Source organism: Ursus americanus, chromosome 17 (genome assembly GCF_024610735.1).
Source record: "Ursus americanus isolate L20-20 chromosome 17, mUrsAme1.1.p, whole genome shotgun sequence".
Lineage (NCBI taxonomy): Eukaryota > Metazoa > Chordata > Mammalia > Carnivora > Ursidae > Ursus > Ursus americanus.
Window position 1 is genome coordinate 56589136 of NC_142143.1, and position 280856 is coordinate 56869991.

General features: G+C 46.4%; 18 protein-coding genes, 1 long non-coding RNA gene and 1 pseudogene across 27 annotated transcripts in view; 9 read left to right on the forward strand and 11 right to left on the reverse strand.

The window, feature by feature from the left end:
• The first annotated feature begins 11144 nt into the window (after window positions 1–11144).
• Window positions 11145–16736, forward strand: MMP19 (matrix metallopeptidase 19). The gene is made up of 9 exons (XM_045789926.2): window positions 11145–11346; window positions 11624–11709; window positions 12604–12734; window positions 12971–13186; window positions 13665–13910; window positions 14379–14504; window positions 15113–15277; window positions 15440–15567; window positions 15737–16736. The coding sequence occupies exons 1-9, from the start codon at window positions 11257–11259 to the stop codon at window positions 16190–16192; spliced, it is 1644 nt and encodes a 547-aa protein (XP_045645882.1). The 5' UTR covers window positions 11145–11256; the 3' UTR covers window positions 16193–16736.
• A 177-nt stretch (window positions 16737–16913) lies between these two features.
• On the reverse strand, window positions 16914–21315 carry LOC123787276 (transmembrane protein 198-like). The gene is given in 6 exon segments (XM_045789928.2): window positions 16914–17967; window positions 18086–18243; window positions 18692–18893; window positions 18895–19274; window positions 19857–20116; window positions 21116–21315. Coding segments are annotated over 5 exon segments (1053 nt in total). The 5' UTR covers window positions 20032–20116; window positions 21116–21315; the 3' UTR covers window positions 16914–17829.
• A 502-nt stretch (window positions 21316–21817) lies between these two features.
• Window positions 21818–30059, forward strand: DNAJC14 (DnaJ heat shock protein family (Hsp40) member C14). The gene is made up of 7 exons (XM_045789931.2): window positions 21818–22649; window positions 23089–24558; window positions 27456–27562; window positions 27772–27891; window positions 28520–28680; window positions 28763–28865; window positions 29082–30059. The coding sequence occupies exons 2-7, from the start codon at window positions 23146–23148 to the stop codon at window positions 29290–29292; spliced, it is 2115 nt and encodes a 704-aa protein (XP_045645887.2). The 5' UTR covers window positions 21818–22649; window positions 23089–23145; the 3' UTR covers window positions 29293–30059.
• Window positions 28322–28447, reverse strand: LOC148108697 (U2 spliceosomal RNA; annotated as a pseudogene).
• Window positions 30060–30271: 212 nt separating the features above from the next.
• Window positions 30272–32806, reverse strand: ORMDL2 (ORMDL sphingolipid biosynthesis regulator 2). Its single transcript, XM_045789934.2, has 4 exons — window positions 32649–32806; window positions 31650–31824; window positions 31332–31483; window positions 30272–30759 (listed from the first exon to the last, which is right to left on the reverse strand). The coding sequence occupies exons 1-4, from the start codon at window positions 32780–32782 to the stop codon at window positions 30624–30626; spliced, it is 597 nt and encodes a 198-aa protein (XP_045645890.1). The 5' UTR covers window positions 32783–32806; the 3' UTR covers window positions 30272–30623.
• An 87-nt stretch (window positions 32807–32893) lies between these two features.
• On the forward strand, window positions 32894–79559 carry SARNP (SAP domain containing ribonucleoprotein). Its single transcript, XM_045789933.2, has 11 exons — window positions 32894–33099; window positions 42711–42810; window positions 44510–44556; window positions 44781–44848; window positions 48636–48687; window positions 49506–49579; window positions 50011–50039; window positions 52935–52960; window positions 54280–54348; window positions 73445–73534; window positions 76336–79559. Exons 1-11 carry the CDS (start codon window positions 33064–33066, stop codon window positions 76375–76377), a joined length of 633 nt encoding a protein of 210 aa, XP_045645889.1. The 5' UTR covers window positions 32894–33063; the 3' UTR covers window positions 76378–79559.
• Window positions 79560–80711: 1152 nt separating this feature from the next.
• Window positions 80712–90330, reverse strand: GDF11 (growth differentiation factor 11). The gene is made up of 3 exons (XM_045789932.2): window positions 89848–90330; window positions 84582–84979; window positions 80712–84079 (listed from the first exon to the last, which is right to left on the reverse strand). The coding sequence occupies exons 1-3, from the start codon at window positions 90293–90295 to the stop codon at window positions 83699–83701; spliced, it is 1227 nt and encodes a 408-aa protein (XP_045645888.2). The 5' UTR covers window positions 90296–90330; the 3' UTR covers window positions 80712–83698.
• Window positions 90331–103319: 12989 nt separating this feature from the next.
• CD63 (CD63 molecule) lies at window positions 103320–106530 on the forward strand. Its single transcript, XM_045789935.2, has 8 exons — window positions 103320–103469; window positions 104041–104117; window positions 105003–105191; window positions 105374–105448; window positions 105550–105645; window positions 105755–105895; window positions 106097–106180; window positions 106350–106530. Exons 2-8 carry the CDS (start codon window positions 104052–104054, stop codon window positions 106413–106415), a joined length of 717 nt encoding a protein of 238 aa, XP_045645891.1. The 5' UTR covers window positions 103320–103469; window positions 104041–104051; the 3' UTR covers window positions 106416–106530.
• RDH5 (retinol dehydrogenase 5) lies at window positions 105263–112475 on the reverse strand. The gene is made up of 5 exons (XM_045789936.2): window positions 111763–112475; window positions 110910–111256; window positions 110520–110778; window positions 108586–108749; window positions 105263–108312 (listed from the first exon to the last, which is right to left on the reverse strand). The coding sequence occupies exons 2-5, from the start codon at window positions 111217–111219 to the stop codon at window positions 108089–108091; spliced, it is 957 nt and encodes a 318-aa protein (XP_045645892.1). The 5' UTR covers window positions 111220–111256; window positions 111763–112475; the 3' UTR covers window positions 105263–108088.
• Window positions 112476–112624: 149 nt separating this feature from the next.
• Window positions 112625–116498, reverse strand: BLOC1S1 (biogenesis of lysosomal organelles complex 1 subunit 1). The gene is made up of 4 exons (XM_045789937.2): window positions 116319–116498; window positions 115464–115536; window positions 113271–113403; window positions 112625–112821 (listed from the first exon to the last, which is right to left on the reverse strand). The coding sequence occupies exons 1-4, from the start codon at window positions 116377–116379 to the stop codon at window positions 112711–112713; spliced, it is 378 nt and encodes a 125-aa protein (XP_045645893.1). The 5' UTR covers window positions 116380–116498; the 3' UTR covers window positions 112625–112710.
• Window positions 116499–123271: 6773 nt separating this feature from the next.
• On the forward strand, window positions 123272–142455 carry ITGA7 (integrin subunit alpha 7). 7 transcript variants are annotated; one of them, XM_045789939.2, is made up of 27 exons: window positions 123272–123698; window positions 127861–127988; window positions 128089–128168; window positions 129251–129506; window positions 129993–130070; window positions 130454–130573; window positions 131411–131618; window positions 131727–131920; window positions 132289–132377; window positions 132504–132631; window positions 132732–132827; window positions 132988–133049; window positions 133196–133365; window positions 133796–133945; window positions 134591–134706; window positions 135278–135470; window positions 135550–135630; window positions 135736–135815; window positions 135959–136033; window positions 136176–136278; window positions 136828–137004; window positions 137166–137297; window positions 139132–139245; window positions 139464–139562; window positions 139651–139776; window positions 140724–140836; window positions 141475–141613. In XM_045789939.2, exons 1-27 carry the CDS (start codon window positions 123493–123495, stop codon window positions 141539–141541), a joined length of 3441 nt encoding a protein of 1146 aa, XP_045645895.1. In that variant the 5' UTR covers window positions 123272–123492; the 3' UTR covers window positions 141542–141613. The 7 variants fall into 7 exon arrangements, with proteins under 7 accessions (XP_045645895.1, XP_045645896.1, XP_045645894.1 ...); XM_045789940.2 differs by lacking the exon at window positions 141475–141613 and adding an exon at window positions 141742–141881 and having other exon boundaries at window positions 123273–123698; XM_045789938.2 differs by lacking the exons at window positions 140724–140836; window positions 141475–141613 and adding an exon at window positions 141742–142455 and having other exon boundaries at window positions 123275–123698.
• Window positions 138400–145166, reverse strand: TMT1B (thiol methyltransferase 1B). 3 transcript variants are annotated; one of them, XM_087869090.1, is made up of 4 exons: window positions 144265–145166; window positions 140267–140333; window positions 139669–139991; window positions 138400–139325 (listed from the first exon to the last, which is right to left on the reverse strand). In XM_087869090.1, exons 1-3 carry the CDS (start codon window positions 144760–144762, stop codon window positions 139912–139914), a joined length of 645 nt encoding a protein of 214 aa, XP_087725216.1. In that variant the 5' UTR covers window positions 144763–145166; the 3' UTR covers window positions 138400–139325; window positions 139669–139911. The 3 variants fall into 3 exon arrangements, with proteins under 3 accessions (XP_087725216.1, XP_045645901.1, XP_087725215.1); XM_045789945.2 differs by adding an exon at window positions 141573–143206 and having other exon boundaries at window positions 139669–140333; window positions 144265–145162; XM_087869089.1 differs by having other exon boundaries at window positions 139669–143206; window positions 144265–145162.
• Window positions 145167–180481: 35315 nt separating this feature from the next.
• On the forward strand, window positions 180482–182305 carry LOC148108698 (uncharacterized). The gene has a single exon (XM_087869092.1). It carries the CDS (start codon window positions 180925–180927, stop codon window positions 182170–182172), a length of 1248 nt encoding a protein of 415 aa, XP_087725218.1. The 5' UTR covers window positions 180482–180924; the 3' UTR covers window positions 182173–182305.
• A 45-nt stretch (window positions 182306–182350) lies between these two features.
• LOC148108699 (uncharacterized) lies at window positions 182351–186000 on the forward strand. The gene is made up of 2 exons (XM_087869091.1): window positions 182351–183740; window positions 184046–186000. The coding sequence occupies exons 1-2, from the start codon at window positions 182493–182495 to the stop codon at window positions 184058–184060; spliced, it is 1263 nt and encodes a 420-aa protein (XP_087725217.1). The 5' UTR covers window positions 182351–182492; the 3' UTR covers window positions 184061–186000.
• Window positions 186001–186556: 556 nt separating this feature from the next.
• On the forward strand, window positions 186557–187491 carry LOC123787109 (olfactory receptor 10P22-like). Its single transcript, XM_045789560.2, is given in 4 exon segments — window positions 186557–186699; window positions 186701–186792; window positions 186795–187151; window positions 187154–187491. Coding segments are annotated over 4 exon segments (930 nt in total).
• A 19473-nt stretch (window positions 187492–206964) lies between these two features.
• OR10P1 (olfactory receptor family 10 subfamily P member 1) lies at window positions 206965–207903 on the reverse strand. Its single transcript, XM_045789960.2, has one exon. It carries the CDS (start codon window positions 207901–207903, stop codon window positions 206965–206967), a length of 939 nt encoding a protein of 312 aa, XP_045645916.1.
• A 9047-nt stretch (window positions 207904–216950) lies between these two features.
• LOC148108700 (uncharacterized) overlaps window positions 216951–280856 on the forward strand; it is an 89772-nt gene continuing 25866 nt past the window's right edge. Inside the window, exons 1-2 of the long non-coding RNA XR_015727237.1 lie at window positions 216951–217128; window positions 221329–221491. This is a non-coding gene — a long non-coding RNA (uncharacterized LOC148108700). The remainder of the gene's footprint in view (window positions 217129–221328; window positions 221492–280856) is intronic.
• On the reverse strand, window positions 224946–225881 carry LOC123787110 (olfactory receptor 2AP1-like). The gene has a single exon (XM_045789561.2). It carries the CDS (start codon window positions 225879–225881, stop codon window positions 224946–224948), a length of 936 nt encoding a protein of 311 aa, XP_045645517.2.
• LOC123787315 (olfactory receptor 6C4-like) lies at window positions 241184–242164 on the reverse strand. Its single transcript, XM_045789962.2, has one exon. It carries the CDS (start codon window positions 242108–242110, stop codon window positions 241184–241186), a length of 927 nt encoding a protein of 308 aa, XP_045645918.2. The 5' UTR covers window positions 242111–242164.
• Window positions 260188–261126, reverse strand: LOC123787111 (olfactory receptor 6C4-like). Its single transcript, XM_045789562.2, has one exon. It carries the CDS (start codon window positions 261124–261126, stop codon window positions 260188–260190), a length of 939 nt encoding a protein of 312 aa, XP_045645518.2.

A 280856-nucleotide genomic window follows, 5' to 3' on the forward strand; every position in this document is an offset into this window, starting at 1 on the left:
TGCATGGAGGAGATGGCCATGTGAAGCTGGAGGCCGAAACTGGAGTGATGTGGCCATCAGCCAAGGAACATCTAGACCCACCGGAGGCTGGGAGAGGCAAGGGACAGATTCTTCCCTAGAGACTTTGGCGGGTATGTGACTGCTGACACTTTGCTTTTCAACTTTTGTTCTCCAGGCTATGAGAGAATAAATCTCTGTTGTTTTAATGCCACCAAATTTATGGTAATTTGAGAGTGCAGCCACGGGAAATGAATACAGTGACCTTCACTTAAACTCCTGTTTACAGTCTGATTTCATGTCCTGCCCTCCTCTGGGTCCTCTGGCTCAATTTCTTTTTTTTTCTTTCTTTCTTTCTTTCTTTCTTTCTTTCTTTCTTTCTTTCTTTCTTTCTTTCTTTCTTTCTTTCTTTCTTTCTCTTCCTTCCTTCCTTCCTTCCTTCCTTCCTTCCTTCCTTCCTTCCTTCCTTCCTCTTGAAGATTTTGTCTATGTATTTGACAGACAGAGAGAGAGAGAGCACAAGCAGGGGAAGCAGCATGCAGAGGGAGAAGCAGCTCCCTGCTGAGCAGGGAGCCTGACAACAGGGCTGAATCCCAGGACCCAGGAATCATGACCCGAGCCAAAGGCAGCCGCCCAATGACTGAGCCACCCAGGCGCCCTGGCTCAATTTCTCTGGAGAAGGAACTTTTTATTTCCTCCTGGGAAGTTCCCTGAGGAAGTTACCTGGCTGGGGAAACCTGGGAACGGGGATCTTATATCAAATATATAAACTGTCCTTTTCCACTGCCATGTGAGGGACTGGCGCCTCCAAGTTCTGAGGCTTCTGGAATGAAGGGTGGGGTGGGGTTGTAAATTGGCTTGCTGCTGCTGCTTCTTTTTTTTTTTTTTTTTAAAGATTTTATTTATTTATTTGACAGAGAGAGAGACAGCCAGCGAGAGAGGGAACACAAGCAGGGGGAGTGGGAGAGGAAGAAGCAGGCTCCCAGCAGAGCAGGGAGCCTGATGCGGGGGCTCGATCCCAGGACCCCGGGATCACACCCTGAGCCGAAGGCAGACGCTTAACGACTAAGCCACCCAGGCGCCCCTGTAAATTGGCTTTCTTCTTATTGATCTCACCTACTATGGGTATTTAGGCTTCAACTTGCTCCAAATCGTGAAGTTATCACTCCTCTATCGGATTTCCTTTTTCTAGAATGTATCATCTCCCATCTACCGTTGACTTCTTTCCTACTCTCCAGGTCCTTGTGGGTTTATTTCTTTTTTATTCCTTTACTAGCATTTTTGAGAAGAGAGTGTTCTATGTGCATGTTTAACTGGGATTTTTTTTAACTTTTCAAACCAATTTTTTTTAAAGATTTTATTTATTTATTCGACAGAGATAGAGACAGCCAGCGAGAGAGGGAACACAAGCAGGGGGAGTGGGAGAGGAAGAAGCAGGCTCATAGCGGAGGAGCCTGATGTGGGACTCGATCCCAGAACGCTGGGATCACGCCCTGAGCCGATGGCAGACGCTTAACGACTGCGCCACCCAGGCGCCCCAAACCGATTTTTTTCTATTTCCGAATTTACAATTTTTTTTATGAAGATTTATTTATTTATCTCAGAGAGAGAGAAAGCATGAGCGGGAGGGGCAGGGGGAGAACGAGAGAGACTCTAAAGCAGACCCCATGCTGAGCGCGCTGAGCCCAATCCCAGGACCCCAAGATCATGAACGGAGCTGAAACCAAGAGTTGGATGTTTAACCAACTACACCACTCAGACCCCCTCTATTTCTGAATTTTAAATGTTTATTTGATCATAATGTCTTCTGGGTTTTGCTTCATGCTTAGATACACCTTTAAAGAATACTTTTATGGTTCAATAACTTACCTTTCAATCACTGTTCGATCTGCAATTTATTTGAGTTCATTTAATGACATAAGATCTAGCCTTTCTATTTAATGGCAAATAGTTGCCCTAATTCCACTCGTTGAAAAATCTACTCTTTCCTCACTAACTTGAAATATCTTATTTACTATATGTGCTAAATTTTTTAAAAAGATTTTTTTATTAATGGGTAATATTATTTCTAACTTTGGAAGGGTCATCTTATATTTGCTCCCATGTATACACCAGTAATTTTTTAAATTAATAAATTTAATTTTTTAGAGCAATTTTAGGTTCACAGCAAGGTTGATCAGGTACAGAAAGTTCCCATATACCTCCTATCCCCACACATGCAAAACTTCCTGCCCTATTGACATCCCATATCAGGGGGGTACATTTATTACATTGCTGAACCTGTGCTGACACATCATTATCACTTGGAGTCCATAGTTTACATTAGGGTTCACTCTTGGTGTTGAATGTGCTATGGGTTTTGACAAATGTATAAGGACGTATCTACCATTGTAGTATCATACATGATAGTTTCACTGCCCTAAAACTCCTCAGTATTATCCCTCCCTTCCCCCAACCCATGGCAAGCACTGATCTTTTTATTGTATCTGTAGTTTTGCCTTTTCCACAATGTCATGCGTAACCTTTCCAGATTGGCTTCTTTCAGTTCGTAATATGCTAACATGTAAAAACATGGTTCCTCCATGTGTTTTCATGGCTTATAGCTCATTTTTTTCAGCGCTGAGTAATATTCCATAATCTGGGTGTACTACAATTTAGTTATCCATTCACTTATGGAAGGATGTCTTGATTTCTTCTAAGTTTTGGCAATTATGAGTAAAGCTGCCCTAAACATTCATGTGCAGGTTTCGTGTGGACATAAGTTTGGTTCATTTGGGTAAACACCAAGGATCGTGATTGCAGAACTATATGGTAAGAGTATGTTTTGTTTTGTAAGAAATTGCCAAACTGTCTTCCAAAGTGGTTAGACCATTTTGCATTCCCACCAGCGATGAATGGGAGCTCCTGTTGCTCCATATACTTGTCAGCATTTGGTTTTGCCGGTGTTTTGGATTTTGGCCATTCTAATTGGTATGTAGTGATAACTCATTGTTGATTTAATTTTTAATTCCCTGATGATATAGGATGTTGAATATATTTTCATATGCTTACTTGCTATCTGTATATCTTCTTTGATAAAATGTCTAGGTCTTTCGCCCATTTTTAAAAAATGAGGTGGTTCATTTTCTTATTACTGAGGTTTTAAAAAAATTTTTTAAAGATTTTATTTATTTAGGGGCACCTGGGTGGCTCAATTGGTTAAGTCTCTGTCTTTGGCTCAGGTCATGATCCCAAGGTCCTGGGATTGAGTCCCAAGTTGGGTTCCATGCTCAGTGGGAAGTCTGCTTCTCCCTCTTCTCCCCATTCCTGCTCTCTCTCTCTCTCAAATAAATAAAGTCTTAAAAATCTATTTATTTATTTATTTATTTATTTATTTATTTATTTATTTATTTGAGGGCAGGTGGGAGCAGAGGGAGAGGAGAGAGAGTCTTGAGCAGACTTGCCGCTGAATGCAGAGCCTGCTAAGGGGCTTGATTCCACAACCCTGAGATCAGGACCTGAGCTGAAATCAAGAGTTGGATGCTTAACTGACTGAGTCACCCAGGGACCCCATCTTACTACTGAATTTTAAGAGTTTTTTTTATATTTTGGATACCAGTCCTCTACCAGATGTGTCTATTGCAAATATTTTCTATCACCCTGTGGCATGTCTTCTCATTCTCTTGACATTGTCTTTCTCACAGCATAAGTTTTTGATTTTACTGAAGTTCAGCTTATTGTTTCTTTCATGGATCATGCCTTTGGTGTTGTCTCTGAAAAGCCTTTGCCGTGCTCAAGGTCATCTATGTTTTCTCCTAGGAGTTTTATAGTTTTATGCTTACATTTAAGTCCATGATCCATTTTGAGTTAAGATCTGTGTCTAAATTCATTTCTTTTTCATGGGAATTTCCCCATGTCAAGATCCTTAATTTTATCATCGGTAAAGCCCTTTTTGCCATGTAAGGGAACATATTTAGAGGTTCTGGGGATTAGGACATAGACATATTTGCGGGCCATTATTGAGCATACCATTGGGTTACAAAGAGTCAAGAACAAGGATCCATCTGGTCTTGTGGAACCAGCAGAGGGAAGCCATCATGAACCCAGGTATGTTCTTCCGGTCTCTCCTCTCATCTTGCCTCTGACCTTCTGTTTTGGGCTTCTTTCCTAGCAATAGGCTTCTTCTGGTTCTCTGTCCTCAGTGGGGGAAAAATAGCCACAATTCACTGCCTGAGCTTTACATGTTTCAGATCCAGTCACACGAAGGGACTAACTTATTTCTTTTCCAGATCCAATTCCTGGGGGGAATAAATCTGCTTGCCTCTGTTGTCTATCTCTGGTTCAGTTAGCTGGTCTGGAGGGCAGAGTTTTAGTTAGCATAAATACGGCTGCTGGCAGTCACCCATTTAACCATGTGGAAGGGGGACAGAGAAGGGGTAATCGCTGTGAGATGGACAAATTTCCCAAAGAAGTAACCACCACATTCATGTACATTTACCTCTACTCTCTGACCACATATTTTCATAATCTACCTGGCTAATGGTGATAGAAAAGTTTAAGAGGCACCAATAAATTCAGTAAGTGAAGCAGTGAATGACAGATTAATACGGTTCTTGCCAATACTCATTTCTTATATTTGCAAGGGTATACTTTGACTAGTCAGAAAAACAAACAACTCTTTTGATTTGCCCTCAAATAAATGACCGTAATCCCAGCTAGGTTCAGCTTCTTATTCTCCTTCAACTCCCCAACCTTTTACTTGCTTTTCTTTTTCACTCTCTTTTGTCACTGGCCTCTGTCATTGGCCTCATAGTAGAGGGCTAACATGCTTGCTTATCAATTCTTTGTGATCTTATTGACCACCATGGCTACTCTGGTCAGTGACCAGCCTTAATTTGTGATAACTAGATATTTCTCCATCTGTTCCAGCTCTTGGTTTCCAAATATCTCTCAAATCTTTCCTCCCAGTGTGCTCCTATCCCATCAATATCTGGTTTCCTTTTTGAAAGCAGGCAGTTAGGTATAATTTCAAGTTTTTACAACGGGGAAGCATCACTCCTGTAATAACACCCACACCCACACACTAGGAATGTTACGAAAATGGTCAACAGGCAGGCACACACATCCTTAAGAATAGCTTCTGGATAAAAAATCTGAGACTACATGGGGCGCCTGTGGCTCAGTTGGTTGGGCCTTCAACTCTTGATTTCAGCTCATGGTCTTGGGGTCATGGGCTCTAACCCCACGTTGGGCTCCCTGCTCAGTGGGGAGTCTGCTCCTCTCCTTCTTCCTCTGCCCCTCCCCCTGTACTCTCTCTCGTTCTCGATCTCTCTCTAGAAATAGGTGAATAGGTAAATCTTTTTTAAAAAATCTGAGAATACAGTCTTCTTGAGGATCAACAATCTTCTTTCTCAATTATCTTTTTCTATTTCCCATTTCAAAAGCTTCTTTCACAGCTGCAGGGTAGTGCTCATTATGCCAAAGCTGCTTGCAGCTCAAACACAAACTGGAACTTTGCCCCTTTGACACTCTATTTTTTTTTTAAGATTTATTTATTTATCTTAGAGAGCCAGTACAGGGTGGGGGAGGGCAGGGGCAGAGGGAGAGAGACTCTCAAGCTGACTCAGCACTGAGCGAGGAGCCCGACATGAAGGGTCAATCTCACGACCCTGAGACCATGACCTGAGCTGAAATAAGAGTCAGACGCTTAACCTACTGAGCCACCCAGGTGCCCCTTGCCCCTCTGACACTTTAAAATCCTTTAGCTCTTTTTTCCTTACCATATGCAGGATATACTTATTTATTGGGTTGATACTTCCCCACTGTCAAATTAATGAATTCACTAAAAAACAAAAATATAATCACACTGGTGAACCCTCCACTATCCTTCTTTAGTTAGGAACAAAACAAGGGGCACAAAGGAGAGTCTTCTCCCTCCATGCTTCTCCCCTGAAAAGCAGCTTTCTTACCCGACGAGCCCTCTCTGCAGTTGCTGGCGTGGCAGAAGCAGAATTGGGCTATTCTAGGTCTCCTTCCTCCATCAAGTTACTACCCTCTTCGAAAAGGGAAGTCAGTGCTAACTCTTTCCTTTGCCAACCGCCTGTCAAAGCTTTTTGTCAATAAAAAAGAGATCCAAACATGAACTTTCCAGGCCCATGACAGTCCCCAAACATGAGGACAGATCTGTTTCCTGGGGTTACAAAGTGAGGGCAGGAGGCAAAAGTGCTCCCCCACACCCCACTGCCCTTGGGAAAAGCAATAAAGATCAGTTTGGTTTTCATTAAGGAAAAGGCAGCCATTCCCAGAAAGAGCAAAAATCTTTTGTGTTACCATCATTTCCCTATCATCCTAGATGCTGAAAGAACATTTAAGCTTTTTTCCCCTTTAATTAATTAATTAATTTAAAAAAGATTTTATATATTTATTTGAGAGAGAGAGAGTGCACAAGCAGGGGGAGAGGCAGAGGGACAAGCAGACTCCCCACTGAGTAGGGAGCCCAACTTGGGGCTCAATCCCAGAACTCTGGGATCATGACCTGAGCTGAAGGCAGCCACTCAACCGACTGAGCCACCCAGGTGCCCCTTCCCCTTTAAGTTAATCACTTTTAAAAAATATATATTTTATTTATTTATTTGACAGAGAGAGAGACAGCCAGCGAGAGAGGGAACACAAGCAGGTGGAGTGGGAGAGGGAGAAGCAGGCTCATAGCAGAGGAGCCTGATGTGGGGCTCGATCCCAGGACCCTGGGATCACGCCTGAGCTGAAGGCAGATGCTTAACGACTGAGCCACCCAGGCACCTCATAATTTAATCACCTTTTAAAAAAGATTTATCTGAGAGAGAGAGCGCACGTGAGCATGGGGGCAGGAGTAGAGGGAGAGGAACAAGCAGACTCCATGCTGAGCACAGAGCGTGATGCAGGGCTTGATCCCATGACCCCAAGATCATGACCTGAGCCAAAATCAAGAGTTAGACATCCAACTGACTGAGCCACCCGGGTGCCCCCCCCTTTTAAGGAAACCCTACACCCAATGTGGGGCTTGAACTCAGGACCCCAGGATCAAGAGTCCCATGCTCTACTAACTGAGCCAGCCAGGTGCCCCTAGTTGACCTTCTTATTCCTCTACTCCCCTCCTTACTCTAGAGGTTAGAATTTATCCCTTCACGGATCCCTTTGGCACTGTACTGGGTAATGGGATAACCAGCAGAAGCCTCCAGCAATCTCCAGGGGTGTCCTGTGGGATGATAGCTTCCCCTGTGAACTGGAGACAAGGAGCAGATCTTGTCTTCCTCTACACTTTGACAGGAACTGGAGAACTTAAGGATTTGGGTCTGATAGCCCCTCTGATATCCTGATATCCTCTCAACTGAGCCAGTTCGGGCCAATGCCTGAGTGGGTGCGTGTTGGAGGAGCTATAGGTGGGTGGGAATGCTTGTGACGGGGAAGTGTTCGTAGGGGGCCTGAGGAAGTCTGGAGCATCCTGGGAACAGAATGTGCTGGCGCCTGCCCTGAGCCATCACCAAGCCCCTCCCACTCTTCGTCACTAACCAGTTCCAGCTGTGCACAGTCCAAACCATCGTTCCCCATCTGGCTTCTAGGAACTCATGACTAATTAAAGGAGTGTGTGTTTGCTGGGGGAGGGGAGGTCCTCTTAAAAACAAAGGTTTCCAGGGTAACAGCTTTGAAAACTCAACCCCATTCAGCCAGGGAGGGCTCAGGGGAAACAGGCCAGAAGCTAACAACACATTTCTCGAAATCAAGAGCAGTGTCTGGGCTGGTGAGTTATAACTTAGGTTTTTCTCACCTCCAATTTCCAGTTTCAGGCCCCAGGATGTCCAGCCTAGGGGCCACCCCATTTGGGTAAGGGTGGCTGTCAGAGAGGGTGGGTGGTGGTTTAGAGATCCGCTTCGCTTGGACTTAAGAGACTTCTAACCAACTTTTGCCCTACAACCTGTAGCCCCATTGCTCCCCCATCACTAGAAAATACGTTCAAAACCTAACCTACTTCCTCCTGTTATAGTTTAAAATATTTTAATTAAAAATATTTCCATACACAATTCTTCCGCCACATTCTGTGGACAGAGAGGGAAACTAGTTTGCAGGAAGGGAGCAAGCAAGCCAAAGAACTCAGGAGTTCTTTCCCTCAGAATCAAGTTCTCTTTTGGGGCAGGCAGAGCACATGTCCTAACCCTTTGCACACATCCCTATATCTCCCCCAGGGAGAGATGACAAATTCAGAGGGAAAAAGAGCTGGGTCAGCGTGGCTCAGGGGGTGGGGGCTGGTGGAGGGGGTGGCCACGATGTCACTACGGGACCGGTTAGTTATCCGTCCTTGTCCTTGCACGTGCCTGCTTGCAACTCCTGGCTCTAGGGGGTTTTGTCTGGGCTCCTGTGCAAACTCTTGGGAGGCTGCAAACATGATCATAGCTTGAGCCTGAGGCTACACTGCTTCCTTGCTGTGTGACCTGAAGCAGCCTATTAGACTCAGTTTCCTCTTCTGTAAGAAGGTGATAATATCAGCTTGGTTGCTGAGAGGTAAATGAGGTAAACTCTTTGGCAGCTTTTACTATTTTACTCTATTCTCTCCTGACTCCTTAGTATCTAGAATGTGGTTCCATGCCAGAGTGAGTGCCCACCTTTCGTAATCATCTCTCACTAACACACTCTCACACATTCTCACTAACACACTCTCACACATTCCTCCCTGCTCCTTGGTTTTTTTTTTCCTCATTGGAGGTACCTAAGGGGAGGGAGTAATCAGCTCTCACATTCATCTTAGTTCTTTCTCTCACATCCTCCCTGTCTGTATCCTCTTCTCTCCCCACCACCCTCCGCTCCTGTCCCTCCATTATCATTATTTTTTTTTACTACTTCTTACCACTTTCTCTTCCATCCCAGCCCGTCTCCAGGGGCTGAGTCTGGGCGGGCAGAGCTGGAGCGGAACTCAGAGCCACAGAGTTGCAAGTAAATGGGTCAAAATGTTACTCGTGGTTCTCTTCTGGTAGCATTTACTGGTGGTTTTCATGTTCTTCCTTGTTTATTTTGGTTTTCTCCAAAATTTACTACAACGAGCAAAGGACAACTTTTTTCAGGAAAAAGAGAAAACTTGACTTATTTATTTAAAAAGATACTATTTATTTATTTGACAGAGAGAGAGAGAGCACAGGCAGGGGGAGCGGCAGGCAGAGGGAAAGGGAGAAGCAGGCTTCCCCTTAGGGGAGCCCGATGATGTGGGTCTTGATCCCAGGAACCCTGGGATCAAGCCGAAGGCAGACGCTTAACTGACTGAACCACCCAGGCACCCAAGAGAAACCTTTAATCAGAAAAAGATGATAATTTTCAACTGGACCATGTCCCATTCTCAAAAAGAGAGGGAGTGAGGGGTGGAGGGTAGAAAGAGGGGGAGAAGGGCAAAGTTGAGAAAGAACCCTGCAGGGGGCTGAGTGAGAGCTGGTTCCTAAACTCCGTCATTTCCTGGGGACATCAGCCTTGTTGATGGCCTCAGTCTGACCTTATCTGTCACTGTCTGTCCTTCCTTGCCTGTCACTTAGTCACCTGATTGTTACCCAGTTGAGGGCTGGGTGGGTCAAGGGCTCAGCATCATCAAGGGCAACAGTATGAGTCAGGAGTATCCCCCACCTCGACCCTGGAGTGTGAAGGGTTCCTCTGTAAAGCCTGTCAGCCTTACAGCCTAGCATGTGGGGAAGGGCTCAGCACTGGGGTCCTACGGACAATGGGAGTTCAGTAACCTTCTCTCCCAGTCCTATCCCGACTTCCCTGTGCATCTGAAGGATATGCAAAGGGGTGATGCATAAAGGACAGTGGAACCTTTAGTGGCTCCTAAACATTTAAAGAACAGAACTCTGAGAGTCATCAGTGTGGTGCATGGAAAGAGTATGCGTTATGATGGCTTATGGAGTCAGCAGAGGGATTTGACCAGATCAATGGGGAGCTTCATGTCCTCAGTCAAGTTCCCTCTCTGGGTCTCCATTTCCTCTTATAAAAAATGGACCAAAGAAATGACAAAAACAAAAAACAAACAAATAGACCAGAATAATTCCTCTGTCCTAGGAGGGTTGTGAGAATTAAATGAGATCATTGATAAATCACCCAACACAAAGTAGATGTTTTACATTGGAAGTTTGTCATCTCTTCCTTAAATAGCACTCAAGACCCTTTCTAAACTCTGGCTCTCAACCACTCTCCCACCCCAGTTATTTGTTGGACAAAGATTCTTTAAGCACCGCTGAAGCTCTGAGCTGGCCTGAGGGAGGCACAGGGGACTCAGCGGGGAATGAAGTAGTCCAGACCCTGGAAGCTACTCACTGAGCGCAGCAGTTTTGCTCAGCTCTGCACTTTGACTCAAGACCTGCACGGTCCCTGTTCCTCTTTGCTCTTTTACTTCCGCCACTTCTTAGCCAGCCTTCAAAGCCCAGCTCAAAACCTGTCTTCGTGGCAAACCTCCCCACAGCCTCACGATCCTTAGGATGGGGCACCTCTGGCCTAGCATCCCGGTTCCCCTCATTCCGGGTGCTCGGATCAGCCTCACCCCACCCACCATCTCCCTGTGGGCAAGCTCTGGCCTTTCGCTCCTTTGTGCCCTTGCTAACTCCCATTCCCACCCCGACATTACAGGCTCATTCAATGCTTGAAATAATGACTTTTTATTAAAGCACACACAAGTAGGCTTCAAGAAATCCCCAAATTGGTCTCTGGTACAAAGAAACTGAAACCTCATCTCTAATTTCTTCCCTGGAAACCTGAGCACCTAAGTCGCTTCCCACCTCTTCGCTTCCCACCACCCCCCCCATCCTAGAGCCGACAGCGACCCATGAAGGTTGAAGATGAAGGGTTTGCTGCCCCAGGGTTCCTGGGGCACAAGAATGTCCAACTCCACAGGATAGCCATGGTCCCTATCCCGGTCTCTGCAGAGATTCTGCTTCTCCTCCTGCCAGGATGCCCACCCCCAGGACAGTATAAAAAGTCTTCCCATCTTCAGGAGAGGACTCTGTGGGAATGGGTTAGGGGCTTTTCTTGATAGAAGCTCTGTGGCAGGGCAGGGGTTAATGGTGAATTGCAACATATCTCTGGGCTGAGTCACCTCCCACTGCCACTCCCCCCAGTTCCCCTCCTCTAAAGTTTTATAAAGAGGGCCAGAGACTGGAGAGTGGAAAGAACTGGAGGCAGGAGCCCCCCCCACCCAGCCCTGCTCCCCCAGGCTCCCAGAAATCTCAGGGCAGAGGGCACAGACGGCCTCTGGAGTTCCTGCCTGGTGGGATCATGAACTGGCAATGGCTGTGGCTGGGCTTCCTACTCCCTATGACAGTCTCAAGCAGGGCCCTGGGGCCTGCAGGGAAAGAGACAGCCGTGGTGAGTCCCCCTGGGGAAGGAGGGACCCAGGCCCAGGAAGGGACTGGGGTACTGCACTACAGTCCCATCCAAGCCTCCCTCCTGACCTTCAGCCTGTCTTTCCCTTCCTTCCTCTGCTCCATGATCTACTCCAGCCGAGCCCCTTCCCTAAGATGCCTCTCCTTTAGTCCTTCCATGACTGTCCCCTCCTAACCTCATGGGTCTGTTAGGTCACTGAGAAGCTTTACCCTGAGACTCGCTCCCTTTTTTATTCTGCTTACTGTGACCCCCATCATAGGATTACCTGTTACAATATGGGTACCTACAGAAGCCTCTGGAAGGACCTGATGACTTCAGGGCAGAAGATATCATGGAGGCTCTGAGGTGAGAGGTCATAAGGTACATGCCTTAAAGGTCAAGGTTGCAAGGTCATCTTTCCTTCTCATCTCTTCCTCTCCCCAGGCCCACTTCTGCCTGACCCCAATCCACGTCGGGGATCTAGGGAATGGGTTGCTATCACTCTTAGGGTGGTGGGGCATGGAGCGAGATGGGGATTCAAAGATGAGGAGCAGTCACCATATCTTCCTAGGCTCTAAGCGTCCCTTTGGAGACTCCATTGCACATTGTATCCAATATGCTATTAGTGACATCCCACAGGAAGTATAATTTACATGTAAAACTATGAGTTGAGTTGATTTGGAGTTGAGTTGTTGGCATGATGTTGCTTTTTGTAGACATTTAATTCAGCATTTATTTACATTTTGAAGTTTTCTTTTCCTACTTTGGATCTAATGGATAGTTTTTCTTTCTGCTCTCAGATATGTTCACAGTCCCTGAAAAGCCACAGCGCCTGCAGTGCCTGAGGGATGAAACTGACCCAGAGCAGGCTGGGCTGGGAGGGGGGTCTAGTCAGGAGGAGGACAGGCCTTCAGGTGGGACCAGTGGTGGCAGAGTCTCCAGAGGAGGGGGCGGGACACTTCCCCAGGGCAGGAGAAGGTTAGATATTGCGGTAGGGAAGAGGGCTATGCCTGAGGGGAATCTTACACAAATAAAAGACCAAAGATGGGGAGGTGGAGCTGGAGTACCGCTATTTCTGCAGAACAGAAGAGAAAGTCCTAATTATGAAGACTGGGTACTGGAGTGACCCCATCAGCTTCAGAGATTCTGTGCCATTCTCAGCTACCACTGTGGGCAGAAGGGGGCCAAAGAACTATCCCCAGTTTCCAGTCATTCCAGATTCCCCTGCCCTGCTGGGGCCATCCCTCTCCCTCTTTTCAGAACTTTTCAGGAAGCATCTGAGCTGCCAGTCTCAGGTCAGCTGGATGATGCCACAAGGGCCCGCATGAGGCAGCCCCGTTGTGGTCTGGAGGACCCCTTCAACCAGAAGACCCTTAAATACCTCCTGCTGGGTGAGGACTGAGGCTGGGAAAGGGAGGGTAGGGAGACTGTAGAATGGCTCTGGAGTACAGGTGGCACTGGGACAGCCTGGTCCAGCTCAGTGTTGAACGGATGATCACCTGGTGATTGGCTGATTATCGCCTGCCTGGAGACGTAGCTTTGCTACGTGAATGCCTGGACTCAGGGGAGTTCTCTGGGGCTGGCAGAGGATCTCTGTTTCTCATCTGTTTTCCGGTCCAATAACCAGGCCGCTGGAGAAAGAAACACCTGACCTTCCGCATCTTGAACCTGCCTTCCACCCTCCCGCCCCACACAGCCCGGGCTGCCCTGCTCCAAGCCTTCCGGTACTGGAGCAATGTGGCCCCCCTGACCTTCCAGGAGGTGCAGGCTGGCTGGGCTGACATCCGCCTCTCCTTCCATGGCCGCCAGAGCCCGTACTGCTCCAAGCCCTTTGATGGACCTGGTAGGCACCAGCTCTAGCTCCCACCTCACAGTTTGAGATGATCTCTGTCCCCTTGAGCCAGTGACTCTGGAACCTTAATGCTCAGGCTGCCCCCTATGCCCAACTGCACCCTACACTCTCTAATCACCTTCTAACATTCTCTTGGGGAGCGGCTGGTCACCTCCCTGGGGTCTTATCAAGTCTCCTCTTTGAAGCTTATGCCTTAGTCCTTGGTTTACGTTCCCCTGCTCAAGATACCTCTCTGAGAGGACTGGGCCAGAGAGAAGAGAGTGATTGGGAAGTACAAAGACAGAGGGACGGGCATCGCAGAGAGAATTGGGTGATGACAAGGGGAGGTGAAAATCGAGAGAGAGGCATCCGAGAGACTGAATATAGATGGAAATTTAAGGGAATGGGGGAATTGGGGTTTATAACAGGTAGGGGATGCTCTAGCCTAGGAGACTCTGACTCCTTCCTGTCTACCTTTGTCTTTGTCCAGGGAGGGTCCTGGCCCATGCTGACATCCCAGAGCTGGGCAGTGTGCACTTTGATGAAGACGAGCTCTGGACCGAGAGGACTGCCGGGGGGGTTAACCTGCGCATCATTGCAGCCCATGAACTGGGCCATGCCCTGGGGCTTGGGCACTCCCGATATACCCAGGCCCTCATGGCCCCTGTCTATGCTGGCTACCGGGCCCACTTCAAGCTGCACCCAGATGACGTGGCAGGGATTCAGGCTCTCTACGGTTAGTCTTTTCCCTCAGGTGACAGCTGGTCATGATCCCTAGTGATCAGGGGGGTCGGTGTGACCAGCATCTCTTCAGGCTTGAAGAGACAGGTCTGACCTCCATGGTAGGAGATGACTTGGCTTCTTTCTCTTCCTCCTACCCAGTTTTTCAGGCTTCTTCATTTTCAGCAGTTGTTTTTCTGACACTTGCATGTCTGATCTTCCTCCCAGGCCTCTCCTCCCTCTTACCCATTCTTGGGGATGAAGAAGAATGAATATCCCAGCACACTTCCCTCCCCCTTTCTGGTGCCTCTCAAAACTAAAACGTGTCTCCTGTCCATATCAATATGATCTTGCCTCCCACCAAGAAAAATTCTCTAGGATTTGCTTTTCCCATTTCTATGGGGCCTCTGAGCCAAACTTCTAGAAGAGTGGGAGGCCAGGTGCTATGACTTCTCTCCTTGAGCAGCATTATGTGACCTTGCAGGCAAGAAGAGCCCAGAGATAGAGGATGAAGAAGAAGAGATGGAGCTCCCCTCTGTACCACATGTGCCCTCAGAACCCAGTCCCATGCCAGACCCCTGCAGTGGTGAACTGGATGCCATGATGCTGGGTGAGGCCCTTCCCCTCTAGGCTGTAGGCAGGCAGTGGCAGCAGCCCACTGACTTCGAGACCTGGACAAATGGGAATGACACAGGACCTCAGCATGAGCAGCAGAGGTTAGATACCAGGCAGGGGTCAGTGGCCATGGAAGAAGGCATGTGGCATGGGGAGGGAGGCTTCAGAGCCAAATTAAAGGTGGGTTAGGTGGGCATTTACCTCCGTTACCTCCCTGTAAGGGCCACCAAAACATATCTGGTAATACAGCAAGATGAAGAAAACTCTATTGACTGGAATGTCTGTTAGAGACAGTATTATACCTGCATATGGAAGGACAACTGGGAAGCTACTTGGAATGGGAGGTGAGGTCCCCAAAGGGGAGCAGCTATCTGCAGGGCTTTTGTTTTAGTGAGTGAATCAGAACTGAATCGCTCTGAATAACAAAGAGGCTGAACATGGAGTCTTCCTTCTCTACCTTAATTCTCTCTTTAAATTAAAGTTGAATGAAGTTTTGAGAACTCAGCCTGTGGAAGGAGAGCAAATTATCAGCCTGCCTGAGGTGCCCCCGTAAGTCTTTATTTGACTCATGTCTTTTTGACTTGTTCACACTTTTGCCCTCAGGGCCCCGAGGGAAGACTTACGCCTTCAAGGGGAACTACGTGTGGACGGTGACCCATTCAGGGCTGGGTCCCTTGTTCCAAGTGTCTGCACTTTGGGAGGGGCTCCCAGGAAACCTAGATGCTGCTGTCTACTCTCCTCGAACACAATGGATTCACTTCTTTAAGGGTAAAAGGAACTGGTTTACAGTATGTTACCCGAGGAGGGCCTACCATTAAAAAGGCATAAAAGGGAGGGAGAGATGAGAAGTTTCCGGAAGGGTGGAATGGGAGAACCAAAAGCTGTCACCTGAAGACAGAGATAACTTGTTCTTTCCTTACCTCCTCTCAGGAGACAAGGTGTGGCGCTATATTAATTTCAAGATGTCTCCTGGCTTCCCCAAGAAGCTGAATAGGGTAGAACCCAACCTGGATGCAGCTCTTTATTGGCCTTTCAACCAAAAGGTGTTCCTCTTTAAGGTATAAAGTTCAAAGCAAGGGCAAATCCTTTCTTAGGAGGGGTGGGCTACCCCACACTGAGAAGCAGACTTGCTCTCAAAGGGAGACAATTTGCAGCTGGGGGTAGACCTCTGGGGATACTTAAGCTCTCTCCTTATCCTCTTCTTCTCCTTAACCACTCTACTCCTAGGGCTCTGGGTACTGGCAGTGGGACGAGCTGGCCCCAGCTGACTTCAGCCACTACCCTAAACCAATCAAAGGGTTGTTTACGGGAGTGCCAACCCAGCCCTCCGCTGCTATGAGTTGGCGGGATGGCCATGTCTACTTCTTCAAGGATAAACAGTACTGGCGCCTCAACCGGCAGCTTCGAGTAGAGAAAGGCTATCCCAGAGATACGGCCCAGAATTGGATGCACTGTCACCCCCAGACCACAGACCCTGTGCCGTCAGGTGGAGATGCCCCTCCTTCAGCCACAGGCACTGACCACTCTGCCATAGGAACAACCTTGGATACCACGTCGTCAGCCATAGATACCACCTTGAACACTGATCACTTACCGGGAGACCCCATCTTGGACATTACCCCCTCAGCCACAGGCTCCCCCACCCTTTCACTCCCTGGTAATGTCACACTCCCGGAGGCCTAAGATGTGAATCAAATGTCAGCTCAGTAGGCTGCAGGGCTGCAATAGAGGCATGAACCATAGACCTCAGGCCTTTAAATGTCCCAGCTCTAGCCACCACTCCTCTGTGCTCTTGCCCTCCTGGGCAGTCACTCCCTCACTCTGGATCAGCTCCCAACTCTATACATTTCTTCTCCATCCTAGATAGCACTTCCAACTGTGTTATCGGTTCTCTGGAAGACAGTGGTGGAAGGCAGGCATCACTCAGGCCCTTGGCTGATGGATGGCAACATCTGGGAAGCCTGGGTCCTGTTCTTCCTAGATAAAGTGCAAGAAAACGTCATGGCCAGTAAAATGAGCAAGGGCTTTGGAACCCTTTAAGAATCACATTTACTTGCTTATGACGTTGGGCAAGTTAATTAACCTCATTGAGTCTCAGATTCCCCATCTGCAAAAGGTTAATAGCAATCCTGCAGGGTTTTTGCATTAAATGAAATACTATTTGTGAAGTGCAGGGCACAATGTCTGGCACATTTGTGCTTAATAAAGGCTAACTCCTTGTTCACTAGATAGGACCGAACAGCTCTTCCGCTGGCTGCGTGTATAGCTGTGTGTCCGGGAGTCCAGTCTGATAAGGATAGCCGTATCAGATCTTTAGGGGACCAGACGACTTGTTAGTCTGGCTAACTGTTTGGGGGCGCAGAGAAAGAAAAGAGCAGCAACAGCAGACGCTGGACTCCCCGGCTCAGTGTTCAATGCCATTTTATTCACATGCTCCCGTGTTCTTCCTCCCTCCCACCATAGCTTTGTTGCCCAGGGGAGGAATATATCTTCCTTCATGCTGTCTGGGGAACTGGGGAACGGACTCTGAGCAGGAGAATCAGACGAGGGAGTCAGAATGGGTTAGTGGCTAGGGACAAAGTTCTAGTTAAGGAGATTAGTATCACCTACAATGAGAAGCAGAGAAGGCACTTATCTCCCATGAAGCCAGGAAGACGAGGCTACTTTGGGCAAAAGGGCAAGACTCTGGCATGTGGGCCAATGGTCTCTCCTTGGAGCAAGTTCTGCGCCACGCATTGCCCCGCGGTCCTCCCCACATTAAGGAGAGAAAGGGAAGCACCACGTAGGACAGTACTCCCAACTGAGGTAGGAGAAGGGGACTTGAGCCTATGGGACCCAGGAGGAAAGGCTAACCAGGAGCCAACTACCCCCTAATGAGAGGCATAGGGATTAGGTGATCTTAGAGCTCCTCTGTGCCCTTCTCCCCATCAAATAGCTATCAAGTGCTTTAGGGAGCTTCCTGGTTTTCTGTAGGCCCTACAACAACAAAACCCCTTATTTACCATTGTGAGGCACACTGAGGCAAGGATATAAAAGGCTTTTTGGGTAAATTAGGAAGTCAGTTATTTTAGGGGCCAGGGCACCTCTATTATTGGACAGAGGTAGGTACTCATACTTCCATTCCTCTCCCCTCCCCACAAGATTCTCCTTTATCTGTCCCTGAAACAGATCCCTACAGGGCTGGTCTGGGTTGGAGTACAGATTCTGTCCCCAATGAGAGAGGCGGAGGAGTTTGTGTGTGGCTCCTGTGGGCTCAGGCCCTGCACACTTGGCACTCCAAGGCCCTTGCTAGGGGCGGAAGCATCAGTGGAGGTTTAGGCTCAGGTCTGGGTGGAACCAGAAGGTGTGGTGAGGGGTACAGTGGAACCACAGTCAGAATCCAGGTCCAGGACGGTGTGGGGGGCTGTGGCCTGGGTGCCTGGTCCCAGTTGGCGCTCTCGAAGGCTCTGGAGATAACTCTGGAGAGGCACAGGGCAGAGAGGGCAGAAGGAAGGGCCTGGGTCAGAGCCCCCCCGCCCCCAACCATCCCCTTGTGCCCTCTGCCCCATCCCCAGGTGTGCCCCTCCCCTCACTCACGGGAGCCAGACTATCAGCGGGGCTCCGGGCGTTGGGGGGAAGCTGGCGCCGGTAGCTGCCTTCACAGAGCCCCATCCCGGGGGAGGTCCGGTGCCACTTGGCCTCTTGCTGACGGATCCGAAGGAGCTGAAGATGCCTTCGCTGGTGGCTCAAGACCACTGCTTGGAGGGGGCCATATGGACTCAGAGAGGCCCCTTTAGACCCTAAATCCCACCCCCAAACACTCCCATCCTCTAGAGAAACCCATTTGATCTCCCTGTTCTCTCTCAAACCTCATTTCCCCCGTGGTTATTCTAAAAGAAGCTCTTCTTTGGAATCCTTCTACACTTTCTTCCTGGACGTCCCTGAGACCTTCCTTTCCTTCCATAACAGTCCCCAGTAACTAACTCCTCCCTGCTCCCTCTGACACTTTTTCCTCATTCTCACGCAGCCTGTTGGTTCCTCCAACTCTAACTTTCTTTCAGTGCCCTGCCTCATTCACCTTAGACACCACCACCCTTAAGTGTATCTCCCCCAACCCCGCGCCCGCCGCCCCCCGTCAAGTGTGGGAACTGGGGATATGAGAAGGCACAGGTGGGCTGCTTCTGTACCATGGCACTAACTCACCATTGGCGTGGCCTCCATGTTCCTCATCCATGAGCTTCCACTGGGCCAGGGCCCCAAGAGCCCCCAGGGCCGGCCAGGTGCCCAGCAAGACCCAGCTGTACCAGCAGAGAGGAGGCAAGGCTGGAAGTGCCTGCAAGCGTTGGCCCAGCCGACTGCCCAGTGCCAGCCCCTCTAGGAAGTAGTCAGCACAGGCCACCAGTACCCGCAGCACCCAGCAGGGCTGTGCCCAGAACTGTGAATGGACGTGGCCACCGAAGCGTGAGCAGGGCTCCCAGCAGTGCCAGCCCCACCAGCCCCCCAGCCGGCACCCAGGCTGAAGGTGGTTGGTAGATGGGCTCTGTGCCCAGCAGGGCCCCGGCACCCAGGGTTAGGCCTAGCAGGAGACCAGTCAGGAAGAGCCCAACGCTGCGAACCAACATGGTGACCAGGCCACAGAGGAGTCCGATGCCCAGCGCAATGCCCGCGCTCACCTCCAGGCTCAGCTGTGTCTCTAGCACTCGTTCCTTGTGGCACAGCAGGAAGATCACCAGAGCTCCTGACAGCAGGCCCGAGAGAAACATTACTGCCTTGAAGCAGCGGTAGCCTGGGAAGGGAGGCAGGAGGCACTGAGAGACAGAAAGGGGACATCTGCAGGGATGGCTCCGATGAATTAGGAGAGGAGTGGCCAACCAGAGGAGCAGAAGACAGGAGCAGCAACCCAGGGACCTCAAGGCAAGGGGCAGAAAGGGAGGGCAGAGACCTTTCAAAAACTGCGAGGGGGTGGGAGGGAAAATCAGGAGGTAAGATGGATACCCTTCGGGGAGTAAATATGGAAAGAAGGTCTAGTACTTCCAGGGATGGTAGATGGGAAGAAATCAGCACAGGCTGATTCAGGTTATGGGGGAAGGGTCGAAGAAGCCTTAAACATGGCGGATCATGTGGGAGTGGAATTTTGAGGTAGGAGGGAAGAGAGAGGCACGTGAGAGTTGCCAGGGACCAGAGCTAGAGGGCATGGATATGGGGCGTGGACAAGAAGAGCTGGCAAGAGCAGCGTGGGCTATACTGAAGGTAGGCATCCCCTGATAGAAGAGTTGAGGTGGCCCAGGAGCAAAGGAGAAAGTTGGCATCATCCTTGAGGGCGACAGTTTTGGGCAGCTGCCCCCCAGAATGCTGGCCCTGCCCTCACCGAAGCAGCAGTAGATGATTCCAAAGCAGCAGCACAGAGCACACACCAGGGCGGGTGCCAGTTCAGGATTGTCCTGGGGTTCCAAGACACATCTTGGATCTGGAGGCTCTGGGAGTTGTTGATTAAAGGGCCTGGGGTCAGAGGTCATGGCCAGGGGCAACAAGGCTTCCTCCATGGCCGAAGAAAAGGTGATCACAGAGGGGAAGGTCAGTGTCAGCTCCTCTCATCCATCCATGAATATCTTGAGGGGGTTGGGAAACCTGCAAGGGGGTAGGGGGCAGGAACTCAGGTGCCCACGAATCTTGAGGATTCTGTACCTCTACTTCTTATGAAGAAAGGCCAATTTCAGGAAGGAGCATGGCCTTGCTGGGGTAACTGAAAACATCTACAGGATTGGGTCAAGGGGAACCAGCTGTCTTTTTACTACCCTCTGAAACAAGGACACTAAGTAAAACTTAAACTAAAATCTTACAAGGTTATGAGATTTTATCGGCTCCTTAGCTTTCTAGGGTGGGGTGGGAAGAGTAGAAAGTCCTAGGTCGGTGGAAGGAGGGGCCCAGGGCCGCTAGTGGGACTGGACACTAAAGGCCCAGCAGCTTGCTCCAGCTAAAAAGAAAGCTTGCCCCATCTGCAGCTGGGACTCAACACTGCCTCACTGGACTGGGAAAGGTGGGGTTAACCGAGGGGGGGGGAGGAGAAAGAGGAGAGAATGAGTCATGGTGGGGTCTCTGGACAGCTGCTCCAACCCCAGGGAAGGAAGAGGGGGAAAAAAGAAACGGACACCAAAAGTTAGTAGAGACAGTCCCCACACTTTGTCAAGGTTCTGAAGCCTCGGCTTCATGTGGAGATGGAGCTGTTGGGGGAGGGGGCATCCGGCCACAGTCCAATTCCCATGGTCCCTCTTGGACTAAGCAGGCACCTTGCCCACAGACATCTCACATCCTGGTAGCCTCTTGCTCCTCCTCTCAGGACATTGGTGGGGATTTTCCTATCCCTCCCTTTCCCCAGGGGTGTCAGGGCTGCCAGTGGGATTTGAATTCAGCTCCAAGAGAACACCAAGGAGGGGCTGGTATTGGGGGCACTGTGGGAGTGGGATAGGATGGATGCAGGCACTTTCATCTGTCTTCTTTTGGACATCAAGGTCCTAACAGGCTAGAGGGCTGACGTGGGGAATCCCTGGGGCTCCTCTCTTCAATCCGCTTGGAAGTCTAGGGACTCTTAAACAAGGACAGATTGGGGAAGGAGTGTTAACTACTCACCACCCTGCCAGGGCTCAGGAGAGGAGGGGTTAGAAGTGCTTCCCTAACCCCCCTGCTGCATCCTTGCCCGGAGGTCCTAGGCGTCCGGGCGGCTGTCGGGCGTGGGGCACCCCCGGGGTCACTCTGTTCGTTGCCCCCTAAACTCTTGCAAGTCGAAGCCCAAGCCCCGTGAGCTAAATGCAACCAGCCTGGGGGGTGGAGGAAGGGGACAGGGTGTGTGGGGGGTGACATCACGGGGCGGGCCCCTCCAACTCTTTTCCTTATGTGTGTGGGGGGACCTAGTTTGCCCACTGCTCTAGGCTGGGACCTGACACCCCCCAACCATAGCAGGGAAAGATTTTGGGGACACCGCAAGAAGTTTGGGGAAAGGTCTCTGAATACTTAGGCGATGACTCGACAACTAGAAGCTCTCAAAGCCCCAACTGGGGTCCCAGTATCCCCCTAGCCCCGGCTTGGTTTCTTCCACTTCCCAGAGAATTGGAGTATTGTCTTCTGGAGAACCTGGTGGTCGAGATCGGGGACCCGGGGAAGGGGCTTTTACAGGACTGGGGGCGCCGGCGAGGGGCTCGTGGGCGGAAAAACTTGCGGAGCAAGACGGGGTCTGGAAGGGGGACTAACGAGAGAGGCGCGTGCAGAGGAGGGGACCCAAACTGGGTCTGCGTGGGGGCGGGGGCGCCCGAGAGAAGCTCGGTATGCAAATGAGACGCAAAACAGCATGTAGATGAGTGCAGTGATTTTTCGCACTCCGCTTGGTTCCTGAGCCCGGCGGAGCCACGCTCCTAGTCGCCCAGAACCGCTCGGTTGACGGTGCCTTGGAGCTGCGTCCCGAGGAGCGGATCCGGGCCGTGGGAGCTGCAGTTATACCGGGCAGTTCGCCAGCTGGGTCAGGCGTCGGGGAGGCCGAGGATTGCTGGGAAAGATGGGGCAGTGCAGGGAGGCCAGGGTGGGGGCTGGCCCGGGGCGTCCTCCCCTCTGCTCCAGCTCCGCTTGATACAAAAGGGCCTCTGTCCTCGCTACAGGCAGCAGGGAAAGGACCAGGGTGGTGGCTCCTCTACGCTCCCTAGTTTTGTCTGCAAAGGAAACAGACTGTGGCTCGGTGGCTGTCTATCTCCCAGTCTTGGCAAAGCCCAAGAACACAGCCAGAGGAACCCTGAAAAATTTGTCCCTTGTCCGCAGGCACCGCTGCAGCGCCCACCAGCGGTGCAGCCTGCGAGGATATCACTCCAGCACGCGGAGGGTGGCAGCAGAGAGCCCTTTAAGGGGCGGGGCCAGTGCTTCCTCAGGACCGCCTCCTCCGATTTGACTCAGCGCTTGCTGGACTGGCTCGCGCCTCCGCCAACCGCTTTTTCGTTTCCTTCCCGTCTCTTCTCTGGTGACCCCGGAAGTGGAAGTAGGCGTAGGTCGGCGGCCACGGCGGGGACGGAAGGCGGAAGCAGAGCGTGAGCGGGAGGCGGAGCCGGGGGAGCTGCTCTCGTAGCTCCCCCTGGCCCTAGGCCCAGCTGCTCGAGGGGGAGGAGTTACCGCCGCTCTTCGGGTACGTTACCTTCGCCCCCTCTACCCAACCCAAGGGTTTCCTGGATGTCTTTCTCAGGGGCAACCCTAAGCTCCGCCCCCCAGGTTTTCTTTAATTGCCGCACGGTCCCCGCCCTTTTCTGGCAGCCTGCGGCCCCCCTTTCCGGTCTTCTTTCCCTTTTTACCCAAGAGTGACCCCCCGGACCACACCCTTTGCGGTACCTCCCTCTTTCCCTGTTTCTGGATTATAGCTTTCTGGGGAAAGAAGAAAAACTAAGGGGATGGGGGGGGCACGGTTGTGGTTAATGTAGTATTGGCTTATTGGTAGGGATAACGAATGCCCCAGAAGAATTTGAGAAAACAAGGGAGGTGGGTGCATTAATTATATCCCCAATTTAAGGTTATTTAACCCCTCCCTTGGTTCAATCCTGATCATCCCCACCTTGATACCTTTGTTACAGGCATCAGAACCTATCATGATGGCTGTGACCTAAAATCCTCAGGAAGCCCCCGGGGTCATGGCCCAGAAGCACCCCGGAGAAAGAGGGTTGTGTGGAGCCCACCACAGTGGTGGTGCCTCCTTCAGGACTTTAGGATCCTCTGTGGACCCTGAAATACTTTCATTCTCAGGACTCAGGGACTCAGCGGGGCCTGCTCCTAATGGTACCCGCTGCCTCACAGAGCACTCTAGTCCTAAGTACACACAGCCCCCAAACCCAGCTCACTGGTCGGATCCAAGCCATGGCCCCCCAAGGGGTCCAGGACCCCCCAGGGATGGAGAGGACCCTGATCAGAGTGAGGCATCTTCAGAAGAAGAGTCAGGAGTGGACCAGGAACTCTCAAGAGAGAATGAGGCTGGGTACCAGGAGGATGGGAACCCTTCTTTTCTTTCCATTCCATCTGCTTGCAACTGCCCGGGAACCCCTGGAATCCCTGAAGGGCCTTACTCTGAGGGAGGAGATAGCTCTTCTAGCAACTTTTGCCACCATTGTACCTCTCCAGTTTTGGGGGAATATGAAGAGTTGGAAGAGGAATATGATGATGAGGAACCTCTCAAGTTCCCCAGTGATTTTTCACGTGTGCCCAGTGGGAAGAAACCTCCACCCCGGAGACAGCGGCACCGCATTCCGGCCAAGGAGGATACTCGGGAGGGTGGACGCAGAGATCCCAGGTCCCCTGGCCGACATCGGCTGGGCCGGAAAAGAAGTCAGGCAGATAAGCGCAGAGGCCTGGGATTATGGGGAGCAGAGGAACTGTGTCAGCTTGGACAGGCAGGCTTCTGGGGGCTGATTGAACTGCTGGTATTTGTGGGAGAGTACGTGGAAACTTGTGGGCATCTCATCTATGCGTGCAGGCAGCTGAAAGGCAGTGATCTGGACCTTTTTCGAGTCTGGTTGGGAGTCTGGGCAGGGCGGCTGGGGGCCTGGGCCCAGGTGATGTTCCAATTTCTGAGCCAAGGATGTTGCTATGGGGCAGGGCTGTTCACCCGTTTTCTTAGGCTACTGGGTGCTTTGCTGCTTCTGGCTCTGGCCCTCTTTTTGGGCTGTTTACAGTTGGGCTGGCGGTTTCTGGTGGGACTGGGTGACCGGTTCGGCTGGAGGGGTAAAGCCACTTGGCTCTTTTCTTGGCTGGCTTTGCCCACCTTGCAGCGTTGCCTGATTCTGCTGAGAGATAGCAGGCCATGGCAGCAGTTGGTAAAAATGTTTCAGTGGGGTTGGCTGGAGTTGCCTTGGGTCAAGCCAAGGACTAACAGGCAGGGGAATGCACCTGTAGCTGGTGGTCGCTACTGCCAGCCTGAAGAGGAAGTGACTCGACTCTTGACCATGGCTGGGGTTCCTGAGGATGAGCTAAACCCTTTCCATGTGTTGGGGGTTGAAGCCACAGCATCAGATGTTGAACTGAAGAAGGCCTATAGGCAACTGGCAGTGATGGTGAGTATCTTTCCCCCATTTCCTGTTCCTCTTTTGTTCTCATATTTTATTTTCTATTCCAATTTTAGGGAGAGTAGCATAAAGAGAAGGCAGAGTAAAAAGTCAACTTGAGGCTGGAGTAACAGTCATAAAGACTTTTTCCCCTCTACTATGGGATCTGACTTTCCCTCCATTTTAAGCTTTTTGTCATGAGATTTTTTTTAATTTTTATTTTTTTAAGATTTATTTGAGAGAGGGGGTGCTAGAGAGAGTGCATGACGTGGGGCAGGGGGCACTGGGGGAAGCAGACTTCCCACTGAGCAGGGAGCCTGATGCAGGGGCTTGGTCCCAGGACCCCGGGATCATGACCTGAGCCGAAGGCAGACCCTTAACCAACTGTCACGCAGGTGCCCCTTGTCATGAGATTCTTAATAAAAAGAAATGAACCTGGTCTATCACTCTTGGACCAGTCGCCCTGGAATATCCAGGTGAAGTCCCTCCAACTAGGGTGGAGAAGAGGCCTAATCAGAAAGCCTGTCAACTCCTCTACCTTGAACAAATGAGGGTTTTTTTGAACAGGGGGAAATCCAACTATTTGTCCCAGAGAGGCAAGTGTGGACTTAGTGTGGGAAGGTTCAGGGAGTGCATGTGAGTATTCCAGGACCAGGTGAAAGAAAACAAAGTTTATTTCAAGACCAGCAATCTAGAGTGGAAAACGGAAAGAGAACAGAACATACACCATCGAGAGGCATGTGCATCTATACGTCATACATGAACATATGGTTGTGTTTTTTGTTTTTTTTTAAAGATTTCATTTTTAAGTAATCTGTACACCTGATGTGGGGCTCAAACCCACAACCCTGAGATCAAGAGTCCCATTGTCCCACTGAATGAGCCAGCCAGGTGCCTCATGATATGGTTGCTTTTATTGATTAAGGAGGTGGGGGTGGTACAGGTGGCTGTTGTGATGCACCATATGCCCGAGGGAAATGGTTTAATACAAGCATGCAAATTGCTATTAGTAGATATTAATTTGGTATTTTTAGATACGATTATTATTGCTTTTTCTGTAAGTAAAACTATATTATGAATGTAAGTAATGTGTGTAAATTCCATCGGAGGCCTATTTGTGTATGGAACTGGACTGATAAAATTATCACGGTGCATAAATTACCTCAACGATTGCATGACAACGAAGAGGAATGAGTAACCAAGGTGTCGCATTAACCAGTCAAGACACCGTAAGATACCAGGCCTGTAACTTAGCAGAGGACTAAATTAGTTTGGTGGGAAATGCATGCCCCTTAGTGGATAGACTGGGATATTCTTAAGAATGAGGAGCAATGGTTTACACTCAGATTGTTACTAGCAGCAGAGCTCTTTCCTCACTTTAATGTCTTTTAGCAGACATCCTCTCTTGGGGAATATCAGTCTTAGAAAAATTCTCATTTTCGGGGCGCCTGGGTGGCACAGTCGTTAAGCGTCTGCCTTCGGCTCAGGGCATGATCCCAGCGTTCTGGGATGGAGTCCCACATCAGGCTCCTCCGCTGGGAGCCTGCTTCTTCCTCTCCCACTCCCCCTGCTTGTGTTCCCTCTCTTGCTGGCTGTCTCTCTCTGTCAAATAAATAAATAAAATCTTAAAAAAAGAAAAAAAAATCCTTAAAAAAAAAAAGAAAAGAAAAAGAAAAATTCTCATTTTCAACTTGCTTTCTTGGAGTAGAGATATAGTTAAGTACCCTGATCCTCAACACACCTGCCCCACACCTCAAAGTACTCCCTTGTTCTGGGCCAGTGTCTGTGGGTTTCTTTTACATAACTTCTCACTGCCCTTATTAGGCCTCAGAGTGACCATGACTAAAAGGCTGTTCTGTAAGCTTGGGTACGTGGAGATCTAACAGCATTCGATTTATTTGGCATCATCAGGAGACTAGCTTTATTCTGTATTTTTGGAAAGGGAGGGTGGGAACAATCAGGAAGTGTAGGAGGTGAGGATACTATTTGTCTCAGAGAAAAGGCTGAAAGATGGATAAAAAGGCCTGAGGATCACAATATGCTATTTCATTTCTGGGATAGAAAGGCATATTGTTGTAGGAAGTACATAGGAGAATTTTCTAGTTAGAAAGAGTTAGGGGGCGCCTGGGTGGCTCAGTTGTTAAGCGTCTGCCTTTGGCTCAGGGCATGATTCCAGTCCTGGGATCGAGCCCCCCATCAGGCTCCTTCGCTGGGAGCCTGCTTCTTCCTCTTCCACTCCACCTACCTGTGTTCCCTCTCTCGCTGGCTGTCTCTCTCTCTCCCTCAAAAAAATAAATAAAATCTTAAAAAAGAAAAAGAGAGGATGTAATCTCTTTGGAACTCTTATTTTATGATTGACAATAGAGTTAAAATGTGAGGGCTTAGTATGCATGTACCAGGTAGGGTGACCAACTATCCCTGTTTTCCTTGGATTGTGGGTTTCCTGAGACCTTAACTTTCAGTGCTAAAACTGGGACAATCCAGGCACACTGAGATGGTGGGTCACCTAGTGTCAGATTCTCTACAATATATGTTGTAAGAATTCTCCCCGTAACCCATGATAGATGTATTATTCTAGGTCATATAGCTAATAGTGGCAGAGCAGAACTTGATCCCAGTATCTGTCTGCAGAGCCAGAGCAATTAGTCATTAAGCTGTATTGATTCTCTAAAAGGGTGGTGAAAGAGAACCCTTTGATATGAGGGTTATTATTATTTTTTAAATAGGTTCCACACCCAGTGTGTAGCCCAAGGTGGAGCTCAGCGCCAGGCTTTAACTCAACCCTGAGATCAAGAATCGGATGCTTAACCCACTGAACCACTGAGGCATCCTGATAATGAGGTTATTTTGACCTAAGATGGGGAGAGGGTTGGAATGGATTTGTGATGAAATCTTTGTCTTGGTAGGTTCATCCTGACAAAAATCATCATCCCCGGGCAGAGGAGGCCTTCAAGGTTTTGCGGGCAGCTTGGGACATTGTCAGCAACCCTGAAAGACGGAAGGAATATGAAATGTAAGTTGGAAATGGGAAATTGTCAGGTGGGATAAATGAATAATCTTAAAAGTAGAGGTCCCTGGACTTGTGGATGAGGCTCTCTAAGGTGGAAAGAACTGGGGTTGCTTATCTTTCTAGCTGGCCAGGGGCCTCAAGAGGCTCAAAGCTTAATCTCCCTTTGTCCCTTGCCCAGTACCTTCTGATTTACAAAGGCTTTCTTCTCTTAGGAAACGAATGGCAGAGAATGAGCTGAGCCGGTCAGTGAATGAGTTTCTGTCCAAGCTGCAGGATGACCTCAAAGAGGCAATGAATACAATGATGTGCAGCCGATGCCAGGGAAAGCATAGGTACGAAATAGGGTAGGGATGGGACAGCCACAGCTTAGGCACTGGGTAGCCAGAGACCTCCTTGTGAGTATTACTGGTAATTGGGGGATACAGCTGATGAGTAAAAAGACCCTGACGTTTCTACTTTTGCCATAGTATCAAAAGATTGGGGATTTGAGGGGCGCCTGGGTGGCTCAGTCATTAAGCGTCTGCCTTTGGCTCAGGGCGTGATCCTGGAGTTCTGGGATCGAGCCCCACGTCAGGCTCTTCCGCTGGGAGCCTGCTTCTTTCTCTCCCACTCCTCCTGCTTGTGTTCCCTCTCTCACTGGCTGTCTCTCTCTCTGTCAAATGAATAAGTAAAATCTTAAAAAAAAAAAATTAAAAAAAAAAAAGATTGGGGATTTGAATTAGCAGTAAGAAAAAAAGTCATATTTTTAGTTTTAAGAGAGGTTGAGGGTACAGGTGTTTGTAGACATATGTAACAACTGGAGATAATTTTAAAATTGATATTTTAGCCATATTTGTCAATAATAATGATACTATACACTTGATCTTAGCCAAAAGGCCAAGAAGCGATTAGAATGATGATACTATAACAATATGGTAGGCTTGACAAATTAAAAGGAACTGTCCTTTTGTTGGGTTATAGGAGGTTTGAAATGGACCGGGAACCCAAGAGTGCCAGATACTGTGCTGAGTGTAATAGACTGCATCCTGCTGAGGAAGGAGACTTTTGGGCAGAGTCAAGTATGTTGGGCCTCAAAATCACCTATTTTGCACTGATGGATGGAAAGGTGTATGACATCACAGGTATACTTCTGTTCTCTAGAAATATGGGCTCATGTATGCTCAAAACTGTGATGTTTTGGCTAATTATTTCTCATGCTTGTAGAATGGGCTGGATGTCAGCGTGTGGGGATCTCTCCAGATACCCACAGAGTCCCCTATCACATCTCATTTGGTTCTCGGATTCCAGGCACCAGTGGGCGGCAGAGGTAGGTGTTACTTCTTTCAACAATCTACCTACTATTATAGTTCTGAATAGGATTTCAGATGACACCCTGCTTAGGACACCTAGATGTCTTACCCTTAAGAAGTTTGGCAGCTGGCTCAGTGTATCTTTCTTTTTTCCAGTGTATAAACAGGTAACACAGGTAACCATATAACTCTTAATAGCTCTTGCCTCATAATGTCTTCTGTTTTCCTCTCAGAGCAACCCCAGATGCCCCTCCTGCTGACCTTCAGGATTTCTTGAGCCGGATCTTTCAAGTACCCCCAGGCCAGATGTCCAACGGGAACTTCTTTGCAGCTCCTCAGCCTGGCCCTGGGGCCACTGCAGCCTCTAAGCCCAACAGCACAGTACCCAAGGGAGAAGCCAAACCGAAGCGGCGGAAGAAAGTGAGGAGGCCCTTCCAACGTTGACACCCCTTCTCTTCTTTCCTCAGATCAATGTCAGGGAGTCAAAAGGGCTGTGTATAGCACAGGATGGAGTTTTGACTTGTTTATTTTTAAATATTTAAAAAAGGGAAAATTTTAAGCTCAAATTGTTCACTCAGTACTTGTAGGAAGCCCCGGAACCACTCTCCCTCCTCCACCAGCACCTAGGAACTGTATCTTGTCTTCTGACAATACCAAAGAAATAGGGGTGGCTAGAGCAAAGAACCTAGAGCTGGGACCTGGGCTGGACAATATCCCCCCTGGTAGTGTGGGAACTGGTATTTCCCTGGGGTCTGTATGCCTTTGTCTTTTGCTTCTAGAGCAGATGACACTTTTCCCCCTCTTTTTAAACTACGAGTCTATCTTATAATTTCTTGACCCATTTCAGGAGGGAGCCCCCTCCTTTACTCCAACATACTAGTTAAAAGAACAAGAAAGCATGTAGCCCTAATTATAGGAGATTATACATAGAGTTCAGAGAGTGGGAACTTTGAATTTTTCCTCTGACATTCACCTTGTGGGTAATCACCCAACTTCATGCTTGTTGCTGCAGGGATGGCCAAAACTAATAATTTTTAAAAAGCAGACTCATGCCCTCTGCCCTTGGGTGAGGGGGAAGGATACAGGGGTTCTCAGAAGCCCCCTTATGATCCAAGGGTTTGTATTTTTTTAAGTTTGTTCATATTTGTATGTACATATCTATTTAAAGCCAGGGGATTATCTTTCTATAAATATATAACTGGCAACCTGTATCTTCCCTCTCTTCTTGGCCCTTTTTCTCACTTGAGAATCCTTTACCTACTAAGTGTTAGCTAAGTGAAGGGTACCTCCTACTGGACCAAGGGAGAGGGGATAAAAAAATGCCTTAGAGAAGTTTTACACAGTAAGTTGCTATTCCGTGTTTCTTCCCCGCCTTAGGAGGACATCCCCCTACCCTTCCTGCTGACCAAACTGTAGCCATATCTGGAAAAAAAAAAAACCAAAACAGAACTTTATTATAAGGAAAATACACAGCAGAACAGAGCTGGAAGGTGGTGTAGGTGGAAGATCTGGAAAAACTTAATCACCAAACTGCTCAAACATGGCTTCCTGCTGTGAGGGAGAGTGATTTGGCCTTTATCTTTCCCACCTTTCCCGTTTCAAAAAAATCTGCTTTTAGCAGGGCTGGGCCCAGGGAGCCCCATTTTCTAATCTGTTTTCTTCCTGGGAGTTTGGGAAAGGTTAATAGTTCTCAGGCTTTCAAGATACAGAAGACAACATGGAGAACGAAAGGATGTTACAGCCCTTTGGTCCAGTGTTACCCCCAGTCCCATCCCTCAGTATTTGTTGATGCCAAAGAGACGAACCCCATGGAACTGGGGTAACTTAGGCAGCAATACGCTGAGCAATGAGGCTGTGTTGATGAAGAAGTGAGCAGCATCATACTTGGTGTAGAAGCTGGCCAGGAGGTAGCTGGGGAGAGAAAAAATGGGTTAAGTGAAGTTGGCCTTCCCTGTCCATATTTATGACTTTGCAGTGGCCTTCTCTTCTATTTTAAATGACCAGTTTTATTGCATACAGTCCTAGAATATCTGAAAACATTCCAGTTAAATTAACAGTATTTACTTTGCGGTTGGGGAGATAATCAGCAACTTTAGCTGGAGATTTATGAGCTAGTGTTTTTTAATTGTTAATGACGTGGCAAATGACAGCTGAAGTCTATATGACTGTTACCGTCCCTCTGCTTCCATTCCTCACAGTTTTCATAGATTTATATTAGTTCTGCTTTATTTATTCACTTCCTTTGGAAGTGTAAAACCATTTGGTTTTACTTGGTGTTTTCTCAGTCCTTTCTCCATTCCTCTACCACCAGGCAGCAAAGAATTCTTGATTACTATCTTCTACTTTTTATTGCTCTCCCTAGATTTAGACCATACCATAATATCTTCAAAGGGTCTACGTGAATAGTCTGCTTTTTAAAAGCTTCTCTGTCGGAGTTTCTCCTTGACACTTGGAGCATTTCCCGTATCTCCCCTTGGACTCACAGTACGATAGGAGAGATGCTGAGGAATTTGCGGGAAGAGGTAAATTGGAGCCCGTAGTCCATCTGTTCCCAGTGTGTCAGTAGCCGAGCCTTTCCTTGGTCAGGGGTCTCAAAGGGTGTCCCTTTCACCGTATGTAGGAAGACATACATAGCCTGGGAGGAAGGAAGGGGGCAGTGTGAAGAGGCAGAAAGTAGTTTTTCAGCCCAAGAATTATGCTGAGATTCCCAAAAGGAAGACATAAATCCCCAAATAATTGGCGATTTTGTTTTTGGTTGGGAAAGGCCTGGGATGGGTATAAGAGTGTGGTTTAGTGCTCACCAAGTTATGGATGACGTTGGTCAGGGTCCAGACAACAGGAATGCTGAAGAAGGGGATGCTGAGTAGAACCACATGCAGCAGTCCTACCAAGACGATGTAGGCCAGCCAGATGCCCCGGCTATTCATCACTCGAGTGTTGGGGTTTACTTCGCTGTGTGCCACCCCCACATTCATCCTACCGCCGTCGGGGATCAGGCAGGAGTCCAACTCAATTTCCTCTCAACGTGTCTTTGAATGTGTTCCCCCCAAGTTGTCTCCTGAATAGCCTAAATCCCCTGAACTCTACTGGGAATAAAAGAACTTCCCCATTGTGCACAAAGGAAGAACTGAAGATTTAGTGAAAAAAACTTAAAAGGCAAGACGAGTCCTCTCTACTCTTAGAGATATTAATGGTAATCTTTACTCTGATCCTTACACTTCAACTGTAACCTGAAGCGGTAAGCCTAAGGTTGGGGCAGAGACTTCCGGCAGCAGGGGAAACAAGGAACCACTAAATAAGGGATGAGGGGACACAACTACTTCTAATCCCCACCTCTTCCTTTGGGGCTTGCCCGTCCTGTCTCTCATTCCCTTGGCATGTAAGCAGGCCGCATCCCAATCCCTTTCTCAAGCGAAAGGCGCTGCCAAGTAATTTACCCAATGGCTTTTGGATTGAGCTAGGAAGGGACCTGAGCTCAGCATCTCGAGAGACGGAGCCCTACCGGGGGCGGCTCTGATCGTCTGAATTTGGCCCTTCAAAATCGTGCTTGTTGATGCCTAGTTGGGAAGAAGCTCTTGCTCGCCCGACTTTACCTAAAATTCCCTAAACCCTGGTGTTGAACCCGCCCCATGCTCCTCCCAGCTTCCCTCTCTCGTTTGTCGTTCATCGGCTATCCTCAGGGCTCTCCTCAAAGCTCCTCGGTATTTAACTTGCCGACGCTCTAGCTCCCCCCAACCCCCACCTTTCAGCTTCCCATCACTTTTCCTCCGCCCCATTTCCAGTCTCCCGGCAGCACCTACCTGCTGGCTTCAGAAGCCGGACCGACTCGAGGCACGGCGTTCGCTTCCACACCTGTGGTCTCCAGGAAGCAGCCGCCCTCGCCCAACCGCGCTCTCCCTATTCGTGGAACAGAATCAGCGCTGCCGCCACCCATTGGTTGGCAGTTTGCAATGGGGACGCGCAATTGGTCGCCATTTCCGCCGTTCGGGAAGTTCAGGACCCGCCCCTCTCCCTGTCCCACCTTTTGAGAGAGGTGGGGAAAGCAGCTTGGAGGAGTGAAAACGACGTCAGCTATTGACTAATGGGAAGAGTTGATAGTGTGAGGTGGGAGTAAGAGTGACGGCGATTGGTCGGCCGCGGTTATCTGCGCCTAGGCGGGAGCTCCTGGAAGCGGAGGCAGCGGGTGGGGGCCTAGTGGACTGGAGGGGTAACAAGATGGCGGCGGAGACGGTGGAGCTCCATAAGCTGAAGGTACCGTGAGGCGGGGAAAGGCTGAGTTAGTTTTTTCTGGGGACTGAATTCTGCCGGGTGTCTTGCGCCTTTTACTGCATGTTCATCTTGCAGGCTTTTCCACTTCGTTTTTTGGCTCCCGCCGTAGTTCTTTTCTTTTGTGCCTCCCTTCTTCCCCACTACGCCTTCCCTGATTTCCCATTTCTCCGTACGGTTTTACAGTATCTTTGTTATTTCCGCTCTTTCTTCATCGTTGTATCATCCGTCACATCCCCACCGGGTGTACAAGTGCTTTCAACCTGTTATACTCCCTTCTCGTTTCTCGTCAGAGCTGCATTACGTCAGTGGTCCCCTCCTCTTTGCCCCATGCTGGAGCCAGGACCCCTTTTTCTTTCCTGGATCGATGCTTTCCATTCTGTTTTCCAAAGCTGGGATTCCCGTTAACAAATGATGGCAGCTTTGTGTATTTCTGTCTATCCACGTTTCAAACAGGATCCAGAGAATGCTTCCACTCCTTTCATTTAGGTGGGGTTACGCCCTCGGAGCTAACTTTGAAACCTGAGGAGAGGCCTCAGAAGCTAGGCCTCTCCTTAGAAGCCAGGGATTTCGGAGACCTTAACGGTTAGTAAAGCACAGATACCTCAGATTTAAAAGTTTTCCGTATTCTCTCGGGCGGTTCTCGGCCCGCCAGCCTTACCGCCTACCCTTACCACTAGAAAGACAACTCACTCGTGGCTGTAGTATTTTGGAAGAGCAGTTCCGAGGTTAGGTTTATCTCTTCCCATTTCCTATCGCGGTTGGACCCTGCATCTCTTGGTGCCACCACTGGGTGACACTCTCAATCACGGGGCGGTTTTAAGTTCTATCTTCTGGGAATCTTGGTAGCTTCCTCACGTTGAGATTATTAATTTCCTAGAAGAAAAGAGTAGTTTATTTTAAGGTAAATTAAGAGAATATCTTGATTAGTTGTCCATTTGTCATTTCACGAGTAGTTTTCCCATCAGGTGATTTGGTTATGATTTGGTCACATCATCCTGGGAACCTTGGACAAACCAGGCTGATTGAGCCAAAGCTAAAAACTGATCCTTTAAAGCTTGATGAGCTTAAAAAAAGGCGTAAAGAGAATGAGGGTAGGGAGGACACATGCAGGTTGACACCGGTTAGCCTTTCTGTGAAATCTGATTTCTCACCCATGGATTCTGAACTGTTGTAGTAGGTTTTTGTGTATCCTGGAGTTACTGTTAAGTTGGTAGCCCTGAAATCTGTAGATTATATCAGTGGTCTCCTAATGTGACAAGTAAAAAAACTTGAAACAAAAAATTGAAACCAAAAAACCTTTGTTATATGTCTACTTAAATAATGTTCTGCCATACTGTTACGTATGTTATAAAACATATAAAAAAAGAAATTTTTAAAAAAGATGTTATTCATTCATTTATTTATTTGACAGAGAGAGAGTGTGAGCAGGAAAGGAGCAGAGGGTGAGGGACAAGCAGGCTCCTAGCCAAGCCCAGGGCCCGAGCCTGGGCTCATTCTTATAACCCTGAAATCATGACCTGAGCCAAAATCAGGAGTCAGACACTTAACCACCTGAGCCACCCAGGCACCCTGAAAAGAAAGTTTTGAGTGAATGAGATAAAAAGGAAATATGAATAGAAGATTTAGTATTTTCTTTTTATTCCACTTTTGAAATCCCTAAGTCACTAGTCTTGTGACTTGCCTTTATGGATGTTGTGTTGGTTTATGGGGTGATTGTTTCCATAAAATCTGTATTTGTCAGGTCTGTATTAAATTTGATTTTGATAGGAATGTCCTCTGACATGATTTCAGGTATTACAGTCTGAGAGAATATGAGGCCCTCCTGACAGCCTGAAAAGTAGTCACTGGTTTGTTTGTTTGTTTGTTTTTTTTAAAGGATTTATTTGTTTTTAGAGAGAGGGAGGGAGAAAGCATGAGCAGGGGGAGGGGCAGAGGGAGTGGGAGATGGAGAGAGTCTTAAGCAGACTCCTGGCCCAGCAGGGAGCTGGACACAGGGCTCAATCTCATGACCCTGTGATCAGGACCTGAGCCAGAATCAAGAGTCAGATACTTACCCAACTGTGCCACCCAGGTGCCCCTGAAAAGGATTCACTCTTTTAATCACATTTGCTTGTCTTTGCTTTTTCTCTAGAGCACTTCTTAACCTTTTGGAGGTCACAGATACCTTTGAAACTCTGATGAAAGGTATGAACCCTCTCCCCAGAAAAAGGCATGTACATATACTTTGCATGCGATTTGAGGGGCTTCATAAAGCTATGCTGTAGCCCTGAGGAGTCCGTGGACCTCTGGTTAAGAACCTATGCCTTTAATTCTGACTTCCAGGACTGTTAATGTTTGGTTCCACTGTTGATTTTGATGGAGTGATCCTGACTTTTGGGTTGACTAGAGTTTTATCTCTTTTTTAAAAACTCTACAGTTTTATAAAGAGAATTTGGGGCTTCAGGATAGAGTCTCAGATGAAAGGAACAAGCATTGAAGTAGAAGGGAAAAATATTAATTGATATGTAAGTCCACATCAACAGCAAATTTCTGAAGATTTTGTAGAAATGCAGTCATTCTGATGCAGTTGGAGAGAGAGACTGAATGTGGGTGAAAATGTCTTGAACTGTAGTGGTACCAGATTTCCAGTCAACGGTGAATAAAGGGACTACTGCAGAGGAGAGAACCACAAGGATGTTTAGTGTCAGAGTATTGCGAACAGCAAGACATTTGTAATATTGAAGTATAAAGTACATTTATGTTGGTGGTTGAAGATAGTTTGGAAAGGAAAGTAGGTGGACTGTGTGACCATAAAGGTAGACTGGAATGGTATTGAAAAGGGCCTTTTAACTTGTGTAAGGTGTTTGGTTTTTATCATGTAGGCAGAAGGTAAGGAACCTTTGAAAATTTGAAAGGAAGAGCTGATGTGATCAGTTTGTGTTCTTTTGGCAATATGGAGGATGAGGTCTGGAGAGCAAGAGATTTTACCAGTTAGATTCTTACTATAGTAGTCACTCTGCTGCTTAAAACCTTTTTTTTTTTTTTTTAAGATTTTATTTATTTGACAGAGATAGAGACAGCCAGCGAGAGAGGGAACACAAGCAGGGGGAGTGGGAGAGGAAGAAGCAGGCCCATAGCAGAAGAGCCTGATGTGGGGCTCGATCCCAGAACACCGGGATCACGCCCTGAGCCGAAGGCAGACGCTTAACCGCTGTGCCACCCAGGCGCCCCTGCTTAAAACCTTTTAATTATACCCCTGCCAATCTCCTCAGCTTAGTTTCTCACACTCCCAAACACAGTGGCTTTATTTCATTTCATTCCTCAGAATAGCTGTGTTCATTAATTACTAACACTTACTTAGCATTTACTCTGTGACAAGGTCTGGTCAAAGCTATTTACATACATTAACTGATTTAATTCTCATAATAACCCTGTAAGTTAAATGCCTCTATTATCCCCATTTTAAAATGAGAAAAATGGAAGCTCAGAGAGATTGAGTAACTTGCCCTAGGTTGCAGAGCTAATAATAAGTGGTGACTCAAATCCAGATAGTCTGTCTCCAAAGTTATGTTCTTAGTCACTGCACTACTGTCTTTCTTAACCTCAGAACCCAGAACTGTTACACATGCTTTTGGCTGCAGTGCTTCTGCCACCTCCATCCGCCATACCTTTGTCTAATTAAGTACTAATTCCCTTCAGATATCAGCCAAACATCATTTACCCAAGGAACCCTTAGGTAGGATAATTTCTCCATATCCACCCACATGATCAGACCACTTTTTTTTTTTTTTAATGATTTTTTTATTATATTATGTTAGTCACCATACAGTACATCCCCGGTTTCTGATGTAAGGCTCGATGATTCATTAGTTGTGTATAACACCCAGTGCACCATGCAATACGTGCCCTCCTTATTACCCATCACCGGTCTATCCCATTCCCCCACCCCCCTCCCCTCTGAAGTCCTCAGTTTGTTTCTCATAGTCCATAGTCTCTCATGTTTCATTCCCCCTTCTGATTACCCCCCCTTTCTTTATCCCTCTCTTCCCCTACCGATCATCCTAGTTCTTATGTTCCATAGATGAGAGAAATCATATGATAGTTGTCTTTCTCTGCTTGACTTATTTCACTTAGCATAATCTCCTCCAGTGCTGTCCATGTTGTAGCAAATGTTGAGAACTCGTTCTTTCTGATAGCTGAGTAATATTCCATCGTATATATGGACCACAACTTCTTAATCCAGTCATCTGTTGAAGGGCATCTCGGCTCCTTCCACAATTTAGCTATTGTGGACATTGCTGCTATGAACATTGGGGTGCATATGGCCCTTCTCTTCACTACGTCTGTATCTTTGGGGTAAATACCCAGTAGTGCAATGGCTGGGTCATAGGGTAGCTCAATTTTTAACTTTTTAAGGGACCTCCACACTGTTTTCCAGAGTGGCTGTACCAACTTGCATTCCCAGCAACAATGTAGGAGGGATCCCCTTTCTCCACATCCTCTCCAACAATTGTTGTTTCTTGCCTTGTCTATTTTTGCCATTCTAACTGGCGTAAGGTGGTATCTCAGTGTGGTTTTGATTTGAATTTCCTTGATGGCTAATGATTTTGAACATTTTTTCATGTGTCTGTTAGCCATTTGTATGTCTTCATTGGAAAAGTGGATCAGACCACTTTTTAAATACTTTCACAGGACCCTGTACTTTTTTATATTAAACATTATATGATTATTGGTTGCCTTGTTTTCTTACTAGATTGTAAACTTCACGTGAGCAAGAACTCTTTCTCTTTTCTTCATGATTATTTTCTTGTATCTAGGATAATGCTTGATGGAGTGGGTGCTCAATCACTGCCAAGTGAATAAACTTAGTAAGACCTGAAATAAAGTAGTGGGTGTTAGAATGAGAATGAATTTGAAAGAAATGTGGGATATAAAATTGTAAGTATTTATAGATGAGTTAGATGTGGGAGGAATGAAAGATGAAGCCAAGGTTCGAGTAGTCTAGGTTGAGAGGAGAAGAAGCCAGTTTTGTGCAGAGAGATGATAAGTTCAGTTTTGGGCTTAAGTGTCTGAGATTTGCACTTGGAGATGTCTTATAGTCAGGTGGAAACGTGGGTCTCCTTTTCAAGAGCTGAGAGCTGATAGTAAAGGTTTGGGACTTATTCAGGAAATATTTATGGAGTGCCTACCACATGCCAGCTACCATAGGTTCTGGGCATAAAGCAATGAACAAGGCAGACAAAATTCTTGCTGTCATGGAGTTTATATCTTACTGGGGGAAGACTCAATAAATAAGAAAAATTTATATTATGTTCCATAGTGATAAGATCTGTAGAGAAAAATAGGAAAGATTTAGGTAGTAGTACAGTGGGACTGTGGGTATTGAAATTTTAAATAGGTGACTGGGGAAGGCCTTAATCGAGAAGGTGATGTTAAAGCAGAGACTCGGAGGGAAAGGAATGAGTCTTTTATTTATTTATTTATTTATTTTAAGATTTTATCTATTTATTTGACAGAGAGAGAGAGTGCACAAGCAGGGGGAATGGGAGAGGGGGAAGCAGTCTCCCTGCTGAGCAGGGAGCCCAATGTGGGGCTTGATCCCAGGACCCTGGGATCATGACCTGAGCCGAAGGCAGAGGCTTAACCAGCTGAGCCACGCAGGCGCCCCTAGGAGTGAGTCTTGTGCAGAGTGTTGTAAGACGACCGTTTGGTGATCATTGGAACTCTGGCTTTTACCCTCTTACCCTATCTCGGAAACCAATGGAGGGGTTTTGAATAGAGGAATGACATGTTCTGACTTTAATTATTTATATTTTTTCCTGACTTAAATTTTTAAAAGTTCGCTCTGGATACTTTGTGGAGAATAAACTATAATGAAGTGCAAGGACTAAGAGTTACAGTAATCTGTTTGAAAGACCAGAAGGAATTAGATTCTGGATATACAGTAGTTTCCCGCACCCCATTCATGGGGGTATGTTCCAAGACCTCCTAGTGATTGCCTGAAACCTGGGGTACTGAATCCTTACTTATAGTATATTTTTCTCTATAAATATATGTATATATATTATATATGTATATATAATAAAGTTTAATTTATAAATTAGATGCAGTAACAGATTAAGAACAATAATCATAGAAAAATTATAATATACTGTAATAAAGATTACATGGATATGGTCTGTTTCAAAATACCTATTGTACTGTATTCACCCTTTTTGTAATATGAGATAAAATGCCTACATGATGAGACGAAGTGAGATGAATGATGTAGGTGTTGTGACATGACATTAGGTTATTATTGACCTCCTTATGAATGAGCCAAAAATCTGGGGTTAGGTACTGGGAACTGGTGGGGGCTGAGATTTCAGTGACCAAAGGCAGTGGCAGGGCCAGTAAGTGGTCAGCAGTGATGGATGCTATCCATGCTACACTACCAGTTGTACCAATCTGTCCTCTCCCAAGTCTAGATCAGCAGCCTATGCAGAAACCATCACCGTCCATTTCCCTGTCAGCTGGGAGTTTTTGTAAACCTTGGCTTTATCTAGACAGAATTTGGGGAAGGAAAGAGAAGGGAGGAACAACTTTGTTAGAACGTTGAACTTTGAATTGCCTGAATATTTACTGAAAAGTGTTAACTTAAACCAGGGAGGAAAAAGGAATGGAAGCTTCTGAGGAAGATTAAGGTTACAAGAAATAAAGAAGTTGTATTGCTTTGTAAATAACCAGTACCTTCTAAACACACACCCACAGATGATATATTTAAAATGTTTGATGATGTCCATTTGTTGGGGTTATGTAAGACTTTTATTTTCCTCTGTACTTTTCAGAGTTTTCAAACTATTCTGCAGTAAACATAATACTTCTATAACAAACCAACAAAACTTTTTTTAAAGATTTCATTTATTGGGGCGCCTGGGTGGCTCAGTCGTTAAACGTCTGCCTTTGGCTCGGGTCGTGATCCAGCGTCCTGGAATCGAGCCCTGCATCAGGCTCCCTGCTCAGTGGGAAGCCTGCTTCTCCCTCTCCCACTCCCCCTCCTTGCGTTCCCTTTGTCGCTGTGTCTCTCTCTGTCAAAGAAATAAAATCTTAAAAAAAAAAAAAGATTTTATTTATTTATTTGAATGAGTGAGAGAGAAAGACTGCTCACAAGCCAGTGAGCATGCATGTGCACGCAGGGGGAGGAGCAGAGAGGGAGGAAGAAAGAATCTCAAGCAGACCCCGTGATCCCATGACCCGAGATCGTGACCTGAGCCCAAACCAAGAGCGGAGCACTCAACCGACTGAGCCACTCAGGTGCCCCAAACCAATGAAACTTTTTAAAGTGTAACAAAAATCAAAAGCCTTGTTCTCCAGGAAGCAGAAAGAAAATGAAGAAATAAAGTACCAATGTGGGAAAGATTCGGATTCTTAAGAAATGAACCTTAGAGATCACTTAGAGTCTAGATTCTAGATTAATGGTATTCAGCACTGGTCTGAAGGCCAGTGCTGGGTCATGAACTGTTACTGGTTAGCGATAAGTTTAAAAAAAAAAAAATTTTTTTTTTTTTTGAGTAAGCTTTTAGAAGCTTTTATAGCAGTTTATCATCAGTGCTACATCCAAGTGTGATTGTTTTCTCATAATTGGTTTTTATTGTTTTTTTACAAACGTATCAGTCCATCTGGCTGGAATATTATAAAAAGCTGGCAGCTCCATCAGTCTGCCTAATTAAAAATATATTGATCTGTGAAATTTGGAAATCTGAGAAGCATTGATTCTGTCTAATCTTGTCTAATCCTTCACCCAATGTCTAACACTTATGGAGTGCTTACTAGCTCCAAGCACTATTGTAAATGCCTTACAAATATTTACTGATTAAATCATCCTAATAACCGTATGGTATAGGTACTGTTGCCTTATCCCTATTTCATAGGCAACTGAGGCACAGAGATGTTAAGTTAATCATCCAAGGTTACACAGCTGTTAGTCGTAAAGCTAAAATTTGAACCCAGGTGACTTTAGAAGAGGCCATGTTATGCTTTTAATGGGTAATTTACCTACTATGTTTCTCAGTAAAGGGTGCTGTTGGTTTGTTGAGTAAGATAGTTCTCCACACAGTATCCCTGCTTGCCTGACCTTCTCACTGAGTGCTCCACCTGCCCAGTCATTGTACTGGGAGGGAAGCTCCCCTCTCCATTTTCAAATTCTCCCTTGGTTGAAAGCCTTCCAGTGATGCCTAGCATATTCCCTTGATTGTTAAGTTCTTTCTTCTATAGGGATCTGCTTTCTGACTTCTCCTGGTTGATCTTAGATCTATACTTCAAAGCCAGTGAAGTCTCCTTTCAGTGCCCATCTATTTGTGCACTGATCTGCATATAGGATTTCTGGAGCCTTCCTTTTCCTGCTTGTTCTCCTTTGATCAGCATGTCATTATGGTTCTTAAAATAAGAATCAGATAAAGAATCATTTAATGTAGATTCTGTTTTTCAGTTACCATAACCTAGAATTACTTTGTTAGCAAATCATACTGTTAACCCTCTTTCTACTTGTAATCGTCTAAAATCCTGAGGTCTTTATTCTTTGAGTTACTGTTGAGTCAGATCTTGCTCATCTGGTTTTTGAACAATTTAAGTTTTGAATATAAATGTAATACTTTATAGGGATACCTAGTCCTTCCAAACTGACTCTTCTTTTTGGCTCATTGTTCTCTCTGAAGAGCTCCGCTTCTTTTTTTTTTTTTTTTTTTTTTTTTTAAGATTTTTATTTATTTATTTGACAGAGATAGAGACAGCCAGCGAGAGAGGGAACACAAGCAGGGGAAGTGGGAGAGGAAGAAGCAGGCTCATAGCGGAGGAGCCTGACGTGGGGCTCGATCCCATAACGCCGGGATCACGCCCTGAGCCGAAGGCAGACGGTTAACTGCTGTGCCACCCAGGCGCCCCAAGAGCTCCGCTTCTTGCCCTCCCTGCCCCTTACTTCTGTCAGTAATCCGTCAAGTCTTCCTTCCTCCTCCTTTTGTCTGCAGAGTCGATAAGCATACCCTGTTATATGTTTAGTCAAGTTACTGATTTAAAACTCTTCCACAGAACTTGATAGCTTGCCATTAGATATTTTTTCCATTTTGATGTAGATCCTTTAATTGATTCATTGTGGACATTAAACTAGCTAACGCGTCTACCTAATTCTTCAGTGGTGAGGCTTATATGCACGTGAGTAATAAATTGCAGTAAAGGATCTGGGATAATAGATAGTAAGAAGAATCTTCTTTATAGATAATTGGGTTTTCTAGAGATTCATTTTTTCTATGTGTTAGCTGGTACAGTAATGGGGGGCAGGCACCCCCCCCCAGAAATACCTGGGGATTTGTAACAATAAATAGTTGCATGAATAGGTAAGAATTCTATTAAAGTAGGACATTTATTCTTCACCATCTGTTAGAAAAGTCTTCTTGCATATTGAATATCATTAGAGAGAAGTGGGCCAACTTTGTGAATCTGGAGGCTTGGTGGGTTTAAGAGCAATAGTTTGGGTTTGAACTTTTCTTTTTTTCTTGTGAGAACTTTTTATTTTATTTTATTTTTTAAATCAACCAGGTTCATTCTGTTAACTAAGGAAAAGCTTTATTCTTTTTCCTCAGCTTGCTGAACTAAAGCAGGAATGTCTTGCTCGTGGTTTGGAGACCAAGGGAATAAAACAAGATCTCATCAACAGGCTCCAGGCATATCTTGAAGAGCATGGTGAGTGTTTTATAGAGGCAGAGGGATGTGAGTGAAGGGATTAATTTTTCGGCTCTGCCAGTGTGGAAGATTTCTCCTTTTCCTTTAGGTTGTTGGTGATGTAAGCTCTTAATTAACTCTGTCAAGAAAACTCTTGATCATCCAAAACAGTGGTTATAAAGCAAAGAAATACACCCCTCCCCCCTTTTTTTAAGATCTTAAATTTTATGTCAGCAAATTGTTCGAAAGGAAGTATGCTAAAACAAGTATCATTTGACTGAGAATTGGAAGATTTGGATTCTGATTCCCCTTATGCCAGAAATTTACTCAGTAACTTTGAATAATCAGTATTTACATGACTAGGTATCTCTTGATCTATGAAATGAGACAAATGTTGCCACTCTTGAAAACCTAAGGAATCTCTGGTCCCTTCTAACTCTGACATTCTATAATTCCATCTTTAAAAACAAACAAAACCAGCTTTATTTAAGGCATATTATCATCCAGGTTGTACAAGTCCCTGTTCTAATTTTTATTTATTTCCTTTTATACCCATTCCGTTTACCCCAGCTCCCTTAGGCAGCTATTCTAATGTGCTTGATATGTATTTTTTGTCTTTGTCCTTGTAAACCATCTAGTGTTGTTTGGTATACAATATTTTTATATAATTGGCAGTGAGGCCATAGCCTTACTTTACTTCTCACTTTTTTTTCTCTAAGTACCGTGTGTTTTTTTTAAGATATATTCATATTTGTGTGGCCTGTAGCTGTGTAGTCATCCAGTATATTGATTCGAATTCTGCATAGTGTTCTGTCATGTATGGAATCCACCACATTTTACTTAATTCACCTGGTGACAAACACCTATATTGCCTCCTAGACTACTTCTTTCATGTTCCTGTATAATTCTGTGTGAGTGTCTTTCTGGGATATATACCCACAAGTGAGATTGCTAATTAATATCTGTTCATAAAGGTATACTTGATATGATTAAGCACTGCCAAATTGTTTTCCAGAATTGCTCTATAAATCTACACTCTCATCATCAGTGGACGAGGGTTCTTGTATCTCCTCCACACACCTAAACTTGGCGCTGTTGTATCAAGTGGCTTAATTTTTTCTAATCTTTTGGTTCAATTTACATTCCTCTAATTATTAAAAAGTTTGAACATTTCTTGTGCTCATGGTTCTTAGGGTTTCTCCTTTGCTGTCTTTTTAGTGGGGTTCCCCTTAATTCACTTTTTAGTTTGTAGACATTTATTTTATATTTCTGGTAACTGTTCCCGGTTGGTTCTAGACACGAATACCTTCTTCATCATTTGTTTCTTTTTCGGTGGTGTCCTTAGTTTTGGAAAATCTGTAATTCTTCATATATTACTTTTGCTTCAGGGGTGTTTGGGGGTTTTTGTTTGTTTGTTTGTTTTAGAAATCCTTCCCCACCACTAAATCTCAAGGATACTCTCCCACGTTACTTTTTATTAATGTTATAGTTTGACCTCATTACAGTTTTTCAGTCTATCTGGAGTTCAACTTTATAGTAATGTTAGGTAGAGAATACAGTTTTATCATCTCCATGTGAAGCAGATTTTATGAACATCAGTTCTGCCTTCCATTATTGAATTTTATTTTGGGAAAGCACAATGATTATAATTTTAGCCTAAGTACAGTGATCAAGATGGTTTTTTAGCAGGGCTTGACCTGAATATTTTAATATTCTTTAGCTGAAGAGGAGGCAAATGAAGAAGATGTACTGGGAGATGAAACAGAGGTGAGTTGGAGAGAGTAAGGTTAGTCACTGGCCTGGCAACGTGCCGCTACCTTGGCCACATTGCTTAATGTCAATCATTAGAGGGCTTAAATGCTAACTTGTTAGGGGAACATAGAGGGGGAATGAAGGTTCTGAAAAACTGGTTCATTTTTGAGTTCTCATATTCTTTTATTGATGGGTATTTACTGTTCATTTATATTAACTATTGTTTCATTTGGTTTTAGGAAGAAGAACCAAAGCCCATAGAACTGCCTGTCAAAGAGGAAGAACCCCCTGAGAAAACTGTTGATGTGTAACTATCCCGATTTTTATGATCTGAGTACAGGGCAGATAGTTCTGGGTTTTGGAGGGTTTAGTCTTTCACTCTGTTTACCTCTTACATATTCCATTGGCTTTTTCATTTCTCGTTAGATCATACATTTTCAGAAGAGTCTACTTCATTTCAAGTATTTGGTTCCGGTGAAGCAAGGTAGTTTGTCTCTGCATTATGTAATAGATAATTAGGACCAGGAGACTTCAAGCCCAGATAGAGTTTAGTTCTAGCCTTTGTTGTAGCACCGTAATAGATGATTCTTCTTCTGTATAGAGAATCATCTAGATTTCTCTAAGAGAATCATCTAGATTCTCTGTGTATAAGGAATTTTGTCAGGGAGGAGGGTGCTGAGCAGAGATGATGTCTCTTAGGTAACACTATCTTCTCTCTTTTTTGATTTACAGTGGAGGGAGGGGGGAACGAAGTACTAGAGTGGAAAGTGGACCTTGATTTATTTAAACTATCCCACAAGGTTGATCATAAACAAAAACAAAAGGTTGATCATAACATCATTTTTGGGGGCTCTCAAGTCTAGCACATTAGTAACAGTTGAATCCTTTTAACATTTTTGTTCCTCATAGCTGTATTTATGTGTTACAAAAGACAATATATGTGCTAGTGAAAAGTCAAGCACTGCATAGAGGAGTATATAAATTGAAAATTATGTACCCCTTGTCTCCACCCCTCATCTGACTTCCCAGAGGTTTTTCAATATATTCTTTTAGAATGATACATGGGGAGTTTGTGTATATACAGATACATATACACACTAGGCATATTATGGGTTTCTTGATTTTTCTCAGATCTTTTTGTGTCCTACAGTAATGTTTTTATTTTAATGTTTGTTATATAAAGATGGGATTCTAAGTGTTTTACATGTATTCTCGTTAATCCTCACATCAACCATATGAAATGGGGTAATTATTTTTGTAAGTGGTAGGTCTCTTTTTTTAGCTTGTTATTATGGGAAATTGCAAGTATATACACAAGTTACAAGAAAAGTATAGTAGACCCCTATATACCTACCACCCAGATTTAGTAGTTAACATCTTAGAACCTTATTCTTTCTAGCACCTAATAGTACTCCATTCTATGGATGAACAGTAATTTCACCAGTCTCTTGTTGATGGACATTTAAATAATTCATAATAGCAAAAAATGCAGTGCTGCATGTCCTTGTGCAACTATTTTTATACTTATGCAAGTATGTCAGTATGATAAATTCCCTGCAGTGATTTGCTGCATCACAGAGGATGTACATTTAATGTTTCATTAGATTTTATCTAATAATACTGCTGTTTTTTAGGAAGGGGAGGGAAGGGTAAAGGGGGAGATAGAATCTTAAGCAGCCTCCACACGCAGTGCAGAGCCTGATGCAGCCTGGAACCAAGCTGTTCCTTTGATCGCTTTTGATCTCACAACTCTGAGATCATGACCTGAGCTGAAATCAAATTAAGAGTTGGACGCTTAACTGACCGAGCCATGTAGGTGCCCCTAATGATACTGTTTTTTAAAGCCATCTAGTTATCTTCCATCATAGGAGGTTTATGTTTAGATATAGTGCCTTAAAGAAATGGCTTAGGAACACCTTTAAAGTAGTGATGTTTTGGGGACCTCTGGAGCAAGAAGGAAGACGAGGCAAATACGGTGATAATTGGCTTGTGTGGGTTAACAATGAAGTTTGAAAAATTTGTAGATGTTCATTATCATTAGAATATGTAAAATGTGTAATTCTCATATAAGAGCACTTAAATTTTATTAATGAATTTTTTTTTTTAAGATTTTATTTATTTATTTGACAGAGAGACAGCGAGAGAGGGAACACAAGCAGAGGGAGTGGGAGAGGGAGAAGCAGGCTTCCCGCTGAGCAGGAAGCCTTATGCAGGGCTCGATCCCAGGGCCCTGGGATCATGACCTGAGCAGAAGGCAGAGGCTTAACGACTGAGCCACCCAGGCACCCCATATTAATGAATTTCTAAACAAGGAAATTGAAAACGTGTGAGTTGGGAGGGTGATTTTGCTCTTTAGAGTAATAGTAGTGGTTAGACTACAGTATGTTCAGAAAGGTTCTGGGTCCCTATAGGTTGGAGAATGTATCATATGTGACTATGGGTAGGAGAGAAATTTCTCAGCAAAGAGAATAAATTTCCCATGAGTTCCAGAATGTGCTGTGTATTTATTGCTTGAGCGTAATTGTGCCTGAGGGAGCTGGAACACAGAAAGAAGCGTCCTTTCTGGGATTCCCTTTCTGCCATGAGGTATACTACAGTGATTATGCTTCAGGATGGGGATGTGAAGAAAGTCATTAGCTTGGGGTTGGTGGAGAACACTGTTGTCTTAATGGCATTGGACTTCAAGTAAAACATTAAACTTCAGTGTCCCTTTCTGTCTGAACAAGACAGAGAGAGGGTTGGAGAAGTATGGATGACCAGGAAATGAGAATTCAGGAATTTCTTTGAGAACATTCAAGGCTAGGGGCGCCTGGTTGGCTCAGTGGTTAAGCGTCTGCCTTCAGCTCAGGTCATAATTCCAGGGTCCTGGAATCAAGCCCTGCATCAGGCTCCCTCAGCGGGAAGCTAGCTTCTCCCTCTCCCACTCCCCCTGCTTGTGTTCCCTCTCTCGCTGTCTCTGTCAAACAAAAATCTTAAATAAAGAAATATATATATATATATATATATATATATATATATTTTTTTTTTTTTTTTTTTAAGGCTAATTTAGGTACTTCAAACATTCAAAAGGAGATCCCCTTCATCTTTGACTTGAGGTTCTCCAGAAATATGCTACTGTTTCTCGTTTGGTCCCTCCCACACCCCTACCCCTAACCAGGGCAGTTAAATACTGTAGGATGTAGTTATGGTCAGCAGGGGGCACCCATTGCTTATCTGTCAGTCCAGGGACCTCCAACAAAAGGATGGAGAGAGTAAGTTCCTGTTCCCAGAATTGCTTCCTCTGAAAATGCCATTAAACCATTACTACCTTTCAGGGCATCAAATGGGAAAAGTGTCCGGGATATTGGAACAAAGGCTGCCTATGTCTCTAAATGAGGGACCTTAATGAGACTGGTTATGACCCACAGTTTTATGGGAGTTGTTTGGTGGAAGGTTAATGCCCTTCCATTTATCCTGGGTACTTCCGAACTTTGTCTCCCGCCCCGATGGTCCCCCTCTTTTGTTTTCTCTTAAACCTTTTGACTAGTAACTTAACCATGTTTTCCTAATTCAAACTCCCTTTAGCCTTTTTTTTTCCCACTCCCTTTGGCATTTTTATTTGTCTCACTTTGACTGTTCCAGCTGGAGCTACAGTCCCCGTGGGAGAAATAAGGGATTTGTAAAAGAAGGAAACCAGAGCTTATAGAGCACTCGTTAATTGTTGTTGTGATGAAAATCGAGAGCTGCCATTTAAATGAGGGTTGGAGGAATAGTCATTAGTCCAGAAGTAAATGTAAGGTTCCTGAAAGTAAAAGAAATGGTTTCTGGTGTCCTTTGAGTGTATCCTTCCAGCCCAATATATTTAACCAGCCTTCTTTCCTGATTACTTTTTTTATAGTTTAGCAAAGTAGGTTAGTCTACTATTGGAACTCTTATCAGTAGATGGTAGTTCAAGGAACTGAAGTTCTAATGGGCTTCATATTTTTTTGGATTAAGGGGTAATAGAGAGATATGGGACAGAGGACATGATTCAGGTGCATTCTTATACAGTCTAAAGTTTTGGGTTAGAATATCAAGTTTTCTGCTTTTAAAAAAATTTCTTTCTTCTTTTCCAGGGCAGCAGAGAAGAAAGTGGTAAAAATTACATCTGAGATACCACAGACTGAGGTAGGTATTCTGTTCCCTAGTAGAAGAGCAGTCTCTCTCTGTTTCTTACCTTTTATTCTACCGTATAATCACTAAAAAATTGACTTACAGGCAGAAAGTAAGTATTGACAGATTTTGGTATTGATATATTTTTCTACCACCTTCATTTGGGAAAATATTTGGACTGGCATAGTCACCTTTGAAGCTGTAGTCTTTCTGTATATAGTCCTTGGGCCTTGGTGGTAACTCTCTTTAAGATGTTTACAAACTAGATTATAGTTTGGGAGGATAGTACCTTGGAAGAGATGAAAAGTAATAAGGGAAGATGTCACTACTTGATAGCTGGTAAGACTGAAAGTTGTCTGGATTCTGTGTCAAGATCTCTGAACGTCTTCAACTGAGATCTGTGTGGGGTTTTTTTGTACCTTTTAAGTAGTGATGACATAGGACAATGCTGCTTCATTTCTAGCTGAAAGAGTACCACTAGTGTTGGAACCAAGCTGTTCCTTTGATCCCTTTTCAAAGGTCAACCAAACACAGCTTTTGTCTTCTTGGCTTCGTGCAGAATGTAGGTTTTATTTTATTCCTTTCCTTTTGTTTTTGAGGACATGGGTGTAATAATAGTCTTTTGTGTTTGCTTTCTGGAAAGGGCTGTTGAGTTAAGCTCTGGGTGGATACAACCTGATATCCTCTAGGATTGTTGGTATTCTCGGTTTAGACCTTATGAAATATACTTCTGATGTTCTAAAGATACACATTTCTAAGCAACTTTTCTCCTTAAAGAAGGAAAATAGAAATTAATTTTTCTCTTCCCCTTCTTTTGTCTTTTTATCACCTAGAGAATGCAGAAGAGAGCTGAACGATTCAATGTACCTGTGAGCTTGGAGAGTAAGAAAGCTGCCCGGGCAGCAAGGTGAGTGTCCCAGCCTTTTGGATCTGAGACAGTGCTAGTATGAAGGTGGCGGGGTATGATCCTAGGTTTTAAATATAATTGTTGATTTTAAGTAGAATAGAGCCCTTGCTGAAAAGAAACACTTTCTTGGCTCTGTTCAGAACTTCTCTGCTGATTCGGATGTAGTAGCTGTAGACGGATTTTTATAATAGGTAAAAGTCAGGAACTGACTGTTACTCCCAGTTTTGATAAGGCTTCCTTTTAACTTATTCTCTGGTCTCTTGGTGAGAAAAAGAGTAAGCTGAACCTCTTTCATGGGGTTGTTAGAATTAGCTAATGATTGCAAGTCTTGAGATCACAAGCAAGAAGTGCCATATGTACACTTGACACGGAGACAGACAACCAGGAGTGTGAACAGCTTCCTAAAATTTAGCTTGTTTATCTTTCTACAGATTTGGAATTTCTTCAGTTCCATCAAAAGGTAAGAATACAGAGACTTCTAAAAAAAAAGTTATGTTTATATTTTAACTTCTCTGTCACAACAGATTTCATTTCTCCAAATTAAGGTAAACTTGTTAGCTTTAGAAACCTATAAGAGGTTATAACATTCACTTTTTTGCTTTAGGTAAAACCATACTTAAGCCTTCTGGGGAATTTAGAGAAGGTGCTGAAGTTATGAGAGAATAGGAGGAAGTGCCAACATTTGTTGTCCTCTTCTTGGACGTCTTTAGAGAAGTTTCTGGTACCTTGTCTATTTATTTTAGTGTCTCAAGTCAGCATGTAATTATGTACCTGCCCTGTGTCATACTGCCTAGTGTAAGTGGTGAAAGAGAAAAGAGAGTATCTTTTACCTCAACATTCTTAACTTCTAGGAATATACAAGGAAATAATGTTGGATATGCTTAAAGACCTAGTTAGCCATAAGAATTATCACAGCATTATTTTTTGTGATCAGTAACTAGAAACAAGGTAAGATACGATAGGAAATTTGTTAAATAAATGTCAACCAAAGTATAGTAGATTATGCTGTTATTAAAATGATATTGAAGAGTGTCAGAAAAATATTAAGTGAAAACAAATTATAAAATTGTATTAGTATATTTCCCTTTTGGTAATAGAAGTGCATATATGGATAGAAAAACAGGTTTGGGGGGTGCCCGACTGGCTGAGTTGATGGAGCATGCAACTCTTGATCTTGCGGTTGTGAGTTCGAGCCCCATGTGTGGTATGGAGTTTACTTGAAAATAAAAATTAAAAAAAAAGAAGGTCGGAGGGAATATGTGCTAAATTGTTAATACTCATTGTCTCTGGTTGTTGGAATTTTGAGTGATTTCTTTTTGCTTGTCTGTTTTTAAAATTTCTGCAATTAATACCTATCTTGTAATAAATTAGGAAAAAGGTTACTTTTTAAAAAACAGTCCAGTTTTAGAGACTTAAATTTTAAATGTAGTCTCTTAGTCTACTTTAGTCTTCTCAGGGATCTGTCTGAAGTGTGTTAAGAAAATGTCCTGTAAAGATCTAGCATTTTTCTCTGCTTTTTAAAAAACTAGCAGAATTCTGGCCGCTATCACTACATGTTTTCTTTATTTTTTTTCCTCAAAGATATTTATTTATTTATTTATTTATTTATTTATTTATTTATTTATTTATTTATTTATTTGAGAGAGAAGCCTGAGCTGGGGGGAAGGGCAGAGGTAGAAGGAGAAGCAGACTCCTCGCTGAGTGCAGAGCCCAATATGGGTCTCGATCCCAGAACCCTGAGATCATGACCTGAGCTGAAAGCAGATGCTTAACTGACTAAGACATCCAGGCGCCCTCACTACATGTTTTAGAAACAAGGTATTTTCTGGCTTTTAGTTCTATCAAGAGAGATGCAGTAGGATTGGTGATAATACAGCAAAACTTACTAAAGACCTTAGGTGGTGCTATTTGAGGAAAGACAAAAGTTAAAATTAATAGTCTAAAAAGGAAAGCTGATCAATAAAATAATGTATTGATAACATTTACAGTATCATTCATGTAATTCTAACATCCTTAATCTATAGAGTACCTGTTAAAAGAATAGAGTTTAGCAACATTTGAAAGGAATTTAAATGTTCTCATTTATGCGTGAGAACATAAAAACATCTAACAGTTCCTAGCACGTGGATTATGGTAAAAGTTGAATCTGTACCTGAATGTTTACAGTGGAGAGTTAGGGATTGCAAGAGTGTAATGACTTAAAATTCTGGAAAAAAATTTTTGAAGATTTTATTTATTTGAGAGTACAAGCAGGGGGAGCAGCAGAGGGAGAGGGAGAAGCATACTCCCCACTGAACAGGGATCCTGCCGCGGGGCTCAATCCCAGGACCCTGGGATCATGGCCTGAGCTGGAAGCAGCCGCTTAATCTACTGAGCCACCCAGGCGCCCCTGAAAAGTTTTAAGTGAAGAAGTATTGACTTAGATTGGGGTTGGGCTTACAGGCCAATTTACTGCTTGCTTGTTAGTGATAATTTCAGGATAGGACATTGGCTTTAAACAGCTGTAATTTTAATTTACTATGATAGTAGCTCCGCTCCTTTGTCCAGAAGTGATTTTTTTTAACAGCTTTATTGAGCCTATAACTCATATTCCATATAGTTCGTTCATTTAAAGTATATAATTCAGTGGTTTTTAAAAAATGTATTCACAGTGTTCTACAATCATCATCTCAGTCTAATTTTAGGACATATTCATCACCTCAGAAGGAAACCCTGTACCCATTAGCAGTTGTTCCCATTCCTCCCTCCACCCCCATCCAAGCAACCACTAGTTTTTTCTATGCATATAAATTTGCTTTCTATAAATGGAATTGTACAATTTGTAGTTTTTTGTGACTGGCTTCTTAGCATAATGTATTCAGGGTTTGTCCGTGTTGTAGGATACATTAGTACTTCATTTCTTTTTAATGTTGGATAATATTTCATTGTTTGGTTACACCACATTTTACCTATCTAATTCAGTAGCTGATGGACATTTGGGTTGTTTTCACTTTTTGGCTACTATAGATAATGCTGCTATGAACATTCATATACAAGTTTGGTGCAGATTGTATGGTTTCATTTCTCTTGGGTGTATACCTACGAGTGGGATTACGAGGTCATACGGTAAACTCTCTGTTTAACTTTTTGAGGAACTGCCAAATTGCTTTCCAAAGTGGCTGTACATTTTACGTTCCCACCAGCAGTGAATGCAAACATCTCTAGATGCAATGTTTGCCTTTTGTCCCCCCTCATCGTAAGATAAAGGATATTTGTCCTGTATACTTTTTCTGTGCTGTCTAATTTGATTTGAAGACTGTCAGCTTCCTTTATGATTTTTAAAAATGTTAAATAAAACTTTTATTTGCTTCTTTAGGTCTGTCATCTGATGCCAAGCCTATGGTAAGAAATCTTTTTTTATACTTTGAGAGACAAATCTTAACTCTGGTTTTAAAGTTAGAAACAGCTCCTCAAATCAGAGGAATCTCTGAGATCATACGAATTTGGTCACTGTCTTGTTTTCAATACATTGTTTTATATTCTGAATAAAATGGATTGTTTGAGTACTAAGAGGTCAGAAAAATTGCCACATCTTCCAAGTCACTATAGACATCTTCCTTCCTATCATTCCTCTTGAAAAAATGAGTAGGTTTTGTTAGCTAGAGGACAGTCCATATAATTCTTCATTTTATGTTACTGTAGTTTTAGGCCTTGTCTAAGGGCTCTGAAAAATGTCTAATTCTTAGTTACCACAAGCAAATCTGTGGAAGCAACTTATGAGCTCTGTTGGTAGATATTGGTATTTTTTTTTTTTTAAGATTTTATTTATTCATTTGACAGAGAGCCAGCCAGTGAGAGAGGGAACACAAGCAGGGGGAGTGGGAGAGGAAGAAGCAGGCTCCCAGCGGAGGAGCCTGATGTGGGGCTCGATCCCAGAACTCTGGGATCACGCCCTGAGCCGAAGGCAGACGCTTAACAACTGAGCGACCCAGGCGCCCCGATATTGGTATTTTTTAACACTAAATCATAGACTAAAGACTCGTAGAATAAGATGCCTTCCAGACCATTGTGACTAGATGGCATGTTCAGAAAATGGAAACAGAGGCTGTGGGTGAAATATGTTTGGCTTTATGAAATCCTGCTCTTGAGGTTACAGTGTGATGTGGGGAATGAAGCTGAAAGGTAGGAGTAGCAGCAGCAGTAGTAGTAACGAAAATGTCCTATACATTCTTATGATAGTAAGTCTTTTGTATATCAAGGCTTCCAAGAAAAAAGGGAGGAAGAAAATTGAGTTGGGTACTCGTGGTAAATTTGTCTTTTGAAGAAAGGAGAGCTGGGTATAGAGTTAAGAACGACTAAAGAGGCTGTGTATAGCATTTAATGATTTTGGACTGTGAATAATGGACTTGTTTGGAGGTAATTATTTGGATATTTGCTTTTTTAAGCAGTGTTTGGCCTACTTTGATCTTAAACCCCCTTTAGGCTCTTGCCACCTTTGATGAACAAAGGAGGCTGGGTTGAATCTTTTACTGCATTCCAGAAGAGGTATTTTAATAATTAGTGGCATGGATGGGTGCTGCTTAGTGTCCTGATGTGGCATATAGGGTATCTTTGATATTGTAGGCTTGTTTGAACTCTTAGCTTTGGACTGTAATTTCTGCCTTTTGTATTTTCTGTTTTAATTTTTTTTAAATACGGGTTTTTCCTCCTGTGTTTTTTAGGTTAACCTGGATAAACTAAAGGAAAGAGCTCAAAGATTCGGTTTGAATGTCTCTTCAATCTCCAGAAAGGTAAAGTACTGTTTTTGCCACCTTAGAGCAGCTTGGGGGCTACATAGGCTGAAAATGACTGTCCTGAGAATATAGCTAGCTGTTCATATTCAGCACTTCATTTCATGAAGTCCTTTGACTATCACCTCCTCTCGCTGACTGTTGATTACGTTATAGGGATTCTTTCACATAGCGCATCTTTTTTTTCCCCTGCAGATTTTTTTCATAGCTTCCACCCAAGCTATTAGAACATGGTCTGTATTTCTCTTGGTTAAGATGTTGTAATCAGTGATGTTAAAAACTTACTACATCTACTTAAACTTCTAATGTAGTCTTTTTAAAATTTTTAAAAGACTTTATTTATTAGAGAGAGAGAGGGCGCGTGCAAGCATGAGCAGGGGGAGGGGCAGAGGGAAAGGGAGAAGCAGACTCCCTGCCGATGCAGGGCTCAATCCCATGACCCTAGAATCATGACCCGAGCTGAAGACAGATGCTCAACGGACTGAGCCACCCTGGCGCCCCTCTAATTATAGCCTTAATGGAAACAGGAGAAGAAAATTCTGTCTTTGGGTCCGAAGGTACCTAGAAACAAAACTTGAAGGTTCTTTGGAACAAAAACGAGAAAGTTATTTCATTCTTTCTGCCACTGTACTAACTGACATTATTGAGTTTATTAAGCAAGGTGACTTCGACACCATGCAGTGTGGAGTGATCAATTCTATAGGGCATTATTGTGTTTGGAGTTTGGCCAGGCACGTGCCGTTGAAGCGAATGCTGAGGATTCTTCTGTTTGCTTTGAGCAGGTGGTCTCTTATGAATCTGTGTTCTGTGAGAATGAAAGCATGTTTCTTGGTTGTTGAAGTCAGGGCAGTGTTAAGGGAATACTACTGTAAACCAGAAGAACTGTCAAAAGAAAAAAAGTCATTGGGGTGCTTGGCTGGCTCATTTGGAAGAGCATGTGACTCTTGATCTTGGGCTGTACATACATACCTACATACATATATAAACTTTTTTAAAAGGTCATTATTTCCCACTGAGTATGGAAGCATTTAGCTCGCTAAAATCCATTGGAAAACACTGTCCTGACAGTAGTTGTTAACATTTTTGCTCAGGAGAAAAACTGAGCACTAAAAAGTGTAAACACTTATGCCCCAGTGGGACTTCTAACCTTATACGCAACTGCTCCATTTTCCTTTTAGGTTACATTTTTTTATGTTTACCAGAAGCATAGCATTAGGTCTTTATGCCCAGCTTGGTCAGTAGGAATATTTGCTAGTTCATGTGAAATTTTAAAAAATTCAGGAGTTGAGAGTAGACAGAGTATATGATTCTTAAAGCACATGCAGCTTAATTGGGAAGAATATACTATAAACCAAGTCATTTGTGTTTTGTTAGATTGCTAAGGGGAAGGGTGCTTGGATCTGTGGCCCCAGTTCTCATCTGTCTCCTTTTAAGACTAGGTGTCTGAGAATCTCAGCAGTAACTCACTGTAGAGAATTGTATGTGTTCCATCAAAATTAACAAAATTGAACATCATATCTCCCAACTGTGTAGCTCATATGGACACTTTACTAAGACGACTTTGCCCCTCACTTTATACTGCCCACCTGAGTTATTTTCATAGTATTTCATTACAGGGATATTAGCCTTTTCACTTCACTTCCTTAGACTCTTTCTCCATATTTGACTTGCTTTCATTTTTAGTCTATAAGCTAAGTAAAGCATGAAGAGATACATTTATTAGTTTTGTGACTTTGAGCAAATTACTAAACTTCTTTGGTCCTCATCTATAAAACAGGGAAAAATACCTAACACTGTGTTTGTGAAGAGTAAGTAATTGTGAATATGAAATTATCTAACATACTGACACCTTGACCCTTAATAAATGCTCGCTTTCTTCTTAGTTCAGTTCTGTTGGCCGCCTGACTTTATGCCTTTAATTGTGTCAAGTAACTTCTGTGTTTTAGTTGATCATTGATAAGATTTCATTTCCCATTTTAAGTCTCTGAAGGGTTGGGGTGTGTGGCTGGTTCAGGTGGTGAAGTGTGTGACTCTTGATCTTGGGGTTGTGAGGTCCAGCCCCATGCTAGGTGTAAAGATTACTAAACAAAATTAATAAATTAAAAAAATAATAATAAATTTCTGAAGGGTTGTAATCAGATAATGGTAATTGGTAAAACTCTTGACTATATGAGCTGTGTTTTCAGATGATGTTCATTGCCATACATATGTTCTAGAGTAGTGCTGCTCAAATTCTGTAGCAAAAAACTAGTTTGTTTCTTAAGTTTAAGATTTTATTTATTTGTCAGAGAGAGAGAGAAATAGGCAGAGAGAAAAGCAGGCTCCCTGCTGAGCAGGGAGCCCGATGCGGGACTTAGTCCCAGGACCTGGGATCATGAACTGAGCCAAAGGCAGACGCTTAACCAGCTGAGCCACCCAGGGGTCCCAAGACTGTTTTTTTTAATTTGTAATTTGTCGGGGCTCCTGGCTGGCTCAGTTGGTAGAACGTGAGACTCTTGATCTCAGGGCTGTGAGTGAGTTCAAGCCTCACATTGGGCAGAGAGCTTACTTTAAAAGTTTTTTTTTCTAATTCATTGCTGAGTGGTACTTTTGTAAAATACAGTAAAAATGTCACAGCAGTGTTAAATTACTCTGGAAGTTTCCAAGCACTCACAGTTTCTGGAGTTCTTGCAGACTGGTAAACACTTTGGGGATCAGCACCAGGAGGCAGATCACATTTTGAGTAGCACTGTACTGGTGTATGTATGATTTCTTCCAGGGACCACTTTGCTTGGAGACTTTCGACTTTTTGAGATATTCTCTTTGAGCATAGATTCCGTTTGCATTGATCATAAATCCTGATTTTCAGAATCATCCTGATTTCAACAGTTTGCTCTACTTTGCCCCATAAACCATTAAAATGTCCCAGAAATGCTGATATTTTGGTGTCCACCACTGTCCAGTAGAACTTTATGTGATGTTGGAAATATTCTACAGAATATTGTTCCTTTGAATAAGTCTGTGTTATCTAATACAGTAGTCATTAGCCACATGTCGTTATTGATTACTTGAAATGTAGCTAATGTGAACTGAAATTTTAAATTAATTTAAATAGCTGCATGTATATTAGGCAATTCAAGCCTAACTTAAATCTCTGTACAGTTTTCACACTTGAAGTGGCATAGAAATCCTTGATCAGACCACATGTTTGGACCACTGTTTCTGTAGCCTGTAGAGTATCTTTAGTGCCTGTAGAATATAAGCAGTTTCAGAGCGAATGTGGAAGGAGAGAATTGGAGGAAAGGGTGTAGTAAGATAAAAAAAGGAATTGTTCTTTTTTTAAAGTAACTTTTTCCCCCAGAACTTAGTTGTTCTAGATCCAAATCGTGAAATCGCAACTGGCTACATTCTCAGTGAGAGTTGTTTGGTTCAGAATCTTGTATTTAACTGTTCTCTATCACCAGAGATGATTTGCTACCTAGTATTTGGTTGGCCTAGGTTAGTGACATGATTAAGTTTGTATTTATGGAACAGCTAGGTCAGTATACTGTGCCCACCTCATCCTGGGTTCCAGTATAGCCTCCTCCTATATAATTTGGTCACCTGTCTTTAATTTTTACAATTCTCTAGGCACAGATCTCTTTCAGTTAGATAAGATGCAAGTAGTGGAGGTTAGCAGGTAGTGTAGAGATGTCTCTTCTTCCTAGTATCCCGAAAAGGGCAATGAGAAATCCCCCTCCTGTCACATCTGTTGTATGGGATTTGTGTTTGCTTGATCCAACTTAAGGCCCAGATTTCTTGCGATTTCTCTTTGGTAGATTCCTCTGCAGACCAGTGTATATGATAAAGAGAAAGTGTGTGAGAGAAAGTGAGCCGTGGATCAGTAGTGTTTATGACTGATTTGTGTGTGTGTATGTGTCATAGTCTGGTCATCTTTTCTTTATATTTTAGATTTACATCTGAGCATATTACAAATTTGAGGCTATCAAATCACTGCTATTCTTCCTAGGCTGACTTCTGCCAGACTGCTCATATATTTCAGCTTTCAGTTCCACTAGTATACTATACATGTTAGGCAGTACACAGAAACTTAAAGAAATCTGGCTGTCTCCCCCCCCACCCCCCGCCTCAATCATCTTCCTCCTTTCTCCCTGCCCGAGAAAGGCCTGTCCGTTCATGTTTCCAACTCAGGTCTCAGTGAATAGAATCCTGTTGGTTTAGGATAATGAGAAGTGACAGGGCAAAGAATGGCACTGGCATTTATAGACATTTTTTACACAAGAGGCTGTAAATTGTCCCCTCCAACTCTTTGGACTATTTGAGGGTAGAATGGCATGCCTTTTCTCGTATAAGCCTCATGGTGACTATGGGCTGAGAAACCTCCCACCCCCTCAAACAAAACAAAACCCAGATAAATAACCTCTGCCTGGTTGGTTCTGATTGATCACCAGCTAGGTTTTCAGTCTTGTGCTTGACTGGTTGTTTTTTTTGTTTTGTTTTGTTTTGTTTTTCCTTCTCTCTGTCAGTTTTCCATGCCTCCCAAGAGAAGTGGTGTTTGGGTTAGTCCTTTTGGTGAAGGACAGGACTTGGCTTGGCGCATAAAAAACTCATCTTTGAAAGGAGTGGGAGATGGATAGAGGGAATCGATGGGAAGCCAGCTCAGTTAATAAATGATGATCATAGGACATTAGTTTTATAAAAACTAAATCTGGGCTTAGAGTTATGGTGTAAACTGATATAGCTAATTTGGATTGTTTTGTTTTCATTTTTCCCCCCCAAACATTGGCATATTTGGGAATGTGAAACTTGATACTTTAGGAAGTTATAGGACATCCAGTTAAGTCAGTATTAAAAACAAAACAAAACCCAAGCTCAGACACTAAGTAGATAACTGAATGTGGTTTATACTCTTTTCCCTCCCTGCGAATGTGAGGGGCATGTGTTACTGCTTCTTGGTTCTTGATTAGTAGTAGAAAATATAGGCATCTTTTATCCCTGTTTACCTTAGTACATCTTCCCTGCTTCTCTACTGCAATATCATTGCGCTTCCCTGTTTGTAGCTCATGTTAAGGTAACCGTTCTAATGGGTTATCTTAAGGACTATAAACCCTAAAGGCTGCTTTTCCTGCGTTGTGATCTTTGCCGGTTTTCTTCCCTAATGATTGTGATCTGTGTTATACAGTGTCAGAATATAAAAAGGGGGCACCTGAGTGGCTCAGTCAGTTAAGTGTCTGCCTTCAGCTCAGTTCATGATCCCAGGGTCCTGGGATTGAGCCCCACATCGGGCTCCCTGCTAAGTGGGGAGCCTGCCTCTCCCCCTTCCACTGTGTTTCCCTGCTTATGTTCTGTCTGTCAAATAAATAAATTAAATCTTTAAGAAAAAAGAATATAAAAAGGTTAAAAAGTTAAATATCTCTTCATTGATCATTATCTTGTTGAGGCTGGTAGCTAGAAGATTCTCGGGTGGCTGCAGTGATTAGTTTCATGACCCTTTCATGTAATTATATATTTTTGCTCACCATTGCTTGGGGATGCATCATTTCAGAGTGAGAGAGATATTGGACTTTCCTTATTTTTGAGGATCTTGTCACTGAAACCTGTTGAGATATCAAAGAAGAAAGCTGTGAGAGAGAGTCAGTTCCAAGCACAGGAGAGCACCAGTGTCTCCTAGCATATAGATTTCGCTGTGGCTAACTGAGAGTAGGCTGGTCTCCGTTCACTCTTCTGTAAGGCCTATTTGATTCTATCTGTATTCCCTTCCACCGTCTGAAATAAATGAAGAGATGTTTGTTTTTCCCCTTCAGCAGTGGGTTTTGGTATAGAGGAATGTGGAGAGAAGGAAGTTCACACTATGGATTTAGAAGTTGGTCACCAGCTTTCTCAGAGGGTCTATAATTGTTAGAGTTGAGGTATGTGTATGTAAACTTTTTCCAAAGGAAGAGCTGTGGGGCCATGTATGGGACATTGCCAACATGGTACTGTAAGAACCTGAAGAACCATAAACTATGGTGAGAAGCTTGGTAGAATATTTTTTATTAAGGGGTAGTGGTAGAAGATTTAGATCCCAAGATAAGTTGGAGAAGTAGCCTGCTAAGTGGTTTTGGATTCTTTTCCATCCAAAGTATACTCAAGTAGCGGTACCTAGGCTAAGTACACCACTTAATTCTCTACTTCCCTTTTTCATGGGGTCCCGTGAGACCAAGAGAATGCGGATAGTAGGATTGTAGATGGGAAAAACTTCAGTGTAGATCTTCTTAGACATTTCATTGAGTATTTCACTGAGCAAGAATTTGGGGGGACTACCCCCGCCCCTCATTCTAGGTTGTCATTTTTCCCAAAAATGCTTCTTCCATCTGAAAAATTATATTCTTTTAACTTACATTAACCAATAAGAATGGGGTGGGTGTGTGTGTGTGTGTGTTCAGTAGATGGAGGTAGTTGAAAGTAACTGTTAGGATGAATTTCAGGGAGAGCTAAGATCCAAACCCACATAGGTTTCAGCATTTCTTGCAGCATTTTGGGGCCCAACTAAAATTTAACCAGTCCTTTAAATCTTCTTCTAATTAATAATAATTTGAAAATTAATATTTGGCCTTTTTTTCTGCCCTCTCTTCTCTAAGATAAAAACTACTGTTTCTCCACCCGCCCACTGAGACAAACCTTGAGGGAGTGGTAAAGGAGCTGTTTAAAGAGGAAACAATAGGGAAAACTCTCTGACCTCAGTTTATCCCCTCATCTGGTTCTTCATTTGTCCCTGCTGAGGAACAGAACTTGTCTTTTGTCTGTAACACAAATACATCTTCACCTCCCTCCCTTCCCACTCTCCCCCCCAACCCGCTCTTCTCACTCCCTTCTATTATAGTTCCAATCAATGATGTCATTATGTGTGCCATTCAACTGCTGTTGAGCCACTTGGCTATAGGAATTTGGAAGAGCAAAGGGGCAGAATGGAATTTTTCTCTGTCCTGCCCAGGGCTCTTGAAAATGTATTCTAATTTTAACTTGAGAAATAGGAGTCAGGTTTTTCTTTGCTCAGTTTCTTCTTCTACCCTCCCACTCTATGTTCTAACCCTTAAACACAGTTTTTACTAGCTCTGTATGAGGAAAAAATTGGATAGAAATGTTAGGAATATAAATTGAACACTTTAAGAGGAAAAGCATTAAAAATTTGTAGAAGCAAGATGAAAACTTTGATGCTTTGTTACCATTTATGGTAACAGGTGTTTTGCCCTGTTTACTATAAGTTGGGTCTTTGAGAAGTTTCCGGTAGAGGGTTATACTTCCCTAGAGTGCCTGGTTGAAAACACTAAGGATCTTTCCCTTTTCATTTTATTTTTTTACATGATTTTGTACATTGAGTTTGAATCCAAATAACTAGAGGTAAGAAAGTTTGTAGTAAGAAAAAAAAAAATGCACTCTCTTTTCTATCCTTCTTGCTCAATGTCCCGCGCCCCCACTTACGTCTTTGCATTCCTTCTAACATGTCAGACCTGATGACTTGATAAAAAACAAGTTTTATGCCTGTTTGTGGTCCCCCTGTAGTGTTTTCCCCAAGAGTAAATACAGTCTGGAAAAGGAGGGGAATGAGTCTGTTTTACTTTTAAATACATTTAGTTGTTTTCTGTCAGCCAAGTTCTTGAGATGGGATCATTCTCTTGAGTGTCAGTTTAAAAAAAAAAAAAAACAGTTCCACCCATGGTACATAAGGTAAATAATTTTTAAAATTTCCTTGTAAATATATTATATCTGATTGTATATCTGGTTGTATCTCTAATTTGGGGGTGACCAGTATCTATGTCTAATTTGGGGGCAACCCAGTAGCTGGCCTGGCTTATCTAAGCATAGCAATATCTAATATCTGTCTGATTGCTCTCAAATACTCTCCCTGCCTGTCGTGAAATGTGAGCTCACTTTCTGAATCCAAGTCTATCCATCCTTCAGAATCTGTATGGGAGAAAAAACTATGGGGTGTTTTTTTGTTTTGGTTTGGGGTTTTTGTTTTGGTTTGTTTTTGGTGTATGTGTATTTCTAGCTTTTGGGTGGGGTAGGTAAGAAGTTTTGGTGTTCAAAGGCTCTTTGTGGTCTGAGAGCTGTAGCAATATAAGGATGTTTAAGATGTATTTTAATACTTGAGAGGCTAACACTTTGCTGATAGTGTTCTTTGGGCTGACATTGATAAGGAGAAGTAACATTTTATTTTTGAAAATATATATGGGTTCATGGGGCCCCTGGGTGGCTCAGTCGGTTGAGTGTTTGCCTTCGGCTCAGGTCATAATCCCAGGACGGGATTGAACCCTGCATCGGGCTCCCTGCTCAACGAGGAGTCTGTTTCTCCCTTTCCCTCTAACCCCACTCCCCGCTTGTGTGGGTGTGCACATGCACATTCTATCTCAAATAAATAAAATCTTTTAAAAAAATAAGAAAGAAAATATATACAGGTTCAATTCAAGTTTTTTTTTTTTTCAAGTAAAATTTAGTAATTACATGACAGTTTCGTTTTCTTACATATTCATTTTTAGTAGCAAAGTTGCTTTTCATGCCTGATAGCTGAAGGAGGCCAGATAAAATCCGGTAGTATTTTAGAGATAGGAATGGGAATGAGGAAGGGCATCAGATTGGGAGATATTTTATAGGGGGACATTTGGTGGTAATGTTTGCAAACTAGCAAAGGCCCTGTTTTGTTAAGTTTTTTTTATTTTTTAAGTAATCTCTTCCCCCAATCTGGGACTCAAATTTGTAACCCTGAGATCAAGAGTCATATGCTCTACTGACTGAGCCAGCCAGGCACTATGAAAGGCCCTGTTTTTAATAACATCAGAGGTGTCTTGTTAAGATCTAGACAATATTTACTCCTTTCATACCCTCCCTTTCCTCTGTTGCTCTTTTCTCACATTTTTAAACCAAATTTTACCTTCTCATCCCTAGAGCAGATTCTTAGGACAGAAATAGAAATGTATTTTCAGGGTATTTTACACTTGAAATTCATGTCAAATACTGAATCTTTAAATCCCTAGCAGGGAAGATGTGTTACTGAGAAAGATACTATGTTTGAAGTGCTTGCTGTCTGGATTTTAAAAAGTACGGGGTGAGGAGTTCATTGAGGTATAGAGTAGAGGAGACAGTTACAGAATTTTCACTACCATGTTCATGCTTAGGTATGAGGTAGTTGAGGAAGTGCAACTAGAGGTGAAGAGAGCTGTAAGATGAGAGAGGCCTTATGTGATGGACCTCTTTAGTGCTGTTAAGTGAATGAGCAAAAAACACATAAGCCTTAGGACAAATCCTATCTGTTCTCTACTTTGTTGATATTTCCCCTTGTACTCCGTATTAGTTCTGCAGGGAAAGGAAAAAAACACCTTCGTGTGCTTGAACCTCGTTGCCTCTGTCTTTCCCCCACATACCTGAAGTTCCCTGGTCTTGTTTTGGCATGTTTTTCCTGTATTGAACTCCCTTGTAAAAAGTCTCTCTGTTCCTGTACTTGAATTCTATGAAGGCAGGCAAGACAGGTGTGCTCCTTAGAGCCACCTGTGATTTCTTCATAGCTTTCTTTTCCCCCTTACGTCCCTGTGGCTGAGATACCCTGTTGGTAGGAAGCATAAACTTTTTTTGGAAGGCCCCTGGTGCTTTTGGAGGAAAACTGGAGTGGAGAGGCAACTTTGCTTGGACTTGGTGAGATAGATAGATAGATAGATAGACAGACTTATTTATTTGTGTGTGTGTGTGTGTGTGTGTGTGTATACATATATATATATATTTATGTATGTATGTATGTATGCATGTATTTATTTATTTATTTTTGGTCTATGCTTTCTCAAAGCCATTTGCAGTTGTTCCCAACTATAGCTGTACATAAGGGTCACCAGGGGACCCTTTTTAAAATACATCTCCCTAAGCTCTTCCTTTTGAGATTCAGATTTATTAGTTTGGGGTGAAACCAGAAACCTGAATTTTAAAATATTACAGGTGAGGGGCCTGGCTGGCTCAGTCGGTAGAACACGAGATTTGGGTCTTGAGTTCGAGCCCCACATTGGGCATAAAACTTACATTAAAAATATATAGATAGATGTAGATATAGATATATTTTACAGGTGAAAAGAATCTGTTCTCCTAGTGCTCATTCTAATTTCTGAGTGCTCAGGTAACTGTTATCCTTCATTCTCTGTATATTTGGTTAAGAGAGCATTTACCTCCCCTCAGAGTTTTTAGCTTCCCTCTACTGACTTCTTGACATTTCTGCCAGCTCTGCATCGCTTATCCTTAAAAGCAGCAGCTTCCTGGCTTTTAAGGGAGGGAGGTGGGGACTTTTAATAGAAACTTGGTTTCCGGGGGTCTCAAGTGTGAAGCCTTCATTTCCTCCACCTGCGTTGCTTTGTCCTACAATCAGCTAGAGCAAGACCGAGACGACCTCCTCTGGGGTTGAAGAGGAGTGGGGGTTGGGGAAGGAGCTTGTTTTGGAGAAAGAGAAAAAGTGATGGGAGCTAGTGGCTCAGAAGAGTGTTTGGTTCAAATCCTGTAAAGATAGGAGAAGGTAAGTTCCTGGTAGTCTCTAAATCCCATGTAGCTTTAAAGTTCCTGGCACCCTGCTGGCCCTAGAAAGTTGATTCTGATCTCACAGTTAAAATTTTTTAGAGTAGGTAAGATGGTTGTATTGGGAGGTGTATTTTTTGTTATGTGAGTGGGAGTGTTGGAGTGTCACTTTATGCTAAAATGGCATACCCTTTGCTAGTCCAGCCCTTCACTTTTGTCTTGCTTAGTTAGGCTCTGTGCATTAGTTTTTAGGACCACCTCATGGTCTGGCTGGCATAAAGGCTCAGGAATAAACATGTTCAGATGAATTTCAGAAACTGGGGCAGGGAGGTGACAGCTGTGTGTTTAAGCATTGCAGTGTTTCTGAGAGAAAAACCATCAGTTGCTGTCATTCACCCTGAGAGTATGAAATTGGAAGCCCACTTACCCTGGAGTGTTTCATAACCTTTACCTCAGGGAAGTCAAGGCCATGTCATTATTAATCTGCCATTGCCTGAAGGCCCCCACCCTCTTTTTTTCATCCTACCATCAGTCGTGTAGCAGTGAGAGTCAGGAAAGTGACCATAAAGTGCCATCCTTTTCTTTTTGCCTCACTCTTACCTTACATTCCCTTGGAAAATCAGACTGGCCTGAGTAGTATTAACGTCTTTATATGGTTATTCATTTATATAAGGGGATAGTTAGGGGCCCCTGGGTGGCTTAGTCATTAGGCGTCTGCCTTTGGCTCAGGTCATGATCCCAGGGTCCTGGGATCAAGCCCCGAATTGGGCTTCCTGCTCAGTGGGGAGTCTGCTTCTCCCTCTCCCACTCCCCCTGCTTGTGTTCCCTCTCTCTTTCTCTCTCACTGTCAAATAAATAAAATCTTAATAAAAATAAAAGGGACAGTTATTACTTTTGAAAAACATAACCGTCTTAGCTCTCTATCAGTCTTTCTCCCATCATTCAAGGGAAAAGACTTCTGAGAAAGTAACTATTAAAGTGGGGTAAATAAAGTGGCAGAGTTTAGGTCCTGATGGAAACATATAGCAGGCTCTTACATTGAAGAGTGTTGAATGTGAAGAATAGCTGTCATTAAAACAGCCATAGGAGGGGGCACCTGGATGTCTCAGTATATTTGGTTAAGAGAGCATTTACCTCCCCTCAAAGTAGACTCTTGATCTCAGCCCAGGTCTTGATCTCAGGGTCATGAGTTCAAGTCTTTCGTTGGGCTCCACGTTGGGTTTGGAGGTGGCACCTGGGTGGCTCAGTTGGTTAAGCATAGACTCTTGATCTCAGCCCAGGTCTTGATCTCAGGGTCATGAGTTCAAGCCTTTTGTTGGGCTCCACGTTGGTCTTGGAACCTACTTAAAACAAAGCGAACAAACAAAAAAACAGTTATAGGGGTGCCTGGGTGGCTCAGTTGGTTAAGCGTCTGCCTTCGGCTCAGGTCATGATTCTGGGACTCCCGGGATCCATCGAGTCCCACATCTAGCTGCTTCTTCCTCTCCCTCTGCTTCTTCCTCTTCCCTGTGCTCCACCCCGCCACCTGTGCTCTCTCACTCTCTCTCAAATAAATAAATAAATAAATAAATAAATAAATAAATAAAATCTTTAAAAAAAAAACAAACAAAAAAACAGTTATAGGAGAACAGCCAGCTCCAACTCGTAGTAGTACCTGAGCTTCCCTGAAGTGCTCTTTTCTGCTTATAAGGGTATCTCTGACTGAATTCTTTAGATTGTAATTTCTGCTTCTCACACATGTGTAAGGAGGGATGATGAGTGAGTGAGCTGTTGCACTGACCAGGAAAAATGACTGGCTTGGTTAATTCTCTTGGTCTCCTCTGACAATAGTGAGGATATCTCATATTTAAATTCAGTAGATACTCTTGCTTTGGGTTTTGGGGATTATAATTCCTTAAATAAGTGTAAGTTACATTTGGGTCACTGTTTTGTTTCTCCTAGTTTCTTCTTTTTTTTTTTAAGATTTTATTTTCTTTTTTAAAGAATTATGTAGTATTTTAGAGAGAGCATGAACGGGAGGGGAGAGGGAGAGGGAGAGAGAATCTCAAGCAGACTCCACCATGAGCACAGAGCCAACGTGGGGCTTGATCTCACGACCCTGAGATTTTGACCTGAGCCAAAACCAAGAGTTAGATGCTTAACCAGTTGTGCCACCCAGGTGCCCTAAGATTTTGTTTGTTTATTTGATTTTAACATTTTATTTATTTATTGAGACGGAGGAGGGGCAAAGGGAGGAGGGAGAGAATCCCAAGCCAAGAGCCTAACTCAGGGCTGGATCCCAGAACCCTGAGATCATGACCTGAGCCAAAGTCAGGAGTCAGACACTTAACCAACTGAGCCACCCAAGTGCCCCTAAGATTTTATTTTTTTTAAATAATCTCTACACCGAGAGTGGGTCTCAAACTAACAACCCCGATATCAAGAGTTGTATACTCTACCGAATGAGCCAGCCAAACACCCCTCTCCTAGTTTCTTTTTAATGATCCAGAGTGGCACTGGTAATAAGATTGAAGAAGGTGTATATGCTTTCAGTACATAGCCCATGGAGTGCTAATTAAATCAAAGTGGGCTGCTTTTGCCAGAGCAAATAACTCTGGCACACTAAACTTGGAGTGGTGTTCTTTATTGTATTCAGGATAAGACTAGTAGGTTTTGAAAAATGTTCTCTTGAATTTGTATCTTGAAGAAGCAGGTTGGGTTTGGAAGATAAAGCTACAATCTACTCCATCTTGGATAGAGATTTTATCCTTGGAACTCTTTGCCATAGAATGAAAAGGACACTTTAGAAAGCATCTATGATGTTCAGGCTGCCAGTTGTTGCAGCTGATCTTCCATTTGGTACTTAATTCCTGGCTACAGTATATATGCCATGGAAACCACTGACAAGAGTCCTTAAAGTTTCTAGTAATAACTTGGTACTTCCTTCCCCTCTCTTTTTCCTTCTTGGGGCACTGAAGTATTTTTTAATTAATCCCATTATATTTAGGGAGGAGTAAGTTCTTAAGGGACCAGCAGCAACCCTGTAACTAACTGTACTTAGTTTTCTAAGTTTCTGTCTTGGGATCTGGGTGTTGGATCCTTGTCTTTGGATCTCACCTCAGTACTTCTCTCTCACCTTGATACTGGCTAATAGAAATATTTTCAAAATCGCTTGCCAAGTTTTATAGCTGTCAGTAGAAAGAGGAAAACAGTGAAAAGTGTTTATAGTGATTCACAGGGTTGAGAAGATAAAAACTTACAAGTTGCTCAGCAAAAGCATAATTACTCTACATCTGGGGACCAGAAAGATTTCCCCATGCATCCTCATAATGCAGTAATGTAATGAACAATGGCATACATCTTTACTGTAATTCAGTCTTAAATTCATAAATACCAGGAGGTTAAGGATCTTTGTCTTACTCATCTCTGTTCCCAATGCCAGAACGGTGCCTAACCTAAGGTAGACACTCAGTGGATTTTTGAATGACTAGTCGCTGAATGGATTAATTTTGATTGGATGGATGGTGTTACTTAAAATGTTGATGGAAACTGAGGTCTATAATTCATTGAAAGCAATTCCTCAGGGGCCTATAGAGTACCTAAGATTAGATCTACAGAGTTAGAGTTTGAATCCTTGCTCTGTTCCCTTGGATATTACCTAGTTTTGTTTGTTTGTTTGTTTGTTTTGTCGTCATTAATTATTAGGTTTGATGAAATCAGTAAAGCTTGGCAGCATAGATTTTTTTAGGGTTTCAGAAGGAGAAGATGGTTAATAGTACCACTGGTGGAGAAGATTGTGGTTTTGGTAGTTACTTATTCTGCCATACTTTAACCCTAAATTGTACTCATCAGTGCAAATACTCTGCCTTGCAGCTAATGGGAATTTCCTTGTTATCTTGGTAATGGGTCTGATTCTTACATACTTTTTATTTATTTTTTCATTTAAGTAATCGCTGCACACAGTGTGGCGCTCAAATTTCACAACCCTGAGATCAAGAGTTGCATGCTCTTCTGACTGAGCCAGCCAGGCACCCTAAGATTCACCTACTTTTGATGACTTTGCTTTTTTTTTTCTTTCTTAGTTTCAGAGGTACAATTTAGTGATTCATCAGTTGCATATAACACCCAGTGCTCATTGACTCAAGTGCCCTCCTTAATGCTCATCACCCAATTATCCTTTTCCCCTACCCATCTCCCCTCCAGCAACCCTCAGTTTGTTTGCTGGAATTCAGCATCTCTTCTGATTTGCCTCCCTCTCAATTTTCATCTTATTTTTTCTTTCCCTCCCCCAATGTTAATCTGTTTTGTTTCTTAAATTCCACATGAATGAAATCGTATGGTATTTGTCTTTCTCTGACTTACTTTGCTTAGCATCATATCCTCTAGTTCTATCCATATTGTTGCAAATGGCAAGATTTCATTCTTTTTGATGGTTGAGTAATACATATATATATGTATACCACATCTTTATCCATTCATTTTTTTAAAGATTTTATTTATTTGAGAGAGACAGCACAAGCAGGGGGAGAGACAGAGGTAGAGGGAAAGGGACAGGCAGACTCCCTGCTGAGCAGGGCACCCCATGCAGGGTTGATCTCAGGACCCTGAAGTCATGACCTGAGCCGAAGTCAGACGCCTAACTGACTGAGCCACCCAGGCGCTCCTTGATGACTTTGCTTCTAATGTAAAAGATGAATGAATGGCATTGTTAGCTTCAAAATTTTGTGGGTGGTTTCACACTTTGTTTCAAAGACCAAGAGGAACGTTGCAGTAGAAAAAATAGCTACCATTTATTGAGTACCTTTATGAGAGTCCTTATATTCTGAGTGTTTTCTCACATGTAATTTGTATCTTGGGGCAGCCTTGAATGTCTCAGTCTTTTCCTCTAGCAGGCATTGTTTTCTTTATGTTGCTTGAGAATTTTCCAAATATAAAAGGGAAACAAGGAGAAAAGTGAATCTGAAAAGTTGAAGATGTTGTTTGAAGAGCTCACTTTAGAATTATCTTATTCCATGATGGAAAAAAGTGATGGTGATTCATGGGGGTATTTGGCTTTGTGAAATATATATTCTGCTTTCCATCCTGTGCTTTGTATATGGGCTCTCTCCTCTTTTGCACAACTGTCTTTCTCATTTTTATCAATGAGCTTTTAAAAAGAAAAACAAGGCAGCTATTGGGAGGTAGGAGGATTATGTATGCTGAAATTACTGTTGTCAGTTAGTTGGCTTACTATTTAAATCTTGAGTGAGAGGATGGGCAGGTGAAGTATATGGATCAGTCTGAACATCCAAGGCCTGTGTTTAGTCCATGAGGACAGGTTCCTCCTCTGGTTTTGAATGCAGGTTGTATGTTTTGAGGAGTTTCCACTTGATAGGAAATAAGGGCACTTCAGATTCCAGCACTGTTCTTCCCACACAGGAGCATACATGGGAAGAAAAAAGATTTGTTAGTGGTTAAGGGGTTGCAGGAGGGAAGTGGAGGAGGAATGAAGAAGGGAAAGGCTTGCAAATGCATGTGACACTGAGCTAGAGGGGTCAGTGCTGCCTGCAGATGCACAACCCCATTTGTGCACTTGAGCATGGCCCGAGGGAGCATTGGCCTGCTGAATGCAGAGAGAGATGCGTTTTGATCGAGGTAATTTCCCTCAGATGGGTCTCACCATCCCATGAATCAAAACCTGTCAGCAAGGAGCTAAAGATGGAGTGAAGTTTATTGTACGTTTGTTTCCATGCGACACCGTCACGCTAGAAGGGTCAAGTGAGAGAGATCATTAGAACTGTGTTGATTTACTGGGCCTGTTGTGCACTTTCCCTGCAGGGCAAGGGGGAAAGAGGCTTTAGGAGGGAAGCTGAGGGGCTCTGGATGGGGAGTGAAGGGCAGGCATGCACAAAATAAATAAAACCCTCACTGGTCTCTGCGGGTGAGGGGTGGGCAGGCTGTTTGTAGGGGGGTGGGAGGATCTGTATTGTTTTTTGTTTTTTTTTTTCCCTAGAGACCCTGGTAGATTTGCAGCAGATGCTCTGTCTGGATGTCCAGGAGAGACACCAAAGATCTGATTAAAAAGGGAAGCTCATGGAGAACTCTCTGATCTTAGCCTTAGTGGCTAGAGAAGTGTACACCCTCTCTTTTCTTCCGTCTATCTTTTGAGCACCTTTGAGCTCAAAACGAAGCACAGAAAATTTAATGTGGAAGTTAAAATCCCTGTTTCAGGATGTAGCAAAATAGAGAACCAGAGAAAGGCTGTCCCACACATTCTACATAGACCTAGGCTTTGTGATGAGATTTGTGAAGGGAGTGGCCTCAGAATTTGTGCTGAAAAAACAGCTGGGTTTTGAAAGTACCATCTCTGTCTCTGTGATTTGAACTTGCTGAAATAACCTTATCTCTGAATTGAATGAAAATAAGTACGTAGTAGTAGGTAAGCAATATATAGTCTAGTTCTGCCTTTCTTCAAGAAGGATATGGAATGCTCCTTTTATTACCCCTAACACTATGCTTGGCCTGGAGACTTAGTGAAATGGAGGTATTTCATCTAGAATGTCCTAGAGACATTCTCATTTTGAGTGCTCCATTTTTATCTCTTATTCCCTTTATCTTAGTGGTGGTAGACAAATTAAAGAACACTTTTACTAGTAACTTCAGTAAGGAAAAATATACGAGGGCTGTGTTCATTGGAAACCTTCCTAATTCTTTTATTATAGTTCAACAGATGGAGTAGCCAGTTAGGCAAAATTAGAAACAAATTCAGTTGAGAAAATCTTTCGTGTAAGATTACAAACTGGAGTCCTTTCCCTAGATCCCAGATAGTTATAAAGTGGAGGCATATGTTATGGTAGAAGGGGATGGGATCCAAACATTGACCCAGGTTATTTGAGTGATATGGAAGTGGTTGAAATAGTTTATAGCTACCTTTAGCTAAGGGTTCTAACGATCCTTCTTCCTTTGGGAATGAATTGCTTCTTCCATTCTGCTACTGTTCTTCCAAAGAAAGTGTTATGTGAGATGCCTGAGGAGATGGCAAAGCTAGGAAAGTGGATCTTGAGTAAAATGTCCTGGGTTCCATTCCTGGCTCTCTGCCACTTACTACTTGTGAGACTTGGGCAGTTTACTTAGTTTCTCCAAGTCTCTGCTTTCTTTTTTTTTTTTTTTTAAGATTTTTTATTTATTTGACAGAGATAGAGACAGCCAGCGAGAGAGGGAACACAAGCAGGGGGAGTGGGAGAGGAAGAAGCAGGCTCACAGCAGAAGAGCCTGATGTGGGGCTCAATCCCATAACGCCGGGATCACGCCCTGAGCCGAAGGCAGACGCTTAACCGCTGTGCCACCCAGGCGCCCCACCAAGTCTCTGTTTTCTTATCTATGAAATTAATTTAGTTGTAGTACCTACTATGTATGTCATAGTGCCTCCTATGTTTGAGATTATTAAGAAGTAAATGAGGGTTGTCTGACCAGCTCAGTCAGAAAAGCATGTGACTCTTGATCTTGGGGTCATGAGTTCAAGCCCGACTTTGGGTGGTAGAGATTAATAAAAAATTAAATGACTAAACTTAAAAAAAAAAGTACATGAGATATTGCATGTAAAGAACTTCGTACAATACCTGGCATAAAGTAAGCACTCAGATGTTAGTGACTCTGTAATATTATCATCATTATTTTAATTTCTGATTATTAAAAACAAGAATACTTTTGGGGGGGGCGCCTGGGTGGCACAGTTGGTTAAGTGTCTGACTCGTGCTTTCTTTTTTTTTAAGATTTTATTTATTTGAGAGAGTGAACGAGAGAGAGAAGGAACAGAGCGGGAGGGAGAAGCAGACTCCCCGCTGAGCAGGGAGCTTGATGCAGGGCTTGATCCTGGGACTCCCAGATCATGACCTGAGCTGAAGGCAGACACTTAACCGACCGAGCCACCCAGCCCCCTCAGCCCTCCTCCCCCCTCAGCCCTCCTCCCCCCCACCGCCCGCCCCACCGACTCTTGATTTTGACTCAGGTCATGATTTCAGGGTCCTGGGATTGAGCCCTGCATTGGGCTCTGTACTCAGCAGGGAGTCCGCTTCAGAATTCTCTCTCCCTCTCCCTCTGCCCCCCGCCGGCCCCAAAAATCATTTCAAGCTATTCAGAGCCTTCTGTGACTTTGCTGGGCATTCATAATGCTTGGCTTTCTTTGTACATTCTTCAGAAATACCACTCTGGCCTCTTTCCCTTCCATCCCTTGGCAAGTAAATGGAACTTGTAAGCAGTGTTCAACAAGTAGTTTGGGTGCCTTCTACCAACCTTTTGTCCTCGGATGTTACTCACTGAATCCTCAGTCCATATCTCTGAACTATAAGAATTTCTGCAGAAATTTGTTGTATGGGTATTTCTTCTGTTTTCTTGACTCCATGGGTCTTAAGAATGTTGAGGCCCTTCTTAAAATTAAGTATTTAGTCATTCTTAGGGACAACATTCTGTATGCTTCCTTATTCAGTTTCCTGTCTGTTTTTTTGTTCATGTGATCCTTAGTTTTGGGCACAAGATTGGCTGGCATATTGTGACCATTAAGTTATAATTTCATTCTCTTTATCTCATGAGTGGAGGCTAGCTTGTTTGAATTGTTTTCTTTTTCTCTGAATAGTCTGAAGATGATGAGAAGCTGAAAAAGAGGAAGGAGCGATTTGGGATTGTTACAAGTTCGGCCGGAACAGGAACCACAGAGGATACAGAGGTAAAATATACCTAGAGTGCTTAATAGAGCCCTTGAAAGGAAGTGAGGGTGAAGACATGTTATTATTTCCCTGGCCTACTTCTTAAGTGCCCAAATAAGATCTTTTTGTTCTTTGCTTAGTATCTGTTTTCTGGATAAAGTAGCCACACTGAATTCCATTAGTATACTTAATTTGGTGTTAGAGCCATTTAGTCTAGAAAGGAGCACAAGATTTGGAATCAGAAAAGCTTGGATTTGAAAAGTGACTCTGCCACTTAGTATTACTTACAAGTTATGGCAGTTCTCTGAGCCTCAGTTTCATCATCTGGGACGTAGCGATAATAAATACCTACCTTGAAGTGGTATTTTAAACATGAAATTATGCTAAGTAAGAAGGGATGATACTGTGTAAAATGCTTGACACAAAGCCTGTCATATTTAGTAAGTAGCAGTGTCTCTGATTATCCGCTAGCCATATTTCTTTGATCGTTTAATGAAGACTTATCCAACTCAGACACAAGTATAGTTGTGCCTAACTCCCCTCTGGAATACCTCAGTGGACTCAAATGAGACTTCTTGTTCTTTTTTTTTTTTTTTAAAGATTTTATTTATTTATTCGACAGAGATAGAGACAGCCAGCGAGAGAGGGAACACAAGCAGGGGGAGTGGGAGAGGAAGAAGCAGGCTCATAGCTGAGGAGCCTGATGTGGGGCTCGATCCCATAATGCCGGGATCACGCCCTGAGCCGAAGGCAGACGCTTAACCGCTGGGCCACCCAGGCGCCCCTAGACTTCTTGTTCTTATCGCTTTATTTTTAACTAGTCTCTTAAATGAAAGAGTGGCTTTTATTGTTTGTTTTATAAAGACTTGTGATTGTCCATATCCCAGCTTCGTCTGGAGTAACTCAAATTAATTGAGAGCCTGAGCATGGCAAGACTACTCGGGGCTTTGACAGACAATATTGATTTGCTGATTTAAGAGTATCTATAATGGGGGCACTGGCTCATTTGGTAGAGCATGTGACTCTCAATCTTGGGGTTGAGAGTTTCAGCCCCATGTTGGTCATACAGATTACTTAAAAAAAAAAAAAAAGAGGGTGTATCTCTAATGGAGACCCAAAGTGTCACCTAAGGTATACATAAAGAAGAGTTGAAATAGTTGAATATGTTTTGAATTCTAAGAATTTCTTGAGTGGTGAAGAATTTGCGGTGTTCTTTCTTCCTTTAATCCAAATTTACTTCTTTCCATCTACCTCTGGAGATGGCTTTTGTTTGTTTTGTTTTAAGGTAGGCTCCATGCCCAGCGTGGGGCTTGAACTCACGACCCTGATTTCAAGAGTTGCATGCTGTACCAACTGAGCCAGCCAGGCAGCCCTGGAGATGACCTTTGAAAATCTATTACCTCACACACTCAAAATCTTATAGTCTTTTTATGAATAAATATGAGAGTGAGTCTTGTAAGTAAACCCTGAAAATTTTATAATTTCATCAGTTTACATCTCCAGTAGGGAGAAACTTGAAAGACTTTGTATACTCTGTGCTGCTAATTCAGAATAAAGCATTACCTGTTGTAAGTATCAGCTTACTGACTGACTTGCCAGGATGAGTTAGAAGTAAACTCAAAGGCTTGTTCTAATTCTAGTATAATTATTGCCTCTTTGCCAAGGAAACTGTTGAACCAGCCATGTTTACTAAGGTAGTACATTTGGCTTCTCCAAGATAAGGCAGATGATTTTGTTGGTTAGCAAGGAATAGTAGCTTTTGTTGGGAGAGTCAGTGCATGTAAGTGGGTAGTAACTGCAGAAGTTGATGGAGTTTACATGAACCAGATGACTAATTTATTTGATTCCAGAGAATTGTGTCAGTAATTCAGGTAGAGTGGGCTGGGCTTACACTCATCTTTTCTTTTTAATCTAAATTAAACCTCCTGTGTGAATGGAATCCAGAAAAAAGAAAAAGTGCCAGGGCACCTGGGTGGCTCAATCAGTTAAGCAGCCAACTTTTGATTTTGGCTCAGGTCATGATCTCGGGGTTGTGAGATCGAGCCCTGCTTTGGGCTCTGCGCTGGGTGTGGAGCCTGCTTAAGATTCTTTTTCTCCCTCTGCCCCTCCCCCCACCTCCCTCTCTTAAAGAAAAGAAGTCCCCTCTTTGCTGGGGGCAGTGGTTAGAATGAGGATGAAGGACTCAGTGCTGTTTTCAGTCACTCCCAGATCAAAAAGGTCTTTCTCTCCTCCCCCATTTCTCATTTTGTGCCTCTCTCCAGTGCTGACTCCCTTAAAGAGATCCATATTGGGGACTCCCCTCCTTCCCATTTATTCTGTTGGCATTGAAGATTTATATGCCTCTCTGTAGATTTGGAGGCCCAAGGAATAACTCCTGCTTGGGCCTTACTGCCAAGAAGGGCATCCCCTTCACCCTCTCCATGAAAAAATAGCATTGGTCAACCCTTTGTCCTCTGAGATCTCCCATCTCCCCACTGACTGGAAGATTCCCAAGTCTGTTAAGAGTCCATTGTTTCCAGACTAACTTGCTATAAGGCTGAGTGGACCTCTCTCCTTCAGGAATCTACTACTATTCACTTCCTCCTTTTCCCCCACCCCCTACTCCCCACAGTCTTCTCCCCTCCTTTTCCACCAAACCTCTTCGGCTTTAACTGGATAACTGAAGAGATTCAGGAATGAAATCTCTGGCTGCCAAGCTTACGCCTGGGTCTTCCCTCCTTCTTGGACCTTGTGATAATTCATGTGAGCTTGGGTTAAAGCAGCCAGGAACCCAGGCCACTGTTGTCTTGTAATCTAATTTTTTTCTTCTTGCTTCTTACAGGCAAAGAAGAGGAAAAGGGCAGAGCGCTTTGGGATTGCCTGATGAAAAGCTCTTAATGCTGTCTGTTATCCAGTGGTTTCCATCTCTCTGACTTTTCTTGGTCATATATATGCCTAAATGCACAGTCATGTGCCTAGGTCCTGCCTCGCAATGAGAGAGCATGTACCCCGGGTACATCCAGGAACTTCAGCAGCAATTTGACTCATTGCTGTTCCAACTTTAAGGTTGTTGTTCTTGTGTTGTTGTTTTTTAATTATTATTTTGCTTGTTAATAAAATACAAATAGAAAAGAAAACATTGTGTTTTATTAGGTGCTCCTTTGAGTTCTTAGAGCCAGATTAGACCAGATAAGGGGAGCTTCAGGGACAAATATTACAGGGAATTAGCCATAATGCCTTTATCCTTTAGAAAGGAGAACAAGGAAAAGGATTTGAGTCTATTCCTTTAATCCTGTTTATTCCCTTCTCTCAGATTCAGGGGCATCCTTTTATTCTTTTTTTTCCATGAAGAGACCAAGTTTCACCCTGAATCTTTGCTTTGGGAGGTTGGCATGACCCATTGGGGCAAAATAGGGGGAACATTGAATTTTAGGTGTAAAGGATATATATGTAAGGGTTGATGATTGGTAGTCTATTATGGAATGGAGTCCAGAAGGGCTCTGTTTTCAAGAGTGACCTGGTGAGATACTGTCTGGTTTCAGCCAAGGCCGATATGTAGGACCCTGTTGGTTATGCAGTTCAGGAAAGGAGATGGGCTGGGTATGCCTCAGAGCTAGAAGTGTAGGGATTCAAAGCATGATAGGATATTAGAGGTGTTAAGCATTGATGTCTAGATCATTGGGAACATGAGCAGTAGACTGGAAACCTCTGCCTTTTTTTTTTTTTTTTTAAGGCTGTGTGTGTGTGTGTAAGTAGTCTCTACACCCAGCATGGGGCTCAAACTCACAGCCCCAAGATCAACAGATCAAAAGCTGCATGCTTTTCCTACTGAACCAACCACATGCTCCTGAAGGTTTCTACTTTCTAATCAAGTCCTGTGCTAGTTTGTCTTTTTCCATTACAGAAGTACATAGTTTTAGTGGCAACGTTTCTTAAATATTACTAACATCCGTTTTCCTTGCTGAGCCTCCTACTTAGAAAGGTTTGACTCTCTCCAAGCAGGCTGCTGGTTTGCATTTGATGTTTCACCGAGATCTGAAACATGCTACTTTTGTTTTTGGATATGTTGGTGTAGGGTTTCTCCTCTTTATCTTTATTTCTGGACATCTCTGTAAGGTTGGTTTTTATTTGTTTGTTTTGAGAATAAAGCTTAAGAGCCTGGTACCTTACCTGAAGACTTGGATACCTTGATCAGATCCTGTGTTGCTGTGGTATAATTCCTTATTTCCATTTCTACTATAACCTGTCTGGTTTTGTGATTAATAGAAAAGTAATGGTTTGATCCCCTTCCCAACAAGAATCTCTTTCCACAAATTGTCTTTGGTTGCTGAGTAGGGCAGGGACCTAAGTTTAGACACTTTAGGAAAACTGGGCCTTGTAGAGCAGATGCAAAGATTGCCCATTTATTGTGAATTTTGCCCCAAAATAACTTTGGAGAGGTGAACAAAAGGGACATGGGTTAAACATTTCCTTCCCTCCCTTCCCTCTGGCCTCTTCTGTTTGCCTGCCTTTTCTTTTCTCCAGGCCCTGATCCTGAGACGAACTTTTCTTTCTCTACTCTGTTTCTATCTGAAAACAGAACCACAGAAAATTAGTTTTGTAGGTTGAAAGAAATCTTATAGATTCAGTAAGGGTTTTCTACCCAAGGATGGGAACATAAATAGGTAAAGAAATAGAGCACTGGGTCCTTCAGAAGTTTTCTTCACTTTGTCTCTATTTTCTAAAACCTTCCAGAAAGGTATTCCGCCTTCCCGCAGGATTCTCTTTCTGAAAGTTAATCGTTCTTTTCCCCCTCAACTCACTTCCCCAAATCTTTGATACTGTGTTTTTACTCAATTTGTGTGGATTTTTAAATAACTTTTTTCATCCCATTCCATCAGCTGTTCTTCTGTCAATCAGAAGTCTCTCACACCCAAGCCTGATGACCAGATCTTCCTCTTCCTGTCTAATGGTAGTTGTTCCCTGCATACTTTTTGAGCGTGAAAGTTCAGGATGCCTATGTCTTTTTTACTAATTCAACCTTAAAATAGTAAGTCCCTTTAAAAGCATCCGGGCTTGCAGTTCTTTATCTGGAATCCAAGTACCCTTCCTTCCTATCTCCTAGTATACCTGGTGTAGTTGATCTAGGATTCATATGCAGTTAGCTGACTCCAGTCTTTTCCCTCTCCTGAAGCTGTGACATTCTCTGCATACCTGAGAGCTCTTAATGAGGGAGTCTATAAAAGATGTGGAGGGAACTAGCTTCCTCAGCTGTAAATCTGCACCTTTTTATGGTTCTCTAAGAACCATGGGATCCTTCTCTTTTTCTCCACCATCACTCTAAACTGCCCTTCCCCCCACCCTGACTCCTGGGGACTTCAGAATATACAGCACTAGAAGCTTCTGTAAGGGTGAGAGCTTTAGGAAGGGAGATGTGAATAGAACAGGACTTCCTGGGGTTGAGTCCTATTGCCATGTCTGACATGAGAAACAGATGAGGGGGAAGGAAGGAACTTACATAAATAAGGGAGAATAACTTTTTCTCTGTTCTCTTCCATGTGGGCCTCTGATAGACTGTTGCCTCTGATTATTGAAATCCACTAAAATCTAACCTCCCTTTCTTGCTACATGGCCACATTCTTGTTTTTCCTTTCAAAGGGATTGAAAAATAATGGCAGGTTTCACACCTTTGCAGACCCTTTGTGCCCAGGGTGATTCCAGCTTTCTCTTTCTTTTCTCGTCTTTTGCTTTTTCTGCCTTTAGTTTTTCAACGTCTCAGATTACTATTAATAGAACACATTAGAGTGGAATAGTGTGTAGTATTTAGGTGTAATTCGTTCTACCATACTAGCTCTATTGGCTCTGTGACTGGGCAAATCATTCCATGACTCTTTCCAGACTGTACCAATAGCAAGCAACCCTATTGCGAATGTTGCTATGAGAATTGCTAATAGATTATATACTCAGCACAATTTGCTTACCATAGTTTGCATAGTATCATTCAGTAAGCTCTTAATTTTACCAGGTGACTTACAGTGGAAATATTTCTTTTCACTGAGTAGGTTCCAGCTAGAGGGGAGGGAGGGAGCTGAGTGGACTCATTTGAACGTGGGGGAGGGGGGGCACTGCATGTATAGGTACATTTTCAGGTTCTGAGTGGGAAGAGGTGGGAATCCCAGTTGCTCCTTTACCCCCACCTCACAGGCAGGAAAGCTGACCTTGTGACCTGGCGTATCGACTTCCCTGCTTCTGCCTCACCACAGATGAGAAGCTGTAAATGCTACTGCCTGCTGATTCTTAGCTTGGGGCCCTGACATCCAAAAAGCAGGCCAAGGAACAGTATAGGTTAGTGAGCTACTTACCCATTGGGTTGGAGGTTGTTTAGGGGTAAAAGTCATCTGGCAATCTCTTCTGCATGTCCTTTCAACATAGGAAACAATGAGCAGTGAGGGAGAAAACCTATTTTTAGCTCAAGCCAAAAGCTAGGAGTAGGTGTGGATAAAACAATTCCTTGGGAAGATACTGTATGTAGCACTTTTGTCTTCCCTCAACCTCACTCTTGTAGTTGGTCTGAGATGGGGTCAGTCTACTGACAGAACTGACAGGACAGGGAGAGTATGGTGGCACACTGACCTCGCGGTGGCCCTGGCCCCCATTATGGATCAGGTCAGTGTGACAGGAGCTTTTCTTGTCTTTTTTCAAATATGAGTTAGGCAAGATTCTTTTGTCTTAGGTACACAGGAGACCCTTTTTTTGGTGAAATCAAAGACTATTTGATATGCCTAACCATCTTGGTACATTTACAATTTGAATGGCTATGTTGGTTTGGTTTGTGGATTTTGGTGAAACTTAGTTAAGGAAACTGAGGATCAGGGAATTGTGGGAGAATGGGACTGACATTAGCGGGATCATCTTAAACAGAACTTTTAGATGTTCTGTTAAGTGGAGCCTGGGAGAGGGTTTTGGTAATCTTTGGGACTGTTTTGGATCAAGAAGAGTTGTTCTAGGTCCCCTCCCTTTCCCATTCTCTGCCCATCCTCCCTTGGACTGTATGTCCCCACCCTCATCCCAAATACCCCTAGTGTGTTTTTCTTGCTCCAAAGACCCCCGTGTTCTTATTCCTTGAGCACAAGGTTTCATCCTTTCTCAGATCCTCTTTTGTTCCTGATCTCCAACGTATAAATGTGGCGCTTGATTAGGGAGAAGAGTTCATCACTGAATTCTAAACTCTTTGACTGCTTTTATTTTTTTTTTTTTTCAGGTTCAAGTGCTGGATTGTGTCATGTGACCATCCCAAAACTCAGAGCACCCTATGGCCATCTTTGCCCTCTGTCACATAACTTGAAAACTGCCTGATGGCCTTTTTGCAATGGTTCCCTCCAGGAAGCCTTGATCTCAGTGAAGAAGTCCTTTCCCGGCATTCCAGTGCCCCTGTCACCCCCATACTCCTCAGTCACCCTTAACAAACAAAGGCAATCACACACATGGTGTAACAAATACACAAAGTAAATAATAATTACACTACTTACGATCAGAGGGGCACTGGCCAGTTCCACACACATCATAAAGTGGGAGAGGGGTTGCTAGTTCCCACTAGGTTGCTGGACTGTGCCGCCAAGCCTCTTTACCCCATGCCTCTTTGAGGGTGAGGAGGACCAAGGGAATGAGGCTTCAATTCATAATTTATGTTCAGAAGAAAAAGACCCTCCCCCCCCACAAAGGTCTTTATTTGGTGGTATTAAAGGGGCATGTTGTAAGTGTCCCCCAAGTCTAATGCTCCAGCTCTCTAGAATTTATAGAGGGAAGTCACCTGATGTCTATTATCCATCCCCCACCCTGTGCCAAGATCAAGAGACATGAGCATTTGATCTTGGAGGAGGCATCTTCTGTTCTTCTCTGTTCCTCTCCTTCAACCAAGGATATGGGAATGGTGTTGGTCAGATGTATCTTGTTCTCCAAGGTTGGGGTAGAAGGAAGGATGGAAGAACACGGCCAGAGAGGAGAGGCTGGGGGTTAGCATGGCTGTTATATGGGAGGCAAATTGAGATGCTTAACAGCCCCTGCCCATTCCTGTACCAAAATACCCCATCTCACTTTTTCACTGTGGAAATGGGAATATGATACTAAAGCTCGCCAACATCACCTTCCCAGGGGTGGTCACATACCTTTGCCCCTTCCACCATCTGGGCCAGACAGGAGAGTCTACTCTTGGGAAGAACAAGCCTTCCAGGTCAGCTCTCCAGGTCAGGCTTTAGTTCGGTACTGTTTGCATCAGACCCATAACTGCTGGCTCTACTTAGAGTGACAGTTTTGCTGAAGGTTCTGGACCTCCTCTCTTGACATCCTCTAGGCTCTTGCCTGGAGCCAAGAGGTCTGGTGGTGAGGTATGGATAGGGTGTGGATCAGGAGATCTCTCAACTCCTTGGCTTCAGGCACTGTCCATCTGGGAGGCAGAGGGGGACTTGTACTCTGAAGCCTGTGACTCCTCTAAGCCTCACATCTCTTCACCACTACTCCGGTGCCCTGGTTATCTGTCCCACAGCGAGAGGTATTTTATGTCCATAAAGTGCCCGTGGTAAGTGCTCAGAATTCATCTCTTGGCTGTGGCGGGTGCTGCTATTTCTCATTCCATCGAGGGGAAGAAACTGAGGCACAGTGAGTCCAGAGGATGGTGGGTCAGGAATTGTGGGAGGAATAGGCCCAGCTAGTGAAGGAGTGGCAACCAGTCCCTGCCTGCTTCCTAGTCTTCCAAACCAGGGAGTCTCCATCCTTCCAATCCTCTGCTCTAACTGGCCTTGTCAGATGCTTTTCCCTTCCCCACTTTATTGTCCCCTCCCTGCTGCCAGGTACTGCTAGATTCCAAAAATAAAAGATAAAAATAATTATAGACACTCTGCTCCCTTGTTTTCCCCCCTTCCACCCTGAGCTTTGGGGTTGGGGGAACTAAAATGTCCCCCCTCCGGAATCCCTTCCATCTTGGTCTGCTGGCTCTATTCCCGCTATAGCCCAGAGCAGTGATTTGGATTCAAATGCCCTGTAACCTTCAATCTCCTTACTACTCCTTTCTTGACCCCTCCTAACCCTTCCCAGACCTGGGACTCTGGGATCTCTATACTCTCTTTATTGACCTGAAGATAGAGGCTGGGAGTAGGGGTATTCCACAGGCTCTTTGGTCTCTCTCTTGGCTGGGGGGAATTTGGGCATATGTGGGCCACACCCTCTGGCTAAATAACTCAGGACGGTGAGGGTGGATCTGAGGGTTAGTTTAGTGGCTCTCATATAGATCCTGGATGTTGAGGGCTCTCCCCCCCCACCCCCCCGCCAAGCTCCTAAACCCTAACCTCGTACTGTTTCTGTGACTGCTGGAATTCAGTTCAACCCATTTGGCTCAGGAAGGTTAAGTTGGGTGATTATGGGTTGGAAATTTTCCTGTGTTAGCCCTCTTGCCCTCTGCTCCCATTCCCAACCCTGGAGGCTTTACACAAGTGCTTAAGTAGGTGGGTATTGAGGGAGAACAGGGCTTTGGGGAATAAGGGAGAAATGGGGCACAGTGGGCAGGGGCCCTTCTATTTCAGTAAAGCCAAATACCAAAAAATGAAAAGTCACAATAAATAAATAAATAAAATTCCCAAATCCTTACTTTTGCCCCTGCCCTCACTTCCCTTCCCTGGCCACTGTTGGAGGGAGAAAGGGAAGAAGCTAAGAATGGATTTTTGATTTCCTCCTACTGAGAATGGTAGTCAGGGGATCTCCCCAAACCATACCAAGCCCCTCACCTTACCAGTGGAAGAAAGGAGGCTGGGTGTGGGGCTTTCTCATATTACTCCATTTCAGCCTCTTTCTCATCGTTAATCTCTGCCTGGTCTCTGTCTTTTCTGCCTCTCTCTCCCTTTGCCTTCTCACTGCTGCTCTTTTTGTTCCTCTGTCTCTATCCCTCTGTTCTACCTCTTGTCTCTACGTCTCTCTGTCTTCTTGCCAAACCTTCTCACCTGCAAACCTCAAACACTCCCCACCTGACCATGCCCCCTCTTCCCCCTGTTCCCCAAGCCCCTCACCCATCAGTCCCTACCTGCCTCCCTCTGTTGTATTGCACACTGCTTGGGCAGGGAACAAGGTGTGATGTTCATGGGAAGAGGTGGAGGGAGCTCTAGGGCCTGAGGGTAGGGGGGTCAGGGCTGGGGGTCTAGGGGTAGGGTCTCTGGGGGAGGCATCCTCTGTCCCCCACCTTAGGAGCAGCCACAGCGATCCACCACCATGCCAGGGATCTTGCCGTAGATAATCTGCTGCTTGTCATTGAAGTAGAGCATGTTGATTGGGGACATCTTGGTGGGAGTACAGCAGGGCCCAGCAGAGCCTCTTGGGTTAGCCTGTTGCACCAAGTGGGTGTGCGGATACTTTTGCATGAACATGTACTCGCACTGGCCGGAGCAGTAGTTGGCCTTGTATCGTTTAGGCGCGATGATCCAGTCCCAGCCAAAAGCCTCAAAGTCCACTGTGAGGGGGTATCGGCAGCAGCGGGACTCACTCGAGTGCTCATCGCAGTCCAGGCCCAGGTTCCGCCGGGACCGTTTTGTGTTCTCTAGGACCCGAAGCTCCATGAAAGGATGCTGGGGGTGAGGGAGAGGAGACAGAGATGTGATAGAGCCCTGAGGAGCGCCTACTCCCTTTCCTTTCTCATCTGCCCCTCAACAGGGGCACCACAACAGAGACCGTTGCCTTCTCAGCTTTTCCCCTGCTCCATACCCAGCCCTACCTTCTACCCACTTTTGTCGCAAGCTAGCTATCTCCAACTCACCTCTAACTCTCTCCTGGCATCCTGACCCTGATCAGCCCCCTTGGCCCCAGGCATTATCAACAGCCCATTTTTGTGTTTTCTTGGATCTCCCATTAACACCACCCCAAATCCGTGGCCTGGCTTGTATCTGAAAAGTGACAGCTGCCACTCCCCACCCTACCCGTGCCCAAAAACTCCTGTAGACTCAGCTCCTGGCCCCTGAGAAATAATGCTGATACCCAGCCCCTTCTCATTCCTGGTCTGCCTTTTCCAACATCCCACCTCCTCAGGGCCAGGTTACACATATCTGCCACCATCTCAAGCTCCCTGCTCACCAGACCCTCAGCTCCCGGCCCCAGGGAGGTGACAGCCAGGTCTGTGCCGCTGGGATCAAAGGCGTTGATCTCGATGCCCCAGTTGCTCTGTGGCTGTCGGAACCAGCTGTGCAGCACTTGCTTGAAGTCGATGCTCTGCCAGTGGCCTGAGCGTGAGTGCAGCTCAATCTTGAGTGAGCGGATTCGAATGTGACGCCGGCCTCCGCCCCCTCCCCCTGCAGTCCCTTCCCCAGTTAGGGGTTTCAGTCGCAAGATCTGCAGGTAGACCGTGGCTGGGCGGGGCACCGGCCGTAGATACACCCACAGCTGGGCCTTCAGTACCTTGGTGAACATCACCTTGGGGCTGAAGTGGAAATGGCAGCAGAGAGGGCTGCCATCCGTCTGCACTGCAGGGTCCGCTGATAAGAGAGAAGGGGGCACAACATCAGCAAACGGTGTCTGTGAAGGGCGTCAGCAGCCCTGGGTGGCATTGACAACTTGGACGACTCAGCCTGAGTTTTCCAGCTCTTTACCCTTCTCTCGTGTCTGTCTTGTTGACTGCTGTGTCACTGGTACTTTACAGTGCCTCCTCTCTTTCCCTATAGGATGATGTCTCTATCAGGCCTTTCTGCTCTGCATCCATTCCTTAGTCCATTTGTCCTAATACATAGGCCCCCCTCTACCAGATAACCTGCACAGCAGTTCTTAGGGATACCACCACCCCCCCCCTGCCTGCAGCCTTCCATTCCCCCAGCATGTAGGACTCCAAATTTTTCAGAACTTTGATGCTCTTCATAGAAGCCAAGCCTCACCACACCTGCTGCTCTCAGGTCACCTTGCCCCTTTTCTGCCCTGTTTTGTATGATGGCCAGGTGGAGCCTTGGCACAGCCCCACCCCCAACCAGATGGTCTCAGGAGTGGATAACCAGGGTCCAGATAGGGAGCAGGGGCTCAATGTATTCCATGAGGTAAACCAGAATTCAGATCTAGACTTCTTGCACCATTCCTGCCAGAAACAATACTCTCAGGAGACTGGATCAGCTCCAGCACTGACCTGTGCATCTGACTCCCCAGTCCCTTGAACCTGAGAACACGTTTCCTCAGCTGTTTCCTCCTCATCATCACTATTACTGCCTTGATTTTTAAGGAAGGGAAAAACTGCCTCCATGTTGTTTACTCCTATTGCCCAAAGCTTCAGAAATGATATCCAACACATCGGATCAACTGCAATGTCTTCTTTTCTCCCCTGAGCTTCCTTTGGTTCCTCAGTCCAGTGCCAGTTAAGTCTCTACAAAGGTTTAACATCCCAACGTTACATTTTGGCCCATTACATCTTGTTCTGGACCAGAAACTGACCCTTCTTGGGTTGAAAGGCTGATTCTCAGCATCTGCCTCTGCTTCCATTTCAGCTCCTTTGGGTTCCCCTTTCTAATCTCTTAATTCACTTGGAAATGCCCTAAATCATGTTTCCATTGGACAGGAATATCCATTCTCACTCTACATAGAGAAAAAGAGTCAGGAATGAGCTTCCAGAGCTATGTTAAGTATGATCAGGAAATCCAGGCCCTTATGTATCACACCAGGTCTTGAGTTCTGTGTAATCACGGAGGACTTAGCATCTGTTCTCTCTCATCAGCACTCCCCCACTCCCGGAGAAGGAGGGTCCTCCAAATGAGATGAGGAGGCAAGTGCTCAATGATCTTCATATATTCAGGAATGAGACACAAATTTCCTCCAGTAGCTTCCTTTCCCTTGGTTCTTCTCTGAGGTCCCAGGGCACTGGTAGTCCTCCCTGTTATTGTCCTGGAGCTGCAATGCTGGTGCAATGAGGGAGGATTCAGGGAGTAGAGATTCAGAGATTAGGAGAGTAGCTGGGGCAGGGAAGCTGTTGGTGAGATGGGGCTACTGTGCCTAATTTCATAGGGTTGTCTTATTTTCCCACTTGTCAATGCTGTGTCTGTTTTGCTCACCATTATAGCTTTAGTGCCTCCCGTATTACCAAGCAGTGTTTAGTAAGTGCATGCTGAATGAATCCCCTAAACTCCAAATCTTAAAATATATAGGCAAGTGCCTTAAAGTTCTTCCTGGCGTCTAAACACTGTTCTTTGACTACGAAGTGGGTTCAATCACTGCTTGACTCCTCATGAACCTGTATCTGACCTTTCCCACCAAACTTCTCAGTGATACAGATAATAATTCTTTCATAGGAGTGCTGAGCATTAAATAAAGAATGAAAATAGTAGTAGCTTCTCAATAAATGCTGGTTTATTGTTAGTTTTGTAAGCTCTAAACATACTCCCTTACCTAAGCTGACCCAAGGTTTAGAGATAAGAGGATTGGGCACTAGGGCCCCATCCCTCTAAGTCTCGTTTCTTCTGAGTCCCCCATCCCTACCCCAGGGGATCACCATACACTTCTCTCCCAGGGGATGTGGGGACAGTTGGTGCTACAAGGGGCCAAGATGGATGGAGAAAGAAAAGGAAAGGGGAAGAGAGGGGAGGGAGACTGGAGGCGGTGAGGGAGAGAAGAACAGAGAAGGGACTGTTAGTGATGAAGGCAGGTTGGAAGCGATAGTCAAGAGAACTGGAGGAGAGAAGGAAGGGAGAGAGGAAGATCATGGTAGAGGGAAAAGAAATAAGCTTGAACACTGGGAGAGAAGGGGGAATGTGAAAGGAGTGGATGGAGGCTAAAAAGTGAAAGGAGGGAGGCAGCTAAGCCTGGTGGGGTAAAGAGAAAGGACAGAAAGACACAGAGAGAGGAACAAAGAAGAAGCAGGTAGAGCCACAGAGGGAAACAAGAGGCTTGAGAGAGTCCCCAACACACACATATAGGCCCAGCTCCCAAGGGGAGGGGAAAGAGCCACATCTGTGTTGGATTGATCGGGTTGGTGGCAGGCAGCAGGTCAGGTTTAGTAGGCGGTGCTGGTCTGGAGAGAGGTCATTGCACTATTTTCAGCAAAAGCCCAACCCCCTCCCAGCTCACCACCTCCTCCTCCACCGCCCCCCCCCACCCCCTACACACTCTCCTTACCAAGGCTGGAAGGCCTAGGGGCAGGAGGTTGGGCTGAGAGGGCAGGGGCCTCTTGGTATAGGAGAGGAGAGAGAAACTGAGGGGCTGGGCTTGGCTCCCAGAAGGGCAAGGGGGCTGGGTTCCCAGGATGAAGGCTGGGGTGGGAGAGCCTGAGAGGGTGGAGGGAACTAGGGCAGGCACCGCAGCCTAGGAGAGGTGGGGGCTGGGGTCCAGGGCTGAGTGCTGGGGGAGGGGAGGGAGGGGGAGGGGAGCGGAGGCCATCTCTGCTGACAAACACCTCCCCCGATTAGCAGAGCACAAGTCTCTTATTAAAGCGGGTCCCTGGGGATTAGACTATAAAAGTCTCTTTTTCCTTTTCCCCTCTCTCCCTCCCTTCCCCTCCGCTCCCCCTCCCTCTCAAAAGAGCTCAGCTTGGCTCTTAAAGGGGACGTACAATACCTGGCTGGAGACCCAGTTCCCTAGTTACCCAAGTCCTGAAGTCGAATGAGGGCGGAAGTTCGGGTAGAACCCCACCTACTGGTGTCCTTCCCGGTCCCCCCAGCCTAACCTGCACTGTCCGATCCATGCACACAGAGTGTATTCACTCCCTGCATCCCCATTATGAGGACTAACTCTGGGCTCAAGCCGGTTGGTTCAGGGATGCTAAGGGTAGAGGCAAGGGGAAGTCCACAGCTCCATCACCCATTCTGAAACTCCTCACACACACTGTACCACACAAACCAGAGTATCTTCTTCCTCTGTACCCTTCATCCTCTTCCAGCATACTCTTCTTCAGAATTCCTTTACAACTGTTTCATAGAATCCCCACCCCCACCCCTGCCCTCAGTCAATCTTAGACTGACCCTAGCTTCTATAAAGCAGAAACCTTAAGAACACAAGGGAGACTGAGGAACCCAGACAGATCCCAGGCTTTCACTGCCACCACCACCCTCAGCAAGTTTCCTAGTCCTTTGGGTTTTCTTTTCTTCAGAAGCCTGGCCAAGTATTGTGGCGTTAGGGTCTGCAGAGAAACCAATGGCAGTATGAGGCACTCGGCCTCCCAGATGCACACCTGGGTTCCTGTGCCTCTCCATGGGGGTGGGCCACTCGGAGTCCACCTCAGCCCCCAGCTTTTTATGACCCATCTGCCAATAAACCAGTCCCCCCTCTTCTGTTCAGAGCCATAAAACTGAACTGTGGGGGGGGGGCAACTTTGCCAAACCACTAGGGAATAAGAGAGGGCCTGGTTCCCTGGAGTTGGAGCGGGGAAGGGGTGAAGGGACCTCAGTGGGGGAGGGGAAAAGGGAGTCATCTGACCCTAGGGAGAGCTGGGGGTGGGGTGGGGGGGGTGTTGGCCTGGATTTTCCAGGCCATAAAATTTCAAAGCAGCTCAAGTCTATTAACATGTTCATCTTCCGTTTGGCCAGGGGCTTGAATGCCTGGGTTCCCCCTCCCTCCTTATCTATTTCTTTCTTTTTCTCCCTAGGTCTCCCTCTCTCTCCTCAAGTCCAGTTTTGAGTAGGGGCGGGTGAATAAGGAAAGGAATGATAAGCTTTGACTAGCCAAACGGGTGCCCTTAGCCCCAGCGCAATGGAGTTGAGTTCTCTGAGCCCGGTCAGTACCAGAAGGCACAGCTTTCCCAGCCCTTTGGGAGACCGGGTGTCAGAAGGGCTCTGGGTGAAATGGGTGCCTGCTGGGCTGCCAGGAGAGACACAGGGCTCTGGGAGGGACCTCACTCCTGCTAGAGGGAGAAGAGCACTCAGTTCTCTGCAGCCCGGTGGGCGCGTTGCGGAGCCGGAGGTGGAAGGGGTGGAGAGCCGGTGCCAAGGCCACTGGGAGCAGAGAGCTCCGCAGCCCGCCTGGGACTTGGGGGGGGGGGTTGTCCCGAAGCGTCCCGATTCTGTTCTCCAGCCTCTCTTCCATGGCCCTGCAGCACTGAGTTACTGCCCCTTCCCCTCCGCTGAGAATGGGCTCCAGCTTCCCCAGACTCCCCGAAACACGGGTCTTTTTTGCACACCCGGGGTGGGAGGCGGTATCTCGCAACCCTCTCTGTTTGCCCTCCCACCTCGGGGAAAGGAGTGTGCACACAACTCCGCAGCCCATCTCCACCGCTCGAAAAACTTCTATGGAGCAGCCCCCGCCCCCCAATCCGTCAAGTTTTCGCAGAAACGGCTTCTGGGCCGGGGCAGCCGGGAGCGCCCCGCTTCGGAGCGGGAGGCGCTCACTTTCCCGGAGCCCGAGCCAGCACCCCAGTGCTCGCGCCCCGCCGCCCACTTACTCTCCTGGGCCATGCTAATGACAGTCTCGGTGGTGGCGTGGTACTCGTCCTCCTCCAGGAAGTCCTCGGGCTGCAGCGCGTCGCCCTGGAAGTCGTGTAGGTCCAGGATCTGCTGCAGCGGCGGCGCCTTGGGCAGCAGCTGCTTCACCACCTCGCGGCTGATGTTGGGCGCCTCCTTGAGCCGCAGTTTGCTCAGGATCTGCGACTTGATGCTCTCCAGGCGCAGCTCGCGGCTGTGCTGCCGCCACACGCACACGGGGCAGCCGTCGGGCTCGGGCGCCACGGACGCGGCCGGCCGGCTCGAGCGCTCCCCCCCGGCCCCCGCCGCCGCCGCCGCCGCCGCCGCCGCCGCCGCCGCCGCCGCGGGGCCCTCGGCCGCCTCCCCCCGGGGCCGCAGCTCCAGGGCGAGGAGCAGGAAGCCCAGCAGCAGCGGGGCCGCGAGCACCATGCTGGAGGGGAGGGGAGGGAGGACTGGGGGGCGGGGACGCCGGAGTCCCGCAGGGAGGGGGCGGAGGGAGAAGGGAGGGAGGAGGAGGGGGTCCGGGCGGCGCGGGATTGGGGGCTGCCCGGCCGAGGGGGGGCCGGGGGGGCCGGGGGCGGCGGGCGCGCGGGCGGGGCGGGCGGGCGGCCGGGGCGGGCGGCTGGGGGGGCCCGAGCCCGGGCCAGGCCCTTTATAGCCCCGGCCCCCGTGTCGTCAGCGGCCGCGATTGGCTGCGGAGCCAACAAAAGAGGCAGCGCTGTCATCCGAGGCGAGAGAGGGAGCCGGAGAGAGCCGAGGAAGAGAGAGAGAGAGAGGGAGGGAGAGAGGGAGAGAGGGAGCGAGAGATGAAGAGAGAGATACTGGGGTGCGGGAGAGGGAAGGAGAGATAGAGAAAGTCAGAGTCAGAGCCCAAGGAGAGACAGAGAGATAAAGGGGCAAGAACAGATCAGACGCAGATAGGCGAAGCAGGAGGAAGAGGAGACAAGAGAGAGACAAAGGGGGGATAAGAGAGAGTCAGACGGGAGAAGACAGAGGACAGACTTAGCTAGAGAGACGGAGAGAAGGAACGAGACTGTATAAACTAGTGGGAGAGTTAGAGGGGGAGAATCAGGAACAAAGACGGGGCAGAGAGACCAGAGGGAGAAGAGAGGTATGGCTAGACAGAAGGAAGGGATGGAGGTCCACAGAGCCTGCGACAAGAAGTCAAGGGTGCAGAGAGATGGGAACGGGGACAGAGAAACTGATGCGACAAAGACCAGAGTCCTGGGAAAGAGAGAGAGGGAGAGAAATCAAGAGGGGGAGGAATGGGAGATGCCAAGGGAGCCCCTGAGGAGGCCGACACAGACAATCAGGGGAAGGCAGAGATGAGAAGACAGAGACTTTTGAGGAGAGGAGAGACAGCACAGTGACAGGGTCAGCCTTGGTGGGAGTCTGGAGAGCCTGGGGGGGAGGAGGTGGGGAATTTGAGCCCAGAGAATCCCCCAGCTACCAGAGGTAGCCCAAAGAAAATGTTTAAAGAAGCCTCGGAGGGCAGCATCGGGCTGGGTCATTGGGAGCTCAGGAACAGTGAGATGGAATGATGGGACACGGGGATTAGCAAGGCAGACTAGGAGAGAAACAGGCCAGAGATAATCTGAGCAGGTGGGGAAGTGGTGGGAAGCCCTGAGACCAGAGCAAGTCTTAGGGGTGCCTGGCTCAGTCCTTAAGTGTCTGCCTTCACGCTCAGGGCATGAGTCCAGGGTCCTGGGATCGAGCCCTACATCAGGCTCCTTCCGCTAGGAGCCTGCTTCTTCCTCTCCCTCTCCCCCTGCTTGTGTTCCCTCTCTTGCTGGCTGTCTCTCTGTCAAATAAATAAAAAAATAAAATCTTAAAAAAAAAAAAAAGAGCAAGTCTTAGAGCTGGGAAGAGTGTGATCTGAAATTGAGGGATAAGGGAGTCAGCAGGCTGGAAAAGGCAGGAACAAGGGACCACTGGAGACCACTGGGGGGAGGGGGGTGGTGGGAGGAAGTAGGCTGGAGACCACTATGCTTGCAGAAGAATCTGGGCCTCTGAATTCCTAGTTATACAATTGCCTCTGCAGGGTCTTAAAAGTCTGAGAAGGCTCTTGTAATTGCAGGGGTGAGAATGAGTGAGAGGTCTGCCCTCAGATATCTGAGTTGGAGACAGCAAGTTGCAAAGGGAGAAACCTAGATGTAGGACCAGCCCTAGTTTCCAGGTGTGACCCTGTGTACAGCCAGAGGGCAGAGCGGGAGAGAGTTAAAATGCTCCTGACGTGCTTGACTTCTGGTTCTAGGTTCCTCTTCCCTGTCCTCAGGTTCTCCAGGCTGATTTCTTGAGTCCAGAGCCCGGGAGGTCAATAGACAACCAATAGATTGAAAATGTTTGAGGGCGGTGTGGGCGGGGGGTGGGGGGGAGTGCCTGAGTGGGTCCTGGGGTCTGGGGATTGGGGCCATCTGCTCTCTGCTCAGCGGGGAGCCTGCCTCTCCCTCTGCCTGCTGCTCCCCCTGCTTGTGCTCTCTCTCTGTGTCAAATAAATAAATAAAATTAAAAAAGAAAGAAAGAAAGAAGACGTTTGAGGGGATCAGGTCTTGCTCTTTTCCTGGTATACACAATGTTTATTGAGGAAAGAGATGCACGTTCTTGGGCTTCTCAGGCAGAATAAAGAGACACCAGTTTCATCTCCGAGCCCAAGAGAATGTCTTAAAATGGGCTTGATGGAACACCAGGTATAAGGACAAAGTTGGGTTGGGGAGCTGGAGTGAAATGAGGAAAAGGAACTGGAGGTCCGGGGGTGAGGCAGGAAGGTTGGGTAGGGATCAGGACCAGGACATGGGCATCTCCACATTTCATCAACTTTCTCATCTATAAAGTGAGCATCACACTGTCCCCCATCAACTTGTGAGGGTTACATAGTGACCAGTCAGTAGCGGCCTTCATGGGCTCTTTCTTCATGATTCTTTCCTTTCCTTTCTGATTTCTTGGAGTAATGATTGCCTTTACCGCATATTCTGGCATAGCCTGTTCTCCAAAATATTTCTCTGATGTCATTTCCTCAGCAAAACTGCAAACTCCTTGAGAGCAGAGGTGGTGTCACCTCCTTCTCCTTCCTCAGAGGAGGTGGCCCAGCCTCCGCTTCCTCACCAAGCCTGTTTCCAATGGTAGGTCTATGAGAGACGCAAAGATACATTTCCTCTGGAAACCTTTAGACTGGACAGGACACTAGATAAACAGTACCGGCCAAAACTCCAAGCCAGATGCCTCCTTGCTATTTCCATCTGGATGTCCCAAGGCACCTCAAACATCATGGGTTAAGTATGATAAATAGAGAACTCCTTCTCTCCCCCCAAAATGGGCCCCCATCTTGCTAAGGCACACTTTCATTTTACTGAATGACACTCATCCAGGCCAGAAACCTGGAGGTAGACTTCACCTCCTTTCTCTTGATCATCTCTGCATCTTGTGTAAGTTGTTTCCTCTTCCTAGAATAGCTCCCCTTCCTCCCTCCACTGCCCCCACTCCCCAGTCTCTTGGCTAAATTTATTCTTTCCTCAGGTCTCAGTATAGACAAGATTTTAGACATGTGTCTTCCAGGAGTCCATCCCTGACTCCCAAGCCCAGAGTAGATGCTCTTCCTAGCGACATCTGCAACCTTTTGTGTGGTATGGAGGTTCCTCTCACATTGCCTCTAGACTAGAACTAGGCTGCCTGGGTTCAAGGTCCAGCCCTCCCACCTTTTTGGCAGTGTGAACTTGGCTCTTTATGCCTCAGATTCCCCTTCCTTAACATGGGGATAACAATATTGTACCTATTTCATAAGGTTATGAGGATTAACTGCCTGACACACAATTCTTTTTTTTTTTTCTGACATGCAAGTCTAAATGAGTTAATTAGTCATTACTATTACCCCACTTTATCACCCTTACCCTGTGAGTGGGACCCAAGAGAGCAGGAAAATTTTCCACCAGTTTTCCTGAGCTCCTTTGAGTGAAGAATGAATGAATCCTGTTAACTTGATCTGGCCAGAGTTGGGCTGGGGAGAGAAAACTGGGTATTTATGGCCATGAGGAGTTATGGGTGTCTGCCAAATGCCAGAGAGCAAGAGTCAGGAACAACTTGTGAGACAGAAAGGATTTCCACCTCCTGGCTTCGTCCCCACCAGTTCCAGGACTGGGCTTAATTCAATGAGTGGGTAAGACTGCCATCTGGTGGTAGAATCTGGAATTTTAGCTTCTTGGAGGTGGGACTAAAACTGTTCTGTTTTGCATACTTTGCATTTTTTCACTTTAGGTTTCTAGTCCAAGAAGTTCTATATCATAATGCATTAAGCCTTGTTCCTCTCTCCAGCCCCTCCTACATCTTGCCTCTTTCCTTAGTTCCCTCAGGTTTGGTTTCTGTTGGGTTCCCCTGAGTTGCGGGGACTAATCCCTGGGAAGTCTCTTTCGGGAGCTTCAGACTTCAGCCTCCCTAGACCCGGTTCCCAAGGGGGTGCCCTGCAGCTTTCACGGAAAAGGAGCGGGGAGAGATCTGGACCTTTAGATCTTTTCTCATCCGGATACAGGCTAACCAGGGTTTGGTGCCCCGCCCACTGTCCTGGTCTCCCTGGCAACTGTCTTCCTGCCAGGGGTGCCCCTCTCCGGCGTTACCCAGGCAACCTTCAAGGCCCGCCTCCTTCAAGGTCCTGACTGATTCATAGAAATTTGGGTCGGGGCCTAAGGGAAGGCGTTAGGGATGGAAGACTGCGAGTCTCCGGGAGAGAAGCAGGAGGTGTCCCAGGGGGAGGCAATGAGGTCTCAGGAGCTACTGGAGGAAAGAGGGGCTTGTGTAGCCACGGGTGGAGGGTCTGTTCCATCCTCAGGCAGAGGAACTGTAGGTCTTGGGAGCTGGTCCCAGGGTTCAAGGCCAGAGACCCCTGGGCCACTCTCAGAGCAGCAGACACCAGAACTGGGGAACCTCTGTAAGGAGGAGGGACTCCTGGAACCCTGCATCCCTACCCCTCAGCCTACCCCACACACCTGAACTGCACCGGCCATCGGAGCAGGGTCAGTGGGCAGCAGCCCAGGATCCCTAATGCCCTCTCTTCTCACTTTTTCCTCCTAAAGGCCCTATTTTTAGGATCAGTGGCTCATTCCCTGGCACCGCAGGTCTTTCCAAGGAGGGGAGGGGCTGGGGTCATTGAGAAGCTGCTGAGGGGAAGTTGCTGAGGGGCTTCCCTACTAGACTTGCTTCCCCCTTTCCCCTGCCCTCTCAGCGTGAGCCTCTGGGAATGTGGTATGGGGAGGCTATTCTGGGCTGGGGCTGGAATGTGAGTGGAATGGACCCCTCCCAGGTCTCTGCCCACAAAGCCTGAAGCCCCCAGAGAGGACCTCATTGTGTAATTACCGTCCTCTTGCACACCACGGTCGAAACCCTATAATTATCCTGCTGGATCTCCTAGCAGGCCTGTTAACCTCTTTAACCCCAAGGCCCTCGAAGAGAAGTTGGAGGTCAGACAGAGGGCGCCAAAGAGTTGGTATTTGGGGGGGGGAGCAGGTGGAGGTGGACTACAACTGGGGAACTCAGATCATTTGGAGTCACGTCTTCCTTTGCCGCTGGCCTTCCAGAAGACACCCTTGCCCCACCCCCTCAGCTTCCCTTATCATCTTAGGGCTGGCCCAGCCCTCCAACTCCACAGGTGTACCCTCTTTCCCACCTTCACTCAGTCTCCCCAGGCCTCTCCCCTCTTTCTGTCTTTCTCACCCATTGCTCCCTCTCCACGCCCAGGCCCGACATGGGGGCCTGGGGTGTGGCGGTCAAGGCTGCCCCCATGCCCAGTTTGGCCAGCAGGAGGCACCTGCTAGTCAAGGAAAAGGAGGGGTCTGAGCACAAAGCCTGCTTCTCCTTCTCCAGGGACTTCAAAACGCTGGGAGCCCGTTTGTCACCCCAGGAGGTGACAAAGTCTGATGTGGGCTACCAGGTGAGGGGAGCTAGAGTCAGAAATGTTCAGAGGAAGCTAATGTCCAGGAGAGAGCACAGGGCAGTGAAGATCAAGGTTGTTGCCAAGTGAGGGGTGAGTGTGTGTGTGTGTGTGTGTGTGTGTGTGTAGCAATGGTGAAGGTGTGTGGATGGCCAGAAGGTCTGCCTGGGGTCTGGGAGTGGGAACCAGAAATTAAAGATGTGAGGGCAGAACAGACTTCTCTGGGCTCTGCCTGGTGGTGCCAGCGACCCCCAGCCACTCAGACCCTGCCTCATGTCCTCACTTCTGGGTCCCTGAACTGCAAGGGGGAGGAGCCTACTGTGTGGACAGCTTGAGTGCACGCCTCCCCAAGGCCTTCTGTGCTCTGCTGTGTCCCCCCCACCTATGTCAGCTGGCCCCTGGCATCAGGGGCTTCTTTTTGGGACAGCCCTCCCCACGCTGTACTTTTGTCTGTGCCTATGGATTGTAATCACCTTGAAGGCAGAGCCATGTCTTACTCATCTCCATAGAGTCCCAGTGCCCGGCATGTTTAGGGCTTTCAGTGGATGGATGGATGGATGCCCCAAGGCACAGGAGCCTGAAGTGGGCACCCCATCCCATCAGTGCCCTTCCCATTGCTCCCGTGTCCCCACCTGCTCCATCCCAGGGGAGAACCTAGTTGTGCGGGTCTGATTCTCAGGTGGAGCCCGCCGCTTCCTGAGCTGGCCCTGGATCAGAAGCACACAGCGGCTGACCTCCTGGGCCAGGCTGTGCATGAAGACGCCATGGGACAGGCCTGCCCGCCCTGCTCACTCACCAGCTGGGCACCTGGATTGACCCCATGGGCAATAGTGAGGAAGCTGGGGCAGGAGCCGGACAAGGTTGCAGAGAATGAGGGGCCAGAAGTCAGGGGCTGGGGCCCAAGGAGCAGGGAAAGGAACAGGCAAAGACAGAGGCAGAGGGCTGAGGCTGGAACCTGGGCAGTGGGGGCTGGGGTGGGGTGGGGTTGGAACCACAGCTGGGCCCTGGGGCTTGAAACAGGGCTCTGGGCCAAGGCCAAGGTGGGAAGGAGGGATGGAAGGGGGCTGTTGCCCCTTCCACCCTTTCCTTGGCCACCTCAAGTGGGGTGGAGTCCAGATATTTATTTATTTTTAAAGAATTTTATTTTATGTTTAAAGATTATATTTATTTGACAGAGAGAGAAAGAGAGAGAGACAACAAGCAGGGGGAACAGGAGCAGCAGACTCTCCACTGAGCAGGGAGCCCGACGTGGGGCTTGATCCCAGGACCCCGGGATCACGCCCTGAGCCGAAGACAGACGCTTCACCGACTGAGCCACCCAGGCGCCCCCAGATATTTCTCAAAGCAAAATCATTTTCATTCCGATGAGGCTCAAAGCAAGGTACGCTAAAGCCTAAGGTAACAAAGGCTTCAGGTAACAAAACTGAACCCTTTAATTTCTTTTTCGACCCTCACAACTGTCCTGTGAGGTGTGGCCCTGTGAGGTGTGGGAGGGGGTTTTCCTCTTGCTCACCTGGGAGGAGGCCGAGGCTCAGGGAGGGCGAAAGCTTAGCCAGAGTCGCCCCTGCTTGCCAAGCAGAGCTTGTGGGGCACCAGTGCCTCTGACCTCAGGGCACTTGCTGGTGGGGGGCAGGGCGCCCTCAGAGTCCGTGTGTCACTCCCTGGCAGGCCCCTCCCCAGCCTTGCCTTCCTTGCAGAGAGGAGGTAAGGTGACTTTGACAGTATGGTGTTCTCCTGGATAGAGGGGCGCTGTGACCTCGTCTTGCCCAGACAGCTGGGGGGTCAGAGGGCCGCCACGGTGACCAGGTGATCAGGGCAGCGCTGACCTTGCCTGTCGTCTGGGAGCTGCCATCAAGCACCCAGGCCTCCCTTATAACCAAAGCTGGGGTCTTCGGATTTAAATTTCAGCTCCCTAACTCGTTTTTTTAAAGATTTTTTTTTAAGATTTTATTTATTTATTTGAGAGAGAGAGAACGAGAGGTGGGGAGGGGCAGAGGGAGAGAGAGAGAGAGAGAGAGAGAAGCAGGCTCCCTGCTGAGCAGAAAGTCCCCTGTGGGGCTCCATCCCAGGACCGAGAGATCATGACCTGAGCTGAAGGCAGGCACTTAACCGACTGAACCACTCAGGCGCCCCAAGATTTTTCTTATATTTAAGTAATCCCTACAACCAACATGGGCTCGAACTTACAACCCTGAGATCCAGAGTCGTGTGTTCTACGGACTGAGCCAGCAGGTGCCCCTAAACCTCAGTTCTCTATTCAGACCCAACTTCCTGACCTTAAGTTCCAGCCACAACCCTTCCTACCCTCCCTAGTGAAGAGATGGCCTTGATGCTGATGTAGCCTTTAGTTCCTCTATCTCCCACCCCTCTCCTCCTCTTCCTCCTCCCCACCCTTTCCCTGGCACCTGTTTTCCCTTCTCTATCCCCTCCATGCCTCTCCCTCCCCTATCCTCCCATGTACCTCCCAGCTGTCCTCAGCTCTTCCCTTCCCTTCTCTCTTCTCCTGTGCTCCACCCCCTGCAGGTGGCAGCTCCTAGGTCACGGGCCTCTCCTACCAGGGCACATGGCTTATCCCTGAGCCGGCCCCTCCTAGTGGGGTGCAGGCAGGCTCAAGGAGCCTACTGGGTGGAGGGGAGAAGGTACGCATGGCGCAAGTGCAGGGCTCCCTGTGTGGATCTGGGCTTCAGGAGGCCTTAGGTGCTGGGGAAGGGCAAGGGTGCTCACCCCAGCTCACCTACCAGCACCAGTGCCGGGCACCCAAGGGACGGCGGCATGAGCCAATCAGGGCGGATGCGTTGCTGGATGCCAGGAGCTTGGAGCAGGCGCTGGGGGCTCTGAAGGACATGGTGTGAGGGGCTGGGTCCCAGTCAGCTGCTTCCCTGATCAGAGGGACACAGGGCTGTCTGCTGATTTTCCAGATCAGGGGAGTGGGCCATTTCTGTGTGTGTGTTAAAATACATACGACAGGGGCACCTGGGTGGCACAGCGGTTAAGCGTCTGCCTTCGGCTCAGGGTGTGATCCCGGCGTTACGGGATCGAGCCCCACATCAGGCTCCTCCGCTATGAGCCTGCTTCTTCCTCTCCCACTCCCCCTGCTTGTGTTCCCTCTCTCGCTGGCTGTCTCTCTCTCTGTCAAATAAATAAATAAAATCTTAAAATAAAATAAAATAAAATAAAATAAAATAAAATAAAATAAAATACATACAACATACAATCTACCAACTGAACCGTTTTTAAGAGCACCGTTCAGCAGCACTAAGTACACCGCAGTGGTGAGCAACCGTCTCCGCCATCCATCTCCAGGACCTTTCCAGCTTCCCAAACTGAACCCCATTGATCACTAATCCACCCAGCCCCTGGCAACCACCTTCTACTCTCACTCCACCCTGGCTGCTCTCCAGGGCTCTCCCTGGCCCTACCATCGCCCACATGCCCTGCACCATTCTTTCTCTCCCCTTGCTTGACCCAGCTGCTGCCGCCACTCTGCGCGCACCACCATTTGCTCCAGTCCCAGGCCCCCGTGCCCTGACGTTCACGTCGGCTCTGCCCTTGCCCACCGGGACGTCTCCACCTCCCTCTTCCTCCTTCTTGGGTCCAGCAGGTGCTCCGGATCCTGCCCTGACACCGCTCTGGAGAAGGCCGCCCCTCCAATGGCCTTCTCTTATTTCTCACTCAAGTTGACCTTTCTATACTGTTTGATGCTCCTGGCCACTGTCCCCTCCTCCTGTTGTGACATTTTCTTTTCTCTTGGCCCCCAGGAGAGAGTGGGAGAACACAGGCTTTGGAACCCTCAGAGATCTGGGTTCCAATTCTAACCCCGCCCTTTACTGGCCTGGATTCTGGGCATATCATTCCCTGACATGGAGTCTCAGTTTCCTTATCTCTAAGACAGGACAAATCATACACATCTGGAAGGGCTGTTTGAGGGTCAAGTGAGCTAATGTGTATCGTGCCCGTCCTGAGCCCGGCAATGTGGGGGCGTCCAGATCCACAGCCTCCTTTCCCCTCTGCTCCTTTACGGCTATTGACTCCTCCCTCCTGTTCCTGAGATGGAAGGGCTCTCTGCAGCTCTTTGTTTTCTTCTCTTGCTCTGGCCCTCACCCATCTAAGAATTTAGATAGCGCTTTTTCTCTCTAGTCTACCTCTCTCCTGAGTTTCACGTCCGCAATTCCTGGTGGAAGTCTCCACTTGGGTGCTCGCCGCTGGCCTCCTGCCTTGGGTGACGGCCGCCTTCTCCCTTGGGTGCCCAGGTTCAGAAGCTCTGAGTCATCTTGGACTTTTCTTACTTCCTCTCCCCTTCCACAGGTAAGCACTCATCCCGTCCTTTATCTGCCCTCTGAAATGCCACTCAGACCTCCCCTCTTCCATGGTTCCAGCCTTCATCACCTCTCCCTTGGATGGTAGCTGTGAAGTCTCCACTATCTTCTGGGCCACCTTCTATTTCTTTCTTTCTTTCTTTCTTTCTTTCTTTCTTTCTTTCTTTCTTTCTTTCTTTCTTTCTTTCTTCCTTCCTTCCTTCCTTCCTTCCTTCCTTCCTTCCTTTCTCCTTTCTTTCTTTCTTTCTTTCTTTCTTTCTTTCTTTCTTTCTTTCTTTCTTTCTTTCTTTCTTCTTTCTTCTTTCTATTTGTCAGAGAGAGAGGGAGAGAGAGTGCACAAGCAGGGGGAGCTGCAGCAGGCAGAGGGAGAAGCAGGCTCCCCGCTGAGCAAGGAGCCCAATGCAGGACTCCATCCCAGGACCCTGGGATCATGACCTGAGCCAAAGGCAGATGTTTAACCAACTGAGCCACCCAAGTGTCCCTCATTCCTCCTTCTTCCTCCCTCTCTCCCTCCCTCCCTCCTTCCTTCCTTCCTTTTTTCCTTCTTTCAAGTTTTTTTTTTCTTTTTTTAAGTAATCCCTACACCCAACATGGGGGTTGAACTCATGACCCCGAGATCAATAGTTGCATGCGTGGGGCGCCTGGATGGCTCAGTCACTTAAGCATCCAACTCTGTCTCAGCTCAGGTCATGATCTCATGGTCTTGACATTGAGCCCCGCGTGGGGCTCCATGCTCAGTGTGGAGTCTGCTTGAGATTCTTTCTCTCTCTTCCTCTGCCCCTCCCACTCGTGCTCTCTCTCTTTCTCTAAAATAAATCTTAAAAAAAAAAAAAAGAGTCACGTGCTCTTCTGACTGAGCCAGCCAGGCACACCTCCTCCTTATTTCAATGTAAACCCAACCCCAAGATCACTCACCCCTTCCCAAAACTCTCCACCACTCCCCACTGCCTTTAGGACATTCCCAACCTTGGGGCATCCAGCTGGCTCAACTGGTAGAGCATGGGACTCTTTGATCTTAGGGTCATGGGTTTGAGCCCCATATTGGGCATAGAGTTTGCTTGAAGCAAAACAAAACAACATAGCCTTCTAGGTCCTCAATAGTCCTATCACGTAGACTCCCTGCTTTCTAATTTTTAAAAATTTTAAATTTAAATTTTGTTTTTTAGGGAGAGAGAGCTCACTCACACACTAACAGCAGGAGAGGGACAAAAGGAGAGGGAGAGAGCAAATCTTAAGCAGGCCCCTGTCCAGCAGCCTGATGCAAGATGCGAGGCTCAATCTAACGACTTAGATCACGACCCAAACCCAAATCAAGAGGCGCTTAACCAACTGAGCCACCCGGATGCCCCAAGACTCTCTGCTTTTTGCTTCATCTATTGTTTTGTGAAGTATTCCAAAGCAAATACAGATATGACATTTCACTCTTAAATATTTTACTATGCATCTTTTTTTAGTATTCATCTTTAAAAAATAGAGTAATTTTCGTATATAATTATACTATCATCATAGCTAACAAAATTATATTTTCTCATGTCTTATTCTCAGTCTATATTCAAATTTCCTCAGTTGTTCCCAGAATGTCTTTCACAGTTCGTTTGTTCAGACAAAGATTTAATCAAAGACCAAGCATTATACTCAGTTGTTATGTGTCTAAAGTTTCTCAATCTTGACTTCAGACCACTTTCCCGTCCATTTTTCGCCACATCCTTCCTGAACCCTTTGAGCTAGCCAACCCCAGCCTGCCATTGACTTTGAAAACTACTTTTTTATACTTGGCTCTTTCCCTGTCTCTGGAACTGAGAGCTTGATTCTTTATTCTCTCAAGTCACCTCAGTACCACCCACCTTTGTGATAGGAAGTCTGTTCTTTTCCCTGTGGTGCAGGGGCAGTACCTGTCCCTCCCTCTGAGACTGTCTACCTTCCACCGGGGCATTCTGTTTTCACGGTGTGGGCTCGGCTCTGTCTGCTGGCAGAGGGCAGGGCCACTGTCTCCCATGCCTCCCGTGCACCCCCTGCCCCCCATCTCCTGTGTGTAGCACATGCCTGGCATCTAGCGGCAGCACAATAAAGAAACTGGTGATACTCCTTCTTTCAGCATCTTCGCTCCTCTTCTGCTGCCTGCCTACTGTGATAACTGGGTGCAAGGTCCAGAATGGGCTTGGTATGCCTTTCTGGAAGGTTGTGATCCTGGAAACTGGTTCTTAGCCCAGCCCAGATCTCTTTCCTTTTGCTCTTGCAGTTTCTTTCCTCTTTGTGTACACATACAAAGACTCAGGAAGTGGTTCTTAAGTCTGGACCATAAGAACCTAAGGGGTGGGGCCCAGGCGGGTGTAGCAGGAGTAATGGCTGGTTCTGTCCTTGGCCTGTTCACACAACTCCTGGGAACCACCATGGCACACAATGGAGGGAGGCAGCTTGAGGCTGCCCCCTCCCCCTTCCAGCCTTCACCTGGCTTTTCCCCTGGGATGTGACATGCTGCCTGCTAGAATGGGATGGGGAAATCCAGAAGCTATATCCGTGCGCGTTTCAGTGTCCCCCCCCCCCTTCCCCCGCCCCTCCACCTGGTAAGAGGCTGATCCAGGAGTGGTGGAAGCTTAGACCTTGTCCACCCTTCCCTAGAGGTAGGGACCCGACTCTGGCTTCCTCCTGTCCTCAGCCCACTACTCCGGAGCCCCAGAAAATGGAGAAGGGACTAACAGAGGGGGGACAGGAACACCCACTCTAGAATGCTGGGGGACTCCCAGGATGCGAGGCCAGGGACTTTCTGAAGTGTTTATTCGGGACCCACCCGATCCCAGGGAGCTAACAGCGCCCTCTGCCGACTCGGGGATGAGAGCGGGGGGCTTCCGCAGAGATGGGAGCCAGAGCAGAGGAGTGGGCTCCGGATGGAGGATGAGGCGGCCTCTTGAGGACCACCTCGCCACCTTGCCGCAGCTCCGGGCCGCTCTCCCCACCTCGGCTCGCACACGCTTCCTCCGCTTTCGGGCAGAAGCAGGCGCCGCTGGGTCCCGCCCTCCCGGCCCGAGGTGGCACGGGGACCGGGGCACCAGAAGGACCCCAAACACCCTGAGGTCCTGTCCTCGGCGCCTTCCCTTTGCGGGGGTGGGCGCTGCCTTCCGGGTAGGGGCTACGTGGCCCTGGCCGGGCGGGGGGCTCGGCCCTCCCCTCGCCGGCCGGGTGACTCAGGCCGCAGCTGCTCCCGCGTCACATGAGGGAGGCAGGCGGCCACTGGGCGGAGGAGGCGGCGGGGGAGGGGGCTGCGGCTGGAGGCCGGGGCGGGGCCGCGCGGCGGGCGGGGCGGGAGCCGGGGGGGCGCCGCTAGAGAGCCCCTGAGCCGCGGCGGGAGAGCAGCGCACAGCCTCGGGGAGCCCAGGTGAGGCCGCGGGGCCCACGGCCGGCCTCGGTCTGGGCGGGATGTCGCGGGCAGCTCCCTCCGCTGGGGCTCGCCGCGGTCCCCGAAGATCCGCCGCGCTCCCAGGCGCTCCCGAGGCCCTCGCAACTTTGCAAAGTTGCCTGGGCGGGGTGTGGTGGGGGGCCGGCTGCGCTTGTGTTTGTGGGGAGGTCAGAGCGCGGGGGAAGGAGGCTGGGGCTCGCGCTTGGGCCGAGGACCGTTTGTAGGGGCTGGCTGGCTAGGGAGGGGGTGTTGAACGCCGGGGGGGCTGGAGGGCTGAGGGTGGGCGTCGGGCTCCGGCCTCGGTCCGCGCGCCGCGGGATCGGGCCCGGGATGCGGCGGGGCGGGTCCGGGCCTCGCGGCGGTCGCCGCCACCCCTCTCCAGCCTGGGAGAAGAGGGGGCTGGGAGACGTGGATCTGACCGCGGGTTTCCGGGTGGGAGGGGCCGGGAATGGGGGCCGCGCAAGGAAGGCCTCGAGGGCCGGCAGGGAGCACGGAAACCGAGGTCCCCCCTCGGCCGGTTCTCACCCCCCTGCGCTCCCCTCTACCCCAGGCCCGGCAGTCATGGCGGTGGAAGGAGGAATGAAATGTGTCAAGTTCTTGCTCTACGTTCTTCTGCTGGCCTTCTGCGTGAGTGGGAAGGGGGACGCTGGGGGCGCGCGGGCAGGGTGCGGGGAGACCTGGATCCGGAGGGGTGGGGGCCGAGGGGCCGAGAATGAAGGAAGGCAGCTGGAGACCAGATGTGGAAGGAGAGCCCGGGGAACGGGCCGAAGACAGCATGGCCACCCCACCCCCTCCAGCTTTCGGGGTCCTCGGAGGCTCGTTTGGCCCAAGAATGGACAGCGTGGGTGCGCAGCACCCTCCCCCTCAACCCCTTCTGGCCCTTCCTGTCTGGTGACCCAACCACTTGTGATACCGGGCCATGGGGCAACCAGCCAACGGCCGGCCGGGGTCTGATAGCTATCGCCGTGGGGCTTCCCTCTCCTCCCCACCCTTCCCTACCCTCTCACCCCTCATCCTTCTTCACTCCTCTCAGCTGCCTGGAGGTGGGGAAGGGCTCTGCCCACCTCAGTTTGCTCCTGTCCTGGGCTCTTGGCTTCAGAGGCTCTTGTTTGTCCAGGAAGGGGCCCAGCACTCCTGCTTCTTTTTCTTCTCCCTTCTCCCTGGCCTAGTGGGCCTGAGGAACCCTAGTCACAGCTGATGAGGATGGGGCGGGTGCTGGACCATAGTGAGAGCACAGTTCTGGGAGCCTTAGAGGCCCATAGGAAGCACCACTCTAGGTGAGGAATATGTGCCCTGGGGTCAAGGCTTTCTGGGAGCTTCTCTTTTGGCATTTGATCAAACTGTGGGGCAAATATGGGTCATCCTCCTCCCCCGCAATCAGGCTTCCTGGAGGGGTGAGAATCTGTCTCTCTGGGACGGGGCTGAGGTTGTGTCCTGGGTGTACCCACTACTCTAGCATGGAGGGCGGATGGGTTGTGGGTCTGGCCTCACCCTGACCTGCCCTCCTCACAGGCCTGTGCAGTGGGACTGATCGCCGTGGGTGTAGGGGCCCAGCTGGTCCTGAGTCAGACCATTATCCAGGGGGCCACGCCTGGCTCCCTGTTGCCCGTGGTCATCATCGCAGTGGGTGCCTTCCTCTTCCTGGTGGCCTTTGTGGGCTGCTGTGGGGCCTGCAAGGAGAACTACTGTCTTATGATCACGGTGAGCAGGGTGTGGGGCCAGCGTGGGACTGCACAGAGGGCACTTCTACGAAGGGGGCTCCTGAGGTGAAGTGGGGTGGGTGGGTGCGGAAAACCTTTCTTAGTGAACTAGAGGCTGGCTGGGCCACAGCAGGCCACCCTCACCAAGACTGCAAACCTGACCCCTGTCCACTGTGCCTGCAGTTTGCCATCTTCCTGTCTCTCATCATGCTGGTGGAGGTGGCTGCAGCCATTGCTGGCTATGTGTTTAGAGACAAGGTAAGCAGGGCAAAGGGGAGGGCCCCACCTCAGAGGTCTGGCTGCTCTGGGATGCATGTGCCCTGAAGTTTGACCTCAACAATGCGCCTTCCTATTCCCAGGTGATGTTAGAATTTAATAAGGACTTCCGGCAGCAGATGCAGAATTATCGGAAAGACAACCACACGACTTCGGCCCTGGACAAGATGCAGGAAGATGTGAGTGAGGTTGCTGGGAGCAGGGGTAGTGGGGGAAGATTCTTATCTTCATATTGAAGGTGGAGGTTCACATAATAACCTTCTACTCCGTATTTCTCTTCTCCTGCAGTTTAAATGCTGCGGGGCAGCTAACTACACGGACTGGGAGAGCGTCCCAGTCATGTCCAAGGGCCAAGTCCCTGACTCCTGCTGCATCAATGTCACGAAGGACTGCGGGGTTTCTTTCAATGTGAAGAATATCTACCCTGAGGTAGGGAAGAAGCTGAGGTACCAGGGTTGAGAGGGGCCAGGGGTGGAGTGGAGAGGGTTGGGGCCCTGGGAGGGGGAGGAGATCTGGGAGTGCTAGGGGTAGGGTGAAAGGTACAGAGAGTAGGGGAGAGACAGAGGGACCAGGCGAAGGTGGGTGGAAGGGTTCTGATTATGTTCTTGCTTTGCGTGCCTCTACCTTCAGGGCTGTGTGGAGAAGATTGGGGGCTGGCTGAGGAGCAACGTGCTGGTGGTGGCTGCAGCAGCCCTGGGCATTGCCTTTGTGGAGGTGAGAGGCACCCTTGGGACTCATTCTGGGGCATCTGGGCAATAGGGGCAGTGGGAGAAGGGTGCTGGGGAAGTCCTGGCCTAGGGACGGGGGCCCTGGTTGTGTCTGGGGTCTCGTGGGTGGGCCTGGGATACTTTGCCTTTCTCCACCCCTCTATCTTTACTTTTAGGTACTGGGAATTGTCTTTGCCTGCTGCCTCGTGAAGAGTATCCGAAGTGGCTATGAAGTGATGTAGGGGGTCGGGTCTCTTTAACCCCCTCATCTAAGGGAGTGGGGTAGTACACTCCAGGTTTTTCAATTAAACGGATTATTTTTTCAGACTGAAACAAATATAGTCTGTTTGTCTTTAAGAGTGGTACTTTCTCCTTTCCTTCTCACCCGTGTTCCTGTCCTCTGGGACCTTGTTCTATATGCACCTCGGGAAGGAAAGGTGTGTTTTGGGGGGGTGTTTGGGAAAGGTGGATTTTGCTGAAGGCGTTGGTGCGGCTGGCAGTGGAAGTGGGCATCTGGAGGAGGCTGGGGCCCCTTGCCCTCCCTGTCTCCTAGTCCTGTGCTACCAGGTTTGGTGCTAGAATATTCATGAAGGCATCTCCTGCAAAAGTTAAAGGGATTCCCCACAGAGGCCCTGCCTGGGAGAGGCCAGCCCAGATCTACCATGGACATCTCTTCCCTGGTGGTCTGCCCACCTCTGAGGGCCTAGCAGCTCCCTCCCTCAACAGAGGGGATCCGGCTCCTGTTAGGGTGGTGATAAGTTGTTACGACACCTTTGTGGCCAGTATCCATTCTTCTTCTTTTTTTTTTTTTTTTAAAGATTTTATTTATTTATTTGACAGAGATAGAGACAGCCAGCGAGAGAGGGAACACAAGCAGGGGGAGTGGGAGAGGAAGAAGCAGGCTCATAGCGGAGGAGCCTGATGTGGGGCTTGATCCTGTAACGCTGGGATCACGCCCTGAGCTGAAGGCAGACGCTTAACCGCTGTGCCACCCAGGCGCCCCCCATTCTTCTTAACTTAGATTAGATAAGAGGACAATTTAGGGGTTCCTGGGTGGCTTGATTGGTTGAGCGTCCGACTCTTGACTTTGACTCAGGTCTTGATCACAGGGCATGAGACCCTCATGTCAGGCACCCCACTCAGTGGGGAGTCTGCTTGAGATTCTCTCCCTCTGCCCCCTCTCCCGCCTTGCACACTTTCTCTCAAATAAATAATAAATCTATCTAAAAAAAAAAAGAGGGGGCACCTGAGTGGCTCAGTCAGTTAAGCATCCTGTCTTCAGCTCAGGTCATGACCTCAGGGTGCTGGGATTGAGCCACGAGTCAGGCTCCCTGCTCAGAGGGGAGTCTGCTGCTCCCTTGCCTCTCACCCGTGCTCTCTCTCTTGCTTGCTCTATCTCAAATAAATAAAATCTTTAAAAATAAGGAGAGGGGACAATTTAAGTGGGTATTGCCTTTTTTCCCCATGGAATCCTCCCAGCCTGGTCCTGTCCCCTCTTCACCACCTTCCCTCCTTCCCAAGAAAAATAGCTAGTGGCCATTTGCACTCTAAACACTGAACTGCAACTTTACTCCTTGTAGAAAATAAAGGCGATGTCCAACAGTGCCCTCTGGTGGCCATTCCAGGTGCAGCTTCAAAGAGCACCTATAGATAGATGCAATACAGCCTGCGCGTGGAGGGTGGCGCCCAGTTGCTGCTAGTGGTTTCGCAGGCACTAAACCGGCCAGTGACCCTGGGCTTTAAGTCACCCTGAGGTTAGCACTTAAATGGGGTTAGTCTCCCACTGGGCAACTTCATTTCTGCCCATCTAGTGTTTTGTTTGTTTAACAAGACACATTTATTGAGCACTTATTTCGTGCCAGGCCTCAGGCAGTATCAGGGTGGGGACAAACAATCTCTTGCTGGAAGGCTGGATTCAGCAGACCGCCTGGGCAGGTTTGGGAAGGACCCAGGTGAGCACAGCGTCCACCAGGCTGGCTGGCAGGTAGGAGGCCGGCAGCCAGAGCAGCTTAGCGTCCCAGCCTGGGCTGTACCGGGTTCTCGGGTGGCGAGCAGTCAGGGCGTGCTCCAGGCACCTGCTCACCTTGGTCAGGTCCGGGTCACTGATCAGGTTCATGACGCGCTGCTGCACTTCCAAGTCTGCATCCCAGGAGGTGGTTGTAATCAACGTCCCTTCCCACTCCAGCCCATCTCAGGCCCTATCTTCTGGCTTCTGGAGCGGTCCCCAGCAGGGGTCAGAGGGATCCTTGGTCCCTCCGCAGTTTGGCAAGTGGAAGGTTCCACATGGCCTGGGTGGTGTTCTGTGGCGTCCCATTCACCCTCGCCTCCTCCCATAGGACCTCCTCCATAGGACGGGCCTTTCTGGCACTCTCCTTTCCCTTCGTATGCCCCTGTGTGGGCCCAGATACTCACATCTGGTGAGGAAGGCCTCCCCATAGAGGGCCTGTGTGGTGGGAGGTAGCCGTGCCCAGCACTCCTGCAGCGTGTCCTCCAAACACTTGAGATTTGTCACAGAGGTCTGGAAGAAGCCAGGCTCCACGATGGAGACTCGGACCCCAAAATGAGCCACATCCCGCCTGGGGATAGAGGGAGGTTTCTGGGTTCTTGCCTTTATAGGAAAGGGACCCTTGGGGACATGGGTGTGGGGGCTAAAATGGGAAAGTTATCACAGGCTGGGGACCTGGGTCCTGAAGGTCAAAGGGATCCCTGCTGTCCTGGGAAGGGGGCAGGTGGGCCAGTTATTTTCGAGATTTGTTTTCCTTTGTACTCTAAGATCTAGAATGGGGGGTCAGTAAACTTCTTCTTAAAGGGACAGACAATAAGTATTTTTGGCAACACAGGCCTAAAAATTAATGATTTCAGGTAGGTACTTACATAACCATTTACAATGTAACTATTTAAAATGTAAACACCAGGGGCACCTGAGTGGCTCAGTCGGTTGGGGATCCGACTCTTGATTTTGGCTTGGGTGGTGATCTCGGGGTCATGGGATCAAGCCTTGTGGCAGTGTGGAGGCCACTTGAGATTCTCCTCCCTCTGCCCCTCCCCCCCGTGCATGCGCGTGTGCTCTCTCAAATAAATAATCTTTTACTACCCCACAGGGTAGTAAACAACACAGGGTTGAGTCCTGGGTGCTGGACATGAAGGGTGTAGACTGGTATTTGCTGAGACTACAGAGACACGTCTAACCCCCCTTGACATGGATGCAGAAATCCAAGTATAAAGTATGTGTTCCATGATGCTGATTGGAAAAGTAAAAGACCAAGGGATAGGGACAAAAAGTATATGAAATTCTTTGCTGAGTGAGGGTGACGAAGGCAGGCTTCCTACAGAAAGTGGGCTGGCTGGGGGGCACGTGTACTGCTCCAAATTCGGGACCGCCTGGGTGGTACTTGTCAAGTCTCCTTTGTGCTCTCATGGGACTTTGAGTATTATTGTTTAATTTAAAAAAATTTTTTTAAAGATTTTATTTATTTGAGAGAGAGAGAGCATTAGAGAGAGAGCAAGCACAAGTCGGGGGCAGAGGGAGAAGCAGGCTTCCCTCTGAGCAGGGAGCCCAACGTGAGGCTCGATCCAAGGACCCTGAGATCATGACTTGAGCCGAAGGCAGACGCTTAACGGAAAGAGCCCCCCAGGTGCCCCGAACATTACTGTTTAAAGATGAAGGGCAGGAGAACAGAAAGATGAGGGGCAAGCCGACCTGGGGTAAGTCCCAGTGCTTCCACTAACTAGTTGTGCGGTCTTGGGTTAGTTATGTTACCCTGCAGATATTAATGCCTATCCCTTAGAGGGTTGCTGGGAGAAATAAAGGAGAAAATGTTCTGTAAAGTACTAGCTCATCACAAGTAATAGTTACTACTAATCATACTAGGGGCGCCTGGGTGGCTCAGTTAAGCGTCTGCCTTCGGCTCAGGATCCTGGGACTGAGCCCCAATCGGGCTCCCTGCTCAGGGGGGAGCCTGCTTCTCCCTCTCCCTCTCCCCCTCCCTCTGCTTCTGCTCCCTTGTGTGTGCGCGCATGCTCTCTCTCTCTCCAATAAAAAAAACCCTACTAATAACGCTAGCAGACTTCTTGGGGCATTGTCTATGTGCCAGGCTCCGTGGGGGCCTTACACATACCTCATTTCACTCCCAGCACCCATGAGGCAGGTCTTCTCATCCTCATTTAACAGATGAGGAATAAACTGCGGTAAAGAGAGGTAACCTCTCAAGGTCACGAAGCTCCCATGACAGGAGGCTGGGGTTCGAACCCACAAAGTTGAGCCCTAAACTGTCTCCTCCTCAGGATCCCACTATGCTGTGTTTTCATCATCTCTGCAGGGCAGCCCAGGGCTCAGCACCCCTCACCTCAGGCTGTCAGAGAAGGCCTCCAGGCCAAACTTGGAGACACAGTAGCCCCCGCCATTGGCTGCCAGGCGACCCAGAACACTGGTGACGTTGACCACCCGGCCCCGGGCCCGCTGCAGCAGTGGCAGCAGGGCGAGGGTGACGCCGACGGGACCCAGTGTATTCACGTTCAGCACCCGACGGAAATCATTCTGTGTGAGCCACGGTGTGGGCCCGATGATCCCGGCCACACCAGCGTTATTCACCAGACCAAAAAGCCCTGTGGAGAGAGGAGACAGACACCACAGGGTAGGTAAGGCATTCCGGCACTCTCTCCCCGGATCACTGCTCCTTCCCCACGCAGTCCCTCCAACTTCAAGCAGCCTGCCCGTGGGCCTAGTGGCTACTCACCTGCTTCCCCGACGTGTGTTTCCACCCACTTGGCTGCCCGCTGGACACTCTGGGGATCAGTGACATCCAGCAGGGTGGTGTGGAGGCGGGAGGAGGCCACCCGCTGTAGGTCCTCTGCCCCCGAGGGGGTCAGGCAGCTGGCCAGGACTCGGAAGCCTCTCTGGTCCAGTCTCAGTGCCAAAAGCCGCCCGAAGCCTGAGTCGCAGCCGGTGATGAAGATGAAAGCGTCGCTGGCGGGCAGGCTCTGGCGGTCCCTGAGCAACCACAGCGCCGCCCAGAGCAGGACTCCCAGCAGCAGAGGCAGCCACATGGCCAGAGCCCAAGTGACCTGCCGGTGGCAGCCGAGGCTGGGCAGGAAAACTTGTCTCGTTTACTCTGGTCTCAAACCCTGGCCCCTGAGAGCCTCCCTAGCTGGAAGCCTGGTCTGAGCAGACTGAGAAATTATCTGCTTGGCAGGTAACTGGCACACTCTGGCTCACGCAAGCAGAGCAAAGACCCAGGCCGACCCTGTATCTGTGGCTACCTTAATAAAGCCGGTGAGCCGGGGCCGGGGTGCAGACTCCGGCTCGGGAGCAGAGGAATCCGGTTGGCTTTCCCCTCTCCTGCTAGGCCAGCGACATCTGAATTCTCTGCGTGTAAACTGGGCCTTATTTTTGGAAACACGTACAGGGCCAAGAGCCCTGCGCTTTCGTCCTGTTGGCCCCAAACTTACTGTGTGATGCTGAGTGTCTCCGAACCTGTTTTCTATTCTACCAGTGGGGCCAATGCCCACCGCAGCCCACCTGGCAGCTGTGGAGGGTCCACGGGGATCATGTGTGAGGAAGCACTTGAAAAGCTTACGGCTTTGACTTACCAACACGTGTGATACCAGGAGCGCCCCTCAGAGCGCCCAGCTCCCGGTGCCCTGCTCAGCTCCTCGGGGCAAAGCTAGCAGGCGGCACAATGCCTGAAGCTCCTTGTTTTGCTCGTTTGAGAGACTTTGCTCCCAGTCTTTCCAGGCTCCACACTAGCTACAGCTAATGCCAAAGTCCGCAGCGGGTGGCCTGGGTCCCAGAAGTATTAAGTGTGTGGGTGGGGTGGGGGAGGGGCTGGGAGGAGGAGCCCGGGAAGCTGGAGCCCGGTGGTCGAAGCCAAGGCTTGGCACAGGCCAGGCGTGCCCAGGCCCCCTTCTTGGCTGTCTTTTCCAGCTGGGGTGCCTGACCGCCTCTGTCACGGATGACCAGGAGGAGGGATATGTCAAGGATGGCAGCTGCCCCTCTCTGTTGGTGATCCTGGACCTGCCGCTCCTCCTCCTCCTTCCAAGCCCCAAAGCGCCCCCATGCCCAAGAACTAATCTCCAACCTGGTCCGGACTCATGACACTGCTTAGCACCAGGCTGGGAGAGGCCACGAGCACGTGGAGAGGCAGAGAGCCAGAGCCGGGACCAAGCCTGCTCCCTGGCGTATTTCTCCTCTGCAGGAAACCAAAGTCCTGAGTCAGGAAGCTTGGGGCAGGGCCCACTAGCCTTCCGGGTGGAGGTGTGGGCAACTTCTGCCCTCTGCTTACGCAGCACGCACCTGCACCAGCCTGAAGAGGAAAAGAGGGGTGGGGCAGTAAGAGGACGCTGGCTCCACCCTTTACCCAAAAGCTAACTGTCACTTAGGGAAACGGTCTTTGAATCATCTACTCCTACCCACCGTCCTGGGCTCATAGCTCTTTGAAACATACCACAGAGAAACGGAGGCTTGTGTTTTATTCTTGGCCTGTCAGCTTCCCCCATGGGGGAGGTAGGAGGGGCGGGGTAGAGGGAAGGGAAGAGGGGCTAGGAGGGGGCAGACTGCAGCTGCCCTTTGTACACATATTCCAGTGCGGTGGCAATGGTGCGCATGTCCAGCTCGATGCTCCGCGCCCAGTTCTCCACATCCCCGATTTCCTGGGAAGGGGAGGAGGAGGGAGGCTGGTAATCAGGGTGTACAGAGTGTGGTGCTATGGAGACAGATGGGAGCACTTTCCATCCATCCCCCAGAAAAGGCTTTGCTTGAACCCACCAACTACTTTTCTCTCTCTAGCCTCTCTGACACTGGGGCCATCGACAGCATTTCTGGGACCATCCCCACTTCCTTTTTTTTTTAAAAAGATTTTATTTATTTATCTGTCAGAGAGAGCGCACAAGCAGGGAGAGCAGCAGGCTTCCCACTGAGCAGAGAGCCCGATGTGGGACTCGATCCCAGCACCCTGGGATCATGACCCGCGCCAAAGGCAGATGCTTAACTGACTAAGCCACCCAGGCACCCCTCCCCACTTCCTTTTTAACCTGAGGCCTGAGCTGACGTGCATGGAGGCAGTCAACAGGGTCCCAGTGATGTAGGGAGTGTGGCCCACCTTGAGTGCCTGATTGAAGTTCTCCACCATCCCGATCCACTGGCCTGTTTGCTTGGCAAACTGGGCAGCCTGGACCTGTAGGGTCTTCACCTCATGGTCCAGCTTTCTCTGGTTCATGTAGGCCTGGGCCACACTAGAGGTTGAAAGAGGGATGAGATCAGCTGACCCAGCTGGTGGGGAGTGGTCTCCAGGACTAACATTCCACTGCCACGGTGGGAGGGGAGCCAGCAGCCAGACTGAGGAAAACCTCATGATTTTGGCCATTCTTGGACGTGCTGCAAATGACCACCGTTCATGCAAATGAACCAGCTTCTTCCTCCCACTCCCAGCATTCCCAGGAAAGCCTAGCTGGGAGCTGACTGAGAATTTACCATCTCCTACCCCTCAAAGGAATTCCTAGAGCTGGGTGAGAGAAGGGAGGATCAACCTGGAGGGAATATCCCTGGGGAAGAAGCTGGGAGGGTAAAGGGGGCCCAGAGAAGCTGGGAAAATCCAGCAGCAGGGACACATCCGGCTGTGCTTGGAAGCCGAGGGATCTGTGCAAGAAGCTGGGAAGGGAAATTGGGCCCCTCCCTGAATCTGGGGTGGGATGGGAGAGCAGCCCCCCTCCCCAGGAGCTCAGGGTCAAGAGAAGATATCCCAGGGGCTGCTTCTTGGCTCTCTCTCCCCACCCTTCTCCTTTCGCCCACACAGATGAAGGAAACACACACACACACACACACACACACAATCTCTCCCTCCCTCCTTTTCTTCCTTTTGCTCTAGGCAGTTTTTCTTTTCTCCTCAATCAAGATTGGCTGCAGCTACCATTAATGCCATGAGGTCGCAATCCCCAACCCCCTCTCCTGCCCCCCTTCCCCCAATCTCCCCATCCCACAACAACTGTTCTCTCTCATTGGCTGGTGAGTCTTTGACTTCCCATCCTAAACCTCTAGGTCATCTGGGAGACTCCGCATCCGGGGCCCACCCCCCACTGGAATCTGTGAGGGCTGGAGGGGGCAAGGGGTTGGGGTGGGTGGAGAGAATGGGAAGGACACCTGACAGGGGCTGAGATAGACTGAGCCTTTGTTTTCCTTTCCAGGGAATGAGAGGACCCGTGGGCAGCAACACAAAACCCTTTCTAATCTGGCTTTGGCTTAGCTGTCCTCTAAGCTGGAAGAGGGGTGGCCCCTAGCAAAGGAAGAGCAGAGGGAGAAGCCTGGGCCAATCTCACAGCACGGCCCAAGTGGTGCCAACGTGGGAGGGAGGAAAGGGGGCAGACCCTCTCCTTTCTCTTTGGGAGATAGCTAGGCCATAGTAAGGGGCAGCGTAGAGGCTGAAACAGTAAAGCAGGGGGCCCCCCAATGCTTTAAGACAGTCCCCTGGCAGTTCCTAAAATCCTACTTCTTCCTGTTGACCTCCCGCTTCCACAGTGATTGAAGGGAGAGGTCTGGAGGGGAGGGAGATCAGAGGCCCCAACCACAGCCTTCTTGTCCCCCAGTCCTCCCCAGAGATGAGTAATGAAGATGACAGTCCCTGCATGGCTTACTTGGGTGACTCAAGTCTCTGGATTCACAACCAAGCTATTGTTGGGGTGGAAGGCATCATACTGCCCCTTTTTTTCCAGTCATCATCTCAGCACTCTTCTGGTCACTCAGGGTCAAGAGACAGTATTCTTTGCTCCTTCCCAAGTCTCTGGTTGTTACTGGAGTCCTCCTATAGGACTGGCGCAGGGGATGGTCTCTGGAGACCCAGAAGGAAGGGCCCGGCTGGCCTGGCTCTGCTACAGCTCCTGGCCGAGGTTCTGCCCTTCCCCTCACCAGCTGTGCCATCTCTTTCCTGCCAGCTGCTCCCCAGGCCTGCCAGAGGGTGGGCGGTAGAGAAGGAGAGGGTGGCAAGTTCTGGTGAAGGAGGGTGCTCTCCCTCCTGCTGAAGGGACAGCTGGACTTGGAGGGATGAAGGGAAGTGGCAGATGGCATCAAGTTGTGAGGTTATTGTGGGGAGGGGGGAATCTGGCTGCTTCTCCAACCACTGCAGCTGCTGCTCCTTGTGCAACGTTAGGGGTCAGAGCTGACTCAAGCCTCTCCCCATAAAGTTAAGCTGGGGGAGGGGAGGGAATGAATGGACCATCTCATCCCCTCAACAGCAGTCTGAGGGCTGGACCTTGCCAATGCCTAAACTTGGGGGGGGGTGTTGATGGGAAGAGGTTCATACCCCACATTGAGGTGATCCACCAAAGCTTCTGTCAGGCAGGTCGCTGCAGTGATAGCCTCTCGCCTCCTCTTCTCTGGGGATGGGGGGAAAAGGGATTGGAGTGGAGACTCGGTTTTTTGAAGGGCGGTGCTAGAGGGTCGCCACCCATTGATTACTATCCCGCTAGTTGCAGGAACATCTCAACTATTCTCACAGTGCCGGAGCTGAAAAGGACCTTGCAAAACATAAGGCAAGCCTTTTCATTTCATTGTTTTTAAATTTTTTTATTAAAAAAATTGTTTTTTCTAAGCCTTTTCATTTTAGAGGTGAGTTAAGTGGTACCCTGGGAACGGAAGCGACTCGCCCAGGGACGCTAACGAGTCAGTGGCGGCGCCCGGGACTCCAGACCCCGGCACTATTTTCCCACTATCCTGGCTTAAGGATTGGTAACTCCCGGATTCTCAGGCCAGATCCTGGAAGGGCGCCACCCCCATTTCCGTGGTTTCAGGCCTCCAAGAATCTCCTCTCAGTCGGGCCCCAACACCCTCCTCCCTCAGGAGCGTCCCTTCCCACTATCGGGACGAGGGGCGCCCTGGGCCAATCGGCACAGCGCTGATCCACGCGCAGGGGCGGGCCGAGGATGCGGGGAGACGGGACGTGGGGGGCGTTACCGGAGGGGGGGGCGCGCAGTGTTGCCACAGGGACCAGAGCCCGTTGGCTAGGGAACGGGATTTCCAAAAGAGCGCCCCCACCCCCTCCCCGACGCCCACCAGCCGGCGTCCTTCCCTGGATCTAGGCCGTTACTCGAGGTCCAGGCTCCGGGCTGAGGCTAGGCCGCGGCGGAAAAGAAAACGGTGGACGGGACGATCGGCTCACCCTGCAGCTCCTTGCGCTCGTTCTGCTTGGCCTGGTGTTCTTTCAGCAGCCGGGACAGCATGGTCGCAACGGGCTGGGGGCTGGGCGCGCCCGGCCCCCTCCGACTCCGGGAGCTGGAACCCGCACCGCGGCTCCCCCGGGGCCCGGGTCACGTGACTGCAATGTCACGTGAGGCCAGGACCGCCCCCTTTTAAGAAGGGGGTGGAGGTTATAGAAGATCTTGGCTTTGAACCGAGGAATTGGTAGAGGGTTAGGGGAAAGTGAGCTCTGGTCTTTTTGGGGGGCTCCCTTTTTGGTGAGTGTTGAAAGTTTTCTTTAGTACCCATTTTGCCGAGCCCGTTTTGATCGTCTCCTTGGGATCTCAGGGCTCCCGGGAGGGTCGGTACCGCCGGGTTGTGCATCATTGTTCCGTTATTGGGGGAGCAGAGGCTCCCTGGACTCATTGATATTCTTTTCCTTTCCTCGCCTTTCCCTCCTGGCAGCTCTGGTCGGTTCTCCATTGATTCCCAGCACCCTCCCTATGGGAGGCAATGCTTTCCTCTCTTTTCCAGCCCCTTCGCTTCTCACCGCCCTGCCAAGATCCCTCAGCTCTGGGTGATCACTGCAGAGAAGCAGCATTTTCGGCATCTCAAGCGGCCTCTTAGGGAGCTTTGCTAATTTGGCTGGCTATGTGTGGTGAATGTATAATCCCATCTCTGTCCTTTTGTGGTCAGGGAATGCGAACCCTTTCAGTCTTACCAGAAGAGTAAGTGCAGCTGTCACAGTAAAAGGTAAATCATACAACACCTCTGAACCGAAGAGAAACGCTTCCGGGATTAACTCCAACGAGAAAAAATGATAAACATCACCAACATGTTCTTGCTACTGCCATCATCTCTCTCGGTGCACCGCGCGCTAACGAGCCGAGTGTCTCTGGGCAAATGGCTTACGCTCTGGATTTTGGTTTTCTCCTAGTAAAATAAGGGGATTGGATTACATCAGCAGTTCTCAGCCCTGGCTAAACATTAGAACGGCCTGGGGAAGTTTTTAAAAATGCCCTGGCCTTAGACTGAGTAACTAGATCTCTAAGGAGTGGAGCCCAAGCATAAGTATTTTTTAAAAAGTTGTTCAGCTGCATCGGAACGTTGGCGAATCACTGGACTAAGCCACATCTAAGGCTGTTTCCAACTATGGCATTCTCTCATTTTATGATTCAGTTACATAGTAGAAAATTGGCTTCATGATATATACTTACGGGGAAGAGAAACAGGTGCTGATTTAGAATAAAACTTTCTTGAATTTTCTGAGAAAGAGTTGAGGATTACCGATTGAGTCATTCAACTATTTGCAGAGTAGCATCATAAATCCTGGGAGGTGTGCAACGGTGAAAGGATTAGTGAATGAAATGGTTAAGTGGTAGCATAAAGCAGAACGTTAAATGCCACCAGGATAAAAATTCTGAATAAAACTGTTGGATACTGCATATGTATATGTCTATGCTTATATGTGTACTAGAACTTATTTTTTCCAACATTTCCTGCGTACTTACCATGGGCCAAACACTTCACACGTATTCATTCATTTAATCCCTAGAACTATGGTGTGAATTATGGTTGCCCTCAATTTTCAGATGGGGAATCTGAGGTACAGAGCAGTTGAGTAATAGAGCTGATAAGTGGTGGGGCTAGGATACAAACCCAGGCTGTCTGACTCCAGAGCCTGGGTGTAACCACTGCCCTATGCTGCGCAAACCATGGGGCAGACCCCAGGAGGGGAGGCTCTGTGTCTCGTCACTATGCCCTTCTAGCTTGTGGGCACAGTTGAAGGGAATCCTGGTAGGGGAGGAGTGTTTGGGAAGAAGCTCTGCTCCAGTGAGGGGTTGATCAATAGAAGCGGGAAGAGTGAGAGCATCACTGGGCAGCCTAGTCCAGTCCTTGCCCCAACCCCCGCTTGGCTCCAGCTTCCCACTGCAGTGAGCAAGCAAAATAGAAGCACATTCGAAGATGCTGGGTGCCTCACTCCCTGAGCCGTGGGGCCTGGGAGAGAAGAGCAGGGCTTGGAGGGGGTACCAGAAAATGGATCCTTGGGGATGTGAAACAGAGGGCAGGGGCTAATGAGGGGGGTTGGTGTTGGGGGTTTTGGTGGTGAGTTTGTGAATGTTAAGATTAGGCTGACTCAGGGAGAGTGCCAGCCCATCCTGTATTACCCTCACCCCACTGGCACAACTGCCTGACATTTTCACAATCAGTAGAGAGACTGCCAGGAATCTGCAGACATCAGCCCTGCCCCCCTCCTCACACACTGGCTGTTCCTTTGCCCTAGAGCTGGGCAGAGGACATGGGTACCTCTGTCTGGGGACCCCAGCTGATCTCTCCAGAGTCATCCTCCAGATGCTCTTTTTCTAGGCTTCTGCTGCTCACTGTGTAACTTCAGTTTCTGCTGAGTTGAAGCTCAGCTCCCCACCCGCCTTTGGTTGAGATGGACACAAGTTGCATGAGTCTCTGGAGAATGACTCTTGACATTTGAAATCTCTTTCTGCCTGCATCTCCGTACACTCCCCCCGCCCCGATTATTTTCTCTTAGAATGAATGAATGCAACTCCATGCTCCTTTCCTCCCCCACTCATTTCCTTGTTCTTTTGAGGTCTCTTTCTGAGTTAGCTTTACTTAGCAAGCTCTAAACTGAACGCCTTGGCCAAACACTAGGGCCGGAAGCAGCTGAGTTGTTAAGGGTTGGGTGAGGACCGAAGGAGAACATGGAGTGAGTGGAGAAGGCTTCTCATACTGGGAAGCCTGGCTGGGTTTCAAGAGGGGGTTGCTGTTGGTGGTGTGGCCAAGTTCCAAATGTTGGCCTGAAGCCAGTGCTCAAAGAAAAGGGGCCCTCAAGACAGTCTAAATGGCTCCCTGTGGGAAGTGACCTCCCAGTCCTTCTCCAGAAAATGCATGGGTTTCCCTTGGATCCTCAAAGACGAGAGCAGTCAAGTCATTTCTCCAGCGATTCCTCTCAATCACATTTATATTCTCTCTCTCCCAGCCACTCCCGCAGTTCAAGCTTTGGCTACAGCCAGAATTTGGAGGCAGGCAGAAGGATTACAGTGCTGGAGAGGTGGGTGGGGTGAGAAAGTCCTCATGTTGTGTGTGTTGGGGAGGAAGAGGCTGACCCTGGGACATATGCTCCAAGGCTCTGCTGCCAGATGAGGTGGAGGGAGAAGTTAACCCTGCGATGTGTTCTGGAAGTGTTTGCTTGTAAGCTAGAGGCAGCAGCTGGAAAATGTGTAATCTGGGGAAGCCGAAAAACAGGGATCCCAGATGGAGGCAAAGAAGGTTGTTAGAGGGGGAAGGGGCTGGAGAAAGACTCAGCTTCCACTTGGATAGGGCTGAAGCCTTTGCTGGGCCTGGACATTAATCAATTTTTAAAATTATTTTGAAATAGTTACAGACTCAGAGGAAGTTGCAAAAATAGTACATGGAGTCCTGTGTACCCTTCACCCAGCTTCCCTCACTGGTGACATCTGATAGGACTGTAGCACAGTATCAAATCCAGAAGCTGACATAAGGACACTGGTCACTAGCTTACAGGCCTTATTCAGTTTTCATCAGTGTTCTACGTGCATTCGTTCGTGTGTGTCAGGGTGCGCGCGCGTGGGTAGTTCTAAGCAGTTTTATCCTGTGTATAGATTTGAATAACTATCACCAAAATCAAGATACAGATCTCTTCATTACCACAAAGGAGCTTCCCGTGTTGTCTTTATCTTTTTTTTTTTTGGCATTTATTTATTTATCTTATTTTTTAAAAGATTTTATTTATTTATTTGAGAGAGAGAGTGAGCACAAGCCGGGGGAGAGGGGCACAGGGAGAGGGAGAAGCAGACTCCCTGCGGAGCAGGGAGCCCAGATTTGGGGCTGGATCCCAGGATCCCGGGATCATGACCTGAGCTGAAGGCAGACACTTAACAAACTGGGCCACCCAGGCACCCCTATTTATTTATTTTTGAAGTATAATTAACACACGATGTTATGTTAGTTTCAGGTGTAATGTGCTATCTTTTTTTTTTTTTTTAAGATTTTATTTATTTATTTGACAGAGATAGAGACAGCCAGCGAGAGAGGGAACACAAGCAGGGGGGGTAGGAGAGGAAGAAGCAGGCTCATAGCGGAGGAGCCTGATGTGGGGCTCGATCCCATAACGCGAGGATCACGCCCTGAGCCGAAGGCAGACGCTTAACCACTGTGCCACCCAGGCGCCCCTGTAATGTGCTATCTTTTTATACTCACCTCCTCTCATCCCTGTCTCCTGGCAATCACTAATCTGTTTGTCATCTCTATAGTTTTTTTTCCTAAAATTTTATTTATTCATTTGACAGAAAGAGAGAGAGAAAGAGAACAAGCAGGGGGAGCAGCAGAGGGAGAGGGAGAAGTAGGCTCTCTGCTGAGTGGGGAGCCCAATGTGGGGCTCGATCCCAGGACCCTGGGATCATGACCTGAGCCGAAGGCAGACGCTTAACCAATTGAGCCACCCAGGCGCCCCATCTCTATAGTTTTAATTGGTTTTAATTTCATGAATTTCCAAACTCTTGACTCAAATACAAGAAGTTCTTGGCAGGTTGTTTATTCAAACATTGAGCTTCATTCTCCAGATCCCTCAACTTCTTCATTCTGCACCCCTCTTTCACCTACAACATTGTTCCCCATTCCAACAATCTGGTCTCACTTCTCCTTTAGGGAAAATTGACATGTCTAAATTTACTGGTCTAGGACTCTTACATCCCCCGCCCTCCTTGCCCCACTATTTATAGCCAGGCTAATTTTGGGCAGCCTCTCTCTCTCTTTTTCCTGCTCCTTCCTCCTGTGGCGGGTGAGATGACTTCTCAAGTATTTGGGCAGAGGAGGTCAGAAGCAGATTCTTGGCATCTGATTTCAGCCTTGGATTTAGCAGGAGCCAGCTTGGTGAAGACGAAGGGAGGCAGAAGCTGCAGGTGCAGAGAGGAAGGCAGCTGGGTCTGTAAAGGCATTTGACCCTGGTTGGACATCTCGGCTCAGAATCAGGAGTCCTGGGTTCCATACTGATTTTACTACTCTGCCTTCTCATATCAGCTCTACTGTCTGGGGCTCTGAATAGAAAAGGGACAGAGAGGGCAGATTTGGGGGATAATAAAAGGATCCTGGTGCTGGCTTGTTGGTAGCACATGTGCTTCCTCGATAGCCCCGAGTTAGAGGTGTGCTAGTCCCCTGGAGGGCATGTCTCCAGTGTAGTGTTGCAAAAACGGAGGCCCAAATCTTCAAATGTATAGTAACTTACCCAGGGCAAGGATTGTCCCAGGGTCAGCAGAGTGAGAGCCTACCTTTCTGTTTGTTTTTAAAAGTATAATTTTGGAAAAAGAAATAAGAGAGACAAAGGGAGCGTGGGAAGAGAAATTGGGTAGGGCGCTTTGGGGCTTTTAAGGAAGGGAGGGAGAAGAGAAAATATTTTTTAAAAACAGTTCATATTTAAGTAATCTCGCCACCCAATGTGGGGCTCAACCTTATGACCCTGAGATTAAGAGTTGCATGCTCTACTGACCACACTGGCAAGACACCGCATGAGAAGAGAAAATCTTAAGGATAGGATAGAGTTGGAGGGACAAAGACAACATTAGAGACACTGAGAAATCTTTGGAGGAGGGTTCCATGTGATAGAAGCAAGAAAGGGGACAAAAATAGAGTTTGGGATGAGAAAAAAACAGTAGTGAGAGGGAAGGGAAAGATGGACAGCTGGATATACACTAGAGGAGGTGGGAGCAAGGGAGGTTCCAGTTGTGCCAAATTATTTCCTATCTCTCCTCCTGGCCCCGTTTCTGGATTGGAGTTATAAATAGCAGAGGGTTGGAAAATGTCTCCCCTCCCTTTGCTTCAGCCTGGGGGAAGGGAGAGGAAGAGAGACAGGCTTGCGGGTCCCTGTGGAGATCCTTGCGAAGCCCCACCCAGATCCCCGCCTGGACCAGCCCGGGTCGCGGCCTTCTCCAATCCTTTCCCGTCAGAGGGTGGGAAACGGACAGTTCAGGGAGGGGGTCTAAGAGCCGAAGACATCGTTTCCATCTCTCTGCCTCTTGGGTCCAATCTTTTTCATCTTTGCCGTTGCCCTTCTTTGACCCCCCCCACTCCCTTTTCCCCAGCTTAATTAATTTCCTCTTCCTCTATCAATCATCCTCGGTAATTTTTTCTCCCTTAATTCCACCCCCCCTTTTTTTGTAAGCGCTGTTCCCAAGGTGGGGCTGGAACTCACCATCCCGAGAGCAAGAGTCCCATGCTGTACGGACTGAGGCAGCCAGGAACCCCCCTTCCCCCCAAACCATTCCTTATTGATCAAACTCTTGCCCTTCTTTCTCCATCTCTTTTCTCTGTTTTCTTTCTACCTGCCTCCTTTGCTCTTCTCCCCGGACCTGCTGAGTTTCTCTCTCTCCTCTTGCTTCTGTCTTTTCCTCAGTTCTCCTCAATGCTGACGGTGTGGCTAGCAAAGCCGTCGTCACTGCTGGGCTCTGGGGATGGGATGGGATGGGGTGGGATGTGGTTTGATTCGAACAGCATGCTAGGCGCTCTACGTGACCATGGAGAGAAGGCAGCACCAAAGGTCCACACAGGACCCTGCCCTTTCATCTCCCCGTCTGCATCTCTCTTCCCAGACTCCTTTAGCCTCAAGCACTTCTCATTTCTTACCGTCCTTTCTTTTTTTCGGTCCCTTTCTATCTGTACTTCTCTCTCCCTCCCCATTCCCAGGCGCCGCCCCACCACTCGCGGGCCTGGGCAGGAGTAGGGAGAAGCGCTGGAGCGCGCAGGCGGGGGCGGGGCCGAAGCCGGGGTGGGGATCCTGGCGAGCAAGGCCCGTTCCCACCCGGAGTCGCCAGCTTGGACATCCCTTTGCGACGCCGCGAAGCCTCCACCTGCAGCGCGAGGGAGGGGCGGGGCCGAGGGCGGGGCCGGGGCGGTGCCCCTGGAGCGGAGGCAGGAGCCCGAGCGCTCGCCAGGGCTGCGGCTGCTGCAGTTGTCCTAGCGGGTGCTGGGGCAGAGGGCCGGCGGGAGACGGCTGGCGAGGAGAGAGATTGCGAGACACTTGAAAGACCTGCGACACTCGAGACCAGAGACCCGCTGTGGGAGACCTGCGGCTCCGGGCGCGAGCGAGTTTTCTTTCGCTCGTGGGGAGCGTGCCCGGGGTTCGCCGCATGGCCGGGACTCCGGGCGGTGTTTCTCGGGGCGCCCCCGGGATTTGTTACCTTCTTGGCTCCCTGCTGGCCGGACTGCTCGCCCCGCGGGCTGTCGCCTTCAATCTGGACGTGATGGGCGCCCTGCGCAAGGAGGGCGAGCCGGGTAGCCTCTTCGGCTTCTCGGTGGCTCTGCACCGGCAGTTGCAGCCCCGACCCCAGAGCTGGTGAGTCACCGCACCCGCCCAGAGTACCCGTGCCCGAACCACAGATTTCCCCCCAACCCCTCATCCCATCTCTCAGTCTTCCAAACCCACGACGACTCAGGCTATGCCCAGCTATCCCATACTTCAGCCTTGCCTTATCTGTCTTGACGTACCCTCAGGGCCTGAGACCCGGGGTCTTGCTTTGGGGAGAAGTTGGAGAGTGAGGTTCTTGCCTTGGCAGGTTTCCCCCAACTTGCGTCCTTGCTTCAGTCCCAGGGTCTGTGACTCCCCTCCTTTAGAGGGCTGGATTCCCTCAGGAAGGGGGACTGGACATCTTGTCTCTGCTTAGGGCAGGAGGAGAGGGAAAGGACAGAGAGGTTGAAGACACCATGGGATGGAGGGTAGACTCCAGAAATAACTTCCCGTCAGAGCATTGCCATGGGGTGGAATGAAGACAGTAGGACACTGGAGGCCAGGAGAGCCCTGCCATTTAATTCTGTGGCTCGAGACCACGGGAAGGTTGGAAGAGGACCTGGGAGGGTATGGCAACCTGTACTAGATGGTTTGATGATAGATTGGCAGGAAACAGAGCCCCAAAAGTTGTAGCAGCGGCAGCCCCAGCAGCAGCAGCAGCAGCAGCAGCAGCAGCAGCAGCAGCAGCAGCAGCAGCAGCAGCAGCAAGAGAGAGAGACATCCAGGAGGGATGCTGGCCAGGTTGTTCCCCTTCCTCCACCTCAGGAAATTTCCAGGTCTAGGAATCTCAGCAGTGGGGGGAAGCAGGGAGGAGTGAGGGTCAGAGGATAATTCTAGTTATTTTCTAATCAGCTCAGGACTCTTGGGAGATGGACACATATGTGTGGGGTCTGTGTCTGTCATGTTTCCTGTGCTATTGGCTCCAGCTACATGTATGATTTTAAAGAGAGAGACAAGGGGAAGAAAGCTTCCCACCCCCTCCTGCCAGGGGGCTTTTCTTTCCTAGACTGGTGCCTAAGCCACACTAAGTGTCCATTACTGGGATCAATGCCGTCCACTGGGATTGTCTTCTCCCCGATACTATTGGCTTGGGGGCAGAGGGTAGGGACAGGAGCTTATTTCTCTTCCCCTGCTTGAGGAGGAGGGGCTGGCTCTAATCTTTTTTCTTCCATTATCCCTGTCATCAGGGAGCATGGTCAGTGGTCCCACAAACTTTGGGAGAGATAGAAAGCAACTGACTTCATCTCTTTTTCAGCCTTCTATCCGCTTCCTACCTCATCTCTGTCTCCCTCCCTCCCTTCTTCCCCCATCTGCCAGAGTTCCAGGACTGGAGGCCTTTTTAGGACATGCTGAACTCTCTGAGCTATTTCCAGGCAAATTCTAGGTTATTTTTAATAGCTTGGTCTCTTGTTATTTCCCCCTCCTCTCTGAAGGTGGCCCCTGATTCAGTCTCCCAGAGCCAAGCTCGGGGCCTTCCTGGAGGAGCCCGACTGCCTAACCCTGCTTTAGCTCTCGCAAGGGGTGCTCTGCTGCCTGGTGGCATGTGAGAGACCAGGTCCTTGCTCAGTCCCTAGCTTTTGAGTTGCAGGTCGCCTTCACCAGCATCCACTGATGGAAAGGCCTCACCTGTTTTGATGTCTTTCACTTTTGCCCCTGGAGGAGTCTTTGAAGTCTAACCTTCTTTGTCCTGTGGCTTCAGGTTCATTTATATCTTTCAACTGTAAAACGGGGTTAAACAGTAGTACTACCAGAGGGAGTTGTTGTGGGGTTGAAGAATTCTTAGTATATATAAAACCTTTAGAATAGTGCAAGGCCCAGAGGGAGTGCTATGAAAGTGTTAGCGCTGTTATTCCTGTAGCGTGCTCCACAGAGCTAGAGAAGAGCTTTAGTGCCTTCCTCAAGCCTGGACCCAAAGGCTTGGCTAGATCACCCTGGTTGAGTCAGCCTTCGGGCCAAGCACCCTCCCCAGAGGGCCACCCAGATTGAGAGTCCGGGAGGGCAGGCCTCGGGTGAGAGCCCGGGAGTGTGTGCAGAATTGAGAGGTGTGGTGGTAGGGGGCTACTCCTTTGCTTCCACTTAGTCAGGCTCCCAGGGAGTCCCTCTGCCCCCAACTGCCAACATGTTCTTGCTTTTGCCTGCAGTGGCAGTAGCTGTGGCTCCTGTTCCACCCAGACGCCTGGCGTGGCTGGGGACGGTGGGATGAAGCCAGAAAAGTGTGTGGCTGGGGCAGAGGTGGAGGGACTGGAGAGGCTGCATGTGGGAACTCTTGTTCCAGGAAGGGTGGGCTGGTCCGTTCTCCACTGAGAGTGAGGCTGGCCATACGTACGCGCACCAGCTTCTTTCCTCCATGTGGACCCCTTCCCTCCCCGTTCCCCCTACTCTGGACCTCTAGGGGAGATGTGAGCACTGGACACTGATATTAGCTTCTCCTGGTGCTTAGCTGTGTGGTGACCTGCTGAGACACTGGTAAGAGACCCCAGTCCTCCAGGAGACGGCCGTCTCTGAGTTTGGAGGTGGGGGGATGCTGCGGACTTGTCTGAAGGTTGGCCATCCCACCTGGTTTCCTTTTCTGGGGGGTATCCTCCCCTCCCTTTCCTCCTGTTCTTTTTCTGGAGGGCTCTGTCTCAGCGTTCTGGAGACAGCCAGTCGTCGGGTATGGTGGAAAACGCATGGGTTTTGGAATTAAGCGGGTGTGGATTTGAATTCCAGCATCCTACTTAATGTGTCTCAGTGAGTTTCCTCATCCAAAAGACAAGAAAAGAATCCTCACATAGGATTGTCGTGAAGCTTAAACGAGAGAAGGCTTGTGAGTTGCCTAGCCCGATATCTGGAGCAGGCCGACGTTCGTTCCTCACGTCCCTGGCATCTAGCTTAGGGCCTGACCCGTCGTAGGTGCAGAATAATAATATTACGTCCTTGTCTCACGAGTGCCGGCCACAGGCCGAGGCAGATGATAGGTTCTCAGCACATAGTTGCTAATGAATGCCAAACGCATGCCCTCTTCCTTGCCCCTCCCCACCCGCTCCTCTCTCTGGACACTGGCTCTGACGCGGGATGACAGCTGCTAAGAGACCAGAGCTGTGGGAAGGGAGAGTGGCTCCGTGCCCTCCCCTCCCCCTCAGAACTGGCACAGTGCCCCATCGATGCCTGTCTGCAATATTGCCTGACACAACTTCGAGCCTTGTCCCCCAGCAACGGAGAGGGAGGCAAAGAGTGTGGGAGAGAAGCCTTGAGGTTTGCCCTGCTTGCGCTCCTGAGTCTTTCCTTCTGCGAAGAGAGATCCTCGTAGTCAGCTGGGTGCCAGTCACCTCACCTTACCCCTTCCTTCACTCCTGGCCCGGAGATCAGCCCCAGGGGACCCAGGCAGCCTCAATTCCCAGCACAGTCCTTCCCTGGGGAAGAAGCCTTGGCTGTGATCATGGAAAATTGTCCTGCCAAGAAAGTTGTAGCTGGGAAAGTGTCTGAGGGGGAGGTAGGAGAGAGGAGAGGGTGGGGGCAGGGAGGGTGGGAGGAATGGGGAAAATCATGGATGTGGGGAGGAGAGGGAACCATGGGGAAGGGGATTCAGGGTATGGGCAGAAAATGGGGGCAAGATTGGGGACAGATGAGAAACTTGCCCTACCTCCATGCCAGCTAGAGTGACTGATAGAATCCCGGGCTGGCAGTGTTGTGGGGGATGGGGTCTCTGATGGGTCCCTGATGAAGGGTTGGGGGACAGGCCCATATCTAGCCCCTTGCCAGGCCTCTGAAGCTGGTCCCTGGGCCACCTCGTGGTGCCAGTCTGGGCCCCTGTTACTTTGGCTCTCAGCATTCTTGGCATTTCTGGGAGGGTTCCAACTGGACTGGGTTTGAGGAGGAGGGCAGAGCTTGGGGATGGGGCCAGGAAGTGGGTAGGGAAAGCCTGGTCAGGAACAGGTGCTGGGAACAGGCGGTTCTTTCAAACCAGCTACGCTGGCCAGGCCGCTTGGTTTGGCGTGCTAGCGCACATGTGTGTGTGTGTGTGCGTGTGCGTGTCTACGGTGCATGTGGATAGTATGTGCACATGTAATGTAACGCTTGCACGGCCGAGTCGCCAGGTCTCGGGGAAACTGACTCCCGGCCGTCCTCCTAAGTTCTTCGACATCCGCTTGGTTCTGAGGGGTCAGGTCTGGGCAGTGCTGGGGAGGCACAGCGCTCTGGCTGCTAACTCTTGCCCCTGCCCGCTGTGCAGGCTGCTGGTGGGAGCTCCGCAGGCCCTGGCTCTGCCTGGGCAGCAGGCGAATCGCACCGGAGGCCTCTTCGCTTGCCCCCTAAGCCTGGAAGAGACTGACTGCTACAGAGTGGACATTGACCACGGAGGTGTGGACCCCTGCAGGGTCGGGGGGGGTATGGCACAGGACGGGGAGGAGAGGACTCGGCCTCCTCTTCCCTCTCCTCATTCCCACTGTCCTGCCTCCAGCTGATGTGCAGAAGGAGAGCAAGGAGAACCAGTGGTTGGGAGTCAGTGTTCGGAGCCAGGGACCCGGGGGCAAGATTGTCGTGAGTACCACTTCTTGTGACTGTATGCAAGGGTGGGGTGTGTGCACGTGTCTGTGGTGTGTGCACGCGCACAGGCGTGCTTACAGAACACAGGTGGGCGTGTGTGGTATGATGGCCTGATACCCAGGATCAAAGGTATAAGACGTGGTGCCTGTCCTCATAAATTTAAAACCATCTAAGCATCCATCTGTCCATTTGTGACTCTTACTGAGAATCTTTAAAGCGTCAGGCATTGTGCTGGTTACTGAGAGAGGAAACGTAAAGACGGAAAAGCCCCATCCGTGGCTCAAGAAGCCTGCCGCAGTGTTCTGGAGACTCTCGTTCTCTGTTTTTCTGTGTCTGTTTCCCTCTGTATCATCATGAACACGTGCAAACACAACTAATAATCTGAGTCACCGTGGGGCAGAATATGGTTAATGTTTTTCTTTAATTTTTGAAATTTTTATTTATTTGAGAGAGAGAGAGATAGTGAGAGAGAGAGCATGAGCAGGGTGGAGGGGGAGCAGTCTCCCCGCTGAGCAGGGAGCCTGATGCGGGACTCGATCTCACAACCCCGAGGTCATGACCTGAGCCGAAGGCAGACGCTGAACCCACTGAGCCACCCAGGCGCCCCAGGATGTGATTAATGTTACTGAGCGGTACCGTCCCCAGTATGTGAAAGTCCCAAGGAGGCGTGGAGAGAAGACTCCTGCCGGGGTAGTGGAGGTAGAGCTCAGCCAGCCTGTCAAGAAGAAACAATGCTGCTGGAGTGGAGAGGGGAGGAAGTTCCTCACAGGCAAAGTGGTGGCACTTGCAGAGGTCCAGAGACAGGACGAGCTTGGCACGTCGGGGACGGGCACATAGGGCGTGCTGCGTGCTGGGGCCTGGGTGCCCGAGCAGACTGTGGAGCAAGGCTTCTTCCTGCCAGCGCAAGGGAGTGAGTGCAGGTGGGACTGGTGTGTGGATGTTGCCTCACACCGGGCTGGGTGGTGGTGCCGTGATGTGTGTGTCTGTGTGCTTGCCACACGTCTGCTTGTGGGCTGCGTGGCTCCAGCCGTGACTGGCCCACACGGGGGATGACCCCGTGTCGTTTCCTCCCGCAGACCTGCGCGCACCGGTACGAGGCTCGGCAGCGAGTAGACCAGATCCTGGAGACCAGGGATGTGATTGGTCGCTGCTTTGTGCTAAGCCAAGACCTGGCCATCCGTGATGAGCTGGATGGTGGGGAGTGGAAGTTCTGTGAGGGGCGCCCTCAGGGCCACGAACAGTTTGGGTTCTGCCAGCAGGGCACGGCTGCTGCCTTCTCCCCCGACAGCCACTACCTCCTCTTTGGGGCCCCGGGAACCTACAACTGGAAGGGTGAGTCACTCCTCGGGGAGGGGAGAAGGGAACCGAAATGTCCTCTACCCTCAGAGATGGGATTGGGGCAGCACGTGGCCAAGCATGCCCACACGTTCCCTGCCATGTCGCCCGGGGCACCGCCACGTCTTCCACCCCCATCATGCCAGCCACGCACACAAATGGGGGTGTCCCCTCTCCTTCGAATGGCGGAGTGTTCCCCACCATGCTGGCATGAGCCCCCACACGCACGGCTGTTCCACTCGCTCCAACACTTCAGCCCCACCTCATCACTCCCATTCCCGTCTCCGCACGCTGCCGCTGGCTGCGCTGACACTCGGTGAGTGGGGTGGCGAGCCTGTGGGCCCGGAAGCTTAGGCTGGGGGAGGGGTAGAAGTAGGGCTGCAAAGGAGAGGAGGGGCTTCCCTGTTTGCCTGTCTCACCGGCCTCTGGCCTGAGGGTGGTCCTCGCTCCCTGCCCCGGGCACTAACAGGTCTGTCCTTGCAGGCACCGCCAGGGTGGAGCTCTGTGCGCAGGGCTCAGCGGACCTGGCACACCTGGACGACGGGCCCTACGAGGCGGGGGGTGAGAAGGAGCAGGACCCCCGCCTCATCCCGGTCCCTGCCAACAGCTACTTTGGTAGGGACCCCTCCCTGGCCCGGAGCTGCTCTAACCCTCTGCTCCTTTCTCTTGTCCTCCCTCTCCATGCCCCCACCCTTCTGTCTCTGTCTCTGTCTCTGTCTCTGTCTCTGGCTCTGGCTCTGGCTCTGGCTCTCACCCTTTCTCTCTCTGTCTTCCTGTCTCTGATTCTTATCTCTCTGGTCTCTTTGTCTCTCTCATATTCTTTCTCTCCCTCTTCCTCTTCTACCTCCTCCTTCTTGCCTTTATGTTTGGCTCTGTCTCCCCACTCTGTGGCCCCTCCTCTGGATGTCCCTTCCCTGGTGTCTCCCCCCACCTGCCCCCCGCAGGGTTGCTCTTTGTGACCAACATTGATAGCTCAGACCCTGACCAGCTGGTGTATAAAACTTTGGACCCCGCTGACCGGCTCCCAGGACCAGCCGGAGACTTGGCCCTGAATAGCTACTTAGGTTTGTAAGCTCCCACCATGTCCCCCTGGGCCCTGGGGGCTTGGCTTGGCCTCCCCTCCTCTCCTGCCCTGCCCTCACCAACACACACCCAGGGAAATACACATAGGGCCCAAATTTCAAAGAAGATGAAGATGCCCCGAGGGGGATGGCCTAGGGGGCTGTGAGCGGGATTCTCCATGGAGGAAGAACCAGGTGGGCTGAGACTGTACTGGGAAAGAAGGAGGGTAGAGCTCTAGTGGGACTTTCTTTGAGGGATGGATGGTGGGCACATGCCAGAGAAAAGTCTGTCCTTGTTGGTAAGTCCCTCTCATTGTCTTGTTTGTAACCCTCTGTGAAGGGGGAGGAAGCCAGGCCTGGGAGATGTTTGGGTGAATCAAGTTCTTTCCCACTCCCCCTTCTCTCCCCACTATCCACACGAAGACTTCTTTTCCCTGCCAGCATGGTGGGAGTGGGGGCAAAGAAGTTGCATTAGATGGGGCTGGAGCCTCCTGGGTATGCAGAGGGGAGAGCAGCTCCCTGGGGGTCCTAGGCGTAGTGCCCTGCTCTGCTCTTGCCCAGCTGGCTGGCCTTCCTAGCCACTGCCTTTCTCTTTCTTCCCCAGTCCCCGAGGCTGACCTCATCGCACTTCTTGTGCCAAACTCCAGTCTCTGGGTGTGGGAGGGCTGCCAGGCCTCTGGAGGGGGAGGCAGAGCAGTCCAGCTGTGGTGTGATAACTTGGAGGGCACCTGTACCTTTTGGCTCCAGACCTGTGAGGAGGGGGCAGAGTGGGAGGAGCCTGGGCACACCTTGGCTCCTGAGTCTTTCGGGGAGGGCTCATTGGAAAGTCACCCCACCCAGGTTTCTCCATTGACTCGGGGAAGGGTCTGGTGCGTGCAGAGGAGCTGAGCTTTGTGGCAGGGGCCCCCCGTGCCAACCACAAGGGTGCTGTGGTCATTCTGCGCAAAGACAGTGCCAGCCGCCTGGTGCCCGAAGTGATGCTGTCTGGGGAGCGCCTGACCTCTGGCTTTGGCTACTCACTGGCTGTGGCTGATCTCAACAATGATGGGTGAGAGTGGACACGGGAATGGAGCCTGAGGGAGGCTGGGCCTCTGGCATCTTTCTGACCCCCGTGGCTGGGGAGGGAGCCACACTGACTGTTTCCCTCTCTCCGTAGCTGGACAGACCTGGTAGTGGGTGCCCCCTACTTCTTTGAGCGCCAAGAAGAGCTGGGGGGTGCCGTGTATGTGTACATGAACCAGGGGGGTCACTGGGCTGGGGTGTCCCCTCTCCGGATCTGTGGCTCTCCTGACTCCATGTTCGGGATCAGCCTGGCTGTCTTGGGGGACATCAACCAAGATGGCTTTGCAGGTGTGACTGGGAACTGGGAAGCCTCGGGGGAAGAAGGGGCAGAGGCAGGGATGGGGAAGTGCCTCAGAGGTCCAGGGGGAGGCCTTCTGAGGGCTCTGGGAGAGAGGCAACCTGGGTTGGCATCTGAGCTTTACCATTTACCAGCTTTGTGACTTGGGTCAAGTAAGCTTTCTGAGCTGGTAATATCTGCAGAGAGTAGCTAAGAGGCTTAAAAATGATGAGTGTAAGGTGCCTGGGACTTAGTAGCCTCTCAGTAAAATAGAAAACATATTATACGGAACTGAGTGACTGAGGGAAAGTTGGGGTCTGGATGACCACACCCCCCCTCGCCCCACCCTAGCCTGATTACCTTTTTCCCATACCCACAGATATTGCTGTGGGGGCTCCCTTTGATGGGGATGGGAAAGTCTTTATCTACCATGGGAGCAGCCTGGGGGTTGTCATCAAACCTTCCCAGGTGAGGGGGTTCGTTGGGATGAGGTGTGGGGGCAGTGGGCGTGGGGGGAGTCAGGGGGCACAAAAGCAGAGGGCAGGGGCGGAGCTGGGGGTGGTGGTGTGCGGAGCTGACGGTCCGGTCCCGCAGGTGCTGGAGGGTGAGGCCGTGGGCATGAAGAGCTTCGGCTACTCCCTTTCGGGCGGCCTGGATGTGGATGGGAACCGTTACCCGGACCTCCTGGTTGGCTCCCTGGATGACACCGCGGTGCTCTTTAGGTGAGCTCCTCCCTCGCCTCTGCGTCTCCCTCCCCGAGGCCAGCCCCGTTCTTTCCCTGCCTCAGAGTCTCACGCGTGTGCTCGGCTCCCCATTCCCCAGGGCCAGACCCGTCCTTCATGTCTCCCATGAGGTCTTCATTGCTCCCCGAGCCATCGACCTAGGGCAGCCTAACTGTGCTGCTGGCCACTCGGTCTGGTGAGATGGGACCCAAGGGGAGGCAGGGACATTTCAGGGTCCACTTTCCCCCATTCTCCCTTTCTCCGCCCAGTGTGGGCTGGGCCCTGGGGCGGGGGGCAGGCGCGAGGCGTTGGCCCCTCAGCCTTGCCTGGCTCAGGAGCTACTCTTGCCCCCGCAGTGTGGACTTGAGGGTCTGTCTCAGCTATATTGCAACCCCCAGCAGCTACAGCCCTATTGTGGGTGAGTGAGGTCCCCCTCCCCTTTCCCGCTCCACTGGGTTTCAGGGTGGGTCTCTCCGAGGTGGAGAGAAGGGCATCTCAGAGACAGGGTCAGATTAGAGCAGTTCCTCAGCTCACGGGCTCCTCTCTTCTCTCCACATGCCACAGCCCTGGATTATGTGTTAGATGGAGACACAGACAGGAGGCTCCGGGGCCAGGTCCCCCGTGTGACCTTCCTGAGCCGTGGCCCAGATGACCCCAAGCACCAGGCCTCAGGCACCGTGTGGCTGAAGCACCAGCATGACCGAGTCTGTGGAGACACCATGTTCCAGCTACAGGTGGGCCTGACCCGTTGGCCTCTGAGGGTCACTGTCATTGCATGGTTTCTTTTCTTTGATTCCTTTCAGCTTCTTGTCCAACATGTTCACACCTCATTCTTTGATCTCAACTTTTGGGAAGCCTGTCTTATGGGCTGACCTCTTCCTCACCTGCTGCCTTCTTGTGTCTTCTACCTTCTGTGTCCAGAGTACAAGTCCTGTCCTCCCTGGAGATGGAAATGGCAGGTTCCCTTGTCACACCTGGTCCTCAAAGCCCTAGATCCTGGTCTCCTCCCTCTTCCACCCCAGTCGCTCTCCCTCTCCCTCACTCTGGTCTCTACCTCTCTCTCTTCATCTCCTCAAGCTTCTTGCCAGGTTTCAGAATCTGTCCTAGGTCTTTCTGGGGCCTGAGGATTGTTCTAGTATCCATGTCCATCTTTCCTCTTCCCAGGAGAATGTCAAAGACAAGCTTCGGCCCATTGTGGTGACCCTGTCCTACACTCTCCAGACCCCACGGCTCCGGCGACAGGCTCCTGGCCAGGGGCTGCCCCCTGTGGCCCCCATCCTCAATGCTCACCAGCCCAGCACCCAGCGGACAGAGGCGAGTGCAGATCCTGGTTTAGCTCAGGAGAAGGAGCTGGAAGGAGTAACGATCATCAGCTCTCACAGTGACAAGCGTTCATAGCCTCCAAAACTCACACGCTACCGCAGCAGTTCCTCATGTCTCCAGGTGCTGTGACAAGTAGACCACAAAATGGAAAGTGGCTCAAGCGATCCTGTGTTCCTAGAGGGGACACTGGCCCTCCATTCCACGCATTCATTCAGGAGCCCCAGCTGATGGGGTCTGCCATCTTGAGATGGGGCCTTCCTCCCTGTCAGCTGGAAGGGGGGCATGAAGCTCCTTGTATGGCTCTCCCGGTGGGTCTGGAAGCGATGCCCTTCCCTTCTCTTCACATTCTAAATCCGGAATTGGTTACAGCAAGGGGGGCTGGGGAGGTGTGGTCTCGCTGCGGGCTGGCCTGCTGGCCTCAACCTCAGCCTCTTGGCTTGCTCGTTTTACTGAGGAGGACGTGGCTCAGGGGGGTTCAGGGACCAGCTCAGTATCACGCAGCGGATCAGCAGCAGATCTGAGAGTTGAACCCACGTTGCTTAATCTTGTGATCCTCTGCCCGACTGTGCGCCTCGGAGACACAGTCACCTCCTGCCTCACCCCTACGAATGACCCTTCCCTCAAATGTCTCCCCAGATCCACTTCCTGAAGCAAGGCTGTGGTGAAGACAAGATCTGTCAGAGCAATCTGCAGCTGGTCCAAGCCCGCTTCTGTGCCCGGGTCAGCGACACGGACTTCCAGCCTCTGCCCATGTGAGGGGGGCAAGGGGGTGGTGGTGGGGGGCGGAGGGTGGGGGGGTGGGAAGGCCAGAGTCCAAGGAAGAAAAGCAAGCCGCCGCAAGGGGGCCAGGCCGAGGGAGGGGCTGAGCCTGCAGACGGAGGGCGGAGGCTGGTAATTCAGACGATGAGGGCCAGTGCTGGGGCCGCAGAGGCTCTCCTGGCAAGGAGTAACACGCCTTCACAAGACAGAGAGTACTACACAGTTCACGCACAGCGCACTGCTGCGTCTTCCCAACCCAGGGAGGTAGGAGTTATTATTAGCTCCTTTATGCGTGGGGAACGGGGGCCTAGAGAGCTTAGGTTACTTGCCCCGAGTGAGTAAGTAGGGGAGCTTGGACCGGAACAGCGTCTCCTGGCTCCCTGGCCTGTTCTCTTGAGTGTGGGAAGACCTGAGGCTTGAATGGTGGGCAGGGCGATGTGGGGGAGCCCGTGGGAGGAGAGACCAGGGAGTGGGGCAGGCAGCATGCACCGGGTGGGGAGGAGGCAAGAGAGGACAGGCAGGGGAAGGTGCTCAGATTTAGTGTGACTGGGATCTGACTTCCAGGGATGCAGATGGGACGACAGCCCTGTTTGCCCTGAGTGGGCAGCCAGTCATCGGCCTGGAGCTGACGGTCACCAACCTGCCCTCGGATCCGGCCCGGCCCCAGGCCGATGGGGACGATGCTCATGAAGCCCAGCTTCTGGTCACCCTCCCCGCCTCTCTGCACTACTCAGGAGTCCGAGCCCTGGACCCCGCGGTGAGGGCCTGTGGCAGGGTGGGGCGGGGTCTCGGAGGCCGGGAACCCAGACTGACTTCTCCTCCTCTCCCCACTGCAGGAGAAGCCGCTCTGTCTGTCCAATGAGAATGCCTCCCATGTCGAGTGTGAGCTGGGGAACCCCATGAAGAGAGGTGCCCAGGTTGGCATGTCAGCCCTTACCCCTGTCCGAGTGCCTCTCTAAGCCCTGACCGCCCTCCGGCCCCCAGCCTTCCCCGACTCGTGTCGCTCTCCACTCTGGGCCTAGGTCACCTTTTACCTCACCCTCGGCACCTCAGGGATCACTATTGAGACCACAGAGCTGGAAGTGGAGCTGCTGTTGGCCACGTGAGCCTGGTGGGGCCAGGGGGTGGTGAGGGTGGGGGCTGCTGGGTTGATGTCCACTTGGATGGGGCGCTGCCATCCTCATCTGAGCCCTTGGGGTGGCGCCTGTGCCCCATCGCCCACGGGTGCTCCTGTCTACACGGCAGGATCAGCAAGCAGGAGCTTCAGCCCATCTCTGTGCGAGCACGTGTCTTCATTGAGCTGCCGCTGTCCATCACAGGGTAAGCTCTGTCCGAATGGACGCATGGGCTGCAGCGGTGGGCATGGCTCCTCCGAAGCCCTGGCCTGGGCTCTGCCTCTTGACCCTCCAGTCAGCCAGGCCCCGGGCCTCCTCAACCCTCTGTTCTGACCCTCCCACGCCAGGGTGGCCATTCCCCAGCAGCTCTTCTTCTCGGGTGTGGTGCGCGGCGAGAGCGCCATGAAGTCTGAGCGGGATATAGGCAGCAAGGTCAAGTATGAGGTCACGGTAAGTGTTCTGGGGAGGCCCCTGGTCAGGCCCCTCCCTTCTTGGCACAGAGAGAGGCTGAGACATGTCCCAAGGCTGTGGTTCTTCTACCCTGTGGTGGCTTGATGGTCCAGTGAGTTCAAGGCCTCTGTTCACTCCTGGACCTTGACTGTGGGCAGGTGTTTGTGTTGGGGCCTCGGGTGACCATTTCCTGGTCATCCCTGCATGGACATCTTACCTGTTGGTCTGGGTAGGCCCTGAGGGTCCAGGGAGGCTTTTCTGCCAGGGGCTTTAGCTGGGGGATGGGGACAGTGGGAGAGGGCTGATGTGTCTCCTTAGAACTCTGCCCTTGCTTGACTGGGGCCTCCCCACCCTTGCAGGAGCATCTCCAGGCCTTCCTAGTTTTGGGGTAGGCAGAGAATGATGTCTGGTGGGGTCTAGGATCCCAAGTCTTTGTTGAAACTCTGCTTCCTGAAGCCTTCCCCTCAGCCCTTGTCCCCTCTGTCTCTGCAGATTTAGGGCCCATTTAGAAACCGAGGGCCCTCCCTTCACACTCCCTTCTGCCCGCAGGTCTCCAACCAAGGCCAGTCGCTGAACACGCTGGGCTCTGCCTTCCTCAACATCATGTGGCCCCATGAGATTGCCAACGGGAAGTGGCTGCTGTACCCCATGCGGGTGGAGCTGGAGGCTGGGCAGGCACCTGGGCAGAAGGGGCTGTGCTCCCCGAGGCCCAACATCCTCCAACTGGTGAGGCTTAGGCAGGGCGGTCAGGGGGGTTAGACTTTGGGAAGGACGTCGTGGGGGCTGTGGGAGGCTGTGGGGGCCCGGGGGAAGGCAGTGGGGAGGAGAGGCCATCTCAGGATTGCTGTGTCGGAGGGACGCTCACTGTGCCCGCTCCCTGCACTCAGGATGTGGACAGCAGGGACAGGAGGCGGCGGGAACTGGGGCAGCCGGAGCCAGAGAAGGATCCTGAGCAGCCGGAGCCCAGCACATCCTGGTGGCCGGTGGCCTCCGCGGAGAAGAAGAGAAACATCACCCTGGTGAGGGCGGGGCCATCGCGGGACAGTCCCAGGGAGGGGCGGGGCTGTTGGTGATGTGACAGGATGTGAGGGACGTGGAGCTTCCAGGTGCTGGGTGTCCAGGAGGCTGGCCTGTTGAAAGGCGTCACGGTCACCCACCTGGAGCGAGTTGACAAGACCGTTTCTATCACCACCGCGAAGCAGCGGCTGACACCTCGGGTCCCTCTCTGACCACTAAGTATTCACCTGGAGAGGGCCCTTGGCCTGCAGCCAGTTACCACACAAGTACTTGTTTTGCGTAGTTTTGTTAAGTGGATGTATTGAGCCAGTGAGCACGTGCTCTGTGCTCATCCCTTGCAGGACGTGTGGGCAGTGAGTGTGGAAGGGGCAGAGTGGGGGGCATTTGGCCTGGTTGCCAGGAGGCAGAAACCCAGGTGTGGAAGGGTAAATAGAAGGAGTCAGAGAGACCGCTGGCAGGGGGATGTGAACAGTCGGGCCAGGCCTGGCGTCGTCTGTCTGGAAGGGAGCTCCACTGTCACACCCTGTCCCTCACGGGGGCCCTCAGCTTCCCTGCTCCTGGAGGGCATGGCAGGAGGCAACTCGAAGGCACGTGGAGGCAGCGTGGGCTTGCATTATGGTCGGTTCCCTGTGATGGGTATTGTCCTGCTTTTTCCACGTGACTGATTTTCCCTGAAAGGACTCCCTTTCTAATAAGAACTTTGAAATTGATTCTTTTACTTAAAATTGCTTTCAGACAAACTGACCGAGGATTCTTGAGCTGCTCAAAAGGGGCAAAATAAAAGAGGATTCAAAGAATTCAAATGCTCTCAAAGCCCTTGTCCTGCACACAAAGTGTGGTGCACACAAAGTGTCCTGCACACAAAGTTTTTAGGCAAACTGGATCATCAGGTGGGATTGGGCCAAATGGATGTAGGTCAGACCTGGAAGGAGCAGGACTTAGGTCCCTGACCCCCAGCAGCTGCTGGGGGACTCCTCCTCCTTCAGTGGGTTTGGGCTTAGCATAGGAGTGCGGCTTTGTCCAACATGGACTTGGATTCAAAGATCTGTTCTGTCACTTCCCAACTTTGCTAGCTGTGTAACCTGAGCCAGGGCCCCTGGCCTCTTTTTTTTTTTTTTTAAGTGTTTATTTTTAAGTAATTTCGACACCCAACGTGGCTCTTGAACTCACAACCCCAAGATCAAGAGTCTCATGCTCCACTGACTGAGCCAGCCAGGTGCCTCTCTCTCTCTCTCTCTCTCTCTCTCTTTAAAAGTAATTTCTTTGGCCAACATGGGGCTTGAAATCATGACCCTGATGTCAAGAGTTACATGCTCTACAGACTGAGACAGTCAGGCACCCTACACCTGGCCTCTTTGAACTTTATTTCCTAGTTTGGAAAATGGGGATGATAATAATTGGCACCTTGCAGGACAGCTGTAGTAAGTACCTTGCAGATAGGAGGTGCTCAGTAAACGGGACCGTTGTTATATAACATAAGCCTTAACTGGGGAGGCTACTCTGTTGCCACTGTAAGAGACCTCCTCCCTGCTCCTCGTGCATTTCAAGGCCAGAGTGACCAGATTTGGGGTAGGCTGCTCTTTTGGACCATGGGGTTAGTTTGGGAAGACTTCCTGGAGGAGGCGAGTTTGAGGTCGGGTAAGGAAAATGGGAGAGAAGTAAGTGAGGAACTAGGGCAATAGGGGGTCCAAGGTGTGGGAGCTCATGGAGGGATGGAGTGAAGTCTCCGAGCAGATTCTGTGTCTGTGTGAGCACATATGTGAAGGTGCTGGGCCCTGGGGAAGATCAGTGGGCTGGGGCCAAGTGGCTCAGAGCCCGGCCTGTCCTGGTCTCTAGGACTGTGCCCGGGGCACTGCCAACTGCCTGGTGTTCAGCTGCCCTCTCTACAGCTTTGACCGCGCCGCCGTGCTGCACGTCTGGGGCCGCCTCTGGAACAGCACCTTCTTGGAGGTAAGAGCACCGTGGCAGTGGGGCTGGCGTCTTCTTCCCCAGCAGTCCCCGCGGGACTCACTGTGCTTTGGGCCTTCTCCCTGTCCAAATGCAGCACACTCTTAACCCAAGACAGGCAGAAATGCCCTCTGCGTGGGGCACCATTCCACTTAATTTCGGGAGCTGGGGCGGGGGGCATGGGGCATTGAGGAGAAGGTTGCCCTTCTCCGCTCCCTTAGGAGTACTCCGCTGTGAAGTCCCTGGAAGTCATCGTCCGAGCCAATATCACGGTGAAGTCATCCATCAAGAACTTGCTGCTCAGAGACGCCTCCACAGTGGTGAGCTGCGGGCCTGGGGAAGTCGGGGCGGGGAAGCTCTTCTTTCCCTCTGCGCTAGCCCTTGTTCCCCGAACCCTTCGCTCCCCAGATCCCGGTGATGGTTTACCTGGACCCTGTGGCCGTGGTGGCAGAGGGAGTCCCCTGGTGGGTCATCCTCCTGGCCGTGCTGGCCGGGCTGCTGGTGCTGGCGCTGCTGGTGCTGCTGCTGTGGAAGGTGAGGCTGGGGGACGCGGGGCTGCTGGGGCCGGGCTTCTCTGTCCCACCCGCTCTCTCCTTTCTTCCGCCAATCTGCACGGAACGCTCGTATGTCCCAGGGACTCTGTCAGGCTCTGGACGTTTCCGAGAGAAGTCAGATGCCGATCTTGTCCTCTGGGGTTTGACAGTCTAGTGCGGGAGGCGAGCCGTGTAGTAAGGACCAGGCAGAAGGCACTAGGCAAGAGAGTGCCGTGGGAGTTCAGGTGAGAAAGCTTGAGAGCAGGTGGCTTAGAGGAAGGTGGGGTCATAGGACCTGGATGTGGGAGATGAGGTGGGTGCGACCATGAGAGGCAGAGCCATGGAAGCGGGGAAGTGGGGGCTGACTTAACGAGAGTGTGGCAGGGCAGGCAGGGAAGGCAGGGGAGGAAACTGTGACCAAGAAGACACAACGGCGTGGAGAACAGCCTCCAGGGGCGGCCTCTGGGACTGAACTCAGAGCTTCCACATACCAGGCTCTACATGGAACCGTCTTTGTACGCAGAGTGTAGACAGAATCCCATTGGGTCTGGGTTCTACCTAAAAGCACACAAGTGCACATGTCAGCACAGGCAATCACATCCACCAGCCATCGTCAAACCCTGAACTGCACGCCACGTCTGGGCTATGGGGACCAGGTGTGCCTTTGGGGCCCTCTGGAGACCTGCCGCCAGTATCCCCGGACCAGCTGCAGACCAAGCGCACTGTTTGGCAAATGTGGGTCATGAATGGACCAGATCTCTGGATGAGCATCCACAGCGTTGGGAACCTGGCCGGTCTTCAGGGAGGCAACACCTTCGTGAAACTGTTTCTAGAATCCCTGCTCCCTGCTTTCTTGGAAGGGGGACACAGTAGAAATAAGGGTCCCCATCCCTCCTGAGTCTTCCCATCCTCCCCCTCTTTTGCTCTCCTCCTCCTTTGACATCCCAGTGTGGCTTCTTCCATCGGAGCAGCCAGAGCTCATCTTTTCCCACCAACTATCACCGGGCCCATCTGGCTGTGCAGCCCTCGGCCGTGGAAGCTGGGGGCCCAGGGACTGTGGGGTAAATGTTGTGTGTGTGCATGTGTGTGTGTGTGTGAGTGTGGATGTGTACGTGTGAGTAGGGCCCCCAGCACTCGGGACCAGGGTGAAGAAATGAGATTGCACGAGGGTGGTGTGAGTTCTAGGAACGGGTGGGAGGTAATGATAAGGGTGAGCGTGTAAGGGTGCGTACACACAGCCTGAGGCATGCGCAAAGGGGTGGCCGGGCTCACGCCGTATGAGCATGTGCGAGTGCTGGAAGGTGCCATGCATGGCTTTTCTGTGGGCATGAGTGTGCAGAGACGAACGGGCAAGGACATGGCGTGCAGTCTGAGCATGTAGGAGCCTTGGGTGGTCCCGAGTGTGAGTGTGCAAGGGGTACATTTCCACCTTGGTATGGAAGGACCAACGTGTTCATGACGTAGGGAGGGGTGAGGCCACTGTATTCATGGATGACAGGGCCCTGCGCCCAGGAAAGTGCTGTTTGAGTACACGGGGAGTGTCTGAGGCCTGAGAGAAGTCATTCCGAGTACGCAGGGGTCTAGGAAGCCATTTTTGGGTCTCAGATCTCGTTTGTGTTCTGGGGCATGCTATTGGGTCTCTTAAAAAGCTTGGGTGAGGTCAGGGTCCTGCTGTTCCATCTTCAACCCCCTCTTTCAGGAGCCAAGGGAGATGTCCTTGGCCCCGCACCTTTGGCCCCTCCTGGTCTTTCTCTTGCTGTCAGTGAGGACCTGGGGGCCCAGCATTAACTGTGGCACCTGTGGGGGCTGCACACCACACCGGATGCTGTCCGACGCAGCTCCTTTCTGCTGCAATCGGTACTTTCTGTCCACTGATGGTGGATGCAAGGCGCTGTGCTGTGCTGGGCATCTGCTCCAGGGGCCTCAGCCCCACAGGCTCCTCATGTCTGGCCTGGGGTCCTTGCAGATGGGATTCTTCAAGCGGGCGCGGTACCCCGAGGCCACCGTGCCCCAGTACCACGCGGTGAAGATCCCGCGGGAAGACCGGCAGCAGTTCAAGGAGGAGAAGACAGGCACCATCCTGAGGAACAACTGGGGCAGCCCCCGGCGGGAGGGCCCCGACGCGCACCCCATCCTGGCTGCTGATGGGCACCCTGAGCCAGGCTCCGACGGGCATCCCGTGTCAGGCACTGCCTAGCTCCCTGTGTCCCAGCCTGGCCCGTGGATCCCTCCACCCTTTCCCCAGACGTGGGTCCTTGGGGTGAAGAGGGTGGAGTGGGTTGCTGGTGTCTCATCAGCATGTGACAGGATCTGCTTCCCCAGGGACATAGGCATCTCCCCACCCCCTCAAGGAGCGCCCCCCAAGACTTCCCCTTAGAATACTGTGAGATGAGGGCAGTAAATCAGGAATAGGGTTGTGGGGTAGGGGGAGAAGGGCTGTGATGTCCTGACGCAAATGTGGGAGAAAGGACCTTGATCCCTCCCGCTCCCATTCACCCTGTTTAATAGGACCCCAAGGACCTGTCCCCCTGAAAGTGCCTTAAGACCAGAGGGATGGGGAGGAGATTGTGCTGCTGACTCAGGGGCTCTTCCCTCCCTGGTTCCCCTCCCCTCTGACCTTAGTTTGCTGCATCAATCTAGTGGATTTTGCCTATTTATTAAAAAATATTTGAGGACAAAACCTCCGGCTTCTTTGCTGAGTCCTGCTCCCCCCCATCCAGGGTCTCCAGGAGAGGACTGCTTCTCTCTGCACCCCCACAGCTCAGGACAAAGGTGGTAGTGGGAGGGAGGGCTGGGGGCCCAGCAGGGGCACATGTATCATGACTTTTGTGACCAGTTCCTGGAGGCACATGGGTGTGGTCTCAGACGAAGGGGAAGGGGGACCTTTACTATGGTAACAAGGGCAAGCGACAGGGAAACGCCCTAGCAGTGGGTGGGCAAAAACTGGGAGACCCAGTCTTGGAATTTTCAGTCAAGGATATGACAGGACATCACTTTCCTCCCTGTGGTCAGGTGAGGAATAGAGCTTCTTCACTTTGGAAGGAAGGAGTGAAGTTAGAAGCCGGGGCAGAGACGGGGGAAGGAGGAAGAGGGGGTGGCGGGGGAACGGCTTCTCTGCCTAGATTCCTCTCAGTAGAAGACAGATTAGCCTGTAGGTGGGATTGCTCTGGCTGGAGGCAGGACTTGGGGAAGGGTTATTTCACAGCCTTTCCCATGATGTGGGGCCCAATTGGCAACCACTTGAAGGGAGGGGGCTGGTGTTCCATTTGGAGTTGAGAGAACTGGGCACTCTCGAGATCCTTCCAGGTCTCTCTGGTGAGGCAGCAGCCATCCCCAATGTGTTTCCAGGTGGGCTCTAGGACTTGCTGCCACAGGAAGGCCCAGCTTCCCCGGGGCTCAGCCACATGCTCCCAGAATAAGAACACTCCTCCCTGGGATAAAAGAATTCGCGTCACTGTTTTGTTCCATTCCACAACCTTCCTCTCCCCTCACCTCCGCCCTGCTGACCGTGCCGGTGGAACCTCTTGGCGAAGCGGGGGTTGCTGGTCAGCAGGGTCAGGAAGCACATCGTCACTCTGCTCCTGACTGTTTCTGTAGCCCCTGGCTCCTACCCTCCCACTCAAAAACGCATGTGAAGAACCTTCCGGGGGGGTGACTGGTGAGCAATTGTCAAAGGATGGCCAGAGGGACAGGCCAGCCGAGGGCAGACAGATGGGGAGCTGGAGAGACAGGAGCAGAGATCTCACTGTATACAGAGACCTGTCTTACGAGACTGAGACGCATGTACCCCACCTTATCCTTTGGCCCACATCCCAGGAAAACCTTGCACGTGACTCGTGACTAATGCTGGGGTTCCTTCCGCCCTTCTCTCCTTGCTGAACCCTCTCTAGGTGATCTCACGCACCCCCCGTGCTCTGCATTTACCAGCTACAAGCTGGTAACTTTCACGTCTCTGTGTGCAGGCTGCATCTTTCTCTGACTTCCTGCTGCCTCTGGGTTTCCTGCCTGCCTGTCTCAGCGGCACCTCAGACCTAACAAGTCCCAAATGGATTTCTCTCATTTCAGCAACTGGCACTTCCCTCTACCCTCCCTCTTCCCCTCCACCAGTCACTCATGCCAGAAACCTGGAACCCATCCTCAACTCCTTTCCACACCCAGTTCAAAATCTTACGGATTCTATGTCCTTTAATATCTCTATCTAGAACCCTTTTTTATTTTTCCCCCCTCCTCCACATCCTGCTTAGTCCGCTCAGATCTCCACGTAAGCATCACTTCCTTAGGTGTCTCCCCCACCTTGCCCCCCCAACCGCCGCGTTAGGTGGTTCTGTGGGGCTTCCACAGCACCCTATCCGGCCACATCGAGGCCCCGGTCATGTTCACTGTTCACCAGCAGGTGGGGATGGACCAGTGTCTGATGTGTTCACACACCCAATTCCCTGTGCTGCGTCTGCCTGGCCCGCGCCTGCCCGTCCCTGTGGGCTCTGCTCACCGGCCGCAGCACTCTCTGGACCTCCTGCAGGACCCTCCTTGGGCTCTGCACGGAGCACAGCACCAGGGTGCTGACCACCACATCCATGCAGCCATCCTCCAGCCCTTTCATGTCCTCTCCGGCAGCCACCACAAACTTCTCGTACTGGACCTGCCTGTTCTCAGCCATGCTCTTGGTCAGGAACCTCTCGAAGTGGGGGTTTGGGTCCAGGCACGTGACCCTGCAGCCTGCCGGGTAGAACTGGAAGTTGGCACCCGTGCCGCAGCCCAGCTCCAGCAAGGCCACCTTCCCGGAGGCTCCCATAAGGCCCTTGATCTGGCCAAAGAGCTCCCGCTTCTTCCTCTCCATCTTGCGGTTGCACTGGGCAGTCAGCAGAGCCATGAAGTAGGGGAAGTAGATTTTGCACAGGGGCCGCCAGCAGCCCAGCAGAGCCATCAGGTGCAGGGGCAGCGTCAGGAGCAGCACCAGCAGCTGCAGGAGGCGGACCAGGGCACCCATGACACAGCGGCTCGGAGCCCTGCTTCCGTTGGGGCCGTTGGGGCACTGGCCTCTTCTTTCTCTCCTTCACCGCGGACAGGAGTCTCTCCTCCCCCTGTGATAGGACTTCGTTCCCTGTGTCCTACTTGACAACTTTCTCTTTGCCAGGGTGGGGAGGGTGTATGGAATCCCTCCAGAGGGCAGAGGTCCTACGGCCCCATAGTTCTACGTGGGGTGAAGGAACAGGTGGTGCTAGTGTCCTGAGTTCTGGGGTGCTGTCAGTTGAAGGTGAGGTGTGCTGAGCATTTCAGAGAGGAGTGGGAAGGGCGGAGGGGGACAGGTCTCAGATCGCAGCTTCATGGGGGCCAAAGGCTGGGACAGAGCTGACTCATGGGCATGTGCTGGCCTCATTCTGTCCCCGGGATCTGCTCAGGTTATGCAAGCTGGAAAATCTGGTTGGGTTCCCTTGGCACACCCCCAGGGCTCTGTAAACTGTAACATGCCTTTGCCCCAGTTAGAAGCCAAGCACAGAGGATTCAGGGTAAGGCCGGATTGGTCAGAAGGAGGAGGGAGATTGCAGGTCAAAAGAAAGGCATTTTCTCAACTGGTGTTTATTATCACATTCAAGACCGCAGTGCCCCAGCAATAGAAGAAGGGAGAAAAAGGCAACACAGGGAAGAAAAATCAGGAAGCCCAGGTCCCAGTGTTAGTTCGACCATTATAACTTGCTGTGTTTCTTTGGGCAAGTCTTTTTACTTTCTGGGCTCCAGTTTCTCAACTCTAAAGTGGAGAGAAGAGAGATTGGATGAGCCTTCCATGGTTTCTAAGGTCTCCTCCTGCTCCTACCTTCGTGTGATTTAAGGAGAGTGGGGGAAGACAGGGAGGTTTCCGAGCTGTCCTCACAGTCCAGGACGGTGCTCCCGAGGCTTCGGTACCAGGCTGCCACTGAGGCAGAGGAGTCTCAGAACCCAGACTTTGGGGTCACAGGCATCTTAGCAGAAAGTCCCCAAATTATTAAGCAGTGGCTTCTCTTGGGGGGAATCTTGGGGGAAGCTCCCCATAGACAGTCCCACAGGCTGCCCACCAATTGCATAATGGCCAAAGGAAATTTTGTATAGAGAAAAGAAAATCAGCAGCTTGACATTATACAAGAGGGAAATTACAATAGCCAAAATCTCATGAGTAGCGTTTCCCAGGGCCACTGATGTCCTCTGGGGGAGGACTGAGTTTAAACAAAGTCCCTGGTTGAGAGGGGTGCTCTGTCAAAAAACTGCCTCTGCCCTCCAGTCAAACCCACCAGCGGATCTACTCCGGCCAGTGGGGTCCTTAGAGAAGAGGTCTGGGGGGCGCCTGGGTGGCTCAGTAGTTAAGCGTCTGCCTTCGGCTCAGGGTGTGATCCCAGGGTCCTGGGATCGAGCCTCACATCGGGCTCTTCCGCTGGGAGCCTGCTTCTTGCTCTCCCACTCCCCCTGCTTGTGTTCCCTCTCTCGCTGGCTGTCTCTCTCTGTCAAATAAATAAATAAAATCTTTAAAAAAAAAAAAGAGGGAGAGAGAAGAGGTCTGGGGACAATTCCTGAGTCAGGCAGGGATGAGCTGCTTCAGGAAGTGTCTTTTCCCCCCCAGAGCTGCCCGAGCCAGGGGCAACCCCATGCTACTGCTCAGGAGAGAGGTGTGGTGACCCCACAGTCAGACACATTCCTTTCTGGGCTTTGCTTCTGTTGCGACTGTAAAGGAGGCAGCAATTCTCCTCATAGCAGAGGTGCGAGCTTAGGAAGGAAGTGGCAACGATCCAAGCCGGGTCAGAACGCGGCGTGGGCGCGGAGCGGCCTTCTGCAGCAGCGAAGAGAGTCAGGGGGAGCCGAGCCGACTGGCGGACAAGAGAGGCTCCTCAGAGCGGGGATAGGAAAGGAAGGGTGCTCCCGGCAGAGGAAAAAGCAGGTGTATGGGACAGATGCTGCCTGCCCCTTTCTGGAGTGGGTGAGCAGCTCAGTTTGGTGGGAGGTGAGGTCAGAGAGTAGTCGCTCCTTAGAGAAGGTTTCTTTTTGCTTTTAAAAGAATCATTAAACTCTGTTTTTGGAAAAAGTAATACATTCGCACGGCACACAATTTAAGAGGTACAAAGGGATTCAGAGAAAAGTCTCTCTTCCACTTTAGTCTCTCAGTGCTCAGATCCCCTCTCCCGAGGCACTAAACATCACGATCGCAATTCTGTGGCATCTTTCTAGAGATGGAGATGATCTGCAAAATAGATGATACACCCCCACACATGTAGATGCGCACACACGTGTGTCTACGTATTCCCCTTCCTTTGCACAAAAGGTAGTGCCTTGTACACACTCCTGAATACCTCGCTTTATTGGGTTTAGCAGAGACTGCCCGAGAGTCTTCCCAAGTGGCTATTTTAATTTACACTTCCGCTACCAACATTTCGTGTTATACGACTTTTATCTATCATCTATCTATCTATCTATCATCTATCATCTATCTATCTATCTATCTATCTATCTATCTATCTATCTATCTATCATCTATCTATCTATCATCTATCTATCTATCTATCATCTATCTATCTATCTATCTATCTATCTATCTATCTATCTATCATCTATCTATCTATCATCTATCTATCTATCATCTATCTATCTATCTATCATCTATCTATCATCTATCTATCTATCTATCATCTATCTATCTATCTATCTATCTATCTATCTATCTATCTATCTATCTATCTATCATCTATCTATCTATCTATCTATCTATCTATCTATCTATTATCTATCATCTATCTATCTATCTATCATCTATCTATCTATCTATCTATCTATCTATCTATCTATCTATCTATCATCTATCTATCATCTATCTATCTACCTATCATCTATCTATCTATCTATCTACCTACCTATCTATCTATCATCTATCTATCTATCTATCATCTATCTATCTATCTATCTATCTATCTATCTATCTATCTATCTATCTATCTATCTATCTATCTATCTATCTATCTATCTATCTATCTATCTATCTATCTATCTATCTATCTATCTATCTATCTATCTATCATCTATCTATTATCTATCTATCTATCTATTCATCTATCTATCTATCTATCATCTATCTATCTATCTATCATCTATCTATCTATCTATCTATCTATCTATCTATCTATCTATCTATCTATCTATCTATCTATCTATCTATCTATCTATCTATCTATCTATCTATCTATCTATCTATCTATCTATCTATCTATCATCTATCTATCTATCTATCTATCTATCTATCTATCTATCTATCTATCTATCTATCTATCTATCTATCTATCTATCTATCTATCTATCTATCTATCTATCTATCTATCTATCTATCTATCATCTATCTATCTATCATCTATCTATCTATCATCTATCTATCTATCTATCTATCTATCTATCTATCTATCTATCTATCTATCTATCTATCTATCTATCTATCTATCTATCTATCTATCTATCTATCTATCTATCTATCTATCTATCTATCTATCTATCTATCTATCTATCTATCTATCTATCTATCTATCTATCTATCTATCTATCTATCTATCTATCTATCTATCTATCTATCTATCTATCTATCTATCATCTATCTATCTATCTATCATCTATCTATCTATCTATCTATCTATCTATCTATCTATCTATCTATCTATCTATCTATCTATCTATCTATCTATCTATCTATCTATCTATCTATCTATCTATCTATCTATCTATCTATCTATCTATCTATCTATCTATCTATCTATCTATCTATCATCTATCTATCTATCTATCTATCTATCTATCTATCTATCTATCTATCTATCTATCTATCTATCTATCTATCTATCTATCTATCTATCTATCTATCTATCTATCTATCTATCTATCTATCTATCTATCTATCTATCTATCTATCTATCTATCTATCTATCTATCTATCTATCTATCTATCTATCTATCTATCTATCTATCTATCTATCTATCTATCTATCTATCTATCTATCTATCTATCTATCTATCTATCTATCTATCTATCTATCTATCTATCTATCTATCTATCTATCTATCTATCTATCTATCTATCTATCTATCTATCTATCTATCTATCTATCTATCTATCTATCTATCTATCTATCTATCATCTATCTATCTATCTATCTATCTATCTATCTATCTATCTATCTATCTATCTATCTATCTATCTATCTATCTATCTATCTATCTATCTATCTATCTATCTATCATCTATCTATCTATCTATCTATCTATCTATCTATCTATCTATCTATCTATCTATCTATCTATCTATCTATCTATCTATCTATCTATCTATCTATCTATCTATCTATCATCTATCTATCTATCTATCTATCTATCTATCTATCTATCTATCTATCTATCTATCTATCTATCTATCTATCTATCTATCTATCTATCTATCTATCTATCTATCTATCTATCTATCTATCTATCTATCTATCTATCTATCTATCTATCTATCTATCTATCTATCTATCTATCTATCTATCTATCTATCTATCTATCTATCTATCTATCTATCTATCTATCTATCTATCTATCTATCTATCTATCTATCATCTATCTATCTATCTATCTATCTATCTATCTATCTATCTATCTATCTATCTATCTATCTATCTATCTATCTATCTATCTATCTATCTATCTATCTATCTATCTATCTATCTATCTATCTATCTATCTATCTATCTATCTATCTATATCTATCTATCTATCTATCTATCTATCTATCTATCTATCTATCTATCTATCTATCTATCTATCTATCTATCTATCTATCTATCTATCTATCTATCTATCTATCTATCTATCTATCTATCTATCTATCTATCTATCTATCTATCTATCTATCTATCTATCTATCTATCTATCTATCTATCTATCTATCTATCTATCTATCTATCTATCTATCTATCTATCTATCTATCTATCTATCTATCTATCTATCTATCTATCTATCTATCTATCTATCTATCTATCTATCTATCTATCTATCTATCTATCTATCTATCTATCTATCTATCTATCTATCTATCTATCTATCTATCTATCTATCTATCTATCTATCTATCTATCTATCTATCTATCTATCTATCTATCTATCTATCTATCTATCTATCTATCTATCATCTATCTATCTATCTATCTATCTATCTATCTATCTATCTATCTATCTATCTATCTATCTATCTATCTATCTATCTATCTATCTATCTATCTATCTATCTATCTATCTATCTATCTATCTATCTATCTATCTATCTATCTATCTATCTATCTATCTATCTATCTATCTATCTATCTATCTATCTATCTATCTATCTATCTATCTATCTATCTATCTATCTATCTATCTATCTATCTATCTATCTATCTATCTATCTATCTATCTATCTATCTATCTATCTATCTATCTATCTATCTATCTATCTATCTATCTATCTATCTATCTATCTATCTATCTATCTATCTATCTATCTATCTATCTATCTATCTATCTATCTATCTATCTATCTATCTATCTATCTATCTATCTATCTATCTATCTATCTATCTATCTATCTATCTATCTATCTATCTATCTATCTATCTATCTATCTATCTATCTATCTATCTATCTATCTATCTATCTATCTATCTATCTATCTATCTATCTATCTATCTATCTATCTATCTATCTATCTATCTATCTATCTATCTATCTATCTATCTATCTATCTATCTATCTATCTATCTATCTATCTATCTATCTATCTATCTATCTATCTATCTATCTATCTATCTATCTATCTATCTATCTATCTATCTATCTATCTATCTATCTATCTATCTATCTATCTATCTATCTATCATCTATCTATCTATCATCTATCTATCTATCTATCTATCTATCATCTATCTATCTATCTATCTATCTATCTATCTATCTATCATCTATCTATCTATCTATCTATCTATCATCTATCTATCATCTATCTATCTATCTATCTATCTATCTATCTATCTATCTATCATCTAGCTATTTAGCTATCTACCTATCTATCATTTCTACTCATTCACTCATTCATATTATTATTGACTCACAGATTTCCTATTTTATTCAATAGGTTGTGGCCTAATACCCTCTTTATGTACAGTTTTATCAGCGTATAATTATGCGTAAGAAAGCATACATAGTTATGGTGTATGCTGGATGGGTTTTGACATAGGAATACACCTGTGAAACCATTACCACACTCAACACCGGGAACACGTCTACCAACCATGACAGTTTCCTCACGTCTCTTTGCCATCCAAAGAAGAAGAAGCAGGCTCGATCCCATTAAACAATGACTCCCCATTCTCCCCTCCCCCCAGTCCCTGGAAACCACCGTTATACTTTGTTTTTATGATTCTGACTGCTCTAAGTACCTCCTATAAACGGAATCCTACAGTGTTTGTCTTTTTGTGACTGACTTATTTCACTTAACCTAATGTCCTCAAGGTCATCCATGTTGTAGCATATTGAAGAATTTCTTCCTTTTTAGGGCTGAATAATATTTTGTTCTATGTATATACCACATTTGGCTTATCCATTCATCTCTCAATGGATGCTTGGGTTGCCTGCACGATTTAGTCACTGTGGATAATAGTGCTATAAACGTGCATCTACGGGCGCCTGGGTGGCACAGTGGTTAAGTGTTGGACTCTTGGTTTCGGCCCTGGTCTCGGAGTCGTGGCCTCAAACCCCACCTCGGAGTCCGCTTCGGATTGTCTCTGCCCCTGCTCGTGCTCTTGCCCATTCTCTCTAAAGTAAATAAACAAATAAATCTTAAACACCCCTCCCCCCAAACGAGGTTGTACAAATATCTCTTTGAGACCCTGCTTTCAATTCTTTTGGGTACATTCCCAGAAGTGGAATTGCTGGATTATATGGTAATTCTAGGTTTGATTTTTTGAGGAACTGCCACACTGTTTTCCACAGCACCCATTAAGATTGACGTGGGCTTTGGGATTGAGACAAAAACCTTGTGTTAAATAGTAATGTAGTTACCTTTAAAATAATTTTACTTCTTCCTTTCCAATTCGGATGACTTTTACTTCTTTTTCTCGCATTGGTTTGGCTGGAATTTCAGTGGTCAAGCAGACATCCTTCTCTTACCCATCTCAGAGGAAAAGTGTTTAGTCTACCACCATGGAATGTGATGTTTGCTCTGGGTATTGACTGATTATGTGAAATATATTTTAGGAAGAATTGACATACCTTTTTGTCCGAAAGTATGTTATGTTTCCCCAATTGTTCCTACCTTCTTTTGTCCTGTCAGTAGTATCTTCACGTAGATACCAAACATTTCTTTCTTTCTTTTTTCTTTTTTTTTTAAGATTTTATTTATCTATTTGACAGAGAGAGAGACAGCCAGCGAGAGAGGAACACAAGCAGGGGGAGTGGGAGAGGAAGAAGCAGGCTCCCAGCAGAGGAGCCTGATGTGGGGCTCGATCCCAGAACGCCGGGATCACGCCCTGAGCCGAAGGCAGACACTTAAGGACTGAGCCACCCAGGCGCCCCGATACCAAACATTTCTTAGGCTTATTTCTAGTTACATCACTTTTTTTTGACGAATATAAAAGGAAGTCTCGTCTTCACTTATATCTCCTAACTGGTTTCCATTTGTATATATACATCTCATCATTTTTGTTTCTGTATTAGCTTTGTACCTAGTCATCTTATTAAATGCTCTTATTGTTTATAATTCTTCTTTTTATTTGATTCTTTGTTTTTTTTTTTTTTAAAGATTTTATTGATTTATTTGACAGAGAGAGAGACAGTGAGAAAGGGAACAGAAGCAGGGCGAGTGGGAGAGGGAGAAGCCGGCTTCCTGCTGTGCAGGGAGCCCTGACGTATGGCTTGATCCCCGGACCCCGGGATCATGACTTGAGCCAAAGGCAGACGCTTAACCAACTGAGCCACCCAGGTGCCCCCCTCCTTTTTTTTTTTAAGTGCCCAGCATGGAGCCCAATGAAGGGCTTGAACTCACGACCCTGTGATCAAAACCTGAGCGGAGACCCTGTGAGATCAAGACCTGAGCTGCGACCAAGAGTCAGATGCTTAACTGACTGAGCCACCCAGGTGCCCCACAGCCGCACTTCTTGAGTCATCTGCTCGCGATATCTCAATTTACTCACTTTCCATTCACTCTTCCATCCTCTCCAATCCACCACTATAATAAAAACTGTTTTTATCTTATTTGAACATTGCCAGATTCTGCAGCAGCCCCTGGCCGAGAACTTATGTTAAGGATATAATAGGAAAATATGTTTGTGACCTTGCGGGTTTCAGTGTAAATGTCAGAGTCAAGCGGCCAGGAACACTCGGCTGGCGTAGTGGCCAGGAACGCCTGGCTCGTCCAACAGTTGGGAACGCCCAACTCGTTCAGGGCAGAACACTGCTAAAACCTGATTGCTCTTCACAATACCCCACAGGGTCCATAGAAAGATGTTTAAGAATGGGCCCCACTTGCTAAACGTTACATCATCTGATCCCCTGACCTTCCCTGTGATGCACCACTACCCCGTGACCTTCCCCGTGATGTACCACTACTACCCCGTGACCTTCCCCATGATGCACCACTACTATCCCGTGACTTTGACCGTGAGGCACCACTACTACCCCGTGACCTTACCCGTGATGCACCACTACTACCCCGTGACCTTCACTGTGATGCACCACTACTATCCCGTGACCTTCCCCGTGATGCAACACTACTATCCCGTGACTTTGACCGTGAGGCACCACTACTACCCCGTGACCTTCCCCGTGATGCACCACTACTATCCCGTGACCTTCACTGTGATGCACTACTACCCTGTGACCTTCACCGTGATGCACCACTACTATCCCGTGACCTTCCCCGTGAGCACCACTATTACCCCGTGACCTTCCCCGTGATGCACCACTACTACCCCGTGACCTTCCCCGTGATGCACCACTATCCCGTGACCTTCCCCGTGATGCACCACTACTACCCCGTGACCTTCACCGTGATGCACCACTACTACCCCGTGACCTTCACCGTGATGCACCACTACTACCCCGTGACTTTCACCGTGAGGCACCACTACTATCCCGTGACCTTCACCGTGATGCACCACTACTACCCCGTGACCTTCCCCGTGATGTACCACTACTACCCCGTGACCTTCCCCATGATGCACCACTACTATCCCGTGACCTTCCCCGTGATGCACCACTGTCCCGTGACCTTCCCCGTGATGCACCACTATCCCGTGACCTTCCCCGTGATGCACCACTATCCCGTGACCTTCCCCGTGATGTACCACTACTACCCCGTGACCTTCCCCGTGATGCACCACTATCCCGTGACCTTCCCCGTGATGCACCACTATCCCGTGACCTTCCCCGTGATGTACCACTACTACCCCGTGACCTTCCCCGTGATGCACCACTACTACCCCGTGACCTTCCCTGTGATGCACCACTATCCCGTGACCTTCCCCGTGATGCACCACTATCCCGTGATCTTCCCTGTGATGCACCACTATCCTGTGACCTTCCCCATGATGTACCACTACTACCCCGTGACCTTCCCCGTGATGCACCACTACTACCCCGTGACCTTCCCCGTGATGCACCACTATCCCGTGACCTTCCCCGTGATGCACCACTATCCCGTGACCTTCCCCGTGATGTACCACTACTACCCCGTGACCTTCCCCGTGATGCACCACTACTACCCCGTGACCTTCCCTGTGATGCACCACTATCCCGTGACCTTCCCCGTGATGCACCACTATCCCGTGATCTTCCCTGTGATGCACCACTATCCTGTGACCTTCCCCATGATGTACCACTACTACCCCGTGACCTTCCCCGTGATGCACCACTACTACCCCGTGACCTTCCCCGTGATGCACCACTATCCCGTGACCTTCCCCGTGATGCACCACTATCCCGTGACCTTCCCCGTGATGCACCACTACTATCCCGTGACCTTCCCCGTGATGCACCACTACTACCCCGTGACCTTCCCCGTGATGCACCATTATCCCGTGACCTTCCCCGTGATGCACCACTACTACCCCGTGACCTTCACCGTGATGCACCACTACTACCCCGTGACTTTCACCGTGAGGCACCACTACTATCCCGTGACCTTCACCGTGATGCACCACTACTACCCCGTGACCTTCCCCGTGATGTACCACTACTACCCCGTGACCTTCCCCGTGATGCACCACTACTATCCCGTGACCTTCACCGTGATGCACCACTACTACCCCGTGACCTTCCCCGTGATGTACCACTACTACCCGTGACCTTCCCCGTGATGTACCACTACTATCCCGTGACCTTCACCGTGATGCACCACTATCCCGTGACCTTCCCCGTGATGCACCACTATCCCGTGACCTTCTCCGTGATGCACCACTACTACCCCCGTGACCTTCCCCATGATGCACCACTACTACCCCGTGACCTTCCCCGTGATGCACCACTATCCCGTGACCTTCCCCGTGATGCACCACTATCCCGTGACCTTCTCCGTGATGCACCACTACTACCCCGTGACCTTCCCCGTGATGCACCACTACTACCCCGTGACCTTCCCCGTGATGCACCACTATCCCGTGACCTTCCCCGTGATGCACCACTATCCCGTGACCTTCCCCGTGATGTACCACTACTACCCCGTGACCTTCCCCGTGATGTACCACTACTACCCCGTGACCTTCCCCGTGATGTACCACTACTACCCCGTGACCTTCCCCGTGATGCACCAGTACTACCCCGTGACCTTCACCGTGATGCACCACTACTACCCCGTGACCTTCACTGTGAGGCACCACTACTATCCCGTGACCTTCCCCGTGATGCACCACTACTACCCCGTGACCCTCCCCGTGATGCACCACTACTACCCCGTGACCTTCACTGTGAGGCACCACTACTATCCCGTGACCTTCCCCGTGATGCACTACTACTACCCTGTGACCTTCCCCGTGATGTACCACTACTACCCGTGACCTTCCCTGTGATGCACCACTACTACCCCATGACCTTCACCGTGAGGCACCACTACTACCCCGTGACCTTCCCTGTGATATACCACTACTACCCCGTGACCTTCCCCGTGAGGCACCACTACTACCCCGTGACCTTCCCCGTGAGGCACCACTACTACCCCGTGACCTTCACCGTGATGCACCACTATCCCGTGACCTTCCCCGTGATGCACCACTACTACCCCGTGACCTTCCCCGTGATGCACCACTACTACCCCGTGACCTTCACCGTGATGCACCACTACTATCCCGTGACTTTCACCGTGAGGCACCACTACTATCCCGTGACCTTCCCCGTGATGCACCACTACTACCCCGTGATGCACCACTACTACCCCGTGACCTTCACCGTGATGCACTACTACCCTGTGACCTTCACCGTGATGCACCACTACTACCCCGTGACCTTCCCCGTGATGTACCACTACTACCCCGTGACCTTCCCCGTGATGCACCACTACTATCCCGTGACCTTCACCGTGATGCACCACTACTACCCCGTGACCTTCCCCGTGATGTACCACTATTACCCCGTGACCTTCCCCGTGATGCACCACTACTACCCCGTGACCTTCCCCGTGATGCACCACTATCCCGTGACCTTCCCCATGATGCACCACTATCCCGTGACCTTCCCGGGATATACCACTACTACCCCGTGACCTTCCCCGTGATGCACCACTACTACCTGTGACCTTCCCCGTGATGCACCACTACTACCCTGTGACCTTCACCATGAGCCACCACTACTACCCCGTGACCTTCCCCGTGATGCACCACTACTACCCCGTGACCTTCCCCGTGATGCACCACTACTACCCTGTGACCTTCACCGTGAGGCACCACTACCCTGTGACCTTCCCCGTGATGTACCACTATCCCGTGACCTTCCCCGTGATGCACTACTACCCCCGTGACCTTCCCCGTGATGTACCACTACTATCCCGTGACCTTCCCCGTGATGCACCACTACTATCCCGTGACCTTCCCCGTGATGCACCACTACTACCCCGTGACCTTCCCCGTGATGCACCACTATCCCGTGACCTTCCCCGTGAGGCACCACTACTACCCTGTGACCTTCCCCGTGATGCACCACTACTACCCCGTGACCTTCCCCGTGATGCACCACTATCCCGTGACCTTCCCCGTGATGCACCACTATCCCGTGACCTTCCCCGTGATGCACCACTATCCTGTGACCTTCCCCGTGATGTACCACTACTACCCCGTGACCTTCCCCGTGATGTACCACTACTACCCCGTGACCTTCCCCGTGATGCACCACTATCCCGTGACCTTCACCGTGATGCACTACTACCCTGTGACCTTCACCGTGATGCACCACTACTACCCCGTGACCTTCCCCGTGATGTACCACTACTACCCCGTGACCTTCCCCGTGATGCACCACTACTATCCCGTGACCTTCACCGTGATGCACCACTACTACCCTGTGACCTTCCCCGTGATGTACCACTATTACCCCGTGACCTTCCCCGTGATGCACCACTACTACCCCGTGACCTTCCCCGTGATGCACCACTATCCCGTGACCTTCCCCGCGATGCACCACTATCCCGTGACCTTCCCGGGATATACCACTACTACCCCGTGACCTTCCCCGTGATGCACCACTACTACCTGTGACCTTCCCCGTGATGCACCACTACTACCCTGTGACCTTCACCATGAGCCACCACTACTACCCCGTGACCTTCCCCGTGATGCACCACTACTACCCCGTGACCTTCCCCGTGATGCACCACTACTACCCTGTGACCTTCACCGTGAGGCACCACTACCCTGTGACCTTCCCCGTGATGTACCACTATCCCGTGACCTTCCCCGTGATGCACTACTACCCCGTGACCTTCCCCGTGATGTACCACTACTATCCCGTGACCTTCCCCGTGATGTACCACTACTACCCTGTGACCTTCCCCGTGAGGCACCACTACTACCCCGTGACCTTCCCCGTGATGTACCACTACTATCCCGTGACCTTCCCCGTGATGCACCACTATTCACTAGAATGTAATACGGATCACTCCCTTGATTGTGATTGTTTTTGATTGTTGCCAATAAATACGCGAGGTTGCAGCTGTGCAGGGCGATCGCACTCGCGGCGGTCGTCCCCTGCACCGACGCTCTCTTTCGCAAGCTATCCTGTCTGTGCCTCGTCCTTCTCCTGAATCAACGGGGCCACGGCTGCAGCACTGGGGGCGGTGCCCCGGCAAGATCCAGTAGCTATTCCCTGTTTTTATCTTATTTGACCTCTTACCGTCCTGAGGAACCGTTGACTACTACTTCCTCCTTGGAGTACTATCTCATCTAAGTTGTCCCAACATCACAGCCTTCTTGTTTTTATACTTCTGGCTCTTCCTTCTCAGACTCCTTTCTTAGGTCTTTCTTATCTACTCAACCTCTAGATTTTGTTTCTTTAGGTTTAGCTTTAGGTCTCCCTCTGTCTACATTATATCATTAAGTAACTTCACCCATTTTCATGGGTTTAATTATTCACATATTAATCTCTTTAATGCAGACTTTACTCCTGAGTTTCATTCTGATTTGCATATTCAGTTGCCTACTTGACAAATTCCTCAGCATGTGTCCTGGATGTGTCAATTAATACATCCAAAATGGTATTCCTGAAGTTTCTTTTGCCCGTTCTCACCATCTCAATAAACGGTACCATCAGCTTCTCAATTGCTTAAGCAAAAACCTAGGACTTATTTTATTTCTCCATCTCTTGCTTCCTCCTCCACCCCCTCACCTCTTCTTTCTCTTTCTGCTGCTTCTCTCTTTTTAAACTTTGTACGATGAAAGATTTTGAATACACACAAAAACTGGCAGAGTCACGCGCCCCCGTGTATACATCATCCAGCCTCAACACAACCATCAGGCCATGGTCAGTCCTGCCCCATCCATAGCCTCATCTGCTTTCCCCTTCCACCCTGGGTATTGTTTTGAAGTAAACCCTAGACATGTCTGTTCATCTGTAAATATTTTAATATATTTCTTTAAAAGATACGTAACAAAAAATATAACCAGAATATTATTACACTTAAAAAAGTCTAACACAATTCCTAGGACTCATTTTTTGAGTTTCTTTTTCCCTTACTCCCATATCCAAGCTATCTCCAAGTCGCGCCAGCTCTGCTTCCAGATTTATCTTTATTTCACGCACTTCTAGCACCTCCACGGGCACAGAGCAGGCCCCAACCCTGGTCTGTCTGGCCCATTACAATAGCCTCGTTACTGGTTTCCCCACGGCCACCCCCTACTTAAAATCCTGTAGTGAATTCCTATCACCATTAGCATAAAATCCAAAATCCTTATGGAGGCCCAAAGGCCCTGCAGATCTAGCCTCTGGCCGCTTCACCCCATTCTACGCTCGCCAAGCTTGAGCTATGCAATCTTTCACTTCTCACACTCTCTCCCTTCTCTTTGCTTCGGTGCCTTTGAGCTTGTCATTTTCTTTGCCTACTATGCTCTCTTTCCTTGCAGCAGTCCCCTCCTCTCTCCTGCCTACTTAACTTTTCCTTAACTTTCAGGTCTTAGAGTGAAAGCATCCCTTCCCTTCCCCCATCTAGGTCAAGAACTCTGAGCTCAGTTTGTAATTACTATTTGTTGCTGTTATTATCTGATTAGTTTCTGACAATAAGCTCCATATGAGCAAGGATTATGTCTTTTTTCCTTATCATCATATGTCCAGCACCTAGCGTGGTGCCTGGCAAGTAGTAGACACTGCAAATGAGACAGATAAACTAAAGGGACCCTTTTCCTGCTTCTATTCTTGGTAGGACCTACACCCCTGCCTTACACATGCTTTATAGAACAGATAATGTGTGTCCTCCTTATAAAGGTCAAGGAGTTAATGATATCTTTGGACTCTTCCCGCACAACAGGTAACATCTAAGGAGTGACCGGGTGGGCTTGTCAGAAGCATTTTCCAAGACCAGTGACTCACCAAGATCCCTGGCTCCAGGGCATAAGTGACTCATGGAGGACATCTAAACACCTTGTCTTTGTTCCTGGATGCCTGAGAAGACACATCAAGACCACAATCCTCAACACGAACACAGGACCCCAAGCAAAGATGAGACTCACTCTCCTTCCTCTCCTAGTCTCCCAGACACTCTGTGTGTATCTACACTCTAGGTCTTCAATAAGCTACTCTCACTTCCTCTCAGCTTGTATTTGATTCGCATCCTGCGCCAGCCAAAGATCCTCTTGGCTGGTCCTGCGTGACCCCCTCCTCCTTCTGGTCTTTGGACCCAGCCAGCCTGCATCAAAAACTCATGTGATCAATAAACAACAAAAAATTTTATCACAATTTATAATTGAAAATTTTTGTCAACATTTTAAAGCCTGCTATTTCCTCTAGTGAATTAACTCTACATTGTCAGAAAGCGTATTTTCCTCTTCATTGCCATATATACTCAGGGCCATTTCTAGTGTCGGTCTCAGAGATGACTCAACACATATTTATTGGATGGATGAATAAAGGTCCATATCACTGATAAAGGGTCCATTTCATTGATAAATATCTGTATCATTGAGGATCTTGTATGCCAACCTAAGGACTTTGGATCTTATCCTATAGGAAATGGGAAGGAGTCATATGGTCTGATGTCTTGTTGGAAGCATCTCTCTGATGACTGGATTTACAGGAAAAAAGACTGGAGCCTGGGAGACCAGCTGAGAGACGATTTGCATTGACATCAGCTGTAGAAACATATTTTTTTAGATATATCTCCTTCGGCAAGGGAAACAAAAGCAAACTTAAACTATCAGGATGACATCAAAATACAAAGCTTTTGCACAGCAAAGGAAACCATCAACAAAACAAAAAGACAACCCACTGAATGGGAGAAGATATTTGCAAATGATATATCTCATAAGGGGTTAATGTCCAAAATACATAAGGAATTTATACAAGTCAATGCAAAAAACAAAAACAAAAACAAAAAAAACAAAACACAAATAATCCCATTAAAAAGTCAGAAGTTATGAATAGACATTTTCCCAAAGAAGACATCCAGATGGCCAAAAGACACATGAAAAGATGCTTAACATCACTCATCATCAGGGAAATGCAAATCAAAACCACACTGAGATATTATCTCACACCTGTCAGAATGGCTAAATCAGAAACCTAAGGAAAAAGCAAATGTTGGTGAGGATGTGGAGAAAAAGGAACTTTTGTGCACTGTTGGTGGGAATGCAAACTGGTGCGGCCACTGTGGAAAACAGTATGGAAGTTCCTCAAAAAATTAAAAGTAGAACTACCATATGATCCAGTAATTCTACTACTGGGTAGTTACCCAAAGAAAATAAAAACACTAATTCAAATGGTATATATGCCCCTATGTTTATTGTAGCATTATTTACAATAGCCAAGATATAGCAGCAACCCAAGTTTCCAAAGATAGATGAATGGATAAAGAGGCTGTGAGATATATATATATATATATATATATATATATATATATATATATTCATATAATACACACACACAATGGAATATTATTCAGCATTTAAAAGAATGGGATCTTGCCATTTGCAACAACGTGGATGGACCTAGAAGGTATAAGCGAAGTAAGTCAGAGAAAGACAAATACCCTATGATTTCACTCATGTGGGGAATTTAAGAAACAAAACAGATGAACAAAGAAAAAAAGATGCAAACAAAAAACCAGACTCTTAAATATAGAGAATAGACTGATGGTTGTGGGGGGTGGGGGGGTTTGGGGGTAGGGGTGAAACAGATAAAGGGGATTAAAAGTACTCTTATCGGGGCGCCTGGGTGGCGCAGTCATTAAGTGTCTGCCTTTGGCTCAGGCGTGATCCCAGCGTTTTGGGATCGAGCCCCACATCAGACTTCTCCACTAGGAGCCTGCTTCTTCCTCTCCCACTCCCCCTGCTTGTGTTCCCTCTCTCCCTGGCTGTCTCTCCCTCTGTCAAATAAATAAATAAAATCTTAAAAAAAAACAAGTACTCTTATCATGATAAGCATGGAGTACTGTATAGAATTGTTGAATCACTGTATTGTACACCCGGAACTACTATAACACTGTATATTAATTATATTGGAATTACATAAAAATTAGAAGAGATTAAAAAAGAGAGATGATTTACAACAGTCCAGTGAATGGATAATGAAAAATGGAGCCGTAGTGGGGACAGAGACGAGATTTATATAGGAGGTGGTAAGAAGTAGTATTTTATTTTTCATTTACAAAATTTGGGTAAAATATGCATAATATACATAAATGTTACGATTTAAATCAACTTTAAGTGTATAATTAGCAGCATTCATTTCATTCCCATTATTGTGCAATCATTGCCACCGTCCATCCCCAGAACTTCTTGTTTTTTTCTTTTTAAGATTTTACCCACTTATTTGACCGAGAGAGAGAACACAATCGGGGTGGTGGGGGGAGCAGCAGGCAGAGGGAGAGCAGGGAGCCCAATGCGGGACTTGATCTCAGGACCCCAGGACCACGACCTGAGCCGAAGGCAGACGCTTAACTACTGACCCACCCAGGAGCTCCAAAGATTTATTTATTTATTTGGGGGGGGGGAAGGGGCAGGGAGCTCTCAAGCTGACTCCTCTCTGAGGGCATAGCCCCAGGCTGGGTCAATCTCAGGACCCTGAGATGAGGGCCTGAACTGAAACCAAGAGTCAGACGCGTAACTGACTGGGCCACCCAGGCGCCCTGTGAACATTTGTAGTTCTTAACAGGCTGCTCTGAGACTTCTGGCTCTGGTCACTGGAGGCAATTTACCAGAGTAAGGACTTTTTTTTTTTTTTTTTTTTTTTTAAGATGGTGAATTTGGTTTTGGCATGCTGGCTTGAAGGTGATATGTCCAATGAGCAGTTAAATATGTGAATCTGGAATTCTGAAGAGCATTTCAGGCTAGAGATAAATACTGGAGACCCATTAGCATAGAGGTTGGCTCCGGTTTGGAACTCTATTCCAGCAACTCTTCCTGTCCTTTCTGATTCAGTTGGATACATTGTAATTCCCCCAAGCCAAGCTCCCGGGAGCCATTCTTCACCCTCCTGTTCTCTCACTCCCGTCCGCATTCAATTCATCACTAAATCTTGCCGGGTACTTCCAAACTCCTTCTCAACACATCTTGAATCTGTCTCTCTCATCCCAACCGCCACTGCTGTAAATTCAGGCCCATGTCATCTGGTTTCTGGACCATGAAAACAGCTGTCCAGTTTTGTCACCTTCAAATCCATTCTCCACACAGTCGCCAAGCATGATTTACCTAAAACACAAACATCACCATGCCATGCCCTTATTTAAAAATCTGAATTGTTTCCTCCTTGTCGTCCACAGGATAAAGTCCAAGCTGCTTGCCACGGCAGGAAGGCCTTCTGTGATCAGCCCCTGGCTGACACCTCAGCCTCTTCTCTGAGGTCTTCTCCTTCGCTGACATGCTTTGACAACCCCAAGGGCGTGCGGCTCCCCTGCTACCCAGCTGTTTCGTGCTGGAGCCTCTGCTGGGCGGGTCCCCTACGCCTCACTTGGCTCACCGCTTCTGTTCGTTAGCTCCACTCAGGCTCTCCTTTGCCCAGAATGGCTTTCCTGCTGCCTCCCCGATTCTGATACTGTCCTGGGCCTCTTTTCCCTCACACTGTATACAGATACTATTGTTGTACGTACCATATGGTGCCAAAAATACCTATTTACGTGTCTGTCTCCTTTAAAAGCCCATTGGCTTATGGAGCACAGGGACTATGTCTTATGTGTCCCTATAGCCTCAGCACAGTAATAACCAGTCTTGTTTGCAGAATGAATGAATGCTGTAAAGGAACCAGATGTGTGAGTAGTGAACAAAACACACATAGGAGACTTTTAAAGCAAGTTTTTATTTAAATTCCAGTTAGTTAACATACAGTATAATATTAGTTTCTGGTGTACAACGTAGTAATTCAACACGTATATATAACATCCAGTGCTCATCACAACATACAGGACACTTGTATGTGAAATTCAAAGCAGTATTGCATGTGATTAGTGCAAAATATGCATGGGACAGACTCCAAATTCTGCGGGCTGGAGCGAACTGCGAGGGAACAATTTCTCCTCTTCCCTTGGTGACGTTAGGGCTGTTGTTACTGTGAAATATTTTTTTTTAATTTTGCAAAATGACAATAGTTAGTATTCTAGAAACTTGCTACTCACAGTGTAGTCCCTGGACCAACACTATTGGCTTCATCTGAGTATTTCTTAGAACTGCAGTCTTGGGCCCCATCCCAGACTCGGTGAATCTAAAGCCGCATTTCAACAAGGTCCCCAGGTCATTCCTATGTGTATTCAAGTTTGAGAAGCACTATCTTAAGAAATCACTTTATTGTCTGAAAAGGGGTCTGAAGCCTGTGAGCTCAGGTCCTTAGTCCCTCTCACTCTTCCAGGAAGCAGTGCTGTGCAGGGCTTAGCTGGCTGGACGTTCCAGAGCTTGACCTCAGGGAGGAGTGGTGGCAAAGGACCCGATCTAGCAGCGATGCCCACATAGTCAGGCCTAGAGACCGAGCCCCTCACAGGTGGGGTCAAACAGGAGCTGTCTGGGGCCTGAGACCAGGCTTGGGTAAATAGGACCAAACGGAGTCTGGCCACGATTGGGCAGGGAGGTGTGGCAGGAGGACCTGGATGGAAGATCAGGGGCCTGGTCAGTGAGCAATGGTCAGGGCCAGAGGATCAGATGAGCCCATTCCTGGGGTTGGGGCAGGGACTGGGGCTGGGTGCTCAGCTTCCGGAACAGGGCAAAGTGCAGGCTTGGAGTAAGGGTCAGAACGGTGAGTGTAAACAGCTACTGGTTAACCCAGAGCGATGATTTACCTTTTGAAGGCGTGGCTGTGCTAAAGTGTCTTGTTTTACCCTGCAGCCGGCAGACTTTCACCTTCGGTCTCCTGTGGTCATAAGGACAACTAACAGGGAGCCGGCGGTGGTGGGGGGGCAGAGTAGCTGGGGCCCGCCAGCACCCCAGTGTGCTCTTGTTAAATATATATTTGTTGTGTAACTCCTGCGTGTACCCTCTTAGGTTCAAATGTGATGTATTGGTATATCACAGCAAAAATCATGGAAGCCATCAGATACGTGTTAGAATGCACACCGTGATGTGTGCTAAGGATCGACACTTGCCCTTTCCTTCTGTCAGGGAACAGAGTTGTGGATGAGAATTTGGACCTTGCACCTGGCCTGGGAGGGCTGAGGGACCAAGTAGAGGTACTGCGGGCTTGGGAAGAAGGCAAGTGTTCCTTAGCTCAGTCCTGTTAGGGTTATAAATTTGAAGGAATAGGGTCAAGATCTTAATATCAGGACAATATATGCCTTTAAAAAAAGATTTTATGCATTTATTTATTAGAGAGAAAGAGACAGAGAGCAAGCAAGTGGGCATATGAGCCGGGGGCAGGGTGAGGAGGGTCAGAGAGAGAGGGAGAGAATCCCAAGCAGATGTCCCCTGAGCATGGAGCCTGATGTGCGGCTCACGACCCTGAGATCATGGCCTGGGTGGAAATCAAGAGCTGGACGCTTAACCGACAGAGCAACCCAGGAGCCCCAGTATATGGTTTCCTAATATGAAACTAGATTTTATGGATTTGGGAGAAAAATTAACCCTCACTAGGATCAGGTATGCTTGCTTTTGAGTAAGGGACAGGCGGGGCTAGGTAGGGAGAGAGAGCTGTGTGATCAGGCTTACAGAAATCCCCAAAATGTGGAGGTGTGGGGAACCCAGAGATAGGGGACAGATCGGACCACCGTGCCCTAGGCGTGCAGGGTGGGTTGTGTGGGGTGGGTGTCTTTATGATCATCACCTGTGACCAAAAAAGAATAACCAGACCCTAAAAAGGAAGTAAGCCATGGAAGGTGTTATCAACAGAGATGTTAAAGGATTTAAGTTCCTTGGTTAGCTTTTTATAAAAGACCAACCCTAAAGGCCCCGCTGGCAACCCTGTCGGAACCCCTCTCACTCTTGAGAGCTCTCTCTGTATCTTTACTTAATAAACTTCTGTCGCTTTACTCACTCTCCGTTGTCGCGAGATTCATTCTTCGGCTCCGTGAGACAAGGACCTCGCTCCCCCGCTTCACTGTGGGTGAATTGTGAGGAAACCGGCTACGGCGCACGTCTGCTTCATTCATGAAACCAGAGGTAATTCGGATCTGGTAAAATCTGGACAGAGGAAATTTTCTGTTAGCATTTGGCTACAATCTGAAGTTTGAACATGGGTAGAGAGAGAGGAAGGGTCCACAAGAAACCTTTCCTCCTGAAGATCTAGGTCTAGAAGGACTCTTGCTTGTATGATACTAGGGAATGATTAATTTAGATAAAGCATCTCTTCTAGGCTTCTTCTGGACTGCTCTGTAACAGCTCCCTCTTAACAGAGGGGTACAGCACCCCATTAGAACACAGGAGATGATTCCCCCCCCCCCCCAGAGAGGCAGGAGGCCGTGACCAGGGGCTGAGACGCCGCTGTGGTTGGGAACCACGTACTTCTCACCTCCTTGGGTTGGTGGGGAGGACCCACCACTTTGATCTGCTGAGCTGTAGGCGGCTCTCCTGGCAACAGAGGATTCATAGTTGGTGCGGCTTAGCTGAATTCTCCCTCCCTCCCACTGGGAAGCAAAGAACTCCCCAGCAGCACAGAAAGGAGGAGCCTTAGTACTAGTGGAACCAGGAAAACTACGGGGCCTGGGCCTTGTATCCATGAAGGGCCTCAAGTATAGCCTTCATCTTATTGCCAAATAAGGTCCCATTGTCTTTGTGTTTATTGATTGTATTCAAAGTTTTGGTTGGTAAAGTACATCAATATTTGAGTAACTCTGTTCTGGCATTTCTTTGTTTTTTATTATACCCAGAGCCTGGAAAATGAAGAGGGCTAGTATTCTCTCAGTCTCTGAGTGGCCCTGCCTGCCACATCCAGGTTGTAGATAGAATGTGAAGTCAGTTATGACAATTATAGAAAGTTACTCATGGTTCTATATGTTGTGAAACACTGTGAAAATTGTATTTCCCCCTTGCAACATAGGCACTAAAAACAATGGAAAACCATGAGTGCTAGTCTTAGGGACCAACTTACTAATACCACAAAAGCTGGGGTCTCACTCCTCACTCATCCCAACAGCTCCAGTCCTACCCAGTTCCTGAGGCACTCCCTGTCAGCGCTGGCCCTGGTCTCCCAACATGGCTATTGCATCCCCGCACCCCAAAAACCGTGGTCATGGGGAAACAGAGGGCTCATCCTGAGGTTTATGACTCTGGGATCTGGCAAAAGGCAGACGTGAAGTCCTTGAAATCTTTTTTGGTTCCGTTGTTTCTTCAGGACCCACTCCCTTCTGAGACCCCAGGGAACTATGAAGGAAATGTGATAAAAACTAAGGACAGGAGGGGCGCCTGGGTGGCACAGCGGTTAAGCGTCTGCCTTCGGCTCAGGGTGTGATCCCAGTGTTATGGGATCGAGCCCCACATCGGGCTCCTCCGCTATGAGCCTGCTTCTTCCTCTCCCACTCCCCCTGCTTGTGTTCCCTCTCTCGCTGGCTGTCTCTCTCTCTGTCAAATAAGTAAAAATAAAATCTTTAAAAAAAAAAACAAACTAAGGACAGGAGGAAGTGCTTCTGGAATGGTGGAGTAAAGACCTCTGAAAACATGTTTTTCCATGAAAGCAATAAGAACACTGACAAAAATTGTCAAAATTGAGTGTTTGAGAACTCTAGAAATTAACCAAAGGCTTACAACCCAAGGAGCTTTTTTTTTTTTTTTAAGACAAATGGTGGAATCTCGCAAGTACAGTGAGTTTCGTGGTGTTTTAAGTCTCCCTATTCTTACCGTCTCTCCCCAGCTCCACGTAGCCTTGAAACCAGTGGCGTTGGATCCACAGGAACTGCAAAACCCAGGACCCTAGCAGCTACTGGAAGGGGTAGAATGGGCTTGCGCTCCCAAAAGAGCTGTTTTCCAGAGAATTGTCACTCGTTGACTTGTCGGAAAGATGCCTGGGAAAGCCCCATTTACAGGGCTTCTCTTTATGTGTTCGGTGAGGAAATCCCTACCAGTAGGGCATTGGTTAGATAATCAGTGGCAATATTTAAAAATTGCTGCTGCCTGATGTGGCAATCTTATGGGGCAAACAAGGGGCTGGCTAAAATCTTGAAAGGAGAATTTGGGGATGTCTATAATGGGCTTTGAAAATCTCTTATTCTATCCTGAGGGTCTGGAATGCAAGGTAGCGGTACACAGCTGCACATCTCTCACCTCCGGCTGACCTAGGGAATCCGTACAAGCAGGAAATGCAGATGAAGTGGGAGTTGTAAACTGCTGGAAAGTCAAAGCCATGCCACAGCACACACACACGCACACACACAGCGCCTCAGCAAAGCACGGAGATTTAATGGTCAAGGCACTGAAGGAAATCTCCGTTTGATCATTAGCTCCCTGCTAAGCTGGCCAAGCAGAAACTCAGATGGCCACGCGTAACAAAGAATATAGACTTCACAGAATTAGTCCAGGAAAGTCACTAAATAAACAACGGTAACAAACGGCAACAACAAAACTCCCCAAGGATGTGGGAATCTGATTTTTAGAGCTGCCACATAATATTATTTAAAATGTCCAATTTTCAACAAAAAATTATGAGACATGCAAAGAAACAGGAGAGTATGGCCCATCTACAAGGAAAAGGAAAAAAAAAGCAATAAATAGGATTGCTAAGGAGGTCCAGATGTTGGACACATAGTATCCTCTTATAATCTTTCTTATTTTTTAAAAAGATTTTATTTATTTATTTGTCAGCGAGAGAAAGAGAGTGTGTGCGAGAGCACAAGCAGGGAGAGCAGCAGGCAGAGGGAGACGCAGGCTCCTTGCTTGCCAGGAGCCTAATGCAGGACTCGATCCCAGGACCCTGGGATCTTGACCCAAGCCGAAGGCAGAGGCTTAACCGACTGAGCCACCCAGGCACCCCTAATCTCTTTTTAGTTCTGTAAGTTTAGTAGTGATAGCTTCTCTTTCATTCCTGATTTTAATACTTTTATTCTTTTTCTTGGTCAGTCTAGCTGGATGTTTGTCCACTTTGTTGATCTTTTCAAAGACTCAACTTTCTGTTTTGCTGATTTTCTCTATTTTTAAAAATTCCCACTTCATTTATTTCAACTTAATGTCTATTATTGCCTTCACTATAGAGTGAATGCCATATTCCTATAAAATATTTTTCTTGGTCTCCATAATAACTTCTGTTTTAACCTCTATTTTTGCCTGATATTACTAGAGACACCTAACAACAAATACAGGAAGCCAAACCTGGCGGAACTGGAGGCAGAAATAGACAATGAACAGTAATTTCTGGAGACGTCCACATTCCACTTCCAATAATGGACAGGACAGCTAGGAGGAAGATCAACTGAGAAATAGAGCAGATGAACACCACTATAAACCAGCCAACAAGTGCTGGATGTGGAGAAATTAGAACCATTATTTATTGCTGGTCTGAACATAAAAGGGTGCAGTTATTTTGAAAAACTGGCAACTTGTCAAACTACTAAACTTAGAGCTATCATATAACCCAACCATTCCATCCTTAGGGTTATGCCCAAGGGAGTTAAAACCAAATGTCCACACAAAAGCTTGTACATGAAAGCTCATAGCAGAATTATTAATAATAGCCCCAAAGTGTAAACAACCCCATGTCTATAAACTGATGAATGGATAAGTAAAATATGGTATCTCCATATAATGGAATATTACTTGGCAATAAAAAGGGTTGAAGTACTGATGATATGGACAAAACCTGAAAAAATTATGTGGAATGAAAGAAACGAGGCACAAAAAACCCCCCATACTTTGCATGATTCTATAATATAAAATGTCCATAATAGGCAAATCCATAAGAAAAATACCAGATTACTTATTGCCAGAGGCTGGGGGAAAAGGAGAACAGGGAGTGACTGCTTTGGCGCCTGCAGTTACTTTCCGAAATGATGAAGATGTTCTAAACTTAGATAGTGGTGATGGTTACACAGCCCTGTGAGTATACTAAGAAACAAACACAGCAAACGCTGAATTGCATATTTTTTTTAAAAGATTTTATTTATTTATGTGACAGAGAGATAGCCAGTGAGAGAGGGAACACAAGCAGGGGGAGTGGAGAGGAAGAAGCAGGCTCCCAGTGGAGGAGACCGATGTGGGGCTCGATCCCAGAACGCCAGGATCACGCCCTGAGCCGAAGGCAGACGGTTAACGACTGCGCTACCCAGGCGCCCCGTGAATTGCATATTTTAAATAAATGAATTTTTATAGTCTATAAATTATACTTCAATAAAGCTATAAAAATAATAAAAATAAAACGAGGTCCCTTCTTTGCCTCTCCACATTAAAAAGAAAATAGGAGCAATGATTTCTACTGTGGGATCAGTGGTTCTCAGCGATTTTGTCCCCTGAGGGACATTTGGCTATATCTGAAGACATTTTGTTTGTCACTGTTTTGGGGAAGGGTGCTCCTGGCGTCTAGTGGGTAGAAGCCGGGCATGCTGGGAAACATCCTAGGATGCACAGGACATTCACCAAAGAATTATCTGGCCCCAACCATCAGTAGAGCCAAGGTTGAGATCAAGCCTAGATCAAGCTGTATCAAGACGGAGCGGGTGCACCCCACCTCTCCCCACAAACCCCGAGGTCCTTTGGTGTGATGGCCTCTCCTGTGTTGAGGGCAGTTATTACAACCCATCCTGGGTAACTCACTCTCAAGGCAATGCAAGGATGTGAACCACAGTCCTCTCTCTAGGGGTGTCCTGGGGCAAAGTTTCTGTCTGGTCCTGGCTCCGAGAATAATTGTACTGCCCTGAGTAGCCTGTCTCTGTTTTATCTCTTGGACACCATGAACTCTGGAACTGATCAGGCTTTCCTTTCTCGATTGGCTGCCAAACTGTTTTGGCCAGACTTGTGGCTTCCCCTTAAGAAGGGCATGGGTCTTCCATTTTGGTTTTTAGTTTCGTTCCTGGCTCCATCTTACATCCCTACCTTTCTTTTTCTTTTTTAAAAAATTTCCTTTCTTTCTATTTCTTTCCTTTGTTCCCACATTTAGCTTTTGCCATCTTGTGGTGTTCAGTCTGTCCTGGTGAGGTCTTCACGTTGTGCGACAAGAACCAAGACGGGACATTAACACATGGAAGTAGTGAGTCTCTCTGCAGCTCTGGGGTGGAAGTGGGAGGGAGGAGGCAGATGATCCGCTGGAGTTGTGGTGGTGTTACAGGGGCATAGTGAAGACTGTGGGCAGGGAGCAATGACCATCCCCAAAGGCTTCACTGGTCCATGTTCCAGAAGCCAGGTTCAGTGGTGAGGTCATGAGGAAGTAGGGGACCTCTTAGAGGAGGTCAGCTGTTCCTGGTTGCTGTGTGGGATGCTGTGGCCTCTTGGTGTTGGAAGGAGCTGGGCTTTCAGAGGTCACGTAACCAATGTGGGGACAGAGCTGGTAGGAGAGGGGGCCCCATGATGGGCAGGACTGGGTGGCGCATTAGGGTGTCCTGGACCGGGAGCCAGGGATTTGGCTTCTAGGTTTCAAGTCCCAGTTCCACTCTTGATGGACAAGTGACTTTGTTGTCACATGGTTCCTTAGTTTTCCCATTGTTAGAACACGGGAGTAATGGCTGTTAGGCCTGTCGTGGGGTCGATGTGAGGACGGAATGAGATAATGACAGGAAATTGCTGAAGAGTTCTATTCATTGCTAGGCTGCCAACTTTTTCCTTTTTTTAAACGTTGAGGGACAAAAGTCATCGGGGAACTGTGGTGGCTGTGATTACTGCTGTGCTCGCCGAGTCGTGATCCTTTGGAGCAGGAAATTGCTGTTGCAGAGGCCCTGGGGACGGTGGAGCTGGGAAGCAGGCCTGAGGGAAACGGAGAGACACGGCTGACATGAGGGAATTAATTAAAACTCTCACAAAACCCACGGGGAGAAAGCCTTTGTTAATAATGCCATACATACATCTGGGGGGTTGCAAGTTCCCACTTAGGCTTTTAAAGTGAGAAGTGTCTCGTGGGGTTGGAGAGGCCGGTCCTGGGCCCCCGCCTCTTTCTCTTGGGAACTCTTAGCACCTATGAGATCTTCGCTCACCAGTTTTCCCTACAAAGAGAAAGCTTGCCTCAGGAAGGTCAAGAAGGTCGGGGGTTCAGGGTGAATGGAGTTCCTAGACTTTGTGTTCTTTCATGATCTCTACAGGGAAGCCCTAGTTTCTTGGGTCTAATTGTGATGTCTTCAGTGGCACCTTGAGGTCAGTTTCATCGTCTGACCTTTGTGGGGTTGGCCAACAGTTCATTTTCCTTCTCCTTGGCTCTCCTCATGTCCCCCCATGAACACACCCCCCAGATGCCGCAGCCAACCGATTTCTATTTGCACCTGAATAAACACGTGACCAAGAAAGCCCTCTCCTTGCCCTTGAGGTCTGTGACAGGAGGGCCTCCTGAGTCTTCCGTTCACTGCAAGTGAACACTTGAACACTTTCAAGGTATTTTTCCTTTAGTCCCATACTTTCTCCAATCTTGGTATCCTTTTTCCTTATGGTTTTGAAATTTTACTGTCTTCCCAGGCCAGGGTGGAAATGGATGTAGTAAACTCACCTCTATCTCTCTGATTCATGGGGCACAACGCTGGTTTTGATCCTACACCAGACATTGTGCTACGTGTTTTCAAACACTTTGTTCCTGAATTCTCATAACAACCCCAAGAGGTAAGAATTATCTTTATTTTACAGGTGAGAATATCAAGTCTCTGAGAGGTTCAACAACATGCCCACGGCACTCACCCACTTGTAGGTGGTGAAGCCAGGAATCTTTTTTTTTTTTAAATCTTCTTGACGTAGTTTATTTTTTTATTTTTATTTTTTTATAATAATTTTTTATTATGTTATGTTAGTCACCATACAGTACATCCCTAGTTTTTGATGTAAAGTTCCATGATTCATTAGTTGCGTATAACACCCAGTGCACCATGCAATACGTGCCCTCCTTACTACCCATCACCAGTCTATCCCATTCCCCCACCCCCCTCCCCTCTGAAGCCGTCAGTTTGTTTCCCAGAGTCCATAGTCGCTCATGGTTCATTCCCCCTTCTATTTACCCCCCCTTTCTTCTTCCCTTTCTTCTCCTACTGCTCTTCCTACTTCTTATGTTCCATAAATGAGTGAAACCATATGATAATTGTCTTTCTCTGCTTGACTTATTTCGCTTAGCATAATCTCCTCCAGTGCCGTCCATGTTGCAGCAAATGTTGAGAGATCGTTCTTTTTGATGGCTGAGTAATATTCCATCGTATATATGGACCACAGCTTCTTAATCCAGTCATCTGTTGAAGGGCATCTTGGCTCCTTCCACGATTTAGCTATTGTGGACATTGCTGAAGCCAGGAATCTAAACTGGAAAGTGATCAGTGGCAGGCAGTTGAGGTAGAAAGGGCATGGGATTGGGTCAGAGCTTGGGTTGGAATCCTGGCTGGGTCACTGACTAACGGGCCCTGGAACAAGTCAGACGCATCGCCTCTCTCTCGCCTCAGCGTTGGTATCTGTAAAGAGGTGACCGTCGTGCTTGGCTCACGAGGGGGATGATGGGTGTAGCTGAAGTGGACACTCAGCCCCGTGCTAAGCTCAGGGGCTGCTCAGGCAATGCCATGGTCACAGCTGCACGGTGGGTAGCACCCCCCTGCTGGCGCCCACTGCTCCCCACCTCCTGGGGTTTGAGCCTTCAGGTAACCCCATTCCCTTGAGCAAATGGACACATTGGTCCCTTGTCTTGCGGGCCTCTCCATCGGGCCGCTCACAAATGGCAGATGCCCTCCCTCTGAGTGAGAGAGAGGGAGAAAAACTGAAGTCACAGTCTTTTTGTAATCAGGATCTCTTCAGGCTAGAATTAGTGACTCACTCCTAACTGTGCACAGCCAAAGTGATGGGATGTCACTTTCGAGATTAGGTCACAAAAAGACTGTGACTTCAGTCTTGCTCACTCTCTCTCACTCTCTCCTTTGCTCCCTTCCTTGGAGGTGTGAGCTGCCCTGTGAAGATGTCCACGTGGTCAGGGATTGATGTCCCCAGGCAGTAAGCACCTAAGGCCTGCCAACTGCCCCGTGAGTCAGCTTGGAAGCACACCCTTCTCCCCTGTGGAGCCTTGAGAGAAGGCAGCCCAGTTGACATCTTTTTTTTTTTTTTTTAAGATTTTATTTATTTATTTGACAGAGAGAGAGACAGCCAGCGAGAGAGGGAACACAAGCAGGGGGAGTGGGAGAGGAAAACGCAGGCTCCCAGCGGAGGAGCCTGATGTGGGCTCGATCCCATAACGCTGGGATCACGCCCTGAGCCGAAGGCAGATGCTTAATGACTGAGCCACCCAGGCGCCCCAGCCCAGCTGACATCTTAATTACAGTCTTGTGAGAGCCACAGGCACCCAGCTAATTCATACCTGGACTCCTGCCTGCGAAACCATGAGATAACAAATATTTGTTGTTTCAAGCTACTAAGTTTTGAGGTAATACTACATGGAAGACTGTGGGGTGATGTGGTTTCTATGGGAGAACGGGGGGAGATTTCTCAGTGGTGCGTCTGTGCTGGGTCTGGAAGGGTAGACAGGATATGAACTTGAGGAGCAGGCAGATAAAGATTCTCAAGCAGGGGAACAGCTAATTGGAGTTTTCCAGGAATGTGAAATCTGGTTTGGTGGAAATCCCCTCACCTACATCCATAGGTGGATGAAAACATCCTACTTGAGGCAGGAGTGGCTCTTCTCTGTCAACGGTATGTGTCTGCATAGGGCCTGTGGTCTTTGTGCTTGGCTGCTTGCCATCTTGCCCTCGAGTGCTCTGGCATGAGCTTGCCGGCACTAGGGCACCCCCACCTCGGCGGCATCGGGAAAGTTCCTCCCTTGTCTCTGGCCATGTTTCCCCTCTCCTGCCAGTCCTGCCTTTTCTACCAGCTCTGTTCTGTCTCAGTTCGCCTGCTTCCCCATCCACAGGATCCATGTAGAGGCTCAGACGTGGAGTTCTGTGCTGAAGAAGGAACATGGAAGAGGCTAAGCTTCTTGGTTGGGGGATGTCCTATTTTGGTCCCCTGGGCTTCTTCTCCTGGGAGAGAAAGGGGCTTATGGTTTGAGCTCTGCCTTTTTATAGGATGTTTGACTCCACCCCCCTCCCCAGTGGCCTCACGTGTCCCTTTGAGCCTTGCACACTGCACTTCAGGGAAGTACAGTTGACCCTTGAACAGGGTGGGTTTGAACTACACGAGTCCTGTAGATTTTTCTTAGTACCGTACTATGAATGTGTTTTCTCTTCCTTACGATTTTCTTAGTAACATTTCCTTTTCTCTAGCTCATTTTATCACGAGCATACAGCATATAATACATATAACATACAAAATAGGTATTAGTTGACTATGTTACTGGTAAGGCTTCTGGTCAACAGTAGGTCATCAGCAGTTATGTTTTTTGGGGGTCAAAAGTTATAAGTGAATTTTTGACTGTGTGTGTGGGGAGGTTGGCACTTCTAACCCCCATGTTGTTCAAGGATTGACTGTATACCCCCGGGTTATTGCACCACTGAAGCACCCTTAGTCCCTCAGGGCCCCACTTGTGGGGCCTTACACCACCGATGACTCCTTTCTTCCTTTAAACTCTTTGGTCCAAACTCAAGGCTCTGCAAAGGGGCAGGTGCCAATTTGAGAAGCTCCTGTTACTGGTGGGGCTTACTCTGGGGACTTCATGGCTCCTCTTCCTATGTGTAGGATGGTCCCTGCACACAAAACTGCATACACATGTATGGAACCTACGTGCACCCCCACGGCACACGTGTTCACAGGCATGTGCATGCACGCAGAGTTGCAATAGACAGGTAGGTAAAACAGGCTGAGAGAGGGCATTAGATGGGGAACCTGCCCTCAGCTCTAGCTCTGTCCCTGGGTGACTGTGGAAAAATTATATCTATCCCTCCTCCATCTTTGTTTCCTCTTCTGTAACATGATGAGAATAGAGCAGATGTCTCCAAGGCATTTTCTTTCTGTGATCTAGATACACACACATTACAGAGACATGTAGGGTAGGCGCTGGGTTTGACAGAGACTGGGTTTGTAGTGTTCGGTTACACTGGCTTTGGGGGCAGAGAGACCGTGTTTGAGTTCTGGCTCTGCTGCTCTCAGGCTGTGTGACCTTGGACAAGACACTTCATCTCTCTCACTCATTCCTCAACTGTAGGCTGGGATTAATGGAAGCGCCTTGTGTCAGGATCTGGGGAGGTGGTTTATGCAATGATGGCATGACCTATAAATGACACATGTTATTACTGGTCTCAGCTCTGCCCTTAATTCGCTGAGTTATCTTGGGTAAACCAAATGAGCTTTCCTAGATCTGCTGGAGAAGGTCATTGAAAAGACGTGACCACCGGTTGACCTGTGAGCTGGGCCGCGGTGATCACAGGCTCCTAGCCACCCCCCCCCCCCCCCGCTCTTGAAATGTGGGTTCCACTTGCCTTTTCTGCTCCCAGGGGCTGCTCCAATGACACAGCCTTGAGATAGTGATGTGGTGTTGACAGTAGCTGCCTGGTGTACGTGACTGAACCCACTTAGGGCCTCTTTATAAACTCTTAAGACGCAATGGGCAGGTGCAGGGATCCATTCGTCTTGCTGCCGCACAAGACAAGCCTCGTATGTAAGTTCCCTTTGCTTATTAAAACTGCCACCTACCCACCTGGAGTGGCCTCCTCTTTCTTCAGTCTCTCCCTGCCCTCTGAGTACGGGGGCCGGTTTCAGATTTCACCTGGGACGCTCCCTAGCAGGTTACAAACTGAGAAGATCTCAGTTCCCTCTTCTGCAGGTTGAAATTGGAATAAGTAGAAAATCTTCAAAGCCCTTCGCGTTTACTACCCCCAACACAGCTCCCAGACAGGAGCCGACGTCGAAAATGGCTACTCTGAGATTCGCCACAAGGGGGCAATGCGATCCCATTTTGAACGAACTATGGAATCTGGCGCTCTTTAGGAAAAAAAAAAATCTGCCTTTTTGGGCTCCTTTTCAGACTTCTCACGCCCCCTGCTGTTTTTATTTGTAACTCTTTTAAATTGGAAACTTGCAGAAATGCTCACCATCATAAATCTGAAAACGACCTAAGTGTCCATAGCTGTGCTTCACTCACAGCTTGGGAAATACTCAGAAACATTCACTACTGATCAAATTACAAAATTAAACTATTAATAAAAACATCTCCAAAGGTGTAAGTAGGCATAAATGACTGAAAATATATTAGACACTTAAAAGTATCAAAATATGTCAAAACAAATTTCATCTTTTTCTTCTAATTTTTTTTTCTTTTTTTAAAAAAAGATTTCATTTATTCGCATGCGGGAGAGGGCACAAGCAGGGGAGAGGAAGAGGGAGAGGGAGAAGCAGACTCCCCGCTGAGCTGGGAGCCCAATGGGGCTCTATTCCAGGACCTGGAGATCACGACCTGAGCCAAAGGCAGATGCTTATCCATCTGAGCCCCCCAGGAACCCCTCTTTTAATATTTCATATATATATTTTTTCCTACTGTATGATCATTGGATCAAAAATATATTAAGGGGCATTTGGGTGACTCAGTTGGTTGAGTGAGTGAGTCTTGATTTCTGCTCAGGTCTTGATCCCATGGGTAGTGAGATGGAGCCCCGCGCCTGGAGCCCTGCTCAGCGGGGAGTCGGCCTGAAGATTTTTCTCCTCCTTCTCCCTCTGCACCTCCCCCCACTCACGTGCACACATCTGCTCTCCGTCAAATGAATAAATCTTAAAATATACATAGATACTAAAAAAAAAAAAAACCCGACATAAAGGAACATAACGAAAACTCCAAGTCTATTCCATTTAGAGCCTATCATTGTTAGTACTTTGGTGTCCATCTATCTGATATATATTTTCTATTGAGAATTTATTTCTTTACCTTGCTTTTATCACTTAATATTTTAAGTGTATTGTTGTATACACCTTTCCTCTACCAATAAATTAACTTTTAAAAACAAACCTTTTTTTTTTTTCTGGTGCAAAAACGTGTTTTTTTTAAAGCACGGGACAGGACCCATGGGCAGAAAGAGCTACACTAGGGTTGTGAGGAGCAATCGGTTATATACTTCGGAGCTGGGGGAAGGAAAGGAAGTTTCGAAGAGGACTTTCATATGCTGAAGACTCACAGGATCCTGGAGGCCTAGATCTTGTCAAGCTAAGGTTGTTTTTCCCTCTAGCGAAGTATTAACATAAAGACACTAGGCGTTTTCTGGAGGAATGTCACACTCGGATTGCCTCAAGTATTTGTCAATGGGCTGCAGGTTATAAGGAAATTTAATTTTATCTACATTTCCTTCTCACCTTTGTTCTCCACATCATTCCCCCCTGAACAATTTCGACCCTTAATTCTTTAAGGCTGCTCAGGGTGGAAGGTCTTCTCTTCTGTAACTTCTTCCTGCTGAATAGGGGTGTAGGGATGTCCCCGCCCATGCATCAACACTGGTCAGCTGGGGACCCTTACACAGGAGCTGCCAAAGGCAGAGGCAGCCAGTCCAACATGTATGAACCTCCTTGAGTAGAAAGGATCGTCGTCAGCTGGAAGTCACGGCAGTGAGGGAGTCTTGGCACCCGGCAGGAGACACCAGAAAAGACAACAAAAGAAGGTTAATATGAGAAGCACGGAGCCTGAGGCAGGGCTTGACCCCAGGACCTTGAGGTCATGACCTGAGCTGAATCAAGAGTCAGCTGCTTAACCAACTGAGCCACCCAGGGGCCCCGAGTGTTTCGTATTTCTAACGCTTTCCGCTTTCCGCAGCAGCTGAGGACAGGTTGAATCCCTGGGCTAGCTGGGGAAGTTCTACCAGAAGTCAGGCCTGTTGCTATTTGCAGCAATTTCTTTTTTTCGAGTATTAGCACTATTTTACAAGAGGATTTTGAAAAAGTGCTTCCCTACTTTCCGGGTGCTGTCAAGCAGAAGCCTCGGACCAATTCTGGGAAGGGGCCGCCGGCTGAGGGCAGTCGTGAGGGCGGCAGGCTGAGCAGCTCGGCAGACAGGCACCGGTCAGGGAGCTAGAACACTTGGTTTCTGAGCCCACATTCGTTCGGGCCTTGCAGGGGGACCCTGGATACATCCCAACCCCTCTGCATTGTGGTCTCTCCGTTGTCCTTGGGTGGGATCCAGACCCCAGGCTTGACCGCAGGGAATTCGGAGGTGCTTAGGCATGGTGAAGCGGCGGGAGAAAACTGCTTCCTTCTTCCTGGACCCAGACAAACCTGCCTTCCCCCTCCTTAGCTTCCCCCGCCTACTTTCCCTCCCTCTCCCCTGGGAATCAGGCTCCTGGGGGGCCAGAGCTCCTGGTGATGTGCCTCCGGGGAGGGGCATCCTGAGGGCCAAGGGGACTCATCTGCGGGTAAAAGCACCCCCTGCCTTCTCTCCATAGCCTGTGATGCTGAAAGGACATATTTGAAGTCGTTTGGTTGCAAGAAAACATACGTGGAGGAACATAACTGAAAATCCCCTTAAGCAAAGTTTGGGCGCCCCAAATACTTTAAGGAAGGGGCCCACTTGGAAAAATGCTAACCACAGCTTCGCCTTCTCGCTTCTGTGCACGCCTGCTTGCGAAAGATAAACAGATAAATCGAGCTCCTGGGTGGAGGGGTGCCTAATTGCATCCCACCCAGAGCTATCACCCCCCCCGGCATGTTACCCTCCCACCCTCCACCCAGGATGACGCACAGAGAGACCCTCCGAAAGACCACCACCCTGCATCTTCTGGAGCTCTCTGATAGTCCCTCGCGCCAAAATTTCCTATTGGACAGTTTGTACTGGCCAACTGGACTCTTGATTGGGTAGAAACTGCAAACACCCCAATGACTGTCTCCTGAGGGTCACGCCCACAAGCCCCCATAAAAACCTAACCCTTTCATAGCTCGAGGCTCTTCTCCGCTGCCCTTGCAAGGGTTATGAGATGAGCCCCAGCGCGCTGGTCCTGCAATAAAGCCTCGTGTGATTGCATCAAGAACTGTCTCTCTCGACTTCATGGGGTTGAGTTGCCGCGTCCTCTAAGGTAGGGTGTGATTTTTATTTCCCCCCTTACATATGGTGCGTTGGCCGGGAAACATTGGCAACCATCCCCACGTCTCGAGAGACCACAATCTTGGAGGTACCCATCCCCCTGCTGCTTGCTGCTTGTTCTGTGTCTGCGTGGGCTGTATATGTCTGCTCTGCACGGCACTTGTTGCCATCTGGTCGGTTGACTGACATCTGGGTATATGTCTGCTCTGCACGGCACTTGTTGCCATCTGGTCGGTTGACTGACATCTGGGTATATGTCTGCTCTGCACGGCACTTGTTGCCATCTGGTCGGTTGACTGACATCTGGGTATATGTCTGCTCTGCACGGCACTTGTTGCCATCTGGTCGGTTGACTGACATCTGGGTATATGTCTGCTCTGCACGGCACTTGTTGCCATCTGGTCGGTTGACTGACATCTGGGTATATGTCTGCTCTGCACGGCACTTGTTGCCATCTGGTCGGTTGACTGACATCTGGGTATATGTCTGCTCTGCACGGCACTTGTTGCCATCTGGTCGGTTGACTGACATCTGGGTATATGTCTGCTCTGCACGGCACTTGTTGCCATCTGGTCGGTTGACTGACATCTGGGTATATGTCTGCTCTGCACGGCACTTGTTGCCATCTGGTCGGTTGACTGACATCTGGATCTGGTTCTGGTGGCCTGTTGGGCGGGTAGACGTGCCACGAACGCCCTAGGCTGCACCCCCGGGGGACGCCCCGGTGGTTTCGGAAGGGAATCGGGGACGCTCGGTTTCCCTTTATAGGGAGGTCTCTGGCGAAGGTCTGACCCACCTGCCCATAGACGGCCAGGGATATCGGACCTCGTCCACTCTTAACCCCAAGTTTTTTTAAGAGTCGGAGAGGCCGGTGGGCGCTTGACGGCTTTCTGTCTTTACTGCTTGTCTGTTTCGTTTTTGCTTGTCTGTTTCGTTTTTTTCATTTGGCAGGTTTCCATCCGGCAGGAAACCATGGGGCAAACTATTTCTACCCCTCTTTGTCTCACCACCCGGCATTGGTCAGAAGTAAGAGCGAGAGCCCACAATTTGTCAGTAGAAGTCAACAAAAATAAATGGGTAACCTTCTGTGCCTCTGAATGGCCCACTTTTGGCGTTGGTTGGCCCCCTGGAGGGTCATTCAACTTAACACCAATTCTAGCAGTCAAAGCTGTTGTCTTTCAGCCAAATCCGCACGGACACCCTGACCAGCAGCCTTACATCACTGTCTGGCAGGACCTCGTCCAGAACCCCCCTCCTTGGGTAAAGCCGTGGCTTAGTCAGACTCCTACACAAACCTCTGCCCTAAACGTAAAAACGTCCACAATAAAACAATGTTCCTGCGAGCCCCGTAAGATTTACCCTGAGTCTCAAGATCCAGCCCTTCTAGAATGGCCTCCCCCTTACCCGCACGTCCCTCCCTCTGCCCCACCGATGGAACCCACGGGGGAAGAAAGCGGGGCAAGTGGGGAAGGAGGTCCAGCTCAAGGGACAAGGAGCAGGCGAGGGATCTCACCCGATTCCACTCGGGCCCTTCCCCTCCGAGCCTATGGCCCCCCTCCCGAAGGGAATGGCCTCCAGCCCCTACAGTATTGGCCGTTTTCCTCCTCAGACCTCTATAATTGGAAAACTAACCACCCCCCATTCTCTGAGGATCCCCAACGCCTAACTAACCTGGTAGAATCTTTAATGTTTTCCCACCAGCCTACTTGGGATGACTGCCAACAGCTCCTACAGACTCTGTTCACGACCGAGGAACGCGAGAGAATCCTGATGGAGGCCCGGAAAAACGTCCCTGGAGACAATGGGCTCCCCACTACTCTCCCTAACCTTATAGACCTCGCTTTCCCATTGAGTCGTCCGGACTGGGACTACAGTCAACCCAAAGGTAGGGAGCGGCTACAGGTCTACCGCCAGGCTCTAGTGGCTGGTCTCAAAGGGGCTGCAAGGCGCCCCACCAATTTGACTAAGGTAAGAGAGGTGCTTCAAAAACCTGAGGAACCCCCTTCGGTTTTCCTGGAAAGGCTGATGGAGGCTTTTCGTAGGTACACCCCATTCGACCCGACTTCAGAAGGCCAGCGAGCCTCAGTAGCGATGGCGTTTATAGGCCAAGCCGCGCCTGACATACGAAAAAACCTGTGCCCAAATCGCCCCGTCAGGTGCGGGAGTTCCTGGGCACAGCCGGCTTTTGCCGACTCTGGATACCGGGCTTTGCCACTTTAGCAGCCCCCCTTTACCCCCTGACAAAAGAAGGATCCCCTTTCATATGGGGAGCCGACCAGCAGGAAGCCTTCGATAATATCAAGCGCGCTCTGCTGTCAGCACCGGCCCTCACGTTGCCAGACGTATCGAAGCCCTTCACTCTATACGTAGACGAACGAAAGGGCATAGCTCGGGGAGTACTAACTCAACCTCTCGGACCCTGGAGACGGCCAGTAGCCTACCTGTCAAAAAAGCTTGACCCGGTTGCTAAAGGCTGGCCAAATTGCCTCAGGGCCGTCGCAGCAGTCGCAGTCCTTGTTAAAGACGCTGACAAACTAACTATGGGACAGAAACTGACAATTGTGGCCCCTCATACACTCGAGAGCGTTGTCAGACAACCCCCCGACCGATGGCTGTCGAACGCTCGAATGACTCATTATCAGAGTCTCCTCCTCAACCGAGACCGGATACAGTTTGCCCCTCCAGTCGCCCTTAGTCCCGCCACTATGCTCCCGGAAACGGATCCAGACGACGCGGGGATATTCCACTCTTGCCGAGAGGTCCTCGCCGAGGAAACTGGGATCCGGCACGACCTCGATGACCGACCCCTCCCAGATGCAGACCATACCTGGTATACTGATGGGAGCAGCTATATAGTGGAAGGTAAGCGGGTGGCAGGGGCGGCTGTAGTGGACTCAAAATCAGTAATATGGGCCAGCAGTTTGCCGGAAGGGACGTCCGCTCAAAAAGCAGAGCTAATCGCTCTAACACAAGCCCTCCGCTTAGCAGAAGGAAAAAAAGTCAACGTTTATACAGACAGCAGATATGCCTTCGCTACAGCCCATGTACACGGAGCTATCTATAAGCAGAGAGGACTCCTCACTTCAGCAGGAAAGGAAATTAAAAACAAAAGGGAAATTCTTGATCTCCTAGAAGCAGTCCATAAACCCCTTAAGGTGGCCATTATACACTGCCCTGGACGTCAAGGAGACGGTTCGGAGACTGCCCTAGGAAACCAAAGGGCAGACCGGGAGGCAAAGAAGGCTGCACATGGACTTAACGTCCTAACGCTGAGTTCGGAGGAAGGAAATGACGGCCTTTTGCCTTATAAAAGTGTTATGCAGCCAAAGGACCCAAAAACTCCCTTGTCACAAGAGGAAGCTAAAGCCTTCCTGAAACAGCTGCATCATTTGACTCATTTTGGAAAAAAAAAACATCTCGTGACTTCTGCCCGCAGTTCCCCTTTTGTTTTGCCTGACCTAGACAGATTAGCTTATGAAACTGTAAAGCACTGTATCCCTTGCCAGAAAGTTAATGCAGCTTTTTCCAGAAACACCGGAAGAACTAGACTTAGAGGAGACAGACCGGGACTTTATTGGGAAGTCGATTTCACCGAAGTACGCCCAGGAAGATATGGTAACAAGTACTTACTAGTATTCATTGATACTTTCTCTGGGTGGGTAGAAGCATACCCCACCAAAACCGAGACTGCACAGATTGTCACAAAAAAACTTATAGAAGAAATTTTTCCTCGGTTTGGAGTCCCAAGAATAATCGGGTCGGACAACGGCCCAGCCTTTGTTGCTCAGGTAAGTCAGGATATAGCCAGGATCCTTGGGGTAAATTGGAAATTACATTGTGCTTATAGACCCCAAAGCTCAGGTCAAGTAGAAAGAATAAATAGAACTATAAAAGAGACCATAACTAAATTGTCCTTGGAGACTGGCGTTGCAGACTGGATAGCCCTCCTTCCCTATGCCCTGTTCCGGGTCCGAAATACCCCGAATTCTCTAAATGTCACTCCCTTCGAAATATTGTATGGGACTACCCCTCCCTTGGCCTCTATGCATTTGCCTACCTTTGAACACGTAACTAACCAAGCTTTACTCAGCAGATTAAAGGCCCTTGAAATCACCCAAAGGACGTTGTGGAAATCATTAGCAGACGCCTACCGACCTGGGGACCTCCAGGTACCTCACCGGTTCCAGGTGGGAGACTCAGTCTACGTAAGGAGACATCGAGCCGGTAACCTAGAACCCCGGTGGAAAGGACCTTACATCGTCCTGCTGACAACCCCAACTGCTGTCAAAGTAGATGGCGTCTCGGCTTGGATTCATGCGTCTCACGTCAAGGAGGCCCCCCCCCGATAAGAATTGGACTGTGGAAAAGACTGACAACCCCCTCAAACTCCGTCTGCGCCGCGTGTATGCTGCTGATGCTGATTCAACTACCGATAAGTAGCCTTAACCCACATGGTCCACTTACCTTGACCTGGGAAATCACCTCTCAGTTAGGGGCTCCAATATGGAGCATCTCTAACAATGTTCCCCTTTGGGCGTGGTGGTCCAACCTATACCCCGATCTCTGTAGACTGGTTTCAGGCTTAGATGCCTGGGACATCTTAGATGAACAAAACATAGCCTGTCGCGACCCCATGGCCAAACATAGACTAAAAACGGACCCCTTCTATATATGTCCTAAAGATGGTCGAACAAGGGCAATCGTCCGCAAATGCGGAGGTTTCGACCACTACTTCTGTAAAAGCTGGGGATGTGAAACCACGGGGGTAGCCCCGTGGAAGCCAACTTCCTCATGGGACTTAATAAGCGTGACACGAGGAAGTGCCACTACCCTTAACGTTACCTTCACTAATAAAGGGAAAGTATCCCGGGACTGGCTAAAAGGGAGAACTTGGGGTTTTATGACTCCCATGGTCTGACCGCAGACCTGCTTCCCCGGCGCCACCCCTTTCTTAACTCCTCCCTGAAAACTTACCATCCTGTGCAGCGGCTGTTCAGTATAGTGCAGGGAGCCTACACGGCCTTAAACCATACTAGTTCTAACTTGACACAGGCCTGCTGGCTATGCTTGTCCTCCATCCCTCCTTACTACCAAGGGATCGTACACTCTGGCAACTACACTGTGTCCGGAGGAGATGACAGATGTAACTGGGGAAAACCTGGAAAATTGACCTTAACAGAAATTTTTGGGCAGGGTCTTTGTATAGGAAATCCCACTCCAGAATATCAGCCCTTATGCAGTGAAACCCATGTTATTTCAGGGGCTACTCTAATTTCCGTCCTGTCAGGACCACTGCTAATTATTCTGTTACTCCTTACCCTAGGCCCTTGTGTTCTGAATCGTCTCATACAATTTGTCCGTAGCCAAGTCAGCACTGTGCAACTATTCATGTTAAGACATGAATACCAAGAGTTAAACCCCTCAGAGGATCCAACTATTCCATGATTGGAATTGTTCAAAAACAAAAAGGGGGGAATGAAAGGACATATTTGAAGTCGTTTGGTTGCAAGAAAACATACGTGGAGGAACATAACTGAAAATCCCCTTAAGCAAAGTTTGGGCGCCCCAAATACTTTAAGGAAGGGGCCCACTTGGAAAAATGCTAACCACAGCTTCGCCTTCTCGCTTCTGTGCACGCCTGCTTGCGAAAGATAAACAGATAAATCGAGCTCCTGGGTGGAGGGGTGCCTAATTGCATCCCACCCAGAGCTATCACCCCCCCCGGCATGTTACCCTCCCACCCTCCACCCAGGATGACGCACAGAGAGACCCTCCGAAAGACCACCACCCTGCATCTTCTGGAGCTCTCTGATAGTCCCTCGCGCCAAAATTTCCTATTGGACAGTTTGTACTGGCCAACTGGACTCTTGATTGGGTAGAAACTGCAAACACCCCAATGACTGTCTCCTGAGGGTCACGCCCACAAGCCCCCATAAAAACCTAACCCTTTCATAGCTCGAGGCTCTTCTCCGCTGCCCTTGCAAGGGTTATGAGATGAGCCCCAGCGCGCTGGTCCTGCAATAAAGCCTCGTGTGATTGCATCAAGAACTGTCTCTCTCGACTTCATGGGGTTGAGTTGCCGCGTCCTCTAAGGTAGGGTGTGATTTTTATTTCCCCCCTTACAATGCCGTGTCTTCTCTTTCTGTCTCTTGTTCTCACTCCAGCTCTTCCTCTGCCTCACGGTGGATCTATGTTTCTTCTAGTTTCCTGCCAGCCTTATTTATTCTGTTTGCTCACCCACCTTTCTGCCCATTTTTGCCACCACTTTCTCAAAAGGTAGCTGTTCTACCTGTCCCTGCTCTTGGCTCCTAGAACCCAGTACTCAGTGAATAGAACGACCACCCTGGGGTCTTTCAAGTTCCCAGGCTGGAGGAAGGTCTGCCTTCTCCACTCCCCTGGTTAATCTTTCGGTTCTGAGGGATTTTCTGCGAGGGAATTGCTAGCAGCTCAGGCGCTCACCCATCCTATTCCCGGGAACTGGAATGTTCTTGCAGACTATTTTACGCCTTTCCTGCGGCAGCGGGAGCCTTTGTCTTTGCCGGGGTGGCTTCTGGGGCTGCATGAGCCCCCTCTCAGCTCCTTCCTCCAGCCCGGACTTGAGGACATGGCGGCTGGCAATGGCACAGCAGTAACGGGATTTGTTTTGCTGGGGTTCTCAGGTTTTGGTTCGCTTCGGGGCCCACTGTTTTGGGGAGCAGTTTGCATCTACCGGGTCACCTTGCTGGGCAACTCCCTAATGAACCTCCTCGCTGGCGGACTCTGCCCTGCACTCCCCCATGTACTTCTTCCTTCGCCACTTCTCCCTGGTGGAAACCCTCTACACCACAGCTAGCGTGCCTAGGACGCGGCTGACCCCCTTGCCTCCTGCCCCACCGTCTCACCTGCCAGCTGCTTCACCCAGCTGTATTTCTTTGTCGTCTTTGGCATCGCTGAATGCTGTTTGCTTACCGCCATGGCCTATGACCGCTACGCTGCCATCTCTAGGCCACTGCATTCTACCACCCTGATGAACCGGACAGCGTGTGCGAGTATGGTGGGGGCCTCCCGCCTCATGGGCATCCTCACGGGTACCACTCACTCCATCTTCATCTTCACTTTGCCCTTCTGTGGTGCCAACACCATCCACCACTTCCTGTGTGATATCCTGCCTGTGCTGAGACTGGCTAGTGCCAGCACCTTCTGGGGTGACGTGGGCAATCTTGCGTCACGACAGCCTTTGTCCTGACCCCCTTCTTACTGATCATAGCCTCCTATGCCTGTATCTTTGTCACCATCCTTGGGGTCGCGACATCGCAGGGACGTCGAAAAGTCTTCTCTACCTGTTCCTCCCACCTGTCTGTGGTCATGCTCTTTTTTGGGACTGGGACCGTTGCCTATATGAGGCCTTGGGCAGGCTCCTCTCAGGACACGGACCAGATACTTGCTCTCTTCTATTTGGTTGTCACTCCGGTGTTCAACCCTTTTGTCTACACTCTGAGGAACAAGGAGGTCACAGGGGCAATGAGACGCCTTATGAAGAGATACCTTTGGAGTCCTTGATTCCGTCGAGTTCTTGGAGATAAGGCCTGATCCTTGGATATTTTCAGAGGAGAGAGAAGCTAGGACCCTGAGACCCCAGGGGTCTGGCCTGCTCTGTGCACCGTGAGAGTGGGATTCCTTGGCCTGCCCAGCTGGAGGGCCCAAGCCACTGACGTCCTGCTCAGAGCTCCGCTTCTGGGAATCTCTTCGTGAGGCCTTGACCTGACTTGTTTGTAGGTGTAGAACTGCAAAAGCATGCACTTGAGGGAAGGTTGAGAGGGAAGACGACTGTGTCCATCTTGTGTGAAGATCGAGCCATTCCTGCTCTGTTCTGAGGCTCAGGGCACCTTCTGGGGCTATGATTCCTGGAGATACCTCTTTCTTCTTCTCCCAGACTCCTCACTGCGAGCCTTTGTTTCTCATATCAGTTGCCTTTGGTACAACAAGAGCTCCTTTACTCCAGGCACGAGGTCTGGTCTGTGTGACTGGATTGGCAGGGAAGGAGCAGGAGTAAGGTCTGGGCTCAGACACTCAGGCACCAAGTCTTGCTTGGTGCTGCTTTAGGTCTGGAAGCGTCTGTCTAGTACATTGCTCCTGATTTAACAGTGGCTATCCTGGGATCCCTGAGACGTTAATATTCAATACTTAGCTTCTTTCTCACCTGCTGCCTGACTTGCTCTTTATTTTCTCCTCTGGTCCTAAGGTAGAAAGGCACATACAATTTCTCTTCCTTGACCAATCAGAAGGTCTGATCTGGCCCCTAAACTCCCAAGATGATGCTTTTGTTTCTTGTAAACTGTCCCCTATTTCTACTTGGAGGCCACATTGGTTTGCTGGCCAGAGAGACCTGGCACCATTTTACTTTTCTTGGGAAGCCAGTTCTTGTTTGTTCATGAATTCTCCTTCAGCAAGAAGCCATAGGAGGGGCCGGTACAAGTGGGGAAATCACTCTCAAGATACAATAAATGGGGGTCTTTAAAGTAGCATTGATTTTCAGTTTACAAAATTAACATTGTTAATTGCAAAGAATTTTTCATTCAGAAGAAAAGAAAATAACTATTACCATTTTGGTGTTAATGTCCTTGGGAAATTATTGCACTCTGGTTTCCCTCTATATATGTATATAAACGTATTTTTAAAAACTGAAAATGGGATTTTACTGTTTAAGTTGTTCTATAACCTTTATTTTTCACTTTATTAAACTATATTGTGGCACTTTACCATATAGGGAGACTTCTAAAGCATGATTTTAATATCCTTATAGTATCAATATATGGATATATACTATAATATTAAGCAACTGCTGATGAGGGAACAGAAGGCAAGCTGAGGACAAAGCAGAAACTGACGCCTTGCAACCCCCCCCCCCCCCCCCCCCCCCCCCCCCCCCCCCGCCATGGGGTGTACGTGACATTCCTCAGGCACTCCTGGCTGCCCTAAAGGACAAAGAAACAGTTAACCTATAGACACCACAATCCTGCAAGACTTAAGTCTCCCTCAGTTTACAAATGTCTTAGCAGTTTACAAGAACAAAGCATTTCTATCAATAACCTAGCTTCCGGAAGGGAATGTAGATACAATTAAATGTCCTTATAATCTGCAGCCTCCAGGAAGTTCCCAACCAGCTTAATGTTAATGTCTTGCTAGAGGGAAAAACAACCTTAACTTGACAATGGCAAGGCCTCCAGTATCCTGTGAATCTTCTTTAACATATGAAAGTATTTTCTCAACCTCCCTTTTTTCCTCACCTCCCCCAACCCCATAGTATGTAATCAGCCGCCCCTCACAACCCGGGCAGCAGCTCTTTCTGCCCACGGGTCCTGTCCCTGTGCTTTAATAAACCACCATTTTGCACCAAAGATGCCTCAAGAATTCTTTCTTGGTCATTGGCTCCGGACTCCACCCCACTGAACCTCACCGATATTCCACAACCTCATCACTGCTCTTATTGGAATTAATCATTTTTGTTATAAATATTGCAGAGAGAGAAATTGTTGCACTTATATCTTTGTATTCTTAGGTCTTTTATGAGCACAAAAGTCTAGAAATAGAATTGCTGACTAAAAACATGACAGTTTCAGAGCTTTTGAAACATATTGCCGAATTGCCTTCCAAAAGAATTTTTATTGTTTTACAGTCCAATTTTCAGGGCAAGGAAGTGGACGAAGGGTTAGGAATGTGTTGGTGTTAGATGGCCTGGGAAAAAGAAAGATGGGAAGGTATGAATATTTAATATTCTTATAGTGCAGAAAAGATCTGATGAGGAAGACAAGAACCCACTTTCCCTCAGTTGACCAAGGACTGGGTGAGACAGAGGTGGACCGAGGGGCCACATGAGGCATCACAGTCAGACCCAAGGATGACTTCCTGGCAGAGCTGGTGTCTGAACAAGATGAGGGGAGAGAACTTTTCCTCCACTGTTCTGAGCAGGAGGATGTGACAAGAGAAGGGAATGATGAAATCGGACTGGCTCAGCCCTAGATGGTTACATGCTTTTCTCACTTGAGACAGTGACATCAGCTCTGGAGGTGGAGGTCCCCTATTTTCAGGGTTCCTGGATAAAATTGTTAGGAAAATACAGAATGCTCTGTTAAATTTGGATTTCAGATAAACAACTAACAATTTTTTAGTATAAGTATGTCACATAAAATATTTGGTCACAGGGATTTAGCACTCTTTTATCTTTCCAGGGAAAGAAATATTCGGGGGACGCCTGGCTGGCTCAGGTGGTGGAGCGTGTGACTCTTGATCTTTGGGTTGTGAGTGTGAGCCCCATGTTGGGTGTAGGGATTACTTAAAAATAAAATCTTTTTTTTTAAAAGAAATATTCGGGACATATTTACATTAAAAATTATTTATTGTTCATCAGAAAGTCAAATTTAACTGGACATCTTGTATTTTCGTTTGTTAAATCTGGCAAATCTATCCCCAGGTGTTATTCAAGCAGGGCCGGAACCGCAACAGGAGATGAGGAGTTAGGGGGCGCCTAGGTGGCTCAGTCATTAAGCGTCTGCCTTCAGATCAGGGAGTGATCCCGGGGTTCCGGGATCCAGCACCGCATCGGGCTCCTCTGCTGGGACCCTGCTTCTTCCTCTCCCACTCCCCCTGCTTGTGTTCCCTCTCTCTCTGGCTGTCTCTGTCAAATAAATAAATAAAATCTTTAAAAAAAAAAAGGAGATGAGGAGTTAGGTAGAAAGCTCTGCTCACCTCCATTCGGGAAGAAGGAAGCCTCTTGGGGAAATAGAGTAGTTTCCTGTGATGTGAGCTTTGTTTGACCGGAGCTCTACTCTGAGCACTTGTGTGAACATTGGCCCTCCTGTAAGTGCACAAGAGGATGTAGAATTCTGAAGATGGAGGATCCCATATCTATCCTTGGGAATCAAAGGCATTAAAGAGTAGAATGGGGCCCCTTATTTTATTGGAAAGTCTAGGAGTGGAGAGTAGGGAGCTGGCTGAGGAAGTCTGAGCAGAAGGCTAGGTTATAGATAGCAATATGGCACAGAGCATTAGAGCTTGGCTTTGGTGTGCGGCAGGGGCAAGATCAAATCCTGCCTGCCATTTACTATCTGTAAGACCTTGGGAGATTTCTTTCTTTTCTTTTTCTTTAAGATTTATTTGTTTATTTGAGAGAGAGAGAGAGAGAGAGAGAGTGAGAGAATGTGAGCGGAGGGAGGGGCAGAGGGAGAGGGAGAGGCCGAGAATCTCGAGCAGAACCCTCACAGAGTGACGAGCCTGACGCAGGGCTCAATCCCATGACCCTGAGATCATGACTTGAGTCTAAACCAAGAGTTGGACGCTCAACTAACTGAGCCACCCAGGTGCCCCGACCTTGAGAGGGTTCTTAACATTTTTATGCCTTAATTTTCCTTATCTGTAAAATAATGATTACAATAGTTTCTTTGCTTCACAGGATTGTTGTAAAAATTAAATGTACCTCTCCCCAGACATTCTTTACTACACAATCACTTAGCAGGATCCGAAATCAACTTGTTTATTTGTTTGTGGTTTCTCTCCCTTCGCTAAAATGTGTGTCTCATAAAGGCAGTGATGCTGCCTGTCTTGTTCACTAGTCTATTCCTACTGTCTGGCACATAGTGGACCTTCAGTAAATATTTGTTGACTAAATAAATGAATAAATAAATATGAGAGAACTGCTTAGCACAGTGCATGGCAAATAGTGAACTGTTCACTAATCTATTTTGATCAGTACTGTGATTGCTACTAGTATCATTTGTTATTTCTATGATGACTTTCTTTTTTAAAAATTTATTTGAAAGAGAGAGAGAGCATGAGCGGGGAGAGGGACAGAGGGAGAAAGAGAAGCAGACTCCCCACTGAGCAGGGAGCCTACATGGGGCTCTATCCCAGGAGGGATCATGACCTGAGCCAAAGGCAGATGCCTAACAGACCGAGCCACCCAGGCGCCCCTCTATGATGACTTTCTTTTTTTTTTTTTTTTTTTTAAGATTTTATTTATTTATGTGACAGAGAGACAGCCAGCGAGAGAGGGAACACAGCAGGGAGTGGGAGAGGAAGAAGCGGGCTCCCAGCAGAGGAGCCCGATGTGGGACTCCATCCCGGAACGCCGGGATCACGCCCTGAGCCGAAGGCAGACGCTTTAACGACTGCGCTACCCAGGCGCCCCTCTATGATGACTTTCATAGAGGTTTTTAGATATTAAAAATTGGGGACTTTCTCCATTAAAAAGAATTCCCTAAAGTTGCTGGAAAGTCTAAGATGTGTTAGTTGAAAAGAGGTAAGGGGAAGAGGGGTGTGTGCTTTTGAAGAGAGGGGATTTGGAAATTAGGAAATCCTGGTGCAAACTGTGAATGGGGATGGGCCATGGGGGAAGGGTAACAAGTGAGCAACTCTGGGGTGGAGAAAAAAGAACTCGGGTGGTTCACAGAGTTGATGGGAATCCTGGAGAACCCGGCTTAGAAAATGATCAGGAACCGAGAGAAGTTTCGAGCAGAACTGCAGCTGAGGTCGTATCACAAGAGTGGTCTGATTAGGAGGCTGTGGGCACAGACACCACGTCTGGCAGCATGGGGCCCTGCTGACTCTGGGCCCTGGATGGCACTGCTGCCATCAGCAAAGTGAGCTGTAAACTCTCCTCTACTCTGTGCGTCTCTTGCACTCGCTGTAAGGCCTGAAGCACTAGGACTAGCCAGGGTCATAAGCTGGTGTCTTGGCGGCCAGAGTTTAGGGAAGCCAATATTCTGGCCTTATTGGCCTCTGTATAGAAGGGTGGAGAGTTGGCTCCCACAAAGCTCTTAACCACCAACCCAAAGTAAATTGCAAGTTGTTCTCAGCAGTGGTGGTAACTGGGTTAGCTTGGTAAGGGTAAGCCCTTTTGTCAAGTTCACGCCTGGCCTCCTTTCTTGCATCGTGGCCATTTTATTCACAGGCTCGTTATGAATGAACTGGGTGTGATTTGCTGGGGAAGGAGGCAGACGAAACTTTTTTGTCTTCAGGATGTGCTTGGGCCCCATCTGAATTTGACACTTTCACTTATTTTTTGAAAAGTTTTTATTTAAACTCCAGTTCGTTAACATACAGTAACACTTCTACTTATCGATGAAGTGCTATTGGGAATACCTAACGTTAGGCTGGGTGGATCAAATGCCACCCAGTCTGTGGAGGGCAATACAGTTTAGGGTCAGTTGGTGTCCACTGGTCAGGTATTCAGTACGTACGGTTGCCTGCAAGACACCCAAGAACAGTTTCAAAAGAAGATATTAATTATTTGTCCCAAAGGGCAAGGTTCTGCTCCCAGATCCGTGATTCACCTCTTGGATTCGCCACAGGTTCCACTGTCCTCAAGACTGAGCATCTTAGGGTCTCCCGGGTAGTTGAGAGGCCCAGATTGAGGAACTGTAGCCTGGGTCAGCTTGAGAACATTTTCTTGCTCTGGCTTTTATGACATCTGACAAGTGCTTTGAAGCAGCACACCCAAATGGGCTGTATGTTGCTTCCAAAATCTATAGAACCGCAGGGGGTCTTTTCCAATGAGAAAAGTGAGGCACTTAAGGAGATGTCTCGACATCCCCCCAAAATCTGCACGAGGTGGCCGGCACCTAAATTGGATAAGATTTATCTCCCAGCCTCTGGTATGAATGTGCCTCTGGCATACCTGCCATTTGCTTCTCTCCGGGTGCTGAGTGCAGTCTTATCAATGTAAGGGGCCGTGTGGTGTCCTCAGCGAGACGGTGATGATACCTGTGGGTTCTGTGCACAGTGAGCTAGCCAGCTCAGCTGGTGTAACTCTGGGCAAGACAAGAAAGAAGAACTTCTGTACCTTCCAGGAGCATGCCTACCGATTCTGGAGGTTTCCCACTTACAATATAGGGAAAAATGCACTTTTTTTTTTTTTAAGATTTTATTTATTTATTTGACAGAGATAGAGACAGCCAGTGAGAGAGGGAACACAAGCAGGGGGAGTGGGAGAGGAAGAAGCAGGCTCCTAGTGGAGGAGCCTGATGTGGGGCTCAATCCCAGAACGTCGGTATCATGCCCTGAGCTGAAGGCAGACGCTTAACAACTGTGCCACCCAGGCACCCCGAAAAATGCACTTGTGTTCCCTCTCTCGCTGGCTGTCTTTCTCTCTGTCAAATAAATAAATAAAATCTTAAAAAAAAAGCTATAATTCATCAAGAGGAAGGGATAGATTTTTGCATGAAAAAATGGCCCTTGGAATACTAGATTATCTCTGACAGATAGTATTTCCCAAATACTACTGCAGCAATATCTCCCACCCCACCTACACTTCTTCAGGATGACCTTGCCACTCCCCTATATTAAGAGGTGGAGTCTCATTCTCCCTACCCTTAAATGAGCTGGCCTTAGCTCAGACCCACTTGTAAACAACGGAATGTGGTGGAAATGACGCTGTGTGACTTCCAGGGTTAGGTCAGAAGAAGCCTTACAGCTTCTGGGTTGGCTCTTTGCTTGGTCTTTGGATGTTTCCTCTTGAGATACTCACCCTTGGAACCCAGCTGCTGTGCTATGAGAAGGCCAAGCCACACATGTGTAGGTGTTCTGGCCAACAAACCCAGTCATTGCAGGCAGCCAACATGTGAATGAAGAAAATGTTGGGTGATTCTGCTCCCTGCTGTTCAAGTTACTTCTAGTTCTAGAGTCCCTCAGTGGATGACATAGACGTTGTGGAGCAGAGACAAGCCATCCTGGTTGTGCCCTAAATTCCTGACCTGCAGAAATTACGAGCATAATGAAATGACTGTTGTTTCATGCCACTAGATTGGGGTGGTTTGGTATGCAGCCATGGTGACTCGAACACCACCGGATTAATGAAGCGGAGTGAATCATACGAGCGCATCGGAAAGAATTTTAGATTTCTTGATGATTACACATCAAATACTGACCTCAAAGAAGAAAAGATAACATTGAATATGCAGCTATAATGAGAACCTCAAACTGGCTAACAAGTGAAGTCTGTTCAAAGGCTACGTAAGATAATTCATTGCCCAAGAAAAAACTTGGGAGTATTGTGAAAATTTACAGCTAATAGATAAAAGAAACTTGATAGAGGTTTGGCCAAATTTGACAACAATCCTGAAAATGTACATAAAAGTACCAATAATGAGCTGTGAAGTTGAAAGAAACTTTCTAAACTCTCCATAAAAGAGCGACAAACTTTAGTCAACCATGCTAGGGGAGAGACGAATCATCTTTCCAATCCCTCTGTGGAAAGTGCGTTACAGAATCACTGTCATACGAATACGAAGGCAACGAAAAGGTACACAGCAGAAAAGGTAGGAAGAAAAGAATTACAGAGGTGATTAGGTAGTTAACAAAAGCATACTATTTTTCTGGATATGACGTTTGTGGCATTGACTAGTTCAAAGAAGTTCTAATCGTTATAAGTTTTTTTTTCATTTTGAATAGACATTTGTACTTAATTTTATTTTAGTATTTTTGTTTTAGTTTATTAAATAGGGCCATCTCAAATTATATAAGCTTTAGGTCCCACAAAACTGGGATCTGTCCCTTAGCCTATCACATAGGGTTTGTATGGCAATTAAGTAAGACGATTACGAGTCAGGGGGTTAGTATCATGCTACTGTATGAGTACGGTATGTACTCAAACAATATTAGCTATTTTTATTTCTATTCATTCTGCCTCAACTGCCTTTCTGTGCCTCCTGCTTAGGCTCTAATCACTTCCTTTATGCCTCAAACTTGTACCAGCTCACTCACCCTTCTTTTCAATGGGGAGAGTGCTGGAATCGCCTGGATTCCAGTTACAGCAGTGGGATTTGTAAATGGTAGACATTTGTCTTGTTTTTTGTCTTTCCAGCATCTTCTAAACACCTCTCTACTGTTTGGGAAGTTTCCTGTCTTATAAGTCCCCTCTTTCCAAAGCAGTAGCCAGAAAACTTGCATTCCCAGCTCCCTTTGCAGCTAGGGTGCTGGCATGTGACTGGGGTTCTGTGGGTAAGTCAGACATTGCTTTGGAGCTGAGCAATGGCGCAGAGGGATGCAGAGTTTATGGGCTGGAGAGTGTGTGGAGAAGGCATCTGGCTTTTGGAGGCAGCGGTGGCAGAGCTCTGATGTCTGGTCCTGGGGGTCATCAGTACACCCTGGGCAGTGTCGGGTGAACTGAGTGCTGGTGTCAGTGGTGTGGATGCTGGAGCAGCCTCGTGGGCTGTTGAGTTTCATCCCTGACGTGTAGCTGGGACCCTGGCTCTCTGTCTCCCTTGGAGACTGCATGGCTAAGTCTTCTTTGATTAATTCTTCCCTGCTTAAGGTGATCAGAGCCAGATCTGCTGTTTGCAAGTGGACGCCCTGATTAAGAAACTGGTTCGTGGTCCCTGGGTCTCTTTTTTCTGCCACTATTATGTATTCCTCACATCATAGCTAGAATGATCTTTTAAACACTCAAATCCCATCTTGTCACTCAGGATGAGTCCCCACATTCATAAGTGACCCCCATCATCCTTCATGCTCTGTCCTGGGTGGACTGGGAGCACATCTGTCACTCTGCTCTGTAGGTTTTCCACAAAATGAGGGGCTTTCTTATTCCCTTCCCAGAAGGGAATAGGGTAGAAACATCTCTTGCTTTCTCTCACCTTCTCTCACTTCCTGGGAGGAGGAGAACTTACTGGTGATACCAGAGAAAGCATATTGCCCACGCCTGGCCTAAGCCCTCTTTGGCTTGCTTTCTCAGGCTGGCCTGACTTAGGCTGTACACACTCTTTCCCCCTTCAGGTGGCGAGGTTGGGGCTGGGCTTGCTTGGAGTGACCTGTAATTTGTACAGATTTTCTGCCTATAACTGGGGGTGGGGGTGGTGGTGGTGGTAAATGTGGGGAGTAGAAAGCTCATTTTGACTTTGGGTTCAAGCCATATCATCCAATTCAGTAATAAAGCTGATCTTCTGCTCCCTCTCTATTACCAATATATTTTCTTAGTTGGTAGAGAACCCAAAAGGGAGAGAGGTTAACTGGTTAACTGAACCTCTTCACACCCCAGCAATTTTGGTCACCCCTATCTCTCTCTCCTCTTTCGTCACTTCCTTGTTGCTTACTGTACTCAATTGTAAAGGATGCCTTGCAGTTTCTAGATTGTGGCATGCTCTTTACCACCTATGGGCCTCTGTACATTCTCTTCCCTTTCTTACCTATTTCCCCGGACAACTTCTTGTTATTCAGACTTCAGGTATGGTACCCTGTCCTCCCTGAAGCCTTCTTCATCTCTCTCAGACTGGGTTCAGGACCTCTTCTTTGCTCCTCACCATCTGTCTTGCTGCTATCTTTGGTACACATCTCATATAAAATCATGATTGTAATTGGCTGTTAATTGGCCTGCCTCCCCCATTAGGTTGTGTTTTATTCTCCTCTGCCCCAAATTCCTGGCACACAGCTTAAAATGGTATTTTCTTTTTTAAAAATTTTATTTATATATTTATTTTTAAAAGGTTTTATTTATTTATTTGAGAGAGAGAGATGGAGAAAGCATGAGTGGTGGGAGGGGCAGAGGGAGAGGGACAAGCAGACTCCCCCCTGAGCAGGGAGCCCAACGCAATGTAGGGCTCCATCCTATGACCCCGAGATCATAGACCTGAGCTGAAGTCAGACGCTCAACTGACTGAGCCACCCAGGTGCCCGTTGACATGGTATTTTCTGGATGAAAAACTTGGTCTTCCTAAAGGTGCATCGTGGCACATTGTAGGGCCACTCATATTGCAAATGTTCCGTGAGAGAATGACCCTCTAAGCCCTTAGTTTCTGCATGTGTGAGGTCTTGGAATAGACAGAGCTCCCTGGCCTGATGCATCTGGCTATAAACAGCTTGCCTGGGACACCTCAGGGGGAAGCCCAAAAGGAGTGGGACTTGGTAATGCACGCTGAGATTCCTGCAGTTACTGAGAAAAATGAGCCATAGCCACTGCTTGGCTTCAGTAGGCTGAGGGCCGCCCAGGAGGGGCTCTGCGACCTTCACATCTACTCCAGCATGCAGCTCCCAAGGGTCCTGCTGCCCCCTGTGGACGAGGGGCCCATGGAGCTGTCAAGGAGTTGGGCTTTCATGTGCTCAAGGAGTACAGAGAGCAGCCCAGGGGTCGCCCTCATGAGGGCGGGGAGTCTAGGGGTCTTCTGAGAGGTCAGCTGTCCCTAGTGGTCCTGAATATCTGTCTTCACATATATCCAGTACTTTTGTGTGTTACCTGCTGGCCCCACCGTGGTATCGAAGCTGGCCTCACGGTGGCCGCTCTACCAGAGCACGTGCATTCTGTGCCTTAGAGCTCCAATGGGGCTCTATTGAAATACTTGACTTGAAAAAGTATGATTGGATATGAAATCCTTTTTCATTATTACAAAAATTTTTAAAATTACCATTTGTCAGTGAAAGAAAAGGAAGAGCTACTAAATATAAATATGTACTTGCATGTAATTCCAATTATGGCAAAATTTTGAATGACTTTTTTTTTTAAAAGATTTTTATTATTTATTTATTTGACAGAGAGAGGGGGAACATCAGCAGGGCGGAGCTACAGTGAGAGAAGCAGGCTCCCTGATGTGGGGCTCCATCTCAGGATGCTGGGATCATGAGCTGAGCCAAAGCAGTTGCTTAATGACTGAGACGCCCAGGTTTCTCAGAATTTTGAATGACTTTGAAAAAGTTTTCCAGTTTTTTTCTTTTTTTTTTGATTTTTTATTATATTATGTTAGTCACCATACAGTACATCCCCGGTTTCCGATGTAAGGCTCGATGATTCATTAGTTGTGTATAACACCCAGTGCACCATGCAATACGTGCCCTCCTTACTACCCATCACCGGTCTATCCCATTCATCCACCCCCTCCCCTCTGAGGCCCTCAGTTTGTTTCTCAGAGTCCATAGTCTCTCATGTTTCATTCCCCCTTCTGATTACCCCCCCCCTTTCTTTATCCCTTTCTTCCCCTACCGATCATCCTAGTTCTTATGTTCCATAGATGAGAGAAATCACATGATAGTTGTCTTTCTCTGCTTGACTTATTTCACTTAGCATTATCTCCTCCAGTGCCATCCATGTTGCAGCAAATGTTGAGAACTCGTTCTTTCTGATAGCTGAGTAATATTCCATTGTATATATGGACACCATCTTCTTAATCCAGTCAACTGTTGAAGGGCATCTCGGCTCCTTCCACGATTTAGCTATTGTGGACAATGCTGCTATGAACATTGGGGTGCATATGGCCCTTCTCTTCACTACGTCTGTATCTTTGGGGTAAACACCCAGTAGTGCAATGGCTGGATCATAGGGTAGCTCAATTTTTAACTTTTTAAGGGACCTCCACACTGTTTTCCAGAGTGGCTGTACCAACTTGCATTCCCACCAACAATGTAGGAGGGATCCCCTTTCTCCACATCCTTTCCAGCAATTGTTGTTTCTTGCCATGTCTATTTTTGCCATTCTAACTGGCGTAAGGTGGTATCTCAGTGTGGTTTTGATTTGAATTTCCTTGATGGCTAATGATTTTGAACATTTTTTCATGTGTCTGTTAGCCCTTTGTATGTCTTCATTGGAAAAGTGTCTGTTCATATCTTCTGCCCATTTTTTGATTTGTTTATTTGTTTCTCGTGTATTGAGTTTGAGAAGTTCTTTGTAGATCTTGGATACCAGTCCTTTATCTGTAGTGTCATTTGCAAATATATTCTCCCATTCCGTGGGCTTAGTTTTTCTGACTGTTTCCTTGGCTGTGCAGAAAATTTTAATCTTGATGAAGTCCCATAAATTCATTTTATCTTTTGTTTCTCTTGCCTTTGGGGATGTGTCATGAAAAAGGTTGCTTTGGCCGATGTCGTAGAGGTTGCTGCCTATGTTCTCCTCTAGAATTCTGATGGATTCCTGTCTCACATCGAGGTCTTTCATCCATTTGGAGTTTAGTTTTGTGTATGGTGTGAGATAGTGGTCAAGTTTCATTCTTTTGCATGTAGCTGTCCAATTTTCCCAGCACCATTTATTGAAGAGACTGTCTTTTTTCCACTGGATGTTTTTTCTTGCTTTATCAAAGATTAGTTGCCCAAAGAGCCGAGGGTCCATTTCTGGGCTCTCTATTCTGTTCCATTGGTCTGTGTGTCTGTGTTTGTGCCAGTACCATGCTGTCTTTGTGATCACAGGTTTGTAGTACAGCTTGAAATCCGGCATTGTGATGCCCCCAGCTTTGTTTTTCCTTTTCAACAGTTCCTTGGCGATTCGGGGCCTTTTCTGTTTCCATACAAATTGAAGGACTATTTGTTCCAGTTCTTGGAAAAATGTCCTCGGTATTTTGATCGGGATAGCATTGAAAGTGTAGATTGCTCTGGGTAGCATGGACATTTTAAGTATGTTAATTCTTCCGATCCATGAGCATGGAATATCTTTCCATCTTTTTATGTCTTCCTCAATGTCTTTCAAGAGTGATTTATAGTTTCTAGAATATAGATCCTTTATGTCTCTGGTTAAGTTAATTCCAAGGTAACGTATGGTTTTTGGTGCTATTGTAAATGGGATGGATTCTCTAATTTCTCTTTCTTCGGTCTCGTTATTCGTGTATAGAAATGCAACTGATTTCTGAGCATTGATTTTGTATCCCGCCACATTACTGAATTGCTCTATAACTTCTAATAGTTTGGGAGTGGCTTCTTTTGGGTTTTCCATATAGAGTATCATGTCATCTGCGAAGAGAGACATTTTGACTTCTTCTTTGCCGATTTGAATACCTTTGATCCCTTTTTGTCGTCTGATTGCTGTTGCAAGGACTTCTAGTAGTATGTTGAATAATAGTGGCGAGAGTGGGCATCCTTGTCGTGTTCCTGATCTTAAGGGAAAGGCTTCCAGCTTTTCCCCATTGAGAATAATATTTGCAGTAGGCTTTTCATAGATGGCTTTTATGAGATTGAGAAATGTACTCTCTATTCCTACACTCTGAAGGGTTTTAATCAGGAAAGGATACTGTATTTTGTCAAATGCTTTTTCTGCATCCATTGAGAGGATCATATGGTTCCTGAGTCTTTTCTTGTTGATATGATGTATCACGCTGATTGATTTGCAAATATTGAACCACGCTTGCATCCCAGGTATGAATCCCACTTGATCGTGATGGATAATCCTTTTAATGTACTGTTGGATTCTATTAGCAAGTATCTTGTTGAAGATTTTGGCGTTCATATTCATTAGGGAAATCGGTCTGTAATTCTCCTTTTTGAGGGGGTCTTTGCCTGGTTTGGGGATCAAGGTAATATTGGCCTCATAGAATGAGTTTGGTAGCTTTCCTTCTGTTTCTATTTTTTGAAATAGCTTTAGGAGAATAGGTATTATTTCTTCTTTGAATGTTTGGTAGAATTTCCCAGGAAAACCATCCGGGCCTGCAGTTTTGTTATTTGGAAGGTTGTTTATCACTGACTCAATCTCTTCATAATTAATTGGCCTGTTTAAGGAATCAATTTCTTCCTGTTTCAATCTTGGTAGTTTATAGGTTTCCAGGAAGGATTCCATCTCTTCCAGGTTGCTTAGTTTATTGGCATATAGCTGTTGATAAAAATTTCTAATAATCCTTCCAATTTCAATGGTGTTCATCGTGACCTCTCCTTTTTCATTCATAATTTTAATAATCTGGGTCCTTTCTCTTTTCTTTTGGATAAGTCTTGCCAGTGGTCTGTCAATTTTATTGATTCTCTCAAAGAACCAGCTTCTAGTCCTGTTGATCTGCTCTACTGTACTTCTGGTTTCTGCTTGATTGATTTCAGCTCTAATTTTGGTCAACTGCTTCCTCGTGCGTGGATTAGGCCTGTCCCTCTGTTGCTGTTCCAGCTTCTTGAGGTGAGAATATAAAAACTGCATTTTAGATTTTTCTATTCTTTTGAGTGAGGCTTGGATGGCTATGTATTTCCCCCTTAGGACTGCCTTTGCAGTATCCCATAGGTTTTGGACTGTTGTATTTTCATTCTCATTGGTCTCCATAAATTGTTTAATTTGACTTTTGATTTCCTGGTTTATCGAGTCATTCCTGAGCAGGATGGTTCTTAGTCTCCAAGTGTTTGAGTTTCTTCCAAATTTTTCCTTGTGGTTGAGTTCCAATTTCAGAGCGCTGTGGTCTGAGAATATGCAGGGGATAATTTCAATCTTTTGGTATCGGTTGAGACCTGTTTTGTGTCCCAGAACATGGTCTATTCTTGAGAATGTTCCATGGGCATTAGAATAGAATGAGTATTCTTTGGTTCTGGGGTGTAGTGTTCTATATATATCTATGAGGTCCAACTCGTCGAGTATGGCATTCAAAGCCTTTGATTCTTTGCTTAGTTTTTGCCAGGGTGTTCTGTCTATTTCTGAGAGTGGAGTGTTGAGGTCCCCTACTATTAATGTATTTTTATTTATATGTCTCTTTATTCTGGTTAAGAGTTGGCTTGTGTATCTTGCTGCTCCCCTGTTGGGGGCATATATATTTATGATTGTCATATCCACTTGTTGAATACTTCCTTTAAGAATAATATAGTGCCCTTCTGCGTCTCTAACTATAGTCTGTAGTTTAAAATCCAATTTATCTGATATGAGAATTGCTACCCCAGCTTTCTTTTGAGCTCCATTTGCGTGAAAGATGGTACTCCATCCCCTTACTCTCAGTCTGAATGCATCTTTGGGTTCGAAATGAGTCTCTTGTAGACAGCATATGGATGGGTCATTTCTTTTTATCCAATCTGCAACCCTGTGGCATTTATGGGAGCATTTAAGCCATTCACATTAAGACTGAGTACTGAGAGATAGAATTTTAATGATGCCATGTTGCCAGTGAAGTCTTTGTTTGTATTGGCTGTGACTTTCTGTTCTGTATCACTCTTGGGGCCTTTTTACTTTTATAGAACCCCCCGTAATATCTCCTGTAGGGCTGGTTTCGTGGTTATGAAATTGGTTAATGACTGGCCATTCTGAAATGTCTTTATTTCTCCATCAATTCTGAATGACAGCCTTGCTGGATAAAGGATCCTTGGCTGCATGTTTTTCTCTGAAAGAGCTTTAAAAATGCTCCCCCAACTCTTTCTCTCATTCCAGGTCTGTGTAGACAGGTCTGACGTAATTCTGATGCCTTTTTCTTGGTACGTGAGAAATTTCTTTGCGCTGGCCGCTTTCAATACTGTATCCTTGGATCTCATATTTGTGATATGCACTATGACGTGACGTGGCGTAGGTTTGTCGTGGTTGAGCTTGGGAGGGGTCCTCTCTGCCTCTTGGACACGAATGTTTGTTTCCCTCGCTAGATTAGGGAAGTTTTCAGCTACAATTTGTTCAAATATCTCTTCTAGACCTCTGTTTTTCTCCACCCCCTCGGGGATGCCGATGATTCTAACATTGGATCGTTTCATTGAGTCAGTAATCTCCCATAACCTACATTCGTGGGCTTGGATTTTTTTAAGAGCAGCTTCTATTTTGGTTTTTTCCTCTATTAACCCATCCTCCAATTCACTAACCCTTTCCTCTGCTTCGGTGACCCTGGCCGTCAGAGCCTCTAGTTTTGCCTGCATTTGGCTCATAGAATTTTTAATTTCTGTCAGATTCGCTCTCATTTCTGTCCTTAGGGATTCTATATTCTCAGTAACCTTTTCGTTAATACTTTTTCCATTCTACTCATCATTTTGACCATCATTACTCTGAATTCCATTTCTGATACTTTGGTTACATCCATATCCAGTATTTCTGTGGCAGAGACCACAGACTCACTGTCTTTTCTTTGCTGGGGGGGGGGCTTCTCCTTCTTGTCATTCTGATGAGGAGAGGTTGTGGGGTTGTCCAGAGTCCAAATTATTGACTGGGTCCCAGGCCATGCCCCTTGTTTTATAGGGATCTTAGGGATGTGGGCTTCTTCTTTAAAGATTTTATTTATTTATTTATCTGAGAGAGGGAGACAGACAGTCAGCAAGAACGGAACAGAAGCAGGGGAGTGGGAGAGGAAGAAGCAGACTCCCAGTGGAGGAGCCCGATGAGGGACTCCTCTCTGGAACGCCGGGATCACGCCCTAAGCCGAAGACAGGCGCTCAATGACTGTTCCACCCAGGCACCCGGGTTGTGGGCTTCTTGATTTTTCAGCCTGCCTTATGTGTTCTGGGGGAGGGGCCTGCCACGCAGATACTCAGGCAACCCTGTTTGGGTAAAGTCTCCGTGTCCCCTGTGAGGAGGGATGGGGATGGGCACGCTGTGAGCCGGTATTTCCAGGCTTTTGTTCTCAGGCGGCTTTCCCTGGTGGTCTGCTATGCCTCTTCTGAGAGTTAGAGCAGCAGAGGCTGAATTGTCACAGAACACAGGGATTGCAGCCCGTTCTCCACTGATGTTCTGGCCACTTTAACTCTGTTACTGTTGGTGCTGCTCAACCTTGCAGCCTCCCGGGATGTGTGCCCCACCCTGTGTCCCAGCCCTCAGTTCCAGGGCCAGAGCGTCTCTGTCCTTTGTGTTTCTAACGCCGCCAGCCGCCAGCCGCCCCCTCGCGCTCCTGGATCTCCCGGTCTCAGTCTATGCCCGGTGAGCACACCGGGATTCCGGAGTTCCGTGAAAAGCCTGGTGGCGCACGCACCCGGTTCACGGTCTCAGTCTGCTGTTTCGCGGGTGCCGACTGTGAGTCTGCCCGCTCCCCTGTGCAGGTGGCCCGCCAGCCGCCAGCTGCCCCACGCAGGCTCCGGGAGCTCCCGGTCTCAGTCTGGATCCCGTGAGCACACCGGGATTCCGGTGTTCCGGGAGATGCCTGGTAGCACGCGCTCCCGGGTCACCGGTCTCAGTCCGCTCTCTCGAGGGTGCCGTCCATGAGTCCATGACTCCGCCCGCTTCCCCGTGCAGGTGGCTGCCGCTTCCTGGCGCCCAAACGCAGCGGCTCCCTCCCCCTTCCGTTTATCTTCTGATATCTCTGCGCGGTTTTACGGCTCCCCTCTTCGCACCTCAATACTCAGCGCTGGAGATTTTCATTTGTAGAGATCCAGATGTATCTTCCTGCCTCTCAGGCTGATTCCGTGGATGTTCAGGATGGTCTGGTACCTTTCCAGCTCGACTCAGGGGACTGGCTGAAAAAGGGGTCCCCTACTCCTCCGCCATGTTTAATTCTTTAGTTTTCACAGTTTTGATCACCCACTTCTGTGAGTAGTTCTCTTTAATGGTGACCATCAGTTTTTTTTAAGAAATCAGTACTTCACGATCTTGATCAAGGAGCATTTAGTCATTTTCAAGCACAAAATCTAATATAAAAATTATGTTTACAGAAACAAGCTCAAGTTTCTTATAAAAATATGAATATTTTATTTGGAAGGTTTATGTAAAACCAGTATTTAAAAACTTCCATTTTACCATATATTTTATTTTCCTTATAATTATATAGTGAAAAGAGAGTGCAATGAATTTTTTTCCATCCAGCCCTATCTAGATGTCCCTGATTACCTTCAGTTTACTCTTTCTATGTGTGCCATGATGTGAGGAAGGTTGGAAGTACTGCACTGAGCCGCTTCTTCCCGGAAGTCTTCCAGAAACACCCTTAAAATGTTATTAACCATTAACCTTCCAATGGTTGTTTATACATTTTTTATAATTACTCTCATATGTTTCTGCTGGTTTGTTTTCTCTCCAGTCCACTCTCCCCATGACCACCTCCAGATTAGGAGCCCCAGGAGAACAAGGTATTTTCTGAATATCAGGAATGCCATTTAACTGTGGGCTCCTTGACGCAGAGTTTGTCTGAGGATGTTCTCTGACCCCCAGGTTCCCTATAGCTGGTCTTTTTTTTTTTTTTTTCTTTTCTTTTTTAGCTGGTCTTTCTAAACAGGGTCCAGACCATTTTATTCCTAGTACACCAGGGTTAAGGTTTTCCCTCGGATACTTCCAGCCTCCAAAGTGATTGCATTAGTCAAAATTCTTGACAATGACAGAAGCTGTCTGGATGATGAAACAGAATAATTGATTAACAAAATACAGAGGGATGAGGACCATGCTAGAGGCTAAGCTTGTAGGAGTAACTTCCAAACCTGACCTGGTCAGCCGAGGAAAACCTTGGGGCTGCCACCAGGGCCCAGATGTCCCTTCTATGCCAGAAACTTGCTGTTGCAGCCTTCCCCGTGGAAGAGTGCTGCTCCTTGCCCCTTGTGGGCACCAGCTACTTAGTCAGGCATGGGTGCATGTATTGGTGGAACTAGGTCACATACCTGGAGGGCTGGGGAGAGTTCTCAGCTGCTCAGAGGGAGATGGTTTCTCTGCCCACCAGACTTCTAAAGAGGAGAATTCTCCAAATGTTGAAAGAGGGTCAAATGCTAGGTGGCCGAAATGTCCTCTCCAGGATGGCCCGAGGGCTTCACCCAGTCTGAGGTGCTGGTGAAGGACGTATGGGACCAAGCTGATGGTACACACTGGGAGGGCAACAGGGAATCCAGGGAGATCCTCTTGTGTGGTTGGACATCCTATCACCCGTTATGGATGATGTCAGAAATCAAGGGTGGAGAAAGGCAGGGAAGAATATTTAAGTATTTATGTGGAATATTTCAAGTGGCGGAATAACTCTCTCCTCTAAAAAGCCCCAAAGCTTAAGACTTCAGTGTGTTTCTGGGAAAAAAATTAGATCAAAGAGCCAGGCAAACTCATTCATGGGCGCTGGGTAGGTCACTGAGTTGGTGTCAATTTCATAGACATTTGCCTTCATGACTGACACAGACTTCTCACGATTGGTATAGGGACAGCAATCACCTTGCTCAGGGATCCAGAACAATCTAGAAGAGCATCTTCTAGAACATAAGTTCTAGAACATACATGTTCTTCCTTGTGAGCAGCATTCCCTTCCAGTCTATCTTGTCCTCATAACCCATGCTCCGATAGTGAGTCTGGGGTGTGGGACAGGAAGTACGATACAGATTTATCTCTGTTTTAATTCCAACACTTTCTGCCAGGAAGCCTTATTTCTTTGAGAGGCTGCATGGTTTCTGTTCAGCTGGGGTTTAAATCCAGCACCTGAAGGAGGAGGAGGAGTCAGTGAGTGAAGAGCCATTCCCTGAGTCCCTTCAGGGTGAGGAGACCTGCCTCTTCACCATGTGGTGCAGGGCCCCCGCCACCTCCTTGTTCCGAAGGGTATAGATGATGGGGTTGAGCATGGGTGTGATGACTGTGTAGAAGAGGCTGAGGATGCGGTTCATGGTGACAGAGGAGCCCGCCCGGGGCCGGATGTAGGTGATGATGGCTGTTCCAAAGAAGAGGAAGACCACGAGCAGGTGGGAGGAGCAGGTGGAGAAGACCTTGCGGCGGCTCTGGGTGGAGGCCATTGCCAGGATGGCACCCAGGATGCGGGCATAAGAGGCGACGATCAGAGAGAAGGGGACCATGATGAAGACCACAGTGGCTGTCACCACAGAGATTTCACTCTCGCGCTTCCCAGTACTGGCCAGCCTCAGTACTGGCAGGATGTCACAGAGGAAGTGTGGGATGATGGGGTGGCTGGGGAAAGGCAGAGTGAAGATGAGGGAGGAATGGGTGGTGGCTGTGATGATACCCATGAGCCAGGAGACAGCCACCATGACCATGCAGGCCCGCCAGCTCATGAGGGTGGAATAGTGCAGGGGCCGGCAGATCGCAGCATAGCGGTCATAGGCCATGGCTGTGAGCAGGCAGCACTCTGAAATGCCCAGGACAATGAAGACATACATCTGGGCTACACAGCCCTGGAAGGAGATGGCTTGGGGGTGTGGGGAGGCCAGGTCAGCCAGGGTCCTGGGCACAATATCCGTGGTGTACAGGAGCTCCACCACCGAGAGGTGATGCAGGAAGAAGTACATGGGGGAGTGCAAGGCCGGGCTGGCCTGTGTGAGGAGGATGATTATAGAGTTACCCAGCAAGGTGACCAGGTAGACCAGAAGCACCACCCAGAACAAGGGTCCCTGCAGGGCCCTGAGATCAGAGAATCCTAGAAGGAGAAATTCAGGCAGAGTCTGATTTTCCTCAGCCATCACTTTAGCCGGAACCTACAGCACAACCAAGGAAGAGACATTTATATAGAAAAAAGCAGCATTTCTGTAGTTCAGTAAAGCACTTTTCATACAGTCCCTCTGGAATCAACTGAGAGAGTTAGGGTTTCTACTTTATGGATGAGGCCATTTTGTCTTGGAGGAGGTAAATAATTTGCCTGAAGTAATACCAAGGGAGTTGCAGGCCTGGGACTCGAACTTAGGTTTCTTGACTCCAAATTCACTGCGTTTCCACACTGTTCCCAATGCTCTGAGTCCTGGTGCAGGGCCTAATTCCCAGGGGGAGAGACCCCAGCCCTGTACTTTGGGTCTTTCTTTGGAGTGGAGATGGAGCAGTGCTGTGCCCTAAGCCCCTTTGTATTTCCTGGACTGAAACCCCAGCCTGAAAGAGACGAGGAAGCATGTGCATTGTAGACTCAGCCAGCGACCGTCCTAAGCTGGTGTCTGATGATCACCATGGCGGGCTGTGGCTTTAGAATGCCATGCGATGATGGCATTGGGATAATACTGCCCAATTGTGTCATGCTTTGGGATTCTATTAAGCCCCTTTTCACAGATTACTGGGTTTCAGCCTGTGCCCATGAAGGGAGTGGGCCAGGGCCTGCCCGCACTGTATTTGGCTCCCTCTTGTCTGGGTCCCTGTCTGAGCTTCACCAGCTACTCTGTTTTAGCATGCTCTGAACTCCCACGCATTTCCACAGAGTGCGCCCCTGCAGAGAATGTTTCGGTGCATTCTATTAAAATCCTGCTCATCCTTCAATCTCAACTCAAATTCCACCTCCCCTATGGCAGCTTCTCTGCTCCTCATGGGCAGAAATGATCACCCATGGCATTTCAGGATTATAAGTGTCCTTAAAGTTCATATACTTCAGTATGGCTGCGGGCTTATCAACATCTTTGAGGGGTGCTGGGCAGTGTCTGTGGGCACATCTACAGCGATGGGGAGCTGACCTTCTTTGGAGGTAGCCCTCTGACTTTGGCTTCCTCTGCTTGTAGGACGAGTCTTTCATTATATTCGCCTTGGCTAAATTCTTAGTGTTTTACAGAATGTGTCACCCCTCTAGCTCCAGACGGCTCTGCCCGCACTTGAAGAAAGCACCTTCCTCTGTGTTCTTGTGAGTCATTCGTTGTGCCTGGGTCCCAGCACCTTTTAGTGCAGTCTCCACAGTAAGATCCTGCAGGACAGTTGGGGTGGTAGTGGGGGGCTGTGTGTTTTAACAGCTACTGGTGCTTCCCAAGTGCCTGGTCCCTGCCAGGCACCACGCCAAAGGGCTTAACATTCTTGAAATCACTGGATCTTCACAATCACACTGTGACACAGAAACCTTTTCTTTTTCCATTTTACAGATGAGCAAACGGAAGCCCAGACAGCATTAGTAACTTTCTCAAAGTCACACATCGAGTAACAGAGGGCGTTTGGTCTTAAATCTAGCTCCACCTAACACTGGAGTCTGTGCTTTTAATCAGTTCTCTATGGTCTTAGAGGCGAGTTTAACCACGGGGACAACTAGCAGGAGATCTTGCACATGCCAAGTGCTCAGCTGAATATTTCTTAGGTAAATGAATGCATCCTGCTTATAAAGATAGGGGAACTGATGAACAAAAAGATGAAGTAATCTCAAGTTAGGCAGCCAGTGAGACAGACAGGACACTGGGCCCACGTCTTGTAGAAGTCTGGGTCCCTAACATTTGCAGGGTCTTATCACCCACATTCACCCCACACATGAGATTAGCGCAGGATCTTCATGGTTAGGCAGGAAGGTCTCACACTTTCTGCCTAGTGCTCATAGACCTAACCTTCCTCCCACCCCCACTTTCTCTGCTTACTGTATTTTTTTGCCTTACATCATTTACTCTACAGTTTATACTTAGAGAGTACCGTGTGCTGGGCATTGTGCACCATCTCGGGGGCCTTCATAACAGCTCTAGTGCTCGCTGTTATTTCATCATTGCAGAGAACGAACCAGAGCTCCGAGAGTTTAAATTACCGACCCAAGATCACAGGATCAGTGAGTGGCAGAATCAGAACAGTAACTTAGAGCCTGAAGTTTCAACCATCATGCCTACGGTATCTCCAGGGAGGCCAACAGCCTTACCCTACACCTCTGGGAGATAAATTCTATCTAGTGGGTTTGGACAGAAGTAGTATTTGAGTCCATTGTCCTCTTCTCTCCTGTTTATAACGCTTCAGATGCTCACACCATTAACAATAATGTGTGGAATCGATCTTGTTATTTTCAAATTTAAAAGATGTTATTTTTGCAATTAAAATACTTAAGAAATATTTGGAGTAAAGTCGTTTATGATTTCCCCATCTGAGTTAAGTTCTTTTCTTTCTTGTATATTACCCTCAAGTCTTTGTCCCACTGCAAACCCATTTTACCTGCTTGTAATCATAGTGTATATACAAATTTGTCTTTATCCTTTCCTTTTTTTTTTAAAGTTTTTATTTATTTAAGTAATCTCTACACCCAACGTGGGGCTTGAATTCACGACCCCGAGATCAGGAGTTGTGTGCTCTTCTGACTGAGCCTGCCAGGTGCCCCTCTTCCCTTTCCTTTTTAATGTTTGCTTGAAGCATTTTGCTGTGTGATCTTGGTCTTTTTTTTTTTTTTAATTTTATTTATTAATTTTTGTGAGAGAGAGAGTACGAGTAGGGGACAGAGGGAGAAGCAGGCTCCCTGCTGAGCAGGGAGCCCGACGGAGGGCTTGATCCCAGCACCCTGGGATCATAACCCGAGCTGGAGGCAGATGCTTAACCGACTGAGCCACCCAGGCGCCCTTCTGAGTAATCTTATTCAAAATTCTTTAGTAGTCTGTTGGATTTCTCCACTACCATTTAACCAACACTTCTCATACTCTTGCAACTTAAATATTTCCATTGGTTGTATTTGTTCTTTTAGATAATGATGTAAACAATATCTTTGTGTATGTCTCATTTTGTTTTTGTTGACTGATTCCCTTAGGAAAAATTTCTAAAAGTGGTAATTGGCTAAGGGTATGGACATTTTTATGGGTTTTGCCGTGTAATATGTACTTTTGGATTTCCCTTAACTGAACACAAGTGGTGATGCCAGCCTTCCTTCCCTGAGTAAAGCTGGGATTCTTCTTCATCCTGTCTGTCCTCAGTAAGCCTCTCCCACCATCCCCTCCTCATCTTTGCCACACCGTGAGCATCTCTTTACCCCAGTCCTCTAATTACTTTTCACACCGAGATGTCATCTGTGAAGGGAGAGAGGTAAGTTTCTCCTTTCTTAACTTATCCTCTCTCTTCTCTGCTCTATTCCCAGCTCCATCTTCCCTGTCTGCACTCTGCCTCGGATAATTCCCCTCTTAACTTCACTTATATCCCGCACACCCTGATACAGTTGGGACAATCTTCAGAGACACACTGGTCCTGAGGCCGCTCTTATCTTCTTCAAAATCTCCCACAGAGGAACAGAGAGAAAGAGAGAACTTTTGGGTCATAGAGAGGAGCTGAGGGTCTCTCTCTCTCTCTCTCTTTTTTTTTTTTTTTAAAGATTTTTATTTATTTATCAGAGAGAATGACAGAGAGAGAGAGAGAGAGAGGGAGAGATAAAGAGAGCACAAGCAGGGAGGGACAGAGGGAGAGAAGGAAGCAGACTCCCTGCTGAGCAGGGGCTCAATCCCAGGACCCTGAGATCATGACCTGAGCTGAAGACAGATGCTTAACTGACTGAGCCACCCAGATGCCCTTCTTCTTTTTCTTTCTTTAAAATTGTTTTTAATTGTGGTAAAAAGCACATAACATAAAATTTACCATCTTAACCACTTTTTAGTGTATGGTTTAGTAATGTTAAGTATATTCACATTGTTGTGCAATGAATCTCCAGAACTTTTTCATCTTGCAAAACTAAAACTCTATACCCATCAAACAGCTTTGCATTTTCCCCTCCCCGAGACTCTTTTGGAAACCGAACCTCTCACCCCAACCCCTTCAGTAAGTCTTAGTGACGTAGGCAGGTGGATAGATCAATCAGGTAAGTGGCATGTGGATGGAACAACAGATAACTTGTGCATAACTGGCTAGATGGACAGAAGATGAAGGGACAGAGGTGTGGCTGGCTGCATGACTGCTCAGCCTAGAGAGCCCTGAGTACAGGAGGTGAGGCTCTCAGAAGGGGACAGGAATTGATAGCAGCTCTTGAGGGGTAGATTTGCCATCTTGGGGGCAAGGGAGCTGGGATTTTGGAGCCCAGTGAAAGATATGGGAAATGGGGGGAGGACTGCCTTTATTAAGTCAGGGAGATCGTGGGGAGCATAGCCAGACATCTTATCTTTGTTCTTTCAGGCTTTTTCTTTTGCCTGCAACATTATCAATGGGACCTGCACGTGTGTGTGTGTGTGTGTGTGTGTGTGTGTGTGTTAGGGAGGATATGGGGCAGCAAAGGAGGATGTGAGCAGCTCCATCTGTGGGCTCTGAGATGGGGACCGTGAACAGGAACCTGAGAAAGAATGCCCACCTGATTTACATATCACTTGTGAGCCCACAGACCTGCACACCCTCGCTGCCCACTGCCTCATTTCCACCTCTTCACTGTACACACCTCATCACACACACAAAGGTTTGCGTAGTCTGAGAATATACACACTTGCCCTGCTATATTATATGCAGTTTTATCCGAGAGAAATTGTTCAGGCCCCTCCCTCCTTCTCATTCCTTCTCCCTGTCCAGCCAGCCTGGTGGCCCCTGAATCACACCTTTGCAAACACGATGGTAAAGATTTGGGAAACTTCAGCTGGATTCTTTTCTCCTGTGCCCAGCTACAGGTGTTGGCTCCCAACCCACAGAGAGAGGCTTTAAGGTCCTCAGTTCCTCTTCCCTTTCTACCCTTGGCAGGGTCTAGCCTTGTCAGGGAAGGGCCAAGGCTGCCCAGCACCGTGTGGGGGCACTTACCTGGGGGAGACAGAAAAGGTCACCCAGCCAGGGTAGTGGTTGCTGGGCTCAGGCTTGGGCTCTGCTCTTCCCTGCCCTCTTGGAAGTCTCAGCCTCTGTGGTGCCCACAGTTATTCTCCAGCTGCAGTTGTGTCTTCACTCCCTTGGGACCCTAAGAGGCCCTGACTCTTGGCGTTTCCCTAGGTGACTCTGAGCTGAGGTAGTATCATGGGCCAGGTGATTCTGCCTGGGTCCCCAGTACCTACTGTACCATCTCATCTCTCCTTGATGTCATTTCTCTTGGCCAACCTGTGTCCTTTTCCCTTTCCTCACACCTTGCTCCCTCTCCTGTCTAACTTTCGCCTCCTCACTCATTTAGGGTCTCCTTGGGCACAGATAGCATGAGATTTGAGGGTTTCCCTCTGATATGTCTAGACTCTCACAATGGGTAATTCATTATCTGCATGATATCTTGGTTCCCAGTTAAATGTAGATAATTCCGGAAACATGATTTAGTCACATTGATCTCCATTCTTAGTTTGTTTTTTAGATGGAAAGTGTTTCAGTGAAGACATCGCCTGTCTGGTTACCCAGGGTTTCACGGCAGGGAGATCAGGGTTTCTATCAATCTCCAGGTCCCTAGTGTTAACGCAGACATTCTTAGTGGTGCTGTTAAACAGAGAGTAAGCCTTCTGAATGTTTTCAGTGTGGCAAGGGTGGCGAAGTTCGGGGGTAGAACAGGGGTATTACCTGGAGTAGCGAGGGCCGTTCCCTCAACTCCTGATGCCTTCTAGTGCACACTGGCTTCTTTTCCACTTCTTATCTCCCGTTTTCTGCATTTGTCCCTACAACTCCACTGAATCTCTCTTACTAAGACCACCAACAACCCTGTGTTGTCATTCCACTGGGTAATTTTCAGTCTTCATCTCAACCTCTCAGTGGTATTTGGTCCCTTCTCCTTCTGAAAACATTTTCTTTTTTAACTTCTGTGACTCCCAAACACACGTTTGGTGCTGGCTTCTCCTTGTATATACAGCTGATTGTCCCCCTTTAGTTGTCTTTGAGCATCTCAGACTTACTGTGGCTCAGGTAGAACTCTTGCTCCTCTCCAGAGCTTCCTCACCCCAGCATGGGACCTGTTCCCACCCAGTTGCTCAAATCAAATATCTAGCCCTCCATTTTATTTTATTTTTTTTTAAAGATTTTATTTTTATTTATTCGACAGAGATAGAGACAGCCAGCAAGAGAGGGAACACAAGCAGGGGGAGTGGGAGAGGAAGAAGCAGGCTCATAGCGGAGGAGCCTGATGTGGGGCTCGATCCCCTAACGCCGGGATCACGCCCTGAGCCGAAGGCAGACACCCAACCGCTGTGCCACCCAGGCGCCCCTAGCCCTCCATTTTAATTCATTTGTTTTAACACTCCACATTCAACTTCTCGTAACTCCTGTCAGTTTTGCCTCCACAGTGTAATCCCAATCAGCCATCATCTCCATAGGTAGGATCTTAGTCCCTCAAATTGTCCCTCCCTAGGGCCATTACTGTGCTCCAACTTGTCTCCACTCAGCCGGTGTGATTTTTTCAAGTGTAAATCAGATGATATCATTCCTCTTCCTTAAACCCTCTAGTAACTCAATAATTTCTGTTTGGGTAGAATAAACTGCAAACTCCTTCCCTTGATTTATGACCTTAATGATCTGGTTCCTGTGTATTAAGCATGTCTTTTTATTCTGATGTTCTGCCATCTGGAGCCTTCCTGACTCTAGGTAGACTGCCCCTCCCAGGGTCAGCTAATTCCTAGAGATTAACAAATGGCTAACTTCTAAGTGTGCCTTTCATGTGCAAACCAACAATCTCGACTGTACCCTCAGCCACCACTTTTTGGGTTCCAATACTCTGGGCCAAAATATTCCTGGGACCTAATCATCCCAGGGTCAGGTAACCAGACAACTAGAGACAGCCCCTAAACCGAACTGGCTGAAATTATCCAAACTAGCTAAACCTAAACTTGCCTAGTCTGCTTACCCTGCCTTGCCTATTCCTTCCCATGAAAATCACAGCACAGGCTCTAGTCCATATGACCTTTCACTCCCTCTGCCTCCTGACGCACCCCAGTGCTTCTCCCTGTGGCTGTGGATGGCGCAGCGAACCCCTCCTCTTGCGAGCTGTGAGTAACAAACTATCTCTTCAATGGGAATTGTCTTCTGATCTGTTGCCCTCTTCCTAGTTGGAAAATAATGATGAAACCTACATTTTACCACACCCTGCTGTTGTTTTCCTTCCACTGTGCTCTGGCCACGCTAGCCTTTGTTCTCTTCCTTAAACATACTTCGGGTTCTTTGCATTTGCTGTTCCCTCTGTCCAGAGGCTTTGCCCTACATCTTCCATGGGTGCCTTCTCATTATTCCAGTCTCAGCCCAACTTTCATCTCTTAGAAAGAGATTAGACTAGAGATTGTAGCACCACACCCCGATCGTCCTGTTTCATATTCTTTACGGCATGTATGTCAGGCAGAACTGTAATATTTGTTGTTTTGGTTTGTCTGGGTGTTTTGTGTATGACTCCCCCACTGGAAAGTATGATGTGCACAGGCAGGGACTGTTTCATTCATAGCTGTTGCTTCAGACCTTGGAAGAGGAGCGGGTTGGTAGCTTTGCAGAGACGCTCTGACAGGTGTTAACTGATGACTCACTCAATTCCATTTCAACTCTTTCATAGCATAACAACTCTTTCTGTCTCCTGGTGTCTAAAGAGCTAAAGATGACAGTTCTCAAACCCCCTTACAGTTCTTGTTTATCTGAGAATTTCTTTTTTTTTTTTAAAGAGTTTATTTATTTATTCGACAGAGATAGAGACAGCCAGCGAGAGAGGGAACACAAGCAGGGGGAGCGGGAGAGGAAGAAGCAGGCTCATAGCGGAGGAGCCTGATGTGGGGCTCGATCCCATAACGCCGGGATCACGCCCTGAGCCGAAGGCAGACGCCCAACCGCTGTGCCACCCAGGCGCCCCATCTGAGAATTTCTTAGTTTCAATTTAAATTTTTTAAAAATTTGAGTATAGTTGACACCCAGCATTACATTAGCTTCAGGTGCACAGCGTACTGATTCAACATCTCTATGTTATGCTCTGCTCACCAGAAGCGTGGCTGCCATCTGTCACCACACAACGCTATTATGATACCATCGACTGTACTCCCCATGCTGTACCTTTCATCCCTGTGACTTATTCATTCCATAACCAGAAGTCTGTACCTCCCATTCCCCTTCACCTATTTATTGTCCGTCTCCCCAGTGCTGCCGCCCCTGGCCAACACATATGCTATGCCCAAGCGGGGCAGGTTTCTAAGGCTGCCACCCTCCCTGTCCTCAAGGCCAGGTAGGCACATTCGCTTTTCCATTGGTCCTATTGTGTAACCACTGTTATTGTCCCCCCCACAGTCATCGTCCCCCTCCTCCGTGTAGCCACAGTCATCATCCCCCCCTCCGTTGGTCTAGAGGACCATATAGAACTCATAGAAGCCTTACTAAATTCACTCAGCAAGCCTTAAATGATAGCCAGCAAAACATGTCTTTACTGAGCACTGAAATGCCTCTGGTGAGAAAAGCTGTGCTTCAAGATGGAATGGCCTTGGACGTTATTACCGCCTCAAAAAGAGGCACCTGTGCCGTTATCCAAACGGAACGTGTGTGTTCATGAGTCTGCTGATGGACCGTCTTTATGAAATCACACCAGGACCCAAATAAATGTCCTGAGTGATCTAACCTCCCACCTAAGGGGCTAAATAAATCAGTGAGTGGTTCAGATTATGGGACTTTTGGTGGAAAAAAACGGTCCTTTATTTTGGGACTCATCCTGTGAATCTTGGGTGTTTTCTGGCACGTAGCTGTAGGGCTGCTGCGTACTGTCTCCCAGGCTCCGGGCAGCCACCAAACGCCACACCTCCGCGGAGTAAAACCCTCTGCCGTCTGCTCAGCGCGTATTGCAGAATAGGGAGAGCGGGGCACGCGAGAGCGTAAGAGCCGGTGCCCCCCGCTCGGAGTGCGGGGGGAGGTCGTCGGGAGGACGTGACCGCTGGATGACCCCAGAGCTGCGTCTGCGCAGTCGCGGGCTCCTGATCCGCCCCTGTCCTTTGAAGGTGCGTTAATCGGCCGGTGGGAGCCGTTTTCAAGGACGTCACCTCGAGAGCGTGAGGTGTCGTTGAGACCTTCTGATGGTGCGCTGTCCTGAACTGGGTTGAGTCCACACCCACTCTTACGGTTCTGATGGGCCGGGGCCGAGACGGTGGCGCGTGGCGGCCGCTCCAGACGAGCCTGTGAGTGAGTTCGCTCGCTCGTTCAGCCCGCCGCTTGCCAACCTGGACTGGCTGCCCCTTCCTCCGGCTTCTCTGTGCTCCGCGGGCCGGGCCCGGTTTATGAACCCCCAGCTCAGAGGTCCCCCTGCCCGGCGGGAGCCAGGCCTCCCCGTCCTGGGGTGGGGCCCGGGGGGGAGTTCGGTGGTGCCCGCCGCTGCGCTCGGGTCCGCTGCGCTCGGGTCCGGGCCTAACGACGGGGAAGCTGGGTGCCTGCCCTTGAGGCGGCGTTGCTGCGTCCCTCAGAGCGGCTCCCTAGGGAGGGGTTTGCACTGCGGCTCTTTGTGTGTCTGGAAACTACGCGGACGAGTCCAGAAGAGACGGATGGACAGACTGTTGCCGGACTGATGGGCCTGTAAAGGGCTGGATGACCAGCCACGGGGGCAGAGCACGGGTGGGTGGCCGTGTGGTGGCCGGATTACTGCGTGGCCAGGGGCCCTGCGAAGGCAGGACGTGACGCTCTTGGAGGGGATGACGTAGAACGAGGCTCCTGGCGGTAGGTTGGCCGCACGGAGGCAGAGGACCTCCGGTTGGATGTCAACAGGAACCCGTTTGGAATTTGGAACAAGGAAAGACAATCTTTAATGAAGCTTGGGACCTGAGAAAGAATGTCTTAAGTTTACCATGTGTCACTGGCTCTGGGAGCACAGCTTGTTTTGTGTGTGCTGTCTGTGCTGGGAGGGAGATGTGGTCCGACGGCGGGTGTAGATGTGCCCTGTGCAGCTGGAGTGCGATGGGCCGGTGGGTGTCTGCCCTGTAGCTGGGGTGTGGTATGTGGAAGACACTGTCTACAGATTGCTCTCTGGACTGTCTTCTTCAGCCTGATGCACAGGGTCCATCTGAGGATGGCTGGGAGTGTCTTCACTCTCTTTTGAATTAGAGCTCCTGCTTCTTAGATCCAATGTCTTTTTCTTTCTGAGTTTGGGTGGAGTACATTCTCCCGTAGCTCAAGGAGCTATTGGGGGGTGCATAGGAAATACAGTTTTTGGGACTTTGCACATCTGAACATTCTTTATCCTAACCTTGTGCTCAATTGAGAATTGGCGGGGTATAGTAGCCTAGATGTGATTAATTAATTAATTTCTTTAAAAAAGAATTTTGAAGGTATTATTCCATTATATTCAAGATGCCAGTGCTATTGTTGAGACAGCTGAATCCTTACATGGGCATCTCCTCTTTACGATCGATAATTCGTTCACGAGAAACGGGTGTTCTGGGTGAAAATGCTACTTGGGAACCTATTTCTCATCATTTCAAGTGGGAACAAATATTATGTGATAGTGTCAATCCTAAGCCTCCAGTTTCCTAAAAGATAAAGACAGTAAAATGTAACCGAACTATAACACACAATAACATGCTATCACGTTAGGTTGTAAAATGCTTAAAAAATCACTCCTCCCATCCCTTAATATGGTTGTTCACAGATAGCTGCCTTGTATGGAACAGAAACCCTCTTCTGGCCAGCAACAGCCAGCATGCACATTCTTTTTCATGATGCTCATTTCAGATCATCTCTGTGTAACCCAAGGCTTTTACCACAGTGTTCTGCTAAAGTGCTTGGAGTTTTAGCAATGTAAATAGAAAGCTTTCTTCCATAAACACTAGCTGTAAATAGAAAGCTTTCTTACATGAATACTAGCTGGGAATGGTGCAATTGTTAAAATGTTTCCAATGCATCGTTTTAAACTCTTTAAAATTACTTTTTAACAGGGACCCTTGGGTGGCTCAGTTGGTTAAATGTCTGTCTTCAGTTCAGGTCATGATCCTAGGGTCCTGGGATTGATCCCCATGTGGGGCTCTGCTTCCTGCTTGGTGGGGAGCCTGCCTGCCACTCCCCCTGCCCCTGCTTGTGCTCTCTTGCTCATTCTGTCCTTCTCTCTCTCAAATAAATAAATAAAATCTTTAAAAAATGACTTTTTAACAAAGACAAACAGGAGTTTCTTGTCGCTTTTCAGCTTAGAAGCTGCTGCAAACCGGGGTGCCTGGCCTGGGTGGCTCGGTTGGTTGGGCATCTGCCTTTGGCTCGGGACATGATCCCAGGGTCCTGGGATAGAGCCCCTCATTGGGCTCCCTGCTCAGCTGGGGGTCTGCTTCTGCCTCTACCCCTCGGCCTGCATGTGCTCTTTCTCTCTCTGTCAAATAAATAAAATCTTAAAAAAAAAAAAAGCTACTGCAAATCTCTCTCTCTCCCTTCCCCCTTATCTCTCTCCACCCAGTCTGTCAGAGCACATTCATACATTCGTCTTCTAAACAGAAGTTTCAAAAAAAATTTTTTTTTCACATCTTTACAAATAAAATTTTATGCCTCTATAAAGTGTTTTAAAAATTTATACTTGGGAGGAAATTTCCAAGTAGAAAGTAATTTTGCAGAACCCATGCTTTGAATACCTGAAAATGTATTTGAAAATAGCAGTTTCAAGGTCAGGGTTTCTGTCTCACTTATTTCTTCCTATTTTCCCCATTTCCTTCCTTTCTTCCCTTTTATTTCCCCCTTTTCTTTCTCCCTCTCTTCCTTTTCCTCTCTCTCTCCCAGTCTCCAGTCCCCCACCCCTAGAAGGTCCTGTCTCATCTAGAATAAGTACAGACATGATTGTGCACATATTAAAGCAGAAAGAAAAGCTGGAGCAGTTCAGAGCTCCACCCTCTTCTTCCCCGAATAGAAAGAGTTGGTACCTATTATTAGAAAGGGAGGAAGAGAAAACTCCCAAGTCACTGTTTTTCCCTATTTGAGCTATGCGGCAAGAGCAGACAGCAGATGTATACTCAAGTCTGACTATTTTCTTTAAGGATATTACTTTGGTCTTTTAATTTTTATTGAGAGCCCTTAGACTGCTATTGGGAATTAATATCTAAGCAGAATTCCATAATCTGTGAGGACTCCGCTTTAGTGTTCTAAACAAAAATATTTATGTTCTCAGTCCTGGTAGATTAGGAGAACTACTCAACCATTTAAAAAATCTTTCCCATTAATACCAGCATGCTACTTAAATTCATAAAATTTTCATAGATAGGCATCTCTCTAGATCTGGTATTTTCTTTGATTAAAGTTAAAATAAAAATACATTTAACTAAGCCCTAAAATAAAAATCCCCATAATTCTTAACCTTAACAGACTAGAAAAAATTACTCAACAATTAAAAAAATCATCCTACTAATACCACCATATTGTTTAAATTTCTAAATTCCCTATGGGCAGACATCTCCCTAGATCTGACTTGTTAATCTTTAATAATTAAAGCAAGGTACTGAAAATGCCTAGATGAGTTTATTAACTCCATAAACACAGGTTTTTGTTTTTGTTTTTTTTAAAGATTTTATTTATTTATTCGACAGAGATAGAGACAGCCAGCGAGAGAGGGAACACAAGCAGGGGGAGTGGGAGAGGAAGAAGCAGGCTCATAGTGGAAGAGCCTGATGTGGGGCTCGATCCCATAACGCCGGGATCACGCCCTGAGCCGAAGGCAGATGCTTAACCACTGAGCCACCCAGGCGCCCCCATAAACACAGGTTTTAATTAATTTTTACTAAATTAATTTTTAACCAAATTACACATGAAAGTATCTGCATCGCAGGGAGAGTGCCCTTCAAATCACGCTTATTAAAAGGAGCAGGCATTAAGAACAGTAAAAAGTAGCTCACAATGCCTTACTTAACCTGATCACACCCATATGGGACATAGCAGTGATAAAAATTAAGCCATGAATGAAAGTTTGACCAAGTTATATTCGTTAGGGTTGGTCAATTTTGTGCCACCCATAGTTGACATGGCTGTTTAGATCATCCCTGGAACAATGATTCCATTGTTTGAGAACTTCAATAGTTTTCTAAACTGTGCTGTGTGACATTGTAAAAATAGAAAATCCTACCAGAGGGAGCCATTTCCCTGGATTGTCTCTGGTTCCCTGCCTCGAGAATCTGTTTCTTCAGCAGGTACATGTTTTAAGTGGCGTTCTGGGTCTTCAATCTCTCTCCCCATTTCTCAGGTCTGGTGTAGGGGGACCTCACAAAATAATTACCTTCACGTCCTAATAACTTCAAAGCGGAAGATGGAATGAATTTATGAGGTACTTATACAATGTGCTGGTGCTCGAGATGAGAACAAAATGTGTGCATGCAGTGTGTTTGTCTGCTTTGGACTTGGCTCATAAATTGTGTCTTTACTAGGTTTGGAGAAAGGAAAGGGATACATTCAATTAAGACTGATTCAGCCTGAGAAGTGAGTGAATCAGCACATCGTCTTCCTGTCTGCTGTTTCCCACAGCTTCTGAGAAATAGAGACATAGCCTGGGGAGATCTGGGCCTCTCTCTTGTAGACCATGGCCTTCATGTGAGTATTTTATTCTCTGAGGACAGAATTCCTGGAAAAGGGTGTCCTAGAAATGCTTCTGACAAGAGTGTGGGGACTTGAGGCTCCAGGTGGTTTCTGAGCTTTCTGGGAAACTTTAAAACCTCATTTCACACAGAGAATGTTCAAATCAGGCTCCTTGGGATAAGACTTTCAAAGTCTAAGTGAAATAAGTCAAGCAGTGAAAGACAATTATCCTATGGTTTCTCTCATCTATGGAACATAAGAACTAGGAAGATCGGTAGGAGAAGAAAGGGATAAAGAAAGGGGGGTAATCAGAAGGGGGAATGAAGCATGAGAGACTATGGACTCTGAGAAACAAACTGAGGGCTTCAGAGCAGAGGGGGGTGGGGGAATGGGATAGACCGGTGATGGGTAGTAAGGAGGGCACGTATTGCATGGTGCACTGGGTGTTATACGCAACTAATGAATCATCGAACTTTACATCAAAAACCAGGGATGTACTGTATGGTGAATAACATAATATAATAAAAATATTATTATGAAAAAAAAGAGAAGACTTTCAAAGTCTATTGGGGCAACATACTTACTTACTTTAGGGGCCGGATTACCCGTGAGGAGGACATGGAATGCCCCAGAAGAAAAGTAAATAATTTTGCCTCAGTATGCCGTCTGTTTAGGACCTATCTCCTGGTAACTTTCTCTGGCCTGTGACTATAGATGAGAGGAGATGGAGTTCTCTTTCCTGACCTGACCAAGCCAACTTGAACTTACTTCTTAATCTTGGATCCTTAACCAGGACACAGTATGTGTTTACCATGTATACTTACTTTTGTTTGGTGTACTGGTTAATTTTTGTTGAATAATAAACCACTCAAATACTTAGTGACTTAAAACAACCACATTTATTTAGTTCATGATTCTGTGGGTTGGCAACTTGGGCTGGGCTCATATGGGTGATTCTTCTCTTGGTTTTTAATGGGCTGTTTCATGCATCCCCAGTTGGCTGCTGGTCACCTTGGCAGGGTGTGTGTGTGTGTGTGTATGAGTATTATCAGTAAAGGTGATGGTTGGCAAAGAGACCTTGGGTCTTTTATCATCTAGAGGATAGCCCAGACTTGTTCACATGGCAGTCAGAGGGTTTCAAGGGCTTTTTGAATTTCTGTTTGCAGTGTGTTTGCTACTGTCACAATGTCTGAAGCAAGCCAAATGGCCAAACCCAGGGTCCATGTGGGAGGGTACTACCAAAGAGAGTGGCTGAAGGGAAGCAAAGAATGTGAGACCATCTCTTGCAGTCTCTGATAGTCGGTCATATTTGACATGTGGCCTCTGTGCAGAGTGTTAAAATACAGGGGTCGAGTGAAACTGAGAACCATTTTGAGGGAGCAGGGGTGGATGGCAGATTGCAAGGAAGAGTCAGTGATGACTTCAAGATGTCTAGTCCCAAAGAGTGAAGGGCTGGTGGTGCCACAGATATAAGTGGGCATGATTTGGAGCTAGTTTGGGAAACCAATCCCCCTCAGAAGAGGAGGTATTTCTGCATCCCTATTACCTCAAGAGAAGCAGCATGGTGGAAGCAAGAGTACAAAGGCAGTAGGGACTCACTTCTGGGGTGAAGGACCAGCTCTAAGGGTTTGGGGGGGGGGTAAGAAAGGGGCTGGAAGCATCAAGTGTTTTCTACTGCAGACTGTTTTTTAGAAGAGGAAGCCAAGGCCAAGAGAGATGAAGTATCTTGTTCAAGGCCACCTCACTAGAAACTAGGAGAAGTAGGATCCAAGCCTGCTTAGCTTGAGAGTTTGTGTTCTTTTTAACGCCCCATGCCCCGTGTCGTGTCTTTTGAGGTAACAGAGATACAGAGATCCCTCCTCCTCTGAGAGAAGGGCAAGGATGAGAAAGCGGATGCGGGGCCAGAGATACGCCGAGATGAAGGGAGAGGGTGTTTTTGAGCTTAGGCTGCACAGCTTCATCCTCTCCTGAAAAGTTGGGGATAAGCTTGCCAAGGAGAAAAAAGTGGGAAGGGGCAGGGATCATATGATTCAAGAGCGAAATATTATCTTGCGGGGACATTTGCCAGGGATTTCAGAGGTGAGGAAATGGAGTTCTGAGCAGCCGTGAAGGCCAGGTTTGAAGGGAGAGGCATGAAGCCCCATCAGGTCAGATCTGAAGGCCTCGTGTTTCTTCGGGATCATGCTATCTTGGAAGCAGAGGAAGAGAAGGCTGACATTGGGGTGAAAGGGCTGGGCGTGAGGGGCATGGGGAAAGGTTGGGAGGGTGAGTGTGGCCTAAGTGCTGGAAGTCTATCAGTGGTGCCTGTGATGGTGTAGCTGGAGTCTGAGGAAGTCTGATGGTGTGTGCAACTCAGATTTCCCCTCCATGTCAGAACCTGTCTTCCTGGACTTTCAGAGCTGCCTCCCCACTCAGAGGAGCATTTAGACACTGCTGTGTTTTTGAGTGGTCCCCGTTCAGACTCTTGCTCCAGTCACCCCCCTATCCCGTCCTCACGCACTGAAATAAAGTTCTCAGATACCACTCTGAGCGGCCGTGCAGGGCTGCCTCTGCAAGGGAGAGCAGCAGCAGCTGAATCCTGCACATAGCTTTTATTTTGTTTGTTACCAGAAAAGCAAGGACAGATGCCTCCAAGCGTGGGAAAGGGGTACCAAGGGATGGCAAATATCCTGAAGCTGTAAAGTAGGCCTGCACCCTCCCCGGCGCGCCGGCACGCAGGGAGGCAGTCATGGGATAAGGGAGGAGCCAGATGTTTGGGCTAGCAGTCACCAAGTGCAGAAAGGGGGGACTGATTACATTCTTTCATAGCTCCTAACCTATGCCGTATCCCTGGGGATCGCGGGATCCTGCTCCTTCCGGGCCATTGTGTTCAATAGCCCGAGAGCAGAAACGCTGCTGACGTTTCAGCTGCTTTCACAGTCACACCCTGGGGCTTACAATGTATTTTCTAAGAATAACTCCACTTCTCCTTCTTCTTTCCCTCCATCCCTGGTCTCTCAGGGAGCGTTGGTTTTTGTCCCACAGGCGTATTCCTACCAACAACCAAGTGAGTGAACTCGGAAGCACATGCCCCCTCTATCATGCCTTCAGAGGAGGCCACAGCCCTGGTTGACAGCTTGACTACAACCTCATGAATCACCTTGAACTCGAGTTATCCAGCTATCAGCCAGATTCTGGCCCCCTGAAACTATGAGATAATGGTTGTTTGTTGTTTTAAGCCATTGGGTTTTGTGGGTAACTCATGAAGTGGCAATAGGCAATCAGTAGAGATTTTGGTACCTGGAAGTGAGGTGCTGCCATAACAAATAGCTGAAATATGGGGTGGCTTTGGGACGAGGAAATGGGTGGAAGCTGGAAAAGCTTTAAGAGGACTATTCAGAAAAGCTTAACCTTGAGAATACTTTTTGTAGAATTCTTGGACTCTGGGGAGGACAGTCGCTTTTCCCTGGAAAGTGCCTCCTTAGGGCTGTCATTTATTTTGGAGCCAAGCCATTTTCCCGATCAGGTCTTTCACTACTTGCTTAACTTGTTGGTTCCTGAGAGTATAGATGAAGGGATTCAAGAGGGGGGCAATAATTGTATTGATTAGAGACACTCCTTTGTTGAAATCAACCCCCTTGCCTGGGGAGGGCTTGACATACATGAAGAAGCAGCTCCCATAGCACATGGTGACCACAATGATGTGGGAGGAACAGGTAGAGAAGGCTTTCTTTCTCTCCTGGACAGACGGGATCCTGACAATTGTCCGGATGATCTGGACATAGGATACGGTGATCAGCACCAGAGTGCTGACCAGAGCCACCACGGCCAGGGTAAAGTCCACCGTCTCCAGCACCTGTGGCCCGCTGCATACCACCTCCATTAGAGGTGTATAGTCACAGAAGAAGTGGTTGATGTGGCTGTCACAGAATGGAAGCTGACTGGTCAGGATGACAGGCACGATGATGAAGGAGAATCCTGCCAGCCAGCAGGTGAGGATGAGCTGTGCGCAGACTCTGTTGCTCATGAGGATGGGGTAGCGGAGGGGCTGGCAGATGGCGATGTACCGGTCATAGGCCATGGCTGTGAGAAGGAGGAATTCTGTAGCCCCCAGGAAGATGTGGAAAAAGTCCTGAATGATGCAGCCAGCAAAACTGATGGTCTTGGTCCCTGTAGCAATGTTGAGCAACATCTTGGGCACTATGACGGTCTGGAACCAAATTTCTAGGCAGGATAGATTCCGGAGGAAGAAGTACATCGGGGTTTGCAGGCGGGTGTCCAGGAAGGTCAGGCTGATGACAACCAGGTTTCCAGAGACAGTCACAAGGTAGGCAAGCAACAGGAGCAGGAAAACTGCCACCTGAAGCTCTTTGGTGTCTGTCAGGCCTTGGAGGAAGAACTCAGTCACTGTGGTCCGATTGGCCATAGTGGATCTCAGCCCTTTCCGGAAACGTGCCAGCTTGGGTGGATAGGAGCATCAGAAATTAGGATGAAGAAGAGGAAAATTTCTCTCAAAGTCCATCATTCCTTTACCTGTCCACTGTCTGTCTGTGGATTCAGGGAAGCAGAGCAGAAGCTTCTGGGGCTTTTCCCTAGTCAGAAAAGTCACCTCTTTCAGAATCTTTGAGAAATTATTGAATGTCAGTGACTTTCCCCTCTCCCTTCCTTCCTTCCCTTCCTCTTTTCTTTCTTTTATTCTTGGCTTTTATTTCCTCTGAGAAAGTCTACAAAGAATTCTCTGCTGTTCCCCCAGTTCTCCTTAGAACCGGCAGACACCCATTCATCTTCCAAGATCTAGCCTAAGTGTGACCTCTTCTATGCGGCCTTTCCCGGAAGCCCTACGCTGAGTCACCTGCTCTCTCCCAGCCCTGGTAGCACATGGTTTGTGCCTCTCTTATATTTCTGTAGAGTCAATGATGTGTGAGAGAGTTTGTCTTCCCCACCAGACCACAAACACCTCGAGCTCAGGGACTGTTTTTTGTTCATCTGTGTATCTCAGCACTTACCTTTCCTTCCTCAGTAGATGGACTGGCCTTCTCAGATCTGTATTCACAACAAAATCTTCTACTTCCAAAAGCATGGATCACATATGGAGCATGTATTTTGGAATAAGAAGCGTTTTTCACTCGACCTTGCTGTTTGCTTATCGTGAACCCTTATTAAAATTTGTCTGGGGCTGCCTGGCTGGCGCAGTTGGTTAAATGTCCAACTTTTGGTTTCAACTCAGGTCATGATCTCAGGGTCTCAGGTCGTTTTCAGGCTCTGCACTCAGCTCTGCACTCTGCTTCAGATTCTCTCTCCCTCTCCCTCTGCCCCTTCTCCCTGCTCCCCACTCTCTGAAATCAATGAGTCAATCAATCAATCTTAAAAAAATGATTTCTGATGTTTGCATCTGGATTGTAAATTACTTGAAGAGAGGGAGTGTTTTGTTTATTTTCACTCATACTCCTTTCCTCCCCTACCAGCTTTATTGAGGCATAATTTACAAATAAAATTGTAAGATATTTAAAGTATACAATGTGATGACTTGATATACGTATACATTGTGAAAGGACTCCCCCCACACAGTTAATCAGCACATCCATCGCTTCACATAGTAACTTTGTGTGTGTGTGTGTCTGTGTGTGTCTGTGTGTGTGTGTGAGAACATTTAAGTTCTATTCTCTTAGGAAATTTCAATTATACAATATAGTATTATCAACTATGGTCACTATGTTATACATTAGACCCTCAGACCCTATTCATCTTATAACAGAAAACTTGTACCGTTTTACTAACCCCCCACCTATTTCCACCACCGTCCAGCCCATGGTAACCACCGTTCTACTCTGTTTCCATGAATTTAACTTTTTATTTAATCTCTACATGTAAAAGATATCGTACACTATTTGTCTTTCTCTGTCTGGCTTATTTCACTTAGCATAATGGCCTCCAGATTCATTTATGCTATTGCAAATGGCAGGACTTCCTTCTTTTTTGAGGCTGAATAATATTTCATTATATATCTATATCTATGTCACATTTTCTTTATCCGTTCATCCATCGATGGACAGCTAGGTTATTTCCATACCTTGGTTACTGCGAATAATGCTGCAGTGAACATGGGAGTACAAGTATCTCTTTGAGATAACGATTTTGCTTCCTTTGGATATATACCCAGAAGTGGGGTTGCTGAGTCATGTGGTAGTTCTGTTTTTAATTTCTTGAGGAACCTCTACACTGTTTCCCATAGCGGTTGTACCAGTTTACATTTCTGTCAATAGTACACAAGGGTTCTCTTTTCTCCACATCCTAACCAGCACTTGTTATCCCTTGTCTTTTTGATAATAGACATCCTGACAGATGCTAGGTGCATATCATTGTGGCTTTGATTTGCATTTACCGGATGATTAGTGATGTTGGCATCTTTCCATGTATTTGTTGGCCATCTGTATGTCTTCCTTGGAAAAATGTCTATTCAGGTGCTCAAACCCCTTTCTCATACTGATCCCTGACATGTGATAGTTACCTATGAAGATTGCTAGGATGGTTCTGACAAGAAATGAAATACTATGAGGCTTATTGCACCAGTTTTTGATAAGAAAGGTAAACCTCACAGAAATTAACTATTGGCCCAGGGCCATGCTGAGAATCTAAAAAAATAAGTGGAAGCCACTTGAATGTTTCCTTGCCTTCATCAGATTCTCTGAGGCTTTCAAACATATTATATTATGAGTAGAAAAGGGATTTTTCTCTGGGGAAGTCTGTGGAATTCTTATGAGGGATTTTTTTCTCACTCCTTTTCATTTGAGACCAATGGCCCAAGACCCCTTTGGCCCCTTTCACTGCTCTTTAAGAGTGGGGGGCACTCACATTGTGGGGTGTGCCAGATGATTCACTGGAGTATTGGAAGGAGATATGAGAGCCTCCTATAGTTACATTGTATTTCATAAGATCTAAGGTACAATTCAGTGTGAGTCACACTGTTATTTTATGTGCCGTTAAGAAAAAAATGCTACCCCAACTGCCTCATGCTAAAATGATCGTAAGATGCCTCTCAGTTTCATAGATGTTGAAATGAATGTCTTGAAGTTGATAAACTGTGGAATTTATTTTTAGCTCTATAAAAATTCTGTTTCTCCGGAAAAATGTTGCTAAGACCACTGTCTAAGAGCTTATCACCTATGTTTTCTCTTAGGAGTTTTATGGGTTTCAGACCTTACTCGAAACTAATATAACATTGTCAGGCAACTATACCTCATGAAAAACATATGTTCTGTGTATGTTTTAAAACACAAACTATACATTTATATATCACAATATATAAATATTTAAAAATCAATTAACACACATATGTTGGTGATACTTCCTCAACTTCATTTCAGAATTTTCACTGATGGGATGTACGATTAATAAAGTTTGGAAAATTCTTGCCTAAGGACCTGCTGCCTATCTCCCCTCCCACAGCCAGCCATTATTTGCAAAGAGGCCCATTTTCTTTTTGGAGAGGACTATCTTTTAGCTTCATTTTTAAAAAGGTTTCTGAGCCTGTTGTTTTCTCAGAGTGAGTGCAAGGAAGCTCCCAGAAACAGTAGAGAACTTGCCTAGTGTTTTAGAAACCTTGGTCTTTGGGTTATTTTTGGGCCCTGGCAAGGGAAGCTATGATCTGCAGCAACCTTCCTTTCTGCACAATGACTGGTTATCTGAGAGGTGGCCTCAGGAACTCACCAGCCCAGGGACAACACAAGCTTGTCAGATCTCTGAGGATCTCCCAAGGAGGGAGCAGGGAGTGTGTGCAGTCTGGAAAGTCCTATGTGGTTTCATGAAAAGAGCTCATTTGCAGCAAAATGTGGAGACAACTCTGTAGAAATAGTCACAGGATTCCATTCCATAGAAATCTTTTCTTGACTCATTCTTCTTTTCTCTTTGGCCTTCTCCAACATATCTTCCCCTTCAGCAGCAACAATCCTAAAACACAGCTATCCAAGGACAAAATTCTGTTGCTTACTCAACATCTAAACCATGCAGCAGAAGGGTCAGGGAGAGTCTGAGATGGGACTGGAAGCTTCCTCCTTGTGCTGTGGTTATAGTTCCCACCTGGAATCTATGGTTCTGAGGCTTCAGGCCATGCAAGAGGGTTCTGAATGGGTTCCATTCAATGAAAAGGGACATTTGGTTTATAGACTCTTCTATTACAGACTCAGGGGATCAATTCTGGGAAAACAAGTGGTGCTTAGGGGAATTTGTAATCAGAATTCACTAATTTGCTCAGGATATAGCTGTTTTGGCCACAAACTGTAAGTGGGACAATTTGTCAAAAATCCCTGGAGAAAATGACAAAATACTTACCTAAGACCTTGTTCCTTGATGCATATTCGTGTCGCTGTCAGTTATTGATACAATTCTATACAGTTTTCCATACTTATCGTGATAAATGTGCTCTTAATCCCCACCACCTATTTCACCTATCCTTCCCACCCATAACCCTCTGTTTGTTCCCTATAGTTACAAATCTGTTTATTCTGTTCATAAATATTTTCAAGAACTGATAGGTCAGAAGGCATCAAAGACAACTTTGTTATCCTCGAATGTGTGTGTAGAGTTCTTGATAGGGTAATCTATTCCCAATTGGTTGCTAAGATTCGTAATTTGGAACATTCTAGTATATAAAACTGTATTACTACTTTATATTCATTATCAGCTTATGAAACAGGCATCCATGGCTTATGTTATAAACAAAAACAGAAACTTGGGGAAAAGTTAAATGAATGGAGTCATATCACAGAATTTGCCCTAATATCTAGCAAAAGTAAACATGAGGATGAAAATAAAATTATAATAGATTAATTAATTTTCAAATGATATAGTGAATTGCATTGATGGATTATTTTTATTTCATTTTAAAATTAATTAATCCTTTTGTGCCAGTACCATACTGTTTTGATTACTACAGCTTTGTGTACTTAACTAAGAACATTTTTGGAAATCTGAGTACTTGCACATACTTTAGTAATGTCCTAATGCATTGCAGAATGCTGGTTGCTGTTTGAGGTACAAGTGGAGCATCATCTGGTGTGTCCATGTGCTTTATATGTGGTAACATTGTTGAGTGGAATGATGCTTCTTGGGCATTTAAGAAACAAGCTGTATTGGAGGACGGAGTTAAGATGGTGGAGGAGTAGGAGACACCGTTTTCAGCCGGTCCTCCGAGTCGAGCTGGATAGGTACCAGACCAGCCTAAACAACCACGGAACCAGCCTGAGACGCAGGAAGACGCATCTGGATCTCTACAAATGAACATCTCCAGCGCTGAGTATTGAGGTACGAAGCGGGGAGCCATGAAACTGTGCACAGATATCGGAAGATAAACGGAAGGGGGAGGGAGCCGCCGTGTTCGGGCGCCGGGAAGTGGTAGCCACTTGCACGGGAGAACGGGCGGGGCTCGCGGACGGCACCTGCAAAACAGCAGACTGAGACCGTGAGCCGGGTGCGCGCGCCACCAGGCATCTCGCGGAACACCGGAATCCCGGTGCGCTCACTGGATCCAGACTGAGACCGGGAGATCCGGGAGCGTGCGGGGCGGCCGGTGGCTGGCGGCGTTAGAAACACAAAGGACAGAGACGCGCCGGCCCTGGAAGTGAGGGCTGGGACGCCGGGTGTGGGGCGCACATCCCGGGACGCTGCAGGGTTGAGCAGCACCAACAGAAACAGAGTTAAAGTGGCCAGAACATTAGTAGAGAACGGGCCGCAATCTCTCTGTTCTGTGACAGAGGCTGAAATTCGGCCGCTGCTGCTCTGACTCTCAGAAGAGGCACAGTAAACCGCCAGGGAAAGCCGCCAGAGAACAAAAGCCTGGAAAAACTGGCTCAGGGAGTGCCCATCCCCATCCCCCCTCGCAGGGGACGCCGAGACTCTACCCAAACAGGGTTGCCTGAGTATCGGCGCGGCAGGCCCCTCCCCCAGAACACAGAAGGCAGGCTGAAAAATCAAGAAGCCCACAACCCGGGCGCCTGGGTGGCGCAGTCAGTGAGCGCCTGCCTTCGGCTTAGGGCGTGATCCCGGCGTTCCGGAAAGGAGTCCCTCATCGGGCTCCTCCGCTGGGAGCCTGCTTCTTCCTCTCCCACTCCCCTGCTTCTATTCCCTCTCTCGCTGGTTGGCTGCCACATAAATAAATAAATAAAATCTTTAAAGAAGAAGCCCACATCCCTAAGATCCCTATAAAACAAGGGGCACGGCCTGGGACCCAGTCAATAATTTGGGCTCTGGAAACCCCGCAACCTCTCTTCATCAGAATGACAAGAAGGAGAAGCCCCCCCCCCCCAGCAAAGAAAAGACAGTGATTCTGTGGCCTCTGCCACAGAAATAATGGATATGGATGTAACCAAATTATCAGAAATGGAATTCAGAGTAACGATGGTCAAAATGATGAGTAGAATTGAAAAAACTATTAACGAAAAGGTTACTGAGAATATAGAATCCCTAAGGACAGAGATGAGAGCGAATCTGACAGAAATTAAAAATTCTATGAGCCAAATGCAGGCAAAACTAGAGGCTCTGACGGCCAGGGTCGCAGAAGCAGAGGAACGGGTTAGTGAATTGGAGGATGGGTTAATAGAGGGAAAAATGAAAATAGAAGATGGTCTTAAAAAAATCCACGCCCACGAATGTAGGTTACGGGAGATTACTGACTCAATGAAACGATCCAATGTTAGAATCATCGGCATCCCCGAGGGGGTGGAGAAAAACAGAGGTCTAGAAGAGATATTTGAACAAATTGTAGCTGAAAACTTCCCTAATCTAGCAAGGGAAACAAACATTCGTGTCCAAGAGGCAGAGAGGACCCCTCCCAAGCTCAACCATGACAAACCTACGCCACGTCACGTCATAGTGCAATTCGCAAATATTAGATGCAAGGATACAGTATTGAAAGCGGCCAGGGCAAAGAAATTTCTCACGTACCAAGGTAAAAGCATCAGAATTACGTCAGACCTGTCTACACAGACCTGGAATGAGAGAAAGGGTTGGGGGAGCATATTTAAAGCTCTTTCAGAGAAAAACATGCAGCCAAGGATCCTTTATCCAGCAAGGCTCTCATTCAGAATTGATGGAGAAATAAAGACATTTCAGAATCGCCAGTCACTAACCAATTTTGTAACCACGAAACCAGCCCTACAGGAGATATTACAGGGGGTTCTATAAAAGTAAAAAGGCCCCAAGAGTGATACAGAACAGAAAGTCACAGCCAATACAAACAAAGACTTTACTGACAACATGGCAGAATTAAAAGCATATCTCTCAGTAATCAGTCTTAATGTAAATGGTTTGAACCATCCCATAACATGCCACAGGGTTGCAGATTGGATAAAAAGAAATGACCCATCCATTTGCTGTCTACAAGAGACTCATTTCAAACCCAAAGATGCATTCAGACTGAGAGTAAAGGGATGGAGTACCATCTTTCACGCAAATGGACCTCAAAAGAAAGCTGGGGTAGCAATTCTCATATCAGATAAATTAGATTTTAAACTACAGACTATAGTTAGAGATGCAGAAGGGCACTATATTATTCTTAAGGGAAGTATTCAACAAGTGGATATGACAATTATAAATATATATGCCCCCAACAGGGGAGCAGCAAGATACACAAGCCAACTCTTAACCAGAATAAAGAGACATATAAATAAAAATACATTAATAGTAGGGGACCTCAACACTCCACTCTCAGAAATAGACAGAACACCCTGGCAAAAACTAAGCAAAGAATCAAAGGCTTTGAATGCCATACTCGACGAGTTGGACCTCATAGATATATATAGAACACTACACCCCAGAACCAAAGAATACTCATTCTATTCTAATGCCCATGGAACATTCTCAAGAATAGACCATGTTCTGGGACACAAAACAGGTCTCAACCGATACCAAAAGATTGAAATTATCCCCTGCATATTCTCAGACCACAACGCTCTGAAATTGGAACTCAACCACAAGGAAAAATTTGGAAGAAACTCAAACACTTGGAGACTAAGAACCATCCTGCTCAGGAATGACTCGATAAACCAGGAAATCAAAAATCAAATTAAACAATTTATGGAGACCAATGAGAATGAAAATACAACAGTCCAAAACCTATGGGATACTGCAAAGGCAGTCCTAAGGGGGAAATACATAGCCATCCAAGCCTCACTCAAAAGAATAGAAAAATCTAAAATGCAGTTTTTATATTCTCACCTCAAGAAGCTGGAACAGCAACAGAGGGACAGGCCTAATCCACGCACGAGGAAGCAGTTGACCAAAATTAGAGCTGAAATCAATCAAGCAGAAACCAGAAGTACAGTAGAGCAGATCAACAGGACTAGAAGCTGGTTCTTTGAGAGAATCAATAAAATTGACAGACCACTGGCAAGACTTATCCAAAAGAAAAGAGAAAGGACCCAGATTATTAAAATTATGAATGAAAAAGGAGAGGTCACGACGCGCATCATTGAAATTGGAAGGATTATTAGAAATTTTTATCAACAGCTATATGCCAATAAACTAAGCAATCTGGAAGAGATGGAATCCTTCCTGGAAACCTATAAACTACCAAGATTGAAACCGGAAGAAATTGATTCCTTAAACAGGCCAATTAATTATGAAGAAATTGAGTCAGTGATCAACAACCTTCCAAATAACAAAACTCCAGGCCCGGACGGTTTTCCTGGGGAATTCTACCAAACATTCAAAGAAGAAATAATACCTATTCTCCTAAAGCTATTTTAAAAAATAGAAACAGAAGGAAAGCTACCAAACTCATTCTATGAGGCCAATATTACCTTGATCCCCAAACCAGGCAAAGACCCCATCAAAAAGGAGAATTACAGACTGATTTCCCTAATGAATATGGACGCCAAAATCCTCAACAAGATACTTGCTAATAGAATCCAACAGTACATTAAAAGGATTATCCATCACGATCAAGTGGGATTCATACCTGGGATGCAAGCGTGGTTCAATATTCGCAAATCAATCAGCGTGATACATCATATCAACAAGAAAAGACTCAGGAACCATATGATCCTCTCAATCGATGCTGAAAAAGCATTTGACAAAATACAGCATTCTTTCCTGATTAAAACCCTTCAGAGTGTAGGAATAGAAGGTACATTTCTCAATCTCATAAAAGCCATCTATGAAAAGCCTACTGCAAATATTATTCTCAATGGGGAAAAGCTGGAAGCCTTTCCCTTAAGATCAGGAACTCGACAAGGATGCCCACTCTCGCCACTATTATTCAACATAGTACTAGAAGTCCTTGCAACAGCAATCAGACGACAAAAAGGGATCAAAGGTATTCAAATTGGCAAAGAAGAAGTCAAAATGTCTCTCTTTGCAGATGACATGATACTCTATATGGAAAACCCAAAAGAAGCCACTCCCAAACTATTAGAAGTTATAGAGCAATTCAGTAACGTGGCGGGATACAAAATCAATGCTCAGAAATCAGTTGCATTTCTATACACGAATAACGAGACCGAAGAAAGAGAAATTAGGGAATCCATCCCATTTACAATAGCACCAAAAACCATACGTTACCTTGGAATTAACTTAACCAGAGACGTAAAGGACCTATATTCTAGAAACTATAAATCACTCTTAAAAGACATTGAGGAAGACATAAAAAGATGGAAAGATATTCCATGCTCATGGATCGGAAGAATTAACATAGTTAAAATGTCCGTGCTACCCAGAGCAATCTACACTTTCAATGCTATCCCGATCAAAATACCAAGGACATTTTTCAAAGAACTGGAACAAACAGTCCTTAAATTTGTATGGAAACAGAAAAGGCCCCGAATCTCCAAGGAACTGTTGAAAGGAAAAACAAAGCTGGGGGCATCACAATGCCGGATTTCGAGCTGTACTACAAAGCTGTGATCACAAAGACAGCATGGTACTGGCACAAAAACAGGCACATAGACCAATGGAACAGAATAGAGAGCCCAGAAATGGACCCTCGGCTCTTTGGGCAACTAATATTTGATAAAGCAGGAAAAACATCCGGTGGGAAAAAGACAGTCTCTTCAATAAATGGTGCTGGGAAAATTGGACAGCTACATGCAAGAGAATGAAACTTGACCACTATCTCACACCATACACAAAAATAAACTCCAAATGGATGAAAGACCTCGATGTGAGACAGGAATCCATCAAAATTCTAGAGGAGAACATAGGCAACAACCTCTACGACATCGGCCAAAGCAACCTTTTTCATGACACATCCCCAAAGGCAAGAGAAACAAAAGATAAAATGAATTTATGGGACTTCATCAAGATTAAAAGTTTCTGCACATCCAAGGAAACAGTCAGAAAAACTAAGAGGCAGCCCACGGAATGGGAGAATATATTTGCAAATGACACTACAGATAAAGGACTGGTATCCAAGATCTACAAAGAACTTCTCAAACTCAATACACGAGAAACAAATAAACAAATCAAAAAATGGGCAGAAGATATGAACAGACACTTTTCCAATGAAGACATACAAATGGCTAACAGACACATGAAAAAATGTTCAAAATCATTAGCCATCAAGGAAATTCAAATCAAAACCACACTGAGATACCACCTTACGCCAGTTAGAATGGCAAAAATAGACAAGGCAAGAAACAACAATTGTTGGAGAGGATGTGGAGAAAGGGGATCCCTCCTACATTGTTGGGAATGCAAGTTGGTACAGCCACTCTGGAAAACAGTGTGGAGGTCCCTTAAAAAGTTAAAAATTGAGCTACCCTATGATCCAGCCATTGCACTACTGGGTATTTACCCCAAAGATACAGACGTAGTGAAGAGAAGGGCCATATGCACCCCAATGTTCATAGCAGCAATGTCCACAATAGCTAAATCGTGGAAGGAGCCGAGATGCCCTTCAACAGATGACTGGATTAAGAAGTTGTGGTCCATATATACAATGGAATATTACTCAGCTATCAGAAAGAACGAGTTCTCAACATTTGCTACAACATGGACAGCACTGGAGGAGATAATGCTAAGTGAAATAAGTCAAGCAGAGAAAGACAACTATCATATGATTTCTCTCATCTATGGAACATAAGAACTAGGATGATCGGTAGGGGAAGAAAGGGATAAAGAAAGGGGGGGGTAATCAGAAGGGGGAATGAAACATGAGAGACTATGGACTATGAGAAACAAACTGAGGACTTCAGAGGGGAGGAGGGTGGGGGAATGGGATAGACCGGTGATGGGTAGTAAGAAGGGCACGTATTGCATGGTGCACTGGGTGTTATACACAACTAATGAATCATCGAGCCTTACATCGGAAACCGGGGATGTACTGTATGGTGACTAACATAATATAATAAAAAATCATTTAAAAAAAAAAAAAAAAAGAAACAAGCTGTATTGGACTAGTTAGGAGAGAAAATTTCCAGAACTGCAGAAAATACTGAAGAGTGAATGGTATTTTGAATAAAAGGTCTTTTATGTAAAACTGTTGCTATTTTGAATATCTGGATTTCTTTGGTGGCTAAACTAGAGGTTAGTGATGACTTTTAATTTATTACAAATTGTTGGGGAACACCATCAAGAAGACATGACCCCGGCTGGTTGACCTGTGAGCTGGATCTGATACTTGGAGGCTCCTCAGTCCCTCCTCTATTCTTATCTTTTTGAGGAGATTATACTTACTTACTTAATTAAAAGAATTTATTTATTACTTGAGGGAGAGAAAGAAAGAGAGAGAGGGTGCATGAGCAGGGAGAGGGGCAGAGTCTCTGCTGAGCAGGGAGCCTGTCTCAATCCCAGGACCCTGGGATCATGACCTGAGCCAAAGGTAGACACTTAACAGACTGAGCGACTGGGTGCCCTGAAATTATACTTATTTTAAATTCTTGGCTGTTTCTGTTCCAGTAATTCTTTGTATCATGTGTTGTCTGGTGTGTAATCTTGCCCCTCTCTCTCAGTGGATATATTCCTAAGATGGGTGGTGGTTTTGGCTTCTGAACTCATGACCTCTGTATAGCTTTAGCTCTATTGTCTAGTGATGCATATGAATAGAAGCTTAAGCCCTGGTTTGTGACCTTCTGGATAAATTTATTTATTTAAAAAGAAGATTTAATTAATTTATATATTTTAGAGAGAGAGAGTACAAGAGAGCAGGGGAAGGGACAGTGGGAGAAGGGGAAGGGCAGGTAGAGTCTGTTCTGAGCATGGAGCCAGATGCAGGGCTCTATCTCACGACCCTGAGAACACAACCTGAGCCAAAATCAAGAGTTGGTCACTTAACCGAATGAGCCATCCCCTTCTGGATAAGTTTAAAGAAATGACAAAGATGACTCTCAGGCCAGATAGCCCAAATCATTCTAGAATTGTTCTTGCATAACCTGCCATCTTAAAAAATACTCTTTTTTTTTCTTTTGAGTTTTATTTTAAATGTTTTGCAAGGAGTGCATTGGGAGAATACTACCTGTTTAGATTTGTAATCCATAGTCCATAATTTCTGGGGGTTTAGGAAGAGAGGATAGAGGAACTATGCTGAAGTGTGGCAGCACTTGTTTTTATTGTCTCCTCGCTCTAGCACGGCTCTAATGTTATCCTGAGAATGCAAGTAGCTAAAACTGTTTCTTTTTATTCTTTTTTCAAAATAATCTTTAATTTTATTTGAGAGACAGAGTGAGTGTGAGTGGAGTGGGGGAGGAGCAAAGAGAAAGAGTGGGAGAGAGAGAATCCCAAGCAGGCTCCGTGCTCAGTGCTGAGCCCAACATGGGGCTCGGTCTCACAATTCTGAGATCATGACCTGAGCTGAAGCCAAGAGTCAGATGCTCAACTGACTGAGCCACCCAGGGGCCCTTCTTTTGATTCTTGTCTACAGTGATGACAGGAAGGATAAAGCCCACCAACTCAACATTTAGAAATTGAACATTCTCAGACTCAGCCACAGAATCAGTAAACTCATTCCTTTGCTTATCTGTGACTTGGATTACATTCCAAAAGTGCCAGCATAAAGCCAGTTTAGTGAACAGTTTCATAAGTGCATGACCTGTCTTTTTTTTTTTTTTGACAAGTTCATTTAGAAGCTGATGTGTTCCCTCCCTAATTAATTTGTAAATGCTTATATTATGAAGGCTGGGTGAAGCCCTGCTTAGTGTTCTTAAACTTTGACTTACACCAAGTACCCTCCTTCCTTATCTCAGCATATTTAGAGATCTCCAGGGCACATGGAGTTGATGTAGTCAGCTCTAATAATTTCCTGCCAAATGTTCTGATTGGTGTTATGTGAAGAGTGCATAAGACCTTCATTGATCTGGCTACCGAAGGATGCAACTGGACATAAGAGAGATGTGAATAAGTTGGCTTTGCTGCAGAGGGACTGGCCAAGTAGAATGGCCAACATGTTTATAATCCCATTATTTTAAACCAATCAATTTACTATCTGTTCATACTAATTAAGCCCCAGTTTCTTGAGAAGGTTGTTGTTCATACTGTTATAATGGGTATCACTTATTAAACACTTAAGTATTGGCTTTTAAAATGTTTTACACTTATTATCTCATTTAATGCTCAAAACTATTGTATATGATAGATATGATTACTATCCACATTTTAGAGTTTGAGAAGAGGTCAAGTAACAATCCCAAGGCAACTCTTGTAGAAGGTTGGGAATCTGGGATTTGAACTAGAGCCTCTATTTTTGACCAGTATGTGGCACTGTGTTCTACTTCAGCACAGATTGTAGTAGAAATGTGGATTTGGGTGAACTTAATGATCGAAATGTGGCTATTTAAGAACATTTCTATATCAGTTGATAGCTCAGTGAACTTGTGTTGGTTTGTAACCCTCTTGAGAGCTTCCCAGGTAAAATCTGAAACCCGCGCCTGTACTCAGAGGGCAGGGAGAGATGGAAGAAAGGGGCAGGCCTCTCTGGGTGGGTAGGTGGCAGTTTTAATAAGCGAAGGGAATTTACATGTGAAGCTTGACTTGGGCAGCAGCAAGGTGAATGGATCCCTGCACTTGCCCACTGCGTCTTAAGAATTTATAAAGAGGCCTTAGCTGGGTTCCGTCACGTAAATTGTTCAGGTGTTGTCAACACCACATCACCATCTCAAGGCTATGTCCTTGGAGCAGCCCCTGCGAAAGAGAAAGGCAAGTGGAAGCTCAGGGGAGGGGGCGAGGAGCCTGTGGTTTCCCCTCCCACCCGGGCCCAGCTCACGGGTCAATCAGCGGGGTCATGTCTTTTTGATGGTGTTCCCCAACAATTTGTAATAAATTAAAAGTCATCACTAATCTTTAGCTTAGCCACCAAAGAAATCCAGATATTCAAAATAGCAATGACTTTACATATAAGACCTTTTATTCTAAATACCATGCACTCTTCAATATTTTCTGTGGTTCTGGAAATTTTCTCTCCTATCCAGTCCAATACAGCTTGTTTCTTAAATGCCCAAGAAGCATCGTTCCACTCAACAATGTTACCAGATATAAAGCACATGGACACACCAGATGATGCTCCACTTGTACCTCAAATGGTAATGAACAATCTGTAGTGTATTAGGATATTACTAAGGTATGTGCAAGTACTCGGGTTTCCAAAAATGTTCTTAGTTCCTAAGGTTGAGACCCTACCACCAGTTCATATTCAAGCTGTTGTTACCTTGAATCCATGTGTAGAGATCTTGGTAGGGTAGTCTGTTCCCATTTGGTTGCTAAGACTTACACATTAAATTCTAAATATAAAACCATATTACTATTTTATATTCATTATCTGTTTATGAAACAGGCATCCATGGTTTATGTTATAAACAAAAACAAAAGCTTGGGGAAAACTTAATGAATGGAGTCATATCACAGAATTTGTCCTTTCTAATATCTAACAAAATAAACAAACAGATGAAAATAAAATTACAATAGAAAAAGAAATCACCAGAAACTACAAAAGAGAGAGAGAGAGAGAGTGGGAGATCTCAGCCATTAACTTAAAAAGATCCCAGCTAGAAAAGCAACAATAGATCCTGTGAAGAAGCAGGAGACTTTTAACCTTGGCTCCACAACTTCTGGAAAATGGATGTTTAAGTTGACAAAATCTTGAGGGTTTTCACCTCATTTGGAGAGAAGTGAACCAAATGTATATCCTTTTAATTTTCCTTTAGGGAAGGATGAAAGTTGTAATGGCTACAGTTGAAAGATGAATGACAAAGGGGAGGAGAATCAAAATTATTGACACTTTGTCCAAAGCATAGTCTCCACGGCTCCATGAGGAAGAACAATGCCAATGCCGGATTTCCTTCAAAATGATGCTGATAATATAACTTCCTTTCTTAAAACTTCTCTGGACTCACCAATGTCAACTGAAAGATGAAACTCCATAGTCTGTAATTAAAAAATACCTTCATCATGGCCTCTCTGTCTCACTCTGAATCCTTATCTTTCCACTCTTCTAAATAAGCAATATGTTTGCCTCTTAAATTTCAAGTCATTTCTGGAAAATAGTTAATTCCCTCCTACTGTTCTTTTTATGGATTCTCATTTTTCCTCCTTAACAGCACTTAACCATGTTCTTTTATTTTTTGTAAACTTACTACATGAATTTACAGTTTAACACCTTTCTGTCTTAGTAGGCTGCAGATTCCTTAACTTAGGACATATGTCATTCATATATTTATCCTCAAGGGCCAGTTCAGCATTTGAAACATAGGAGACACTCAATACACATTTAGCAAGTGAAATCTATTTTTCACGGAAATGTATTGTCTTTTAAAGCTTCACAATCTTTTTGATGGTGTCCTTGAATGCTTGCTTCACTTGCTGATTTCTTAGAGTGTAAATGAAGGGGTTTAACAAGGGAGTAATTGAGGTAATGAGCACAGCCATTCCTTTGTTGAAGGCACCTTCTTCTTTTGCAGAGGGATTGATGTACATAAACATGCAGCTGCCATAAGAGAGGGAGACGACAATCACGTGGGAGGAACAAGTGGAAAAAGCCTTTGTCCTTTGCTGGGCAGAAGGGATCCTCAGAATGGTCCTGATAATGAATGTGTAAGAAAATGTCACCAGCACCAGAGTAACCACCAGAGTCACAACCGCCACGAAGAGGACCATCACTTCTAGGAGGCTTGTGTCTGAGCAGGCCAGCTCCAGAAGGGGCCCATAGTCACAGAAATAGTGATTCACAACATTGGAAGCACAGAAATCCACCTGGCTCATCAGGATGATTGGGGGTAAGATAGCTAGGAATCCTCCCAGCCAGGAGCAGAACACGAGTTGTATGCAGACCCTGTTGCTCATGATGGTCAGGTAATGCAGGGGTTTGCAGATGGCAACATAGCGGTCATAGGACATAGAAGCCAAGAGGTAAAACTCTGTTGCCCCAAGGAATATAGCAAAAAAATATTGAATCAAGCATCCAGCAAAACTGATGACTTTATTTCCTGTTGTCACGCTGGTCAGAAATCTGGGAATAAAAATGGATGTGAAGGAAATTTCTAAGAAGGAGAAATTCCGGAGGAAGAAATACATGGGGGTCTGGAGGTGAGGGTCTATTAGAGTGAGAATGATGATAGTCAGATTTCCTAGGACACTTATCACGTAGGTGAGGAACAGAAAGATGCATATCACAGCCTGGACTTCAGGTTGATTGGTGAAGCCCAACAGAATAAACTCAGTAAACGTCCTGTTTTTCATTATTGACCTCTTGGAGATCTAAAGGAAAGAGGTGAATGATGAAAACTCACATTTCTTAGGTAGGAGAGACAAAGCTGATCCTAGTGAGTCATGTCATATATTACTCCCCATGCAGTTGACCTAAACCAGCATCGCGTTGCCCTGGACTTGGCTCCATGGAAGCCCAATCATCTTCTATGTGAATGACCTTATTCCTAAAGTGTTTTTAATTTCTCAAGTTGACATATTCCCGGACACTTACCAGACTCTATTACAGAATAATTACTCACATTTTTTTTCAGAAGAGTAACATTTTGAACCTATCCTTTAATCCCAAAATGTTTACGAAATGTTTTCCTCTGACTCTGTTAATTTCTCATACTTCTGTGCTTTTGGTGGAACTATTTCTATCAGATTCTGTTTTCTGTGCTTCCCTTTCCCCTGCTCGTGCTCTTCTCCCTTCCCTGCAGTATTTGACGTTTCACTGGCTGTCTGCCATAGATCCTCATCTTCATTATTGTCCAAACCTCTAACTCCCTTGTTTCAGCAACCACCAGGACAGTCATCACATGGATATGGTTGAAGGTTTTGATGCGTCAGTGATTTTTTTCCTGCACCCCTATTTCTTTGGAAGCATAAATTTGTAATAGGGCTTTAAGATCTTTGGTTCAGCACTCTTATATTGTGAGCATTTTTGACTACCTGAACAAGGCACTGGTATCCATAAATCATAATAATTAGCATTTTCTTATATGTTTCTCTGCCATGTTCGAAGTCTTATAGGTAGATTTGGGATATAGCTGTGAGAATAGGGATTTTGAAATATCCACAGGCAGCAGCTCAGAGTGGATTTTCCTCAAAGTCTTAAAGAGTCCTCAATGGCAAACTAAGGATGACAGTTTATCATGCCTCAAATGTTCCTGTTCTCTATTCTTGGCTTGTAGAAACCGGGAAGAGGGACATTCATGTTTCTAACAAGAAGAGTCCTTTGTAGATAAATCTGTAATCCCCGAGTAAGGAAACTTTGGCCGTGGTGTCCTTCGTGCCTATTTGGATTTTTCTGATTCAGAGGCAAAGAGAATAGAAAAGGTCCCTCTAACTCACATGCATACGGGTTAGATAAATATCCTCAGAATCGTTTTTATCTCCCCATTATTCCACACAGCTGTTGGAGGCATGAGGTGATATTAAACTTTGACCTGGATTCTCCTTCAACCCCCCTTCCCTGTTTGTACTAACCTGTGGTCTTTGGCAAGTACTGCATTTTCATCCCGATTTTCACAATTGGTTGACATCATGACCCACATTTATAGAATAATAACATCAGTGACTTTAAAAACATCCAGTGCTCACATCCTTGACAATCTGAATGACTGCGGTGGGATGTTTGCCCGTTCCTGAGGTAAATAGAAAGTGAGATGGGCCATGTGAGTCTCTGAGTAGTATCAAATTTAATATGCTGTCTGTTGGCTTCCCATCAACATTCTACCCATCTGTCTCTCTCTCTTTTGTTGGAGTCAATAGCTGTAGGTGGCTATTTATTTGTTTATTTCAAGAAATTGAATTATAATTCACATGCAATATTACATTAGTTTCAGGTATGCAACATGGTGATTTGATATTTTTATGCATGGTAACTACAATAGGTTTAGTTACTATCTGCCACCGTAAAAGTTATTACAACATTACTGATTATCACTTATGCTGTACATTATATCCCTGGGCTTTATTTATTTTATAACTGGAAGTTTGTACCTCATAATCCCCTTCACCTATTTTGCTTCCCTCCCCCCAGCTTCTCCCCACTCTGGTAACCATCAGTTCATTCTTGTATCTATGAGTCACTTTCTGTTTTGTTTTGTGGGTTTGTTTCTTAGATTCCACATGTAAACTTTGTACTCTTCTCTTAATGAAAGTACCCGAGTGTGTGGGGCTTACCGAGGACGTGTATTACCTTCCATTCTATGAATCCAAACCAGAATCCAATCATAGTTCCAGAGGGACACAGTCCTTCACATATATAATAAAAAAGAAAAACAAATAAACAAGTAATCCCTATCCCAGCAATGATAGAATCAGAGGTGGACTTTGATAGATGGACAATTCCTTAATATTTTTGTTCTCAGGGAGATTATGTTGAAGTCAGAAGGCAGGGTTTGGGCTTCTCTGCAGTCTCTGTATTAGGCAGAGTGACACAGGGTTTATCTGCCGTTTTGAGAACAGGCCCATGGGGATCAATTTCCTGAAGAAGCTAAACATGCCCTGTGGACTTAAGTTTAAAAGCTTCACATGATTCTCAATTGTTGACAACTTTGAGAACAAGTTGTAAACATATGGCTGAGGAGAGAAGGTTCAGAGAGACCATGATAAAGAGTTCCATGAGAGAACATGATGTTTTTGAAGCTGAAAGCAATAGAGTGAGATCCCTGGGGATTGGTGTGCCTGGTCTGCTCATTCTTCCTATTATCTTTCGCTTTATTTTTCTTCTTTTTTAATAATAATTTTTTATTATGTTAGTCACCATACAGTATATGTTTAGTTTTTGATGTAATGTTCCATGATTCATTATTTGCGTATAACACCCAGTGTACCATGCAATATGTGCCCTCCTTACTACCCGTCACCAGTCTATCCCATTCCCCCACCCCTCTCCCCTCTGAAGCCCTCACTTTGTTTCTCAGAGTCCATAGTCTCTCATGCTTCATTCCCCCTTCTGATTACCCCCCCTTTTTTATCCCTTTCTTCCCCTACTGATCTTCCTAGTTCTTATGTTCCATAGATGAGAGAAATCATATGAAAATTGTCTCTCTCTGCTTGACTTGTTTCACTTAGCATTATCTCCTCCAGTGCCATCCATGTTGCAGCAAATGTTAAGAACTCATTCTTTCTGATAGCTGAGTAATATTCCATTGTATATATGGACCACAACTTCTTAATCCAGTCATCTGTTGAAGGGAATCTCGGCTCCTTCCACAATTTAGCTATTGTGGACAATGCTGCTATGATGATTGGGGTGCATATGGCCCTTCTCTTCACTAAATCTGTATCTTTGGGGTAAACACCCAGTAGTGCAATGGCTGGGTCATAGGGTAGCTCAATTTTTAACTTTTTAAGGGACCTCCACACTGTTTTCCAGAGTGGCTGTACCAACTTGCATTCCCACCAACAATGTAGGAGGGATCCCCTTTCTCCACATCCTCTCCAGCAATTGTTGTTTCTTGCCTTGTCAATTTTTGCCATTCTAACTGGCGTAAGGTGGTATCTTAGTGTGGTTTTGTTTTGAATTTCCTTGATGGCTAATGATTTTGAACATTTTTTCATGTGTCTGTTAGCCCTTTGTATGTCTTCATTGGAAAAGTGTCTGTTCATATCTTCTGCCCATTTTATGATTTGTTTATTTGTTTCTCGCGTATTGAGTTTGAGAAGTTCTTTGTAGATCTTGGATATCAGTCTTTTATCTGTAGCATCATTTGCAAATATATTCTCCCATTCCGTGGGCTGCCTCTTAGTTTTTTTTGACTGTTTCCTTGGCTGTGCAGAAGCTTCTTATCTTGATGAAGTCCCACAAGTTCATTTTATCTTTTGTTTCTCTTGCCTTTGGGGATGTGTCATGAAAAAGGTTGCTTTGGCCGATGTTGTAGAGGTTGCTGCATATGCTCTCCTCTAGGATTTTGATGGATTCCTGTCTCACATCGAGGTCTTTCATCCATTTGGAGTTTATCTTTGTGTATGGTGTGAGAGAGTGGTGAAGCTTCATTCTTTGCAAAAAGCTGTCCAATTTTCCCAGCACCATTTATTGAAGAGACTGTCTTTTCTCCACTGGATGTTTTTTCCTGCTTTGTCAAAGATTAGTTGCCCAAAGAGCCAAGTGTCCATTTCTGGGTTCTCTATTCTGTTCCATTGGTCTATGTGTCTGTTATTGTGCCAGTACCATGCTGTCTTTGTGATCACAGCTTTGTAGTATAGCTTGAAATCTGGCAACATGATGCCCCCAGCTTTGTTTTTCCTTTTCAACAATTCCTTGGTGATTCAGGGCCTTTTCTGGTTCCACACAAATTTAAGGGCTGTTTCTTCCAGTTCTTTGAAAAATGTCATTGGTATTTTGATCAGGATGGTATTGAAAGTGTAGATTGCTCTGGGTAGCATGGACATTTTAACTATGTTTATCCTTCCGATCCATGAGCATGGAATATTTTCCATCTTTTTGTGTCTTCTTCAATGTCTTTCAAGAGTGATTTGTAGTTTCTAGAATATAGGTCGTTTACGTCTCTGGTTAAGTTAATTCCAAGGTAGCGTATGGTTTTTGGTGCTATTGATTTACAATAGCATCCCCATTTAGGGATGGATTTCCTAATTTCTCTTTCTTCAGGCTCATTGTTCATGTATAGAAATGCAACTGATTTCTAAGCATTGGTTTTGTATCCCACCACATTACTGAATTGCTCTATACGTTCTAGTAATTTGGGGGTGGATTCTTTTGGGTTTTCCATATAGAGTATCATGTCATCTGCGAAGAGTGACATTTTGACTTCTTCTTTGCCGATTTGGATACCTTTTATCCCTTTTTGTTGTCTGATTGCTGTTGCAAGGAATTCTAGTATTATGTTGAATAATAATGGCGAGAGTGGGCATCCTTGTCATATTCCTGATCTTAAGGGAAAGGCTTTCAGGGGCGCCTGGGTGGCGCAGTCATTAAGTGTCTGCCTTTGGCTCAGGGCATAATCCCAGAGTATTGGGATGGAGGCCCATATCAGGCTACTTCGATGGGAGCCTGCTTCTTCCTCTCCCACTCCCCCTGCCTGTGTTCCCTCTCTCGCTGGCTGTCTCTTTGTCAAATAAATAAAATCTTTTTTTTAAAAAAAGGGAAAGGCTTTCAGCTTTTCTCCATTGAGAATGATATTCGCTGTAGGCTTTTCATGGTTGGTTTTTATGAAATTGAGGAATTATCTTTCGGTTTAATAACGCTGTTTGGCCAGTGCTCAAACCTGAAGTAAATGAATTCACTTCACAGTGAATTACCATAACCTTAATGCCTCAGAGCCTCCATTAAGATCTGCATACCTAATTTTACTGAAATTAATAGGAATCAGCAACTGGAAAATATTTTGCTGTTATAGATTTGGCTGATATGTTCTACTCTATGAATAGTTCTTTAACTCTGGGATTAAATGAATGATCAGGAAAGGAAGTTTGTAGTCCTTGTAGGTGTTAGCAGCACTGTCATGCATGATAGAGTGTACTGAAGAGCTGATGCATTCCATTTCCAAAGTGGAACATCCCTAATTATGGATGAGACCCGTGGGTCAGCAGTTATCTTAGCACTAGAAGGTGTCCTGGCCAACATTTGGTTCCTTCTGCACATTTTTATAGACTCTAGGCCATTGTCAATGGTATGGTCATCTGGTCTGACTAACGGCAGCAACAACAATCCCTTATCTAAGGTGTTCCTCCCTCTTTCTTGGGGTAAAGAACTTTGGGCTATCTTCCCTCCTAGATCCCCAAAATACAAATAAGGCCACACATATTCTCTACACATGACAATTCAGTTTTCAGGGGCTCATTGTAATGCACAGGCAGATAAATTGGCTTTGATTTCTGAGACACATATTGGCACAACCTCAGATCTGATCTAACTTTGACTAGTGGGCCCATGAAATATCAGGCCACAGAGAAGCCACTGCCCTGAGGTCCTGAGAAGAATGAAAGGGACTGTCCTCCTCAGCCATGAATAACGTAGTGACTAACTCATGTACAGTACGTGGGAAAATGTGCCACCGTCTATACAGTTGAGGAGGCTCATTTCCCTAGGGACTATCCATTAACCGATGGCAAATAGATTTTATGGGGTCACTGACTCCCTCTGCAGAGGATCCTTACTATTCTCTGACCATGGTGGACACTTAGAAGGGAATATTGCTCATCTATCCTCCAGACATGTTACCAGTGAAGCCATAACAGAGGCATCAACAAGACACTTATTCACTTTAGAGTTCCAGACATTACTAATAGTAACCTAGGCACTTACTTCACTTTGAAAGTACACAATGCTGGGCTCTTGAAAAGGCATGTATTAAAACTACCCACCTTTCCCTCCTCACCCTGTTTACCAGCCTCAGGTTGCAGGCCTTAGAGAGTGCAGTAAGTCTTCCTTAAAGAAACCTTGCTAAAATTACAGAACAGTACGTGGTCTGCTCACTGACTCTTACTACCATCAGCAACCTTAGTTATGCTCGACTTCTGAGACTTAGGACCTCTGGCTTTGTCCTGATCATAGGCTTCTGACACTTAGGACCCTTGCTTTGTCCTGATCATAGGGCTTCTGGCATCTTATAAATAGAAACCTCCCCATACAAAATATTTCTGTCAAAGTCATTCCTGTTAGGCCTTTGGTTTCATTGTTGTATACCCACTCATATCCCACTCCGAGACCTTCCTCCTAACATCACCTGTACTCTGTGAACCTTTTATGCCAATATTTTATTTTAGGCAACATGATTTCCCTCAGTGTCAACACCAACATGCTCTTTTCCTGTAATTGTGCTCACTCTGCTCAGGATCCTGGAGTCACAGGAATTGCCTTAGGCACATGAAATGCCCCTGCAGAAACTTACATTATTAATGCTGACCAGGAAATATTTAAGATACTTTCTAACCAAATGCAACAGCATGTATGAATTTACCATTAAAATGATTTGTCCATTTTACTATTGATAGAAATTCAGGTTGTTTCCATTTCAGGGAAATTTTGTACATGCTGCAGTGAGCATTTTTGTATATGCACGCTGCAGTGTATGTAGAGAGGTTTGTTCCAGAAATATATCCAGGTTATTTAGGAGTGCATTTAAAAATTTTCAAACTGGGATGCCTGGGTGGCTCAGTTGGTTAAGCTCTGACTCTTGATTTCAGCTCAGGTCGTGATCTCAGGGTCAGGAGATACCGTCCTGGGTCTGGCTCCATGCTCAGTGGGAAGTCTGCTTGAGACTCTCTCTGCTCCTTCCCCCAGTCGTGCTCTCTCTCTCTCTCAAATAAATAAATAAATAAAATCTTAAACATTTTCAAAGACATTAGTGTTTTCTGGTTGTATTTTTATATTGATTTCTGGCATAATTACACTGTGGGCAGAGAACAAATCCATATTTCCAATCTTTTGAGATTTCTTGAGATTTTCATTTTGGTTCTGTCATTATAAAAACATTCTTTTGTTCTTTTTGTTGTTGTTTGTTTGTTCTTGAAAAGAAAGTGGATTTTGGATTTGTTGGGTGCTATATATTTTCTGTATTTTTATTAAGTCCAGATTTTAATCTTGTACCCTGAGTCTATATATTTTTTGTCGTGTCCTACTATTGATTTTGTGGCCAAAAAATTCCACCATGATTTTATTTTATTTTTACAGATTTTATTTATTTATTTGAGAGAGAGCATGAGCAAGGGGAGGGTCAAAGGGAGAGGGAGAAGCAGACTCCCTGCGGAGTGGGAAACCAGATGCAGGGCTGGATCCTAGCACCCCAGGATCATGACCTGAGCTGAAGGCAGATGCTTAACCGACTGAGCCACCCAGGCACCCCTTAACTATCTTTCTTAATATGTCTACCAAGTTTTATTTTGTTAATTTTGAGGCCTAATTAGTTGTTAGGTGCACAAAAAAATTATCAAAGTCTGTAGTTAGTATCTTTACGCTCCTCTCAGTCAGTAAAGGAAATGTAGGGTTTTAACTCCATTTCATATCTCATTTAGTATGATATTTTTATTTATGTTTTTATGCTCTATTTTTTTTAAAGATTTTATTTATTTATTTGACAGAGACAGCGAGAGAGGGAACACAAGCAGGGCGAGTGGGAGAGGAAGAAGCAGGCTCCCAGCAGAGCAGGGTGACTGATGTGGAGCTTGATCCCAGAACCCTGGGATCATGCCCTGAGCTGAAGGCAACGCTTAATGACTGAGCTACCCCGGCGCCCCTGTGCTCTGTGTTTGTTAAAACCGCATACTATATAACAAAACTGATCTTGCAATGTTCACTTAGATTTACGTGCATATTTACTTGTTATCCATTCTTTGTTTTGTGTGATCTCTTCCATTTTAGACCTTAATACAGAGAGATGCCTCAGAGAGATCCTGTGTATCTTTTACCAGTTTCCCAAGATAGTAGCAACTTGCAAAACTATAGTATAACCAGGATATTGATACTTTAATAATCCATTGATCTTTTATAACTTGTTATAGCCTGGTTCTTCTCATGGCAAATATTTTTAGTTTTTTTATATGTGAAAATCTCTTTATTTCATCACTTATTTTTAAAATGAATCTTTTTTTTAAATTTAACAAGCATAGGGGCACCTAGGTGGCTCAGTCATTAAGCGTCTGCCTTAGGCTCAGGGCGTGATCCCAGGGTTCTGGGATTGAGCCCTGCATCAGGCTCCCTGCTCTGCTGGGAGTCTGCTTCTTCCTCTCCCACTCCCCTTGCCTGTGTTCCCTCTCTTTCTGGCTGTCTTTCTCTCTGTCGAATAAATAAATAAAATCTTAAAAAAAATATTTAACAAGCATAAAAAAGTATACAAAAGAAGTGCTTAGATTGGGTAAATATCCCATCTAAATAACTAGCACCCCAAAATGAGATGTGTCTTGGTGTGTATTTCTTTGGCTTTATTCTATTTGAAATCTGATCAGCTACTTGAATCTCCTGGTTTATGTGTTTTTTTCCCCTCCAAGTTTGAGAGGTTTTCAGTAATTATTTCTTGGAATCCTTTCTCAGCTCTACTTTCTTCTTTCCTTCTGGGACTCCAATTTTACCAATGTTAGCTCCTTTCTAATTGTCCCATGGATGCCTGAGGCTTTGTTCATTTAAAAAAAATGTATTTAGTTTCTGTTCTGAGTAAATTCTACCGATCTGTCTTCAAGTTCGCTGATTCTGTCTTCAGTCATCTTTATTAATGAGGTCATTCAGTGAGTTTTCAAAATTTCTGTTATTGTATTTTTAAGCTCTATAATTTCCTTTTAGTTCCTTTTTATAACTTTGTGAGATTTTTTTTATAACTTTGTGAGATATTTTTTCATTTATTTAAAGAGAATCCACAATTGCAGTGAAGCATTTTTATGATGGTTGCTTTAAAATCCCTGTGAGATAATCCCAAAATTTGATTCATCCCAGTTTGGCATCTGTTAATTGTCTTTTTCATTTAAGTTGCAGTATTTCTGGTTCTTTGTGTGATGAGAAATTTTTTAAAAAAAGATTTATTTTAGAGAAAGAGAGAGCCCCAGAGAGAGAGCCTGCAAGTGAGGGGAGGGGCAGAGGGAGAGGGAGAGAGAAAATCCTCAAGCAGACTCCCTGCTGATCACAGAGCCTGATGTGGGGCTTGATCCCGGGACCCTGAGATCATGACCTAAGGTGAAATCAAGATTCAGACACTTAACAGACTGAGCCACCCAGGCGCCCCATGGTGATTAATTTCTGGTTGTTTTCTAGATATTCTGGATATTTTATTATAATATTTTGTATCCTATGTAATGTATTTTTTTAGCATCCTGTCTGTTGAGGTGTAGCACAAGGCCAAGTGAGTGCATAGTTTCAGTCTCTTGCTCAGCCTTGCCAATGCCATCCTGGCAAAAGTGAAGCACTCTACCTTTGCTGCCCCATTGCAGATGGGTGGGGTGGAAGTGCAGGTTCCTTCTCAGCCCTGGTGACACCTTGACACTGATTCACACTGTCTCTTTGCCTTTTAGTGGGGGTTATACTCAGCCCCCCCAACTAGACCTGCTACCGGCAGGGAGGGGCAAACAGAGATCTGACTCAACCCAATTTGTTGCTGCAGTGTTGGACATCCCAGTTCCGTGTTAGTCTTTGCTGGCCCAGGGGAGTGGGTGGGTGGCTGGGGGGCAATCAGCCTACCTAGTGAGCTAGTATGTACTCTGTTCTGGGGAATGTCCGTTGTGTACTTGAAAAGAATGTGTACTCTGGTGTTTTAGGATGGAATGTTCTGAATGTATCTGCTAAGTCCATCTGGTCCAGTGTGTCATTCAAAGCTGTTGTTTCCTGTTGATTTTCTGTTTAGGTGATCTGTCCATTGATGTATGTGGGGTGTTAATATCACCTACTACTATCGTGTTACTATCAATTAGTTGCTTTATGTTTGTTATAAATTGTTTTATATGTTTGGGTGTTCCCATATTGGGTGCATAAATATTTACATTTGTTATATCTTCTTGTTGCATTGTCCCCTTATAATTATATAGTACCCTTGTTTTTTTTATAGTCTGTTTTAACATCTAGTTTGTGCGACGTAAGTATTGCTACACTGGCTTTCTTTTGAAATCCATTTGCATGATAAGTGTTTCTCCATGCCCTCACTTCTGATTTGCAGGTGTTTTTAGGTCTAAATCGAGTCTCTTGTAGGCAGCATATAGATGGGTCTTTTTTTTTTTTTAATCTATTCTGACACCTGCCATCCTTTGATTGGAGCGTTTAGCCCATTTACTTTCAAATAATTATTGATAGATATGTATTTATTGCCATTTATTACTTATTTTGCCATTGTTTCCGTAGATTTTCTCTGATCCATTCTTGTCTTTCTCTTTCATGTTTTGTTGATTTTCGTTAGTGATATATTTAGATTTCTTTGTATTTATTCTTTGCATATTTATTAGGGTTTTTGATATTTGGTTACCATTAGATTTGCATATAACCTCTTCTGGAAATATCAGTCTACATTAAGTTAATGATCAGGTTTGAACTCATTTTTTTTTTTTTTTGAGTATGTTCCGTGCCCAATGTGGGTCTTGAACTCATGACCCCAAGAGGAAGAGTTGCATGATCTACCAACTAAACCAGCCAGGTGCCCCTGAATGCATTCTTTTCTCCTCTCCTCCCCATGTTTTAGGTATATGTTGTTATATTTTTTGTCCTTGTTTTTGGTATGAGTTCCTTGACTGATTTTTACTGTTTTTATGTTTCCTTCCTTTATATTGTCATTTTTGGTCTCTCCTTTCCACTCAAAAAGTCTCTTTTAACATTTCTTGCAGGGCTGGTTTAGTTGTCAAGAAATCCTTTAGTTTTTATTTATTCTATTCTGAATGATAGTCTTGTTGGATAGAGTATTCTTGGTGTAGATTTTTTTCCATTTAGCACTTTAAATATATTATGCCAGTCCTTTCTGGCTTGCTGTGTTTGTTTTGAGAAATCTGTAGCTAGCCTTCTGTGTTTTCCCTTGCAAGTTAATGACTTCTTTTGTCTTGTTGCTATTAATATTTTTTCTTTATCACTATATTTTGCAAATGTAATTACAATGTGTCTTGGTGTTGGCCTGCTTTTGTTGATTTTGGATGAGACTTCTCTGTGCCTCCTGGATCTGGATGTCTGTTTCCTTCCTCAGATTAGGGATTTTTTTGTTATTAGTTTTTCACATAAATGTTCTGTCCCCTTTTCTCTTTCTTCTTTTCCTGGGACTCCTATAATATGAATGTTGTTATGTTTGATGGAGTCACTGAGTTCCCTAAGTCTATATTTGTTTTGCAGAATTCTTCTTTTTCTCTTTTGTTCAGCTTCATTATTTTCCGTTATTATTATTTTTTAAAGATTTTATTTATTTATGTGATGGAGATACAGCCAGCGAGAGAGGGAACACAGCAGGGGAGTGGGAGAGGAAGAAGCAGGCTCCCAGCAGAGGAGCCCAATGTGGGACTCAATCCCAGAACACCGGGATCACGCCCTGAGCTGAAGGCAGATGCTTAATGACTGCGCTACCCAGGCGCCCCTATTTTCCATTATTTTGTCTTCTAGGTAATTAATTCATTCATCTGCTGCTTCCAGCCTGATGTACATTGCATCAAGCCTGTTTCCAAACTCATTTATTGCAGTCTTCATCTCTGATTGATTCTTTTTTAACCCTTTATCTCTGGGGTGCAGCTCTCACTGATGTCTTCTTTTCTCTTCTGAAGCCCAGTGAGTATCCTTAGGATTGTTGTTTTAAATTCTTCATTAGGCATGTTGCTTATATCTGTTTTGCTGAGATCCCTGGGTGTGGCCTTGGATAAATTCTTCTGTCTTGGCATTTTGTCTAAGTCTCCGTCGTCTTCTCTGTGTTAGAAAAGCCAGTTATGTCTCCTGCTACTGAAAGTAATGGCTTTATGAAGGAGAGGTCATGTAATGCCCTGGGCCTTGTGCTTCAAGGGGTGTCTCCTGTGTGTGCAGCCTGAAGTCTGCTGTGGCATTCTGTCTGCTCTATCCTTCAGGCCAGTCATCTGCAGAGGCACTTCTTCCATGCTGTTGGCAGTGTTTAGTCTCTGGCCTGAATGTGGCAAGTTTTAACTAGGTGTGCTCTGGTCTGCTTGTGAAATGAGACCTGTCACCACCTCCACCCGAACTGAGGCCCTAATAAACCTCTTGGTGTGGGCAGGGGTTTGTGCTGGTCTTCTAGGTGTGGGGCCTATTGTCCTGGGACTGAGGCAAGCTTGACTGAGAAGGGAAGTTCCACTGGAGTACAGGGGCTTGGTGTAAGCAAGTTAGGTAGCTATTGTAGGTAATGTGCTGCTTCCTGAGGTGGCTCTGTGTTTATGCTAAGGGCTGGGGGAGAGAAATTGTGCTGGCCAGCTGCTTTGTTCCCAGAGAGGTGTCTCCATGAATGCTGCTTCTCAGGGACTTCTTCCAAGAAGTATGAATAATCTCTCCACTGTGTGCCCCCGGCACTCTTCAGGTCACTGTTTCCATGCTGTCTGCCCCCAGGTTGTTTTCTTGTCCTCTCTCCAGGAGCAGCACAGTGGCTCTATCCCAGCCAAGCCCACTGTCCTATATAATTTAGGCATCTTTTCAATAAATGGTGTTGGGAAAAGTGGATAACAACATGCAAAAGAAAGAACCTGGACCACTTTATTACTCAATACACAAAAATAAATGCAAAATGGATTAAAGACCTAAATATAAGATCTGAAACCATAAAAAGAAGAGAACACAGGCAGTCACTTCTTTGATGTCAGCTGTAGCACCTTTCTAGATATGTCTCCTGAAGCAAGGGAAATAAAAGCAAAAATAAACTATTGGGACTTCATCAAAATAAAAGCTCCTGCACAGTGAAGGAACAATCAGCAAAACTAAAAGGCAACCTATGGAATGGGAGAAGATCCTTGCCAGTGACAAAGCTTAGAAAGGGTTAGTATCCAAAGTAAGTAGAGAACTTATAAAACGCAACACCCAAACCCCAAATAATTCAATTAACAAATGGGCAAAAGACGTGAATAGACATTTTTTCAAAGACATCCAGATGGCCAATAGACACATGAAAAGATGCTCAACATCACTTGTCATCAGAGAAATGCAAATTGAGACTACAATGAGATATCGCCTCACTCCTGTCAGAATGACTAAAATTAGCAACACAAGAAGCATCAAGTGTTCTTGAGGTTGGAGAAAGGGGAACCCTCTTACCCTGTTGGTGGGAATGCAAACTGGTACAGCCACTCTGAAAAACAGTATATAGGTTCTGAAAAAGTTAAAAATAGAACTGCCGTATTATCCTGAAATTGCACTACTAGGTAGTTACCTAAAGAATACAAAAATACTAATTCAAAGGGATACATGCACCTGATGTTTATAGCAGCATTAGCTACAATAGCCAAATTATAGAAAGGCCTAAGTCACCATCAGTCAATGAATGGATAAAGAAGATGTGGTATATATTTATAATGGAATATTACTCAGCCATAAAAAGAATGGCTATGTTCTGCCATTTGCAATGACATGGATGGAGCTAGAGAGTATTATGCTAAGCAAAATAAGTCAGTCAGAGAAAGACAAATACTGTACGATTTCATTCGTATGTGGAATTTAAGAAACAAAACAAACCACCAAAGGGAAAAAGAAGAGAGAGAGGCAAGCCAAGAAATGGATTCTTAACTATAGAGAGATAACTGATAACTGGTTATCAGAGGGGAGGTGAGTGCAGGGATGGTTTAAATAGGTGATGGGGATTAAGGAGTGTACTTGTATGTGCACCTGGTGTTGTTTGGAAGTGTTGAATCATTATATTGTACACCGGAAACTAATATTATAGTGTATGTTAACTAACTGGAATTAAAAATGAAAAAAAACTACACACATTTAATGTATACACCTAAAGGAGTGTATGCATTGACATATGCATTGACAGATATTTTGAAACCAGTCATATTTCTGGCCAGTGGTCCTAATATATTATCATTTTTAATATATTGCTTGATTAGGCTTGATAAATTTTATTCAGGACTTTAGCATCTACATTTGTGAAGGATATTGGTGTGAAGTTTTTGGAAATGTATGTGTTTGGTTTTGGTATCAGGGTAAGGTGGGTCTCCAATGAGCTGGGAAGTACTTCTTTTCTAATTTTCTCGAAGAATTAATGGAAAATTGGTATGATTTATTCTTTAAATTTCTGGTAGAAAACACCAGTGGAGACAATGAACCAGGTGTTTTCTTTGTGAGAAAGATTTTAATCATATTTTCTATTTCTTTAATAGTTAGTTGTTGGGCTCTTGAGAATGTGCGTTTTTTCTTTTTATTTATTAAGCTTTTAATTTTAATTCCAGTGTAATTAACATATAATGTTATATTAATTTTAGGTGTATGATGAACTGATTCAACAATTCTACACATTACTCAGTGCTTACCTTGATAACTGTACTCTTTAATCCCCATCACCTATTTCAGCCATCCAACTATCCACCTCTCCTGTGGTAATCATCAGTTTGTTCTCTGTAGTTGAGTCTGTTTCTTGGTTTCTCTTTCTCCCTCTATTTTTCCTTTGTTCATTTGCTTTGTTTCTTATATCCTACAGATGAGTGAAATCATATGGTATTTGTCTTACTGTGACTGACTTATTTCATTTAACATTGTACTCTTTTGAGAAATCTCCTGAAATTCTCATGTTTTTCTTTTATGTTTTAGTTTTTTTTCTCTCTGAATGATTTCATCATATTCTCTTTATTTTTGGTTTTTAGCAGTTTGACTGTGATGCATCTAAGGGTGTGTTTTTTGTGTCTGTTATTTATCCTGATAGTCTGCAATGGGATCTCTGAATTTTTGGGATCTGTTGTTTGTTTTCTTTCATTATGATTGGAAAATTATCTGACATCACCTCAGATATTTCTTTCTCCCCAATTTGCTCTTTTCTTCTGAGATTTCTATTGCACATATTTTTGAGTGTTTGATATTGTCCCATTGCTCTGAAATGGCCTACTTTTTCCCACACACTTTTTTTTACTTGGACTTAATTTGGATAATTTCTGTTGACTTTTCTTCACTTTCACTGATTCTTAAACTGTGTCTGGTAGGCTTATGAACCCATTACAGAATTCTTTATCTTTGTTAATGTGTATTCTAGTTTTAGCATTCCATTATGCTAAAAACAAAAACAAACTTTAGTTTCCCAACTGTTCATGAATGTTGTTGTCCACCTTGTTCATTAAACCTTTTAACAGAATAATCACAATTATTTTATAGTCCCTGCCTGGTAATTCTAACATCTGTGTCATTTCTGAGTTAGTTTCAAAATTTTGTTTTGATAATGGGTTTCTTCTTGCTTTTTTGTGTGTATTGTAATTTTTGATTGCATGTTGGACATCACATGTAGACAAATAGTAGAGACTGAGATAAATAGTACTTACGCACAGAAATGGGTATGCATTTTTTTCTTTAAGGCTAATGGTAGATTTATTCAACCTAGTTAGGAGTTGAGCTGAATTTAACTTTTGTTGTTGCTATCAATAATTTCAGTGCACCGTAATCTTCAAAATCCTTCAGTTGTGGGCTGGTATTCTCTTGTGTGTAGTGGTGGTTCAGTTGCTAAATTCACTGATTTTGATTTGGAAAAATGTCTCAGAGGAGGGGAATGCAGTGGCAGATGTGATGATGCAGGCATTTGAAAAATATAGGAGAATAAATGCCTACAAAGATGGTAGAGTTGATTGGCTATTGCCAAGTTGTTTTGATGTCTTGATGAGGGATAATGAGAGTTAAGGGATGTTAACAAGCAGTTAATGGTTATTTATGAGAGCCAGAGGGTCTACCTATGTTGTAGGTTACAAAGAGGCCCTCATCTCCTGTAGCTGAAGGACAGACATGGCTGAGTGGTATGTTGATCTACTTGTTAGAAGTATAGAACTCCAGAGCATTTGAATGCTTATCCAAGGTAGATAAGTTATGAAGCTCAAGACCCTGATGGGGAAAACATGGATACTGGAAACATGGAAAGGGCACATCTGTATGAATCCTTCTGAAGATTTTGACTTTGTAGCTTGCTATGAACACTTTGGATTTGCAGAGGTGGCCCACCCTTCCCTACCAAGAGCTAGCTGGAAGATGCTTTTGAGGCCCCTCTCTCCTACAAGGCACCAGATGCTTCCCTCAGTAACTGTCCCCAGTTTTGCTCCTGGATGCCATGCTGATAACTAGGGTTAAACCTAGTGTTATCCAGCTGAGACATGCTGGGCTTGATAAAGGAGGGAAGAATTTATGCACTAGAAAAATTGAAAGAATTGGCTAGCTTGTACTGGCAGAAGTCAGAAATGTGTTCCCGAGACTGGATTTTGATCAGGGTCCCAGAATGTAATACTGGCTGAGAAAGAATTTATTGACATCCTTAGGATGTGGGGCTTAACATCCTAGCAAGGACCTAATTTTACTGCTAGGGTGGCTCTTGGAGCCTGAAAAAGTGTTGTCCAACACTGAGTGATGTGGAAACACCTGACTTGCCCTGAAAGATGGTAATGGAAGGAATAAAATGGCTGAGGGAGGTGGGCATAGTGGAATGATGTAAGAGCATTAGATTCACTAGAAGATTTGTTCTACAGGAGGGGCAATGGGACATATTCACCAGGGAGATAAGGAATGTGCTACTGAGAGGAATATCACATCATTAATCAGAGATGATGGTGGGACAGATGGTCACAGAGCTGGGCTTGTTAATTTTCATGGGTATGATGGGACCTGAAGGAGTAGAGGCCAGGTGGCTCCACTTGAGTGCCTGAAGCATTTACCACAAGGATTGACAAAGTCAGAAGGGTGACCAAGGGATTCGAACTGCAGGAAGTTGTGCAGATAGTTAATAGACCACAGCATCCTAAGGCCTCCCTATGTAGCATCTGTAACTCTTCTAAACCCCTCAATTTCATCTACAAATGTATTCTCTAAAAGTCAGGCACGCTTTGCCACACTCCAGCTTCTACAGACTTTGATCAGTGTTAACATGGCCAAAGATATCTCTTCACCTGATTTTTCCTTTAAATGGAGTCCAAAGATTCCTTGGTAATAGTTTTCATTCTGATTACAGCTCTCAAATGAAAGTCAGAAATGTCCTTTTGAACAATCATGAGATTCCATGCTGTCCTTTAGAGTAGGAAATATTTTCTGTAGGAGATGCCAGAAAGAGACAATCTTTAAGAGCTATCAGAGGTAGAAACCTGAGAAAACAAATTGGAAAACCTGAGAAAGATCACCTGAAGTAGAATCTGTTTTTGTGTATGACCTCATGAATTCTATTTTCTGGGAAGTACCTAGGAATTTCTGAGAAAATGTACCTACAACTTTTTGACAGTTATTGGTAAGACTAAGAGCTTCTCGTGGGAAAATGAACTTAATCATTCAGCTGATCACCAGATTTAGGATAAAGTAACTTTTAATCAGATATTTCTTTTTTGTAGGTACTCTAAGGATATTTTTTCCCTAGTTTTCCCCTTTATTGAAAGATATGTGCCAGAAAAAAGGTCTTTGAATATCTTTGTCTTGCTTGCAAATTTGAAACAAAAAAATTTTTTTAAAAAGATTTTATTTATTTATTTATTTAACAGGGAGAGAGACAGCGAGAGAGGGAACACAAGCAGGGGGAGTGGGAGAGGAAGAAGCAGGCTCCTAGTGGAGAAGCCTGATGAGGGGCTCGATCCCAGAACGCTGGGATCACGCCCTGAGCTGAAGGCAGACGCTTAACGACTGCGCCACCCAGGCGCCCCTGAAACTAAATTTTGATACATACTCACAATCCATTGATGTGAGCAATTACTTTAAAAGAGGTATCAGAAGCTCAAGTTATCAGTTGGAGTAACTTCATGAATTTCATTCAGATTTTCCATTGATTTTGAGGCCATTAAAATGAATAAAGATGCACTATTTTTCTGGTGACATCCTTGAAAGCTTGTTTTACTTGTTTATTCCTTAGAGTGTAAATAAATGGGTTCAATAAAGGGGCAACTGAGGTATTGAGCACAGCCACTCCCTTATTGAAGGTAACTCCTTCTTTTGCTGAGGGTTTTATGTACATGAAGATGCAGCTGCCATAAGAGAGGAAGATGACACTCATGTGGGAAGAACATGTGGAAAAGGCCTTTATCCTTTGCTGAGCAGAGGGGATCTTGAGGATGGTCCAGATGATGTTTGTGTAGGAGAGAATCACCAGTACCAGAGTGACCACCAAAGTCACAACTGCTAAGATAAATTCAAGCCGCTCCAGGAGTCTTGTGTCTGAGCAAGATATTTCTAGGAGGGGTCCATAGTCACAATAATAATGATTCAGCACGTTGGAGGCACAGAAATCCAGCTGAGTGGTCAGGATGATTGGGTATACGATGATTAGAAATCCAGCCAACCAAGAGCAGAGGACCAGCTGGGTGCAGACTCTGCTGCTCATGATGGTCAGGTAATGCAGGGGTCTGCAGATGGCCACGTAGCGGTCATAGGACATGGCGGCCAGAAGGTAAAACTCCGTGGCTCCGAAGAAGATGGCAAAGAAGTACTGAGTCAAGCAGCCAGCAAAGCTGATGGTCTTGTTGCCAGTTGTGATGCTGAACAGCAGCCTGGGAGTAAAAGTGGTCGTAAAGGAAATTTCTAAGAAGGAGAAATTCCGGAGGAAGAAATACATGGGAGTCTGGAGGTGGGAGTCCAGTAGTGTAAGGGAGATGATTGTCAGGTTTCCAATGATGCTGAATATGTAGGTGAGGAGGAGAAATATAAAGATTACAGGTTTGACCTCTGGGGTATCTGTTAGTCCCAGCAGAATGAATTCTGTCAGAAAGGTTTGGTTTTTCATTGCTAACCTTTGCTGCCTATAAAGGTACAAAGGAAAGAAGTCAGTGATGAGAATGAAAGGAGGAGCTCAGGAACATTTAGGAGAAGCTAAGCCTTTTCTGTTGAATTGGTTCAAATGCCTCTTTTCTGTCAATTTGACTCAAATTAGATTTTCTATTGGACAGAGTTTGGCTCTTCACAAGAATTATTTTTTTTTAATTCTCATGTAGGAGAATTTTCTCTGTGGCTCCATTTCAGGCTCTTTCTGTACTTTCCTAGCCTACCTTATAAACCAATGCCTCAGGTATCATTTTCTCCATTTTCTATTTTTAGTTTCACTTTGAACATTGAGTCTACTTTGGATCTTGCATTATATCTGGTAATTTGGCAGTGATGCCTCATTTCCATCCCTTTCTTGGTCTCAGAGTGAGAAGAAAGGCTGTGTTAGCTCACAATTGAGGAGCCTTTAGGAGGGAATCAGCACTACCATTGTAACTGCAGTAACTAAGGATGCCGTCAAGTTCCCTTCAATATACTGAATTTGTGGATCACTGTAACTAGCATCATCAGTCTCTAAATCTTTAGTGCCAGTGTCTGCTTTCCTTCAAGCCTCAAGTTTCCTTAGATGGTTTTAGCAGTGGAACAGATGACATCTCTCCAAGAAGATATCTGCTATCATTTCTTTTTCATATCCATGTGTATTAATAAGCATGTAAATTTACTCTGTCTAGACAAAAAGAACTGAAATAAAAAGTTGCAAAACTCATTTAGGAGTTTCTAATCAAAAACTTGTTTGCTTAGGGCACTATCTACACCATACTTTGAGAAGCTGAGTAATTAGTTTTTGTTTATAGGTGAAGAACACGGTTCTGAATAGTTACATAGCTACTATAATAAAATTTATGTTAAATTTAAATTTTAAGCCAGGTTTTATTTAACCTTCTCTACAGTTCTCAAATTCTCAAAGCCATTTCCAGCAGATAACACACTTACAGTTTTTTATTAATTTGCAAAATTTCCTCTGGCACAAACCTCCACATCTACCTTTCTTTTCTCAAGACATTTCTGTCCCTGTACTCATCTTCCAATACCTCTGATCCAGAGAGTAGATGACTCTTCTTGTGTCAGAGGTCAGTTTTTTTCTGACTCTTGAAAATGCAAACAAGTCACAAATATTTTTATTTTACCACCTTCTACCTTAAAAAGCATTTAATGTACATTGTTTTACTTGGTTATAACTATGATAATAATAAATAATAACTGGCATCGGGGGCCTGGGTCGCTCCGTCGGTTGAGGGTCTGACTGTTGACTTTGGCTCAGGTCATGATCTCAGGGTTGTGAGATCAAGCCCTGCCTTGGGCTCCCATCTGGGCATCGAGCCTGCTTAAGATTCTCTCTCTCTCCCTCTTGATCTGCCCCTCGCCCTTCTAAAAATAATAGTTGTTATCAATTGAGGACTTAATAGGTGCCAAGCCTTGTCATTATTTTATTTGATTCCCATAACAACCCTTTGAGATAGGTACCATTACTATCTCCATTTTGCAGATGAGGAAACTGAAGTTTGGAGCAGTTGATAAATTGTTCCAAATTCCACAGCTGGTGTATTGTGGAGCCAGAACTCTAACCCAGTGCTGCCTGATCCATAGTCTGCACACTGAACTACCAGGTTGTGCTGATTTTCCACCCGCATCCAGGGACAGAGTGATTACAACTATTATCTCATTCTTACAGATGAGATAATGTACATTAATGATACTATGAAGATAGTGGTGATGGTGAAACTGAGGCTGGGAAAGTTTTAGTGAGTTAGCTAAGCACACACAGCCAGTAAATTCTTATATTCTAAAATACACGTGGACCAGACCCACTTTTTAATTTTTTTAACATACTTATTAAACAGTAATTGCGTATTCTTTAAAAAATTTCTGTATATTTTATTTTTACATCGTCTTTGGTTTTTTCCTTCTAATGTTTTCTTAATTTCTTCCTTTAACCAATGGCTCTTTTCTAATTTTTCCTCTTTTCTTCAAACTCTCATGATGTGTCTCTTACTCTGGCTGTCCTTTCTCCTAAACACATTTTTCAGAAGTTGCCAGCATTAGTTTCTAAATGAGTGAAACAATCCTGTCATACACCTATCTCGTGATGCTTCTCAAATCAGTATTCTTAGGCCTGAATTCTTATTTCACTTTCAGGCCCATGTTTTTAACTCTCCCTAAAACATTACCTTTTGGACATATTCCCTTCAAATTAAACTTAATATGTTAAACTATATCTCAGCATCATTTTTCACTGTGACAAAACCTATTTAAATTTCCACATTCCTCGATAGGATTTTTTGGTTAAATGTCAAGAAATTTACTTTTGAAAAACAGTAACTCTTGAAAGTCATTCAATAAGTGTTGGTTCTCTTGCTCTTCCCCTGCTGTTAAGGAACTTACAGTCTATTTTTGGAAAGATGCCATATACACATAAAATAGAAAATGGTTAATTCCTGAATAGAATACATCATTATGTTAATTCTTATTTTTAACATATTATTTTATGAAAACTGACAGTTTTGTCACTCCCGAGTTTTCTGTCAGGGCTAGTTGAGCAAGTTCTGTTTATAGACCATTGATCTAAATTTAATTTCCTGTATATTTAGCCATATACATCCCAAAGGAAATTTTTAGTATTTTCAGGCAAACTTTTAATTGGAAGATAGTCCATACATTGACCCTGACAAACATGTAGCTCGAGCTACTAGAGTCTTTCTCCGTTTCTGTAGCCAGGACATATAGAAATGAGAGTTTATCTCTTCTTCCACTTCCAGCAGATCTCCTTGTGCAAGTGGAGACAGAAAATCAGTAAATTGAGTCCAGTTGCTAAGCACTATTATCTGAGTAAGACAACCTGTACAGAGTGTAATTAGCATTTGGAGACACTTTGTGGAATTATAAAAAGTTGTGGTAAAAAACATGGAACATAAAAGTTACCATCTTAACCACTTTTACGTTCAGTAAGTGCTAAGCATATTCACTTTGGTGTGCAACAGATCTCCAGAACTTCTTATCTTGTAAAACCGAAACTCTGTACCCAATAAACAACTCCCCTTCCCCCCTTCCCTCCTGCCCCTGGCAAGCACTATTCTGTGTTCTGTTTTTACGAATCTGACTACTTTAGTTAGCTCATATAAGTAAAATCATACATTATTTGTCTTTTTGTGACTGTTTTATTTTGCTTAGCATTGTATTCTCAAGGCATTTCCTCCCTTTTTAAGGCTGAATAATATTCCATTGTATATACATATCACATTTTGTTTACCCATTCATCTGTTGATGGATGTTTGGGTTGCTTCTGTTTTGATGATTGTAAATTATGCTGCCATAAACATGAGTGTGCAAATACATCTTCAAGATTCCGCTTTCAAAAAAAAAAAAAAGAGGCCTTGCTTTCAATTCTCTTGAATATATAGCCAGCAGCCTATCTTTCTAGATCATATGGTAATTCTATTTCTAGTTTTTTGAGGAATCACTGTACTGTTTTCCACAGTGGCTGTACTCTGCGTGTAATTTTTACATCACAATGAATACCTGAATATCTGTGACACAGCATAAATGCAGAGAGATGCTTGATTCTAGATAAGAATTAACATAAATGATGCATTTTATTCAGACATTAAGTGTTTTCTGTTTCACGTGTATATATCGTCTTTCCAAAAACAGATAAAATTCCTTAAGAGCAGGGGAAGGACAGAAGAACCAACACTTATTGAATGACTGTAGTGTTGGTTTATGCTGGGTTCATCATGAATATATTATTCCTCTTTTTTGGTATTTTTTATTCCCCAATAACCATGGCAAAAACATACAATATGATCAAAATACATAGCTGTTAAATAAATGAAAAAAAGATAGTGCTCTTTTTTCTCTTTTCCCCTTTTAGTTTGCTCTCCATTCATCCTTTTATCTTTGGCAATTTACTGTATAAATTGTGTATTTTTTCTTGTTTTTTTTTTTTTTTTTTTTTGTCTGGTAACTAACAGGAACTTTCCAGAGCCAGTTTAGGATAAAGTTGCTTGAATACATAAATTGATTTTACCATTTCCCTTCTCTCTTCTGCTAATGAATGGTCAGTAAGCCATAAATATTACCTAGTTCTGCTGGGATTTTGAGCTGAGACCCAGGCCTCTATCAGCAAGATTGTATTTTGAGATTTTCCTTGTTCATAGTTGGTGCTTTCCACCACCAAATAATAAAAATTTGTATTTCTTCTATTTGTAATTTGTAATTGAATTTTGAAATGACCTAATGTGTGTAAAGTTTGTTTGGGCACAGAACTCCCTCATGCTTTGTTTTCAGGATACTGAGCTATCTGTCACTGATGGAAAGAGAAAATTCAGACATTGAATGATTTCAGGAGGGGCTTTCAGGAACCGCTTTATATTCTTACCACTGACTCTTAGGGAGAAGTGTTCATGCATCTGGACTCCCCTATCCCATCTCTCTCAGCCTCCTGGACAGGCTGAGTCACTTTTCTTGGGACACAGTATAGCTCCAACACAGACGCAGGAAAAGGGCTATCAGATTACTTGGTCATAATATTCTTTTTCAGAAAGGTCAGTGATTTTCCCAGGAAAAGCCTTAAATGTCTAGAATCCTGTGGGTGTCTTAATGTCATTCTGATCTTCTAAGTTTCCTGAAATAAAGAAATCTTAAGCCCCTGGGATCCTTAATGCCGTATGCCTATCTGGAACACCAGAGAGCCATCTTTGCTGTTGTGTCCAAGAATATCCTAATCTTGAAGATGTGTGAAATGAGGTCATATCATCCAATGATCTGCGTGTCCAGGCTCTTGCACTTCCTGGCATTAATTTTTGGTCTTTGATGAATAGCTTTGTTATCATAAAAAAATCACATTTACATTCCATATAAATTCTGCAATAAATCTGCTTCGATAATTTTACAAATCATTGTAGCATTGTTTGTACTTGTAAAAAGCTGGAAACAATTTAAAATTCCATCAGTAGGAAAATGACAAAACAATTTTGGCACATCCAAACTACAAAATGCAACAAGCCAATAAAAATGAATAGGAAACACTGTACATTAACTAACTGGAATTTATTTATTTATTTAATTTATTATTATTTTTTAACTAACTGGAATTTAAATAAAAACTTAAAAAAATGAATGGGAAAGATTTACATGAACTCACTTGGAAAGATATATGTGGTATACTGCTATGTGAACAAAGCATGCTGCTGAACTATAGTGTATTTTATGATCCCATTGGGTAAAAAAAGACATATTTTTATATCTCTATATCTTATATAAAACTATTTTTATGTGCGTAGTCTCATAGATATGGGACAATAAATTGTGAATTTATGGAGTTAGAGGGGGAAGTGAGGGACATATGGGGAGCTATCTTCTTTTATTTTATACTTGTCTAGATTGTATAAATGCTGTGTGCTACTTTCTTAAACTGAAGTATAGTTGACATACAATGTTATATTAGTTTCATATACAACATAGTAAACCGACAATTCTACACCTTACCCAGTGCTCAACACAGTAAGTGTAGTTAACCATCTGTCACCATACGACGTTATGTCAACATTATCGGTTGTATTTCATATGCTATACCCTTCAACCCCATGACTTATTTTATAACTGGGAGTTTGTACCTTTTAATCCTCTTCACCTATTTCACCCATCCTACCACTCCTCCTCCCCTCTGGCAACCACCAGTTTGTTCTCTATTTATGAGTCTGTTTCTGTTTGTTTGTTTTCACATACAAGTGAAATCATGAGATATTTGTCTTTGTCTCTCTGACTTATTTCACTAAGCATGATATTCTCTAGGTCAAAACCATCAATAAAATGAAAAGGCAACCTATCGAATGGGAAAAGTTACATGATTTCATGCTCCATAAGCACAAACAGGAATAATTATAAACTGAGAATATACTTACACTTAACTCTCAGGGCAAGTTCTGCGGGATATTACCCATCCATGTCCATGGGATGAATCACAATTAGAAGTCTGATGTGGATGAATGGTGGCATAAAACTGATCTTGTTTGCTTTCTCATCACTACTTATTGACCCAATTGTTCACAAAAGTTCCCAAACTTATGAAAATTTGATAGTTAAAATCATACTCATCCTGATCTATATCAGCTTAGCTGTCATTTGCCACTTCTTCATTCCACAATAATTTAAACTGCACCCTGACCTCATACCCTTGAGATGTGATTTATTTAAATTAAGCATACTTAAGTAGTGATATTAAAAAGCATCCTCCTTCAAAGTCTTGTTTCCCTTTTTCTGACTTGTTTGAGGCTGAGTATGTGCTGCTTGTGGTTTTATACCAGACTGAAGTGTATTTTAAATGCCCTAATTTGAAGAGACCTCAGGGTGATCAGTTGAGGAAAGAAACCAAAGATCCCAGGAGGCCAACATTCAGAGCATACTAATGAACCCTATTTTGTTGAGAACTCTGGAATTGAACTTTTAATAAGGTGTTAGGGAAGAAATCCAAAGGGACTCTGAGGAAGTTAACAGGAGACTGTCTGTGTAGTACAAAAGCCATGTGGAAACTGCAGCAATGATAATGATTAATATCAGGAAATAGGAAACAACTTTTTTTTTTTTAAAACAACATTTTTTTGAGCAGTGTTACAACATTCTGGGCATAATGCTAAAGATACCTTTATTATATTTAAATATGACTCTAGACAATATACCTTAATTATTTGCTTGATGTTCAGAACATTGTTATGTCTCCTCAAGGGCAAGATAGTAGTAGCATTTGGGGCCTCTCCTTTCTGTTGCTGTGGCAATCTTCACATTGGTCAAGTAACATGAGATATGAAGAAAGAGATTAGCATTTTCCCCATTAGTCCCTTTTCCTTCCCATCGGTCTTTTTGTCCTGATGACTATTCTCTTATGGAAGACTGGAGACCCTGTGTCCTTCCTCCATTTCCTCTCAAAGTCTTGAAAATCTCTCCTCCACTTCCTGACTAACACTCCTGCTCAAACCTTTTCAAATCCATGCACTATAGATCTCTAAATATTTTACTATATTAAATTACTACATTTTATTTTATTCCAATGTAGTTAACATACAATATTGTATTAGCTTCAGGTATACATTATAGTGATTCAAGTCCATATATTATTCAGTGCTCATAAAGATAAGTGTATTCTTAATCCCCATCACCTATTTCACCCATCCCCTTACCTACCTCCCCTCTGGCAACCATCAGTTTGTCCCCTGTAGTTAAAAGTCTGTTTCTTGGTTTCTCCATCTCTCTCTTTTTGCCTTCATTCATCTGCTTTGTTTCTTAAATTCCACATATGAGTGAAATCATATGGTATTTGTCTTTTTGTGGCTGACTTATTTCACATAACATTATACTCTCTAGCTCCATCCATGTCATTGCAATGGCAAGATTTCATTCTTTTTATGGCTGAATAATATTCCATTATATCTATCTATCTATCTATCTATCTATCTATCTATCTATTCTTTATCCATTCATCTATCGATGGATATTTGGGCTGCTTCCATAATTTGGCTATTGTAAATAATGCTGTTATAAACAGAGGAATCCATGTATCACTTCAAATTAGTATATTTGTATTTTTGGGGTAAATACCCAGTAGTGTGATTACTGGATCATAGGGTAGGTCTACTTTAAACTTTTTGAGGAACCTGCATACTGTTTTCCAGAGTGGTTGTACCAGTTTGCATTCCTACCAACAGTGTAAGAGGGTACATTTTTCTTTACATCTTCACCAACAGTTGTTTCTTATGTTGTTGATTTTAGCCATTTTGACAGATGTGAGGTGATGTCTCATTGTAGTTTTGATTTGCATTTCCTTGATTATGAGTGATGTTGAGCATCTTTTCATGTGCCTGTTGGCCATCTGGATGTCTTCTTTGGAGAAATGTCTGTTCATGCCTTCTGCCCATCTTTTTTAAAAAAGATTTTATTTATTTATTAGACAGAGAGAGAGACAGCCAGTGAGAGAGGGAACACAAGCAGGGGGAGTGGGAGAGGGAGAAGCAGGCTCCCAGTGGAGCAGGGAGCCCAATGCAGGGCTCAATCCCAGGAACGTGGGATCATGCCCTGGGCTGAAGGCAGACGCTTAATGACTGAGCCACCCAGGCGCCCCCCTTCTGCCCATTTTTTAATTGGATTATTTTGGGGTGATGAATTTTTAAGTTGTTTATATATTTTGGGTACTAACCCTTTGTTGGATATGTCATTTGCAATATCTTATTCTATAGGTTGCCTTTTAATTTTGTTGATTGTTTTCTCCCTTGTGCAGAAGCTTTTTATTTTGATGTAGTCCCAATAATTTATTTTTACTTTTGTTTCCCTTGCCTCAGGAGACATATTTAGAAAAATGTTGCTATGGCTGATATCAAAGAAATTATTGCCTGTGTTCTCTTCTAGGATGTTAATGGTTTCCTGTCTCACATTTAGGTCTTTAACCTATTTTGAATTTACTTTCAAGTATGGTGTAATAAAGTGGTCCAGTTTCTTTCTTTTGCATGTTGCAGTCTGGTTTTCCCGATGTCATTTGTTGATGAGATGGTCCCCCCCCCCATTGGATATTCTTTTTTTAAAAAAAGATTTTATTTATTCATTTAGAGACAGAAAGAGCAAACTGGGGGTGGGGTAGTGGAGGAGGGAGAGAATTGGCTCAACACTGAGCATGGAACCTGACATGGGGCTGGATCCCACAACCCTGAGATCATGACCTGAGCTGAAGCCAAGAGTCAAATGCTCAGCTGACTGAGCTACCAATGTGCTCCCACCATCGGGTATTCTTTCCTGCGTTGTCAAAGATTAATTTGCCATATAATTGTGAGTTTATTTTTGGGTTTTCTGTTTTGTTTTATTGATCTATGTGTCTATTTTTGTGCCAGTACCATATTATTTTGATTACTATAACTTTGTAATATAAGTTGAAGTCTAGAATTGTGAATATCCAGTTGTGTTCTTCTTTTTCAAGATTACTTTGGCTATTCAAAGTCTTTTGTGGTTCCATACAAATTTTACCTTTGTTTGTCCTAGTTCTGTGAGAAACTCTGTGGGTATTTTGATAGGGATTTCATTAAATGTGTAGATTAGTTTGGGTAGTATAGACATTTTAACAACATTTGTTCTTCCAATCTATGAGCATGGTATGTTTTTCCATTTCTTTGTGTTGTCTTCAATTTCTTTCACCAGTGTTTTATAGTTTTCAGAATCCAGGTCTCTTAGGGTTTGTTTAAGTTTATTTCTGGGTATATTATTATTTTTGGTGCTTTTGTAAATGGGATTGATTCCTTAATTTCTCCTTCTGCTGCTTCATTATTGGTGTATAGAAATGCAACAGATTTCTGTACATTGATTTTTGTCTTGCAACTTTACTAAATTCATTTATCATTCATTTACTAAATTCATTTATCATTCATTTAAATTCATTCTAATAATTTTTTGGTGGAATCTTTTGGGTTTTCTGTATATAATATGTCATCTGCAAACAGTGAAAATTTTACTTCTTCTTTACCAGTTTGGATACCTTTAATTCTTTTTGCTGTCTGATGCTGTGGCTAGGACTTCCAGTACTATGTTGAATAAAAGTGGTGAGACTGGACATCCTTGTCTTGTTCCTGACCTTAGGGGAAACGTTCTCAGTTTTTCCCCATTGAGGATGATGTTTCCTGTGTTTTTTTTCTCTGAGGCCTTTATTATGTTGAGGTATGTTTCCTCTAAACCTACTTTGTTGAGGGTTTTATCATGAAAGGATGTTGTACTTTGTCCAATGTTTTTTCTGTATCCATTGAAATGGTCATATAACTTTTGTCCTTTCTTTTATTGATGTGATGTATCACATTGATTGATTTGCAAATATTGAACCACCCTTGCAACCCAGGAATAAATCCATTTGATCACGGTGCATGATTCTTTTCATGTACTGCTGGATTCGACTTGCTAGTATCTTATTGAGAATTTTTGTTTCCATGTTTGTCAGGGATCTTGGCCTGTGATCTCTTTTTTTTTAGTGTGGTCTTTGTCTGGTTTTGGAATCAGGGTGTTGCTGGCCTTGTAGATTGAGTTTGGAAGTTTTTCTTCCATTTCTATTTTTTGGAAGAGTTTGAGAAGACCAAGTATTAACTCTTCTTTAGATGTTTGATAAAATTCCCTTAGGAAGACTTCTGACCCTGGACTTTTGTTTTTTTGGGAAATTTTTGAATACTGATTCAATTTCTTTGCTGGTTATGGGTCTGTTCAAATTTTCTATTTCTTCCTGTTTCAGTTTTAGTTGTTTATATGTTTCTAGGAATTTATCCATTTCTTCCAGATTGTCAAACTTGGTGGCATATAATTTTAAATAATATTCTCTTATAGTTGTTTGTATTTCTGTGGTGGTGGTTGTGATCTCTCCTCTCTCATTTGTGATTTTATTTGTTTGGGTCCTTTCTTTTTTCTTTTTGGTAGGTCTGGCTGTGGGTTTATCAATTTTATTAATTCTTTCAAAGAACCAGCTCCTAGTTTCATTGATCTGTCCTACATTGTTTTGTTTGTTTCCATATCATTTATTCTGTTCTAATCTTTATTATTTCCCTTCTTCTGCTGGCGTTAGGTCACTTGCTGTTCTTTTTCTAGCTTCTTTAGGTGTAAGGTTAGGTTGTGTATTTGAGATTTTTCCTGCTTCTTGAGGTAAGCTTGTATTCCTATATACTTCCCTCTTAGGACTGCTTTTGCTTCATCCCATAGGTTTTGGATCATCGTGTTTTCATTCTTTTGCTTCCATGTATTTTAAAATTTCTTCCTTAATTTCTTGGTTGACCCATTCATTCTTTAGTAGGATGTTCTTTAACCTCCATGTATTTGTGTTCTTTCCAAATGTTTTCTTGTGGTTGATTTCAAGTTTCATAGCATCGTGGTCTGAAAATATGCATGGTATGATCTCAATGTTTTGTATTGTGGTCTGAGAATATGCAGGGAATAATTTCAGTCTTTTGGTATTGGTTGAGACCTGTTTTGTGACCCAGAGCATGGTCTATTCTTGAGAATATTCCATGGGCATTAGAATAGAATGAGTATTCTTTTGTTCCTGGGTGTAGTATTCTATATATATCTATGAGGTCCAAGTCATCTAGTATGGCATTCAAAGCTCTTGTTTCTTTGTTGATTTTCTGCTTAGGTGATCTATCTATTGCTGATAGTGGAGTGTTGAAGTCCCCTACTATTAATGTATTTTTATCTATATGTCTCTTTATTCTGGTTAAGAGTTGGTTTGTGTATCTTGCTGCTCCCCTGTTGGGGGCATATATATTTACAATTGTCATATCCATTTGTTGGATACATCCCTTAAGAATAATATAGTGCCATTCTGTATCTCTAACTATAGTCTTTAGTTTAAAATCCAATCTGTCTGATATGAGAATTGCTACCCCACCTTTCTTTTGAGGTCCATTGGCATGAAAGATGGTATTCCATCCCTTTACTTTCAGTCTGGATGTATCTTTAGGTTCAGAATGAGTCTCTTGTAGACAGTAAATGGATGGGTCATGGCTTTTTATCCAATCTGCCACCCTGTGGTGTTTTATGGGAGCATTTAGGCCATTTACATTGAGAGTGATTATCAAGAGATATGATTTTAATGATACCATGTTATCTGTAAAGTCTTTGTTTCTATGGATTGTGACTTTCTGTTCTGTATCACTCTTGGGGCCTTTTTACTTTTATAGAACCCCCCTTAATATCTCCTGTAGAGCTGGTTTCGTGGTTATGAAATTGGTCAATGTCTGGTGATTCTGGAAGGTCTTTATCTCTCTATCAATTCTGAATGACAGCCTTGCTGGATAAAGGATCCTTGGCTGCATGTTTTTCTCTGAAAGAGCTTTAAAAATGCCCCCCCCCAACACTTTCTCTCATTCCAGGTCTGTGTAGACAGGTCTGACGTAATTCTGATACCTTTGCCTTGGCATGTGAGAAATTTCTTTGCCCTGGCTGCTTTCAATACTGTGTCCTTGGATCTAATATTTGCGAATTGCCCAGTGACGTGACGTGGCCTAGGTTTGTCGTGGTTGAGCTTGGGAGGGATCCTTTCTGCCCCTTGGACACAAATGCTTGTTTCCTTTGCTAATTAGGGAAGTTTTCAGCTACAATTTGTTCAAATATCTCTTCTAGACCTCTGTTTTTCTCCACCCCTTTGTTGAAGCCGATGGTTCTGACTTTGGAACGTTTCATTGAGTCAGTAATCTCCCGTAACCTACATTCTTGAGGTTGGATTTTTTTGGACCAAGTTTCTGTCTTAGCTTTCTCTTCTACTAACCCATCCTCCAATTCGCTGATTTGTTCTTCTGCCTCATTCACCTTGGCCGTCATATCATCTAGTTTTGACTGCATTTGATTCATAGTATTTTTAATTTCTGCCAGATTCGCTCACATTTCCACCCTTAGAGATTCTATATTCTCGTTAATATTTTCGTTAATATTTTTTTCAAGTCTACACATCATCTTGACCATTGTTACTCTGAACTCCATTTCTGACAATTTGGTTATATCCATATCCATTAGTTCTGTGGCAGAAGCCACAGACTCATTGTCTTTTCTTTGCTGGGGGTGATTTCTCCTTCTTTTCATTCTGATGAGGAGAGGTTGCAGGGTTGTCCAGAGCCCAAATTATTGACACTAACCCAGGCAGTGTGCACTTGTTTTATAGGGACCTTAGGGATGTGGGCTTTTGATTTTTCAGCCTGCCTTCTCGGGGTGGGGCCTGGCACACCGATACTCAGGCAGGCCTGTTTGGGTAGAGTCTCCCTGTCCCTGCGAGGGGGGATGGGGATGGGCACACTGTGAGCTGGTCTTTCCAGGCTTTTGTTCTCTGGTGGCTTTCCCTGGCGGTTTCTGTGCCTCTTCTGAGAGTCAGAGAAGCAGTAGCCGAATCCCAGCCTCTGTCTCAGAACAGAGGGATCACAGACCACTCTCCACTGATGTTCTGACCACTTTATCTCTGTTTCTGTTGGTGCTGCTAAACCCTGCAGCGTCCGGGGATGTGTGCCCCACAGCCAGCGTCTCAGCCCTCACTTCCAGGGCCAGTAAGTCTCTGTCCTTTGTGTTTCTAACACCGCCAGCCGCCAGCTGCCCGGCGTGCTCCAGAGCTCCATTTCAGTGTGGTTTGTGCACTCCCGAGCTCTGGTTTTCAGACTGGTCTTGCGAGTTTCCCGGCTCAGGGTCTCAGTCTGCTCTCTCGCGGGTGCCAGTCCGAGGGTCCATCCGCTTCCCGGTGCCGAAACGCGGCGGCTCCCTCCCCCTTCCGTTTATCTTCTGATATCTGTGCATCAATTCACGGCTCCCCGCTTCATACCTCAATGCTCAGCGCTGGAGATGTTCATTTGTAGAGATCCAGATGTATCTTCCTACGTCTCAGGCTGATTCTGTGGGTGTTCAGGATGGTCTGGTACCTATCCAGCTTGACTCAGGGGACCAGCTGATAAAGGGGACCCCTACTCCTCCGCCATCTTAACTCCTCCTGTTTTTGTTGATTTTGAAGAGAGTTCTCTGTGCCTCCTGGCTTTGGATGTTTCCTTCCCCAAATTAGGGAAGTTCTCAGGTATAATGTGCTCAAATAAACCTTCTGCTCCCTTCTTCCTCTCTTCTTCTGAGACTCCTATGATATGAATGTTATTAAACTTTATGGAGTCACTGAGTTTCCTAAGTCTACATTGGTGACCTAGTATTTTTCTTTCCCTCTTCTTTTTAGCTTCATTATATTCTATAATTCTATCTCCTGTATCACTTATTTGTTCCTTTGCTTCTTCCATCCTTGTCATTATATCCGGTCGGTTTCACATCTCAGCTACACCATTTTTCATTTTGTTCTGACTAGTTTTTAGTTCTTTTATGTCTGCATTAAGGTACCCCCAGTGTCTCTATGCTTTTCTCAAGCCTAACTAGTATCCTTATGATTGTTGCTTCAAATTCTGGTTCAGGCATATTACTTGTATCTGTTCAATTAGATCCCTGGCTGTGATATCTTCTTGTTCTTTCTTTAGGGGGTGAATTCCTCTGTCTTGTCATTTGTCTAGGTTTCTGTCTTCTGTGTGTTATGAAAGGCTATTATGTTTCCTGCTCCTGAGAGTAATGGCTTTATGAAGAAGAGGTCATATAATGTCCAGGGCCTGTTGCTTCAGGAAGTGTCTCTGGTGTATGTTATGTGCAGTCTGCTGCTGTGTTTTGGCTGCTCTTTCTCTCAGGTTAGTCCTCTGGATAGTTTTTCTTTGCCTTCAGTGGAGGGTGTTTGGATATTGGCCAGAGTGTGGCAGATTTAACTAAGTGTCCTCTAGTTTGCTTTTTAAAAGAGACCTGATGCTATTTCCACTAGAGCTGAAGCTTTGCAGAACTCTATGGTCAGTAGATGTGGTGTGTGTGGGGACTTTGTGCCAGTCTTCTGGAGGACAGGCCTGCTGTTGCTCTGACTCTCAGGCACATTTGCCCTAGTTCAGAAGCACCTTCAGAGCACAGGGGGGTGGGGCCAGGTGTAAGCAGTTTAAGTCTCCCATGTTGGCTCTGTGCTGCTTACTGAAGTTAGTTTATGCTAAGGTGTGGTGGAGGAAAATGGTGCCAGACACCTCCCTAGTCCCTGGAAAGGGAAGTTCACTCCTGTTGCTGTCCAGGAAGCCCTCCCAGAAGAGCAGAAAATCTCTGCTTTGTGTCCCAGGCTTCTCTTAGATTGCTGCCTTCACCCTGTCAGTGTCCAGGCTGTCTGCCCACCTGGCAGTGTGGTGCACCTTGGGGTCTATTCCAGGCAGGTCGGCTGAGTTTTAAAACTCCAAAGTTTAGGGACCTTGTGTGGTGGGAACTCATGCTGGTTCTCTTGGGGGAAGGTCTTGCCACATTGGAATTGATGCGTGTTTGTCCCAGAAGGGCAGTTGCACCAAAACACAGGGACGTGGAGTTCAGAGGTAAAGTGCAGCAAAGTGCCAGTGTCCCAGTTAGCCACCCTCAGCAGGTGTCTCTGAGCCTGTTCTGAGGGGCAGGGGAGGGAAATGGCACCACCGGCTCTTTTGTCCCCAGAGAGGCAATGTCACCTTATCCAGATGCATTCCAAGAAGGGGGAACCATCTCTCCAAGTGCCTAATCCATGCACGAGAAAGCAGTTGATCAAGATTAGACAGAGATCAATGAATTAGAAACCAGGAGCACAGTAGAGCAGATCAACAGAACTAGAAGCTGGTTCTTTGAAAGAATTAATAAAATTGACAGACCACTGGCAAGACTTATCCAAAAGAATATTCCCTAATGAATATGGACGCCAAAATTCTCAACAAGATCCTCGCTAATAGAATCCAACAGACATTAAAAGGATCATTCATCATGACCAAGTGGGATTCATCCCTGGGATGCAAGGGTGGTTCAACATTCGCAAATTGATCGGTGTCTTAGACTTTATCCAGAAGGAAAAAGCCAAAAATCATATGATTCTCTCAATAGATGCAGAAAAAGCATTTGACAAAATACAGCATCCTTTCCTGATTAAAACCCTTCAGAGTGTAGGGATAGAGGGTACATTCCTCAATCTCACAAAAACCATCTATGAAAAGCCTACAGCAAATATAATTCTCAATGGGGAAAAGCTGGAAGCCTTTCCCTTAAGATCAGGAACATGACAAGGATTCCCACTCTCGCCACTATTATTCAACATAGACAGGAAGTCCTGGCAACAGCAATCAGGCAACAAAAGGGATCAAAGGTATCCAAAACGGCAAAGAAGAAGTCAAACTCTCTCTCTTCGCAGATGACATGATACTCTACATGGAAAACCCAAAAGAATCCACTCCCAAACTATTAGAAGTTATAGAGCAATTCAGTAATGTGGCGGGATACAAAATCAATGCTCAGAAATCAGTTGCATTTCTATACACGAATAATGAGACCGAAGAAAGAGAAATTAGGGAATCCATTCCATTTACAATAGCACCAAAAACCATACGTTACCTTGGAATTAACTTAACCGGAGACGTAAAGGACCTATATTCTAGAAACTACAAATCACTCTTGAAAGACATTGAAGAAGACACAAAAAGATGGAAAGATATTCCACGCTCATGGATCAGAAGAATTAACATAGTTAAAATGTCCATGCTACCCAGAGCAATCTACACTTTCAATGCTATCCCGATCAAAATACGGACGTTTTTCAAAGAACTGGAACAAATAGTCCTTAAATTTGTATGGACCCAGAAAAGGCCCCGAATAGCCAAGGAACTGTTGAAAAGGAAAAATAAAGCTGGGGGCATCACAATGCCGGATTTCGAGCTGTACTACAAAGCTGTGATCACAAAGACAGCATGGTACTGGCACAAAAACAGACACATAGACCAATGGAACAGAATAGAGAACCCAGAAATGGACCCTCGGCTCTTTGGGCAACTAATCTTTGATAAAGCAGGAAAAAACATCTGGTGGAAAAGCGACAGTCTCTTCAATAAATGGTGCTGGGAAAATTGGACAGCTACATGCAAAAGAATGAAACTTGACCACTCTCTCACACCATACACAAAGATAAACTCCAAATGGATGAAAGACCTCGATGTGAGACAGGAATCCATCAAAATCCTGGAGGACAACATAGGCAGCAACCTCTACGACATGGGCCAAAGCAACCTTTTTCATGACACATCCCCAAAGGCAAGAGAAACAAAAGATAAAATGAACTTGTGGGACTTCATCAAGATAAGAAGCTTCTGCACAGCCAAGGAAACAGTCAAAAAAACTAAGAGGCAGCCCACGGAATGGGAGAATATATTTGCAAATGATGCTACAGATAAAAGACTGGTATCCAAGATCTACAAAGAACTTCTCAAACTCAATACGCGAGAAACAAATAAAGAAATCAAAAAATGGGCAGAAGATATGAACAGACACTTTTCCAATGATGACGTACAAATGGCTAACAGACACATGAAAAAATGTTCAATATCATTACCATCAGGGAAATTCAAATCAAAACCACACTGAGATACCACCCTATGCCAGTTAGAATGGCAAAATTTGACAAGGCAAGAAACAACAATTGCTGGAGAGGATGTGGAGAAAGGGGATCCCTCCTACATTGTTGGTGGGAATGCAAGTTGGTACAGCCACTCTGGAAAACAGTGTGGAGGTCCCTTAAAAAGTTAAAAATTGGGGGCGCCTGGGTGGCACAGTGGTTAAGGCATCTGCCTTCGGCTCAGGGCGTGTTCCCGGCGTTGCGGGATTGATCCCCACATCAGGCTCCTCCGCTATGAGCCTGTTTCTTCCTCTCCCACTCCCCTGCTTGTGTTCCCTCTCTCACTGGCTGTCTCTATCTCTGTCAAATAAATAAATAAAAAATCTTAAAAAAAATGTTAAAAATTGAGCTACCCTATGATCCAGCCATTGCACTACTGGGTATTTACCCCAAAGATACAGACGTAGTGAAGAGAAGGGCCGTATGCACCCCAATGTTCATAGCAGCATTGTCCACAATAGCTAAATCGTGGAAGGAACCGAGATGCCCTTCAACAGATGACTGGATTAAGAAGTTGTGGTCCATATATACAATGGAATATTACTCAGCTATCAGAAAGAACGAATTCTCAACATTTGCTGCAACATGGACGGCACTGGAGGAGATAATGCTAAGTGAAATAAGTCAAGCAGAGAAAGACTAATATTATATGATTTCTCTCATCTATGAGAAGCCATAGAGGGTTTTAAGAAAGAGAATGACATGATAAGATTTAGATTTTGAAAAAGATCAAACCACAAGAACTTGTTTTCCTCATTCCGCCTCACTACAATTTTCATGGCAGTAATTTGCTCTGCCAAATTTCCGTAGCCAATCCCATTTACAACTTGGCTGCTATTTGGAAGGAATGTCACCTATTCTAGCCTATAGGGTGTTCTCACCTTTGCGCACAAGTTCTTATGGTCTCTTTCCTTTCTGTGCGTGAGTAGATCACACTTCTTGGATTCTTTGCAATTGTTAACTCGTTTTAACTGGTAGGTTTTGAGTGGAGCAAGTAATTGCAGGTTTGAGACATTCTGTGTCTCTTTGTGTTTCCTGTTGTGACTCTTGAAGCATGGCACGTGGAAATGGCAGCCTAAATAGGTGATGTGGGAAGAGCACATGAGCAGAGTTTGCTGCTGACCCACATTGGATATATAGTATGAGAAATTAGAAACTTTTGTTATTTAAGCCACTGAGATTTTGGGAACGTTTGCACCAGTGTGCAGCAGTACACCACCTCTCTTAACTGCATCTTAATAGGAGGAAAGACTTAAAATAAAATCATTTAATCCTTCGTAGTTACAAAAGATAAACTAATGGGGAATATCTTTTTTTTTTTAAAGGTGTATGTGTCTCTTAGGCTTCTGAAAATATGCTTAAATTGCCCTTAAGTCTTAAGCATGGATTTATCTCTGCTACTGTTTGTAGCTGTTACCACAAAGAAATAGCTGTGTGGTTCAAAATATGTTTAAAAGTGTTTAGAAGAGAAAGAGTTTGGCCCTTTAAAAAGTTAATAGGTGATAGATAAGCTTATGAAAATGATTTAATATATGTAATAAAGACATCATTTACTCATTCTTTCCTGTTTTATTAATTGAACATTTACCGGGTGCCCGTAATGGGCATGGTGCTGTGTTAGATGCTGCAAGGCCAGGAATCGAAGCCATTGACCAGTACATGGGAAAGGAGATGAATAGGGAAGAGGGAGCACAGTTAGTAGGAGATATGAGCCTCCCTTCTCATAACTGAATCTTTGTTAGAAGCTTATTGGGGATAAAGGAGGAGGAAGAATACACTGGTTTCTCAGGTCACTTGCTCTTGGGGTCTATTTCCTTTTAAAGAGAGAGAGAAAAAAGACCCAGATTGTTCAGAAGAGATACGGGCACGGAAAAGAGAAGCTTCTTAAGAGATGTTAGGGCCATAGGTGGACTAATATGGGCTTTTTGTATGCTTTCAACGTCATAAGGAGATTCCCATCCTAAAGACTTCTAGCCAAAGCTTGTTGAGAGCTTGGAAAACATGGGAAACAGGTGGAAAGCCATGGCTACCTAAAATACTTACAAACTCTTAGGAGAGTAAATCTAAAACCAGTTAGAATGGTGAGAGATTGCGTTGCTCAGTAGTTAGGCAGTTGGACTCTGACAGAATCAGATAGAATTGGCTTCTAATTCTAGTTCAGGCACTCAGCTGTGTCATCTTGCACAAGTTATTTTGCCTTTATTAAGCTTCAGGTTCTTATCTATAAAATAGAGTGGAGTTTCCAGACAGATCTCATAAATTCATCTGAGGCATGCCTCAGTAATTCATTGTTCTCAGGATACAAACGGTCAAATATCAAGGTTCTTCACTTAAAAAAAATCAGTTCTGAGCCCCCTTATTCATTTGTCCTTTCCTCCATCTATCAAAAGATTATTTCTTTATCCATTCAACAAGTAATTATTGAGCACCTATCATTGCTTGGCATTGCAGATGGAATTGTGTGACCAAAAAGATATTATCTCTGCACTCCTGGACCTTACAGACTAGAGGGGAAACAGACATTTTTTTCTTTTCAGAAAGAGAGAGAGAGAGAGAGAGAGAGAGAGAGAGAGTGCATGAGTTGGGGCAGGGAGGGGCAGAGGGAGAGGGAGAGAATCTCAAGTAGGCTCCACACTCAGTGCAGAGCCTGACACGGGGCTTGATCCCATGACCGTGAGATCATGACCTGAGCTGAAATCAAG

Excerpts from the sequence above, each read along its gene's own strand:
- MMP19 (XM_045789926.2), top strand. The coding sequence starts at position 11,257 with ATGAACTGGCAATGGCTGTGGCTGGGCTTCCTACTCCCTATGACAGTC. Across the intron at positions 11,347-11,623 it reads CAGGGAAAGAGACAGCCGTG|GATTACCTGTTACAATATGG; the intron begins GTGAGTCCCCCT and ends CCCCCATCATAG. Across the intron at positions 11,710-12,603 it reads GATATCATGGAGGCTCTGAG|AACTTTTCAGGAAGCATCTG; the intron begins GTGAGAGGTCAT and ends CCCTCTTTTCAG.
- DNAJC14 (XM_045789931.2), top strand. The coding sequence starts at position 23,146 with ATGGCCCAGAAGCACCCCGGAGAAAGAGGGTTGTGTGGAGCCCACCAC. Across the intron at positions 27,563-27,771 it reads AGACGGAAGGAATATGAAAT|GAAACGAATGGCAGAGAATG; the intron begins GTAAGTTGGAAA and ends TTCTTCTCTTAG. Across the intron at positions 27,892-28,519 it reads CGATGCCAGGGAAAGCATAG|GAGGTTTGAAATGGACCGGG; the intron begins GTACGAAATAGG and ends GTTGGGTTATAG.
- ORMDL2 (XM_045789934.2), bottom strand. The coding sequence starts at position 32,782 with ATGGGTGGCGGCAGCGCTGATTCTGTTCCACGAATAGGGAGAGCGCGG. Across the intron at positions 31,825-32,648 it reads CCGGCTTCTGAAGCCAGCAG|GATGAATGTGGGGGTGGCAC; the intron begins GTAGGTGCTGCC and ends CGACGGCGGTAG. Across the intron at positions 31,484-31,649 it reads CCAACGTCATCCATAACTTG|GCTATGTATGTCTTCCTACA; the intron begins GTGAGCACTAAA and ends CCTTCCTCCCAG.
- SARNP (XM_045789933.2), top strand. The coding sequence starts at position 33,064 with ATGGCGGCGGAGACGGTGGAGCTCCATAAGCTGAAG. Across the intron at positions 44,557-44,780 it reads TACTGGGAGATGAAACAGAG|GAAGAAGAACCAAAGCCCAT; the intron begins GTGAGTTGGAGA and ends ATTTGGTTTTAG. Across the intron at positions 44,849-48,635 it reads CCTGAGAAAACTGTTGATGT|GGCAGCAGAGAAGAAAGTGG; the intron begins GTAACTATCCCG and ends CTTCTTTTCCAG.
- GDF11 (XM_045789932.2), bottom strand. The coding sequence starts at position 90,295 with ATGGTGCTCGCGGCCCCGCTGCTGCTGGGCTTCCTGCTCCTCGCCCTG. Across the intron at positions 84,980-89,847 it reads CATTAGCATGGCCCAGGAGA|CGGACCCTGCAGTGCAGACG; the intron begins GTAAGTGGGCGG and ends CTCTCTTATCAG. Across the intron at positions 84,080-84,581 it reads GGCCGGGAGCTGAGGGTCTG|CATCCTTTCATGGAGCTTCG; the intron begins GTGAGCAGGGAG and ends CCTCACCCCCAG.
- CD63 (XM_045789935.2), top strand. The coding sequence starts at position 104,052 with ATGGCGGTGGAAGGAGGAATGAAATGTGTCAAGTTCTTGCTCTACGTT. Across the intron at positions 105,192-105,373 it reads ACTACTGTCTTATGATCACG|TTTGCCATCTTCCTGTCTCT; the intron begins GTGAGCAGGGTG and ends CTGTGCCTGCAG. Across the intron at positions 106,181-106,349 it reads TGGGCATTGCCTTTGTGGAG|GTACTGGGAATTGTCTTTGC; the intron begins GTGAGAGGCACC and ends CTTTACTTTTAG.
- RDH5 (XM_045789936.2), bottom strand. The coding sequence starts at position 111,219 with ATGTGGCTGCCTCTGCTGCTGGGAGTCCTGCTCTGGGCGGCGCTGTGG. Across the intron at positions 110,779-110,909 it reads AACACACGTCGGGGAAGCAG|GGCTTTTTGGTCTGGTGAAT; the intron begins GTGAGTAGCCAC and ends CTCTCTCCACAG. Across the intron at positions 108,313-108,585 it reads GGAGGCCTTCCTCACCAGAT|ACTTGGAAGTGCAGCAGCGC; the intron begins GTGAGTATCTGG and ends CCTGGGATGCAG.
- BLOC1S1 (XM_045789937.2), bottom strand. The coding sequence starts at position 116,379 with ATGCTGTCCCGGCTGCTGAAAGAACACCAGGCCAAGCAGAACGAGCGC. Across the intron at positions 115,537-116,318 it reads CGAGCGCAAGGAGCTGCAGG|AGAAGAGGAGGCGAGAGGCT; the intron begins GTGAGCCGATCG and ends CCCCATCCCCAG. Across the intron at positions 113,404-115,463 it reads GTGGATCACCTCAATGTGGG|TGTGGCCCAGGCCTACATGA; the intron begins GTATGAACCTCT and ends TTCAACCTCTAG.
- ITGA7 (XM_045789944.2), top strand. The coding sequence starts at position 123,493 with ATGGCCGGGACTCCGGGCGGTGTTTCTCGGGGCGCCCCCGGGATTTGT. Across the intron at positions 131,921-132,288 it reads CAACCAAGATGGCTTTGCAG|ATATTGCTGTGGGGGCTCCC; the intron begins GTGTGACTGGGA and ends CCATACCCACAG. Across the intron at positions 136,279-136,827 it reads AGGTCAAGTATGAGGTCACG|GTCTCCAACCAAGGCCAGTC; the intron begins GTAAGTGTTCTG and ends TTCTGCCCGCAG.
- TMT1B (XM_045789945.2), bottom strand. The coding sequence starts at position 144,762 with ATGGGTGCCCTGGTCCGCCTCCTGCAGCTGCTGGTGCTGCTCCTGACG. Across the intron at positions 143,207-144,264 it reads TCCAGAGAGTGCTGCGGCCG|GGAGGAGTGTTCTTATTCTG; the intron begins GTGAGCAGAGCC and ends CTTTTATCCCAG.
- LOC148108698 (XM_087869092.1), top strand. The coding sequence starts at position 180,925 with ATGGGGCAAACTATTTCTACCCCTCTTTGTCTCACCACCCGGCATTGG.
- LOC148108699 (XM_087869091.1), top strand. The coding sequence starts at position 182,493 with ATGGGACAGAAACTGACAATTGTGGCCCCTCATACACTCGAGAGCGTT.
- OR10P1 (XM_045789960.2), bottom strand. The coding sequence starts at position 207,903 with ATGGCTGAGGAAAATCAGACTCTGCCTGAATTTCTCCTTCTAGGATTC.
- LOC123787110 (XM_045789561.2), bottom strand. The coding sequence starts at position 225,881 with ATGGCCAATCGGACCACAGTGACTGAGTTCTTCCTCCAAGGCCTGACA.
- LOC123787315 (XM_045789962.2), bottom strand. The coding sequence starts at position 242,110 with ATGAAAAACAGGACGTTTACTGAGTTTATTCTGTTGGGCTTCACCAAT.
- LOC123787111 (XM_045789562.2), bottom strand. The coding sequence starts at position 261,126 with ATGAAAAACCAAACCTTTCTGACAGAATTCATTCTGCTGGGACTAACA.